Source organism: Eublepharis macularius, chromosome 1 (genome assembly GCF_028583425.1).
Source record: "Eublepharis macularius isolate TG4126 chromosome 1, MPM_Emac_v1.0, whole genome shotgun sequence".
Taxonomy (NCBI): Eukaryota; Metazoa; Chordata; class Lepidosauria; order Squamata; family Eublepharidae; genus Eublepharis; species Eublepharis macularius.
Window position 1 is genome coordinate 192,848,393 of NC_072790.1, and position 288,358 is coordinate 193,136,750.

The following is a 288,358-nucleotide window of genomic DNA, read 5'->3' on the forward strand; positions in this document are numbered from 1 at the left end:
GGGAGAGTGTGGGAAGAGGCTGAAACATTGTGAGAAGTGAACTGCCTGTAATTGCCTGTAATACAAGTGAGTGGTGGCTAGAAGGGCAGGAAGACGGCAGGAACAGAGGAAGAAAAACAAAGCAGAACAAGAGACCAGAAGAGGAAGCGGAAGTTAGCCATTTTGAGTGTGGGAAGGGCAGAAAGCTTCAGAAGGCTTCAGTATAGAGAAAGTGTACCTGACATTTTAAAGAAGAAGCGGAATACGCCATTTTGGACAAGGGAAAAGTTGAGGGCAACCATAGAGAGTACCATTGAGAAAAAACGCCCGACATTTTGAAGGTTTGCAAAAGATTAAATTATTTTTCCTCTTTCCCATTTATATTATTGGACTTAATTAAGTAAAATAAAATAGAAAAGACGGAGCTGAGGAAGAGAGCCTATTCGTGGGGTCCTAAGGCAAGTCCAATGGCGGGGGGAAAGGACAAAGAGTGGCAGGCAGTGATTGAAAGTTTAGACAAAAAAATAACAGAAGGCAATAAGGAAACAAATGAGACTATACAAAAAACACAAGAAATGGTCCAGGAATTACAGAAGCAAGTGAAAGACTCACAATTGAATTTAGTTAAAGAGATCAAAGAGGCAATAAAATCAGAGGTTGCAGAATTGGCAAAGCGTATTGATGAAATCAGAACAGAGCTCCAAACTACAAAACAAAAAGTGCAAGAGGTGGAGGAGAAAACGGAGAGTATAAGAGCAGAGGCAGCAGGAGTGAGTGATAGAGTTGTTGTAATGGAATGCAGAGCTATGGAAAAACAGCTTCGTTTTCGAGGTATTCCAGAGGTAATGGCTGGATCTGCATTGAAACAAGTCACTGAAATAATTGCGGAATTTTTAAGTAAAGAGCAGGAAGAGGTGGCTGCCAACCTAGACATTGCTTACAGAGTTAATTCCATGTATGCAGAGCAAAAAAACTTGCCAAGAGATGTTATTGTCCAGTTAACCACCAAGAGAATGAGGGAGGAGATTATCAGAAATCATTATGAATCCCCATTGGTACTTGAAGGGAAGCGTGTTCGAATTATGAAGGAGTTACCGAGATCAGTGTTGCAAGACCGAAAAAAATACAGAGACCTGACTCAAAAAATAAAAACAATGAATACACGATACAGATGGGAAATTCCAGAAGGGTTGAGCTTCGAGTTTCAATCTGTGAGGCGAGTCATCAAATCAAGACATGCAATGGATGTGTTTTTGACAGAATTTGAAAAGGACTTACCAAAATCAACTAGACTGTAATTATGGAATACAAATTAATATCATGGAATGTAAATGGACTTAATTCACCTTCAAAGAGAAAAGCAATATTTCATTGGTTGGCCAAACAAAAATATTAAAGAAGAATTGCAACCGAAATTGATTTTTAATGATAAGGACGGGAGATATTTGGCTGTGGAATTTGATTGTAATGCCAAAAAAGGCCTGATTGTGGGAATAGATGCACCAAACGGGGCAAAAGAACAATTTTTTGATGAAATTAAGGATCGACTTGGACAGATGACAGATGATCAAGTGATTGTGACGGGGGATTTTAATGGAGTGGTAGATCCACAAGTTGATAAAACAACATATTTGATAAGAAACAAAGGAGGTAAGCTACCAAAATCCTTTTTTGAATTTCAAAGACAGGAAGATGTATTGTCGAAGGCTTTCACGGCCGGAGAACGATGGTTGTTGTGGGTTTTCCGGGCTGTATTGCCGTGGTCTTGGCATTGTAGTTCCTGACGTTTCGCCAGCAGCTGTGGCTGGCATCTTCAGAGGTGTAGCACCAAAAGACAGAGATCTCTCAGTGTCACAGTGTGGAAAAGATGTTGGCAGGTCATTTCTATCTACTCAGGAGGGGTGGGGTTGAGCTGAGTCATCCTGTAAGAGTTTCCCAGGGTGTGGAATGCTAATGGCGGGAGGCTTCACTGTATCCTGAGGAGGTTCTTTTGCATATTGATTGGTGCTTGATGTGCTAATCTTCTCTGCAGGGCTATTGTCGAGTATAGAGTGTTTTGTTAGCCTGGTGTTTTTCAGAACCGGAAACCATGCTCTGTTCATTCTTAAGGTTTCTTCTTTCCTGTTGAAGTTTTGCTTATGCTTGTGAATTTCAATGGCTTCCCTGTGCAGTCTGACAAAGTAGTTGGAAGTGTTGTCCAGTATTTTGGTGTCCTGGAATAAGATACTGTGCCCTGTTTGAGTTAGGCTATGTTCAGCCACTGCTGATTTTTCAGGTTGTCCAAGTCTGCAGTGTCTTTCATGTTCTTTTATTCTTGTCTGGATGCTACGCTTTGTGGTCCCGATGTAAACTTGTCCACAGCTGCAGGGTATACGGTATACTCCTGCAGAGGTGAGGGGGTCTCTACTGTCTTTTGCTGATCGTAGCATCTGTTGTATTTTTCGGGTGGGTCTGAATACTGCTTGAAGGTTATGCTTTTTCATAAGCTTTCCCATCTGATCAGTAATTCCTTTGATATATGGCAAAAACACTTTTCCTGTGGGAGACTGTTTTTCTTTGGTTGTTTGATTCATCCTGGGTTTGATTGCTCTTTGGATTTCATTTCTGGAGTAGCCATTTGCCTGAAGTGCGTGGTTTAGATGATTAATTTCCTCATTGAGAAAGTGCGGCTCACATATCCGTCTTGCACGATCCACTAAGGTTTTCATTATGCCTCTTTTCTGTCGGGGATGGTGATTGGAGTTTTTGTGTAGGTACCGATCAGTGTGAGTTGGTTTCCTGTAGACCTTGTGACCTAACTGAAAGTTTGCTTTGCGGATGACCCAGGTATCCAGGAATGGGAGTTTTCCCTCGATTTCTTTCTCCATGGTGAATTGTATGGTGAATTGTATGAAAAAGCATAACCTTCAAGCAGTATTCAGACCCACCCGAAAAATACAACAGATGCTACGTTTGACAATTTGAACTGGGATTTTATGTTTGCAATGATGGAAAAAGTACAGATGGGTAAGATGTTTACTCAAGCAGTTAAGGCGATATATAAGAATCAATCTGCAGCCATAGTTGTCAACCAAGAAATAACAAAAAAGCTGGACATAAGAAAGGGAACAAGACAAGGATGTCCACTCTCTCCACTGTTATTCATGATGGTGTTGGAAATTTTACTTAGACAAATACCAGAAGACGATGAAATTAAAGGTTTGAAGATTAAAGGATATACATACAAGGTGAGGGCCTTTGCAGACGATGTGATGGTGATAGTGGAGGACCCTCTTCAAAATATGCCAAGGTTAATGGAGAAGATAAAAGAGTTTGGAGACTTGGCAGGATTTTATATAAATAGAAAGAAATCTAAACTGCTTTGTAAGAATATGTCTAAGCAAGAAAAACCTGTTTTTCCGCACGGAGCTTTTTCTGCGGCTTCGATGCAAAAGATATTCGGGTTTTCTTTGCAGTTCCACACGACAACGAGCACATTGCAACCCTGTTTCGGGGTTTATGCCCTATTACACCGAATTTTCCAAATGCTATTTTTACCTGAAGTATATTTTAGAGTGCTTCCAATCCGGGACATGTCCGATGCGGAAAGTACTCTCTGCAGTTTCCCCCCTCCTTCGAAGCATTTCACGCGATGGTGTGTCCTGGCTCAATGATTGGTCCTGTTTTTATTGACAGCCGCCTGACTCCTCCCCTCCATCCCCTCCTCCTCTACTATCTATTTTTGCAGCTGAATGGATATTTCCCTCACAGCAAATGATTAATTTAAGAAACCATCGTGATGTTGTCCCAATGTTGACTCGATGGTACATCGCCACGTTGTTGAATGGCGATGATAAATACCACATTGATGTTAAACTAAGCGAACACACTGCCCCGAAACCTCCAGACTCTACACACATCTTTCTTACGTTGGGGGAAAACAAGGGCCACGCTGAAACTAAATACTCTTGACTCCATTCACTCAAAATATTTTTGAACAATGGTATACATGGCCACATTGGCATTCAGTGGGCTTTTGGCTTTAACAGATCTTTGGTTGAAAACAGAACTCCATATACAGCTCGCTATCCAGGAATTCATTCTCCCACGTGACAGGAGGTAGCCAATCAGGATCCTTTTTTTCCGGGCGCCAAAAATGTGAACAGTGAACTGAGGAGAAAGCATGACCGTTAACTAGGAGTTGAAATGGAGGGGAATGGTAGGGCTGGTGGTGGACGAGGCGTCTCATGGAGAGAGGGAGAGACTCTTGATTTGATAGAATTATGGGGAGAGGAGAAAGTGCAGGAGGCGCTTTCCGTATGCCACCGCAACATAGACATCTTTATAAAAATCGCCAAACAGATGACGCTAAGGGGTCACCACAGGACCGCGACTGAATGCAGAACAAAATCAAAGGCACTGCGACAAGAGTATAAAAGAGTGGTGGCGTACAATAGCAGATCTGGGAACGCGCCGGCATACTGTCCTTTTTTCCGGAAGTTGGATCGGATATTCCGCGGAGACGCAAGTATAAAGCCAAAACGTGTGGCTCGAAGCCTTTCCTACCAGATTGTCTCTGCACCGATGCTGCAAAATCACAATGTCATATAGGGTTCAGAAGAACTTTTCTCATGTGACTTTACCACCATAAACGTGGCGGAGCTAAGCACAACCTCAGCATCGGAGAACGGTGAGTTTTATTGCGGCCATTACTGGAGACAATGTTAGAGCTCTGTTCTGTTGTTATCGTTAAGGTGCAGCGCATAGGCAGACCTTGGACTGGGACAAGACACCGACTGCCACACAAAATGACCAGTGAGGCGACTTGGATGATAACCGTTTTACATAGCTATTAGGGATGTTGGGTCAGCTCCTGAAAATGGATCAAAGCAATGCATCTTTGAGAACAGAGGATGCCCAATGGGACTGTCATTGGGATGTGCGCTGGAAGGTTTTGCATGACAGTACTATCATGGAAACGATCACTCTCTCTTTTTTAGCTTCCAGCCCTGAGGAGCGACCCTTCGATGAAGACCAAACACCTGACCTGGAGGACATCATTGAGGAAAGGAGAGGAAGAATCATGGGAGGTGAGTTATGAATTTCTGCAATTGGTGGAAATTCTCTTTCAAAGGGCAGCGCTTGTCAGCGTCATGTTTTCCACAAATGTAAACTCTAACTATTTATTTTGGTTTCAATTGAATGAGATGTGGGTTAACTAAATTTGGGGGGGGGGTTAATTTATTTTTTGGTGCAGGTTTTCCTGATGAAGCGCAGGAACCAGGTACTTCTGCAGCAGAGACTGATCATTCTTCTGAGGATTCAAATGGTGAGTATATGAGAAATTAGGGATCAATCACCTGAATGAGAGCACAGTCATTTTGGTCTGTCCACCGTGATAGCATAACTCCGATCTTGAGAGCCGCTTTTGATTTTCCATTCCCATCCTTGAATATCGGGTTGATGACCTTTGTCGAGGCACAGCTCTCTGTAGTTCTCTTAGCAAAATCCAACACACAGGCAGTTTGTAGAGTGGATAATAGTGACATGCTTTACATGCTTCAATGAGTGGTCATACCGTGGTCAAGCGGGATGATACATGAATTGTATATAACTCTTTATGTTGCTGTTCATTTTGTGTTTGTTTTTAAGACAATGTTTTCTGTTATCTTACCCACCCCCTATCCCGTTTACAGACCATGCGGTGGAGTCTCAACATTCCTCCAATGCAGAGCTATCTCCTGCCACACGCCTTAACAATATGAGAAATAGAAAGTGTCGTGTGTCAATTCTGACCGATGTGGCACAGTCCATGATTCAGCAGTCGGAATCAGAGGACAGACAATTTAGAGGTGCAGTCATGGAGTCTGTGCGCGAGGAGACCCGCAGGCACGATTTGTTCACAGAGCATTCTGAGCACTGCCATAAAGAGATGCTGGATGAGGTGAGGGAGGATAGGTTGATGTTTAGAGAGGTGCTCACCTAGAATCTCAATGCAATGGAGAATGCTGTTAGGGCTCTCAATTCATTAGGTGACTTGCTGCTTGGAAACACATCACAACGTGGTGATCCCTCTCCTGAGACCATGACTCAGGAGAACAGGTATCGTAGGAAATGCCATTAACAAAAGCAGCGATTCCACGTAAAAGGCGACGCTAAAATGTCTGGAGGACTGAAAAACATCATTAATTGACAGAGTCCAACCACTGGAAGTGTTATGTCATCAATGGCAATAATTTGGATGAACAGTGTTTATCACTGCTTAGTTCTGGCTGGGCTTTAAAAGAAAGGGGAGGTAGGGTTGTTTGGGGGAAAAAATTCCTCCAGAAAAACTTCAAAGGTTGACATGGAATAGGTACTCCCTGACTTCGGGCACTGTTGCATTATCATTCAAGTCACTTAAAAACCCCAACCAAAACCCATGGCATTCCCACTCATTGCAATCAGAAATCAAATCCCTTTACTTTTCTCATTTGGAAAGACACATTGAATTGAGCCAAATCACCACAATAATCAAGATTTTCCTATAATTTTACATGATCAAGAAGAGTCCAGTAGCATCGTGTAAGACTAACCAATTTTATTGTAGCGTAAGCTTTCGAGAGCCACAGTTCTCTTCGTCAGATGCATGGTGGGCCAAAATAAACTGTTCAGATATCGGACCAGTTTCTTTTGGCCTTCCATGCATCTGACGAAGAGAACTGTGGCTATCGAAAGCTTACTCTACAATAAAATTGGTTAGTCTTACACGATGCTACTGGACTCTTTTTGATTTTGATACTTCCGACTAACACGGCTAACTCCTCTGGATCACTAACTTAACAGTCATCATATTACCTGAACACTGTGTTCAATCAACAATTTGATGGGGCCTTCCCTTTCATTACGCTGACAAATGATCACAGCAATTTAAACAACTGCAAAACCTTTTTTATTCCCAAAGATTGAACTGTTAAACAGAACCACAGGAACCTTTTTTTTGAGAACATGAAAAAAAACGACATCGCCTCAGTCCCCAGAGGTCCACCTAGATAAGAGAGACCATTCTTATTAACTGAAAATTAGGGTTTTTTTTCCATATAAATGTTATTTTGAAAAAAATTTTTTACACCAAATAATTGTCATAAGTCCACAAAATTAAAATTTGAGTCTCACACATGCGTTCTGTGTTTTTTTTTGGGGGGGGGGGAGATTGCTCGTTATCCTAAAAAAAAAAAATTGTCCTAACGGAAGTCCACCTTCCAGTTCTCCATAAAACCATGGTGGTGACCTGCATGTGTCTTGTACTCTCATTCTTCTCCATTGTTTTTTTTTTCAAGTCATCCCTCAGCCTCCCGAGCTCCTTCTCCAATGATAAAAGTCTTCTTTTCAGGTTAGCAATATTTCTTTGATGTTGCCGGTTCTTTTTCTCGATGGTGCATTGTCTTTTGTTGAATTTTCTCACTGTTGAAAATGAAATCACCAATTACTGATTGAATTTCATGCAGCAACTGAGAAACCTATTTAAACTGATGCTCTCACTAACACTGATGTTTAGGTAACTTTAAAAAAAACTTTTACATGGCACCAGCAGTACACAGAACGCCACAAATATCATTTGTTTACCAAAATACATAGCTGTAGACTGAGAATGCATATTCTGTTATCTTAACAGGTACGGTGCTGTGTCCTCTGTATATTTAATTACTCTGTGAGGGGGCAATAATCACATTAATGTTTAAATTGCATGAGAAAGTGATGCTCAATAGTTTCTTACTTGTCTCCAAGCAGCTTTTCTTAATTGCCTCAAGATTAGCAAATACGGAGACTTCTCCCAGTGATGCTTCTGCTATGGTCTGTGTTCCACACGATTCTTTCTCTGCCTTGACAGGTGTTCCCTCACCCACTGCACCTACCAATGATGCAAAGGAGTGGAAGGGGTTGACAAACTCTCAGCAGATGCTCACCAACACTGAAAATGTAATTCTGTGTCCGTAGGGGTTTCGGGTTCCCATACACACCTGAGGTTGATCGCTGTTGATTACTATAGGCGATCCCCGAAGGTCCTGCCCTGTTCAACATGTTTCGACAATCCTCCTCCTCTGGGGTCGATGATGAGTCAATATAAATGGGACCCTCCTGTACCTCGTTTCCATGCTCGGATGCTGCGGTCGGGATGGCTGTTTCTGTATTTGCTCCTGCAATACAATTATAGAGACAGAAGGTTAAAATTTTTTAAAGATTTGAACCAATAACACCAAAATTTTTGGAAAGACTGGTGTGGGTGGGTGGCAATTTGTCTAACCAGCAATTCAGAGTTTGTGAACAGAAAGAGTTGTGCAGTAAAACAGGTGGTGACATGGATTTCTGCATGTTAATCCACACTGTCTCTGCATGATGGCTCACAGCCAATGGTTAACGGCTATTTAAAAAAATGAGACAGAATGCCTGTTGGTCCATCGTGTTAATGATGTGCTCACCCTTCCCAAAAAGGTTTTTCCTGATGGCCTCCAGAATCCCTGTCTGGTGTGCATCATCCAACGTTGCTCCATGCATGCTCAGTTCCCTGCATGGTGTCTTATCCCCCTTTCTAGCTTCTCCAGCAAACATGTTATCTGGTGAAGTTCCTCAAGTAAAGAAGGGGGAAATAATTTTTTTAAAAGATCACAAATCCTAGTATGATTCCTGTAACATTTAGAACATCCACTAGTCATGTCTTGGAAAAATATGTAAACTTGCACTTGAGAGCGAGGCAGCTGCCTGATACTCTTCTGAAGGGTCAGCAGTGGTGCTTGGTGCATTTAACTTGTCCTCCTCTCCCGTCTCCAATGAGTCAACATTGATAGGACCATCACACTCATCCTTATCAGACTGTGTTGCTCTTTCCTCAACCGACTGTCTTCTGAATAGTCCTATAATCAAACATTAGTTTGCAATCACAAAGACAAACCCACTCTGGGAACTTGGGGAATTTTTTTTCGGTGACCTAAGAGCACATCCCTTGCTGTGCATTGTTTGAAAGGGAAAAATACATAGAGTATAAAAATCCATTGTTGGCACCTCCACAAGTCAGGAGCGTGACAGGAGCGAAAATGTATGTGAGTGAGGCAAGGAATGTTCTGTGAGTTCGGTGAGACAGGAGCTGCTGGGAGCAAGCGTGCTTGATCATACATGGGTGCCATGAAGAGTCTGCACAGTCGTGGGAAAGTGGTTTTAGGAAACACTAAGAGCTAAGCTACAAGTGACCGTGTTTTGGGCATGTAAGACGTAAACACATTGGAAATTACTTTTTCTGCTGTAAAGGTATGTGTTTGTGGTTTGGGTCATGAAATATTTCTACGAAGACCAAAGAGGCTAAATAATAAAGAAATTTTTTATTGTAGCATTCCACACGCTCCTGATGAAGGATTCCGATATCTGCCACAGATAGCCGGCCCCAGATTGAGCGTGGGTTGGAGCTTTGCTTCATGGCTGGGCTTCACCGTTCACTTGCTGAGGGAAGTCCTGAAAAGAATTGTTATAACCATTCCAAGAAGATTGTTGGGAATTGTGTGTGTCTACTGCAACTTGCCCTGTATAATTATGTAAAAGATTATTGTATTGTTGATGTGTGTGCCTGAAAATTGCATCAAGAGGTTGTTATTTACTTATTTGAATACCATGATGAAATTTTGTAGCCTTTGCACTCTGAATACAGTTCTGTAATTTTGTAAATTAGTATTGTATTCCCTGTGGATTTTTTCCTCTTCTATTTGCTGCAAGCTACAAGTGACGGCTGACACAGGTTGGACAATTGTTATCCTCCCTCAAGTTTTGATTGGAAATGAGGGCATCCTGGTCTTGCAGCTTTAATTGAGAGACAAGCTGTAAAGCCAGGATGCCTACATTTCCCGTTGAAACTTGAGGGACGCCGACAAGTGTCCAACCACTATCAGGCCTCACTTTTAGCTTGGCTCTAAGATACGCACCTTCGAAGCATCTGTCCTCCCATCTTGGTCGGCCTGCAGCCTCCCATAGACGCATCATCGCAGAATGGCGCCAAACACATCCGCTCGCTCTAGGGATTCCCTGCCAGGCCTCCAGAGACCCCAGGAAGTCGCTTTTCAATTTTTTGAACTTGGTGCGGCATTGTTCAGGGGACCTCGGGAAGCCGTGGCGATGAAGGACAGTGGACAGACGACGGTAGATCGTCCTGTTCTTGAAATGAGTGCTCGACATGAGCTTAACAGCATGCCCACCTTCCAGGATGGTGTCTAGAAGAAGAGATATTTCTTCCGATTGCCAAAAAGTTCCTCTGCGCTGGTCTGGAAAATATGGGAAGCTGAGGCAAATTGGCCCCCAGTGAACTGAAGGCACAAAAACACCGAAGTAAGTCTGCTGTGCGGAAAGACAGAACAAGAGTTAATGAGGATAACGGATAACGGATTCTGAAGTGGTTCATAAAATAAGATATCTAGGTATTGAGTTGACTGCAAAAAATATTGATTTATTTAAAAACAATTATGAAAAGCTTTGGCAGCAAATAGACAGAGACATGATGGTGTGGAATAAGTTAAACCTATCATGGTTGGGTCGTAGTGCTGCAATTAAGATGAATGTGTTACCAAGAATAATGTTTTTAATGCAGACAATTCCAATTGTGCTAGATAATAAGCAATTTGAAAAATGGCAAAGAAAAATTTTAACCTTTGTGTGGGCAGGAAAAAAGCCTAGAGTGAAGATGAAGGTGTTATATGATGCAAAGGAAAGAGGAGGACTCCAACTACCAAATTTGAAACTATATCATGAAGCCATATGCTTAGTTTGGGTGAGGGATTGGATGTTGTTAGAAAATCATAAATTATTGACATTGGAAGGGTACAATAAAACCTTTGGATGGCATGTATATTTATGGTATGGAAAGAGTAAGGCTGATGCGATGTTTTTGCATCATTTTGTGAGGCGGAGTCTATTTGCAGTATGGACTAAATACAAGCGATATTTGAATGAAAGAACACCAATGTGGATTGTACCTGCAGAGGTTGTGAATCCAAGAACTGATCATGAAGGAGTGGAGTGGATGACATATCAGAACATTCTTAGAGTGGATCAGAATTTATACAATATTAAAAATAATGATGAATTGCCATTTCGATATGGGTGGTTTCAATATATGCAGATAAAAGATTTGTTTGACACTGATCGGAGGAAAGTAGGGTTTAGAGTGGAAAATTCAGAATTGGAACAATGTCTACTGCAAGGGGGGGGGAAATTGATATCTAAAGTGTATAAAATTTTGTTGAAATGGTTTACAGAAGATGAGACAGTAAAAGTTCAAATGGTAAAGTGGGCAATAAACTGTAATAAGGATATATTGATGGAAGCTTGGGAGAAATTGTGGGAAAATACTATAAAGATATCAACATGTACCACGATAAGAGAAAATGTGCATAAAATGATTTATAGATGGTATCTCACGCCAAAAAAGCTAGCCAATGGAAATAGTCAGATGTCAGATAAATGTTGGAAATGTGGAAAGCATGAGGGTTCCTTTTATCATATGTGGTGGACGTGTGAAAAAGCTAAGCATTTCTGGGGGGAAATAGTAGACGTTATGTCAGATATGTTGAAGAACAAAGTTGTTAGAAACCCAGAATTGTTATTGTTATGTATAAACCTAGAAGACTTTGACAAAATGGACAGGATAATGGTATTTTATATGACTACGGCAGCTAGGATAATTTATGCACAGCTGTGGAAGACAAAAGAGATACCATCGGTGGAAGATTGGATTTTAAAAACATTGAGCTTGGCTGAAATGGATAAACTTATGAGGAAACTTCGAGAGGAAGATATGGAAGAGTATATAATAAGTTGGGAGAAATTTAAGAACTATATAGAAAAAAAGTGGGACATTAAAAGGAAGGTGTGGTCTTTGGATACTTTCTGAGGGGAGGATAGTGTTCTGTTACTTTGAATTAATATAGAGGTAGTAATTATAATATTTTATTAGAGGTAAAAAATCTAGTTTGTGATAATATACCATTTTATTGATATATGTAGGTACAATATGTTATAATTTACTAGGTTATAACGTCATGAATTGAATAACAATATAAAGGATATTAATAATTTTGAACATTATAGATATGATAGATATGTGTAATAGTGCTATCTAAAGATATGCAATGGTATAAAATATATTACTATGACCCATTCTTAGAATGTAGTATATAGCTATTAATATAGGGGGCATATTATATTGTAGGTTATTGGATACTATTGATAGATAGTACTAAAAGATATGGAATGTTAGATAATGGTATTTATCATTAGATAGGTATTATTATTTTATATAGAGTTTAGTTTGGTCAAGATTTTATCTAAGAGGTAATAAAGGGAATGGAAAACTGTCGGAAGTCAACGGAAAAGTGGGGGGAAAGGGTGGGGGTATTATAATATGATGGAAAGTTAACTGTGTATGTTTTTATATTTGTATAATGACCCATCCAATAAAATTAAAAAAGAAAAAAAAAGGATCAGCCTTGCTGTAACCAGGGGTAGTATCTTTAACTACTGGCAACCTAAGGTTGCTAGGCCTGGCCTGGTGACCAGCAGGAGACTATGTGGGGCGGGGACATGCAGCAGTGGTGGCCATCATTGGCACCATGTCATCCTTTCTGAGAAAACCCAGAAGAGATGTAATGCCTCATTAGGAATCACTGGAAACTCTATGGTTTTATTTAAAGAGGCATTGACATCACTTCTGGCCTTCCCCAGAAGGGATGCCATGCTGTCATTGACAGCCATTTTTAAAAGCTTTCTTTCTCCCACTGGCAGTTGGAGTGCCAACAGGCAAGGCCCACCAGGTGGAGATCTCCTGTCCCCAGAGGGCACATGGGCAATCCTAAGGCAGCCTGCTCTTGGAGGAGAGGGGCTTGTGGTCTCTACCTCTTAAAATAATATTTAAGGTCTCAGCTCCTTTCTCAGCCTTTGCTGGAACAACATCAAAGATACACTGTTGGCTCAAGCAGCAATAACTTGACTTGGCTTGCCAACCTCCAGGTAGTGCCTGCAGATCTGGACCCCAGACTACAGAGAACAGTTCACCTGGAGAAAATGGCTGCTCTGGAGAGTTAACTCTATGGCATTATACTCTGTGGAGGTCTCTCTCTGCTCTAAACCCTACCTTTCCCAAGTTGTACCCACAAATCTTCAGGAATTTCTCCGTGAGCTGGACAAAGTGTTATTGGGGGAGGGGAAAGTTAATTCTTTCCCCTGAATTATTTTCCCAACCTAAATCCCCCCTGCTCTATATCTTTTCCGCAGCACATTTGTATGTGTGTGCGGGGGAACAATTTAGAGTGAAAAGGCTGATCAGATTGTTGACTGCGGCAAAGATGGCTATTGTTCTTTGTTATTCCATTTCCCCATCTCTGTTGTTGCACAAACGGAGACATTATTGCTATAATGTAAACAATCATTTTGTATTTATGTAGGGGAAGGAGATACCAAAGGTAATGAATTCATACAGCAGAAATGGGAAAAGTTCGTATGTTGCAGGACAAATGATATTTTTATCATCTGTTTCCTGTGATTTGACTGCAGCAAAATTCTGGTATTTTAGTTGTATAACTGTTGTAAATTTTGCACTTTCAATATCTCTGACCTGGATAGCTCAGGCAAGCCCAGTCTTGGAAGTCAGATCTTGGAAGCTAAGCAGGGTCAGCATTTGTTGTTAGTAATTGGATAGGAAACCTCCAAAGAAGGCCAGGGCAGCAGAACTAGGCAATGGCAAAATACCTCTGTTAATCTCTTGCCTTGAAAACCCCAGCAGGAGTCTCCATAAGTAGGCTATCACTCAGCACTTCCCACCACCATATATCACATAGTTTTCAGTACACATTTATATTTTGTTTAAGTCACCTTGTGCATGTCTGAGATTTTAAATTATGAAACTATGGTAAACAATCATATTCCCTCTTCTTTTCAATGTGTGTTGATAGTATGTTAATAATAGTTTAATTACCAATTGTTTTTATTCTATGAATCTTCAAAATAAATCTTCAAAATAAATACCAATGCTTAGAATATTACTAATTTGAGGAGTATAAAGAAAAGGAAGGCTTTATTTGTTGTGGAGCTAGCTAATATTCTACTTGGGATGGGGGACAGGATGTTAGTGACTATGAATGATGTTTGACAGTTACAGTCTGGGATTGCTGCTATGATGGGCCCAGGATTTTTGTACAATGATTATTTAGGGATGTGTGCCTTCCCTTTAGGCTTTACACATTTACATAGCATCTCCATGATGCAATGCAAAAGCAGTGCTTAGGTGTATTCAAGTCATCAAGAACACCAGAGGATATGTTAAGGGCCACTCAAGTGGAATGCTTTCAACAAAAATGCTTTCAACAGAATGCATCCCCACCCAGACGCCTCAAGGGCAGAGGAAATCTCTTTAAGGGCCTACTGCAGAATCTTTTGTAATAGATTATTGCAAAAAGTGCAAATAGCTCTTCATATAGATCAACCCTCAGTAATGACAGGCTCATTCAACAATTTAGTCATTGGCATTTGACAGGATACCCTATTATTATATTAATTGTTCTAAATTTAGGGCAAGGTTAAACTTTAGGGCCTTCTCCACCATCTGTGCATAGAGGTAATTATTCCTGGGAAATGACCTAATTGCATACATAACATAACCTACCCACATACTGCTTAGAAGAACTAAAATTCTATGGCATTTGGCTTCCTTCTGGGTAAAGGTACACATGTGTATGAAGTAGGTAATACACTCCGTGTTGTTTAGTTTGACAAAGGACCTGCCAACAACAGCATAGGAAAGGTGCAAAAGAACAGGGACTGAGTCAAACTTCTAGTTAAATGACAAATTTCTCTTTCAGAGTTCAAGTAGGGTAATTGATATTCCATTCCTGTGTTTTTGCCATGATGGCAAAATTGCTTGATGAATTTCCAAACAGGCCTTCTTTGTTTCACTCCATCATCCCTCAAAGACAAGTACATAATTTATGCCCTAAGGAAGGACTGGGGCTGAGAGTCATGACTCATTTGTACCATTATGCAATATTAAAGCTTCCAGAAGACTTCAATGGCAAACCTGCCGTACAGGTTAAGAACCTGAGACACTGAACAGCGATACCATCATCCAATCAGTGCTTCATGAAACCAGAGAGGAAATAGTATACAGTGATCAAATAATAGCACCACAATCTGAGCCCAAACAGACAACCATACTGGCACACGTTGCACCACATGCCTGTACTTGATGTGTGGTAAACTTTTATCAATCGGGCAGGCAAATATTTCTTGAAACAACAGGGAATTCATTGCCAGGAGGCACAGAAATAGCTACTAGCCTTGCTGACTTGACAAATGAATTAGATTAATGGAGGCTAGGTCTATTGATAGACAATGCTTCCTCTGAAGATAGTCATCTATAAAGGTCAGATGCTGAGGCTGTTGCCTTCATGCTTTGCTTCTGGGCTCCTTGGAGGCATCTAACTGGCCAGTGTTAGAAAGAGAATGCTGGATGCCTCTTTGGAATAATCTAGTCTGACTCTTCTTATATTGTCTTTAGGACTAACACAATGATAGTCTCACTGCCCTGGGCTTGCAGCATTGTCATAGCCGTTTCTGTTGTAATTGCCTTGTTGAACCTGCAGTATACTTAAGGCAAAGAGCTCCTGATGCAAGTGTGTGCCTGAGGTCCATCTAGGCTAATGTTTCTCAATGGAGGAACCCCTAAAATGATTTTTTTCAAATCCTGAAGCCTTACCTGTGGAATGTTAACCAGCCAGAAAAAGTTGATGGCAGAGATCACAATTCAGTTGTATGTGTGTTATGTGCTATCAAGTCACTTCCAACCTATGATGATGCTATGAATGGAAAGACCTCTGAAAGATCCTATCATTAAGAGACCTGCTTAGATCAGGATGTGGTTTCCTTTATTGAGTCAAGCCATCTTGCTTTGGGTCTTCCTCTTTTCCTACTGCCTTTCACTTTTCCTAGCATTATTTACTTTCTCAGAGAGTCTTGTCTTCTCATGATGTGACCAAAGTATAATAGCCTCAGTTTTGTCATTTTAGCTTATAGGGAGAATTCAAATGTCAGTTGATCTAGAATCCACTTATTTGACTTTTTGGCCATCCATGGTATCCACAAAACTCTCCTCCAGCACCACATTTCAAATGAATCAATTTTCTTCCGTCAGCTTTTTCATTGTCCAACTTTCACAACCATATATAATAATGGGAAATACCATAGTTTGGATTGTCTTGATATTGGTCCCCAGTGAAGCATCCTTATCTTTAAGAATCTTTTCTGGTTCCCTTGTAGCTGCTCTTCCAAGTGTCAATGTTCTTCTGATTTCTTGGTTTCACAGCTTCCTTGCTGTTCTTTATAACATGCACAGCAACAGTGGGAGAAGGGTTGAAACATGCTTTGGTATGCATGAGTTTAGTGCACCCTTCCCCTGAATCTGCTTTCCCATTTCCTCACTGTTTTCCTAGTTAGATCTGTCTGTATGTGTGTGTGTTTTCTGCATTCTTGCCTTTTTTTTCTGTTAAAAAAAGAAACCTTTCCTGTTTATTTGAGAGTTCTCTAAGGAAACAATCCAGGTAGACATAGGTGGGGATTTCCCAATTAGCCCTTCTTGTTGCATCTCCTTTAATGCCAATTCCCCCAGCTCACAAGAAGACCCTTTCATTAGGGTCTTACAGCTAGACATGGGCACAAACAGCATTACGAATGGAAAAAACCCACGAACAGCCCGTTTGTCTGTTCGCAAACAAGCCATTCATGAGGCTCCATTCTAAATGAACAAGTGGTCGTTGCAAGCCTCGTTCGTTGCCTTCATCAGCCGTTTGTCAAGCCAGACAGTCTGGGGTCCTTCAATCAATTCCCTTGACAACAGCAGGGACTGAACTCTGCCTGAACTCCTTCTGGCTTTCCTTCTGGCTTTAACCCTTCAAAGTACTTCCAGCAGAGAGTCCTGTTTTTGCCACTGTGAAGAGAAAATGACAACAAAGGGAAGGACCCATGGATCATGCCTTTCCAGGGGTGCAATCTCTCTGAAACTCGGGGGGATCTTCGGAGGACAGTGAGAACTATGTCCCCTGCAAATTTGGTGGGTATTGGACATTGGCAAGGTCAGCTTGTAACCCCTCAAAGTAGCTGCCTTCCAACAGGCAGTCCCATTTTTGTCACTGTGAAGAGAAAATGACAGCAAAGGGGGGGGGACACATGGATCATGCCTTTTCCTGGGTGCAATCTCTCTGAAACTTGGGAGGTCTTTGGAGGACAGTGAGGACTATGTCCCCTGCAAATTTGGTGGGTATTGGACATTGGGAAGGTCAGTTTGTGGGGTGTTTAAAGGGCCCTGCCCCTTGCACGTGGCAGAGAAGGGCCCTTTAAACTATCAGCTGGCAGGTGGCAGGGGGAATTAACCCCTGCCACCTGCCAGCTGATAGTTTAAAGGGATCTTTAAGGGGCCACGAACAATGAACAATTAACATGTTTGTGAACAGGGTCATGTTCGTTACTGTTTGGCAATGAACAATGAACAGCTTGTTCGGGTTTTTTTTCCGTTCATGCCCATGTCTACTTACAGCTCACCTGGAATAATAGCTACCAGGAGTTCCCCAAAGGGCCCCACCTTCACCTTCTCTCCTGATGCAGGCCTGGGTCCAGTCTTATGGTTGCCACCCTCCAGGTGGGGCCTGGAAATCTCCGGGATTGCCAGATGACAGAGTTCAGTTCTCTTAGAAAAAATGGCTGCTTGAAGCCTGGACTTTATGGCATGAGATCCCTTCCTGCACAGCCCTCCTTCTCTCTAGGTTCCACCCTCTAAATCCCCAGGAATTTCACAACTTAGAATTGTAACCCTGGTCAGTTTTGTAACCCTGCAGCTGCTTATCTCCTTCAGCTTATTGTTCCTTGACTGACTGGCACAGCCTGGAGCAATCAGCATTGGGTCACTTGGGCAAAGCCAAGTTGTCAATGAGCTGGTTTGGGGGGCTTGCCAAAGCCAGCCTATACATGTGTTTGTGTGGTGGTGTCTTCACCAGCCTGCTTGCCTCCTGCCTAGCAGCAACAGAACTAAACAGGCAGTGATGGTAGGTACTACACTGCCTGCTTCTGCCCAGCAGCAGCCTGCTTGATTCTTAGGCTGGGGGTGAGGGCGCGCACAGGAGAGGTGGTTCCCTAGGTCAGCACAATGTTCCGCTGTAGCCAAACCAAGCAAGCAATCCTTTATTGGCATATATAAAATATAAGATATTAAATACAGAAACGAGTCCATACAGAATGAGATTAAGGCCAAATCCACACTTCCCTACCTTCCGCATTAATCGCATTGGATTCTATCCCACAATGTCCCAGTCTGTGTTCACATCCCTTCTCTTACTGCCGCTGCCGCGTGCTATACTTTGTCCACATCCCTGGTAGAATCGTGCAATATGGGGCGGGTTTAGATCTGACGTCGCCAATGACGACATCACAGTCATTTTTTCCCCCATTTTTTCATCAGATTTCCACTATAGCGTTTGTTTGCTAAATTGCTATGGCGAGGCCACACCTCTATGGTGCCTATGATTGGTTAATGTTATTCTATGCCTTCTTCTTTGAAATCCATTGGACCATTATTCTGGCGGGCTAATTTGAACTGATATTTAAGGTGGGGGTGATCCAAACTCTCCAAATGGGCAGACTAATTATTTGATACTTGAATGTAATGTTAGAATGACGGATTTCCGCTATAATGGTAATTTCAACACTTAAAAAAAAATTAATTTTAACAGCCACCGATATTTCCAACTGTTCGGCATCCTAAAAATGACACGGAAATGGAAATGACGCCACCTCTTGATGTCTCTGAGGGGATTTTGTAGCACCCTGATTAAGATTTATGGCCGGGATTGTGCAACAATGCTGGGAAAGTCCCCTTTAAAAAAAAAAAAAAAGGAAAGGGCGGGCAGGCAGGCATGCTGCAGAGAGAGTAGAAAAGCTTGATAATTGCACGGCAAAGAGGGATGGTGTTCCGGAAAGGCTGCAAACATGGAAGTTGGGTGGTTTGAAGGGGGCTGTCTCCTTCTGAAACGCTTCTATTTGTCCACATCCACTGTGAGAACCGTGCAAGAGAAGCGTTTGAACGCATGACAAATTCGTCTGAGGCGCAACGCGAAAGATGTGAGAGAATGGCGGGATTGAGGTAAGGGTATGTGAACAGCCCTCTGAGAAGTGAATAGTGGGCGGGGGGAAAGCAGAAAACTTGAGAAGTGTGGATTTGGGCTAAAATTACAGATAGGAACAGGGCAACAATGCAGCAAAACCAGTATAGAATATTACTTGTCAGGGCGTATAGCCATGGCACTGTAGAGAAACTTTGTTACTATTTCAGTTATTTCCCCGTCTGGGTTGGTAAGCAGAAACTGAACCTTAAAATCATCAGAAAACTCTGAAAGTTGGACTAACATAGGATGTAGAAGATCCCGGCATGGCGCCAGATAAAAAGAGCACGGGAGAAGAACATGGGAAACAGTTTCAACATGGTCTATCAAACAAGGACAACACCTACTATAATAAGGAATCCCATGAAATCTACCAGATAAAATGGCTGAGGGAAGAACATTAAATCTGGCTAGAGAAAAGGCGCTACGTAAATTGGGAGCCAAGAGTTGGTAAAGGTATACTGCTGGGAGACTTACATTAGGGACAATCCCCAAGTTTAGGGGAGAAGAAGTTCTATTAGCAGAACTATAGAGAGTTTGTAACTCTAATCCCAAAAGACTGGATTTTATTTTTGAGAAGGCCTCAGACTCAGATAGCAGGGATAAAAATTCTATAGATAAGTTCAAGGAACTTATTTTAGCTTCAATACAGGCTGACCTACTAGAGTTAAACATATGAGTATATGAGAGTATATGATGGTATGGTTGTAATGTCTGCACTTTTAAAAGGGTACTATTTATAAGCTGCTCTATATATTGTAAAAAAATTGTTTTTATATTTTTACAGTGGTAACTGCTTTGATAAAGGGGTATCCGGAACGGGAACTTCTGGCTGGCGAACCCGTCAGCAGTTACTTTCATTGTGAGAATTCATATGTATTTGCTTATGTTATGAACTATTGAATGGTCAGTGGGCAGTACACCCTAGTGGTTGGAAAATAAACACACAGTTTCAAATAAGCAGTTACTTTCATTGTGAGATATATATGGAATCATAGTCCAGTTGCATATGTACTTGCTTGTTATAAACTATTGAGTGGTAGTGGGAAGTATACCCTAGTGGTTAGAAGATAAACACACAGTTTCAAATGCTTATGAAATATAAGTTGTGGTACAGTACTGGTGACTAAATAAGTGATTAATTCTTTGACTTGTGAAATTATAGTTTACACAGCCAGTAGGCTGCTTAGTTAGTCGGGCACGGTTGATACATTGTTTGGCTTAGGTTATTCCGTGCCTCTCTCTTCCTTTTTGCTGACCTACTAGAGTTGGCAAATTCAGATAATAAATGATACGTATAACTAGGGGGATCAGAATTAAAATGGAGTCTCAACCAATATTTGATAGTGTGAAGCCATGCCTTGGTGGCCAACAGATTCTGACCGCACTCTAAGCATAAGGCAGCATATGGAACACACATAGGAACCCCAATGATTGTAAGCAGAAAGTTAGAGTGAACATGTTCTACTGAATTGTCAATAGCATCAATCCAGAGCAGGGCCCTGTACAATAAGCGAGCTCCAATTTTAACACTGAAGGCTTTAAGAGCAGCAGGCACATATTGGTTACTTTGATCAGAAAAATAAAAGAAAGATATTGCTGCAGCATTAACTTTGGCAGCATTAATAGCCATCCTATGGTGGAAAGTCCAAAGTAGTATTAGATTGGTAATAGACACCCAGGTATTTAAAGTGCTTAACTTGTTCAAGTCTATTACCATTGACAATCCAGTTATACGGTTTCTGGGAATTGGGAAAAACCAATACCTTAGATTTTTCATAGTTCAACTCCAGTCTGTTGGTCACACAGTATTCAAGGCAACGGTTCAATAAACAATTCAATTTAACACGGGAAGAAGCCAGAAGAACCGCATCATCCGCATATAATAACAAAGGGATAGAAACGGAGCCAAGTCTAGGACTGTGACAACCAGTGACAAAAAAGGGGCAAGATCATTAAAAAAATGATTAAACAAAGGGGGGGGGCTAAAATTCACCCCTGCTTAACCCCCTTCTTAATACAGATACTGGGTGAGAGTCTCCCAAAGGAAGAACACCTGACCTGGCAAGACGTTGATGAATAAAGTCTTTTGATAAGAGATAATAACCTCTTATCTAGTGACATCCCCTCAAGCTTTGCCCAGAGAACTTCTCTTGAGTCAAAGGCTCCCTTAAGGTCCATAAAGGCAATGTTCAGTTTAGAGCTTTTCCTACTCATGTATTTATTAATCAAATGAGCGAGGACTAAACAATTATCCAAAGCTGACTTCCCCAGACAAAACCCCACCTGTTCTGGACCTAATATTTTGGTAGATGACATCCAAGTGCTGAGCTTAATTTGCAAGAATTTAGCGTATAGTTTCCCAATAACAGATAACAAGCTGATTGGTCTGAAGTTAGAGGGGTTAAGATGACAACCCTTTTTATAAATGGGAACAATTATTGCATTGGTCCAGGTGGCTGGCATCTGGCCAGTCTTATTTACCATAGTGAAGAGAGAAGCAAGCAGAGGGGCCCACCACTCTGGATCAGCTTTCAGCACCTCTGGGATTATTGCATCTGGACCAGAAGCTTTACCTGATTTTAGTTGATCTATAAGAGTTATTATTTCCTCCGGAGTGACGCGAGGCCACTCTGGGAGACTAAACCAGTTGCATTCCATTAGGGAGATCCTCACAAAATAGGTCCAAAAAATACTAAAACCATGTATTGGGGGAAATGGCTGATATATAAGGGATCTCAGAGCGAATAGCACCATAATAGCAAATCTTCTATTGATAGCTGTGTGGCTCGGTGGACTCCAGTGAGGATGGAGAAATTTCTTCTTTCTCAGAAGTGCTCTGCTAATGGAAGGGGCAGGAAGGGCAATTTCATCCCCTCATTCCTCCATATTGCAACCTTCCACCCACCTGACTCATAGTCCACCTGGACCCTACAACCTCAGGAAAAGACTTTCCCAGGATTGGGAAGTACAGCTTGGGGAAGGGGAAAACAGGGAAGATCCTCAACATTTTCTGCTGCCACTCTACAGTCACACTTCACTTGACACACTAGTGATTTCCCTACAGGGTCATAAGGGATGGATAGTAAGCGGAGGGATCATAGCATAGTGGTAGACCACATACTTTGCATGCAGAGTAGTCCTGATTTGATCTCCAACTAAAAAGGTTGGCACAGCTGGGAAAGCCTAGGGCTTTGATGAGCAACCTCGCTGCTAATGGCACTGGAGCTACTTCCCGTGACTTCTTCCCACGCTGCTCTGGGACCATGAGGGCCAGGACAATATTGATCTCCTTTAAAAAAAAATCTGAGGACTTGCCCCCTTTCCCTTTTTGTAGTGGGACCATTAGATAAGGAGCAGAAAAGTCGCAGGCTGAAAACAACTGCCTAAAGGAAGCATATAGTTCAAATTCTGCAATATATTGTCTCATAATGTCATTCTGGTTAAAGAGCTTAATAGCATGCAAAAAACTATTACCATTTATTGGGCTAACCGTATTTAAGTACATTGGTCTAAGGCCTGTTGCTACTACTGGATGTTACAAAAAGAAAAACAAAATCCTTTGTCAGATGAAAGACTGTAACATAGCTGTCTGCTTCAATATTTCATGGACTTCTACTAATGCAGAGGTTGATATCTCATGTTACTGGGAGTAGGTGGACAGTCTGATTTAACAATGTATTGCATGTATTAATACTGTTCGTTGCTGTACTGAGCAGAAAAATATTTTGGTTTCTACAGCTTAATAAAGGAGAAATTTCAGTTTTGATTTCATTCCAAAGGAATTCCCTCTTGAAATCTAGGTGACTGAGCATGATGAACATCTCAGCTTTTGAAAGCCTGTGTTGAATAGAAGGCAAGGAGCCACTGACTAGGGACAACAGTGTTTATGCCAGTGGTTTATGCCTATATTCATACATCATCTAAATGTGGCACTTATTCAGACTGCCTTTTTCTCACTAAATGGCTTTTGTATGTTTTAATCATAAAATGTGGTCATATAGAAAAATACATTGTTTATGTGCACTTTGAATAAGCTAGGTTCTTTGCTTCTCAAAACAGATAAAAAATAAAACTCAAACTTTGCAATTATATTTAATTTGCCATTGACTTCATGCAAATTTGTGTTACATCACTACATTTATTTTAGATTATAATTTAAGTGATATGTATCTTTATATGTATTTCTCATTTCCTTTCCTGAGAAAATTTGTACTCCAAAAAACGATACAAGGAACTACAAAATATAAACAGCTCAACAAAAAGCCGCAGTGAAAAGAGTATTTTAGCCTCATGCCTAAAGTTTGTCAAGCAGAGATGACTCAGATATGGCAGATATTTGGTGTGTGTGTGTGTGTGTGTGTGTTAAATCTTGTCCTGCCTACCTCTCACTTGCCTCCTCTTAACTTGTTCCTGCTGCAGCTGCTGCCTCACTTCAGCTGCCACTGCCTCGTTCTTGCCTTTTCACCCCGACTCCATTGCCCCAAGAGACACAGTAGCTAATCCTCCTTGCCTCCTCTCGTCTCTGTACATGTGTTATTTGCCATCAAGTTGCTTTCAAATTATGGTGACCCTATGAATGAAAGACATCCATAATGTCCTATAATTAACATACTTGCTCAGATCATATGAACTGGAGGACATGGCTTCCTTTATTGAGTCAAGCCACAGCTGGGCCTCTTTAAAACCAGCATGGCAAAACATACATGTCCTATTGGGCTTCCCAAACTCTTGGGGAAGTTTGGCCACAACTCTGTTTGTCCCGGCAGCTCTGCTGAAGTACTGTGGTTGGATAGGTAATGATGGCTGAAATTGCCAAAGAGGAAATCCTGCGAGAATTTTGGAAGTTGTAGGCCATGGGTGTCCTTGCCATGTTATTTTTAAAGATACCTAGAGGAGAGAGGAGGCAAGATGGGTCAGCTGCTTTGGATCCCAGACAGTGGAGTGGGGGAAGTAAAGGCATTGATAACAGGTTAGCCACCAGTTTAATGCTTGCTGAGAGGGAGCTCCACAGTATGGGTGCCGAGACAGAGAAAGACAATTATTTGATAACTACTCTGAAGGAAAGAGTACACAGGGTAGATCCTTTAAGAATCCTGGTCTCCAAGGCCGAATCCACACGTCTCAAGTTTGCCGCTTCCCCCCCTCCCGCCATTTATGCGCTTCTCAGAAGGTTGTTCACATACTCTTACCTCAATCCCACCATTCTTTCGCATCTGTTGCGTTGTGCCTCATAGATGAGTTCGGCGCGCTTTCTAATGCTTCTCTTGCGCAGTCCTCACCATGGATGTGAACAAATAGAAGCGGTTCACAAAGAGACCGCCCCCTTTTGACCACCACCACTTCCTTGTTTATAGCTTTTCCGGAATACCACCCCTAATTGCTGTGCAATTATTATGGTTTCTAACTCTGTCCGCGGCAGATCTCCGGGGTCATCTAGTCCAACCACATGCATAATGCAGGAAATTTACAACTACCTCCTGCCCCGTACCCCCAGTGATCCCTACTCCATGCTCAAAAGATAACAAAACACCATCAGGATCCCTAGCCAAACTGGCCTGGGGAAAATTGCTTCCTGACCCCAAAGTGGTGATTGGCATTACCCTGGACATGTAAGAAGGGGCCACAAGAACTAAGCACTGATGTAATCCTTCCTGCCCTCCCTCTCATGATCTGCCCAGGTTCACAGAATAAGCATTGCTGTCAGATGGCCATCTAGCCTCTACTTAAAATCTCTAAAGAAGGACAACCCACCACCTCCCAAGGAAGCCTGTTCCCTTGAGGGACCCCTCTGTCAGGAAGTTCTTCCTATTAAAATTATTAAAATTTTAAAAAAAGGAAGTTCTTCCTAATGTTTAGCTGAAAACTCATTTGATTTAATTTCAACCCATTGGTTCTGGTCCAACCTAGGACAATGGAAAACAACTCTGCACCATCCTCTATATCCCTTCAAGTACTTGAAGATGGTTATCATATCACCTCTCAGTTGTCTCCTCTCCAGGTTAAACATACCAAGCTCCTTCAACCTTTCCTTATAGGACTTGATCTCCAGACCCCTCACCATCTTTATTGCCCTCCTCTGGACACATTCCAGCTTGTCTATATCCTTCTTAAATTGTGGTGAGGTCTAATCAGAGCAGAGTACAGAGATACCATCACTTCGTGTTGATATATTTCTGTTGATGCAGCCCAAAATCACATTTGCCTTTTTAGCTACCACATCACACTGTTGATTCAGGTTCAGTGTATGGTCTACTAAAACCCCTGGATTCTTTTCACACATACTACTGCCAAGACAAGTCTCCCCTATCCTATAATTATGCATTTGATTTTTCCTATCTAAATACAGAACTTTACATTTATCTCTATTAAAATTCATTGTGTTAGTTTTAGCCTAGTTTTCCAGCCTGTTAAGTTCATCATCTATCCTGATTCTGTCTTCTACCATATTTGCTACTTGTCCCAATTTAGTATCATCTGAAAATTTAATAAACATTCCCTCTATTCCTTCATCCAAATCGTTTATAAAATGTTAAACAGAACAGGTCACAGGATCGATCCCTGAGGCACTCCACTTGTCACTCTTCTCCAAAAGGACGAAGAACCATTAAATAGCACTCTTTTGGTGCAATTTGTCAACCAATTACAGATCTACCTAACAGTAATAAATGATGTGGGAGTCCTTGTTTCTCCAAATGAAGATCTAAAGCTGTATAGTGAACAGTTACTATGAGTGGCAATGTCTCTTAGCATTGAGGTGTTATGCTCTATATCTCCAGCTTCTGATCTAGTGTTTCAGGTCTAACATAGGCCATCATCACACGGGCTCTTATTTCGTCAGTTTTGCACTAGAAATCGTTTCTTCTGTTATCATTATTAGAATGGATTCTCCCATCTTTTGACGACTGCTTGCGCTTCCAGTCAGTCACATTAAAAGGGAAAAGCACAATTCGACAGTTAGTCGTCTCTGGAAACGGGGCCCTAAAAATCCCGCCCCTTAAAAAAATATTTTTGGCATATTTGCGCTTTATTGCTCTTCTATTATACCAATGTTGTGCTGGGCCAACCCAAAAGCCAACCGTGATAGGTAGCAGAGGTTTCCCGCTCAGAATATTGCTATAGCGCTATAAGGCTGATGTTTTTTTTAAAAAATTACTTTGAGGCTTAATTGCGGGTCGTGCTGGGGCTTGTGGGAGTGTAGAGCAGGAGAATCAGTGTTAAGTGAGACAGATGATTGGGAAGAGTGAGCGGTTTGGTGTTGCAAAGCATTCATAGTCGATCCAGGGCATTCACATGGAAGCAGATAAAGACGACATAAAGAGTCACAATGTGTGAATTGAGGAGAATGGCGAAATTGCAAGAGAGCCGGAATAAGGTGAGCATTCAGCGGGAGATGGTGCTAAATTTATGGCTGTGTGACGACGTCACAGTGGAACCAGCTGCTTTTCTGTTACGCAGGATCTACTGGATACTTCTGTAGAAACATATGGGGAAACTAGCCTCTGTTCCAGCTTTTCTTCATAAGAGAGAAGTCTTGTATATAACTAGACAACAAAAATACCCCACAATCAGGACCAGTATATAAGGAGAGTAGAAAATTATATAAGGAGAAAAACATATTAATCTTCTGCATTAACGTTAAAATTATTTAATTACCAAGCTATAATGGAGAGGTGTTACTTATCTTTATGGGAACACATTATTCTTAGATCTCATTCAAGAGCAGAAAAGAAATCTACCCAACATGTTCCAAGCAGAAGCAATAAAATTGTCAAAGCAACAACAAAACGTATAGTAAATTGTTCAGCTAGAAACATATCAATCCAGAGTGTCTTTAAAAAGACATGCGAGGCTCAGAGCTACAGCTCTTCCACAGCAGACAACAAATAGGGTAGAAGAATCTTCCCTTTGAAGGTGTCAGGCTATGGATGACAGGATATGGCAGACAGATCCCTGTACCATTGCAACAAGAAGTCCAGGCTCTTGGTTAAATTGTTTTATACAGAAATCAAATCATTTCCATACATATGTCCATAGAATTACTCAGAAGCAAGAAAGCATCTAAGCAGTACACATTCCTTGACAGGAATAGGAACTTGAGGAAAGTACATCTCTAAATACCCAATCACTCCTCCCTCCCAACAAAACCACAGGTTTGCGTGGAAAATGTTCTGGGAACTTCTCCAAGGGTTTATACATCAGCCTAGACAGGACAAAAGGCATAAGATTAAACTGCGGTATTTCAGATAGTGCAAGGTCGCTCCTGGGAGCTTCAAAGGGGAAGACGGGAGGAGGAGATAAGCCAGCTGCGTTCTCAGGATGCTTGTGAAATGAAAGTGATGGCATTTGCAAAATGACATTAAGGTACAGCATTAGCAATGGTTCATAGCAACAATACAGAATGAAACAATGGTTCAGTATTAACATTGGCATGGATGGGGCTCAGACATGACAGGTCAGATTCAAGGGTGATTCCACATGGAGGTATTTCCCTATTCCTGCAACTTGAGTTGTGAGGGGTTTTTTCGCTTCCAAAAGACATCTTCCTCCATTTGTGCCCTATTTGTGCACCAGCCCAATACTCTGCCTATTTTTCTTGGCAAGGCATTGTGGGGGCAGCATTCGTCATGGTTCTGGAAGGCAAGGTATACCTTGTTTTTGAATGAAAGGGAATGCCTCCCTCCTGTGCATTTTTACAATGAACCTCCTCCCTCCAATGCAATTGAGGGTCTTATTTCACTTTTCTAGTGCAGATTGACACGTGCAATGACTGTATACAGCACTCCATAGGTATGCATACATGTGTCTGGCACTGATCCTTCATGTCCATTTTACCACAGCTTCTTAATTTTTTCACATATATTACAGAATAGCACAATTACACTGTTCAGAGCCCATTATATAATTGTTGTTTCAATACTGGGATTTTATGTTTCAATTAACCAGTTTATGTGTTCCAGTCCTCACTTCCCTGAGCAATGAGAAGTCTAGGGGCAGGCTGCAGAGCTTAGTTTCCCTTGCATAAAAGAGAACAACGGAGTCCTGTGATGTCTTTTAAATATTTCTTTTATTTACAAATATACAAGGTGACCAAAGAGAGAATTTCCAGTTATCATGGTACATTATGGTTTTGTGTTAAGCCCCTATTTATCCATTAGTTACCAGAGGTGTAGCCATGTTAAGTCTGTTGCAGCAAAATTATATAGGAGTCAACTGACATCTTAAAGATGAACAAAATTTAGTCCAGCCAAGTCTTTATGAGTCAGAGCTCATATCATCGTCAGATGCAAGAAGTGTGCATCCAAAAGACTGGTTCAGTCAAAAGAATAAAACCTATAATACTAATCTGCTATTCGGTAATAGCTTGTCTAAGAGAGGCAAGCTTTTGTGATGAAATATATATGGTTGCCAACTAGTCTAGAGAAAAATGTCCTGTCCCATTAACAGAGATTTAATGTGTGGAATGGAGGTAAATAACATCACCTAGTAAATAACATCCCATTAAGCCTCTTTAAAGGTTCAGGCAGCTAGTAACACTAAGTTTGTGGTGATCCAGCCTTGGCACTTTTAGGATACCGAATGATTTACTGACTTCCTGTATATAACAATAACAAGAGAATCTCGCTTGCAACAAACAAGAGAGATCTGTGACAGTTATTGGAATTTTTTAAAAAATATTTAATATACATAAAATCAATTATTCTGATTTTCAAAGCAACTTATAACATATTATAGCAATTAGTACAACATAAACACTCATTACTAGTTAGATAATCAAATGGAAAAAGTTTAAAATTCAGTGTACCAAGCAACAACTCTAATAAAAAAATTCAACTATATTAACAGCCATATTTAAAATTTATGAATTTTAACAATTAGATATTATAAGTTCAGTCTAAAGGAGGTCTCAGTACAGAAGACAACAAAGTCATTTTCAGTAAAAAAAAAAGCCAATAACAGTGAAAGGCAATATGAAACAAACAAATTTTCACCTGGAGCCTAAACATAGACAGAAAAGGCCCAGGTAGAACTCAAGGGAGAAAGAGTTCCTCAGATGTAGCACTATCATTAAGAAGGATCTATTCCTAGTCACTATCCATTATCCAGTAGGTGTTTGTCCAGAATGTCCTCAACCAGGGCCAGGGCCTTTTCGGTCCTGGCCCCAACCAGAACTCTCTGTCTGAGGACACCCAGGCCTGTAAGACGGAGATGTTCCACCAGGCGTATGGTTGAGGCCAGCATGAGATCCTCACTGAGCCTCCCACTAGCCTCCCACTAAGTGTGGGGTTACACAGTGTCCACCGGCTGGCTGCCCAATGTATAGGTACAGCATGGGACTATGTAGTGCCCATTCGTTTGCTGACCCACGTATGGGTTGCAGTACATTATGTCCGCTTCCCTCCCCCTGTATGTTGATGGGCAGGAATCTGGAACTGACCCCATCTTGGGACAGTTATTATCTGTTTGTTGATTTTATGAACTGTTGTTTTATCAATTGTTTTAATATCTGTATTATATTTTTATAACTGCTGTACCTCGTCCTGAGCCCGCTTGTGGGAAGGGCGAGTTAGAAATGTTAATGATGATGATGATGATGATGATGATGATGAGTGGCCAAGCAGGCACTCCTTTCCTCCTTCGGGAGGAGGATAAGACATGCTGAGGCAAAGAATTTTTCCAGGGCCAATTCTCTGCCCCCAATCACCCCTGGTGCTCACCCTAATCACATGCTCCCATCTCCTCCTACCTGCTAGAAAGAGAAACAGAGCCAAAGTACTAGGAAAGGTGGTAGGATGTGGATCAGGCAGGGCAGCAATGACTGGAAGGAATGGCTTGGCTAGAGTTGTCTGGCTGCAATCTAGAGACTGATGCAACTTTCTGAATTAATGATGAATCTAGGGAATTAGCATCTCTGGCTTCTCCTGCCTATTCTCTTTTAGGACCTTCTGTCTGCTCCCCTCCACCCACCCTCGCTTCACTAAGCAGAACTGAAGTATTACACAGCAGGTGGGCATAAAGATAGGGAGGAAGGTGTACAGGAGACTCCTGACAAGAGACTCTTGATTCATCTACAAGTTTAAAGATATGAAGTCAATCTCTAGTTACAAACTGGCAACCTTAGCCCCAGTAACAACAATGGCAGGACAGAGAAGTTTTGAGCAGGTGTATTGTGGTATACTGGTTAGACTAACGTCTGGGATCAAATCTGAATCTTCACTCTGTCATGGAAGCTCACTGGATGACCTTGAGCCTGTCATTCTCTCTCAGCCTAACCTATCTCACTGGGTTGCTGTGAGGATAAAATGGAGGAGGAGGGAACAGTGTTATAAACTGCTTGAGAGAGAAAAGTGGAGTATAAATATCTAAATAAATAAACTATGACTCATTATCCAGCCTTCAGCAGCTAGTATGTCATGGTGCATTCTGGTATGAAATGGTATCATTTACGGTTTCTGGCAGCCTGTTGCTAAAAAGAATCACTTGGGGCAACGGCACTTGGGGCATTGTCCCATGTGAGAAATTTTTAAAAGTAGATGGGCATGGGAAGTATCTAGCTAAAGCAAAAATTTGCTACAAGTCATTCATGAAAACTCCTAGAGACTGTTGTTAACTTTCTGTAGTAAAATAATATTGACCATGTCAGTGATAGAACCCTAAGTATTTTTCACGAAGCAATTGGATAAGGAAAAGGACTTTGTAAGGACCTTGGGCCAAGAATAAATTAGGGACACAATGATTTTTGTTTCCACACAGTTTTTTGAGCACCCACATAACATTGTTCCATAATTGTCCCCTTTCTGGTTTTCCCCTCCTTTGAAGTGATCTTTTCCAAACATAGCATGATACAATATTTTACAACAGATCACAGTCAAAGTGCACACTGTGTAAATGGGAAAGCATGCAGTTTTGAAGGTTCAGTCTACACTGGCACCATTTTCCTTAGCCTCCTGTTGCCACCATTGTCCCCTGCTCTGAGTGCCCCGTTCACAGCAGTGAACAAGTTAGTGTTATTATCCCCACAATACAGCTGGGGAGCTGGGGCTGAGAGGAGTGGCTTACCCAAGGCCACCTACTGAGCTCATGGCAGTAGTGAGATTCAAACCAGCAGAGTGCTGATTAGCATCCCAACAACTTTGCTGAGGATCAGCTGACTGTGGACTCCCCCAATGACTTCTTTCTTAGAATACCTAGCATGGATGTTCATCACAGGTGACAATGTACATATGTACTCATTATTTTTCTATAGAGAAAGAAGAAACACAACATTGGAAAGGCCTAACCATTGTAATGGCCTTCTTACAGGGTTATTGCAAGGACAAATGAAAACTCTTGGAAACAATACTGCAGTGCACACTTTTTAGAAAGGCATGGTTAAAACTTCTTATAGATTCAAGTGAGGCTAGTCTTTTGCAGCAAAATGAAAAAGAAATATTGTGACATGTTAAACACTAATCGTTTTTGAAGTATAAGCTTTCATGAACTACAACCCACTTCATCAGATGCACAAAGAAACTTCAGTCAGAGGAACAGAACAGAGAGAATGGAAAAACATGTGTGAAGTTCGGGTTAAAGGCCATGAAATGCAAATGGCCTTTTTACCTAAATGCCACACATTGTTTTTTCCTTCCCATCTGCTATGGACATTTCCACTGAGATTTCCCTTTAGGCATCTGATTAAATGAACTCTAGCTTACAACAGCTTTCATAAATATGCTACAAGACTTATATGCTATAAGACTTATGTTTTGACTTTAAGACTGTATATACTGTATATATCCTACAAACCTAATCTGCTTCCTCACAGGCGCAAAAAAGCCCCCACTCTTACTATACAGCAAAAAGAAAGAGAGAGAGGCACGGAATAACCTAAGCCAAACAATGTATCAACCGTGCCTGACTAACTAAGCAGCCTACTGGCTGTGTAAACAATAATAATTTCACAAGTCAAAGAATTAATCACTTGTTTAGTCACCAGTACTGTACCACAACTTATATTTCATAAGTATTTGAAACTGTGTGTTTATCTTCTAACCACTAGGGTATACTGCCCACTAACCACTCAATAGTTTATAACAAGCAAGTACATATGCAAATAGACTATGATTCCATATATATCTCACAATGAAAGTAACTGCTTATTTGAAACTGTGTTTATTTTCCAACCACTAGGGTGTACTGCCCACTGACCACTCAATAGTTCATAACATAAGCAAATACATATGAATTCTCACAATGAAATCAAAAAGAGTCCAGTAGCACCTTTAAGACTAACCAATTTTATTTTATTGTAGCATAAGCTTATGCTACAATAAAATAAAATTGGTTAGTCTTAAAGGTGCTACTGGACTCTTTTTGATTTTGCTACTACAGACTAACACGGCTAACTCCTCTGGATCTCACAATGAAAGTAACTGCTGACGGGTTCGCCAGCCAGAGGTTCCCGTTCCGGATGCCCCTTTATCAAAGCAGTTACCAAACCAACAATTTTCAGGGATGCAATATCTCAATAAGTAAAGCAAATGATCAAAACATCTTTCAGCCTTCAAAATACAAAGTTTTATGCAGAGTTTAGCTTCACCATTTTGAAGGTGAACTTTAGCTTTACCACCCACAGGCACCCCATATTTTCTCTTTGGAGGCAGATTAAAGAAGGGCAGGATATGAGTCCAGTGGCAATGTAGAGACCAACAAGATTTTCAGAGTGCAAGCTTTCAAGAGTCAGAACTCCCTCAGACATCTGAAGAAAGGAGCTTTTGTTGGTGTCTTAAGGTGTCACTGGACTCAAATGCTGCTGTTCTACTGCAGATCAACACGGCTGCCCACCTAGATTAAAGGTTTATTTTTAATCTAGCTCAAAGGGGGGGAAATGGGAGTAAAATTAATTTTACTGAGACTAGGCATGACATTGTCTGGATGCTCCCAAATACTCCAGGGGCTTCTCGCAGCTCACATGGGGTGGGGGGGAAATCCCTATGTGGAAGCAGCCATAAATCAGGTTAAATCTGTTCAACTGTTCTGACTTCACCTAAAGGATCAGAGGAATTGTAGTTCGTTGAATATAATTAGAATTTTCTCTTACAAAGCCACAGAACTTCAGTTACAAGGACTGGCTTGGAAGAGGGAAATGATCAGTAAATCAGTTTTGGTTTGTCGTATAAAGATGCTCAAATGAAGTAAATAGTTTTTAATGTCCAGCACCAATCCTATACTATGTTGTTGTGCCCTAAAATGCATAAGTTAAAACTTATTGTTAAAAAAACTGGAAACCACTTCTATTCATGCAGATCTCCAACGTCTCTGATCTTCACCACCACCACAATTGAAGCTCCCTGTACCACATCAGACAGCACTCTACAAGCTTCCTTGACCATCAGGAGCAACTTGGGGACTGGGGGGGGGGCACAATGGGTTGCAGTGAAAAGGAGGAGGCAGAGAAACCCCTTTGCACAAGAGAAATTTTGCTTGTATTTCTCTGGATATGATCTACTGCATGTTGATTTTATTGTATGTTGCCTTGAATCTGGAGCAGACCAAAAGGCAGGATACAAACAGAATAAGAATTGTATATTATTATTATATTAACGATTATATCCAATATAATATTTATTAATTTAAAAGATCAAGGAATCATTAACAAAAATGTGATATGTTGTGATCCTCCCTCTCCACAGTACCAAACAACCTCACAACCATACATTAAAGAAGCAGAATCAAAACATGCCATAAATCAGTATGACCATGGAAGATATGATTTAATTTGCATAAAAATGACTACTTGTGTTCTTTCTCATCACGCTTTCTTCCTCTCTCTTTTTCAATGAATTAACAAGCTGGAACTTGTATTTCAGCAGCTGTACAATTAACTTGCTGTAAACACACCTGATAGTTTTGTGCTTGTGTCTTGGTAACGGCATAAAATTGATTGTCTCCTGTATGCTTGGTATAGGCTTTGAGCCAAATCTCACTGTCAGCTGGAGGTTTTCCTATTACTATCATAATCAGTAAATATATTTGTATTTTATTCAGGGCTTTTTTTCTGGGAAAAGAGGTGGTGGAACTCAGTGGGTTGCCCTCAGAGAAAATGGTCACATGGCTGGCGGCCCCGCCCCCTGATCTCCAGACAGAGGGGAGTTTAGATTGCCCTCCGCGCTGCTCGGGGGCACGGAGGGCAATCTAAGCTCCCCTCTGTCTGGAGATCAGGGGGTGGGGCCACCAGCCATGTGACCATTTTCAAGAGGTTCCTGAAAAAAAGCCCTGCATATAGTAATGAAATGCGTAGCATTGTCACATTGTGCATTTCCCAACTATTCCCTGGGTGGCCATTGATGAAGGGCGTAGTGAAAAAACACATGATGTGATAACATCATGACATGAATTTCATTACTGTGTATACCATGGAGAGGAGGAGGAACTTAACATATCCTTGGAAAATATCTAGTTCTACCCTGTGACTCCCGTTTAACAGATTGGGAACTGAAGTTGAGAGAGAGAGAGAGAGAGAGAGAGAGAGAGAGAGAGAGAGAGAGAGAGAAAGCATCTTAGCCAAGGCCATGCAGTGAGTTCATGGTTTAACAGGTATTTGGATTCAGTTATTCCATACTGAGACTTTTACTTATTGTACTTTTCTGATATCTACCATTTACAGCAAAATAAAGCTAGGTTTTTGCAATACCACTATGGAAGATGAATGCCTAAGGACAAGGTTGCTAGTGGCAACCTTAGAAATTGATTTAAAAGCAAGGGGAAGGATAGCAAATGTTGCTGAACTGTTAAGAGTATAGATGTTTTGGGAAACTATATATAGTTCTGGCCATTCCATCTCAAGGATGATATCATAGAACTCAAAAGATGCAGCGCTGAAGCATTGTTTGTTTGCTTGCAGAACAAATGGCACGAGGGAAGGGAGGATATGATGACACAGTTTATACAGTTATGTCGGGTGTGCAGAAATTTTTCTCTCTTAATGCTAGAACTCTTGGTCACCAATGAAAGAAATTCTGCATCAAATCATAATTAATTTATGAACTTATTTGCCACATGGCACTGTAACAATTGCTAGATCAGATAGCTTTAAAATGAGATTAGACAATAGCATTGTTCGAGCAGATCAAGTAGGAGCTAGAGGCAGGGTAATTCTCCAGTTCTAATGTTTTTTTCCTCTTATGAAGTTCCTGAAATTAGACTAGGGATAAAATATTGTGAATTACAACTTCTACTACAAAAGAACTACAAAGCTGTTAGTGGCAGTTTAGCTAAACATGAGATGTGAGATTCATAGCTCGCAATCAAAAAGATGAAAGAGGTTTAGTAATTGCCGCATAGTGTTTCTTGGACACTAAAACAATAATGTCACTAATAAAAAGAAGGAAAAGATTCTTGTGGCATTAAACTTCATATGTAAGATCCTGCTTCGTCTGCACTTCAACTGCACTAACTTGTAGCACAATGCAGATCACATGGATTTCTTATGAAGCAGCTTACAGCTGACACTGAAGTAACTCACAGGGATAATCCTGGGTTTATTAGGGATATGGCAGTGATATTACATTCAAGACATCAGCTGATAAATTCTGTAATTCATGTTATTCTCAAAGAATATATTGACACTACCTGTATAATATTTATTTAATTATATTTTATCCTACCCTATCCTACCCTTAAAGGCTCAGGGCAAGTTTGTAGCAAAGTAAACAAAAGCACTCTTTTAAAAGAATGTTAGGACCCAATAACCACTTGGCTATTCCTGAACACTAAAGCAGGGGTCCCTCCCTAATCTTTTAAAATTTGTGGGGACCTTTGGAATTCTGACACAGGGTGGTGGGCACAACCACAAAATGGCCACTGTGGGAGGTGGAACAACACACACAGAAGCAGCCCAATTTCAGGGGAGAGAGGAATAATTTTTAAAAATACACTGGGAAGGAAGAGCAAAAAAAAAAGAATAAAACACTGTGGTGGCAGCAACCACTGAAACATTATTTTAATCTGCACAGCCAATCAGATTTCCAGTGACCAATCAGAAACCCTGCTAGGCAGAAGCCCCACTTGCCCCCACCCACTTTCTAAAAAAACTGGGCAGGCATATGGAAAGTTGTTGACAGGCACCATGGCACCCATGGGCACCACACTGGAGACCCATGCACTAAACGTTTTCCCAAAAAAAGAGATTTTCTAATGCTTCCAAAAGACACTTAGTCTTTGCCAGACCTCTAGCAGAAAAGAGTTCTTCTAAGTGAAAATGGTGCTCCATGCTTCCTCAGCATGAAGACTTAAATTGAATTGAAAGCACCATTGAAAGATCTTGACAGACCACGATTATAAGGATGTAGGATCCAAATGGTTGAGTGGTTTTACATGTTAAAACTGGCACCTTGAATTGTGGGTATTGTGAGAAGCTACTGTAGATGCCAGACTATATAATGTATTCCTTGTGACCATGTCAAAGATATAGGCTGCAATCCTAAAAACACTGCAGAGTATTCTGGGGTATGTTCTGGGTGCCAACTGACTTAATGCAGGGTACTGACCAGGCCTGTGGGGCTCACTTGGGCAAAACACGCCTAACACTCTCTTGTTGAATGTTGCAAGGCAAGATTAGTAGTAGTGGGCCCACCATTACTCATTGTCTCATTGATGAAGGCTTGCCCACAGTTTGAATCCCACTGACATAGATAACAGAACTAACCCAAACGGTCATGGTCAGACTGTGAAATGTGATACCTCTTGAGTAGCTAAACAAATCATGCCCTAATAGGTAAGCATAAAGTTGCAATACTTTATTACAAATTACACCTGAGAAGAGGAGCCTAGGGCTACATGTCTCAAATCTGATTCATTTTAGAGGTTTTATGAGCATCTGTTTTTTCTAGAATACAAATGGTGAACATTGGGTATAATCTAGGTCTGACTGTTACATCACCAGAGATGTTGCTGCAACCCAAACTGTTGGTTCTTTGTATGTTGCTGCATATGCATGTCTGGATTTCTCCCATGTTTGCCTTCACTGGCTCTATTTCCCAAAGCAAAGTTAAAGATGCAAAACAGTATATTAAAATGCTTACTGCATTAAGGCCAAACTAGATGTGACAGGGCCAGCTGTCAGAGCATGTCTATTTTTTTTTTACACAAAATGGAATACAACCTAAAGCACCCACCACAAGAAGTATTTTTCTTCTGGCTTACTTCCAATGTTAGCAGTCATGCCCTTTCTCCTTATTAAAAGGGCAGCTTATGAATATAAAAATATCATAAGCCCTTTCTTCATGCACCTTAAGCACATGGCACTGCCTGGCCAGGCAGGGCAGATAACAACCCCGGCTGGAGTTGGAAAATTACCAGAAGGTGGAGTCAGGCTGACTAGCTGCCCCTCTATGCTCCGGAGAAGCACTTAAATAAAACAAAAGAGGTCTTCTAGGAGTTCCTCCATATCGCATCTACACCCTTTGGTACCTTCCTCACCCCTCTGCTTCCTAATCTGGGCTATTCAGGGACCTGATATCTCCTCCTATCAGGCAGTCACAGGGCATCAAGAACTTTTCTCACATATTGTTCCTCCCAGATATGCTCAATCAAACCTTTCCCATTTTATTGTTTTACCTCCAGACAAGCCATCAAGCTATTGCTTCAGGGGCAGAAGACATAATTCTACCCCAGCGTACATTTCACACTATACTTAGGCTGCCCCAAGCCCTATGCCGTGTGCTGGACCCATCCATGCACCTTCAGATTACATCTGAGCCCTCTCTTCCCCATCTGTAAGACACTCGCCATCCTCGCTACTACTTCTTCGGACTTTTTCTCCCTTTACGACTGGTAAATATCACCCCATCCCAATTATTCTTTCCAATTCCTGCCTGTTTTCTAGTTAGCTCTGTATGTATGCTATGTGTTTGCTCTTTTTGCTCTGTTAATAAACCTTTTCTATTGAACACCCACCTGTTTACTTGAGAGTTCTCTAAGGGAATGATCCTGGTATATATTGGTGGAGATCCTGCAGTTACCCCCTCTCAGTGTATCTCCTTGAATGCTAATTCCCCCAGCTCACAAGGAGACCTCTCATTTAGGACATGGGATGGGGAACAAGCATTTCAAATATCCAAGTACAGCATGACAAGGCAAGGGAAAGTGGTAATTGTTAGCTTAGCTCCCTTTACATGTGTGGCTTCATTTCATGTAAAAAAATAGGCATGCATCCATGAATGGGACAGACCTGTTAATGTCTACTCCCCATCACATCTGGTTTGGATCAAAAGCTAGGACGAAATATCTAAAATGGGTAAAATAAAATGGAATGTATTATATATTTTGGCTTGTGCTGAGGTATGTTTTAAAACTATGGAGCCACATTTAAACTGTATCCACTGAATTGTGTGTTAGATTCCTTCCCTGGCCCTGTTCTGTTTATCTTTCTGATAATGACCTGAAGGAATGCCTCTAGCTTTTGCAGTGCATATTAGTCTGGTATTTAAAGAGGAAATCAGTGCGGTCATAATTGCTTTCTTCTATCCTGTCCATCTCCTTTTTATATTCCTATTTTAAAGAACAGTAAAGAGAAAACCTCATGTGTCTGCAATGAAATGAAAGCTGAACAAAATAAGAATATTTGGCTATGATTGTGTGGCTATTAAACAGCAAGGTGTGCATTTTAAATCTTTTAAAATGGCACTACAATGAATACTCTGAACATTGGTAGGCAAGGCAAAAGAGAATTAAAATTGCCTCCTTTTAGCTACCTTTGCACATAAAAAGCTATTTAATGACAATATTTACCATTGTAAATCTAACAATGACAATAAATTTTTAAAGATAAATCATACAGTATAATAAAAACTACAGCATTATACTCCTAAGATCGTATTTGAAAACATGTATTATGTTTTCCCTAGAACTTGGACTATTTATAATCAGGCAACACAGTAAGGTAAGCACACAGAATTAATTTATTTAACTTGCTTCTCTTTGAAGGTTTAGGACAAGAAAAAGCCAGATGAAAACAAAGCACATTTAAAACGTTAAAACTGAGGTAAAAATAAAATTAACCACAGCCTTCCAGTCAAATATTATAAGGGTTACTTCAAATCAGCGTTTGATATCCAGTCCACCACTTGCTGGACCCAAGACTCCTCCAGGTTCCTTTTCTGTCCACCTCTCCCATCTCTGTGCCTAAACCCTGTGTACGATTTTCACTCACGTCCTTTTTGCCCACTTTGTCAGTCCCACCCTGGCACAGCTCACAGCTGATTGACCGCTTCTTCCTTCTTTCGGTTGCACGCCTCTGGGCTTCTTCCTGTTCAGCTTGACAAACTTCCCCAGCCTCTGTCCCTTTCTGTCACCAGTACATAGAGACCTCCCCCCACCTGCTTCAACTTTCCTCAGATTAATTTATCCATCTTTCTTTTCGCCTCTTTTTCTTGACTAAAGAGTGCCGAAATAAATTTTGTTAGTCTTTAATGTGGCTCCTATGTAATTTCCTACAGAACAATCCTTTGGAAAGACTAGACATCCGCCTGTGTTCCTGAATGCTGCGGAGGCCTTTTAAGCGACGTTGTGTGTGACTGACAGCGTTGTTGGTGATGCAAGGCCCTACACAGAGCCAACCATCCTCCCCCCTTGCCTGTGTATTTCCTCAAAATCGCAGGGGGGGGGGCTAAATCACTTTGCATTTTAATGGATGCCCTATAGCTCACCGCTTACGCTTTCTGAGGGGAAATCCATTTTTCTGACCTATGCGACTAGCTCGCATCGTCCTTTCCGGGGTAGAGGAGAGGGAGGAGGCCTACGGAGGCCCTGCCCGCCGGGGGTTTGGCTGACTGGCGGGCGGAGTGACGGGGGACGAAGCCCGCCTGCTTGCCTAGGCTCGTTAGAGGGAGCTGTTGGCCGGAGGGAGCGGCGCTTGCTGCAGTGAGGGACCCGCTCCTGCTTCTCGTCGCCGCTTCCACCTCCTCGAGAGCCAGAGAGAGAAAGCGAGACTCGCCGAGGCGAGTTACCAGCAGCTGAAGGAGGCGGCGAAAAGCGGTCACGGCGCAGCCTCTGCCCAGCAATAAAGGCAGGCGAGGGAACAGAGGGCCCAGACAGCCTCGGTCGCGCCTCCGCCGCTATGAATCTCGCAGGCTTCTCGGGACCGGCTTCGAAAACAGAGCCGGCCAGGAGGAGGTATGGAGACCACCATCCCTGCCTTTCCTTGAGAGCAGCGGTTATCCCGAGGGCGAGAAAAGGCGCCTTTCTTTGCGGCTCTCCCTCCTGAGGGGAAACGGAGGCCAGGAGAGCACTCCCCGCGCTGCCCTTGAGAAGATCCCCCCCTCTCAGGCCGGTATGGAGTCTAGGCGCCCGTTCTCACTGGCGCTCTCTTCAGGTCTTGCTTTTTATTTTGCACCGCTAGGCTCTCCCTCCTCAGCAAGGCTGAAGGGTCGCCCCGCCGGCTGCCGTTGCCGGGCGGAGGGGAGCGATGGCTCAGCACAGACTGAAGGCGGGCGCTCTGTTGGAGGTCTCCGGGGCGTCATTCCCCGTTAGTTCCCTTGAGAGCTTCTCCTCATATCGAGGGGGGAAGTAAAAGGCTCCTGTGGGGTGTTCAGGTTTTTTCTCTCCCCCTCTCCGTGAACCGAAGGGCAGAGTTGCCCTCTGGCGCCTTTCGGAGGACCCCCCCCCCGTACAGGTGGAAACTAGTTGTCGCCCCTTTGATGCTCTTGGAAAGCCCCCCCCCCTGTTTTGGAGCGGAAGGGGTGACAGTCACTCTACTGGTCCCCTTGAGAGAACCCCCGAATTTGCAGGGGGGCGCTTCAGTCTCTGGGGCCGTTTTCTTAAAATCTTACATCCGAGGGCTGAGGAGATGCTCTTGATCGGAGAATAAGAGGCAATCTAAGTTGGACTCTTTCTCCACTATGAGCGAATCTTTCTATGTGTCCTGAGGGGAAGGGAGCTCAACTTTTGCCCTTGACTATATTCCTTGTAGGAGGTTTTGGGGTGCAGTTGAGATAGGACTAGCAGCAGCCTGAGGAGTAGCCCCATAATCCCACCTACGCCTAGAGCTGGGCATTTAGGTCGTCGTTCCTGAGAGACCTTTGGTCAGCTCAAGATGCTTGGCGGGCATTTCCCTTAAGATAACTAGATAAGGGAAACTCACTTTGGGTCTCTGAGACTTTTGAGGGTGGAGCGACCCGACCTCTCCCGTTACCTTTCGTGGGGAAGAAGGTGCAGAAGAGCAGCAATCTGCTTAGCCCGCCACTGAATGAGTGTCGACTGTCGAGCTTCCCCTTTCTTGGCTGAGCCTTTCGTCACTTCGTCCCCTCTCCGACTGAAAACAGGTCAAAAGGGAAAGCGCCAAGCGGAGTCCGGGAGCCCTCTGCCTTTCCCCGCTTGCAGTATCGGGTAGAGAGCCCGCAGAGCTCGGCCTCGCAGCAAGTGGAGCTCTTGTGGCCCTTTGGCATTGACCCGCCTGGCCGGAGGTCTTGCACTTCCTCCCCGCTCAGTTCCACGAAGGGTGTGGGCGACACACCCGCCTCAGGGTGGCGGCGGCAGGAGAGCCCAGCCCCTTCTCTTGGGGCGGGAGAGAGAAAGGCGCATTAGGCCCTGCAAGCCGCCTCTGGAGGAGGAGGAAGAGGAGAAGGAGGCGGCGGATTCAGCCGCCGAGCGGGACGAATCGTCTCGCTTGCGCTTCCCCTGGCAGGGCAGCAGCCCCGACGTTGATGCCGCTTCCCGCCCAGTCACTCCCATCCCGTCTTTCTCCCCGCAGGCAGCTGCGGAGGGAATAGGGAGCCGCCGAACGCTCCGAGGCCGTTCCGCTGGGGCCAGGCCAGCCACCTCCGTGTCCATGAGCCCGCCGCCTTCCCATCAGAGCTGCCGCTACTGCCGCCACCTCTTTCGCCAGCAGCCGCCGACCCGAGCACACGCCTCCGCTGCTGCCGCTGGGCCCAATTCCTCCGGACCTGCCTCCTCCTTTCCTCTGCGCAGCAGAAGGTGAGTGAACCAGTCCCGTTGCCTGGGCTCAGCCTTGTGATTCACCAGGCTCCCTCTGCTTCCCAATGATTTCCCTCTCTCATCCATAGTCCACCAGCGTTTCTTCTCTACATTCCCTTCCCCTTTCTCTTTAAACTTCCCTCCCCTTTTGACTATCCATATCCCATTAGTAATTCTTCTATACATTCCTTCTCCCCTCATTTCTTTGTGTTTTGCCCTACTTTCACCTTTATCTATATCTCTATCATCTATATATATATAGTCCAACTGTGATTTGTAGCCTAGACAAGCAATTCTAGTTCTTAAGATGTTCTCTCTATTAATGTTTGCATATTTGCATTTCAACCCCCTCCTCTTGCTAAACTTGATTGCAAAAATATTTGTGTTCTCTTTTAGAACTATAGAAGAGTAGAATATCTCTCAGCTGTTGGTGTGTCCTATAACAAATCACTCATTCCTTTGTGGGGAAAGCAAGGGGAATTCTTTTCCTCAAGCTGACTGTCCTTTGGTCACATTCCATTTTGGTCTAAGCAAAGAGTGTTTTTCTGCAATTACCTTACAAGACTAATGATGTACTCATCATATAGTCTGTTCACTTGGTTATATAGTGTCAGTAAGGAAAAAACAATCTCTAGTTCATGGCAAAGGATTTTGTGAGATTACCTTTTAATTCACATAATTTGCAATTGACACTCATAATTCTAATTTGTAGCACATGGTGAATTTTTGGTCCCTTTTAAAGTAAGATTAGTTGCATTCTGTGTAGCAGGTTAGGATGAAAGGCTAAGACATCTATTTCAAATCATGTTGGGAAAAATTATAACTATTAATTGAGGATCAGGTTGTGGCTCAGTAGTAGAGCCACATACTTTGCATGCCAGTCCCCAGCATTTCCAGTCAAGGATCTCGGGCAGCTGAGTAAGGCTGCTCATCCTGGAGAACTGCTGCCAGTCAGGATAGACCATAGTCAGCTAGATGGTCTAATGACCTGGTATAAGGCAGTCTTGTATGAAGATATTCATATATGATGGGCATATATGTGAAAATAGGCTAGTCCTTGGCTAAGGTGATTGAACAATTTCAAAGTTCACAGCCCTTTGTTTAACATAAAACCTTTTAGCTGTTAGTAAGAAGAAAATGATGTTCTTTGTGCTGAATAAATCTCTCTCTTTCTTATCCTGTAGGAAAAGACTACAAACCCCAGTGTGAAGAGAATGGCTGTGACTTTAGAACAGGCCCAAAGGGCGGTCTGTGTGTTTCTGAAGTCATTCTTAAGATTTGGCTTCATGGTTGCTAATAACCTTGTTGCTATTCCGTCCTACGTTCTATATTTAATAGTACTGCAACCTCTCCGATTGTTGGATAGTAAACGGTTCTGGTATATTGAAGGAGTATTATTTAAATGGCTTTTAGCTATGGTGGCATCGTGGGGCTGGTGGGCAGGATATACAGGTAAGAGCAATTTACTTAAATTAAACATGTATACAGAAATAAACCTGTAGGCCAAAGTACTGTTATAACTGATGGATGTCTTTTCAAATGTTTTCATGGGTTCCTCTGTGTATGTGTACAATATATGTAGAGCTAAACCATTTAATCTGCAATCATATACATTTTTCTTTTGTTTAAAATATTTACATCCTGCCTTTCCACTGAAGTGTTAATGCAGCTAATTAAATGAGTTTCAAAGAATAAAAGCACAAAACAGTCAATAACAAATTACCAATTTAAATTATGACCAGCTAAAAATACTGAAATGCAGGCAATGTGATGCGTGACCCTTCTCCTTCGAAGTCATACTTAAAATTGTTTTTGTTTGTAGCTTAAAAGGAAGGGGAAGGTGGGTTTCTCAGGGAAGATAATAAGAACTGAATAGGATTTATCTTACTGAGACCAGGATGTTTTAGAATCTATTAAGCCCTTGAAAAACTGGACTGAACTTAAAACTATTGATGGTTTTATTATTGAGGCTGGTGGCTTTAGAACTTCTCCGTTTGTTTGTTCTCAATCATTTTTGCTGAACAATTGTGATGGCGTGAATATGTTTTTTGTTTTTATTATGGAGGGTGAAGCAATACCCAAGATATGACTGTAATCATACTCTTTATGAAATGTTGTGTGCCTGTGCCCAAGTATTCCTTATTTAATGATAGCAAATGCCTGTTATAGCAGGTGGGCGATGGAGAGGGTCCTCTATAATGTAAGACAGTTAAGTTTAAGATGTATTGGCCTTCTCATAGCGCTTCTCTTAATAAATACCATTTTCGTCCATCTAAGCGGTATGTGGGGTTGGCAGGTTTTGCTCTTACCATGATGGTGCCCTTTTCCTCCCATGTGAAAACTTCCACTTACATGGGGAAAAGGGAGAAGTGTATATTCAGAAATACATTTGGAATGGAGGCTGACTTTATTCTGTAACAGCTGTTTTTCTCAACAGTGCCATTCTGAGCACAGTTCTGCCCTTCTAAGCCTGTTCGCTTCAAGGGTGTAATTCTTCTTAGGGTAGCTCTGCAAGAGTGTTGGCAATTGCAGCCCTTCTACAAGAGGTTTGACAGTAGAGTCTACAAACCTGTCTATATATTTAATTTTCCATTTCTTACTGAGTATAATAGAGATAATATGAACTGGCTATTAAATGGCTGTGTTTATTATGGGCAGGAGTTCTTTGGGAGATGGTGTGTGCCTCCTGAATGATACTAGGAAGATAGGACACATTACAGCCATCTTGAAGGTTTCATTCCTTGTGAACAGCATCACTCCAATATTCGGGAGGTGGAAAGTACCTTTTGCCCTCACCTCAGCATTGCCCCTAGTTGCTGTACTTCCCATTTTTGTCAGAGGAGCAGATGGTAAACATTGTTGCATGAAAGTAAACGTGTAGTGAATTGAAAGGAAAATTTTGAAAATCTTCTGATGTCCCAAATGGGGCATCGTATGATTTAGCATGTTTATTTAGTTAATGCCAGTTTAAAAGTACTCTCATGTTAATTTTATGTCCCAATAGCAACAAATACTTGAACTGGAATATTTGATTAGGAAAAAATATCAAGTGTGGCATAAACGTTGTGTTCAAAGAAATGCAAAGCTTCATGTGGACAGTATTGGAATAATACTTAAGAGAAATTTAAAGGCAATATAGCATGTACTTACTCTTACATTGTTTATATTTCTGTAATAATAGAGTCAGTGTGCTGCAATGGTTAGAGTGTGGGACTAGGATCTGGGAGACCCAAATTCCAATCCCTACTCTGCCATGGAAGCCTGCTGGGTGGCCTTGAGCCAGTCACACACACTCAGCCTAACGTAACTCACAGGGTTGCTGTGAGGATAAAAGGGAGGAGGAAGATAAAAGTGGAGAAATGTAAGCAACCTTGAGTCACCATTGGGAAGAAAGGTGGGGTATAAATGACATAAATTAATAAATATAAATAACTTTAAAGAAAAAAATGAAAGGATTGAAAACTGTTGACACACTAATTTTAGCACATCCAAAGATCTCTCTTTTTTTCTAATGGGAGACCCAAAGCATCTGACAATTCAGGAAAAAATAAGAACAAACAACCAGGAAAGGGGAGGAATCTGAGTGCCAAGCAGGTCTACCCCATCTCTCTGCTAGCCAGTCTTCTTCCCAGTTCTAGCCCAGTGCTTGACTTTGAGCCAAGAGCCTCTGGGAATGCTTACCTGTGAGCAAGAGCAGCAGAGAACAAATTCAGCTTAATGTTATTCAGCTGCTGCTAGTCACCTAGCTAGCAGGATCTTCCCTAGCTCCTCTACTGCCATCTGTGCTGTGTACGTGGTTGCCATTCATCTATTTCAACACTTTAACTCTTGCATGGAGGTCATTGGGATATACTGGTTTGACTGCACAATTTTTTTCTGGCATCCTTCTTACTAATAGCTGACTATGAAATATTTATTGACTTTCAAAATTTATAAAGTTGTCATGGTCACTACTACTACCGTTTGGCTGTTTTTGTGATGGAAGTGGAAAAATGCTATCAGATCTTTATATTCTTACACATCTCTTTTCAACAATGGTGTTGTGTCTACAGAAGATATTCCATTTAAAATTCTTTTTATTTCTTTTAGTCAAGGGTTCATCTGTAGATCTTAGGTACAATAAGGGGGATGGTCCCACTCAACTGTGATTAAAATCTAAAACTCCCTATCTGAAGCATATTTGCAAGGAAGTTCAGTTATGTCTCCTCCTTAGTCATTTTGCTTTGAATTGCTTCTTTTTTTTTTGGTACTGGCACAGAATCAAGTAGAACTTAGTTATCAGCAAAGTGGAGTAAGAGCTGATGGTCTTAAAATAAGGTGGGTAATCCTTATTGCGTGCCATTCTAAGGTGACTTATTTACTGTATGTATTCTCTAATCCATATTTAAATTTTCTTGGTTCTATGGTATTTTCACATAGAGTTTACACTGATCAGTTAAGTGAATGTAAAATAACTAAATGCATTCAGTTTCTCTTCTCCATTTTGTCTAATGTTCATGTGTGTCACAATTCTAGAATGGGTTCAGTGTGTGTTTAGCTATCACTGATGAAAAACACCCCCAGGCTTGAAAAGTTCTCAAGTATTACAATACTGTGAGAAAAGCCCTCCCAGTTAGTTTTAGCTTATTTGGATACTGTTGTTTATGTTCAGATTGTAATAGTGTCAAAGAAGTTTATTAAAACAGTAGAAGACTTTCAGATGAAGCCTTCATATACAGCTGAAATATATTCTAGTGAAAGAGAAGGATTTTGATGCTAGGTATGTGAAGATAACTGCTATAATGGTGAAGTTAATCACCCCATTTTATTACCTTAGGGATCCAATGTACTGATAAAAACTCTAGTTAAAATTCAGTCAAGTTGTTCTATCATAATGAGGTTGCTGGTAGTTCTGAAAATCTGAATTAATTTAGAGACTTTCTTGTTGACTGCAGTGTGTGTTTTTTCAATATATGTTTGAATAGTGTTCTGTGATCTTTATGTATAGTCTATCTTTAAAATAGTGACAGACTGATAAATGTTGCATTGTAGAAATCTGAGCTTTCACTTTATAATATAAGAATTATTTATAGTACATACTTGGATTAGTTTCTCTGACAGTAGAATTAACACCAGTAGTGTCAATAAGATGATGTTATCCCTTGGTTTAATACAGTGTGTGTAAAAAATTGTTGAGTATAGGAAGTTGCATTTGTTTAGCAACCCCTGCCTGTAACATTTCTCTTTTGTATGGGTGTGCAAAGAAGGTGAAGTGCATTTTTCCTTCTCCATTTTCTCTAGTAACTTTTTTCTAGAATACATATATTAGACAACTTGAAAAATGTATTCCTTAGAGGAAGTATTTGTTAGTTGGGAAGCCTAATCCTAAGACCAGACTTCACGTCCGCACTTGTACATCGATGCAACAGGGGCGCTCCTCTGCTGCTCCCAATGGACCTTGGGGGTGAGACTCACAGCGGTGCCTGAGTGCGGCAAGGTGAGGCGCAGCTGCTGCCAGGAGCACCCGCCCACCGTTCCCCTGACAACCCCGTTCAAACCAGCCAATGGCCACACTGCTCCCCTGACAGGCAGGTGAGGAGCAAGCGGTGGTGCAGCCAGTGGGGATGCCACCATCCCGGCTGCCCACCAACAGCCACCCCATCAGGGAGCAGGCATCCCTGCCGGGGAGGGGGGCAAAGGTAACAGTGACAGTCCGAATCAAACACTCACCCTCTTGCCCATCCATCCTCCATTTCCAATGAGGGCCAGGTCGGTGCACCTGCAAATCCTCCCCGCCTCCGCTGCTATCGCAAGAAACAGGCTCCCCCTCCCTGAAAAGTGGGACCAGAAAGCCTGCAGCACTTGGGATCACCCCCCAGGATCCGGAGAGGTGAGTGGGGTTTTTTCAATGAGTGACAGGAATGCCCATTGGAAACCACACAGGAGGCCAGAGTGCAAAGCGCCCACAGACTTGCAGCGGCACCATTTGAACACATCACTGTATTACAAAGATGTGAGAATGTGGGTTGGACCTCGAGAGCCACGTCCCGGTCCAGGGGTGACCCCCCCCCAGTGGACTGACAGCCCACAGGAGCAGAGAAACTGGTCCGGGGGGCTGCCTTCCACTCTCTCTCCATGCCAGATTTCCCAAGTCCATCTCTGCTTCTGCAAACAGTGAAATGGAGGGTGGTCCATCCTCTCAGTGGAGGAGCCCTGGAGATCCCAAGATGTTGCTCCACATCCCCCACCTCCTGGTAGCAACTTCCTCTTTCCCCTCTGCCTGGTTTATCAGACGCCAGCAGCTCAATCTGTCAGAGAATGAAAGTCCTCAGTGGAGCCTCCTCCCCGCCCTGCCAGACATTCATGGGCCATACTTCAATTCCCACCCCACTGCCTGAAGTTACATTGAGGGGTGGGAAGGGGGCAGGGAAGCTGGACAGGGCACTGCTTGACACCTGCTCCTCCTGGCAGCAGAGCCCACCCCATCCATCCAAGCCCCGAGCCAGGAAAAATTTGCAGGGATGTGTGAGAAGACGTCCCAACAGGGAGTTGGGGGCGGCGGCAGCTACTGTCAATATCAGGGGAGCAAGCAAACAGACAGCAGTTTCTTGTTTTTCAACACATTTTATTAAACTGGGAAAGGTGCAGAGGTTCTCTAGACGTATTTCCTACCAATGTGGCCGAGCTGCAGGCTGCCTTGGTAAACTGCTCCCTGAGCTATACCTCAATGGCACTCGTGGAGGCTTATGGGGGGATCAGACAGCCATGCTCCTTGGTCTCCCGGACAAGTGGCAATCTGCCTGCAAGGGAAACAGACACATGTGTTGCAAGTGACCAAGGCTGGTGTGCGGCCAAGGCCAATCTGTAACGTCTGGGAAGGTGTCCATTGGTTGAGAGCTGTGGCACCAGCTCCACAGGTGCAGCTTGCAACCACATGATGCATGACCCTCTGGCAAGACAGTGCTGTGCCTTGGGATGATTTTATCCTGTAAGGGAGGAAGTCAAATGGCTGAATACCTTCCAGCAACAGGGTGTTATGAACACCCAGTCAACCCGACCACTTGCCGCACTTCCTCCTCTACTGGGAAGGGCCTCAGCTGAGGAAGTCTGAACAGAGCACCCACATGGGTAGGCCCCCCCCCCAATTGGCTGTGTAAAGAGTAGTTTTCTAGGCAACTGCCTCTGTGATAGGCAGGAGCTGCCGCCACTGCCCCCTCCCCCGCCGAGCCTTAGCTGAGCGCTGGCGGTCAGGCGAGTTCAGACGGCAGCAGCTGGCACAAATCAGCAAGCTGGATTAGCCACCACTCCATCTCCTTCTTACCTGTCAGTGCTCCCTCACTCCTTACTGAGCTGGAACTCGAGTCAGATAACCTGCAAGGGGACTTGGGTGGTTATTGTTAGTTAGTCAGACATTCTGGACTTTGCCCTTCTTCCCTTGAATGAGTGCAAAATTCTCCCAGTTTTCCCGTTACGTCCCCCCAGCGCACTCATGACCCACCACCGTGAGTACCTATTCTTCTGCCTCGCGCACAAAGTCCCCGTGGAAGGAGGCTGTTGGGCAGAGCCCCCGGCCGCCGCCCACATACCTGAGTTCATGAGTGGTGCAGCTGGAGGTTTTGTAGGGTGCGTGGGCAGGTGATTGGGCACGGGGAGGGGGGCTCGCCCACCCTGGAAGTGCACATCGATTGGTCCACCCAGTAGTTGCCATCCTATGCCCTGTTCGGGCCAGGGAGTGGGCACAGGGAGAGGGGCCCAAAGTTTTCCTGTTCAATGGGCCCCTATGGGCTACGCCTCCTTTTTTGTGGCGTAACTTTCCCCTGCTGCAGGGGGTGTTTCCGTGCCTGGGGAAGCTTAGGAAGCTGACTAACTTGTGGCCCGCCCCCTGCCCCCTCCAGTGCCAGTTCAGGGACTTGCACCTCATTTACATGTTTGTACGGCAGCCTGGCGTGGCCATGGGCGGCACCTGCCCACCAGCAGAAGGGGAGGTTACGCCCATGTAAGTGCAAGTTGCGCCCACGTAAGCCTTAGTCCTCTTCCTATGCACTTTCCATCCCCACACTTAGAATTGCACTGAGAATTTGATAAATATTAAATATTCCAGAAAATCAAACAAATTATGTATCTTGAATTATTTAGGAATGGGTCCTAAAGTGTAATATCAGCTCTCTTCCTTTGCATCTGTATCATACATTTTACAGCGATGGCATCCACTAGCAATGGCACAAGCCTTTGCTTACCTCTGGAGGTGTCAACATTTATTTACAGTCATATGCTAAAATAGTAATTGAGATTGTGATGGGAAGTTCAGATGACTGTTTTCTCACTTCCATTTTCCATTCCTGGTGAGATAAAATTTTTCCACATCTATATATTTAAAACAATTAAACCCCAGCTTTGTGGTTTTACATCTCCTAGACAACTTACATTCTTTTAAAATAAACAGTAAAACCCAATATGGTACAAAAATAAAAACATCTAATCACTTAAAACATGAACCACGAAATCATCCACCAAATAAATCATTTTGGCTTGGTGCCTGGAAGTCAGTAAAGTTTGTGTCATGCTAATGTTTTAGGGGAAGATACTCTAATATGGTACCACAACTGAAAAATGTTCTTTTTCCAGTTGTCAGCAGCCTGATATTTGAAGGCATTGTAGCTTGGAGCTTCCAAAATCACATCTTAATCTGCAGTCAGATACATATGGAGGAAAACAGTCTTTTAGATACCACGGCCCTAAGTGGTTTAAAGCTTTATGGGTCAAAACCAGCACTAATATTAAACAAATGGGAATTCTCTGGCAGTTATAAAATATCATCAAATTATATTCAAAACTCTGAATCATGGTAAACAATTTTGAGTATTGAGTATTGTGAACCAGCTGAAATTTTTAAAGACAGTGTCACATACAGCTGTCTTTTACGAGGAGGGCACAGCTAGCACACCAATCAAACTATGGTCTATTCTACTTGGGGCTGTTTCACTGGTTCTGGCCCCATACAGATGTATCCTTTGAGTTCTGCGTGCACGTGCCAAAATACCCCAATTTGATCTCTGAACAACTTCCTGGACTTCTGCTTTCTGCACTGTAAAAGGCTGCACCTGATACAGAAATGGCCTTTCCCTAGATTTTCTACAGCTTTTCTCCCTGTCCATATACCCCAACTTTTTTCCCCATGCACTTTTTTTTGAAGTGCAGAATGTTTTCTTCAGTGTAAGCCCTGGTTCTGCTTTTTGGCTTTTCTTGCATCCTGATTGGTTGAACAGCAATGTGTACACCCTTTCATTCCCCTTTCTTCCCCCACCACACTCTGCCCTAGTTGTTGTGTATTGTGTGCGCATGTTAACCGGCAGTTAACGTTGGCAGTATCGTCTTCTCACAACACAAAAAGTTATCAGGCAAAAAACTCTATCTGAAAAAGATCTTTGTTTTCCCCAGTATTTTAATTTTTAAAAAGTTGCACTATTGTTGTTTGTGGGGGGGGGGGGAGAGCACTATGATGGCTAACATAAAAACTTGGCAAAGAAGCCTGCCTGAAACGTGCTCAGTATTTCAAAAAAGGTTCCCACAGAACACCTCAGCCAATCATAAAACCCTCTCCTAGCGTTTACAGTATTCCAGTGTTGTTACATGTACTGAAAACACACAAAAAATCCGACAACAGCAAAACCGCTGATGTGTTGTGTTCCCGCAGAAAGCCCACAGCAGAAATGGTGCATTTTTTAGTGCAGAAAAAAAAAACAGACTCCACTTCCGTTCAACTTCCTCAAAATGCAGAATCAAAGTAATAGGGGGCCAGAACTGACAAACTGATCCGATTTTCAGGGACTGAATACCCAGAAAACCTAATGTAAAGTTCAGCATGTGGAAGAGGCCTATGCTACTTTATACCATGGAAGTCACTTGGTCACCCAGAATAAGGTTGGATCTAACAGTACTCCCGAGCTATGACAATCCTCAGCTTTTGGAGACACTGCAACCTCCTCTAAAGTATCTCTGATCAGCTGAACTCTGCAGTGTCAGCACCCTCAAATGTGTAAGAATTAAACTTCAGTTTATTAACCCTCTGATTCATTAACATAAGTACCTGTTTAGCATTTATTGCCATTTTTGTCACATGCAAAGAAGTAGTTTCTTGAGGCAATTTCATGTAGATGATAAATAGCATGACGTAGAGGACAAAATATCACAAATGTTTATACACTCTATATGGGGAGAACACTGATGCACTCTGTCTTGAAGACTGTCCAGAAGCTACAGTTGGTAAAGAATGTTGCAGATTTAATTTAATTTATTAAATTTCTAACCCACACTCCCTGTGAATGGGCTCAGGGCGGGTAACAACATTGTTAAACTACAATAACAATAAACTGTATAAAATTAATAATACAATACAAAGTACAAAACACAATTTAAAATCATATACAACAGCAGTGAAGATAATTAAAACTATACACCTCTTTAGCAATTGTAGGGGGTAGGGCAGGCAGATCATAGATGTTTCAGATAAGCAGTGGATCAGGGCCACAGCAGAGAGGCAGACTTGGCCAGACCTCAACCACTGCCTTCTCCTATTTAAATTCATAATTTTCATAGTTCCTACTTCAGGTACCCTCACCGTCTGAGGCTAGACAGGTGGCAACGTGAGAAAGGGCTTTCTTGGTCATGGCATCTAAAGTTTGGAACTCCCTTCCCATAGAGCTTGGTCTTTATCCCTCTATTGCTGTCTTCCACCTGTGAGTGAATATTTTTTTCTTTTGTTTGGCATACCTCCAGTAACTGTTATTGGCCCTCCACCATGGTTGTCTTGTTATGTGTGTTTGTGTGTTTATCTGTTTCTATTGAATTGTTTAAATATTTTATCTATACTTTATTTTTAATGCTGTTTTAATATTTTAAAGTTGAAATGTTTTGATGTTTGCCTCCTTGGGAAACCTGTTTGGGTGGAAAGGCAACATAGAAATGTTTTCAACATAGAAATGTTTTCAATAGTTAAAAAATGCTATAGTGCAGAAGTGAAGTCCACAGCCTGCATTCTGAAACCCTGCCCAGTAGGCAGAAACATAATCAGAGGAGTGGGACATCCTGTGTTCAGTCTTGGCCTGCAGTCAGTAACATCAAAAGCTGCTGAGAGACCCAGGAGAATCAATGTCTCATCTGCATGCTGGTGCAGGTTGTCAAGGCAGGCAATTTCCATGCTGAGCCTGGACCAGAACCCAAACTGAAATGGATTAACTGTTGGCTGGGTAGAACCAATGGAGCCTAAAGTGGAAGCACCTGTAGAAAGCTGAATTTTGAAATGGCCTAGGAATAATGGTGTATTATGGTTTTCAGTTTGGACTCTTGCTCCTTGTTTCTGAGCCTTGGTCATTTTTTAAAAAAAACTAACCTCTTCTGTCATGTGTGACAGAATTCTTTTCATGAATAGAATTATTAAATTCTCAGAATGCTTAAGAAACAACTTCTATAGCACAGATAGCCCAAATGCCTTGGGGGTATATGCTGACTGCGGTGCTGAAGAGACCTAAAAGAGTTATTATCAGCAAATGTAGGAGATTCTACTCAAAAGCTAAATGAGGAAGATAGTTTGTTTGTATGAGCAGAATTTTCTGCTTTTCTGTCTGTGGTACTTTCACTTAGTCGGCATGGTTTCTGATGTATTTTTGTGGGTGAGAGATGACACAGTTGGAGAAAGTATAAATAATGTGTGGCTTTTCTTTGTCTCCTGGAAAAGTCTACAATAAAAAGCAGGCATGAATATAACCATGTTCCATTCAGAATATGTCACAATATAAACCTGTGCCAATTCTCAGCTTTCTCATTAATGTAAGGCTTGATAAACCCCAGGTACCAGCTTGCCATGGCACCTAGAAATTTTATTATGGTGTCCAGTAATTTTAGCAATGATTTTATTGTTGTGTGTCTCAATGAGATGTACAAAACTTATTTCACATCATAATATGTTTTATTGTATGGCATAAAATACATGTGCGTGAAGTTCGAGTCATTGCTTGTTTATATGTTAACTTTACACCATCCATTGGTGGTGATGGATGAATTTGTTTCCTAGCCAGTTGCTTTTCTATACTGGAGCGAGTATTCCAGTTATTTTGGTTTTTTTCATTGCTGTGATTTTCTTTCTTACTTATAAGCTTCCTTTTCTTTACCGATTCCGTCAACAGACCTTTTAGAAATATAAAATTGAATAATTTCTATTTTAATGCTAGTTTCATATTTTAATTTTAACCAGTAAAAACATGTTAAATGTGCATAAAAGGGTACAATTACCCTTTTCTCTGGAATATAGAGATTAGTTGGTTGCTTGACAGTATTGCTCCCAAATGTTCTCTATCAGTCTGCAGAACCCATTCAGTTCTTTGGTTTATTGAGGAGTTAAGGATAATGAACAAGGAGGCTGACAAATGGACAGATCTTATGATGATGGTGACAGTCCATAGTCATGCTATGTGGCAGTGATAGTAACAAAAGTGTTTATTTCTCAGCCACAATTGTGTTTGTGCAAAGCTTTCCATAAAAGCTCTTCTGTTTTCTGAAGGGGCTGCTTCATGTCTTTTTCTGATAAGACTAATAAAGGAAGGTCTGTAACTTGCTGTGATGTGTTTGCTGGGAATTTTGAAGACAAAACTTTCATCATATTCTGGACTAGTAACAAGGAGGGGCTGGCATTGCCACCTACTTTGCTTCTAGCTGGGTGAATGGCGGGCAGGCATTGGAACCTGCTCCACTCCGGCAGGGTGAAGGGAGGATGGGCATCACCACTTGCTCAGTGCCTGATCATGGCTGGGTGAATGGGGGGGGGCGACATTGCCTCCTGCTCTGTGCCTGATTCTGTCCGGGTAAAGGGGGGGTGGGCATTGCTGCCTGCTCTGTATCTGCTAACAGCTTGGTGAAGGTGGGAGGGCGGGCATTGCCACCAGCTCTGCTCCTGATTCTAGCTGGGTGAAGGCGAGGGGCAGGCATTGTCGTCTGCTCTGTGCCTGATCCCAGCTGGTTGAAGGCGGGGGGGCAGGCATAGCTGTCTGTTCCACGCTTGATCCCGGTCGGATGAAGGGGGGCAGGCATTGTCACCTGTGCTGGGCCTGATGCTGGCTGAGTGAAGGGTATTGCCACTTGCTCCTCTTCTGATCCCAGCTGCGTGACGGTGGGGGGTGGGCTTTGCTGCCTGCTCTGAGCCTGATTCTGGCCTGGGCTTCTTGCTGCAGCATGCTCTCTGGAGGTACAGGCTGCTTCATCTGTGCTGTCTTCCACAGCAACGCCTTGTGGAGCTGCACCAGGGTAGGACGTGAGTTGTCAGGAACATGCTTATTCTTTTATATAGTAGGATAATTAATTTGTAGCCTAGTTGAGTTGCAGTTGCTTGAGTGAATTTCAGTTATTACAGCTCTAGGATGTGGACATTGCTTGGAGACAGATGATCTACTATTTAAATTCTCAACCATTGTTAATCTTGGATTTCACCAGCAGGTCAGGAGGGAGCTGCCAACTGGGTCTAAGCAGTTTCTAATGCTTCTTTACAGGACGAGAAAATTCTCTCTGTTCTGAAAATAGTTTTTTTGTACCCAGATGACTTAATCAACTACTAATTGGTCGCAAATATCCCCTTCTTGAGCAAGATGATCAAGTGAGTGGTAACTGCTCAGCTCTGGGGGTAATTTACAACAAATCTCTGTTCCTGCTGTAGACCCCCAATTTGTCATGCTGTTCCAGAGGGTTCCCTGTCCCCCCAGGAGTAGCATTTTGCAGAAGTCAATGAATTGCAGTGATGGGGGCGGCAAGAATGTTCTGTTCCCCTGACAGAAGTACCTTGTGTGAGTGGAAAAAATAGTCAGAATCCAACCCTAGATTTATTTGGCTGAGAAAGATTTTTAGATCCATTTCAAGTTTGTTTCCGGCCTTGGAAATAGCCTTGGTTGTCCTGACCAATCAACTTTGTTGGGAGAGAGATGGCAACTGCACTCTGTTAATTCTCCTGGACCTCTTGCTGGCCTCCACTGTCATCAGCCATGGTATTCTTCTGGATTGACTGGCTGAGATGGGGGTTGAGGGTGCTGTTTCCTGTTCTACTTCCTTTCTGGCTGGGTCAGATGATGATGGCCCAGGCTAGCATGATTTCGTCAGGTCTCAAAAACTAAGCATGGTTGGCCTTTTTAGTACTTGGTTGGAAGACCACTACAGAAGTCAGGGTCACTATGCAGAAACAGGCAGTGGCAAACAACCTCTGTTCATCCCTTGCCTTGAAAACTCTATGGGGTTTCTATAAGTTTGGTTATTTCATGGCGCACACACAGATGAGGCAGGAGATTAACCATTGCTTAGTAGTAGTAAAGGGCTGAATAGACAAAAACTTGATCCAGATAAGACTGAGGTACTGTTAATCAATGATAAAGTGAATGGAGGATTATGGAGACAGCCTGTTCTGGATGTATGATTTGGACACAGCAATCTGTGATAGGATCACCTCCTGAACCCTGGCTTCCGTTGGTACAAAATACAATTCTGGAATGCAGAAAAGAGGGCCAAACCAATGTAGAATCAAGGAAGAGAAGGAAAAAAGCACAGTGGGAAAATAATTTATTTTACTTGACAATTCCAGGGGACTAAGAAAAATAAAAATTCTTTTCCCGCTGCACCATCATCCCACCCCCCTTCTCTTTCTTGATTCTGCAGAATCTAATAGCCAGATAGTTACCTGTGTTTGGTTACAGAAATCACGTCATGCCCATTTTAAAAGAACTTAATTAGGTACCTGCTTGTTTTGAGGCCCAGTTCAAGGTGGCATGGATAGAACCAGGATTCTTAAAGGGATATCTTCTACCACATGTTCCTGCCTGACAATGAAGATCTTCAGATCGGGACCTGTGTGCACCTCATCTTTTAATGTAAGATGGGTAGGTAAAAAGAGGAGGTGGTACCCTGTCAACTGAACTCTTTCTAGAAACCCGGAGAAAACTTACCTTTTTGCCCAGATCTTTGGATGAGAGGTTTTTTCCTCCTGTTGTTGAGTTGTGGTTCCATTTTTTTAGGTGGTTCCTTATTTGTATTATTAAATTTAATTTTCTGGCCCTTTCAAATTTTGCTTTATCAGATAACTGATTTTTTAAAAAAATATTGGTGGAAGTTGTGTCATATGCCCTATAACTCTTAACATATAAATGTAAAATCTGTCATACAATTTGGTTTTGATTGAGGTACCTCACTATTTTGCATGAATAAGAACACCAGAAATTTTTGAACTGTTTGAATATTCATCAGGTTATTTAAATGATTCATTATTAGTGGTTGGCTATTGTCAAAGTATTTTTTAAACTGTCGTACTTAGTTGGAAATTAATTTTCTATATTAATTTTAAAATAACAAGGGTTGGGCGAGCTACTAAATCCATTCTCTCTAGGTAGTATTTAAAATTAAATTCTGTAACAGTACTTGCTCTTCCCTGAATTACTTTCTACTCTTTCTCTTTTCTTCCATCCAAAACAGAAAGTTGTTCTTTTGCTGACAGGAAGGCTAAACCAGATGTGACTTGGGAGACCTGTGATCGGATCTCACAATGATTTGAATTTTAATTAAAAGCAACCACTGAGAGCTGCAATTTAAATCATAGCAGTACTGGGGGAGGGAATGTTAACCTCTCTCCCTGGACTGCTGATCTCTCCCACCCCCCGCCCCCCATGGGTTCTGTATTTTTTCTTTCCACATGTGTCATGATCTGGCTGTGCCAGGAAGGCCTAGCAAGGCCTCAGAAGCCTGTTAGCAGTGGGAGTAGGCCTGCATACAATTCCCAGAAGTCCCTGGGCCGTTTTGGTGCCCTTTTTGGCCAATCAGAACACAGGGGTCTAGTGCTATATAAGTCTGGGAGGAGACAAGCCTGTGTTCTTTTCTCCCGGGGAGCAGGCCGGAGGAGGTTTCTGCTAGGGGGAGAGGCCCTCATCCAGGTAGGATGAGAAGACAGGCCTGGTAGACAGAGGGACAGTGAGTTCAGTCGCGCTAGGGCCTTTTGTTTATTTTGCTTTCACCCATCTATTGTTGCAAATGCACCTTGCTTCTTGTTTGTTTGATATTAACTGACCTCCTTGTAAATAAACTATTTTGTTTGTTGTTACTCTGCTGGGTCCTCATGCCTCTTTATTGGCCAAGCTACAGAGGTCAGAAGGGTTGGGAGGATACTCTGGGCCTTCCCAAGGGACTCTAAATCCCAGAGTGGTGGCAGCGTAAGGTGGCTCACCCCACCTGAGGCATGACCACGTGATAAAGCAGCAACGGAAGAGAATTTGTTTACAAAACTCCTGATGGAAAAAGGGGTTAGACACCTTGTTTCCCAGTGCCACTGGTGTGATTAAATTCACAAGTCTCTTCCCCCAACATACACACATGTATGGCTGGGCTGGTGTGATTAAATTCACAAGTCTCTTCCCCCAACATACACACATGTATGGCTGGGCTGCCCTGTGTTGCAGCGGGCCGCTGGGCTGGGCAGTAGTGGGCTGCTGGGCTGGGCTGTGAATCAGCTGGGCAGGGAGAAAGCCTTCTCCCTGCCCAGCTGAGTGGCAGGTGGGCAGGCTCCGCTGCCACCCCCCTTGCCTGCGGATCAGCTGTGCAGAAAGCAAGCCTTCTCCCTGTCCAGCTGGGCAGGCGGGCAGGCTCTGCCACCCCCCCTCTTGCCCGTAGATCAACTGGGCAGGGAGAAAGCAGCGGTTTGCCCACCTTCTCCCTGCCTAGCTGGGAAGACCCAGCACCATGGTGCCAGGCCTTCCCACAGCTGCGCTGAGCCTTTCCAGGCCTCTGGAGACTCCAGGAGGCGGTGAGGAGGCAAACAATTTTGCCTGCACTCACTTTTTATCCCTGCGTTCTGCACATGCGCGGGGATAAGAAGTGAGTAGTTGGCAACACGGTTTGCCTTTTATGTCTTGGGATATGTTATATTCAACATCTTATATTCAACATTTGAAATTACTGATTTGATAATTCATTTTACTGATAATTGTTCTTTGTTTTTCTTAACTTTCAGCTATATAATAAAAAAAAGCTTCTGATTTTTCTGAAATTCTAAGATTGGTTTATTATGTATATAAGATTTTAATTTTGCTATTGATGCATATTCTTACAGTTTATTCATCCATTCTGTCAAATCAAGACAGGATTCTGCCTTTCATTTTGTTGCATATACTACTGTCGCTACTGTCACCATATATTTAAATAGTTTGCTATGTATTTTTACAACATTACTTGGTAAGATATTTAATAACATATTTTAGGATTCATTCTAAAGTGAAACTTTAGTGTCTTTTACATCTCCTTGTGTGTATTTATCCAATATTTCCTCACTTTCTTACATGTACACCACATGTGATAGAATGTTGCATTCGTGTATTGACATTTCCAGTACTTTCCACTGTAATCATAATTAGCTTTTGTGATGTTCATAGGAATAATATACCATTTAAAGAACATTTTAGACTAATTCTCTCTTAATATTTGACAGTCTGTAAATTTAATTTTTTTAATTCATAAGTTTTCCCACTGTCTCATAGACATATTTTCTCCCATGTTTTGCATCCATTTTATCATAGAGTTTTTTACTTGTTCTAATTCTGTGGCATATTGCAATAAGATTTTATATACTTTTCCTAATAGATGCTTTGAATCTCCACTGATTAGTTGTTCAAACACTGTTTTCTCTCTTAACTGGCCACCTTCTTGGGATAGTTGTTCTTTGAGTTTAGACACTATATGATAATACGTCAGTTGTGAAATGTTATTTCCTTGAGCTTCAGTTTCTTACTATGTTTTTATTTTTCCTTGTTTATCTGTCATATATTCATAACTTATATAATCTGTTTTATTTCTTGTGATAGTATTATAGTAGGCATCTATTGGTGATGTCAATGGTAAAGTTAGCAGACCTAATCTAAATTTCTGTTGTATTAATTAATGCAACAATTGCATTAATTGCTCTTAAATCCTGAACCAGGCGCCATTTAGTTTGCACCTCATCTTTTGGGATAACGAGGATCAGAGTGTTATAGGGTGACGAAGGGATGCAGTGGCTTCTCTAATGGTATCAGCATCTGCCCCAGATAAAAGGAGGTCATCTACATACTGAAAGAGGGTCACCTGTTCTCCCCCCTTCCAGTCCCAAAGTATCCTTTCCAAGCAGTTTCCAAAAAGGGTCGGTGAGTCTACAAAACCCTGGAGAAGAACCATCCACCTTAAGTGTGATTTTATTCCTGTTGAGGGGTCTACCCACTCAAAACTGAACAAGTCTCTCGAATCCTGGACCAGAGGGATGCTAAAGAACGCATCTTTCAAGTCAAGCAATTCCTACCCTTAGTCCCTAATAATCCAATCCCTCTCCCCTTTTCTCTCCTCAGCAACAAACAACACTCCTATCACATGCATAGTAGTAACAAGAGTATAGTGCTGAAGACGAGAGGGTGGGGGTGCCTCTGCAACACACTAGTAGTCTCTTGCTCCCTTCGAAACGGGCAACCGTGGAGTCTCCAAGAGATGGGCTCACAGCAGTCAGGGTCCCAAAACTGGTGGCAGGCTGTAGCATGTCGCACCCAGAGACGCTCCACACCAGTTGCTTTGGCCTGGCCGCGCTCTTCACAGCCCCTCTTGGCTGGCTCGAGCGGACTCAGCCATAAACACATTCACCGGCGCCAGCACTTCACACACCTAGGTTTTCCATTCTCCTCTTCTGCTATAGTGGGTCCCACCTCCTCCCCTGCATAAAACGGTGCCCTTGCTCTGTTCTGAGTCTAACGGTCAGGACTTACCCACCCCTGGCCGGGGGAGGGCCTTCTCGCTTTACCTTTTATCCTGCGGCTTTAGTCCCACATTTCCCTGGCTTCTGTCACAGGACTCCGTTGGCTTCCGACAGGTCTGTTGTGGCTCCCCAGGATGCTGCCGCGTGGGCAGCACCAAGATCTGTGGGCTGACTGAAATCAATCAGGGTGCACCTTCCCTGGAGACGTCGATGTCCTTTCGCATTGGCAGCAGCCGTCGGGCGCAACTATAGGACAAGCCCCCAAGTTTGTTCCACACAGTGGTTCGAATGTCCCTCAGCCAATTCCAAGAAGAGACAGACACAGAGTCCTGTGAATGAAGCAAGTCTACTACGTTTATTCAACGTGGAGGAGCATCAATACACAGAGAGTAAAAGTTTCCCTTGTATCCAACGCTTGTCAAAGCTACAATAGCTGTGCAAGACATTTGTACTCTTTGGTTCATTATAATGTTGGGGGTCCCATTGGCTCAAACGTAATTGTGGCCTCCATTGGTTTACGCAGGTGACCACCTCCAGTGATCTAGTGGTCCCTTATTGGAAGAATAATTCTGGTCAGCAACACAATTACAATATTCCCCAATTGGCATTGCTTATCACCTTGGTGCATTGTTTTATCTCTTCGAGGAACATCTCTTCCCTTTCTCACACTTTCCCATTCATAAAATTCACATTATTTCCTGCCCTCTTGACAGTGTAACATTTGCCAAGGGTGTCTAAAAGTCGTTTCAGCAACCTTGTACTTTACAGGCAGAGATTTTTCCTTTTGGGTGCAGTAGGAGGGGAGCAATCTCCCTTCCTTCAGAATGTGTTTGAAGCTACTTTAGGCACCTTGTTTCTGTTGCTTGGGGCTCATAGCTTTGGAAAGTTCTGCTAATCTAATTAGATTGAAGCAAGCTTGTTTCTTTCGCTGAGTGGTTTACTACCCACTTCTCTCTCTGTATTCCTTCCGTTATCCAGACCAAAGTTCAGTAAATGCCTTTTTGCTTTCTGGGAGTGACTTTTATGGCCGCAGCTGGTCTCTCTCTTCTGTACCCTTATTCTACAGCTACATCTGGCATAATTAGTTCAGAAAGAGTTTTGGTAATGATTTTAAGTAAATGGGTGCATGTGTCTTTAAATGCTTGGTGTGATATAGGTGAAGAGGGGGTGAAAGAGAGGGATGAGGAAGTGATATGATTGGTTGATGACTGAGAGTGTGGGCAGAGTGAATGAGTTTTAGACTGAGAGTGAAGAAAGAACAGTCAGTCAGAGAAAGAGAGGCTAGCTGTGTGCTGCCTGAGCATGTTTAAGTATTACTGAGAGAAAAATAACCTATATGGAAATCTGAACTGAGTATGTTTGTGAAAGAACATTCAGTCAGAGGAAAGCAGGCAAGCTGTGTGCTGCCTGAGCAGTTTAAGCATTTCTGTGAAAAAATAGTCAAGGAAAGAGAGGCTAGCTGTGTGCTGCCTGAGTAACTTTAAGCATGTCTGAGAGAAATAGTGAGTCAGAGAAAGAGGCTAACTGTGTGTGATGCCTTAGAAGAGATCTGTGTGAATGAGTTTAAATGAAGTAACTTTAAGAACCAAGAACTACTTTTATGAAACCGATACGTTTCTTGAAAAAATAAGTTTATTTTGGTTTTGTTATACCCCAGAGTAGCTGTCATTGCTATATCCCATCCCTATCCTCAGGGCCACATAGAACCACGAAGGAGCCTGACGCTTAGACACGTTACTAAAGGGAAAACTTAAATAAAATATCTTGGAATATGATATTCCTGGTGGCAGCAATCTACCCAGAGGTAGGGAAAGATTAAAGGCAAAATCTACCCTAGAGAAAGTAAGGGTTGTAACAGTTTTCTCTTATCAGCCTATACGTGTGGCATAGTGCCTAACGATTACAGGTGCATCTTACTAGCAGCAAGCTTGCTCGGTATGTACGTACGTATAGTAGCCCAGGGTTATCCTTTTACACAACTACAAGCAGCAGGCACTTCACAATGATTGGCCTCAGCATTCACAGCAACTACCATACATTCATGTGTCTTCTGCTTGACTATTTTGCTCCAGTGTTCATTCTCTACTTGGCACAGTAAAAATACTATAAAAGCACCTGAGAATAGAGTAAAGTTGCATAGAGATAAGGCACATAAAATATTCTAGTCCATTAAGTTCACTTCCATCAGCGCTAATAACATTATCTTAGTCTTTTTGTTCAATTTATATCTAGAATACAATCCAAATCTAAATATTTGTTCCATTACATATTTTGGAGAAATATTTGGTTTTGTCACTGATATAACAATATTATCTATTGTTTTCAAGGTGCATAATAATAACATTAATAATAACATTTGATTTATATACCGCCCTTCAGGACAACTTAATGCCCACTCAGAGCGGTTTACAAAGTGTTATTATTACCCCACAACAATCACCCTATGAGGTGGGTGGGGCTGAGAGAGCTCCAGAGAACTGTGACTCGCCCAAGGTCACCCAGCTGGCTTTGTGGAGGAGTGGGGAATCAAACCCGGCTCTCCAGATTAGAGTCCTGTGCTCTTAACCACTACACCAAACTGGCATACAGATTAACCATTTTGTATCTTCCCTGATATTGAATTAATATTGAAGAGTCTGTAGTTTCCTGGATCTTCCTATCCCTTTTTTTTTAAATTGGAACAACATTTGCTCATCTCCAGTCATGCAGCTACTCATTGGTCATCCAGGAGTTCTGAAAGCATATCGGCACATTTCTTTAGTACTATAAGATGGAAGTTGTTATGGTTTGGGAGGAGGGGCCTTTTCTTTCCTCCCTTTGCTGCTGCAGCTTCTCCAGTAGCATCACCACCACCCCAACTAAAATAAAGTTTTTCTTTCACCAGCCATTGGGGAAAGCTGGTTAGCCTCTGTGTGTTCAGAATTCTGGAAGATGACCAAACTTAACCAAGAAAGGTCTTTATTGAACTACAACAGACTACAGAATATAAAGAGCACACAAGTTAGGGAAAACAGATCTTGCACAAGTTTGCAACTACAAAAGAAAAGTTGCTACTGTCTGTCACCTTAAAGGTTACCACAGAGTACTTTATTCATCTCCTGCTTTGAGACAGGCATCCCATCTGTGCCTAGGAGAGGGAAGCAAGCTTGGCATCCTGGATTCTGTATCCTTCAGTTCCAGAAACTCACCAAAGCAGTGCTGCTTAGCGGCTGCAGGGCCTTTTTGTGCCCTCTTTTTTCCAAAGATGGGGAAAGAATTCCCTCCCCTAAATCCAGCCTCCTTTTTCTAGCCAGCTGTGACTAGCTGGTTCTCCTGGTACGTATCTCTCATGTTCCTAGTTTTATGATTGTACCAAAAGGCTATAGCAGCACATAGTTATTTATCCCATGTTGTCAGTTTCCCCAGACATGCAGTGTCAAGTGGAGCAAATGGCATCTCGATATCCTTGCTTTTCCTGACGTTCCAGGCTAACTTAGAACTTGATTATGAAAAGATGAATCAGGCCAGTCTGATATTAAAAGACTCTAGGCCCAATCACAACAGAGGTCATCTGGCCTTAAAAACGAACTTTGTTCTGGTAGTCTTGAAACGTTAGAGGCTGTTTCAGAACTTTCTTTTTTCCAACAGATTCAATTGTACAGTAATAAATATGAAGACTAATACTTTATTAGCAGTCTTTCCTGTATACATATACTTTATCTTGTACATTTTAAATTGTGTAATTTTATTACCTTTGTTAGTGAAACAGCACATCAGCATGTCCTAACTGAATTTTAGGTAGGAAGCAAACAATTCCAGCAGAGTGTCAGACTGTGGCTAAATAAGGCACTCACTACAGGGTTCCCTTTAGAAGCAAACACAAGTCCATTGTTTGGAAAAGGAAACTTTACTGCAGAAAAGGTCCATTATAGTCCACTGTCCTGAATAGGAGAATCAGGATGGTACATGATCATTGTTACCAATGAAGAGCAAGCATAAGATACAGAGTAACAATACCCATCTGGATCAGCCTCCCCCCACAGTTCTCAAAACAACATCTCTCAGTCCTGGGAAGCTGCTCTCCTCCAAGGCCAATGCTTGGTGGAACGGTGTTAGACAAAACAGTCTCCTCCGGTGGGAATGCTGCCTGGGAACTGGTGCACCTGGGAAGAGAATACTCAAACACTAGAAGCATTAGAAAATGGAGTCAGTACAGTTTAGATATACACTGGACCTGACATTCTGCCCCCCTTAAAACAAATCCCCCCCTGGCTTATATGGATAGCGAGTATGAAAAGCTTTGGTTAATCTAGGAGCATGAACATGTGCAGAGTTCACCCATTCATCGTAACCAGAATCAAAGTCCTTCCACCTAATGAGGTAAAAAAGCTGATTTCGTTTGAGTTTAGAGTCCAAGATTTGTTGTACCTCATAGTGTGTGTGGTCGTCAATCAACGTTGGAATGGGTGGAGCTCTGACGTGCCATTTGTTGTCGGTGGGAGCTCTTTTTAGAAGACTGACATGGAACGTATCATGCACATGGCGCAGGTTCTTGGGCAGAGTTACAGCAACAGTCACTTTATTTATTATCTTGCGCACAGGAAAAGGTCCTAGGAATTTCAGAGCGAGTTTGCGGCTGGTCTGAGCAAGTCTTAGATTTTTTGTGGAAATATACACATGATCTCCAGGTTGTAATTCCCATTCGGCCGCACGATGGCGGTCTGCGTATTTTTTGTAATCCAGTTTGGCTTTGTCAAGGTGCTTCTTAATAAGATCCCATTGCTGCGCCGCCTCCCCCCACCACGAAGATACATCTGGCGATTTAGAGGAATGGAGAGGGGGGGCATCCAACGGGAAGGGATTGAAGTGAGTCCCGTAGACAATTTTGAAGGGGGCCTCCCCCGTTGAAGCGTGTACACTGTTGTTATAAGAGAACTCGGCCAGAGGGAGAAGGTCCACCCAATTATCTTGTTGAAAATTAATGTAGCAACGAAGAAACTGTTCTAAAATTTGGTTTGTTTTTTCGGATTGCCCGTCGGTTTGTGGGTGGTGGCTTGAACTGATGCCTTGTTCAATATTCAACATTTTCAAAAGCTCCCGCCAGAAGTTGGCAACGAACTGTCCGCCGCGATCCGAAATCACCTTGGACGGAAAAGAATGTAATTTTACGATGTGTTTTAGAAACAAATCTGCTAGTTTTCGAGCGGAGGGTATAGCAGTACAGGGGATAAAATGAGCTTGTTTGGAGAACAGATCTACCACCACTAAAATGCAATTATGTCCTTTTGAGATAGGTAGATCAGTGATAAAGTCCATAGATATTATTTCCCAGGGTTTGTTTGGCGTTTCCAATGGTTGCAGGAGACCCGGAGGCTTCCCTTTTCTGGTTTTGGCGCTGAGGCAAATAGGACAGGAACTAACGTATTGGGAAATGTCTTTGCGCATGCCCGGCCACCAGAATTGTCTTTGGATTAGGTGTAAAGTTTTCAGATACCCATAATGTCCAGCAGTGGGAGCGTCATGACAGCGCTGCAAAACTTCCAGTCTGAGGCTGTCTGGGACATAAAATTTGCTCCCGGCTAGCCAATCCCCTTGTGGGGTTCGGGTTAGTTTGCTTCGCGGAGCCTTGTCCCCCTCCTTCTCCACCTCAGTTTTAAGTTTCGATTTCCACTCTTGGTTGGCCGGGAGGGGCTGCTTGGCACGGCTGCGAGTAGTCACCACGCCTCCAAGTTGCGTAGGCGAGAAGACAGTGTCGACAGTCTCCTCCCGTTTGCTCTTATGTTGGGGCATGCGCGATAGGGCGTCTGCCAAAAAGTTAGTTTTGCCTGGGAGATAATTTAGAGTGAAGTTGAATTTGGAAAAGAATTCCGCCCATCGCAATTGCTTGGCATTCAGTCTGCGTGGGCTTCGGAGGGCCTCCAGATTTTTATGATCCGTCCAGACCTCGAAAGGGTATCGCGCCCCCTCCAGCCAATGTCTCCAGTTAGTAAGGGCCGCTTTTACGGCAAAGGCCTCCTTCTCCCACACATTCCAATTCCTTTCCGCCTCCGAAAATTTTCTAGACAAGAAAGCACACGGCCGCAGCCTGCCATCCTCCCCCTTCTGCAGTAAAACCCCCCCTATCGCCGTATCGCTGGCGTCAACCTGTACTATGAAAGGGGATTGTTCGTTTGGGTGGGAGAGGATGGGTTCCGTTACAAATTGCTTTTTCAGACAATCGAAGGCCGTTTGGCAATCGGGGGTCCATTGCAGTTTGGCAGAGGGTTTTTTAGCTTGGTCCCCTTTATCTTTGGTTTTCAGCAAGTCTGTTAAAGGGAGCGTGATTTGGGCGAAATTTGCTATGAAGTCTCTATAGAAGTTGGCAAAACCCAGGAAGGATTGCAGTTCTTTACGGGTGGTGGGTTTCTGCCAGTCCTGGATCGCCTGTATTTTGGCTGGATCCATTTTCAGGCCTTCTTGGGAGATACAATACCCGAGGTAAGTGAGTTCGGTTTTATGGAATTCACATTTGGACAGTTTGATGGGCAGCTTATTCTTCATCAGGGTGGCTAAAACTTTTTGTACCGTTTGAACATGTTCTTCCTCGGTGTCTGAGTAAATTAACACATCATCAAGGTACACTACCACCCCTTTGTACAGAAATTCGTGTAGAACTTCGTTTATCATGGACATGAATACGGACGGGGCTCCCGTCAAACCAAAAGGCATAACTAAGTATTCATATTGTCCGAGGGGCGTATTGAAAGCGGTTTTCCACTCATCCCCTGCCTTGATACGAACGTGGAAGTAAGCATCTTTTAGATCTAATTTCGTAAAGATCTTACCTTGGGCCACGACGTTGAGAAGGTCTCGGATGAGCGGTATAGGATAGGCGTTGTTGGTGGACACTGCATTCAAGCCTCGGAAATCTGTGCACAGTCGAAGTCCCCCATCCTTCTTTTTCACGAAGAGGACTGGCGCGGCGTGGGGGCTAGCGGCTGGGCGGATGAACCCTCGTTGGAGGTTGGTGTCGATGAATTTCCGGAGCTCTTCGCGTTCATGGAGACTCATGGGATAAAGTCGTCCTTTGGGCAGTGAGGCTCCGGGTAAAATTTCTACCGCACAGTCCGTTCGTCGGTGCGGGGGTAGAGTATCTGCTTCCTCTTCAGAGAAAGCATTTAGAAAAGGCCAGTACGGTTCGGGTATTTGGTTGACTTCTTCTTGGGTGAGAAGGGCCTTTTCTTTATGAGTCGGATCTTCGCCCCAGTTTTGATTCCAACGGTGATTTTTGCAGTTGGTATGACTGAAGGTAATACATCCTTGTGCCCAGTCTATGTAGGGATTGTGATCACACAGCCATTTGCTGCCTAAAATTAACGGGTACTTGGCAGTCGAGCTGATGACAAAAGACCTCTTCTCCCAATGTTGTCCCATGCCTGTGATCACTGGGATGGTTTCAGTTGTTACAGGATTCATGTTGGTACCATCCATTTGCTCAAAGATTACTGGGTTTTGTAGATCCCGAGTTGGTAGGACTAGTCCATTGACTAGAGCAGGGGCAATGATGTCTCTTGAGCAGCCCGAGTCAATGAGAGCTTGCACCCGAATATGCATCTTCCTCTCTGGGTTGATTAGAGTCACTGGCATGAATAAGATGGACCCAGGCGGCCGGTTCCGTGCAGGGACGGGCTTAGGACGGATCTGTCGTTTGGGTCCTTTCACGACAGATCCATTTCGTTTCCCGACTGGGGACTTTCTGGATTAGCTTCTGCGGTTGGGGAAGCGGGATCGTATTCCATGACTTCTTCCGCTTCCAGCCCTCTCTCCGAGGCTGGCCTTTGGGAAGCGCCGCGGCCTCTATTTGCTCGGGGTGCTGGAGTCGGGCGTTGGAGCGTAGGAAACGGAGCAAGGGTTGGACGCCGTAATTGGAGCGGAGGTCTTTGCACAGGCCGGTAAGGGCATTGTGCTGCAAAGTGACCAGCTTGTCCGCATTGCAAACACAGCCCTTGTTGCCATCTAGCATCTCTCGCTCCACGGGTGGCGTAGCTAGCTCCCCGTGTTCCCCTTTGTAAGGTCAATGTCCTTCTTTGTCCCGTTTGTTGTTGTTGTTCAACCAAACGGACTTCCAGCATGCGATTTTCTACTTCGCAAACAAGTTGGATCCACCCTAACAACGTGGGGGGATTGTCTTGCATGAGGGCTCTGTCCAAAAGTCTCGGGTTAAGGCCTTGTTTGAACAGAATAATTTTGGTGGACTCCTCACACCTAGGGCACTTGGCTGCTAATTGCCGGAATTTTGTGACATAGTCTCTTGCTGACATGCTGCCTTGTTTGATGGCTTGCAATTCTGTTCGGGCCCGGGTTTCTTCTAAGGGGTCTTCATACTGCGCTCGGATAGCATCCACTAACCCCTGAAGAGTATCGAGTTCTGGGGCCCCAACATTGTATAGTCCTACATACCAGTCTGCTGCTTTGCCCTGTAAACGAGATCCAAGATGTTCGATTTCACTGGCCTCACTGCCGAAGAGGTGCCCCCACCGGTTGAAAAACTGTACCACTTGGACTAGGAAAAATCCCAATTTGGATGGATCCCCATCGAAGGTGGCTTCCAGCTTCACCCAACCCATCGGGAGTTCCTGTCTCGGAGCAGGCGCTGGGTAAAAGTCCATCGGCAGTCTTAGTTGCGCCTGAGGAACAGGAGGAGGTAACTGGAGTCTCGGTCGGGGCAACGGTGCCTGCTGTACGGGTGGCGGTTGAACCTGCGGTGCCGGCTGGGGTTGGGCTGGTTGTGCGGGCGGAGGTTGCCGTGGTTGCTGTGTCTGGGTTGGTCTTGGTTGGGCCGGAGGCTGTAGTGGCAGGCGAGCAGGAGGCGGCAGTCTCGGTCTGGCCGGTAACACGGGAGGCGTTAGTGGCAGCTGTCGAGGTGGAGGAGGTTGGTGTGAGAGAGTGGAAATCGGCCGCTGAGGAGGGGGTTGAAGGTGTCGTAGTGGTGCAGGCCGTCCCGGTTGGTTCGGGGGTGGTAAAACGGGCTGGTCCTGGGGCTGCTGCAATAATATGAGCTGCGGTCGAGGTGAGAGAGGCCGCAGCGGCGAGGGTTGAACCGGTGGAAGGCCGCGCGGGCTTGCCCCTCCGGGTGTTGTTAATCTGGGAAGCGGCTGGCCTCTTGGCGCTGTTAGACCGTCCCCCGTAGGTTGCCCGGCGGGGACAATGTCTCGCGGTTGACGAGGGGCTCCCTCCTCAGAGGGAGCCGCGTGTGCTCCCTCTTGGTCCGGCCGGACCGTTATAGAAGAAGTAAGAGGGGGTCTCACCGGTGTATCACTGGGCTTTTCTTCCCCTTCCGTAGGCCTCTCAGCGGGAGTCCCGTCTGGCGGCACATCTCCTGCCTGGTTAGGAAGTTCGGTGGGGGTCTCTCCGGGTGGCTCAACCGGGTCTCCCTTGCTCGGTGGAATTTCCTGCTGTGCTGGAAGTTCCTTGGGTTGCTCTCCCGTCTCGCCCGGATGGGTGTCCCCTTCGCCGGTAGGTAGCGGCCGCTTCTGGACATTCTCCATCGGATAGGAGATAACACTTTGAAGGGTAGCTATCTGTACCGCCATCTCTTCAGCGGACAGTCTTTCCCCTGCTCCCATTGCCGAAATTAAATGGATGGCATGGGCCAAACTTTCTTCCATATCCATCAGTTTAGCTTCTAGCTGTTGCATTCGACTGGCCCCCGGTTGCTCGCTTATGGAAGCTTCATTCGTTGCACTCACCGGGGACAAGGGGCCCCAAGGAGGAGGGTCCCCTTGGACGACTCTCGATCTCGCAGCTAGGATTCCCTTGGCCATACCCGTCACGGCCGAGATGCTGGTATCCACCGCATAGGTGCGACCTTGTATCTGCTCCCAACTTTGTTCAGGGACCTCCGTTGGCTCTTTCCACGAAACAAGTTCGGAGTAATCCCAACTCAGGGCGCCGCGGCGAGACGTGTCCCCCTCCGCCTGTTCGGACGTCCTGTTCCAATATCGCCATGGTTGGCTGCTGTCTAGCTCCGGGACAGTTCCTAGGCTTCGGCGCCCTTCCATCGAAACTAGTGGATGAAGTCCACCTGCCCGACGCTCTCTGGTTTCTCGGGGTCTGGCTCCCCACTCCGACGGGGTGGGTACCGAAATCAAAGGGAGAGCAGTCGCTTTCGGCCTTGCCCCGAGGTTGGCTTCGGTCTCGGCCCGAGTACTGAGGTCGATGAGAGGCGGGGTGGAAGTGGAGGCTCCGGTTCCGTTCCCGGCTGCTCCCAGCTCCTGGGAGTCTTGGGCTTGCACGGGTTGCTCAGGTTGATTGTCGGGAGACGCATACGGATCAAACAAAGGATCCCTGTCCGGGACAACCTTGGATTCCGCTGGGCCCGACTCAGACATGATTGGTAACAAAATGTCAGACTGTGGCTAAATAAGGCACTCACTACAGGGTTCCCTTTAGAAGCAAACACAAGTCCATTGTTTGGAAAAGGAAACTTTACTGCAGAAAAGGTCCATTATAGTCCACTGTCCTGAATAGGAGAATCAGGATGGTACATGATCATTGTTACCAATGAAGAGCAAGCATAAGATACAGAGTAACAATACCCATCTGGATCAGCCTCCCCCCACAGTTCTCAAAACAACATCTCTCAGTCCTGGGAAGCTGCTCTCCTCCAAGGCCAATGCTTGGTGGAACGGTGTTAGACAAAACAGTCTCCTCCGGTGGGAATGCTGCCTGGGAACTGGTGCACCTGGGAAGAGAATACTCAAACACTAGAAGCATTAGAAAATGGAGTCAGTACAGTTTAGATATACACTGGACCTGACACAGAGTACAAAAGAGTTGTTGTATTTTCACATTAAAGTTTTTATACAATTTTTTAAAAATGTTATGCATTGTGGCATATGAATAACAAAATAATATGAGCTGTATAAAGTGGTGAATTGGACTTTTGGTCTACTTACTGAGCAATGACATGTGAGCCATTTTTGCCTCTGTTCCTCACCCCTAAAAGGGGAATAATTTTATTTTTAGAGTACAATATGTATGTAATTTTGTACATGCTTCATTCAGAAACCTCAGTATAGGATAGGATAATAAACAGAAATATACTGTGAATCCACTGAAATTTATCTTGAATAGTTAAGGGCTAATTTATGTATTCAGAGTTCTGAAACTGAGGGAGCTGTAGATTGCGATCATATCTGTTTAAACTTGCATTTCCAGTGCTGGTGCCAGACAGTTGGCTAGCACTGCTACCTATCTTTTTCACCTGGGTCATAGAGAAATTGAAGATTTGTGTCTAGATTTGGATGCTTAACATGTGAACACGGAAAGGGAGCAGTTTGATTAGTCATTTTTCTATCTCTGCTCACCCTTCCTCTGTTGTAACTGTATACACTCTTGCTGGATTCATGCTTATGCAGGTCAGTAGTGCCTTGGAACCTGGGGAGGAAAGAAATAGATGTCTGGGATAGAAGAGACTCTTTAATCCAGTGTATTTCCCCTCTCTACTACCTTGTGAGAATCAAGAGACAACTGAGGTGGTTAGAGCAGAGGGGAAAACATTGCATGAACTATTTAGCTTCTTCCCTTGCCATATCTATCTCTTTCCTCCAAGATCAGTTGCAGGTTAAGAGCACAAGAAGAACCTTGTTGATTGGACCAAAGAGACCATACAATTAAGCATTCTTTCTGCAATATATGCCTGCAGATAACTTACAAGCCCTTCCCTGCTATTTGTCTCCAATCTGTTCTATATTGAAGTTTCTATCCTTTAATAGACACTAATAGAAAGTCATCTGTGCTGAAGTTTATGGGGCCCTTTTTCCAGTAGAGGAAATTCCTTCCTTCACTCCACCCAACTGTCTGTCTAAAGCTCATATTTCCATAGCTCGCACCTGCTGTTGATATGCCATGTCTGACCTCAGGCTTGGAGGAGAAGGGATTTTTGTGCTTTGGCCAGTCCTCTTGCTTTGAGATGGTCTCTGTCCTTCCACAAGCACACCTTCACTTCTGGCTGTTCTGCATACCCCTCTGGATCATTTCATATTTTTTTCAAAAGTAGATCCATCTAGCGCTAGTCATTGTTGAAAAAGGCATTTGTATGTGTTTAGTGTAGATGAGTCGGCACTTTAGAAACCAATGGAATGTGAATAGGCAGTGTTAATCTCCAGAAGGTTCTTGAATATGCATCCAACACCCTGAGAATCCTGATCTAACAAGTGACATATGCACAGGTGTCTGCTTCAGTGCCCTGATCTCCTTAACTGAATGTTCTGGTTAGGCATTTCTGTACTAGGAGAGGCACCTTTCCCCCCTTCCTAACTGTAACACTGAATTAAAGTGCAAGCCCAGAAAAACTTGGAGATAGTGGAAATATACTGTTGTATGCCCTGTTCAAACTCAAATGCTTCATGCCCTTGCATCCCAGGAAATATATGGGCAGCCAATTATTTTAATGGATTTTATGGGCAGCATTTAAAAACGACAGCTGGCAACCTTGACTGGATGATATTAAGTCTTGCTTGACTGTGTTGGTGTATGCAGACTGATAGGTTTTGTATCTTCATGTAGCTGATACTGTTTTAATTCTGTTGTAGAGGGCAAAAACTCTTGAATCCTCAGACCAAATTAAAATAATAAATGGAATGTTTGTACACACCGGGCATTGCTGCATAGAGTTCCCAGGTGCCCTGGGGATTTGGCCACTTGCCTTCCAATTGCCCAGCAAGCTCCCGGAGGGGGCAAGCTCCCGGAGGTTGCCTGCCACTGGCAGGCACCTCAGGAATGCATGCCATGCATGTGCTCCCAACTGGCGCGGTGACATCACTTTGGGCCCCAAATGGGCTGAATCAGCCTTGTGTGGAGCGTGGGAGTGCTGTTGCAGCCAGCATGGTGACATCACTTCCGGAAGTGATGTCATCATACCAGCTCCGGAGCGCACCTGCGCGAAGATCAATATGCTGCTGGCACAAGGTAAGTGCTGGGTCCCCAACCCTTCCGGTGGGAGGATAGAGGGACCTGGCAACCCTAGTTACTAACCAATCTCAACATTCCCTTCAGTTCTGCAATGTTAGGATATTTCTTTAGAACAAATCATTTTGGCATTGTGACTACTTTACTGTATGATAAAATGATAAAAATATTACAATTATGAGTATTGCCTTGTCAGGCTATTGGAATGAAAACCATTTCTACTTTTTTTTAATAATGGATCTACGAAGTGCTTCCCTTACCAAAGTATTATAGCACTGCAGCTGATGGTGAAGTCTTGGAACAAGAGAACCACCACCAAGCTTAAATGGTATGAAAGGCTACAAGGTAGAGGCAATTCAGAAGAATAGCCCTGGATCAGACCAGTGGTCTATCTAGTCCACCATCCTGTCTCACACAGTGGCCAGCAGTTACTGTGGAGGTCCAACAACAGTGTACAGAGGATAAGGCTTTCCCCTGACATCCAGAAAGTACAAGATCTTGCACACTCTTTATCATGATAATGTAGATTGATAAAATGCAGCCATGCTTAGCCTTGGCTTGACTTGAGTAGAACCTTTTCAAAGATTCTGTCTTTACACTCTGGGCTGTATTTAACATCTGACTCTAGTTTTGTTCTAAAAAGCCCATGGTCTTCCTTGGAATTTGCTAGGATTTTGACTGTAGGCTAAAAAAAATCTAGATTGATGTGAAAGAGCCACTCAGCATAATAGGTTTTTGTTAATTTTCTTCATTTTTTGGTGACTTGTTTGTATGAGATCATGTGTATGTTTTAGTACCAAAGTAACATGTACTGAATGTAGTTGGTTGCAAAATTAAACCCCATTCTGAGACTTCAACCTTTTTTCTTGCATTCAGTTTTCAGACACAACCTCAACTAGGGGTGTACTCCAAGTAAAATTGTGTTATAATTTTGGATCCAGGATTCATGGTGGGGCAATACCAGTTCAGGATTCAAATCCATTGTGGTTTTTCGGGTTCTGGAGTTATGGGCCATTATTTTCAATGGGAAATGTGTCTGAGGGTCTGGGGCAGCTGTTTATAAAGATACCTACATCAAACTTGCACAGAACGTAGAACACCTTCTAATTTAAAGACCCCCTAGATTTCAAGCAAATTGAACAAAGGGATTCAATTTTACAGACTCCCAAAGTAGGTGCTTCTCAGTGTAGGTGCACTTCTCTCTACTGATTCCTGTGGAGAGGAAATGGTGGTCATGCGGTGGCCTAGCAGTAGAACACTGGCTGTCTGCCGGTGTTTTAAAAAAGCCCATATACATTCATTTTTCTACTCTTACAGTTACTAACTTGACAAATTATGGATAGTGCTGAAACTGAATTGATTGGTTGGAAATCCAGGAAGAACAACTATAAAAGGCTCTTATTAAATGATATTCAGTATTGATCAGCGAAAGAAAAAGCTATTTATATATCAAACATAGTGTATTTACTTAAGCTTTAAACAGTTCCTGTCACACAGGAGATCATAAAACTGGTATTTCTCAGGCTTTCCCTATTGGGGCAAAATTGTGATTTACATGGGGAAAATAACATCAGTAGAATTGGGGGAGAGGGAATTAATGCCTCCCACCCTGAAAACTGTCATTCCAATCCAGTTCAGATACCATACAGATTTTATTACAAGAAATTTAAAGAGGCCAGAGCCCTCTTTAAACAACATGTAGTTTAAGGAGCAGCAGACACTGGGGACAATCCAGAGAACCCACTCTGTTGAGAAAACAGCTTGCAGCTTCATAACTAGTTTATTCAGAAAAAGCCAATATGTAAATAATATTTGTACAGCCAGGACTTTCCAGTTGATGATTGTGGAATGGATTTCATTCATGGTTCTTTGCCTTCCAAAGTAGATGTTAGTTAGTTTGCTGGATCATAGCCATAGCATTCAGTTCAGAATCTCAATTACTCATAGTTTTTTACTGCATGTTCTCCTGTACCATTTCCCCCCCAAATTTTATTTGAAATTAAACAACGTACAATTAAGCACATATACAAATACAAAGAGTTGGTACTACATTATATACAATTAACAGAACAAACGATAAACAAGTTAAACAAGATATTTTTTATTTTGATACGTCGACCATTTTTATCATTTAGCATTGTGAGTCCTGAGCAGTTTGAATTTAGAAGTAAATATGTGTCTGGTACAACATCTTCTTCTTGTTATCATTAATATTCTAGTTTTAAGCATTTTTGTTATATTGTTGTGGATGATTGTGAATCTTTAATAAAAAGATGGTTGCCATTTTTTGTAAAATTTATCAATTCAGGGTAGTTTGAAGAGTGTTGTATATTGCTCGGTATCTTTTCCATTGCTATATGCTCCCATACTTTATTAAACCACATATCTAAACTAGGTGATTGGAGCGATTTCCAACATGATGCTGATGTTTTAGCAGCTACTAAAAGCGAGGAGATGAGATCTTGACTCGTTCACAATAGGGAATGTTCTCACCATAAATCCAAAAATAAAAGTTCAGGCTTAAGGGTATTATATGGTTCATTATTAGTACAATATGTTGCAGTACCCTTCTCCAGAATTCCTCTATATGGGTACATTGCCACCAGCAGTGTGCAAATGTTCCTGTTTTACCTTCTGTACCATATTTGAAGAAAAGTCCAAGAAATTCCCTCCTGAGAGAGATTCATCTATCTCTCTGTATCACTGTTTTCCACCAGCAGGTGAAGACTTTCTAGTTTTGTTTGACATACTATCACTGACCTGCCTTCCCATTTATGTGTGTATATGTTTTTATTAATTGTATTTTAAGCTTGTAATGTTTTGATTGTTCGCTGTTTTGGGGACCCTACGTTTTTGGTGAAAAGGCGGTATAAACGTACGTAAAAAAAGTTACCGGTTTCTTTTGCTGAATAGCGAAGGTTCAGTGGGTTACAAATTTTGATTAGAAATTTTGTACCTCTGTGGAAATGAAGCAGGTGGATTAGCACAGGGTAAATGTGACTTTCCAGGCAATAATAATCATGAAAAGAAAAGAGAAAGCAGCCTTGAGATTGTAACAGTTAGACAGAATAGGTTCAGCTGTTTATAGAGCCAGTTGTCATCATATTCATAGCTTGTGGTATGTAAAACCTGTAATGATCTATTCTTAGCTGAGCCTTCCTCTTGTGTTATTTACAGGCAACATAAGCAAGTATTACATAGAAAACTTCCTGTCTCTCTCACTAAACATGTAAAAACTCTTAGTGGTTTCATACTCTTCTGTGAGTGGAGGGGAAAGCTGAGGTGGAAGGAATTGCTGTGTTTCTTGTACCTGTTTAATTCTCACTGAAATGTAGGTAAAATTAATATGTAACATTGTATTATTACTCTCCTGTACCGGCAGAATATCTGTCCTGATTTTTGATAGCCAATAGCTGGCCATTGTGCAGGTTAAAAAAAAATGTAAAACAGAACTAGCCCTGACAACAATTGAGGGTTCTGCAAACCAGGGGAGAGAACACTGGGTTTGCAAAAAAAAAAATCTGATTTCTTTTATAAGAAATAATTGGAGGAAATAGCAAGATCTGTACATTCATACACAACACCCCCCCCCTCCCAAGGAGGAGTTTGGATGGCATATTGATTGTCATAGCAACCCAGAATACCATGTGAAAATGTGGTGAGGATCCCTAAGAGTAGACAAGGCTAGAATTGGTTGTACCTTGCTATCTGCTTGGCCTGCCTGTTTCTTCTCCTGTGCCAGAAAGAGTGGAGAGGTGAGTGGGCAGACAGGAAGAAGGTGGGAAGTGCAGGTAGGTGGGGGGACAAGCAGAAGCTAAGGCAAGTGGTATGGAGGAAGGAAGGGAAGAAAATGGTAAGTGAGGTGGAGGGGAGTAGAGGCCAGTGGAGGAGAATACCTGATTCCTCCTTTTTCCCTTCTTGAAGATGGGGACAACATTTACCCACCTCCAATCTTCCAGCGCCTCACTTGTACTCCAAGAATTATCAAAAATGATCTATAGAGGTTCTGCAGTTACATCAGCAAGTTCTTTTAGTACCCTAGGGTGCAGTTCATCTGGGCCTGAGGACTTGATTTCATTGAAAGAAGCTAGGTGTTTATGTACCATCCCATTGCTATCCTAGACTGCAATAGTGGTATATAATACATGTGTATCAAATCAGATGCATTTTGGCTGTGAGGCTTTTCTCAGTAGGTTTTTTATTTTGTAAACTACACACCATACAATATGGAAAAGAGCAAGAGTCCAGTAGCACCTATAAGACTAAGAAAATTAGTGATAGGGTATGAGCTTTCATGAGCCACAGCAAGTGAGCAGTGGCTCATACCCTACCACTAATTTTGTTAGTCTTATAGGTGCTACTGGACTCTTGCTCTTTTCCACTGCTACAGGCAGACTAACATGGCTACCCATCTTGATCTATCACCATACAATATGTTTTTTAAAATTACAGCATGCCTGATAAGAACATTTAACAACCTAAATTTTTTTTAGATTAATTCTTGAGTGAGATTTTTTATAAAACTAAGATACAACTTTAAATAATGATTTAATATGTTTAAGTTACTCATACCAACAAGATGCAAGGAAGGTATATGCTTGGAGTGAGTAACCCCATTTTTTGGTTGTGGTTTGGCATGTAAAGAGAACTTTAGTCTGAGTCTTCATCACATTATGGTGGACTAGTAACAAAGCCAGTTGTGGGAAAAAATCCTACAGGTTCTAGAAAGGGGAGGGCGGGCAGACGGGCATTGCTTCCTCCTCCGTGACTGATCCCAACCGGATAAAGGCAGGGAGTGGACATTGCCACCTATGCTCCTAATTCCGGCTGCGTGAGGGGAGGGTGGAAGGGCATTGCCACCTGCCCTGTTACTGATCCCAGCAGGGTGAAGGGGGGCAGGCATTGCCACCTGCTCCAGGCCTGATCCCGGCTGAGTGAAGGGGGGCATTGCCACCTGCTCTGGGCCTGATTTTGGCTGGGTGAAGGGGAGGCATTGAAACATGCACTGCACCTGATCCCAGCTGGGTGAAGGGTGGGTGGGTGTTGCCTCCTGCTCTATGCCTGATCCTGTCTGGGTGAAGGCAGGGGGTGAGCATTGCCACCTCATCTGTTCCTGATCCCTGCCTGGTGAGGCGGGGAGACATTGCCTACTGCTCCACGCTTGATCTTAGCCAGGTGAAGGTAAGGGCGAGCATTGCCACCTGCTCCACACCTGATCCTGCCTGGTGAAGGGGGGATGGACATTGCTTCATGCTCTGCTCCCAATCCCGGCTGGTGAAGGGCATTGCCACCTGCTCCCCTATTGATCGCAGTTGGGTAAAGGGGGGGCTGGCATTGCTGCCTGCTCCATGCTTGATCCCGTCTGGGTGAAGGGGGGCAGGCATTGCCACCTGCTATACACCTGATTATAGTGGGTTGAAGGGGGGGCAGGCATTGCCATCTGCTCCGCTCCTGATCCCAGCTGGGTGAAGGCAGGGGGCAGGCATCTCCACCTGTTCTGCACCTGATCCCAGCTGGGTGAAGCCAAAAACAGGCTTTAGGAGGAATGGAAGCATTAGAGACTTCTTGGTTAGAGCAGATACAGCTATTACAAAGGGGAGATGTAAGCCAAATAAATGAACAGGTCACTTTAAATGTGGTCAGGGCTGAGCTGCCTGTAAGTTGGTTGTAGAACTAAAAGAATATACACACCCTCAGAAGGGTATACCATCACATTAAAAGATTTCTCCAGTTGTGAATCTAAAAAAGTTGTATATTTAGCTTTCTGTCCATGTGGCCTCTATTATTTAGGCATGAGTACAAGGAAAATTAAGGATGTTGGAACATGCATCTAGGATCAAGAATCAAATTTTAGAGGCTCCTCTAGTGCAGCATTTTTTAGATAAACAACATGTCGCTGAAGACTTAAGATATTTTGTAATTTATAAACATGACCCTAATCCCTACAATCTAAAGGATATAAAAAAGACGTTATTACAAAAAGAAACACAGTACATATATGAATACAAGACCTTATGATCTCAATAATGAGGTAGATTATACTCCCTTCATTTAATGGTATCTGTTGCTTTAAGCAACAAGTGTAATTGATTAGAATGTGGATTTAACCATGACAATAGAGGCAAAGACATGCAGATTTCTGGAGCTAGGACTGGGCTGCATTGAAGGGAAGGGAGAGGTGGAACCTTCTAAAGTAGGAGCAAGCTCACAAGTCGTATGTTTATTGCATGTAGGGTGAGTTTATTATTGCAAAATAACTGTCATTTGATTGTATATCCGCCCGTACACGCCTTATTTTAATTTGTCAAGTATTGTAAGAGTAAACTTTGCATTGTTAATTGCCAGTTTACAGCACGGTGTTTATTGGTTTTCTCTGTATTCACACCGTGGTCCAGCTATATTCTTTTTTTGGGTGAAGGCGGATGGCTGGCATTGCCACTTGCTCTTCTTCTAATCCCAGCTGGGTGAAAGCGGGAGGAGGGCATTGCCACCTGCTCTGCTCTTGATCCCAGCTGGGTGAAAGGGGGGGGCGCTGGTATTGCTACCTGCTCCGCTTCTGATCCCAACTGGGTGAAGGTGGAGGGCGGGCATTGCTGCCTGCTGTGCACCTGATCCCAGCCTGGGTTTCCTGCTGCAGCATGCTTTCTGGAGGGACGGGCTGCCTCATCTGGGCTTTCTTTCATGGCAGCACCCTCTGATGATGTACCAGGGTAGGAAGTGAGCTGTCAGGATCATGCATACTCTTTTATGTAAAAGGATTTTGTGTGTGTGTGTGGCTGTGGCTGTGGCTTCTGTGCTAGATGAATTCAGTTCACCAATCTGTAGTTTTCTTTCTTTTTCTCTGTTGGGATCATGTTTTAGGTTATTAGCTTGGAAAAGTTAGAATTAGAATAGTTAGAATTAGATAGCATCTTAAAGAAGGACAAAAAAGCGACACAAGGGTAAGAAAGCATCCCAACAAGGAAATAGCAAAATATGCTTTGACTAGTGCCCCCACTCAGAGGGGTGAATAAAGCTAGTGTATTTTTTATCATCAGAATACAGTTGGGGAGCTGGGGCTGAGAGGATTCGCTTACCCAAGGCCACCTACTAAGCTCATGGTAGTAGTAGGATTTGAACCAGCAGCGTGCTGATTTACCATCTGACCACTTAACCACTATGCTACAGCAGCTATATCCATTTTTCTTAATGGATTTATGAATAATTCCAACAGGAATCTTGTGCTACTTAAAAGACTAGCAAGATTTTATTTCAGCTAATCTTTGGAAGGTTAGAGCCCACATTCTCCCTATGCTGCCATTTATGTTGGAGGTCTGAAAAAACAAAAACGGGGGCCAGCGGGCTGTAAAATGCAGGAAGTAAGTGGTGAAATATAATCATGAAAAATACAGAGACCATTCACTAGTTACTATACTACTTAGTACGTACAATGAGTGGGGAGTCCCACGCTTTTCTAAAATTGCTAACTGTTAATAGCAAGATAAAAATCCAGGGAGAGGGAGAAATAGTATGGAACTTGTTTAGCCTCCTCACCCCACCCTGGCAGCATTTCTCATTGGGGTTCAAAGAAATATCATTGCTGTTAGAAAGGTCAGGGCTGAAATATACTGTGGATTTAGTGTTATCTTTGTACTTGTTATCAGTAGGTGGTATTCTGATTCAACTAGTCTTGAGTCTAGTAATCCCCAGTGAACTGTGCATATCCTGTTACCTTGGGCTCTGCTGTATTTTATTTGTTGAAGACATAGTGCAGATGCCTTAAGACAGTTCTGGAAAAAACACCCATAGTTCAGACTGGAAGCTTTTTAATACAATCATAGTGAATTAAGCTATCTTAATATATTTTTTGTTAAAAGTAGCATTTTGAGTGTAGAGAGGACTCAAATTCCTGTTGATTCGTATACATGGGCTGTTTTAAGGTTTGTGTGTTTGTATTGTATCTTCTATTTATTGTGGAATTACTACTCTTCTCTGATATGAATACAAAGTGCTTTGCCATTTTTTCTTTTATCTCTAACTATTGATGATTGTTTATCTTTTACAGTAGAACATTGTGTTTGGGCCTCTTGCTTGTTCTATTCATATTATCTTTGATAATATATAATTTCTTTTAGGCTGCTTCTTAAGCTTTTAGGTCACAATACAGTAAAAGGCAAATATTACTTAACACTGTAAATCTGAAAATAGCCTTTTGTTTATATACATTTAAGTACCAAGCTAAATGTAACATTGGAGAATCATTAATTTAAACCCTGATTTGCCCAAATGAAGTATGGAGTGTGGAGTAATTGTTAGAGCAAAAGGCACATGCAGATAATAGAAGCTCAACCGCCTCACACTCTTGATTTATTCCTCCCAACTCTAATGCCCTTTCCAATTGATCTTGCTTCTGGAATTGGAGCTTAGCTGAGTACAGACTCTTCTGGAAACACAGACAATAAGGATGTAAGTTTTATGAAGGGAAGAATAACATCCCTCAGGTTCTCTTTTGGTTCTGCCAATCATATCCTGATGCCCACTTTATATATGATTTTGTTTAAACCTGAGCATGACACATAAGACTGCTTCTTTGGCCCTAGATTTCTTAGAATTAACAGCAGAAATCTCTGAGGAAACAGCTTTAGTGCTTCATCTATGTGTGGAAGACAAATGGTAGTGTCAATTGTGTCTACCATTTTGTAGATGAGATCTTCAAGATGTACGTCTTTATCAAGTTGGAGGTTTCAGTGAGCTGCTGCAAGTAAGCTAGACTTCTGTAACCCACAAAACTAGGCACAGTATACACATTGTGCAAATGTTGCTTATTTAATCAGTCATATTTACTAGATCAGGCCTTGACGAATTTTCTTTAGAGCTAGGATCCAATCTAAAGTGAGACGATAGACTCATTTGTTAGCTTTCAGGGTTTTGTATTTTAATGGCAATATTTTCTAATTATGCCACCACAAAATCTAATCCTGATTTTTTAATCGTTTCTTGTGGTTTTATTTAAACTATACCAAAAACATTGTAGTATATAAACGTACGGAAAAAACCCTGGTTGTCATCCCAACAAAAACCTAACCTCTAACCCTAATCTAATTTCTCATTTTCATTATTGTTTTAAAAAAGCTCCATTTAACTCAGTATTGGAGCAAGCATAGAAAGCAAGCATAGAAAGCAAATAATTGAATTTGTCTACAACCACTGAATGGTGTAAACTTAATACTCTTTAATTTTATTTTATTATTTTATTTCCTATCTTGCTCTTCAGAAGAACAGCCAAGGCTGTTAAAAAACATCAAATCCTAACACAATACAAACATAAATCATATAATGAAACAAATATCAGGCCTCATAACAATATATCAAATTACTGACTGGTAAAATCTCCCCATGCAAAAGGCAGCATCTCCTTAATGGGATGGCCTACCAATGGAGCTCTGGAGGGTTATTTTACTCATTACACACGTCATCGTTTCCCATGTGCAAGTGGGTCATCATGATCCCAGTTTTTAAGCATTTTTTATGAGACCTGTATTGGTCCATGTTTATTTTTCATGCAGGTTTTCTGCGCAATTATCCTACCATTTCAGTGCATGTGGAGGCTTTTTTGTGCTTCAGAAGATCCCTCCCACAAATCTCCAACCCCTGCTCTCGCCATTACCCTTCTTTTAAACATTACATATGCGTCTGGCTCACATGCGTGATCATATAAATCCCCCCTTTTAACTTTTTTAACGGTCCTTGCACTATTACGATATCTACGTATACGAAGGGAATCATACTGCAGTGCTTGCTACATTGAATCACTCAGCAATTGGACTGTCTAAGAACAACATTGAGAACGGAATGCCATTTCTGATTTTATTTTAAATATGGAATCGCGCGATTGTGCTCCTCTATTGTTTACATATTTATTAAACACTTTTGCATTTAAAACTTTGAGCGGGAAATCAGTGGTAGAGAACAAAGCACTACACGTGGACAGTTTCTATAGAAGCTGAAAGACAGGCCAATGGTATAGTGCAATCCCGCATGCACTAAAAAAAAAAAGAAAGTTGAGCAGGAATGCGCAAATGTAATTTGTGATGAGGTGCAGATAAAGAACATGTTTTCTTTTTTGGGACCTTTTTCCGCAACAAACACCCACAAAACACCCATAAGGACAATGCATGTGAGAGGTGAGTTCTCGAAGCGGATCAGGAAGATGCAGCTTTGGGACAGGGAAAATCTGAAAAAATTGGAACATGTGGAAGCGGCCCAGGTGGAAAAACTCACTCTAAATGGCAAAAGTTCCTCAGGCAAAAGGCAGCAATGCCATAAACATAAACCAGCAACAAGTACTTCTGCAACCCACAAAACCAAACTGGGTAAAGCATTTTATGTTATATAACAAAATGTATGCTGATGTGAAATAATAAATCATCCACTGAGGATTGCCAAGAGACACTAAAATAAAATCATTACCAAAACTTCTACATGCCACAATGAAATTTCTAGGCGCATGGTGACCTGGTGCCTGGGATTCATTGAGCCGTGTTTCAGATATTCTCTGTCTCTCATGAACAGAAACAGAAACTGCTTATTTGAAACACTATCACCCATGCTAAAAGAGCTCTTCTGCCCCAGTTACAAAGTAGAGTGTTAAGAGAAGTAAGGTAAAAGTAAATGCAGTCCCCTGTGCAAGCACCAAGTCATTACTGATCCATGGCGAGGGGACATTGCATAACAATGTTTTCTTGGTAGACTTTTTAAGGGGTGGTTTGCCATTACCTTCCCCAGTCATCTACACTTTACCCCCAGGAAACTGGGTACTCATTTTACCGACCTCAGAAGGATTGGAAGGCTGAGTCAACCTTGAGCCGTCTATTTGAACCCAGCTTCCGCCAGGATTGAACTCAGGTCGTAAGCAGAGCTTGGGCTGCAGTACTGCAGCTTTACCACTCTGTGCCCGGGGTCCTTGTTTGTCAAGAGAGAGGAACAATGTTAAGCCACAATGGGCTTAATATTGATGGGTAGTAGCAAGGGACAGAAAGCTGGTCTTCATGTGGAGAGTAAGGAAGTTGTGAAGAGTTGAAATAGTCTCTCTGTACATTCACTGGATCTCCTTTGCAGTGTCTGCTTAGCTCTAAAATAGTATGCATAACCCACATAGATGTGGGTTTTTTTATGGATATGATAGATACAGTCCTGAAAGTTGCGAACAGTTTAGTCAGAACAGAAAGAGCTAGTCATTAATGTTTAAGAATGCCAGGATGAATGTTGCTAAAACTACAAAATGCCTATAATTTCCATTTATATTTATTCTGTTTCTGTTGAGAACTATGTGAAATGGTCATATGGTTGACATTTCAGTAGTCTGAAGATGATGTAGAATGCTATCTGTAGTCTGACCAATAACCATCTATGTTCTGAAATGGTATTCCACAGTTTCAAAGTTGCCTAGTTTAGTTTATGTATTGTGGTGTGTGATGAACTGCACTTAATAACAGGTTTCTAAAGTACAGCAAAACCAGAGAGCTGGAAGGGAAGGATTAACTATTCCCGAGAATTGAGAGCTTGAGTGACAGGCTGCTCCCGCTGCTCTATCAGTTAGAACCAGTCTGCAGGGAGTCAGTTGGTTTCTGACAGGATTTGGAGTCAGGGAGTCTGACAAGAAAAGTTAGACAGGTTCACCTTTAGAGTGAAGAGAGAAGACTCCTTTGCCTTAACTGTAATATTACTGTCCAGAGGAAGAATTCTATCAAAGAATTCAAAGTGTAAGTATCAGCATAAGCTGAAGTATGCTTTACACAAACACCAGAGAACTGGGAGTGTTTTTGGTGATTTTTTTCAAATAATGGTGATAATTTTTAAAAAATTCTCAGAGTTTTGTACACAGCCTCAGCAGCCCAGTGAATTCTTTTTGTGATTTTTTTCAAAAAACAATTTTTGTATTCCCCCCAAAGCTGAAAGAATGTGACACTCAGTACAGCTACCTTTTAGGAAAATTTTATCAGTCAGTACACATCCCAGCCTCCCTTGCTTTTATAGTATTTTCTTATTATTCCCCCAACTTTTAAATGCCTCCTAGGACAGGGAAAGCAAGGGTCCATACCCAAATGGATCTCAGTTGTACAAATTAAGTGATGTAACTTTGCAGATAAGCCAAAGACAAGAAGCGTTTAAAGCTAATAAGGAAGAGATTCCAAGAAGACAGAGTTTTCGCTTTTACCAGGCAGCAAAATCCAACAGGTCTGCATTGTTATAGAGAATATGTATTTAGACATACTTTTGAGGAAGCAACTGTTTTTAAAAGTTATGAGGATAAATTTTTATACACTAATTTTATTTCTTCTAGTTTCCTAGTTATATAGTCTTTGTTGCTTCTTAATTAAAGAAAAATGAAATTAATCTCAAGAAGGGGGGTGATTATAAGACTTGTTTTCAATCTTCAACAATTTACTATTTTATTCTTTAACTTGCGTTGTATCAATTCCCTGCCCCCCTTTTTGAAATTTTTTGTAAATTTCAGAATGCTCTGGTAGTCATTTTTAGGTATCTTGTATTGAATGAGAAAGTGAAATAAACCTTTAGGGTAAAATTGACAAAATTACATCATCCCTTGTCTTTTTCCTTATATTTGCTGTTGGTCATGTTCTGTACGAACAGGAAACATTTAATGAAATGCAGATTATTTTTCTATGAAGCTGGCATTATGCCCAGTGAAACCCCCAAGTTTTTAAAAATCTATTTCTGGGATCTGTTTAGAAGTTTATTTGAATGAACACTGGATTAGTAAAGTAAATTTTTTTTTGTTCTGCCAAGGATTAAATGTTAAAACAAAGAACAAGCCATGATAGACTAAATAAATTGTAATGTCTCAGTCAAAGCTTATTAATGCAAATTAATAAGCTGCGACCGGAAGCTAGCAAATGATCCCATTTCATATCATATTCTTCATCCAGGCAGTTATTATTACTGAAGCTTGATCAAATACAACAAATCATTCAATATATTTCAAAAACCATCAGCAGCCATCCTCCATTTCAGGTGTGTGAAATGCCTGAGTTATTCTCATTAAGAATTATTACCACTGGATAAAAGAGTCTCCTATAATAGATGCAGAATTATTCTTATTGAACCACTACCAGACTTATTTGCACCGTCTAAAAAATAATTTGAATGTATGTAGTACTGTATATTATGGTTACTTGTTAAACACCTTTTGTTGTTAAAGATGGGCACTGGCACTTTGTTATTATATAGGAATATTATGTTTACTTGGCACTTGGCACTTTAACTATGTTTGTTAAAGTGATTTTGACTTTTGTGTAAGATGCTTTGCCTTCTATATGTAACCAAGTCCATGTATATATACTACTTGATATAAGATTTCCAATACTTAGGTCTTTTGTAATATATTTACAATAATAAGCTTTGACTGAGACATTACAATTTATTTAGTCAGTCTATCATGGCTTATTCTTTGTTTTGGCTTTTTACTGTGATACTCTTGTTTTTTTCTGAAGGATTAAGTGTTGTCTGCTGCCAGTTACATTCAATTCAAAGGTGAGTGTGGTCTTGGGAAGTTCATAAACTCACTTCCATCTTGTTTAAATTCATGATTCTTATGTCAAAAGTAGACACATAATTTTGAGGTACTTAGGTATAAAGGTACAGCAGGGCATTATTGTACCTAATTAAATAGTGGTTGGTTAAACAGTGGCAAAAAGTGTTGAAATCAAAGCTAGAGTAGATTTTGTTCTGCAGCTATGTTTTTTATAACTAGTCAGTTGACTCACTTGTAGCCATTAAACATTTCAGTGCTGCCAGTGTTTATTAAAATGTCCTGCTTAAGAGTTTTTCTATCTGGAAGACCAGGAAGCCCTTTAAGCCATTTTGTAAACATTGTCTGTTGCTTTAGTCTAGGGCAGTCATTTGTTAATTATCCATTAAGGCTGTGGCTCTGGTTCAGTGGTAGAGCACCTGATTTACATACTGAAGGTCCCAGATTCTGTCCCTAGCATCTCCAGTTAAAAAGATCAGGTGGTGGGGTATATGACCTCTGCTTGACATCAGAGAGCTGCTGCTAGTCTGAGTAGGCAATACCAACCTGAACTGCTTCCAGAAGGAGATTTTTGCCTGTTTCAGCCTTACTCATGCAAGTTTTTTTCTATTTCAAGATGACATTGTCCTGTATTTATGCACAAATCATGACTAGCTCATTCGTTCATTTAAAAAAAAATATTTTAAACCTATAGAAAACTGGTGTTTCCCTGGTAGGACACTTATCACTGCTAAGTTTCTTGTGTCTGAAAGGGAAACTACACTTTGTAGGAAACGCCCCCTCACTCCTTCCTTTCTCTACATTTTGTTGGTGAACTGCTCTGTATTTACTGGGAAATTCCCCTTCTGGCACTTCTGGAACTAATTTTTTTTTCATTGGGAGGTTCAGATCAGAGCAAGGACATAGAAGTGCAGTACAGTGCTACTGTTCAGATTCTCTGAAATCTGTATTCCCTCCCCCTGATCTTTCATGATTTGTCCTGTTTGGTGGGGTGGGGTGGATACTATAGAACGATGCACTGACACAATAAAATGGCAGGTTTTTCATCACTGCAGAAGAGGGTACCACTGCATTTTGCTATTACCAAAACCTTCAAATCTTTAAACAAAGGAAAAGTACTCAGGAATAGTTCAATTGAATTGAAGTACTTTGATGTGCTACCTACCTGATTTGCACTTTTTGTTGTGGGTTTCTTCAAGGAACTAGTCCTTTGCAACAGTTTCAGGCATTGGCATAACAGGAGAGAATCGTCCATACCTCAGCCTGTCTTAAACAGGGGTGAGAAGGTTTGTCCTGTGGTGCCTATGCAGATATGTGGATGTTTAAAACAAGGTTATAAACCTATGCAGCACAACCCATGCTCCTCAATATTTTTTAAAAAAAAAATTAAAACAGAGCAGGCAGAGAATCCTGATAGTCATGTTGTTACCACATGTGCTCCCTTTCACATGTTTCCTTGGACACCTGTGGACTCTATCTTGGATTTAGGACAGTCACCCAGAACCACAATCAATTTGGGGCAATTAAGCTCAGTGTCAAGGAGAAACTTCTTCCTGCTTCCACAGCCCAGAGAACTTAGAAATCTGATAACTTGCTAATTAGGAGGAGCAGAACATGTGATTTAGGGATCTTTCACCTGGATAATGGGCAGGCAAGCTCAAAGTGCCTCTAATAGGCTACCAGATCTTTTGCAAAGCAAAGCAAAGTTTAGAATTTATTGAGGGAAATATAGGGGTATGGGAATTGAAAAGGTACTCAAGCATCAGAACAGAGCAATTGTTATGTTCAAATGGACATGCATAGGAAGGGTTACATGAGAGGAGAAAGAGTAAAAGAGGACCAAGCCTCTAGCTCAGAAGAATTCTACGTCTTGGAATGGCCACAAGGAAGAGAGACAGAGAGATTTAAAGGGAAGGGGAAGAGAGTTTCCAGAGGAAAGGCTGAGCTGAGTAGAGTACATTATCTGCTTTGATGGTCCAGAGATTGAGAAAGGAGGACCTCAGGCAGGACTTCTGAAGGTCTCAAGAAAACAGTTGACTGGTTCTAGAATAGTGGAGTGGGCAACCTCTGAGCCACTAGAGGGGACTAGGCTGTCTGCCTTTGACTAGCCAAAAAGCAACAGTTATAGGAGTCTGCAGAAAAGAATATTAAAGAAATAATTGTAATGTCCAGAAATTCAAAGAAAGCCCTGGGTGCAAATCTGTGCATTTCCTGAATTTGAATAAGCTAGGAATGAGCCAGAAATTTAACAAAAATGTAGGCAGAGCAGACAGAAAGGACAGGCAGAGTGCAAAAAGGTTGGTGCAAGCCCCTATGGCAATGGGTAGACATGCAGATGTCCTATCAGTAAATCAGTCTTCTGCACAAAGTTATAGCCATTCATTAACATAGTCTGAGGAGAGCCTTGGCCTTACCTTCTCTAAAGTATGGCATTGCTAGCTCCTTATTTAATTAATTAATTAATTAATTAATTTCTAGCCCACCCTCCCCGCGAACAAACTCAGGGCAGGTTACAATAGAATGCTCAATAGACATTAAAACATATAAATACCATTTAAAAATGGCTGCCAAAATGAATCTAGCCAAGATGAAGTTGGAGCAGACAGCAGATACCTGTGAAAGGGACCCTGGTAACAGCGGTGGATGAGCTTCAGAGCATATGGAGAAATAACCCTCTGCTATCTGGAATCACTGTTAATGGGCGATTTCATACACAATCACATCAGCAACCTGACCACCACAGAAAAAACCCCCACCCACTTTTTGTTAGGGTTGCCACGTGTCCAGTTTTCCACTGGGCAGTCTTTTTTGCCAGGCTCTCCAGGGGAAACAAAGTTGAAATACCAGACACTTGCATGCATGTCTGGGGCATGCCTGGGCAGGTGAGTTGGCTGGCCTGCCACACACCCAGGGAACAGCCAGCCCACTCGCCTTTCCAGGCTGCTGCATGATGCACACCCCTCCCCTCCATTTGTACAACTGCTCTGCTGCCCTGCTGTGCAGTGTACTCCCGGAGAGTCTGCCGGGCCCTTGGCGCTCCAGTGATGACATCATGGAGTGATGTCATCATACTGGGCCAGGAGTGTGTGAGTGCTTTGCGCATGCACTAAGGGAAAAATGGATAAGTGCCACGACCTCCATCTGGTTGGGGGGAAGCCATCTGGCAACTATGCTTGTTGTGGAAACAACCTTAAATGAACAGTCTGATTTAGTATAAGTCTGCTTTGTGTGTAACTGAAGTTACAAAAGATTGCTCTCACAGAAATGATTCAGTGATACAAATAAAGGTTAGCCTGTGGTGTTAGTTGTTTTTCTGTTCATTCTGCCTTGGCAGTTTTTTAGCTAATTTGTAAGAACTACCAGTTTCAGATTCAGCCTGGCTCTCCTAGGCCTTGTTCATCACAAACTCGTATCAGAAGCGGCTTAATGTATCAGAAGGAAATGTACATGTCATTTTAAAGCAAGATTCAGTACTTTAAGAGTCTGTAATGCAGAGCTGCAAGCACTTCTTAAAATCTTTGCTTAGTCTTAAAGCATTTTTCCATGTTCAAAGAAATCATTCTGATAAAAAGACATTGTAGTGAATTGTTTTAGAATTGTAAGGATGGATGGATAATGGGAGTTTGAAACAGAGAGACAGGTATGACTGTGTTTGTGCAAGTGAAGCTTTAGAAAACTTACAAAATACATGAGGCTTAAATTGTACAATGCCTCAGAGCTCTTTTTTCTTGCGTCTATCTTCATATCAGTTTGTCTTGAAGTAACTCTCAGTCTTGAGTCATCTGAGCTCTCTTACTAATTTTGCTTTTGACCTGTAGGCTCTGCACATTTTGGTTTCTGGTTTTAGTACAATTTCTCTCATATAGCGTTATATTCTATGGATCACAGAGAGAGAGCATTTCAAATGACTGACTCAGATAACCATTTACCCCTACATCTCTGTAAATTTCTTAGTTCCCTGTGACATTCTTATTTGTATTCCAGTTATGTTGAGAAGTTGGTTTGAAACTTCTTGCTGGCAAGGATAAGTTATTGTAAAATCAGGAGGCTACTCTATTTCATTGATATGCAGATTGTCATGCTGATTGTAATAGGAGCTGTCCACTTACAGCATGCAGAAGCTACACTGAGGAGTTAAAATTGGGCATGGTTGGTGATGATGAGTGGAGTGGCCTTCCCCATATTGTTTAGTGTTTGAGGGAATAGAAATCAGGGTTAGGGAATTATGAAAAAATGAAATTCGGCCCTCAAGTCAGAGTGGACTTATGGCAACCCCTGGTAGGGTTTTCATGGCAAGAAACTAACAGAGGTGGTTTGCTAAGCCTGCTTAGCTTCTGAGATCTGATGAGATCAGGCTCTCCTGGCCTATCCTAGTCAGGGAATTATCATAGGACAATACATACCGGCTACCTTTGATTTGCTTCTCCTTACCCACTAAGCTGTAGTGAAGTGCGTATCTTGGTTTAATACAGCTTTAAAGCAAGAGGAATTAAGAGGGAGTGGAGGGGGAAAGGAAATGATGCACATGCGTGTGTGTGTGTGTGTGAGTGAGAGAGAGAGAGAGAGAGAGAGAGAGAGAGTGAATTCAAAGAATGAAACACCCCACCCATCCAGATGAGGATGAAACATGCCTCTGAGAAGCATGGAATGCCAAAGACCATTGACAGTCACTTTAAAAGAGGAGGGAGAGGAAACTAGAAAGAAGTGGGGAAATCAGCCTGCCCAAGCCTGTGAGAACTTGTGCTATCCTGGAGGCAGACATTTAGATTGGAAAGGGGAGATTTCCTTTTTAAAAAAAATAAAAATAAAAGATTTTTTTTTAATTTGGTAGGTTGACATACATGTTCCAGAATACAGAATACATAATATACCTATATTTACCCCTTTATATATGTATATGTCCCCACCCCTTCCCCCACCCTTTTTTCTTTTAGACCCCCAACAGCACTATAACCTCTTTATTTCTTATCATTATCTCTATTCTAATATTTGTCCCTATTATCAAAGGTAAAGTTCATACATACTCTATAAATCTTAATAGCTGTCCAAAGACCACAGTTGTCCTTTCACATCCCAGTTATTTTCTAAATAGTACTTTCCCCAGTCATTTAAAAATTCACTTGGATTTTGTTCTTTCAACTTTCTTGTCATTTTATCCATCTCCGCCATGTACAACAGTTTTTGAATCCAATCTTCAATTTCCGGTATCGCTTCTTGCTTCCAATATTGTGCATATAGTAATCTTGCTGCCACCGTCATGTAAAATACCAGTGTCCTGTCCTTTACATTAATTTTTTCCATATTTAATCCTAACAGTAGCAGTTCAGGGCTTTTCAGCAAGTTGCTTTTCATAATTAATAACATTTCTGCATAGATGCTAGACCAAAAAAGCTTGGCTTTTTCACACGTCCACCACATATGATAGAAAGAACCCTCATGTTTTTTACATTTCCAACATTTGTTTGACATGGCATTACTTACATTTGCTAATTTTTTCAGTGTTAGATACCACCATTCAAAAAAATTTTATTGGATGGGTTAACAAACATAAACATGATAATCATTATCATTTTCCACCCCATTACGTTTTCCCCCATCCTTTCCCCCCTCCCTTATCTAGTGACTCCCGTTTTCCATACCCAACTTAACCTAAAGAATATATACTATAAATTCTTAAAATCTATAATAATAATATATATAATATATATCTATAAAACACATACTAATCTAATATGTTATTTGTATTAACTATCTTAATATAATACTTATCTATATTAAGAGTATAAAAAATATAAATACATATACTAACTAAAAGAGAAAAAAGATATATATATATATATATATATATATATATGTAATATACTAATCCTTAAATACCTATTATCTATATTATAAATCTATTACTTCTGTTACATCACTAAAATATCATATATACTCCCTATTACCTATACATTCTTATTATTCAACCTTATTACTTCCCATATAAATACGCTATCTTACTCTTAACTTTATAATAGCATAGTACCATAACTCTATACTAATCCCATGAATTATAATAAAATATACCCCCTTTTAACCTTAAGTTTCTATCTCCCCCTTTACAGCTCTCCAAAGACCACAATTTCCCCTTCATGTCCCACTTTTTCTCCACATATTTCTTGAATTTTTCCCAACTTAATGTATATTCCAATACTTCTTGCTCTTTCAGATTCCTCGTTAATTTGTCCATTTCTGCCATATTCAGAACTTTCAAAATCCAGTCTTCCATAGATGGTATCTCCTGAGTCTTCCACAACTGTGCATAACACATTCTGGCCGCAGTAATCATATAAAATACCATAACTCTGTCCGTTTTATCAAAGTCTTCTAAGTTCATGCATAATAACAACAATTCCGGGGTTTTAATTATATTTCTTTGTAAAATATCTGATATTACCCTTACTATATCCCCCCAGAACTGTTTTGCCTTGTCACAAGACCACCACATATGATAAAATGAACCTTCATGTTGTTTACATTTCCAACATTTATCAGACATCTGACTATTACCATTGGCCAACTTCTTTGGTGTTAAATACCATCTGTACATCATTTTATAAACATTTTCTCGCACCGTGGTACATGCTGAAATTTTAACTGTATTTTTCCATACCTTTTCCCAAGCTTCCATTGAAATTTCCCTATTGCAGTTTATTGCCCATTTAACCATCTGAACTTTAACAACCTCCTCCTCTGTAAACCATTTCAGTAATATCTTGTATATTTTAGAAATCATTTTCTTTCCCCCCTGAAGCAAGCAGTTCTCAATCTCAGAATTTTGTAGCCTAAAACCATTTTTCCTTTTGTCCTTCTCATACAAGTCTTTTATCTGCATATATTGAAACCATCCATATTGGAATGGCAATTCATCATTGTCTTTAAGCAAATAATTGTTCTGTTTTATCTCAAGAATATTTTTATATGTCAACCACTCTTCCCCTGCATATTCTGTTCTTGGATTTACTACTTCTGCAGGAATAATCCACATTGGTATAGTCTCTTCCATATATTTCTTATATTTGGTCCATACAGCAAACAAGCTTCTTCTGACATAATGACGTAAAAACATAGAGTCTGCTTTTACTTTGTCGTACCATAGATATGCATGCCATCCAAATAGTTTATTATATCCTTCCAGTGCTAACAACTTCAAATGCTTCAATGTCAACCATTCCTTTATCCAGCCCAAACATACCGCTTCATGGTATAATTTAAAGTTTGGTAGCTGTAAACCTCCTCTTTCTTTTGCATCATACAGTACCTTCATTTTAACTCTGGGTTTCTTTCCAGCCCAAACAAAGTTCAATATCATTCTCTGCCACTTTTCAAATTGTTTACTATCTTTAACAATAGGTATTGTCTGTAGTAAAAACATCATTCTTGGAAGGATATTCATCTTAATTACTGCAATACGACCTAGCCATGACAAATTCATTTTATTCCATTTAATCATATCTTTATCTATTTGTTGCCATAGCTTGTCATAATTATTCTTATATCGATCAATGTTTTTCGCTGTCACTTCCACTCCTAGATATTTAACTTTGTTCACTACTTCACATTCTACCATCTTCATCAATTCCTTTTGTTGTTGTTTAGTCATATTTTTGCACAGTATTTTGGACTTCACCTTATTTCTAACAAATCCAGCTAAATCTCCAAAGTCCTTCATTTTCTTCATCAATTTTGGCATGCACTCTGTTGGATCCTCCACTATCACCATTATATCATCAGCAAAAGCTCTAACTTCATATACAAATCCTTTTGTCTTCAGTCCTTATTAAATTGTCCTTATTAAATTTGCCTAAGTAAAATCTCCAATACCATTACAAACAGAAGTGGGGAAAGCGGACACCCTTGTCTTGTTCCTTTTCTTATTTCTAGCTGTTTTGTTACATCTGAATTTACAATTATATTTGCAGATTGGTTTTTATATATTGCCTTTATTGCTTGCATAAATTTCTCTCCCAACTGCATCTTCTCCATTGTTGCAAACATAAACTCCCAGTTCAAATTGTCAAAAGCTTTCTCCGCATCCACGAAAAAAACCCAACCTGCTTCCCTGGGTTTTTGTCGTAATACTCAATGGCATTCAGCAATACTCGTAAGTTATTTTTTATTTGCCTTTCCGGTAAAAAATCAGCTTGATCTTCATCTATACATTCCACTAACCACACCTTAAGTCTTTCCGCTATTATCTTAGCAAATATTTTATAGTCATTATTAGTTAGAGATATTGGTCTGTAATTCTTAACATTATTTAAATCTAATGTCTCCTTCGGTATCAATGTAATATTAGCCTCATTCCATGTATCTGGCATCTCTGCCCCCTCCAATATCTCATTCATCACTTTTTGCATCAATTGTTTTAAATCCTCTACCATCACTTTATAAAATTTTGCTGTAATTCCATCCGGTCCCGGAGCTTTACCAACTATAGTAGCTTGTATTGCTTGCACCACTTCCAATGTTGTTATTTCAGCACCAAGCTTCCTTTTCAGCATCTCCGGCACCTTAGGTAATTCCATCATGTCAAAATAGTCTCTTATCTTTTCATAGTCCGCTATCTTTTTCTGGTATAATTTTGCATAATATTTATAGAATGCTCTCTCAATCAGTCCTTGATCATATAAATCCTTCCCCTCTTCTGTAATTTTACTTATTGTTCTTTTTTCTCTCTTTTTCTTCAATTGCCATGCCAAATATCTCCCTGGTTTGTTAGCTCCTTCAAATGATTTTTGCTTCATTTTCTTCAGTTCCCACTCCACTTCCTTATTTTCCATAACCCTGATTTGTTTTTGCAATAACTTTATTTCATACAACAGTTTCTTTTTACCTGGCCTCTTTTTCAATTGCTGTTCTATTTGCATAATTTTTTCCTGAATCTCTTTTAACTTCATTTCTTTTTTCTTTTTGTCTCTACCATTTAAGTCCATCAACACACCTCTAATTACTGCTTTATATGCATCCCAAACCTTGTGTGTTGACACTCCTTTATCCACATTACATTGAATAAAAAAACTTTGTTTCTTTTTTAAGCACCTCCACACACTCTGGGTCTCCCAAAAGGTCCTCATTAATTCTCCATCTCCGTTTCTTGTTTCTCATTCCAAATCTCCACATCACAGGATTATGATCTGAGCTAATTTTTGGTAAAATATCAATCTCTTTAGTAAATACTGCCAGTTCTTTAGACGCCCAGATCATATCTATTCTAGAAAAGGATTGATGACTAGTTGAGAAAAAAGTATATTGCTTCGTTTTAGGGTTGTATTTTCTCCAAATATCTTCTAAATTTTCTTGTTCCTGAATTTCAAAAAATGACTTTGGTAATTTCCCTGCCCTTACTTTACTCGATGATGAGCTTTTATCCAACTGTACATCCACCACTCCATTCATATCTCCAGCTATAATTATATGATCATATGTCCATTGTTCCAATTGCTCTCTTAAGTCTTTAAAAAGTAAATCCTTAGAGCCATCCGGTGCATATACTCCAAGTATCAACATTTTTTTAGCATTACATAAAAATTCCACAGCCAGGTATCTTCCATTTTTATCAGAAACTATTAATTTGGGTTGCAATTCTTCCTTAATATATATAACAATTCCCCTCTTCTTTTGTTTTGTTGCCGAAACAAATTGTTTTCCTAACTTCTTGTTAAATAGATATTTAACACCTTGATCTCTTGTAGATTTGTCTCTTGTAGACAAATCATATTACTTCTTTGTTTGGATAGCCAATGTAACAGCTTTTCGTTTAGAGGGTGAATTCAGTCCATTAACATTCCATGAAATTAATTTGTACTCCATAATTATAATCTACTTGAACTAGGAAAGTCTTTTCCATTCTCCATCAGAAAGACGTCCATTGCATACTTTGACTTAATCACTTGTCTCCCTGATTGGAATTCAAAAGTCACTCCCTCCGGCAACTCCCATCTATATCTAATTTCAGCAGCCTTCACCTTTTGTATCAAATCTCTATATTTTTTCCGATCTTGGAGCACTTTTCGTGGTACTTCTTTCATAATTCGAATCCGTGTCCCAGCTATTTCCAGTGGAGTCTCAAAATGCCTTCTAATAATTTCCTCCTTCATTCTCCTCGTGGTCAATTGGACAATAATATCTCTTGGTAAATTCTTTTGTTCTGCATACTTTGAGTTGACTCTATACACGATATCCAAATGTGTCATCATTTCCTCCTCTGTTTGTCCTAGAAATTTTGCCAATATTTCAGCTCCTTGTTTCAGAGCAGATCCGCCCATTTTCTCCAGCACCGCCCTCATACGAATTTGCCTATCCATTGCTTTACATTCCATCATCACAATTCTTTCACCCATGCCCATAGTCTCTGTCTTTATAGCCTCTTTTTTTCTCCCCATCCTGCACCATCTGTTGTGTTTCTTGCACTTTTTGTTGGGTATTCTGTAAATCTGTTTTTATTGCCTCCATCTCCTTTTTAACCTCCGTTATTTCCGTCTTAATCACTTCTTTAATTTCCATCATTAAATTTTGCTGCAGTTGCTGTACCATCTCCCGAATCTCTTTATTTCCCTCCGTTATTTTTTTATCCAAATTCTCAATAGCAGCTTGCCAGTCCTTTTCTTTTTTTGAAGCCATCGGGCTTGCATTGGGCCCCCACGAATCTGCTCTCTTTCTTAACTCCGTCTTCTTTTTGATTCAAGTCTCTATTCTTATATATCAAAGTTTTAAACATCTGCCCTCAATTAAAATGGCGGTTAGGGCTTCCCTTACCCTTAAGATGTCGGGCGATGTTTTTCTATGGTGTAAAATGTTGGGCGATCTTTCTCTATGGTAATGATGTCAACACAATAATCTTCCCTTACTTTCAATGGAGAGCACTTTACTTCCTCTTCCTCTTCCCTTACTTTCACTGATAGGTGCTCCGCTCCCTCTTCCAACGTTGTTTTCCTTCCAGGTATTCCAGCTCTTCCTGACCTCTCCCTCAATGCTCTATCTCCTCTCCATCTATTGTAGTCTACTGTAGCCACTTCCTGCCTCGCATCCCTTCTTCCGCTTCCCACGATCCTCCCTCCGCGTTGCTATCTCCCCAACCGCAGGTATGCAAAACAGTATTCTTTCTTTGCTCTTTTTAGCTCTTTCTCACTCTCAAACTTCAAATTAAACAACTCAGTTCTTTGGTATGCCTCTTCCGCTTAGTATCTCAATTTTTCATTTTTATAAAATCGGTCTTTGTTCAGTAAAACAGTCCGTTCGGGGAGATAGTAATCTTTACTTAACACAAACTTCTTGGGTTGTACTCACTGCTTCAAACGTCCAATTCTGTCAAGTTCTGTTCCCGAGGCTTGGGGAACAACGAGTCTATGTCAATTTAATGACTCCAGAAGTTGCTGCAGAGATTTTACCCGCCCTTCTCCGAGGAGGATCTCAAGGCTTGGGAGGAAAGCCCTTAATTCAGAGCCTCCCACCCGCCGAGACCCTTCACTCTCTGGGCTTCAAGTGTTCCAGCCTGATTTCTGACTGAAATCAGGGGGCTGTGGGCGATCGATGCACCCCACCAGCACCCCACCAGCCAAAAACAGCACTTCGGATGGTCCGGAGCTCCGGATCACAACGGTCTCGCCATTACCCCAAACCAGAAGAGTGTGTTAGATACCACCTATACAACATCTTATACCCATTCTCTTTTAAATTTACACATGTAGATATTTTCATTGTATTTTTCCACAAATATTCCCATGCCTCCATTGTAATTTCTATATTGAAATTTACTGCCCACTTCACCATTTGCGTTTTGACCGTCTCATCCTCTGTATGCCATTTCAGTAGAAGTTTATACATCTTAGAAATCATTTTTATTCCCCCTCCAAATAAAAGCTCTTCTAATTCTGAATTTTTACTTCTAAAACCCACTTTTCTTTTATCAAATTCAAATATGTCTTTAATTTGTCGATACTGTAACCAACCGTACCTAAACGGTAAGTCTTCTTGGCCCTTCATTTTAAAAGAGTCTCTGTCCATCCACAATAGTTCTTTGTAAGTTATCCAATCTTCTCCCTTGTACTCAGTATATGGATTTACAACTTCTGCCAGAACAATCACATGGGCTTTTTCTCCCCCATAAACTTGTACTTCTGCCAAACCATAAAGACATTTCTTCTCACAAAATGATGTTGAAACATACCGTATATTTTATACTTATCATACCATAGATATGCATGCCAGCCAAAGTTAACAATTTATGACTAGATAATTTTGCCCAATCTCTCAACCATGTTAAACATATTGCCTCATGATACAATCTCAAATACGGTAATTGCAACCCACTCCTTTCTTTTACATCACACAACACCTTCATCTTGACTCTTGGCTTTTTCCCCGCCTACACAAATTCTGATATTTTCCTCTGCCATTTATCAAAATGTTTCTTGTCTTTTACAATTGGGATAGTTTGTAACAAGAACATCACTCTAGGTAACACATTCATTTTTACGACTGAAATACGCCCCAACAATGTGTTTCTCACCTTTGCGATTCTGTGCAGCCCCCAACTTGTAAGTAAAAAAAGCTAAAATGTTTTGCCATGTAGAGGTAGTTATTTTGTATGATTACAATAGGTAAATATTTCTTTTCTCTGTATACTTTCATGTTTGATTGTTGGTATAATCTTTAAATGTAGTATTTGGTGACAAGAAGACACTGTAGTGGGATCACTCACAGTAGATCCGTAGTGACAGCACCAATTTACTTCTTAAATGCTCCTTTGCTTTTTCACAAGTTTATTGGTGTCTTTTTGTTGGGCTGGTGCACACTTGGTGATTGATAGGTAGGAGGAATTTACACCTTTTGGTGTGGAGAGAAGCTCACAAATATCTCTTAAGGGTGTTTGTTTTGCTTGCTATGAGAGTCTGAAAGATCAAAAGGTAAGCTGTGGACATGACTATACTGAAGAGTGGCTTTGACCAAAAGAACTCAATAAGCTTGAGACCCAGCCAAATTAAATATAGTTCATATGTTTTGATAGCACTATATTTTCAGTCCTTTGTTTTTATTATTTACTTAATGCCTTACCCCACCTTTCCAAAAGAATTCAAGACAGCTTATGATCAATATTTTTAAAAAATTTAAAAGAATAACATTTCAAAATCTTTGTAACAGCAGCAGAGCTAAAAAGTCTCTGTTTATCTGTCTGGTACTGCTCATACAGCCATCATCATCACCACCACCACCACCTTTTATTGGCATATAAAAGAAGAAAAAATGAGACAAGTACAAGATTAATACCCAAGGGTAATAAAAAAAGATCAAAACCGGCCAAGAACCACAGTAATATAGGCAATACAATATGAAGAAGATATACAGTAAAATCTAAATTTTAAAAGCTCCTCCCCTAGCCTTGCATACATATGAAAGAAATTCAGCACAGAGGCAGTAATTTCGGGGGTCTTATCAGATAGCAAAAGAAACATTTCAATATCAATCGTGGATTTTGAAGCAATCAGGAAAGGACTGATCAAGTGACGGTGCATAGAAGAATAATGAGGACAACGAAGAAGGATATGCTGGACCGAATCAGGTTCATTGTATGAACAAGAGCAAACTCTTTCGTTATAAGGGATGCCTTTATATCTACCAATTAGGACAGCTGAGGGAGAGAGATTGAGCCTGGCTAACATAAAAGCTCTGCATTGAGAAGGAAGTACCAGATTAGAGAAATACTGGGCCATAGAGTCATATTTAAAGGTCACGCAAAAATAACGGGGAGAACAGACACCAAGGTAGCCAGCATTGATTACTTGGGCTACAATAAGAAAAACTTCTACAGATATGTGAGAAGCAAACGCAAGGTAAAAGAGGCAATTGGACCGCTGTTGGGAGTAGATGGAGAAACAATGATGCAGGACAGAGAAAAAGCAGACAGGCTTAATGACTTTTTTGCCTCTGTTTTCTCCCTGAAGAACTCAGGCACATCTAGAGATAGTAGAAAATGTGGCAGGACACCTGAGTGGCTGACATTGACAGAGAGGTAGTGGAGAGGCATCTGGCTGCACTGGATGAATACAAATCCCCTGGGCCGGATGGGGTGCACCCAAGAGTGCTGAAAGAACTTTCCAGAGAACTTGCAGAACCCCTGTCCATCATCTTCAAGGCCTCCTGGAGGACTGGGGATGTGCCACAAGATTGAAGACCGAATGTTATCCCAATCTTTAAGAAAGGGAAGAAGGATGACCCGGGAATCTACAGGCCGGTCAGTCTGACTTATGTTGCTGGGAAGATATTCGAGCAGATTTTAAAGGGATCAATCTGTAAGCATTTGAAGGACCGCTCAGTGATCCGGGGAAGTCAGCATGGTTTTGTTCCTAACAGATCTTGCCAGACCAACCTGGTTTCCTTCTTTGATCGAGTGACCAGCTTACTAGATCGGGGGAACTCCGTTGACGCGATTTATCTGGATTTCAGTAAAGCTTTTGATAAGGTCCCCCATGACATTCTGATGGGCATACTGGAAGACTGTGGACTGGACTATAGGACAGTTCGGTGGATAGGGAACTGGTTAGAGGACCGCACCCAAAGAGTGGTGGTCAACGGCGTTTCATCAAATTGGAGGGAGGTGTCCAGTGGGGTGCCGCAGGGCTCGGTTTTGGGCCCGGTACTTTTCAATACTTTTATCAATGATCTGGATGAAGGAGTGGAAGGGCTGCTCATTAAATTTGCTGATGATACCAAATTGGGAGTAGCAAACACCCAAGAAGATAGAATTAAAATTCAACAAGACTTGAATACTCTGGAGAAGCAGGCAGTTGTGAATAGGATGCAATTCAACAAAGACAAGTGCATGGTATTACATCTGGGCCACAAAAATAGGAAGCACAAATACTGGATGGGGGATACACTTCTGGGCAGTAGTACATGTGAAAGGGATCTTGGGTTAAGAGTGGACTGTAAACAAAATATGAGCAGTCAGTGTGATGCAGTGGCAAAAAAGGCTAATTCAATCCTGGGTTGTATCAAAGGGGCCATAGCATCGAAATCGCAGGAGGTCATAGCCCCTCCCTATACTGCCTTGGTCAGGCCACACCTGGAGTTTTGAGTGTAGTTCTGGAGGCCTCCCGTCAAAAAAGATGTGAGCAAAATCAAGAGGGTGCAGAGGAGAGCGACGAGGATGATCAGGGGTCTGGAGACTGAGCCCTACGAGGAAAGGCTGAGGACCTTGGGAATGTTTAGTTTGGAGAAGAGGAGATTGAATGGGGACATGATTGCTCTCTTTAAATATTTGAAAGGCTGTCATTTGGAGGAGGGCAAGGAGCTGTTCCAGTTGGCAGCAGAGGGTAGGACCTGAAGCAGTGGGCTTAAATTACATGCACAAAGGTACCGGCTGGATCTTAGGAAAAACTTTTTCATGGTCAGAGTAGTTCAAAAGTGGAATCAGCACCTAGGGAGGTGGTGAGCTCCCCCTCACTGGCAGTTTTCAAGAAGAGGCTGCATGAATACTTGACAGAGATGCTTTAGGCTGATCCTACACTGGGCAGGGGGTTGGACTAGATGGTCTGTATGGCCCCTTCCAACTCTATGGTTCTATGATCTCTCTATTTCTGTTTGCAAAAATAGAAGTGAAAAAAAGCTTCGCAAGCAGCTGCTGAAATATGGCAAGGTATTGGGAACCTTCTGTTTAATCCTTTTGCTATTAGAGTGCAGAAATGTTTTCATTTTTTGGTTTTATGGCCCAGATTAAACATTCTCATTCATTTTTCTGGACCTCAGACTTCTTATACTCCAATATTTTTTTATATTCTTTGTTCAACTTCAGAATACTTTTCAATATGTCTGTTCTGCTCAAATTTTAAAACTGTCTATAAAGGCTCCTAATTGATCTTTGCCTTGCAGTCAGAATCATACCAGTTGTTTCTATTGGGTATGCTGTGTCCCATAGACTTTGTTGTTATCAGGAAAGGCTTTAAAAAGTCAGTTATTTTAATAAGTAACTCCATATTTCCCCTATTCTTAGTTTCTTGGGAGCCTGTGTATCTAATTGTTATCAAATCCATTTGCACTTTAACTTTCTCTTCCATGGCTTCACACCATTAAGGTATTATATGTCTGAACTAAAGCTATGTTTGTTACCTGAGGGTAGAGGCAACAGATGTCTAGGCATAATCACAATTGCACTGGGTAGCAATCACTTCCCAAGTAATCCATTGCTTCCAAATTTCAACTCTTTTGAGTAGGTCAGCTGAAGCAACTAAATAATCTACTACACTTTATTATTATTATTTGTTATTTATACAAGTATCGTCTCCTTTTCCATCAAACTGACTTCATCCATTTAAAATCACCAAATCATTATTTGATAATAAGGATGCAAAATGTCTGCCAACTCTGTTAATTTTCCTATCTTTGGATCTTCTATAATTCGTAGTTGCATTGTCTCTTATCTGGGTTTTAAAGCATTTTAAGAAAAGATCCTGTGCAGGGTATCTTGCAGCATAAAATTCAGAGCAATAAAAAAAGGCCAGACATTGTTGGTGACCCAAGGTTTTCTTAGATAAATTACTTTTACCTGACTGACAAAAGCTAGAAGGTAGGTACAAAAGCAAAACCATTGACACAAAGTTCATTTCACAAATGCCAGGTCCCACTTCGAAGGCTCTGTTGATTTTGCCTTAATGAGGGCATATGCTGCGGGTCACTTTATAAAATTTTCAATAGATAGGTAGCTTTATATGCAGACAAGTGTTGTCAAAGTTATGCAGATCCGAAGCTGTGAAGGGCCTTGAAAATTAAAATCAACACGAATTGGGCTCAGAAACTATATATGCAGTTGCTGCATTATTCTCTGAATATGTTTATTTCTCCACACCTACCACAGTGTTCTGTAAAGTGGAGCCTTCTGTATCTTTTCCAAATGCCTTTGTATCACTACTGAATAACTGCAGTCTCCTGCCTCCTCCTACTCCTTAAGGTCCAGGATAAGGTTACTTCTGTGCAGACTTAGGAAGGATTTTCAACTATAAGGGGTAAGCCTGTAAAAGATTGTTTTATCCATGCCTCATTAAAGCTTCCAGACCCCAGTTCTGAGGTTTATATTCAATTCTGAACAGCTCTGAAGGCTTTAGATAATGAGACCTAAAAACAGGGATCCTGTTACTTAGTACAAGTAACTTGTATGGGTTCTTCTTGTTTTAACTCTTCCATCAAGGCATAAAGAGACTTCTATTAGAGTTTAACCTTTTTTCTTTATTGAAATAAACTCTAATCTTATTAATTAAGCAAGATAAACTATAAAGGATTATTAAAATGAGACCTATAGTTAATGAATGAGCACATGCAACAAGGATTAACTCTCCTAACATCTTTCAAATATATCTTAAGATTGATTTAAAATCAGATCTACTATGAAATGCATTGAATTTTCAGTAAGCACACAGATAAATGCTTCTCACTTAGATCTTCATAAGATACCCTTCATCAAAACCCTAATCTCTTATCTGGGTGGCATATTTTATACGAATTGGCATGTGCTGTCTACTAAATCTAAGCTATTTCACACAGGACAACAATATAAAAATATGATTGGTTTTAGATTTAACTGATTCTTCAGATTTTTCAATCATATAACATTCTACCAAGCCAAAAGTGATGCCATGGTGCAAGTGCAAGATAAGCTTCATAAATCTTTAAAAATTGACAAAGTTAAATTAGCAGGTTATGATTGTTCCAGTCTAGTAATTAAAGAATCATTTATCTACCACTGTCCACTACTTTTAATTGATTGTCAAAGATAAAAAGAACATTGTGTTGTTATACAATCTGTTAACAAACTACATTGAAGTTCATACATAGTTCACTAGAATACATGTGTATAATTAGAGTATACTGTGATTTAATCCATATTCCCATTACAAGACCACAAGACTCTCTTCTAGTTTTTCTCTGTTCCCCTTCCAGCCACTTAAAAAACAAAAGTGTTTTTTAAAAAACTGCCAACATGGAGGACTAAGACAGTTTCATTTTTAAAATACTGATTTTGATGTTTTATGAATAAATTAGAATATGCATAGAAGTTTAATAGAATCCTTCCTTTCCCAAACTCCTCTTCTCTATTTCCCATCCTTGAACACTTCTGCTGATGCCCTGCCTCGCTTCCTCACTTGAAGTGGACTGGTGATGAAAACAGACAATAGTAAATGCATCTAACTTCCCTTTATCGATTAATCTTTTTGGAGGAAAGTTCAGAGTGGGGAGCAGGAACCATCAGGAAATGTCAGCTTCTTTACATGCCTCAGTAACAGATGTGGTATATAGTTACTGTGGGTGAGTGTCACCATACTCTGAAGGCTCCAAATTAGAGGAAAATATATGCTATGTAGAAAAGATGGTGGCTCTCAGCTTTAGCTTTAAAAAAAAGTGAGGGGAGATTTGTTAGGAATAATGGAATCTTCCAGCAGCCAGTCAGCCACTACTAATGAGAGGTGGGAAGAAAACTAGAGTAACAATGAGAACAACAGCCAGGCTTGCTGTTTATGTGCCCCTGCCCTCAAGCTTGTGTCAAATATGCAAAGAACTGGCCCTGCCAAAACCTATCCTTTTTGTAAAGCCATTAGGTTATCCCCTTAGTTTTTACTTTGACTGAAGTGAAGTCTAAAGCTGTTATGTTTTGTCATCATAACTGGGAATGCTGACAGAAATTCAGATAGAATAATATAAATCAGAATTTTTGTAAGTAAATTTGAGTAATTTGAGAATATTTTTCTGCAACTTCAGTTCGTTGTAAACTTTGCTGCTTTGGTACTTGTTGGTACTTGTTCTTAAATCTGACACCCTAATATGACTTACTTGTGTAATTTTTTGAATTTATTTGGATATAGTTACTTAGTAATAGACTAGTTCTCTTGTGCACGATGATCAAGTGATTTTTGTCTAATTCAAAAATGTGTTTCTATGTCAATGACTTTTAGGTGGCTATTTTTCAAGACTTTGTTGCTTTAGATAAGCCATTTGAATAACGATTTCTTTCTCTGCCTCTTTTTTAAAACAGTTGTAGAATGGGGAGATAATATTAAATCCATATCAGAAGATGAAGCTGTGATGCTAGTGAACCATCAAGCAACTGGAGATGTTTGCGTTCTAATGATGTGCCTTCAGGACAAAGGCACGGTACGCTATTTTCGTATATGTATCATTATATAGTTTTAAACTGTCTCAGGAATGTGTAAGGAGGTACATAAAGGTCCTGTACAGAATCTTGAGGTGGGGTCCTTTACACACAAACCCATATCCACTCAGTGTTTTAACTACCTTCCTCCTTTACAGGTAATCCACATTTCCCAGAGGGCTAAGCCTAGAACTCAATCACAATTACTATAAACCGAAAGAGCCACGTATAAGATATAACTTTTAAATATATAACTGTAACCTTAGCTGCATCCACATGGTTCTCTGGGCCCTTTACTCCCATCAGTAGCATGGTGAGCCTGCAGCAAACCTATCCTCCAGTCCTTCTGGCAGCAGCTGTTTCAAGGTAGGAACCACCTGTCAACCATGAACCCCACTGGGGGGGCGTGGCTTTGATTCCCAAGGGAATGGAAGCATTTTAGGAGAGCTCTGTCCTCCTTAACCCTCAATCCCCTGAAAAATAAATACTCCTGTACTCAAAAAATTCTTAGTATGATAAAACACGCCTTTAAGAAAAAGAAGTCACAGTCTAAAATTGTTAAAGACTTAGAGCGCTGTTTTTCTGTCACGAGTGACTCCAAGCAGGTGAGGAACAACAGTGAAGAACTGCTTAAAATGGCTGCTGAGAGAACAGAGATCGATGAGGCGCAGGTAACTCCCTCAGAAATTACTCTCAAACCCAGTTGTAGTATTTGGAACAAAGATTACTCAATCAAATGGCCAAACTGTTACAGCCTCTAGCAAATCAATTATCAGAAATAAGATTAGAACTGAATAAAACAAACCAGAAATCAGAAACGGCTCTAAATTTGTGTCAGGAATCTCAAAGCGATATAAAAGATCTTCAGCACCTGACTGAGTCTCACTGGGAAAGAATTCTCAGTCTTGAGATAAAAGTTCGGCAGAGTAATTTAAAGATAAGGGGGGTGGAAGACTCATTTGCCCCCAGTGAAAATCTGAAGACAATGTGGCTAGTCAAACACTTCAAAATGGGAGAGGAGCCCCCCCCCCTTCATCAGCAAGGCCTACAGGGTTGGCTCAGAGAGGCTCTTCAGAAACAAGCCAGGCCCGAGGGACATTATAATCAAGATTACAGAGGAATCAGTGCGACTGAAAATACTGCAAGAAGCCAGAAGTAAGGGCTTTATCCCTCTTAAAGGAGCCTCGATACTCATTTTTGAAGACCTGCCTAAAGAAACCTTGACAAAACGAAAAGAACTGAAACCTATAACTGAAGCTCTTAGAAAATCTAACATACGCTACAAGTGGCTGAATTACTGCAAAGTGTTAGTGATTATTCAAGGCAAGCAATACACAGCATCGGATTTAGAAATGGGAGTGGAGCTTCTGACTGCATTGGGAATAGAAACACCCATGGAGGTCAGCAGAAACAGCAACAAGAGGAAGCAGCCGTTAACTCCGTCACCCCCACAAGGGAGCAAGATCCCAATAAGAGGCTTTTAAAGCAACATTTATATATAAAGAATGAGAGACTGATAGTTGTGATTTAATAGGAGTTGGGGTAGTCAGATATTGAAACGGGTATGATCACAGGGGTTTGGGGGAGGGAGGGTAGAGTTCTGCTAAGACAGCGCCGGTTTTTTTTTAACAGCTCAAGACTTGGGGACTTTTCCTCCTCCAAAGCTAGAGTCTAACTCTAGTTTAAGAGCTATTGCTGGGGAAACTGGGTAGTTTTTTGTTCTTAAAGTTATTAAAAGTTTTATTAAAAAATTTATAACTAAAGACCTCAAATTAATATAAAGGGGAGGGAGGGGGGGGGAATTAACATTTGCATCTTACAAGGCTTTGAATAAGTTTTCCAGGCTATACAGGTTTACAACTAAATAATTTTAATACTGTTCAATTGTTACTGATTGTTATTTGAGTAATTGCAGGATTTAATAATTTGATTAATAATTACATAACTATTGTCTTAAATACATTGATTAAGAAATTGATTAATATTTATATACCTATTAAATTAATTACAGTGAATAATTACTTGATTAATTGCTATATAACTGTTTGAGTAAATACAGAGTTATTTATATTACCAACGTTCATTTCTTCCATATTATAATATTATATTATATATAGATATATATTTTTAATATTTAAATAGTAACCAATCAATTTAACATACTATTTAATTGTAATATTGTTATCAATTGTTGTAATAGGAAACATTTTAAGGGTTGTTAACTACAAGTTAGGAGCTAATATTAAGTACTGAGGATATTCATACAGTTTATATACATAGTAAAACAGTCATACAGAGTATATACATAGTAAGACAGAAAAGATTCAGTGAAATACAAGAAGTACTGGGTTAAAGAGATTGTAAATATTTGTGTCAATAGTTTTATAACGGTGTTTGCAATATTGGCTTTAGGTATTCTATTTTTTGCTTAAACTCTAGCAGATATTTATTGGATTTGTGTTTATAACAAACAAGGTTAGCTTTGCTAATTTTTGACTTTATTATTAGAGGGGATCGTTTTTAAACAAGTTGGATTAGAGTAGTTAATTTGGACAAAGTAAGACAAAGCCATTGCCTCAGTTTACAATCATTAGGCTTGTAAAATAAGAAACAATTGTTATCACAGTTAGGTAGTTTCTCATTAGACAAATTTGAATAATTAAATAAATACATTAAGTACAATAATAAATAAATACAAAATAAGATCCCGTTGGTGGGTTAGAATAATTCTAGATCCTATCACTTTATAAGGGTATTTTAAAGCATAGTATACTCTGTTACAAGTACACTGGGAGTACTAAATAGAAAATTGTATAACTCTTTAAAAGAGGACAAGAGTGCATGATGTGCACCAATCTTAAAATAACATTTCTTAATGTTAGAGGATTGGGAAACCCCATTAAACGTAAGCGCATAATTTCCACTCACAAGAGTTTGCAAAAACAAACTCACAAGTCATTCTACTACAAGAAACTCATTTCAGACCAGGAAGTTCCAACGTATTAAAAGCCCATTGGATAGGTTCACAATTTCATGCAGAAGGATCATCCAAATCTAGAGGAGTTGCCATTCTAATAACTAAAAATCTACTTTTCCAAAAGAAAAAGCTCAAGGATCCCAAAGGGAGATATATTTTTGTTAAAGGTATAATAGAAGGGCAAGCATACACTTTTGCCTCAATATATGCACCAAACAACCAACAACTTGTCTTCATAGAGGAAACTCTTAATATCTTATCCTCCTTTCAGGAAGGTCAGCTGATAATAGGAGGAGACCTGAATTATATCATTAACCACTCTCTAGACAAAACAGTGCTCAATACCAAAACAGTTAAAAGCAAAAAGAAAAAACAAAAAAGGAAATCTATCACAAGGCTTGCCACATTGCTTCAGAATAACAATCTCCTAGACGCATGGAGGCACACTCATGTAGGAGAAAAAGACTTTTCATATTACTCCCCTAGACACAAAATTTATATGAGGATAGATTATATCCTTGTTTCTTCTTCTTTAGGTGATAAACTTTTAAATTCTGAAATTGGTAATATATTAATATCAGATCACGCATGGGTCAGCATAACGATTGAAAATAAGGGGAGCCAGAATAGGCAGCGGTGCTTTCCTAAAAAATTATTGTATAATCAACAAGGTTCAGCAGAAATAGAAAAAAATTTAGAGTCAATCATAGCAGAGAATAGTTCGCAAGAGGTAGACCCACACATTTTCTGGGATACTGTTAAAACAGTAGCTAGGGGACATACCATTTCACTAACTTCCAGAATTAATAAGGAAACAATAAAGCAAAAACAGGAACTCTTGGCCGAAATTAAACAGTTGGAAACAAACCATAAAAAACAGGTAATGAAAAAAACTATAGAAAACTGCTTAACAAACGTAAGGTTTTGGAAACATTAGAAACAAGGGATATTCACAAAAAATTGTTATATCTTAAACAGAAATACTGGTTCAACTTGCCTAAGGCCCTTTGTATGCTTTCTAACAGAATAAAAAAGAAAAGAGGGTCTACCATGATTAATAGTCTTAAGGCTAAAAAAGGAAATGTGCAAACTACTACTAAGGAAATCTTAAACATCTTCACTGATTTCTATTCTACTTTATACTCCTCAAAGGCCCCGGATGAGGTTAAAATTACCAACTTTCTAGGAAAGATTAGAAATTTTACTAAATTGACTATGGCAGATAGAGAATTTCTAGAAAGACCAATTGCCCAACAAGAAATTTTAGAAGCGATAAAAAATGCCAAAAATAATAAAATGACAGGTCCAGATGGGTTCCCTGTGGAATTTTATAAAAAATATGCAAAGTTACTAACCATTCATCTAACAAAGACATGCAACGCAATAGTAACATCAGGGAAAACACCACCTACTTGGGAAATGGCTACGATAATAATCATTCTAAAGCACGGTAAAGATCCATTAAATCCAGCTTCTTACAGGCCTATCTCAATACTTAATCATGACTACAAACTCCTTACTGCAATAATGACAAAATGTCTTAATACCTTTGTAGACAAATATATCCACTCAGATCAAGCAGGCTTCATCCCAAAATGTGACATAACTAATAACATTCATAGAACTTTAAATCTCCTGGCTCATTGTAAACTCAATAAAATAGAAGCAGCCTTTCTGTCCTTAGATGTGGAAAAGGCCTTTGATTCGGTTGAAATCAAATACCTAATTAAAACTATGCAAATGATGAACTTTGGCGATAACTTTCTATCTATAATCCAATCTATCTATAATCAACCAAAAGCAAATATCAAGGTAAATGGGCAGTTATCAAATTCAATCAACATTGGACGTGGAACTAGGCAGGGATGCCCGCTGTCACCTATACTGTTTGCCATTGCCCTTGAGCCGCTAGCGATAGCGATTAGAGAAAATGACTTCATAAATGGTATAGATATAGGGACATCCAAATATAAAATCAGCTTATTTGCTGACGATATGTTGCTCTATCTGAAAAACCCCAATCAGTCTTTAAAGCATTTACATCACCTTTTAGAAATCTTTGGTAGAATTTCAGGACTGATAGTAAATCAAGAAAAATCCCAAATTTTGTCAGTGAATTTGCCTAGTCACAAGATAAATCAGATAAAAAACTCATATAACTTCCAATGGACTAATAAACAGTTTTATCTAGGTATTAAAATATCAGTGGATGTTAATGAACTTATTAAACTTAATCATGATAAAATAATTTCAGACATAAAATCAGATATGCAAAATAAGAAAAAACTGAACCTTTCTTGGTGGGATAGATTCCACATAATTAAATCCTTCTATGTACCAAAACTTCTATTCCTATCTATTCCGGTGAAAATATCAACAACCCAATTGAAAAAATGGCAATAAATTCTGAATAGATTTTTGTGGCAAAACAAACCTCCACGGGTCTCTTTTAATATCCTTTCGTTGAAACATTCAAAAGGAGGTTTAAACTTTCCTGACTTGGCAATTTACCAAAAAGCAGTTAGTCTGTTTAACATTCTACAACTCTTATCAGCACCTGAACTCTCTAGTTGGAATATACCATTGTGTTCACTCCCAAAATCATTCTCACTTGGTGACTTGATTTGGAATCAAAGAAAGGATCGCCCTCCATTAAATAATAACATATTACTGTCAGCAGTACTATCAGAATGGGATTTAATAAGAAATAAAATAGTTCCTAAGATTTCAAGATTCTCTTCTTTTCACAATCAAACATGGTTTCCACCAGGAAAAACAGTAATTATAACTTGGTCCTCAAAGATATGCAACTCAATAGGCTTATAGACATAACTTCTGGGAAAGATATTATGTCAAAACAAGAACTGGAAAATAAAATGCAAAAGAAAATTCATTGGTATGTTTACATGCAGATTAAAAACATGACAGAGTATAAATCTTAAAAAAATTATGAGTACCCCTTTGACTTATTTTGAACAAATTTTAAACTATACACAGAGGGAGAAAAAGGGGGTGGTATCTAAAATATATGCTATTCTGCTCTCTTGTTTAAAAAGTACTGATTTACCTTGCCAATCCAAATGGCATCAGGATTGCAATATCGAAAAAACACAGGAAAAATGGGAGGAAATCTGGTCATCTTCAATATTTACATCAAAAGTAATTTCTGTAAGACTCCAATCGTTTAAAATTATTCTCAGGTGGCACTTGATGCCTAAAAGATTGTCTACAATGTCATCCTCTTGCTCTCCCCTGTGTTGGAAGGGTTGCAATGAGGTAGGATCCTTCTCTCATTGTTGGTGGAGTTGTTCACGGATAGCCACATTTTGGAAAGAAATATTGGAAGTAATAAAACAGATTACGAATTACGATATTCCATTATCACCTTCAATTATATTTCTAGACCAATGGAATGTTCCACAGATCCCAAAAGCTATCAGGAATCTTATAGCAATATTTTTAGTTGCAGCGAAATCAGCGATAGCTTCAGTCTGGAATCTGAAGAAAGTGCCAACTAAAGAGATGTGGCTCTCTAAGATATGGGACCATTTCATCCTGGATAAAATTAATGATAATATCCTCAATGCTGAACGCTTTCCCGCCAGTTCCAATTTCTATGAGAAATGGTTCCCTTTTCTTGAATTTATAGACATGCACGATTTACATCCCAAAATAAGAATTGCTCAGACGTTGACTCAGTTTTCTGATATTTGGTAATGTTATGTATGCTTTGTTTAAAAGTTATTGTAATGTTCATATTCTTCAAAACTTGTAAACTATTATTGATTAGTTGTTGTGTTACAGTTGATGTTCATTGTTGATTTCTATTTGTTGTATGTTATAAAGCTTAATTAAAAAGTAAATTAATAAAAAAAAATGAACCCCACTAGGCAACGGCCTTGCCTTCTTTCTTGGAACAGAGAGAGGGTGCCACATTGGGGAATGGTGCTCAGAAGAGCCACAGGTGACTCCTGAGCCAATGAGTAAATATCACTGCCTTAGAAGTAAAGAACAGAGCAAACAAGTCACATAAATATTATAGGTGTTTGCAGCCAGAAATTGTTTAAAATATTCTCTGTGACCAGGAAGTGGGCATTTGGAGACATCAAGCACTCTTTTGGGGCGGGGGTGGTGGTTTGTTTATGCACAAGATACAATGAAGTACATTAGATTAGCAACTCAAACGCTGGAAAAGGGATGCATTCAGACTATTTTAATTTAGGCTAACACACATACGGCAACATCTACACAGTTTTATATCTATCTGTGTTAACTAAGGCACAGGTACCTCTTAGATTACAGAACAAAATACCCTTTAGGGATCAAGCCATAGTTAAGTTTTTTAAATTACAGCCTGTAATTTTTAAACAAGAGTTTGTAATATTGTTTACAGCAAAAAAAGAGAAATACACTGTATGTTTAGAAGTACAATTCAATTTATCATTCATTGTAAAATTAGAAATTGGTGAACTCTTATCAGTTTAGAATTTGGCGTGGGAAAACTGACCTATTTGTTAGCAAATGAACTCACAGCTGTGTTTCTTTTGAGCACAATTTGGAGCTGAAAAAGTCTCTCCTCCTCCTCAATTGCATCTGTTTGCAGCCACTGGCCAAGCAGGTGGTGGCTGTCAGGTCCGCGTCCAGGCATAGCTGCACCTGACATACTAGCGCCTGTTGTGGGTCTTTGGGCGGCGCCTTTGTCCCACTTAGGCTGAGGCCTCTTGGCTCCTGCTGTCCCACCAGTTGTCAAAGGCTTATGGGCAGCGGCCTGCAGGCCCTATTTTGGCATTGGGTTTATGGCTGGAGCAGGTTGTACATCACCATCGCTCCCTCTTGTCCATTCCTCCGCCATGCCTGCCGCTGGCCAGCCCTCCAACTCCCTTCCTGGTCTGTCATACTCCCTCTCCTCCTCCTCTCTTTCACACTTGTACCAACTACTTCTCCATCTCTCTCTCACACCTAACTCCCCACCCTGTGGGAGAACCTTCCTTATATCCTTTCCTCCATTCCCGGCTCCACCTGCCAACCACACCCCCAACCCTCTAGCCAGGGCCCTGGCTGCTCTGGGCAGCCACACCTGTGCCTTCCTTGCTGGCTGCAGTGTTTTCTTTGCTGGTTGCCTTAGGCAGCCCCACCTGGGGTTGCTTTGCTCCCAGCCTTTCCTGATCCTTGCTAATCTCTTCTAGCCTGCCTGCCAGTTGGGGTGTGGCCCAGTGCTGCCTTGGTTGCCTTTCCTCCACTGCTGGTAAGTTTGTTGGCTGGTGTCTGGCTGTCCCTGCCTCTTGTGCTTTCTCCCTCTGGGCTAGTCCCCTCCTAGTTACCCTCACTCTCTCTGCCTGGGCTCCTAGCCTCCCACTGGAGGGTGAGGGTGGCTGGCCTCCACCTGCCCTGTTTGACTCTCTGAGGCTTGGGTGTCTCTTTACCTCCCTCTGTTGCTGGCAAGTTTGGGACCTGGTCTGTCGGGGCAGCTGAGTAGCTGCCTCCTGGCTGCCTCCCGCCTGTTCCTCTTGGCAAGTCCAGGGGCTGAGCCTCAGACCCCGGACAGTGGCTGCAAGACAAGTGATCAACTAGCTCACAAATGAATAGGTGGAAAGACAGTATCTCTCTGCTCTTACCTTCCCTGGCACCTCATACCCTGTTTTGTCTGCATTCTAATCACAATATCATAATTGATCTTGGTAAATGTAGCCCAGCCTTATAGTTCCTAACTATAGATATGCACAAACCAGGAAAATTCCAAACCGTGCGGTTTGTGGTTCATCGCGTTTCACGAACCATGAACTTTCACGAACTTGTCCTGGTTCGCGAACCAGTTTGTTAAGTTCGTGAAAACATCGCTTTTGGGTCAGCGGAAAGTCTGCAGAGAGCCCATCCCTCCCCTGTTGCCTAGGAAACTGATTGATCGGCACCAGGCTGTCTGCAGTGACAAACTGAAATACAAACCAAACAAACCGGACTAAAATTCGTCACAGTTCATGAGAAGTCAGCTCCCACGAACCGCTGGTTCACGAACCACGAACTTCAGTTTGTATTTTGGTTTGTTTCTGCCTCGATTCCTAATATCTTAATGTCAGCCATTCTGGGATGATGTCTCCTGTGTAAAACCCAAGCCATTAAGAAAGGCAGAGGACTGAAGATAGATTCTTTCTACCTATATAACACTCAGCTGACTGGTCACAGTTGATACTAGCTTATTCTAGCAATTGCTACAGCATAGGAAGCGCAGCATATGGGCAGTCTGAGTCCAAGAAGAATTCAGGGCTATAACTCTCATATTTGTATTTGAGGGTGAATATAGAGGCTGAAACTCATATTTTCAGGCAGAAGGAGTCTGAATTTAATGGTGTTTCTTGGTAAAAGATTAAATGTGAGCTCTGCCTTCCTATAATATCAGTTAAACAGAGGAGGTCTAAGGCGAAAACTTTTGGTGGCAGCTAAAACCATTTGAGAAAATCGGAGGCAGCAATATATAGGTCATACAAACACGTGTTCAAACCCCAAAAGGAAGGTGTTCTCTGGGTAAAGTACAGAATTGCTAAGCCCTGTGTGTGTGTGTGGAAATAAAAGGAATCTTGGTTGTGACCAGGGCACTTCTGAGGTAAAAGTTTAAGGTAACATAAGGAGTACCTGAATTAAAGGTCTACTGGCACCTTTAAAAGTTAAAAACAAAATAAAATTATTACACCGTAGAATCTCCTCTAGTTTCTGTTGACAGTTTCAGAAGATGATTGCTAATATACTGTTAATTGGTAGCTAGATTAAGGAAAAACTTGAATATCTTGTTTCATCTCCTTTCCCATATTCTACCCTCTCACACAAAAGAAATAGGCCTCAAGATAGTAATGGGTTTAACCAAATCAAATAAATATTCAGTTGAATATTGAAGAGAAAATAAAGGACTACTTGCTGTTATTGCTGTTAAAGTCCTTTAAAAAGCATGTTAGCATTGCCGATTAATTGAAAGTGAGTTTCTAATAAGTAAGAATTATCCAAGGAATTTACAACAATTGAAATCAAATCCATTGTTTTTGCTGTAAAATGAAATGAAGAGCTTGTTGAGAAATAGCATTGTTAGAGTTGGGTTGATTGTACATTAGTCCTTATTGAAAGTTTATAAGCTTTTAATGGTAACATTTCTACAGAGATGTTGCCACACATTTATATTTTTCCCCTGTTTAATAAGAAAAATGGATATATAATTACTTTCGCGTTCTGAGAAGGATTACTATACTTGATTTCATATACTAACATGTATGACTAAAACTGTCACTATGTTAATTTCAGTCTGCTCTCTTTTTTTCTTTTGCATGCAGAATGAACTAATTCTTGTATGACCTCTTCTAGGTTGTTCGTCAGATGATGTGGCTCATGGATCATATTTTTAAATATACGAACTTTGGAATTGTATCTCTACTTCATGGAGATTTCTTTATAAGACAGGTAATGCTTAAAAGTGTTTAAAAATAATATACTTTCTTAAGTATTTACTCACTGAGTCATAAGCTGTACTCAGTAGTCATGGTCTGGAAAGGTGAGAAGCTAGGGTGGCAGATTCAGCAAGATTTACAGTAGATGGCCAAGGGTAGAGCCCTGGTTAGTCCATGAACAGGAGACTACCAAGGAAGTCTAGTGTTGCCATGTGGAGGTAGGCAAACCACCTCTGAATGTCTCTTGCCTTGAAAACCCAATAAGGTGGCCATAAGTTGGCTGTGACTTGATGCCAAAAAAATGTTATGTATTCTCCGGTGTTCATTCAGTAATATAGTGAGGTGGCCTATAATAGCAGTATATGACTGTTTTGTTCAAATACTGATTGACCAATTAATTCTTCACAATGTCAAGTTTAGAAATATTTAAATATGATGGGACATTTCAGATTAAACTAATTGCTTCATTAACTGAGCCTCATTTCTGTGGGTACTATAGTGATAATTTCTGTACTTGTATTGAAGAAATTATCATTAAGTTAGAAATGTTACACAGAATCTGAACAGATGTCTAGCCTCTTATTCTCTGAACAAATCAGCAGTAGTTCTACTGTGTGTCAGATAGAGAGGTTAAAATGGCAAGATCACTTGCAGTGGCTGGGCAGTCTCTGGTAGCGTGTCTGTGTATATAATCTTTCCTTATATATATATATAAGGAAAGATTATATATATATAATATATATATATATATATATATATATATATATATATATATATTATATAAGCCACACACACCCTATATAAGCCACACACCCTAAATAAGCCATATAAATATATGGCCATATATATATAGGGTGTGTGTGGCTTATATCCCAGCCCACATATTTGGTAGGGGAGAAGCAAGAGCCCACATCTTCTTTAAATGAAATGGCACTAGAGGCTGTGTAAAGTTTAAAAGGAAACAGCAGGTTTATTAAACAGGCAGGGTTGGTAAATAGGTAGGCAGGGAAAGAAAATCTGAGGTAACTTTTGATTGTAGAACAGAATACTTCACAAGCATTAGGCACAATAATCTTCTTAAAGCTTAGTGTTAGTAGTTACAGATTTTAAACACTGGAGGCTGGTAGTTTCAAACCTAGGTTACTTTAACAAGGTTCATTCAAAGATTTCATTTTACAGCTTAGGTGTTCTGACTTCAGTACAGCACTCTTTTTATTTATTTTTATTTTTTATTTATTAAATTTATAGTCTGCTCTCCCTGCAAGCAGGTTCAGAGACGATCCCATCAGTTTAAAAGAAATCAAATAAAACAGATAAAACTGGTAGCATAAAAAGCAGATACATTTTACAGATTCACCCTCAGCAGCACCCTTTATATCAGACCTAGGGTCCTCCTCAGAGCCAAAATCCTCTTTGTAGACACTGGGCAGGAATTATTCTTCTCCAAAAGACATAACCCTAATCATTTTGCTGAAAGGGAGTCTCCTTTTACTACCTGCTTCCTCTTCCAACAACACCCCCCTCAAGTTTTATCTTCTTTGTGTAAATCAGTGCTGGCTTTCACACTTATGTACTTTAACTAAAGTTTTCTTTAAACCTAAAACTGTTCCAGTTGGGGCAAACATTTCCTTTTTCCTCAAGCAGCGGGTTACTAATCTGACCCTCTTTGTCAGACTCCAAACTTCAACTCCTCCAACAGTTCTATCAGCACGAATTGTTACCTTCTCACTGGCCAGTCTCAGAGACGGGGGAGCAGCCTGTCAATCATTCTTCCTTCAAGCAGTATTTTAACCCTTTCTTTTCCACTATCTGGGTGCTGCACTTAGTAAATCTTTCATTTAAAAGCCCCATCACAGAGGTCTTCCACAGCTCTGCTTCCCAAATCCTTTTAACTGAAGATGCCAAGGACTGAATCTGAGCCCTTCTGCATGTGCTCTGCTACTGACTTACGACCTCTTGCTGTTTCTCCAAACAATTTATCTTACTGTGTTTTGTTTTGCTCATTTCTTAATTTAATGTAGTGGTTAAGCATTGAGTGTATTATAAGGCAAAAGAAATAATTGTTAATTCCTTTTGACTTGGCTATAGAGCAATAGTAGTTCAGGAATAACTGGTTTAATTCACTGTTTCAGTATAACTTCTCTAAATTTGGGGTCCAAATTTAGAGAAGTTTTTTGAAAGGCTAAAAGTAGCTAAGGGGCATCCTATTCAAATCTAGACTATAGCACGGGTGTATGTATGAGAAATGTTTTCTCCATGTTGTTTTCCCAGTGCAAACTATCAACTCATTCACTGCACTCAGATATGCTATTCACCTCATTCAAGAAAATATGAATAGCAGCTCTATGAGGCAAAGGGGTGTTAATCTTCCACTCCTATATGAATCAGGAGGACCCTGTGCAGCTGTTTTTAGACTTTTAAAAAATCACAATGCTCTTGCATATTTCCTGGGTCACAGCTACTTTGGCCTCAACAAAAAGGTCCACAGGCATGCAACTCTTACTTGGATTGAGGATTCTGATCATACCCAACATAATTTCCAACCTCCGAGAACTAGATCTGCATACTGTGAACGTAATAGTTATGAAAGCCTCTGTAGAAAGTATGGTTTGAAAAGAGAAACATGTAAAGTGAAGGTGTTAGCCTGTTTCACTTCTAGAACTTACTTCCATTTTCTCATGTAAAGAGCTCTCAGGATTGCTTCTCAAGTTACAATATTGAGAGAGGAGGCTGCTTCCATTTCCTTAGTTAAAAAGTTAATGCATGGAAAGACTGTACATGTTGTATAATTCTCATTTAATGTCAGCTTAGCATTATACTATATAAGGGTGCTATTGTATCATGACCTTGTTGCTGACATGCCATGGTTGATACCAACAACAACTGACTTCAGGTCAGTAAGTACCAGCTGTTTGATAGGTATCTTAGCAACAGGTAATTTGGATAAAGTCACTGGGTCCTGGACTGTTGCAAATTTGCTTAAGGTAATGAGGTTTTAGTATGCATTTTATTACCTTTGAAACTAAACACTGCGTGTTTATGATATTGTGAGACCTATGTCTGTACAAAATAGCTGATGTTTACCTCTTCATTCCACAAAATAAAATTTGCTTAACAAACTAAACAACTTTATCTGTACTTTATGAAGCCTCCCAGAGGCAGCACGATGCCCTGCTTGATGATGTCACTTCCTGGAAGTGATGTCATCACACAAACTGGGAGCATACGTGCAAGCACTACTAGACAGGTAAGTGCCAGGTCTCTCTCCTCCCGCTGGGAGAGTAAGGGGACCTGGCAACCCTAGTGTGTACCCTTCCTTCTGTATGGAAGGAACCCTGTGTCTCTAAGTAAGGCATCTTGAATATCCTAGACATTAAGTAGATACTTTTCAATGGCTTTCCAGCAGTATATGGCTGATAATGCATAGATAATGCAAAGCGATCAGGCATATAACATTTGCTGAGGTTTGATCTTAAGCTAAAAGTTTTATATGGGAAGGAATCCTTAGCTGTCATGTGAGAATCCTCTAATGCAGAGAATCTACATAAAAATTGTAAAGATAATGTGGGCAGGGGTAATTTCATTCCCCTAAATTCAATGAGACAATATACTTCTCTCATGATGTCTCCTGCAGGACCTTGCGCTCAGTGGATAAGCAATTACTGGTGGTCCCCAGCCCGAGGGATCTTTGCCTGGCCTCGACCAGGGCCACAGCTTTTTTGGCTCTGGCTTTGGCATGGTGGAACACTTTCCCATTGGAGATCTGGACCCTGTAGGATCTGTTGCAGTTCTGCAGGGCCTGTAAAATTGAGATGTTCTGCCGGGCCTTTGGTTGAGGGGTTGGCGATGTGTCCTCGTTTGACTGCTGTGCCCCATTCTCCAGTCGCCCTGAGTGCTGTATCATGGCTGACACTGTAGCTTTTTTATAGTAGTCTTTGTATTGTTGATATATCAGACTGTTAGTTTTGACTCTGTAATTTTATGATGTTTTTAAACTTGTATTTTATTGTTGTTAGCCACCCGGAGCCCATTCACAGGAAGGACATGATATAAATATAATATAATAAAATAAATAAATAATTTGAGAATCTTCTACAAAAAACAAAGCATATAAAATATAAATATATATAAACCACATGTTATGATGTTATTATTGATGTTTTGAAAATTGAAAATTTTCTACAAGAGTACTTTTTTTTAAAGGGAAAAGCTTATCGTGACCAGCAGCTTGAACTTCTCCAGGACCATCTAGAAAAATATTATAGGAGCCGTGACCGAAAGTGGATTGTATTGTTTCCAGAAGGTGGCTTTCTTAGAAAAAGAAGAGAAACCAGTCAGGCATTTGCCAAGAAAAACAATTTACCATTTCTTACACATGTAACACTGCCAAGACTGGGGGCCACACAGGTCATACTGAAAAATCTGGTAGCACAACAAGAAAATGGAACTCTAGCAGGTGGAGATGCTACAGAAACAGGTAAGGAACACTTTAAAGGTTTATAAAATGAACTCCCAGCTGGTTATGATTGTTGAATCATATTTTATGTAATATTCCATATGCCTTGTTTAATAAGCCAAGTTTTGCAGATTTAAAAAATTGTGCCACTTGTATAAGCATGTTCAAAATCACTATGCTCTAACAAATTAATTTCAAGTGTTTATCAAATTTCCTTTTTGAAAAACCTTAAAATATGTTTTTTCTTTGAAAATTGAAACAGAAGCAGCTAAAAGTTCTGATACTATAGTGTACATGACACAGCTATATGTGTAGGAGGGAATATAGCGGGGGCAGGGGGAGAGTGAGAGAGAGTGAGAAAGCTTTCAATAGACAGTGATGTCTAAATTATTACTTCTATATCTTTGACATATTCCCTGTTGTTTGTCTATTACAAAACATATTGCTGGAAAGAGAATATATAGCTCTCTCATAGCTCACCTACAGTGTTTCAAAATTACAAGTTCTTTGTCATCAGCTCTCTTTAAAGCAGTTTTACTGCAGGCATTTCCTTTCCTTTAGTTTAGAGCAATAGTATCTACTGTAGAGGATTGTGGGCTGAAAAGTAAAATAGAAAATAAAAGTTTAAAAAGTTTTATGGACTAAAACAGCTTAATGACATGGACATGAGTTCTTGAAAATATTTGAATTCATTACTCTTGTAAAAGAGAGAAAAGTGAGATCTTTGTTTTTTCTTTGACTTTGTACAGTCTCTCTATTTTACTTAAGAACACTATTCATATAATCTGCCATTTGTGGGTTCTGAGTACAGGCTGTATGACAAACGCAGGCTGTTTAGAGCAGACGCAGGCCCCTCAAATACTGCTGACCATAATAATGGAAGGTACAGTTACAGGGAACAAAACATCAGAAATGTTATGAGTATACTAAAGGGCATATAGCATGTGCTCAGTTCTCTGAAGCTGGACTGTTGCTGGTTTTGATTTGAGTGTCACATTGATTCTCAGCATTGCTACCCATCAGTCATCTGTTTGCCTGCTGTTGCTTCCCCCTCCATTTTAATTGAACTATCCTTCTCATTTTCCTTGACTGAGAGGTAGTTGAATATCTCTTGCAAGGGAGGAAGCATCCAGAGGACAGCTACAACAGGGGGATATAGTGTTGGAGTGTACTCAGACTTTCTTGATTCTGACAATTTAACTTTACTATTTGTTGCTAGAGTTGCTGATGATAGGCACACCTGGGTTGTGCCAATAGTTCATTGGTGCAACCCAGGGTGAGAAACAAACCATTCTAGTAGTGTCTCAGATTTCATATGTGAGAAGAAGCTCCCCAAGGTATGCCAGACCTAGCTGCCGACTGGTAACTAATACAGCTAATCCAAAATAGATGTAGTATTCCCAGCAAGGCCAGCATCTATCTGCAGATAAGCAAGGTGTTTTTTTTTTAATCAGGTGAAGCTTCCATATTGTCATCAAGGAAATCCTCACACAGAATGAGGATTTTCAAACTGTAACCAATTTGTAAACCTGAAGAGTTTGTGTTGTATTGGGGTCAGTTTGTTTTTTTGAAAAGCCAAATATATATTTAATTGTTTTAAAAATTTCCGTTAATGGTACTGTGAAAACATTTCCTGGTAAGGGCTAAAGAAGTTGTAGGTTATCTAACCCTAAAATGGAAAAAAACTGGAACATGATCATAAAAGAACAAAGGATAGAAGAATATGGGACGAAATTAAGCAGCTGAAGAACAAATTGGATCTACTGGAGACAGAAGAAATTCAAAAAAAGTTGAAGTATTTAAAGCACAGACATTTTGAAGCTGCAAACAAGCCTGGAAGGTACTTAGCGTATTGTCTGAAGAAGGAGTCAGAGAAGAGAAGAATACCAGGAATTAGGGAAGGCAACCAGCTAATTTACAGAGATCAGAAAATGAAAGAACAAATTAGAGCTTTTTTCTCAAATCTCTACAAAGAAGAATCAATAAATGAAGAAGAAATGGAGAAATATTTATTGGAGACACCAATTAAAGAATTTTCTAATGCGCATAGAATTATTTTAATCAAGCAATAATAATACAAGAGATAAATTCTGCAATTAAAACTTTGAAGATTTCAAAAGCTCCAGGTCCGGATGGATTCATGGCTGCTTATTACAAATCTTTGGAGGATATATTGGTTATACTGTTGCAGAAGGTGATGAATGAGATACAAACTAAGAAGGTCTTACCTCCAACGTGACAAGAATCACGGTTCGTTAACGAAGATTGAAATAACAAAAGGAACACGGCAAGGTTGTCCAATTTCACCACTATTTATACTTGCTCTTGAAGTTTTGGCGGTGAGAATCAGAGAAGATAGTAGAATTGTTGGAATAAAGGAGGGGAACGAGATGTATAAGATAAAAAGTTATGCAGATGATGTGGTTATATGAGTGACAAATTCACATAGCTCCCTTCTTTATGTAATGGAGCAAATATCAAGACTCGGGCAGCATTCTGGATAGAAACTGAATAAGAAGAAAACAAAGATAATGTTACTCTCAACAATGAAAGAGGAATCTGAAAAGATCGAAAGCATAACCGACTGTACCATTACTACAAAGCCAATAAGATATTTAGGGATAAATGTATCTTCACAAAATGAGAACCTCTATAAAGATAATTGTCAAAAAGTTTGGATGGGAATTACTGAAGACTTGCAGAGATGGCAAAAATTAAATATTTCATGGTTAGGAAGAATTGCGGCTATCAAAATGAATATTTTACCTAAATTAAATTTCCTTTTTCAAATGATTCCAATTTACATTGAACAAAAGATTCGCAACAGATGGCAGAAAGCTATAAATGACTTTATATGGAAAGGGAAGAAGCCAAGGATAAGATTTAAAGTATTACAAGATAATAAAAATAGGGGAGGACTCGCCGTACCGAATATCCAATTGTATCATCAAGCAGCAGCGCTGGTTTGAGCCAAAAGAATTGGAATCAGAGATAGATGTAGTCTATAGGGTAAACTCAGCATATGCGAAGAAAAATAAAAGGCCCAGGGAAATCCATGTAAAATTTGTGAGACGCAGAATTAGAGATGAAGTTCTTAAAATAACACGAGAAAAGCCATTGAAATACCAAGAAGAAGAGGTGATTGTACTAAGAGACACTCCATGGGAGGTGAAAAGACGAGAATACAGACCCCTGACAGATCTACTACGCAAAAATGATATACAATATAGATGGCTGATACCAGAGGGAGTGTTCTTCAACTTCAATGGCCGAAGATACAACATTAACTCGATACATAAGGCCCAAGCATTTCTCCAAAAAAAACTACTGCCGGGACAGGACTCGGAGGAAAACAATGGGGAAGAAAGAGACACAGACTGATTGGCGGAATCAGAAAAAGAAGATGGTGCAACAGGAGGAGTGAAGACCAGAAAGCAAACGAAAGAAGAAAATAAACTAGTAAGAAAGACAAAAAATAATGGCCAGCAAACCTTTGGAAATACTTTCAGTGAATGTTAATGGATTGAACTCCCCCCAGAAAAGAAGAAAAACATTTGCATATTTGAAGAAATTCAAGGCAAAGATAATATGTCTCCAAGAAACACATATTAGAGATAAAGAAAGAAGATTGTTTAACTGTAAGAAATTGGGATCCATGTTTATTGCAGCAGATAAAGTAAAGAGGACTAGTAACATATATACAGGAAAGATTGAACCCAAAACTAGTATGTGCTTGTGATCAAGGAAGAATATTAATGACAGAATTCCAAAAAGCCCAAAAGAAAATTTTAGTTGTGAATATATATGCCCCAAATGAACAACAAGAGAAATTCTGCCAAAGCCTTTCAGAGCGCATCTCCAACTTGGACTATAGTGATATTTGCATTATAGGAGATTTTAATGCAGTAGTAGACAACAAGGTGAATAGAAAACACTCAAAAAATGGGGGGAAAGGGGGGGAAACCCTTCCCAAAAATTTTGTTGAATTGGCAGAGGAAATGGCTCTGGTAGATGTTTGGAGAACAAGAAATCTGAACTCTACCAACTATACTTTCTATTCTGACAGACATAAATCGTGGTCACGAATTGACGTGCTGGGCATCAGCATCATTGCTGGCAGAGATGGACGAAATAGAAATTTTACCTCAACTGAGTGGAGACCACAACCCCCTGATATTCCAGATAAAAGAGGAAAGAAGACAATTTAGATGGAGACTGAACACAGGCTTACTAAAAGACAATAATTTCAAAGAATTAGTCTCCAAAGAAATGGAATGGTTCTTTAAACAAAACCTAAATAATGAAACTAGTCTGGGGATAGTGTGGGATGCAAGTAAGGCTTTCTTCAGAGGATTAACAATTAGATATGTGGCAATGAAGAAGTAAGAGAGAAATAAAGATTATAAGAAATTGGAAAAGAATCTAAAAGAAGCAGAAGATAATTTAAAAGATGTTCCTGAAAACAGTAAAGCAAAATTGAAGATAAAAATACTCCAGCATAAACTGAATTTGATGCTGACGGAGGAGATGGAGAAAAAAATCAAGTATGCAAAATTGAATTACTTTGAAAATGCAAATAAACCTACAAGATGGTTGGCCTATAAATTAAGAAGGGAGAACCTTAAAAGACATATAGCATCCCTGAGAGACGAAAAAGGAGATGAGAAGACACTCCAGGAAGAACTGAAGAAAGTAGTAGAAACTTTCTATAAGAGACTATATGCGAAGAAGAATGTACAACCAGAGCAACAAGAACGCTATTTGAAGAAAATGAAATTTAAGATATTGGATGAAGACCAGAGGAAAATATTAAATGATCTGATTATTATGAATGAAATATCACAGGCATTTAAAAAGCAAAATAAGGGGAAATCACCAGGACCAGATGGCATTCCAGCTGAATATTACCAATGCTTTGAACAGATTTTAGCGGGACCATACAGGTGTTTGATGGAAAAAAATATGGGATACAGAGCCCTTACCAGAAACCTGGAAAGAAGCTACGATTTCACTAATACCAAAGGATGGAGCAGATTTGAAGGAAATTAAAAATTACAGACCAATCTCATTGTTGATTGTCAATTATAAAATCTTTGCTTCCATACTCTCAGGGAGAATGAGAAAGATTATGGATCAGATGATCCATCAAAATTAATTATCAAAAATCAAAGGTTCTAGTTTTTGGAAGCAAGTGGCGAACTTACCAGTGGAAGATAGACTCGGTGGATATTGAGCAAGTCCGTTGTTTTAAATATTTAGGAACTGCCTTTCAGGCTTCTGGCTCTAGAAAAGCTCATGTGGACCATGTTACAACAAGCGCAGCTAAAAGTGCGCGAGCAATTGAGAAATTTTATTGGTCTTCTGGGGGCCGGAATGTTGCAGCAGCAGTCAAGATTTTCAAGGCTAAGTCTCTTGCCCAATTACTTTATGCGGCGCCCTTGAGCATAACAACACATCAGTCTTATTGGCAGTCACTGGAAAAAGTGCAATCCAAGTTTTTAAGGCACATTTTGCAGGTTCCCTTTTGTGTCTCTAATGCACATATTCGTTTGGAATCCGGTATGGTCACTGTAAAAGCACGCCTGTGGATTGCTACCATTGTCTATTGGTTTAAGCTAATAACTAATCCCTCCGGTTTAACTGGTTTAATAGCATGGGATTCTAAAGCACCACTTTGGATCAAAGAAACAGAGCGCAAATTGGGTTATTATGGTCTTTCCAAACAGTTTCTGATGAATATGGAACATGACATGGTCAAACCCTTTGTGAAACAAAGAATCCTGGATATTGAAAGGCAGAACGACTTGAGTCAAGTCAAAGGGTACTTCCCGGGAATAGATAGCCTAAACCAAGTGATAATGATGCCTTACTTACAAAACTTGGATAAAGCAGATTATAGAAGAGCAGTTACCCTCCTCAGAATGGACACGTTACCATCAGCGGTCATGGAGGGCAGATATGCAAAACAACCACTCGAGAAAAGAGTATGTATATGTGGGGCTGGAAAGATAGAAACTAGGGGACATGTACTCTTCGAGTGTGAGCTTTATCAAAATATTAGGGCAATCTTCATAACTCCAATTTGTAATCGGTTCCCAGGTAGAAATGACAGATTCTATCTAGATAAGCTTTTAGCCGATAAGGACCATGAAATTACATTAAAGGTGGCAAATTTTGCTGTGCAAGCCATACGGATTAGGAAGTATTTTACAGGGGGAAATATTTAAATATTTTATAATGTTAAGGATTTTAATATTTAATAATTTGGTCTTAGGCACTCAGGTTTTAAGGTTTTAAATATTTAAGACTCTGTACCCTGAAATTTTAGTGAATAGATTTGTAAATAATATGACTTACCATGACTGGGTTGTATGCTATTATTGTGTGGTCTATGACCGTAATAAAGATTGACTGACTGGCTTTTTAATGGGGAGACAGACCAGCCACAACATAAGAAATTTTTTAAATATTCTGGAATATTACAAGGCACATCCAGAAAAACAACTAGCCCTAATGTTCTTAGATGCAGAGAAAGCCTTCGACAATCTTAACTGGCAGTTTATGTCTAGGCAACTTGGAGAGATCCAATGTGGGGGGAATTTCCTTAAAATAATTCAAAAAGTTTATGACAAGCAGAAAACCAGAATATTAGTAAATGGACAATTAAAGGAACCAGACAAGGCTGCCCATTATCCCCTCTTTTGTTTATATTAACATTGGAAATACTTTTGGAAAAGGCTCGAAATACAGATGAAATCAGAGGACTCAAAATTAGGAAACAGGAGTATAAAGTCCAAGCATTTGCAGATGACCTAGTATTCATTCTAGAAGATCCTTTAATATCAATACAGAGACTCTTACAAGAAATTGAGGACTATGGCGCTGTGGCTGGCCTAAAAATAAATATGCAAAAGACTAAGCTGATTACAAAAAACATCCAAAAGCAGCAGATGGAAGAATTAGCTCAAAACCACAAATCATAATTGATAAGAAGATAAAATACTTAGGAATTTGGATGACTAACAGATCCAGCTCTCTCTGTGATGACAATTATATAGCCCTATTGAAAGCAATAAAAAAAGACCTGGAAAGATGGAAGAATTTACAGATATCTTTATTGGGAAGAATCGCAGCGGTAAAGATGAATATCCTTCCAAGAGTTCTATTTCTGTTCCAATCTATACCAATAGGGGTCCCCCAAATATTCTTCAAAGAACTGAATAAAATAGTACAATCCTTCATTTGGCAGAATAAAAAACCACAAATTAAGCTGAAAGCTTTACAAGATACAAAAGAAAAAGCTGGCCTCTCCTTACCAGACTGGTTACTATACTATAAAGCCTGTGCATTGACTTGGTTGAAAGAGTGGATCACCCTGGAAAATGAAAGACTCTTAAATTTGCAAGGGCATGGCTTAATGCTGGGTTGGCATGGTTTTTTGTGGTATAAAAAATGGGAACAACATAAATACTTCAAAAATCACAGGGTAAGGAAAGCATTAATCTCTGTCTGGGAAAGAATAAGATATATTTTTAATGAGAAAATTCCATTATGGGTATCCCCAATTGAAGCATTTACTCAACCTACTTTGAAAAAAGAGGGGAAGGTTCCCACTTACAAGGTCTTGCTCAAACCAGGTGCTATATTAAAAAATACTAAAGAATTAGCAGAGCTAGATATAGAACTGGGTTGGTGGGGCTGGGCACAATTGGAATCCAGATATAAAAAAGATAAGACGATAGGTTTCTATGAGACAGAAGGGAAAATTGATATGATAATGTGTGGTACCAATGTTAAAATGATAAAGAAAATATAAGGTGAGCTTCTAAATGTAAAAATACAGGAGGAAGAAGTTAAAGATAAGATGATACAATGGGCAGAAAATGAGGGACATACAATTGATCTGGAGCAATGGTCCCAAATGTGGAAAGAAAATTTAAAGATGACAAAACCTGCTTCTTTAAAAGAAAACATTTATAAAATGTTTTATAGATGGCATTTGATGCCTATTAGAATAGCCAAAATGTCTCCAAATGGGTCAAATAAATGTTGGAAGTGTGAAACTAAGGTGGGTACTTATTATCATATGTGTTGGACTTGTAAAAAAGTGAGGGAATTTTGGAAAATGATTCATAGAATGATCTAGCAGATTCTCAAAATCTCTATACCACTGAATCCTGAACTTTTTTTGTTGAACCGTATTATGATCCAGGTGAATAAAAACCAAAAACATTTGATTTTGGATATAATTACTACAGCTAGAATTTTATATGCGAAATTCTGGAAAATGACAGATGTCCCAACACAAGAAAATTTGATTGAAAGAATACTCGACACAGCGGAAATGGATAAGCTATCTAGTTTACTGAAAGATAGAGATAATATGACATATGATGACATTTGGGACCCCTTCTACAATTGGATTTTAAAGTGCTTTCAAGAAACTTAATTCCTGGATAAGCTGAAGACTTTTATGGACAGTGCAAAAATAAATGGAAAGCTGTAACAATGAGCCGACCGATGGACTATAAAAAGGACAATGAGAAAACAGTTTTGATTGAACAGTGCAATGTATTTGAATGAACCAATATGTATTTCTTTCTCCTAACCCTACCCCTCTTACTCTATATTTTCCCAGCTATTAATAATAATAATAAAAATCACTTACAGGGAAAAAAAAGCAGCAGTGCTGGTTTGGATAACAGATTGGATTATGAATCCTAGCAACAGACTGATTAAATTGGAAACCAGATGCTAAGGAAGGTATCCATAATTATTTATGGATTAAGAAATCATGGAAATCTATTCGCAAACAAGATGGGACTCACATTGTAAGAGATGGTCTGCTTAAAATATAGTTTCGATGCAGAAATAGACTGAGCCCACCAATTTCCTCATTGGTGTCACCCATTAACACCCATTATGATGTAGCAGACAGGAACAAAATTCATCAACCAAGCTATGAATCACTGATAAAGAAGGAAAATAAAAACTTGGCAAGAAATACAGGCCCATGGCAAAAATATTCCGTGGCTGACTTATCACCAAATACTATCAAGATTAAAGGATCAAATTATCAAAGAAGGCAGCAGGCTGAGAGAAAAAAACAAAATATGAACTAGTAATATCTGGAGACTTGTCGCATCTCTTGGGGAAGATTTACAAAATATTACTGCAACACCACACAGAGACAGAACAAGTCAAAACTTGTATGATAAAATGGATACAAAATTTCGGGGAATCTATTCCAATGGATTTATGGGAACATTTATGGACTAAAGATATAAAATTTACAGGCTGCCGGGTACTGAGAGAAAACTGGTATAAAATATTTTTTAAATGGTACATTACTCCCAAAGATACTGCAAGGAGTAGTAACAGTTACAGTGGACATTGCTGGAAGTGTCAGAATATGGATGCAACATTTTACCATATAGGAAGCACGAAAATATTGGATAAAAATACATGAAGAGATGCAAAAGATCCTCAAACTCAGATATGAATTAAATCCGAAAAGTATGCTCTTAAATATTTTACCAACAAATCTGAGAAAAGAACAAGGAGATCTCTTCTGTTATATGGTGACAGCAACAAGAGTATTATTAGCAAGAAAATGGAAAACTGATGCTTGTCCTAGTCTCCCAGAGTGGAGAGATAAGGTTCACGAATATGCTTCAATGGCCAAACAGACTACCTACTTACAAAATAAGTTGATAACTGACTTCTGGAAAAAATGGAAGGATTTCTTTGATTATTTAGGTTAAACTAATTGATATAGTAGCTTAGAGGGAGAGAGGGAAGAAGAGATAAGGAGAAATGTCATGTAGCTAGGTTCAAGGAAGCTAAATACTTAATAATTACCTTTTTAGTTTAAAGAAACTTAAATGTTCTGCTTGTTTTATTCCTAAGATTTTTATATCTGCACTGTTTAGATTCTTATTGGTGGTATAAGATTGTATAATTTTCAATTTACTGTCTAAATTTTGCATAACTTTTATATTAATCACTTACTTTACTCTGTTTTTGTCTTTCATTTCTTTAAATAATGTTTAAAAAAATTTTTAAAAAAGTTGTAGGTGAACATAATGATATATTATGCAAGCTTCATTGTACAACTGGATCTTTTCATGAAAACAGAAATTTTATACTGCATGTTCTCTTGATGTGCCTCTGCTATTAGTGAATATTATTTGATTTAAGTATAGAAGATATTAAAATCAGCTCCTGTGTTTTTTTCCCTGCGGAAAGCTTTGTCCTTCCATTTGTATATGTAAAGCTGTACCATGTTCATTTTAAAGAGGGCAGGTTTGAGTTTTCTCTATACTTGTCTATAAATTATTTTTATTTGCTTATTTATTAATTCTGGAAGACTTTTTTGAATACTTTTGCTACACTTTTATTATCTCAGAGTTTAGATGTAATGCTGTTTTTTATGCATAATTCTTAAAAGTTTAAAACTTATTCCAAATTAAAATGAAAATATTAATATGAAAAAATGTAAATGCGGCAGGGTACAGCTAGATGCAGACAAAGAGCAATTTCCCACAGGATGGTGGGCAGGCCAGTCCACGCACTGCACATACATGCCCGCAGGGGGAAGCTCCCCAGCCCCATGGGGTTCTTCTCTTCACCAGTAAAAGTGGGGGGTCTGGACAGGTGACTATCTCCCATTCCCCCATTTAATCTGGGGTCGTTAAGCCAGAGTCTACCAAAGAAAAGGAAGAGGTGGAGGGAGGGCCGTGCCCCCCCCCCCGACTGGTGCTTTCATGTGGAATACTGGTCCGGGGAGATTGGAGCACATATGTGGTAGTACAAGCACACGTCAGCTCTTTTGTAGTACTCACCGAGTAAGGGAGTGGGTATTCCTTCAAGTATGCTGGTCCTAAACCAGATGTTAGGTTCCCAGGTCTCCTTACTCTCCCAGTTGGAGGGGGTACCTGGCACACCTTTTTTTACCTCCCAGCACAGCAATGTCACTCCTCTGAGTGACATCATTGGCAGGCCCCCTAGAATGCTCCTGTGTTTCACACCTGGCCAATTTGGAGCCCTGATTGGCCCAGTGCAAAGTGCAGAAGTGCACCTGGGGCCTACACGATGATGTTAGTTCCAGGAGTGATGTTGCCAGGAGTGCACCTGAGAAGCCTGCTCCCTCACCTTTTCCCCCTGCCAGCCAGGTGAGTGGTGCAAAAAATAGAGTATCACGACTGAATGCTAATAGAAAATCTCAATTGCAAAAACTAAGCAACCAAAATAAATAAGATGTAGAAGCTATTATTGAATAAAGTTTTTAAATATACGTGATGTAGAATTCATTCTTATTTGTATATGCATATATTACTACATTACAAATATCAGAGATCACACATTTCCACAAAGTTAATCATTTTAGCAAATCAGCCTCCAGTAGTGCTATCAAATAACTACCATGGAAAGAGTAATGTGTAACAATAAAATCCTAATGCCACCTAATTGCATACATATATTTCAGTAAATAAATATAGCACTAGCCCACACACTGTAACAAACAAAGGGTCTATAGCAGCATAACAATACAGTTTTTAAAGTGATATTGCTCATACAGTTCATTCATAAATATATTAAAAGTCCATCCAAAAATTCCAGTATTGCTTCAGAATCTCATGGTGATCTGTGCTTTTTCTTTGAAGAGGAAAAGTCAGATGTGACTAGTTTATGAGTAGTCCAGTGCATTTCCCCCCATTTCATAGTCTTTCTCAAAGTATTTTATTTTATTCAATTTATATTCCGCCCTCCCTGCAATAGCAGGCTCAGGGTGGATTACATACAATATAATACATTAAAATATATATACATTAAAATACAGACAAAACCACATAAATATTTTAAACAGTATAGCAGCACTTCAAGAAAATCCACTACCCAGTCATCTCCACAGATGTTTAACAGAAAGGCTGGGTGGTAGATACATCTGGCAGGGAGGGCACATTTTCCTCTATTCGGCCGTCGGTGAGGCCTTAGCCAGCGTCAGCCATATGCCTGTCTTGCAGGCCTGGCAGAAAGATAACAAATCCGGCCAGGCCCTGATCTTTTTAGACAGAGCATTCCACCAGGTTGGGGTCAGGACTGAAAAGGCCCTGGCTCTGGTCGACGCTAGGTGGGCCTCCCTGGGGCCAGGGATCGTTAACAGCTGTTTGTTGCTGGATTGAAGCGTCCTCCGGGGCTCATATAGGGAAAGGTAGTCCCATAGATACGTTGGTCTCAGTCTGCATAGGGCTTTATAGGTTAGTACCAAAACCTTGAATGTGATTCGGTACTCCACTGGCAACCAGTGCAGCTGGCGCAATACTGGTGTTATGTGTGCATTAGGAGGCACTCCAGTGATGACACACGCCGCTGCATTTTGGACCAGCTGTAACCGCTGGATCAGGTTAATTTAATTTAATTTATTATATTTATATTCCGCCCTCCCCGCTTTCGCAGGCTCAGGGCGGATAACAAATACAAACATCACCCAACCAGGTTCAACGGAAACCCTGCGTAAAGCATGTTACAGTAGTCTAGCCTAGAGGTGACCATTGCCTGGACCACTGTAGTTAAATCGCGGGCTGAAAGATAGGGAGCGAGCTGTCTGGTCTGTCGGAGATGGAAAATAGAGGACCTGGCAACCACTGCGACTTGGGCCTCCATTTTTAAGGAGGCATCCAGGATCACCCCCAGGCTCCTAACTCTCGGAGCTGGTGTAAGCACTGCCCCTTCAAAGGGCTCTCACCCTTTGCCCCCCCTGCCACTACTTACCTGGTCAGCGGAGGGGAAAGGTGGGGGAACAGGCCTCCCAGCCCCAGGGCAGCTTAACAGTGTCACTACCCAGAGTGACATTGAGCTGTCCCTGGAGCACTCCTGCACTTTGCAGCGGGCTGTTGAGGGCCAAATTGGCTTGCTGCAAAGCATGGGAGTGCTCCCAGGCCTGCACGATGATATCACTTCTTCCTATTGTTATCATCGTGCCCCTCTGGGAGCATGCATGTTCAAACAGATCGAGAAAAGTGAGTACTGGCTCCTCCCCTCCCACTAGGAGGGTAAGGGAACCTGGCAACCCTATGTAAGAGATGAACAGAAGTGATACAGTATAGAGTATTATGAAGATGAAATATGCTGTATAGAGAATGAAAGACCAGGGTTGCTATATCTAGGTTGCTTTTATATGGCTGTTTTGCTCTGTCCCAGCTCCAAAATTGGAATATTGGTTTTGGAGCATCCATGCTCATCCACTCTAGGCTTCCCCTTGCTTTGCTCTGGTTTGGTATTGTCATTCTGTAACTATCACAGACCAAGTGTGCTTGCACACAGTGTGTATGGAAATTTAACATTTAAAAGTCCCACCCATGTTGATGCCATTACTAACATCTCTAGTAAAAAACATCTGCATTACTCACTTTGGACTCTAGGCAGTAACCAGGAGCTACAACAGTGTCTTCTGGATTAAAGTAAGTAGTCATCTGTAGGTTTATTTATACTGAGATTTCTTTTCAAGATCTACAAATATGGCTTTAATGTTGACTGTTCTGGTTTTTAATGATAGATAAATATTGGAAAAGCTAGAGACTTGGTTTGCATTTATCTGATGATTATTCATTGCCTGCAAATGTTCTGATAAAATACTTCCATTGCATCTTCAATCTCAAGGTTTGTCTCTTGGTATGTATGGGAAGATAAATGGACTCATTTTAGAGTGTGGTGGTTGGTGCTTAATCAGTGAATTCCTTCTTTAACTGTATGGGTGAAAAGCTTACTCTCAATTATTTTGAGAATGTGAAGATATAATTTGTTTTTAGGGCAGTATTGTCTGTTAGGTTGCACCTACTTCTTTAAAGAGCTGTTCAAAAGGCTTTTAAGTGTTCTCGGTTACTGCTACTAACTAGTCCCACAAAACAGAAACAAAGAGCAAAGTGAGTCCATGCTTATTATTTTGGCCAACTGTTATTACAAATTTCTGACTCCCATCATGATGGAAATCCGTTAGGAAAGAAGTATTTAAGAACAGCATCTTGTTTCTAACAGTTACCAGCCAGATTTTTTTTCATTTACTTTTTTTATACCCAAAGCAGCTATGACGTTCCCTCGTTCTTAAACAGCAGAAATGGCACCAGAGGTGTTTTTAAAATTCAAAATTATCTAAATAGTTTATTTATTTGAGATGGGAAAGTTCAGGTGAAATCAGGTAATTCAACTGGGTCTCCCAGATCATAGTCCAACACTTTAATCACTACATCTGCCTTCAGGAAGCCTAGAAACAGGGCATGATGGCACTAGCTCTGTTGTTTTGTCAATGTGGCATCCACTGTCTGCATGCTTGTATAGGAATTCAAGGCAAACAATTAATTACGGTTTGGTTATTAGGTGACAGCCAAATTGTAATGGCTATTGTGAATGGGCTTTGGACTTCTCCCCCCCCCCCCCCCAGTTTACAAGGTGTTTCTAATTCTGGTTTCAAATCAAACTACATTTTTAGCAAACCGTAGTTTACTTGAGTCACATCACAATAAACTATGGTTTGCCCAGCCAGAAAGTGAGAGAGGGAATTGGAGTGTATGGAGAAGGTGGGAGTACATGAGCCCAAAGCCCATTCAAAATACTATTATGTATAAACTGAGCCAATGTATAGGCTACCCTGTAAGGCATTAACTTAGCCTCAAGGGACAAAATATTTATGTTGTTTTTAAACTAACGCTCTGTTTGCTTTTTCCACTCTGTATGTGCTCCTTGAGTCCCTAGTGATACAGGTATGCAATAGGGCCTAACTACATTACATTTGGCCACAAGTCAGATCAGGATTTCTCTGGCCTGACTTGCTTTCCTGTAGTCTTATGACAGCTGCAGGGAACTTACCTAACAGCCAAGAAGCCAAAATTGTATTGGGACCATGGCTCTGGAGAAGGGTCTCCAGTGCATTCTAGTCCAGTATCAGGCCCAGTATTCAGTATCACTCAATGGGGTAATGATGCCTGCTGGAATCATTTCAGCTTGGACAAGTGGTGTAGGGGGAAGAGTGGAGCCCCTACTCCCTCAGTCAACTTGTGGCCAAATGTATTGTGTGGTTTGGCCCTAATTTCTAGTTGTTTAACCTCCAAAGGGGAATGTACTTTTTTCCTCTTTACAACTTGATTCCTGGATAGATGTTGTGTAGCTTGAAACCTTACACTTGAATGGCTTAAAAAAGCCTTTCTTTTTTTTCTTTGATTGCTCTCAGAGATGTGAGAATTTATATTGGCACTGGATGAAAGCAGTCCTACTAAAAAGTACATTCATAGCTGTTAGGCTAAGCTTTTGCACTTGGCAGCCTTTGACTACAAGAGCCCCAGAGGGGGGGAAGTCAGCAAAGAGTAATAAATATATGTATCTTGCAGTCTGGAGGGTTTCCATAAAGGCCTCCATGGGCTAAGGAAAAGCAAAAACTAAGAGTATTCTCAAGAGGAGCAGCACTGAAGATAGTAAAATATTTTTAGATGCGCACTCTGAAGTATTTATAAACTAGGTTTTTTTTTTCATGTATCTCAACCAGGATTCTTTCACAGCTGTTAAACAAAGATATTCAGTATTTACTGTGGAATATATGCCTGCAAAATTGATGTAATATTGGGAGTCACTGTGGTATTACTGGATAGTGTGTTAGACTTGGCCTTGGGAGAGAAATTCAAATCCCCACTCAGCCATGAAAGCTCTCTGACCAAGCTCAGTATGACGAATCTTCAAGGTGGTTTGAGCATAAAAGAGCATCCTCAGCTCCTTGGAAGAGCTAGATACACAATCAGTTACACAGGTGAGGAACTTTCTGTAGAATAAGAGAGGTAAGAGATTTCCTATCTACCCACCCCTATCAAATTATTAGACTGGGAGGGGAGGACTTGGAAGGGGAAGGTTGACACCACATCTGAGAGATTTCAAGGTGTAGGGTCATTCCCAAACCCCTAGACTCCCAAGACTATGCATAGCCATAAGACAGAGGAGAAAATAGTCCTTGCATCCCAAAGTCTTAAAATGTCAGAAACCGCATTTCAGACGCAGAGCCTGCCAGTATTATATACAGAAAGTCAAACATTCCTTCAGACCTCCAAATGTCCTGTGAGAAATATTTGTGATTCCAAGGACTGTCACCCCACCTCAATTCTTCTGATCGGTTGCTATTGGAGGGCGAACTTCAGGAGCAGGAATCAGCCTTTGATGTGGAAACCCTGGCTGTCTGGACAGCAGAACATGGGTTTGAAGTAGTTCTGTTTAGGGATCCAACCCCAGTGAGGGAAACTTCAACTCGGGCTCGATATTTGACATTGAGAGTTTGCTCCCCGACTCCGAGCCTACGTAGCAAGCACAGATCTGAGATACATCACTCGTTGGAACCAAGATGCTCTTCTCAGCACCACATGGCATGCAGTATTCCACCACCATATCACTGCTATTGGCCGGGTGTCCCACTAGTCTTTGATGCCCTGGAACCGAAACCGTCAACTTTGTTGGAGAAGGCTTGGCTCCCCCTATCATCACCCATGCAACTTCAATAGCAGTATGATTCCGAGGAAGAGGACAAGGATCCGCCTGTGGCACCTGGTAACCTCAGATTCAAGACATCAGAACCATCTGATGAAAACATCAGCCCATCCTTGGGTTCCCTTTATGAGGATCTCCGACTATACGTGGAGCAGATGTCCAGGATGGCCCAGGCTCTGGACCTTGATATATCTTCCTCTGCCCTGAAAGCCTCCATAAAATTGCTGGGCAGGCTGTACAGTGATGCTCCAGCGTTAGTGGGTTTCCCAGTTGTGGAAGGTCTGGACAAAGTCATCTTAAAAGCATGGGAGAAACCAGCGGAGTTGCCTCCTACATCCAAAAGAGTGGAGGCAATGTATAAAATCAAGCAGAACACCTGGCCATCCCTCTTCAAACACCCTGTACCATCATCTTTGGTCACAGAGGAGTTTCAAAAACAATGTCCTGGGTCACGCTCTGCACCATCAGACAAGGAGGGCAGGAATTTGAATGGCTATGGCAGGCGCCAGTACTCTGTCTTGGTGCTTAACTTAAGAATCGGTAATTACCAGGTCATCATGGGAGGTTACCAGTTATATTTATGGGAGAAGCTCTTGGACTATGTCACTGCCCAAAGACAAGAAGATGATGTTTATGTTGCTACAGAATGAGGTCACTTGGGTAGCTAAACAGCAGATGAATGCAGGCCGACATGCTGTGGAGACCTCAGCCAAGGGAATTGCCAGTTTGATCCTGATAAGGCATCATTCCTGGTTAAGATCAACGGCCTTGCCACTGGAGACGAGAGCAACAGTGGAGGAGATGACCTTTGAAGGATCAACTCTGTTTGCTGCTGCTATAGATGACACTGGGACATAATTGGAGAATCACTCAGAGCGGTCCAAACAGACTTACATCACACTGCTGTTAGCCCCAGACATATCACATGGGAGAATCTGTTTCAACACAATCCCAACAGGTTACACCTCACTGCATGGTGCATTCACCCCAAGTAATGAGCGGCTCTCAAGAGGTACAGCGAGTAGATTCGTTTTCGTTTTCCCGGCCATGTCGGACGCTCCTCTCCGCAGGTCCAGGAGGAAGCAGCCGAGCAGCCTGACCGGGTGGTTGACCTGAGAGGGTTAACCCCCAGGACTCCCAGGTAGGGGGTCAGGGTCCGGAGTGCTGCGGGAAGAGCCCCCTGAAGTCGATCCAGGGGGTAAATAGCCCGTCTGCTTCTATGGAGGCCGGCAGACTTGCGCAGCACATCGCGTGCTGCTGGGCCATGGAGAACGGCAACATGCAGATTTAAGGTGAAAACCTGTAAGTAAGCGGATCCCTTCTGTTACTCTAAGTGTATGCGAAGGATTGGTGGGAGTTGAAGCTTAAGAAGGCTCGGATATCTTCCCCTTCATTGAGTTTTGGAACTTAGTTGGCGGACTCCCCCCCCCCCCAGATGGCGATGAAAAAGCAGAGCCCTGCTGTGGGCAAATCGGTTTCGGCTGTGTTGCAGGGGAAGGGAGAGACTCTTGAAGAGGTGGTTAAACGGTCGGTCGTTGAAGCTATGAAGCCCTTTGTTGATAAGCCAAATGAAATCGGACAAAGGGTTGGCTCAGTTGAAAATGAAGTGAAAACCATTAAAGATGTAGCGCTCGAGGCAGAGGAATCTGCTCGTGAAAATGCAACACTCATGAGAGCTACAAAGAAGTAAAGCTTTTGGAGAATCAATTGATAGGACTACAAGTGGATCGTGCTCAGATGGTATTGCGTTTACAGAATGTGAAGGAGGAGGAAAGTGAAAATTTAAAGGATTTGGTGTCGGAACTTTTGGCGTCATTCGCAAAGGCAACTAAAGAAGAGTTAAAAAGCGATATTCTGGAAGTCCGTCGGACATCTTCAAAATATGCAATGAAGCGTCAGCTGCCTCGCAAGATTATTATTGATTTTTCATCTAAGAAGACTCGGGACACCATTTTATACAATTCGACAACATGGACTTGGACTTTCTTGGCAACAAGGTTAAGATATTGAAGGACGTTCCATTTTTAGCTCGGAAAAGAAGGTTCAAATACAAAAGGTTCGCAGCTCTTCTGAGAAAGCGTGATATAAAATACAAATGGTTATTTCCGGAAGGCATCTGGTTTAGATATAAAGACCAAGCCTACAAGATAATATCAGAAGTACAGCTGAAGGATTTTGTGCTTAATCATCAAGAGTTCGAGCAAGAAGAAGATCCAGAATCTGAAGGGGGGAGTGGGGAGGGGGGAGTGAGCGCAGCTATTGTAGCTGTTCAAAGAGAACTGAGACCGAGACGCGGGGGGGGGGGGGGAAGAAGACCTGATCCTGACTGTAGTTTGTATCTTATAAGATCTACCAATCTAATAGCATATTAGAAAGTTTAACTTTAAATAATTGTATTATGAAGGGAATTCAATACTTGTAGTTGTAGTTTGTGTTCTTATGTTGTTTTTTCCCTCTCCCCTTGTTTCCTTTTTCCTTTTTCTGTTTGTAGTTTTGATGTTAGTAATTAGAAAATAAATTAAAAAAAAAAAAGAGGTACAGCGAGTACTTTTGAATGCCAGAAGGCCAACTATGACATGTTCTTATGCATCCAAATGGAAGAGATTCTCTTGCTGGGCCCAGGAAAAAGGGCTATCACCTAGCAGCTGCCCTTTATATGATATTTTAGACTACCTGTGTTATCTGAAGGCGCAAGGTTTGGCCACTTCATCTGTAAAAGTGGACTTAGCTGCTATTGCAGCCTCTCATGAGTTCTTGGAAGGAAAGACGGTGTTTTCTTACCAAATCTCCCAAAACTTCCTTAAAGGAATGTTGAACCTATAACCCCCCCTGTTGTACAGCTCATCCCCCAGTGGTCCCTATCGCTTGTGTTATCACAGCTTATGTTACCCCCATTTGAGCCCTTGGCAACATGTTCTTTGCAGTTGCTCTCATGGAAAGCGTACTTGTGAAAACATGGTTTGGTTCTGTATACTTTATGGAGGAAAAAACAGTTTCAGTTATCATTTAATTCAGCATTTCTTTAGGGGTAATAAAGAAATATTAAGTTTAAATGTATCGCAAGTTAATACATTTTTTCCTAAAGTATTGTAATAGTCACAGGGATCTTTGTCTCTTTGATATTACTTGAGAGATCATAAAGCACCATATTTACACAAAAGGGAGACAACCCTGAATATAAGACCACCCTGTTAAAAAGTTATACACAAGGTTTTTGTTACTGTATGTAATAACTAGTATGCAAATTTAAGATGCCCCCATCTTTTTCTTGATAGCATATGTAGGAGGAAAACTGTCTTCCTTTCAGGTAAATAGGGTACTTGAAGGGTTCAGCAGTATATCATATTATAGAAATATTATGTTGGCCTCTCTGCCCAGGGAGAAAATACTGTTATACAGAACATAGCACTTGGTTAAACATTAAAGGATTGAGTTAAGTATTTGCCTTGACTAGCATCTAGCTTACTTAGGGTGCAAGATAGTTAATGGTGTCTCTTCAACCTTTTTTTTTTCAAAATTATAACACACAGTTATATACTCAATTATTAAAGCCTTCTAAAGTTGTATAACAGAACAATTCTGCTAATACACATGGCCAAGGAAATGTATCAGATATAAACAATGCCCCCCCCCCACATATAACTTAAGCATTTGGATCAAACGTTTATCTAAAGCTATGTGGAGGCACTATTTATATTTGACATGTCAGTCTTGCCAGATGCCCCACCTTAGCTTGAAATCCCCTGCCCCCAGCCTCTGCCCTCCCACCACTCACCTGGGCAGCAGGGGGACAAGGTCCCTGGAAAGGCCATAAGCAGACCTGAGGTGCTGTGCCAAATGCATCCCCAGTAGTCGCATTGGGAAATGGCGTCATTTCTGGCATGATGTGGAAGTGATGGGTCACACTGGAAATGAGGTCATTTTCCCAGCAACATGAGAGTGTGCAGGGTAAGAACTCACTGCCCCCAATTTCCCTGGTTTGGCCACCAGGGGATCTGACAACCCTGACAACTCTTTTTACATAAGCAGCACCTAATTTTCCTTTGATTATGCTTGCTAAAGTTATATGAGGGGTACTCATTTTTTAAAATATTGATTTTAAGGGTGAGCAGGGCAACATTCTGTTAACTAGAATTGCATTGAATTTTTCCCCATGTGTGAAACTCTGATCAAGATTAATTATTTATGTAGATGGAAATTTGAAGTTTAAGGAGCATATTCTGTTCATATTCCAGTTTGAGAAAGAATTGTGAATGTCAAGTTGTATGCTTTGATATTTTGCATTATTGTGATATTTCTGCATCTCAATGATGTACATATTAAATTGTATTGGCAGAAAGAGAGTTCATAAATACAATATAAATCCATGAGTTAGAATTAAGGAACTGTAGCATTGAAGCAGAAACATGCTATATGTGATTTGAAAATCTTAATTTCTCTGTTTCTTCCCCCACTTCTGTAATCCCCTTTATTAGAAATCAAATTGAAAGGTCTTCAGTGGGTGATAGATACAACCATTGCATATCCCAAAGCTGAACCTCTAGACATTCAGACCTGGATCCTGGGCTACAGGCGACCAACAATTACCCATGTACATTACAGGTAGGAAATATGCATTGTTCATGGTTAATGTTAAATTTAGACTAAAATTCATTTCAGAATATAAGATACTTGACATAAAATCCTTAGAATACTTTACGCCCTGTTGAATAGGCAAATAATTTTTGGCGTGGAAATCCAAGAGGTTATAAAATGAGTTTGTTGCTGGAGAGATTTATGTCTTCCCTTTGCTATTAGGGCTATAGTGGTCTGGAGTTTTGTTCAGTGAGCTTTGTTGTGCACTAGTCACAATCATTTAATAGATGCTGCCTATGGTATCTGTGATAAGCTGTAACATCACTTCTCCAGAGCCTACACCATTTTCATTTCATTTATTAGATTTTGTGACTGTAACCCTGTTAAGCTTGCCAAGGATGTTTTGGCTCTGAAGCAAACCCCAGTTAATGGTAAAATCTGAAAAAGGGTTTTGTCAGTTTCACTTCTAGCAACACTGCCTTGAGTCTTTGCTTTGGGCCTTCAACTGGGTTTGCTACCACAGAGCAAGTAACAATGAACTTCTTTTGACTTTCAGACTGTGTGCTACTTCTTTCATGCACTGGTGCACACACTACCCAACATCTTATGATGAGGAGGGGATGCAACAAAGCTTTACTTCTTATTATAAAGCTTATCTCTACCCCCCCCATGACCCACTTAGGGCTGCACTGTTGAAGCTGCATGCTCTCCAGACACTTTTAATCCAGCTCCATAAGCGATATCTACATACATTATAGCATCAACAGACTTCATAAGTTATGATTAGTTGATACTAATACGACAGTAGTTCTATTCCTTTGGCCATAAAATATCATCTTGCAGTAACTGTAGTAGGCAGCTTGGATTATGCAATGTCTTCTGTTCATAACGCAGATCTTTAAAGTGTCTGAGATACAATTCCGCAAAAGTTGAACAGCTAAACATCCATTGGGTGACTGAAGCTTTATATTGTGTACTGCTTTTCCATTGATCTCAGTAGGACTTACGTCCAGTCATTGAAAAAAACAATTTTGCATCACCAGGCTCCACATTACAGTTGCAATGCATATAAAACTTGCATCTAAAACATTTTATTCTGGCTTTGTTATGTTGTTTCCCAGACTGGGTGACATAGACTGTTGTTCATTGCATGTTTTGGCTTTTTGGTGTTCTGGCTAAGCCTAGCTTCATATTGTGCATCTAGCGTATGTTTCCAGGCATGTTTCTCCTTTGTAGGAGCATTCATTGAAAGTCATGTGAAAATGCATTTGACACCCAAAATGTGAAGTTGTTCTTGGAGGATATATATGTTTTGTTGAAAGAGATTTGCCAGGAATATCATGTTGTAAAAAAGTTCTGTTGGCTTCAGAATTCATCAATGTTCAGACCTCTTCAAATGCAGGTGGAGAACAGTAGGCCAAGCCTCCCTCTCCAAAGTGATGTACTGCCAAGACTGGCCACTAATCTCTCTCATGTCTTCTGAGCGGCCTGAAAAAATTCAAGGTGTGATCAGAAAGATACATGCAAAACGTGTCCTGCATCACATTTTTCTTCTTTGGAACCTATAAACTAATTTGAGATTATGCAGAGGGAGATGAGATAAAGTTAGCAGAGGGTGTTTGGCCTATGGGCCACCAGTTGCATGCCTTTTATGAAGATGGACGTATGGTATCTGAAACAAGTGTTTCAAATATCATACAAGGCTTCTAAATACCATGGTTTGTTTGGAAATAAACAGTTTTGCTGCAGATGATGATTTATTTATTTACATAATTTATACTTTGCCTTTCTGCCTTCATCAGGGTCACCAAGCTAGCTAACAGATTAAAAACATGCATGATAAATATGAGAAACCATTAAAACAAAAACACATCATTCAAACAATTAAAACCATGTTAAAATATACATGCAATACAATAAAATACACACATATAAGAACAACAGTTAAAAACAGGACAGGAAGGAGGGATCACTGAGGGAATGCCAGACAAAATAAAACATCTTCACCCAGTGGTAAGAAAAAGAGACAGGCAAGTCTCTCTGGGGAGAGAGTTCTACATAGGGTGCCACTACCAAGAAGGCCCTCTTATAGGTTGCTACCAGCCTAATCTCAGAAGGTGGGGGCACCCAAAGTAGGCTTCAGGAGACGACTGTAGCAGTTTGGTAGGTTCATAAGGGAGTAGACAATGTTCTGGTATGCTGGACTCAAGCCATATAGGGCGTTAAAGGTTAACACTAGCACCTTGAACTGTGCCCAGAAACAGATTGGGAGCCGGTGCCGATGGGCCACTGGAGTGATATTGCCCCTACGACCCAATTCCAGTCAACATCCTGGCTGCAGCATTCTGCAAAATTGAAGGTTCTGAACACTTTTCATGGGCGGTCCCATGTAGAGCACATTGTAGTAATCTAGTCTAAATGTAACCAGGGCATTCACCACAGTGGCCATATCTGTTCTATCCAGGAACGGCCACAGCTAGCTAACCTGATTGAAGCTGGTTACAGCTGCCACCTGCTTTTTCTAGCAGTAGACCTGGGTCCAAGAGCACCCCAAGACTATGAACTTGTTCCTTCAAGGGCGGTGCGACCCCATCCAAACCTTCCTGGTTTCGACCACTCACTCACTAGTAGCATTTTCATCTTACCATGATTAAGCTTCATTTTATTAGCCTGCGTACACTCCATTATTTTTAAATTGCATTAAATGCTTTAATTGTTGTTTTTATGTCTTTGAATATTTAAAACTTCTGGTTATAACTGTTTTAATGATGTGTTTCTGTCAATTTTAATGGTTATATAATGTGACCTTAGTATGTATATTTTAATTTGTTAGCTGCCCTGATGTCCCTTATGAGGGCAGAAAGTCAGATACAAATTTTGTTAACTAAAAAATAAGAAATTATGCAAGAAAATCTGAGGAGGGCTGAGAGTCAAGACTTACTTAAGGGCTTAGAGCTGTGGGGTTGCTTTAGAGGCATCCTCACTGCATTCATTCCAAACATTCCTTTCCATAGTCAACCTTTAATAAGAAAAAAAGTGTGGCAGTGTTGCTGTAGGAGGACGTTGACAATCTGGAGTTCAGCCTTCCACAGGCCATCCATGAGCCTTCCAGCCCTACTTCTCCCTTCCAGCTTCCCTTGCCTAGCCTTGCTCTCTCCCTCCTTTGTACCTGCTGGGGTGCTACTATGGTAGTATCCCAAGTATCTGGAAAATGAGGTGTTCCAAGAGGCATGTGCTATCTGTCGCCATCAAAGACTGTAGAAATTATATGCCCCAGCAAGTGACAGGGAAGCAGGGATGCCTCCTTTTGCAGCATTCATAGCCACCAGGTGTGTAGGTGGGAGGAGCATTCCATCTCTGACCACAATCCAAGCCAGATTAGAGTTGAGCATAAAAACTGCTTTCATGTTTTGAAACCAAGAAAGCATGAGCTTTGGTTTCATTGCTATTTCATAACCCTGTTCAAACGCCTCCCAGGTCTCCCTTGAGAGTTTGTGTTGTATAAAACATTGCAAACTCAGCTGCAGTTTGTTCTGTTACCTGAAACCTTTCCAGACTAATGAATTATAGTTTAAATAGCACTGCAAAGTCCACTAAAGGTAATGAAACCATAACAACATGAGAAGGACAAATGAAAGGTGCAGCAGCAGACAAAATCCTATTGTGAAAGAATTTTTCGCTTCATACTGTCTTTTAGAGGCTAATCTCAGCTACTCATTTCATGCCTTTAACTGGAAGATCAATGCACAGCAACATTATATAAGAGAAAGCCAAGAGGCACTTAAATTAGAGAGTTCACTAATGAGAGTGAAGAGCAGTTACTTTCTTAAACTTTCAATATTTTGGGGGCTTACTGAGGCTAAAATGTAAAAAAGGGCTAAAAAATAAAGACAGCGGTGATGGATATAGTAGTTTGTGGAAAGCGTTGTTTTATCAACAAATAAGTTCAATTCACAGCTTGATGTTTTTCATGGATATGAAGTTCATATTGGGCATCTAGTTTAACTGGGAACATTCATTGGGAACATAGATTAAATAAATTAGCTTTTGTAATTTGGCAACAAAGCTGCACATGTAATAGGATAGCTAGTTATATAACAAATGCAGAGACATACTTCCTTTTGTTCTCTACAGAAGTTTTCCGGCAATAAGTAAAGAGAGTGATCCTATTATTTGCTGCATTGAATCCATCTACTATAGAACTCTATAATACAGCAGTAGAATAAAAGGATGGTCATAAGTGCTGCTGTTCAGGCATGAAGCAAAAATCCTACTTACTGCAAGAGTACTATGCAATTGTGTTGGGGTCATTCGGAAATGAGTAGTAAGGTGGTAGAACTATGGTGTGTTAGGGCTATGATCAAAATTCCAGTACATTTTCAGATACTAAATAGTAATTGGAGGGAACCTTAATTCAGAGTAAGCCCAGGAAATAAGTGGTTTTACACTTTTTCCTAACATTCTTTCCTTGACCTCAAATGGTTTCCAGAACTACGGCTTGCCTAGTTGGAGAATGTATTGCATCTTGCATGTTTTCCACAGTGAGACATCGAGCCCCTCAGGGCAGCCATTTCTGGTCAGGAAAAGACATAAGAGAAAGTATTCATCACCACCCCTATCCTGTTTAAGACAGTAAAAAAAATAAGGAAAATTGAAACCATCAACATTACAGTGAACAAGGGGAAATTCTTAGTTTATGGACTTGGAAACCATTTCCTATCCATATACCTAGCATTATCTAGAAAGAATACAAAAACTAGAACACCTGCTTATCCAAGGCAGTAGAAGGATTAAGTACAAGCCATAGGAAACAATCTCTCTTTCAGACTGTTTGTATGGCTCAAACTGCATGTTACATTTTCTACTGTGATCATTTAAAAAACTGTTGATCTCTTTCCAAATGCAAGCACTGGAGCAGTTCTTTCAATAGTGAGAACAACAGGGAGGGAGAAAGTCTCTGACCATTTTTTTTCCTACTGTTTTTATGCTGAGTTATATAGACTTTCCCAGTAAAGCTACAAGCAGTAGCTTGTGTGGGGAGGGGGAGGGGGGAGTATTTTTGATCACTGAAGAAAAAATAGCATGTAGTGGGAGGTAGGGATGTGCTCTAAAAACCTCCCCGCATGGTCCAGATTTTTGGAATGAAAAAAAAAAAATCGGTATCCTTGAAATCCAGGTGAGATTTTCTGATCGGAGTTAGGTACTCCCAGATTTAACTGGCCATTATTCCCTATGGGGCTGGGGACATTTTTAAAGCAAACTTCACCACATTTGCAAGGAACTTACTCCTGACTGTCTATTAACCCCCTCCCCCCTCCAAATTTCAGGGGAATTGAACCCTGGAGTCCAGTTCTGTGGATCCGTGAACAAGCTGCCTCCAGCCACTCTCTATAGTTTCCTATTGAGGAAACATTTACAGGCTTTTTAAACACTGCAGCTTGTCCTCTCCCCCCTTGCTTGGGATTCTCTGGTTTGACTTTAACATCCTTGCAGGCTTAACCAACAAAGCTCAACAGAACCAAACTCCAACAAAGGAACCAATGTAAAATCAGAAAATCCTAATGTCAAACCTGAGGATCCCTTTGCTTAAGCGGGGTGGAGGAGGTGGAGGCTGGGCTTGTGAAACCACAGAGTTTAAAAGGCAACTAGCATCAGTGGCTTAAAGGGCTTTTTTGGAGCTTGGGGAGATGCAGAATGGGATGGGATTCCACTCTGCCTGCTGCCTCTTCCCCTGCCTCGCTAGCCTTGTGCTGCTCTCCTGCAGTGGTATGGAATTTGGCTTCATCCACTTGCTCTGATCTGCTGTGGCTGCATCCAGCAGCTGTCTACAGTACGATAATCTAGCCCATCAAAGTCCAGCTATCCAGAACAGATCCAGGGTTCCTTCTGAGAAATCAATATAGCCGGATTATGCTGGATCAGCATAAATCCAGCTTTTTGCCAGTTTCCAGATCCAGATCGCACACCCCTAGTCAGAGATATTCTCTCTGGAAAAACTAGTTTGCCTTGGAAAAACTAGTTTGCCTCCAAACCTAAAAGATCAAATGGACTACCTGTAAATCTTGATACTGAGTTAATTTTTTAAACAATGAACTTTTAGTAATGTACCATAATTACAGATAACAACTGTATACAGAATTAGCCACATACTGTTTTAAAAAGCATGTTTCTATTTCTCAACATCGCTCTACTGTACAAACCAAAAATCCACAAAATTAAACCACCCAAGGGGTAGGTTAAGTGTTTTTAGAAACCTGAGAATCCCAAGGTTTTCAGGAAAATCTAAAAACTGATCGAGGGTAGGTTTACTTTTACCAAAAAGTAAAAATTGATGTCTATACAAGCACAGACATTATGAGGAGAGAAAAAGGATACTCAGGTACTGTAGCAAGATGCAACCCAAATTGCTTCCAGATTTGTGCAGTAAGTGAGGGTGGAAGCTGTTAGGGGGATGGGAGAGGTCATGAGGAACAATGCAAAGGGAATGGGGGATGGGAGGTAAAGCGGCTGGGGGGACCATGCAAAAAGTGTTTTTTAAGCTAGGGATTGGCAAAGATGAGGGAGAAGGAAAGTGCATGACTGGTAGGGCTGGTGGACAAAGGAGGAGGTGAAGAAGCAGGGACTAGTGGGATGGAGAGGGATTTCATCTCCCCCATGAATGTTTTGTTTCCCCAACCTATGAATAACATATCCTTCAAACTATTTCAAGTTTTTTTTTCTAATTAGAATAAATTTCTGAAAGATAAATACCTTCTGCTTCTGAATTTTCAGAGAACTGAAAATACACTCAGATTTGAAACCAAACTGCTTATTTTCTTTCATGTTAGCTTGTTTCGTGACTTGGTGTGGGTGTTTCCAAACATAGACCAGTATCCTTTATGTACTCCATGGGATGAAGGTATCTGAAGCAGGCAAGAGGATTCAAGAGTTATCTGTAGTGTTTAGGAATTGCAGTTAACAAACCCATAGATTAATATAGTTTTTAGAAAGTATTTTGAAGACATTTTTGAAGGCAAAATGTTTAAAAACTTGCATTGAAAAGCACTTTATTCATTCAAGAAGAGAGAATCTTTTATGAGAGCAGTTTCTTTTTTATTTTATCCTCCCCATTTTTTTTTCACATTGAAAATTTTTTGAGAAGAAAATGTGTTTTCTTCTCCCAGTTTTCCTAGGTTTTTTCGGGGGGGGGGTGGCATTGCACAGGACTTCATAGCCCTACTGTGGAGATGTGATCATAGATCTAGCATCTTATCTAGTTTGCTTGTTTTATTTATTTATTTATTTATTTATTTCATTTATACCCGCCTTTCTCCCCAGTGGGGATCCAATGCAGCTTACATTGTTTTCCTCTGCTCTGTTTTATCTTAACAACTCTGTTGAGTAGATTAGGCTGAGAATGTATGACTGGCCCAAAGTCACCAAGCAAGTTTCCATGATAGAGTGGAGATTCAAAACTGAGGCCTGATTACACGTGCCCTAAACACATGTTTAATGGGGGGAAACCTCAACAGAACTTGCATTTTATGTGTGATTGCATTCACCTTCAAAATGGTTTGGGGCATGGGTAAGAATGGGCTGCAAGTGTATGGAGGAAGGATCATCGGTACCTGTTTTCTACCCAGACCACTTATGCAGATAAAAAAGAGCCGGGGTGTGTGTGTGTGTGTGTGCGTGTGCGTGTGCGTGCGTGCGCGCTGTTCGTCTTACTGCCAGAGATACATGTCTCCTGGGGAGACACATGAAAAAGGCATTAAGATGAACACACACACCCTCATTCTTCTGTATCTGCAAAAGTGCACTAAGTAGAAAGCAGGGACCAAGGATGCCTCCCTTTCCTCTGCAAGTATACTTGTGAGCCCATCACCCTCCCCCCAACCTTTTTATGGGTGAGTGTGATCATATGTAAAATGTGAGTTCAGTTGGGGTTTTGCCCCTATTAAACACGTTTTTAGCATATGTGTTATCAGGCATTTGAATCTCTCAAATCCTAGTTTGACATTCAGTCCTTTACAGTTTGGCCTTCTTTAAACACAGTGTTTGCTGGATAACATGTCTGAGTCTTGAGAACCAGCCTAAGAATTAAGAATACAAGACCCGGACGCAATACTGTCATGCTTAGAGGTATGATGCCCTAAAGTTTAAGCATAAGCCTCTGTAAAATTAAGTAGTAATCAGCAAAATGCAGCCAGAAAGTCAAACTAGTTCAGATTGTTCTAGGTCAAAAAAAAATTAAAGATTTGTTCTAGTTTTGAGCTGAGGTGTAGTTCAACACCAAACCTGAATTGAAAATCAGATGGAACTTTTTAATTTTTCCTCAGTGGGAGCAGACCATGAGGCATTATTTGAAGGTAAAAACCTGAACTGTTCTCTCTCCCTGCATGCAGCATGGCATAATGGAAATATTTAGGCACTTCCCTTTATTTACTCTTATAAATAAGACTTCTACCAAAGTAATGCGAGAACAGAAAAATTTTGCCAACCAATTTAGGATTTTTAATTTTGCCTGAGGGTAAACGCTCACAGGACTTTGGAAAATATTTATTTACTTAAAGTATTTTTTAGCTGCCTTTCTTCCATAGAATGACAGCTGGAGATTATGCTGGCTCCTACTCCAAGACTTCAAAGTGGAAGGATTCTTTCCAAACTTGAATTCAAAAGGGGATGCTATTTCATATGCCCAATTAATTGTTTGACCTTTATTTAAAACAGGATTTTTCCAATTAAAGATGTACCCTTAGAGCCTGAAGCCCTTACTGTTTGGTTATATCAAAGGTTCATTGAAAAGGAGGATCTCTTGTCACACTTTTACAAAACAGGTGAAATTTTCTATTTTAATGTTCAGTACTTTGAAAGCATGTTTCCATTTAATGTTACAGTTATTTCTAACTCCTTGTGCAAGGTTAAGCCATCTGCAATAGGCAGATTTGTGTGTCATAACTCCAAATGGATCGCTATGTTAATCTGTTGCAGTAAAAAAAAAGCAGGAATCTTGTGGCACCTTAAATACTAGCTAAACTTTATTTCAGCATAAACTTTCATGAGTCAGACCCTACTTCATCAGATGCGTATGGAGTATATAATCATTTTGCAGGCACACTGTGTGGGACTAACAGATTTAACCCTTATTCTGTTAAAAGGTAAAGTATTCGCTTTTCTCAACAGCAAAGAACTTTGATGTCATCTACTCCTTGGCAATTCTTGTATGAAAATTTAGTTTTACCTAATTACAACATATACCATTTAGAAGATATTTTATGTAAGTGTGACAAACACTTGTGCAATCATATGCCTATGAAGTAAATGAGTGTAATTTCACTTGACATTTGCCTATGAAAGGGTTTATGCATCTCTCTTAATTAAGCTAACTCTGACAGCTGAATGTAAGGTGAGACATATTTTATCGTGCATTTAGTTTCATAGATGTCTCTTTTCCAGTAGAGACAAAAAGGCTTTCTAGATCCTTTGGGATTGCTCTGTCTTTGGAGGAGGAGGAGGCAGCTTGCATGCATAGTCTGGCAAAGGGCTCCATCTCCCAGACCAGCCCTGCCTCTTGTCAGAGAAGCAGGGTTTGGGTTGCACTCCTTTAAGTTCTACCAGTAACTCGCTTGAAGTTTAGGAAGGTTTTTTTATTTAAACTTTTCTTCTTCTTTAGTTGCGATCCTCTTTTTTTTTTTATCCCTCCCCCAATCAACAGATTATAGTCAAATCACCACCTGAGTTGGGCAGGCAGGTGCAGGTCAAATGAGGCTGATGGGTGTTTCAGAATCACAAGAGGTGGGTATGCACCCCCTGCTGTGCCTCCTTGCCTGGATTTTTTTCCTGCCAGACTGGTGAGGGAAGAGAGGAGACACATGACCCAAAAGGTACCTTGGAGTGCCAACATCACACTGAGGGCACCCTGGCTAGCTTTACTGAGTACTCTATTTTGGGCTATGTTCCTCTTTCTCACTCTCCAGAGGAAGAAGAGGTGGCCAGACAGTACCCATAACAGCAATCTTGTCCATATTTGATAGAGAAGATACTTGAAGTGCTCATACAACCATACCCATTATCAGTAGAGAGCTCTGCCCATCTGTCCAGCCACTGCTCCTAGAGTCTTCTCTGCAGATTTCCTGTGTCCTCACCTGGATGACATACTAGTCAGATCCTGGATGAGGGATCCAAGCAGTAGAGGTGTACAGATTACTCTGAAGTCTGTGGTAAACCAGGAAAGCTCTATGTGGTTCAGTGAAGCGGTTAGATCATCTTGGAGTTTGTTCGGACACCAGTCTATATCACATGCCCCTGGGAAGTAGAAAAGTCATCAAACTAACTAGGGAAATCAGATTGTCAAGTCATGCAGATCTGATGACATTTGCACAGCTGTTAGGGATAATGTTGTCATGACTGGATTTGATGTCATGACTTTTATTTCAATCAGTTTTGGTGCAAACCATGGTTAAGGCATGAGAGTAGAATTCATTTTAGGGAGAGGAGGCATTGTAGAATTAATCCCATGATCAGCTTCAGATCTTCTAACAACCATTCAAAAGGAGTTAATGTCTGTGCCACCATGAATCCTTGTTACAACCACTATAAGTGTTTATTCTGAAAATTAAGCTTGACTGTGTAACTGACAAGTTTTTACTTTTCTTTCAGGAGCATTCCCTCCACTGTTGGGGCAGAAAGAAGCTGTTTCCCAGGAAATGAACATTAGCAATTTGTGGCTAGTTCTCATACAGTCCTTTGCATTTTTGTCAGGTGGTATGTGGTACTGCATTCTTCAGTATTTTTATCAATGTCTATTTTAAAATGGACCTGAGGACACAATGAGGAACCAGGTACTTTTACGGAGTACATCATGTTATGTGTGCAAATGTGAATGTACAAGGAAGGAACATCTGGATGGACTTTTTCCGTTTGTTTGGGAGATTTTAAACTTCACTAGAAGTGAGAATCAGTAACATAGTGACCTAATGATGTATTTTAAGAACTGTCCATCTTTTTAAATTGTGTGTGTCTGCCTCACACACATCCATCAACAAATTCGGCATTTGAATAGGAGATGCAGTTGTGCAACCACCATGGATGAACATCTGCAGCAAGAATGCTTTCACCACAGGTAGTGTCCAGCATTGTAGTTAACACTTGGGAGTTTTCAGCAACTTTCTCTTCAGTAGTCTGTACTGCAAGTCTTGTGATAGAGATTCCTCATCTGCACAAACTCAAATTGTATTGTGATTAATCATTCTGGATCAGTTTAACCTACTCTGCAAACTTGGTATGGTACTGTGACTGCCCCATGTTACCTATTTAGTAACAGCGTTTTTAAAAAACAATGTCTGGTATCCTGTATTGGAAACAAAAAAAGGAGAACTATTCTGCACAAAGACTTTGCAGTGTCATGAAGTATTGAAAAAATTGTGCATACCTCATAGAACCATTTATTTCTGCCCTTTTTTTCTGACTTGAAATCGCTTGCAAATATCCTTGTTGTAAAGGTGATTCAAAAATGGCACATCACAATCTATTTCCCATTTAGGTTTTAGAATGCATTTCATAAATTGATCATCATTTTTACAAAATGCACTTTTGAAAATGCAATACAGTGAAGGAAGTGCACATAGCTTGAAGGAAATTTAGTTGTTCCTAACAAATTGGATTTGTGAGGGCTGTTAGAAGTCATGAAAGGTCTGTGGGCTTTCAATGCTAAAGTGTACGAGTTGCCACACTCTAGCCAAAGTGGTGAGGTTTTTTTTAAACCTTCAAGAGGCCTTTATTTCCATTTGACTCAATAGCACTTGGAACATCTCTTAGAGGGTTTACATTCATAAATGCCAAGGACCTCAATACTTTGCAAATAGGAAAAAGAAAAGGAATTTAGCGTAGTTCCAAAACAGTATATCTAGTCACTGGGGTAAAATAATAGGAAGATATTTTGATATCCAGAGTTATGGTAAAAATTATCTGAACCATGAAGGGCATTATTAAGTCTGCCACTTTGTTGAAAAATGTCACAGAAAGGGAATTTTGCTTAAGAGGCAGATGTAGCATTAAAACAGGGTTTCAGTTGATAATGTAACAGTCCTTAATGGTCTTGGAGAAAAGCCTTCTCTTTGTGTTATCTATCAGTCTTGGAATATTTGGCATTATATCTGTGTGGCTACATAAAGTTATATATAAAAGAAACCATTCCTAGCAAACAGTTACAAATTTACACATACAGACTTGTAGAGTGAACTTTAATGACAGAATTTTGTTTTTTATGAACTGTATTATTTTCTAAGAGCAAAGCCAAGCCAACAGTAGTTGTCTGTGCTAAGTTTGCAATATATATTCTCCTGTTTTTTCCCCACATCACATAAGAACCAGTTTTGATGAGTAGTATATAAAATAAAGATATAAAACCGCAAGATCATATTTTTCTGTTGTTTGAAGGTGGGAGGGAGGGGAAATGAAAAGAGGTAAACTTCCCTTAGTTATACATGTAAAATTTCACTTAGATAAATATGCCAAATATTGATTTTTACTCATAACATTCATTACAGCATGAATTATACAGTGGTGCATTCTAGAAGATGCAGTGATATATACTGCAGTGATTGGTATGATACCATCATGGCTGACACCCAGAAAGCAGCATTAATGCCTATCATTTAAACCTGAAGATAAAATAGATGTTTTTAAAAGTTTGAGGGGGCACATGGACAACTAAATATCAGCAGAAGAATAAAATCCATTTTAAATAAGATATTTCTTGCAAAAAATATTTTTTTAACTTTTTTTTGCCTTGTTGAACTATAGCTGAAGTGCTTCAATTTGCCATATTGCAGGAAATTGTTAAGAAGTTCATTCCCACTCTCTTGATCTATGTGGCTATAAATCAGAATTCCACTCTGGGAGACAAATATCACAGACTAGGATGCAGAGCATCAGCTGTTGAAAGTATATCCTATTTTGGAAAGGACAAGCTTGTCCTAAAAAGGAAGGTATGTTTCTAAAAGTGGATAATACATGTCCAGTTATGCATTGTACTGGTTTCTGAAGGAACACCAGTGACGTGCAAGAATACAGGTTCTCCCCACCCTCCAGCTTATTTTTAACAGGTATTGTTCATAGTGGCTTGGGACAATACTTGGAAATATTGAGTTGCTGGCTAATGAAACCAAAGTGGATGGCCATATATGCTCAACATAACCAGATCTTCTACTTGAATTTGCATGTGGCAGAATGTCACTGTGTAGGGCACTGATAGAATTTGAATTTCCCTGATCCTAGTTGCATTTTGTGAAGACGTGTCCTGCTCTTTTTGTGAAACTCTCTACAAAGTAGCATGTTTGGATATAAGCTGCAGTGGATTGATTTATTTTTTTCCTGTATATACTAGAAAATGTGAAGAACATTAAGTCATAGTGTTGACTTTTGGGGTGAATCAGGATATTGCTATTAAGAATTCTTAAATAAAAAACACCATTAAATCCCACACTTGGACTACTATCTTCAGACTACCTACTTATTCCACAATAGCCCATAGAATTCAGCAGGACCAATCCAAAGTGTGTATATTTTAGGACTGCAGAATTATAAAAAGGTTGGTTAAGAAGAGGTACTTATATGTGTATACTATATACATATTTACACAAACATATGTCCTGATACATTAGTCTGGTTTCAAGCATTAAGTCAGTTTCAAGCATAGCTGTTCATTTGTTAACCCTCAGAGCTTCTATAGATTAATACTGGGCTAGGTTTATTGGCAACTAAGTGGCAACTATCAGTTCAGTCATCTAATATAGCTTCTCATGGTAAGAGGTGAGCTTTGTGCTAGATCTTGTTTCCTGTCAGTCATTTATGGTGATGTAAAGCAAGTACAGCTTGACACCTCTCCATTCTTTGCATTACCTAATACCACATATACAATATCAAAGTCGTGTACTTAATCCAGATGAGTGCCTCCCTGTTCCTTATTTACAAATGTTAACCAAGGGGTAGAATTCATGCTTTCTTATTAGCATGCACTGAATGGAAATACTACCTTGATTAGAAGTACTCAGAAAGCACTAAAAGGTTACTAATTTGTGTCCATTTACTTTGAGTACGCTCCCTTACATTCCTTCTGAATACACATGGTGTGGTGCCAGCTCCTGTCATGCTCCAGCCCACCAAAGCTATACATTCCAAAATGGAGATAGTAGCTGTGGGACATACTCATTTGATTTGCTCGGGATTGTCATACAAAACTTCTTCTGATATAATTCAAACATTATGGCCCACCCACACAGAGAAGCATGTTTCAGCAGCCTTACCATGGAAAGTTGCAGTGATAGAACTGGTCTTTGGATATCCATGTACCAGGGGTTTCATTGGCAAAGTCCTGAACAGGAAACAGGATAACCCATTTTGCTGTAGTTTGACTATGTTTTTTTTATGAGAACAGTTTATTTGGGAGAATAGTGTGCCCAGTAAAATATAAGTCTTATCAAATTTATGAGTCACATTTTAGTTTTCAATAGTATGAAAGAATATGTACAAAACAAAGACTAGTAATTCCTGTAGTAGAAATTAGCTGTAAAGTCTATAGAATTGCTTCTTTCCTGGCTCTGATGTCTGTTGGAAATTCACCCGCATTTGTCCTTTATAGTGTTGCAGTTTTATGTCAGTGTCTTAACTAGATAATGTAAAACATCAACTAAAGGATATCAACTTTAAAAATATTTTATGAATCATTTAACAAGAAACCATCAAGGTCTTAACAGTTTAGATTTACTGCCATTCAAGCAAAATGTGCCATTCACACATAGATTTTATTGTCCTCCCTGAGCTGACAATCTCTTTTCTACAGGTTTTCATGTAACTTTACACTCTGTAGTTTATTATAGGAAGTATTTCATCTTATGATTTTAGATCTTACTTAAAAGTTTTATGGAATTCAGGGGGCAAGATTGTTCTCTTTTTTGGAATCCATCAAAATAACTGCTGATTGGTTAATACCTGGTTGAGTCAGACTTGACTTTTCTTTACTTGCTTTAGTCAACAATCGATGACTTGTAGATGGATGTGTGAACTGTCTCCATGGAAAATTTCTGTGTTTTTGAGATGATTTTTTACTTGAATTGCTTTAGAATCAAATGCATATCGTGGTAAACATACATGTGTGAACTAGGCCAGTTTAAACACAATTATGCAAAAAAAAAAAAAGACTTAAATTCTGTTGCTGTATAGACACCAGTAATTTTAATGGGAACTTCCCAAATTATCCCACTGGGATGAGCGGCATTGTCTTTGTGCCCAAAAGTTGTTTTTCTTATTGCTGTGCAGTGAATTGTTTCACTATCTGTTTGCGATAGCAGTTAGACTTCATGGGTTGGATCCATCCCCTCAAAAAGAGCATGCAGAGGGCCATGGGACTTAACATGGACCAAAACCATGTGGGATGGGGATTGTGGTAAGGAGAGAAATTAACTGTGATTAAAATGGAAAAGCTGACTGGATCCAACCCTGTGAATTGTCTCTGGATAATCTGTTACACAATTGGGACCAAAACTGACAAAAACTTATAGCAGCATAAACTTCTGTGAGTCAGACATCACTACTTCAGATGAAGTGAGGTCTGACTCACAAAAGGTTATGCTGGAATAAATAATATTGAGAGAGATGTTTGGCTGGCTGGCTTTCCCCCCTTTTTCCTCCTCATCCTCCTCCCCTACCCCCAAACCGGACATAGTAAAGGAGGTTTATACCTAAAGTGCTATATGGAATTTAAAGAGCCATATGAAAGAAATTGTGTATGAAATGGCATGATTTGCCAAGTTATGCGTTTGAATATATAGGGTAAGTTGAAAAGGGGAAATAAAACTCAGTTTACAGAGTCATCAAATTATCATCAAATTATTGAACTGTTTTATTTCTATTACATAAAAGTTGTGGACTACTTGTTCTCAAAAATTCCTAAAGTGTGTATGACTATTTAAAGAGGGGTGGCTATGCATTTTATTGTTAAACTTTCCAAATTTTCACTACAATCTTGCAATGAATGGCTACTATTTTAAGTTACTTCCATGAAATTGGGTATACTGTTGGGCTTTTTGATGCTATATTGTTGAATATGATCCCCCCTCCACACTCTGTTGTATATCTGTATTATCTCTTTTCCCCTTTGTGCCACATATGATCAGAATGAATGCACACCATTATAGTGTGATTTTGTTAAAGGGCTGGTCACATTTGGATTTGTATTTGAATTGATTTAATTCCTTAGTTTTTTCTCATTAAATTCATTGAAAGATCAATATGCTTTTTATAGCTAGATACAGATACCAAAAGATTTTTTTTCTCAGCACAAAAATATGTCATTCTTGATTTTTTTTGTCCTATATGAAAAAAAAAACTTTTTTCAGTGTTTTGTATATTATAATTGTTTAAATGGATGCTTGATAAGGAAGGACAAACTTTTACCTACTTCATTTTACTTACCATACAACTTCAAATCACTGCTCATACTGCAAGTTTGTATATGGTTTATTAACAAAACAATTGAATAAATAGATCTTTTCTAGCTCTCAGGAATCCCACAGAGATTCATCTTTCAGTGCAAAATGGGACTGGATTTGAACTAAGAAATGCTGATGTGTAAGGCAGTGACAATTCTTCCGCCATTTTAACTCACATTTGCTGTTATGGCAGTGATAGTGCATTAATTTTTTGCAATGATCCAAAATACAATATAAAACTATAAACGTTTCATATTTGCTTGATAGACAATCCAGATTTCTGAGATAACTTTCCATATAGAAAAGTGGGACTTCGGGTCTTTTCCTATGGAGAATGATGCCCTTATATATTTTTTGTAATATGCAGCCGCCTAAATGTAAGGAATGTTTTGCTTTTTTAAAAAGCAATATTGGGAGTGCCATTCACTTTAGCTCTCTCAACTAAGGCCCAGTTCAGATTAACAGCATTCTCTCTCCAGAGGAGAACATTGGACTTGCTAGGCTTATGAGCCAGCAGAATGTGTGTGGAGGCACTGTTTATGAGAACCATGACTACAGTTCTGTGAGTTATCACAATTGTGTAATTTGCACTTGTCGTGGAAGCAGTTCCTGTTTGGGTTCGTCAGATCTCAAAAACAGTGCCTGAATGCTACCAAGCACAAATCTGGTAGTCATCCAGCACATTCTCAGGGCACTTGCATGGGAGCCACCGTTAGTCTGAACCTTTAGTCAACTGTTCTTTGTCTTGTTGTAATAAGTGACTGTAATTGGTTCATGGAAACAAATGGAACTTGTAGGAGCAGACCGAAGTACCTTGCGCAGTCCAGAGAAAGCTGTGCAATGGTTAATGCCTACCTCTTTGTTTCACTTTCAGATTTTGTTTGGCTATGGATCTATGTGTTTGTACTAATAATGAAAAGTGTTATTTGAAAAAAGTTTTTTAAAAATAAAAAGGACAGGAAGAACCTGAAAGCTGAAGCTTAAAGCACCAAAAGATCCAGTGCTGACCAGCCCTGTTATGCACATATTTGACAAAAGCCATTGGTTTTTAATTCTTAATATAAACAATGTTTGTTTGTAAAGTTCCTTCCTGCTGGAAAAAATATGTATTTTTAAAAGAAAAAAATCCCTCTTGGCTATAAAGAATGTCAGCTGTATGAAGGTGTGACCATATCATAACATGCTGATCCGATATAAATCAATAAAATTTATACCTCTCAGGTCTCTGATAATCTTTGCATTTGGTCTTTTGGATAATCTTTTGGCTTGAATGTGAATTTTGAAAAATACAAACTATCTCAGCTGATGCAGCAACAAATTGAAATTACTTGAATGACGTATACAATGAAGATACAGAGCAGTAACTTTGATAGGAAATTTATTTACTGAACCTAGACCCAGAAACAAACACCAAGAACTCTTCCAAATTGTACTGTTTTAGGAAACACCAAAGACCATGCTGGAATCCAGCTTGAGAGGTATTGTTAACTTTGCCCATCTTAATTGCAATGTGCATAAATTGCATAGCATTTCCCTGAAAGTGGTGGTGGTTAGTTCTTAGCTCTTATAGCTAAGAAAATCTGGAACAGAGTGGTTAGCAGCAGCACCGCCATATGGAAGTGTGTACTGAAGCTTTGCTAAGGTTATCTGATTGGCTGATTGAGTGCCAGTGAATACTATTCATTTTATTTATATCTTGTCTTTCTTCCACATCAAGGAACTTAAGGTAATTTACATAAGGTTCCCAGGTTTCCCTTCTAGGTATTGACCAGAACAAGTTGCTTAGTTTTGAACAAGGTTGCTGGATCAAGTGCCCAACCATACTCTAGGCCAGTGATGGTGAACCTTTTTGAGCCCGAGTGCCCAAACTGCAACACAAAATCAACTTATTTCAAAGTGCCAGCACTGCAATTAAACCTGAATACTGCTGAGGTTTTAGTTAAGAAAAAACAACTCATACAGTTGTCCCAACTAATTAACCTCTCTCTCTCTCTCTCTCTCTCTCTCTCTCTCTCTCTCTCTCTCTCTCTCTCTCTCTCACTCACTCACTCACCACGACTGAAAGTAAAGCAAGTTAAATCAAAGCAGTTTGCCCTTCTTTAGACCAGCAGCTTGCAAGCACTCTCTCTCTCTCCCTCTCTCTCTCACTCACACAAGAGCCACAACTAAAAGTAAAGCAAGTTAAATCAAAGCAGCTTACTCTTCTTTAGAAAGCCAGCCCGAGCAGCCCGGCTTCCTGCCACTAAAGAGACGGGCAGCAGGGAGGCAGCATTGAGGAAAAGGAATCACGTGGGCAGGGCCAAAACCCATGTGATCTCTGCTCAGAATGCCGTTCCGGGCATTTCCCCTCCAAACGAGCCCTGGAACTAGCGATCCGGCGACTTGGCTCGCGTGCTCACAGAGAGGGCTCTGCGTGCCAGCTGTGGCAGGCGTGCCATAGGTTCGCCATCACTGCTCTAGGCCTAGACTTAACTGTTTTTCTACTTTCTGCTTTACTGCCTCTTTTTAAAAAGCCAAGAGGTATGCATGAGCCATGGTAATGGTAGTTCAGTAAAACATGGTTTCTGGTCCCTTAATGGTGACTTACACATTGCTTCCTACATGTACCCAAAGCACAAATGGATTTTCATCAGCTGTGATGTGGCATGACTTTTTCTGTAAACTGAAGCTGAATGGCTGGCTTCACTCAAGCTTGAGGACTGCTTTCTTACTGTCTAGACCTGCCCACAGGGCTTGCAGTTGTGCTGCAACAGTAGCTAGTGAAGCGGACTGCTGCTCCTAGTCCATCTTCACTGTGCTGCTCAAAAGCCAGGCTAGTGGTCTTAATGACAGCATGGAGCACAGTTAATAAACCCAGTGAGGCTTCACTTGGGTGAGCAGCAACAGCTGCCATCCTAGCAGAGAACAGGAGTTACCAAGAAAGATGGAGTGAAGGTAAGCAACGGGTGCTTGACGTTGCTGAGGAATGGGTGTAGAGGATACCCCATCAAGTCCTGTCAAACGAGTAAAACGAGAATGGGAGAGGGTGTGTTTTAAAAATATTACCTAGTCTACCAAAATACCTTAAACCCACAAACATTAGTGGCATTAAACCAATAGTCTTGTCCAAAACACCAGGCTATATCTATGAGTGAGAGCAGATGTAAAGGATAGGCAGGAACATGTGTGGGAGGGAAGCATGCAACCACAGCAGATTCCTTATGGCTGCCCAGTTCTGCACATTTGGCCTACAGAACTCGAGACCATATGGATGCACATTTATCCCCATGTTATTGATGCTTGTCCACAGCCTCTGGAAGGGAGCTGGTGGGACACGTGAATAAAATGCTATTCCATAGACTACACAGGTTGATCATTCTTGCTGTGAACAAAATGTGGATGGGCTCAGCAGAATCTTACTTTGAAAGGTTAAAAGTCCTATTTCTGGTATCTGAATAATTATATTCATTGCCTTTGAGGAAGAACCTTCTTGCCCTTAGAGCTGACAGCTTTTTGGATCCTGTGCCTGCTGCTTTTTAATCTTCATTCTCTTGTTATGCCAGCTGGCTAACATGATTAATCTTGTTGCATCAGGTAGTTCTACTGTGTAATCTAAAGAATGTCAACAGGCTTTTAATTCTTTCTAGTGCCTTGTGGCAGCCAAAGGTCTCTCTACTAGTATCTGAAGTTTGTGTCAGATGTGTTTAAATTTGAATTTCTGAAATGTTTCCTAGAAAGGCCCGTCAGCCTGGATATCCCCAGAACAATAAATATTTTTGCCTATCGGAGGTATTACTGCTGCTGGCATGAGACTACTTTATGTATTGATAGGTGGGTAACGTGAGCAAATGGCATATGTAGGCGGTATCCTGTGGATACTCTTCTATCTTCCAATTTCTTGCTAAAAGTTACACCCTGCTGCGTACATTTTAGGTGTCTGTAAACAGCTATGATTTTCATTTTTGAAGCAAAGTCAACCCTATGGAGATCTGCATTATTGCTAGGAGGTCTTTGAGCTCTGCCCTTGGCCCTTTACAGTTCAGGCTGTATGTGTGTGTGCATCTGCACGTGCATGTTCTGCCAAGAAGCAGTTTTGTCCTGCTTTTTTTCAATCTGGATCAAAGTCATAGCATGTATTCTGCAGTTGCATAAAAGCACAGAATCTGGCAATGGCACAGAACTGCACTTCCAGAACAACACAGCTTTTATAGAGTTTCTAGCTGTGATGACTACAGTGATCCGCTTGAAAGGTAAATCTCAAAATTAAAGAGAATGGTTGATTCTAAGATTTGCAGAAGCTGGGGATGGGGTTTAATTGCACTGCATAGACTTCTGATCCTTTTCATATCAATTCCAAGCTGCACTCACATGTGTGATAGGGAATTCTGCTCAAAAATGTGTACATAGGTGATCTGTACTTTAAATCAGAGCAAATAACTGTCTGTAAGCTGCATGTTTGGGACAGGAGGGGACACTTGTATTCAGATCATTTCCCATCCACATTGTTTAGGATCTAACAATCAATAAACTAAAGAAGAGCTTGTACTTATACTTTTGTAGCTGGTTGATTCATTGAATCATTCTGTCAAAATCTAGGCAATGAGTGTATGCAATATAGCAGCTAGAACAGGGCAGAGTATTTGGAAATTATTTCATTAAACAGAGTCATTAACACTGCTTCAGTCATTAAGCAGTAGTAAGAATTCTGAAGGTCACTCCTGTAATTTCCCCCACAGCTTGGAGGTCAGCTATTTGCATCAGAAAAATGGCATAGGGGAAAGAATTGAGGCAGTCCGAATCACCCTCCATGGCACTCACTGGCACCTCTTCTGGTGCCCTCCAAGGGTTTTTGGAAAGTGGACAGAGCTAGGTGGGGCTGTTGTCCAGCAGGGCTTCTACTTGGTTATTGGAGATCTGATTGGCTATGAAGATTTTTAAAAACATTTATTTGGCAGCAGCTGCCACCACAACAGAAAGGTCTTCACTGCACAACTGAAGGTAAGCTGTGTGAATGCAAGAAAATATATTTAAACAGTATCTTCATTTAAAAAGGCACCTTGTTAAACAGTTTCTTCCTGAAATGTTGAAGAGTTACTATTAGTTATGAATAACCTTACTCCTTGACATTTTGCACTTGGATCCACATTCTGTAGCAGCTATTTTTTTTGTTGGCTCTGCCTGCTGTGGCAGCGATGTGGTTGTGCCTACGACCCTGTGTCAGAAATCCAAAAGTGCTCACAGGCTGAAAAAGATGGGGACCCCTGTTCTAGAGTATTAATACAACCAGGGAGATGTCTGCAAGGGAAGGTGGCAATAAGAGCCTAGATGGGGTCTGTGCTGATGTAAGGGATCCCAGATCCCCCAATGGGAGCGGGGATCCCCTATTTGTACTCCCCATCACCATTCACCTGGCCATCAGGGAGGGGGGAAAGCATGGGAATGGGCCTCCTGGGCAGTGTGACGTCACTCCCAGGAGTGATGTCATCATGCTTCCCCAAATCAGCCTGCTGTGAAGTGCAGGAGCACTTCTGGGGTGGCACGATGATGTCACTTCCTGAAAGTGATGTCATTGTGTGCCTGCCCTGGAGCACGTATGAAGACATCATCAAAGGTGAGTGCTGGGTCCCCTCTCCCACCAGGAGGGTAAGGGAACCTGGCAACCCTAGCTGATGCCAGCCTGGCTGAGGTTAAAAATGGGCAGAGCTAGGCTGTGGTGGGCGGGACAGCCTCCTTTCTCCCAGGATGGAACCTGATACAGGGACTAGTCCAGTTGGAAGAGGGAAGGAAGGACTGTAAGGAAATGAAGCTGCTAAGGGAAGACTTACATGCAGGCGGCTTGCTTGAGGAAGGAACAGAGATGGCTCCCAACAAGGGAGATGCTCTGGGTCTGGAGGCAAAGAGTAGCAGGCAACAGAGAGCAGCACCATGAACACCTGCTCCCTAGATGAGGTGGAACCAGTGCCAAACCTAGGGAACAGACTGAGGACTTGAATTAAAGAGATGATACTACTTCGCAGTGTGTAAAAGAGTAAATAAAGGGCTCACAGCAGCTTTTGATGAGGTGGTGAAAAGGGGGATATCGCGTGATAGGCCTCCTGAGGTGCCGTTGAGCACAAGTGTGATGATGCCCATCTTTCTTTTCCAGCCTTCCTATACCAGGCATGAGTGTAGTCTGTAGCCATGAGCATCTGCACCCCCAATCAGTTTTGGCTGATCTGTGAGAACAGTCATCCCAGGGCAACTAACATCAAAAGCTGACATGCCCTGTACTCTGGCAAGAACATGCAGCACTTAAAAATATGGATTCCAGATGGCTCAGGATATTGAAGATGACCTTTTATTTTCTGAAGATTAAAATGTTAATTTTAGGAAGCAGAAAATGTATTAGACATACATCCAGTGCTCTTTTTGACATTTTAGAAAGTTAAAGGGGTTGTTTTTAATTTTTTCTTAACAAAGAACCGTTTCCTTTTGTAATTAGGAGTAAGATAATAAAGTATGTGGAATTAGGAAACAGGTACATTTGGTGTATTATTCTTATGCCATCTATGCACTTGGCACTTTACAGAGTAACCAAGTTTAAAATTCCAGAGAGTTAGCCATAAAATACCCCTATGAGGAACCAGAGACATTCCTACAGTGTGGGAGGTTATAGGAAGACAACGGCAAAGTATATGGGGTGGATCTGAGAAAATACAGCTGCCCATGCTAGGGTTACTGACCCCCTGCTGGGGGCAGGGATCCCCTGTCCCTGCTCACCTGGCTGGGGGGATGGGCAAGGAGCCGACAGAACATGTGGTGAAATGTGTGCTATAGAAACCCTGATTACACACTTCTGGTTGAAAACTGGAAGTTGCAGGGTCTTAGCAGGGCCAAACAGCAAAAACGGAAAGCGTTTTCAACGGGAAGTGACAACATTGGAGCGGCCTGGAGTGTATGCGGATGAGACAGTAGGATTAGCCCCTCCCCCAGCTGCCTGGTGACCCACCCCCTGCTTTAGAGGTAAGGGGCTAGCAACCTTAGTTCATGCCTAGATATTGTGTCAGTTGACACAGGAAAGGAGAGTTTTAAAGGAGATGGAGCACCTCATAGAAGTTCTGGCAGCAGCAAGGAATAGTTACCTAATAAACATTTAATTTTTTAAAAGTGATCAATGTATCACTGTCACCTAGGGCTCCAGTAGTCTTGATCGCTACACTGGAGTAGTAGTTAGTGTGTTAGACTAGGCATGGGGAGATCTGGGCTCAAATCTCCACTCAAACCAGGATGGCCTTGGGTTAGTCTTCCTCACAGGGTTGTTGTGAGGATAAATGATAGAGGAAATATCCTCAGACACTGTTCTGTGATCCTAGAGCAAGGAGAGTAAAAATGAGATAGATAGGCCCGTGTCTGCTTACCTTTTGCAGTGCTGCAGCATCACACTGTTAAGACTCTTGAAAATGTAGGATTTCTGTTTTGGGCTTTGTTGTTCAACCCAGAAGCTTGTCTCTACTGTTAATCTGAACAAGAAAAAGAAACCAAATGAGCAAAGTACAAATTTACTATTGGCCTTCTAAATGTGATGTTTTTAAATATCACCATGTATAAGCGTGGCTGCGTGGAAGATGTTCTTTCTATCAACTTGTGCCTGAAGAAGGGAGCTCTGACTCCTGAAAGTCTAAACTCTGAAAATCTTGTTGGTTTCTAAGATGCCACTGGACTCAAATCCTGTTGTCTACCAATGTAGATAACTGCATGGAATGAAAAACTGTTACGGATTTATGTTGCATTCTGCAACCATAGAGCCTGTGGCATAATAGGTCCCTGCATTTAAAAAAAGAAAGCTGCCTTATGTAATGCATGAACTTACAAGGAGAAGAAACGATAGTATCAGAGGGAATTCTATACCAAAGTAGATGACGAGGGGAAAAATAAATGTGGTCAGGCCACATTTAAATCCCACCAATTTCCATCAGAGAGTGTTAAGCCTTCACTTAGTTTGTCCACTTCTGGGTTTGTTCTTTTAGAGTTAGTTTGCATTCTATAGAATATATTCTAACCTTGAATGCTCTGACCTCTCTATTACAAAGAAAAAAATAATTAAAGGGGCCATGCTGCATCTCTAGATAGCTACTAATTAAAGGAAATCTTCATTAATATGAAGCTTCACAGCTAATTTCATTACCTAATAGGGAGAAGTGGGGGGGGGGGAGCCTGTGATAGAGACACATCCTCTATCTTTTTTATGACACTTCAGCTCATACACAACTTCATTACCAGGAACTTTCTAATTTGTGTGGTAGAAGATGGTCCATGTATGCAAGGCTACTTCCACACTGCAGCAACTCTCCATTTAGCTTTTATTGTTACTGGAACCTCCGAGGCATCTGTTGTGGCAATGGAGCATCTTTGGAGCAGTTTTCCCTTCACATTCCTTGCCTCAGCCCCCTTGTGGTGTCCCCATCCACACTACCAGGGGGCTGGGGAGGGGTTCTTATTTTTAAACAATCAGCAATTGATATATTGCTATAGTATTATAAGGTTACAATGATCTATCTACTAAGTCCTTTGAATTCACAGCTTTTATTTTTCAAAAAAGGCAAGTTTCTAGTCCCTTTTGTTGCAGAAAATAAGCGGAAAGGCTTACTAGAGGCGTGCTTCTTTTTTAAAAAAATGAAAACTGAATTTGGAGGAACAAGAAGATAGAGCCTTATAACATTATGCTGATATGTCAATTGCTGACTTCTTAAAAAGTTTTAGTAAAACCTTCCAGTGGTGGAAGAAATGGCCATGGGGGCAGAAGAAGAACAATTATACTGAAGTGGGGAGACCTGCAAAAATGTGTACTTCCCATCCACGTGACATATGCTTTGATGGCAAGCTTTCAAAAATATTGTATCAGTCCAGGTTTGGGAACGATCATAGCAAAGCAGAGGGAAATACAGTGTCATGTGGATGCTCCAAAAATATCCTGCTGCAGTTTGGAAGCCAAACCTGTGCCAAACCTCTTGTGTAGAAGCAGCCCAATATTATATATACAAAAGCCATTCCCAGTGTTCCATCGGATTCCAACATGACCAAGAAACAGACCGAGGATGGCACTGTGCAGATAGGCTGGAGTCAGCCAAGGCTGTAAGGTGGAATTTCCATATTCATTCATATGGAGGAAGTTCTGTTCACGGAAGTTTGCTGTAAGGACAAATCTCTGTGGGTTCCCCACCGGGAGAAATTGGGGGCAGGGATGGTTCTATCGATGCTACCCCAATGTGTGATACCACTTCTAGCACAAACAGGAAGTGATGTCATCATCCCTAGATGAACACCCCAAAACAATAACATCACTTCCAGTTCTGTGCTGGAAATGACATTACACATCAGCATGATGCTGGTGAGCCTCCCAGATTTCCCCCCCACCAGCCCATCAGTGGACAAAAGGGAGGTGATGCTGGGAGGTCTTCCCACAAGTCCTCTGACACTAGATGGCCCAGCTTTCATTATTAGGGATCCTGTTTTGAGGTCAAAGTATGCCATCATAAAGAGTACACACAAACTCACTTCACTCTCCCCCACTCACCCAGGACTCTATGCAAAATGCAACCCCACTGTTCATACACACCACACATGTCATAATGAGAGGTATTTCGGTACTTTATTAGTTATACTTAGAGACACCAGAGACAGTCAACGCTAGCCTTGACTCTCATAAAAGTTCAGTAGGATGCTAGGAGAATTATCTTTGCAGTGATACAGAAAAAAATTAACAACACAGAACTGATAATACTTGTCTGTTCTGGTTATCTCAGTTCAGATTTCCAAAGGTCAAAACTTAATATACTGAGCCAACGCATGACTTGTACCTCTTGTTTATGGAGATAAATTTGGGTGGTAGCCAGAAGCCAATCACCTTTGTACTACTACTCATGCCACAGAGACCACACTCTCTGGTTCTCTCCCTGGAAGGATAGTAGGGTTTTTTTCCCTGAAAAGGCAAGATAACCAATCTTACATATGCTTATTGGAAAGTAAGTTCCATTGAACTCAGTGGGGCTTACTTTTGAGTAAATGTGCAAAGGATTGTGCAGCTGTTGACTGAAACTTCCTTTAACAGTCCAGCTCCATGTACCCCTACTCACAAAGAGGGCAGCCACTAAAAAACGTGTGCTCATCTGTTGTCATGCCTCACTAGTAGAATGCCATTCTGCTGGAAATCACGTTCATTAACCTTCAAGTGCCAAGAAAAAAAATGTTTTAATTTCCCCAGGTAAACAATTTCTTTCAGGGAGGAGGATTTCTCCTTTGAGATCAGCTTCAGTATTTTATAGCATTGGCTTCCTGCCAGTTGCAGCCGTAATATGAAGGTGTTTTAGTTCCCTTGTCACAGATGAAGTTTTGCTGCTAGTTTTAGTTTTTAGTTGTGTAAATTTCTAGCCTCTGTTTTATCCTATTTGTTTTATTATTTTGATGTGAAAATTTTCATTTAGTTTTAATGCTGGTTGTTATACTTTCATAAGCTTCTTTTATTTATTTAATTTTAATTGTTTCAAAATTGCCTTGACCTCGTTCTGGAGAAAGAACACAGAGCTGGCATTGATTCACTGCATCAGCATACCTTTTCGGTCCAAGAGGCAGGGAGGTTTAGGAACGTTCCTGTCACCAGCCAGGGAGCATAAGTTAGGAATAGGATCATAACACCAGACAAAATCAGGTAAGCCTTTTACGTGAACAAAAAACAAAGTTAAACTCAGAGTTCTAACAGAATCAGAAACAGCCCCGATTACTGGGGTTTTGTGCATTCATCTTTTCAATTAGGTCACTTGATTCAAAAGCTGTTCAGAAATGTAAAACTCAACTGCAAATTTCTTGTTCATCCCTAAGGAAGTATCCATATTGCACAATCTGGCAAAGAAGTTGCCTAGCTCTCTGGGATCCCCCTGGCACTGAATTCATAATGCTCATGAGGGTGGAAAGTCCCAAGCTGATAGGCTCTGCTAGCATTTGCTAATTAAATTTCCTCAGTGCTCTCCAAATCCTGCATACAATCTGCTAATCCTGATATCCTGAGAGGTCATGCAACTAATGTGCTTTTTTGCTAAAGGTGATGCTTAAATTAATTAGTCATACTCCATAGATTGTGGCACTGGCTGAAAAATGCATTAACCCAAAGTTGTAACACTGGCTTTTGGATAAGTTTTCATATGGCACAAAAGAAGCCAAATGGCCAAAACCAAAATGTGCCTGTAGCAGGTGAGCATATTCCAGGAATACGTAGCTGGCCTTGTTCTAGAAGCATGCAAGAAATAAATCCACATGCTCACCTTCTGGCCTCATCTGACTCCATGAATGTTGTCATTTGTAACTTAAGTCTTGTTAGAAAAGCAAGTGTAAAGTTCCTAAGACTAAGGGATTTTCCATACACTTAACTTATATCTGATTTTCTTAGCAGTTGATCACCAAGCACTAGAATCAGTTTGGGTACCATTCTTCCATCTGTCTGCCCTCCCTGTGCATTTTTACAGTTGTGGAGTCAGTTTATTTTATTCTGCACATACCTTAAATAATCAGGATTTTCAAGTGAGGATGCTGTCATTATCAGTGTCACCATTGGTGACATCATAAAACATATACCCTTTTCGTGCATCCTTATAATGTTGTATCTTTATAAAGCCTGACTGAAAATGAACATATGGGGAAGTCTTTGCATGGAGAAGCATAAAAGGTGAGTAGCTCCTCCACTCACACCTAATTCTCCTATCCCCCATGGTCCAAACTGCAGCGCACTGCCTGGACTGACCCACAGCTAGGGGATGGAGGCAGCACCAGTGGGACAAAACAAGCTTTGTTGGGATAGAGCTCAGAGCAGTAGTGGCTATGTGCTTCTCAAACTGCACTGCTTTTTCTGGTGCCAGAAATGGCCACCCCCTTCTCTGTAGCCCCAGGGCTTTTGCAATTTTTTAAATTGTCATTTTCATAGTGTTATATCGGATTACTATTATAACAATACATGTAACAGATTCTCTGAATTCTCAACTTTCATTTAAGTCTCTAGCTCCTTCCCTTGCAGAGATATAAGGGGAAAGACATTATCTCAGCAATGGAACAGCTAGAGACTTTTAAAAAATGAAAGCTGGGAATTCAGAGAATCTGTTGCATGTATTGTTAAAATGGTAGGTCATATAATACTATGAAAATGACAATTATAAAAAAAGAAACAATCAGGATGGGAGGAAAGGAAGGGGGGGCAGAGTAGTTTGATTATGATGAACATCCAATCATTGAAAAGACGGCTGGAGGTGAATAGGAGTGGGCAGGACAAACAAAACTGAAAGAAACACTACACATAAGGAAAATATCGACTCAAAATCAGCTTCCAGAAAAAGATCAAGGTAAAAGTAGTCTCCAAAGAACTAGAAAAAACTGGGAGAAAACGAATACACACACAAAACCCAAGGAGAAAACCAGAAGCAAAAAATGATGCGTAAATCTGGGTTAATCAAAGCAGTATGGGGACAAAACCAAGGAAAAAATCTCTAGAAAATCTCTGTGTTCAGTACAAAAATGGACATATGGACGTATTTTACTATTTTCGATTGAAGATTGCTGTTTTTCCTTCCTTTTTCCAGAGGTGCATCTTGAGACCAGCTTTACCTAGCACCACCTAAGCCGTTCAAGCCTGCCTAGCATTCTACATGGATAAGGGATGCAGATAAGAGATCTTAAAATGAAGGCCTGAAACATGTTTTTTCTCCCCCCCAATAGTTATCAGTCAGAATAGCCCCCATAACATTAGAAGGCTTATGGTTATGGATATGCCACGAACTCCTCTAAGTATGCTTCCAGTATTAAAACTACTGCCCAAGCCACCAGAAAACATGAAAGCTGCTGCCCAAGCAGGAAGCCAGATCCCGCCCGGGAGAAACAGGCAAGGCCAGCTTGTCCTTCTCCCTTGCCCCTGAGGTGCACTAAAGATCAATATATAATAGGGCCCTCCTGGAGTTCCTTAATTAATCAATGCATTCCACCCTAGCAATCTCATCTTAACCACTTTCTTATTCTTAAGCAATTTAGAGGACTGATAGCCTCACCCATGCACCTCATGAGTTGTCAAGCATAATCTGATAACTTTAGTTCCACCCAGGAATACTTTATCAAACCTTCCTAGTTCTTTGTTATACCCTGGAGATGGTTTACTGGCTTACTGTCCCACTTTGTCAGCTCTTTGTCTTGCCCCCAGAGACAATTTCACAATCCTTTGTCTCACCCCAGGACCAACCATTCAAGCCTTTGTTTTTGGGGTAGAAGATGCACTCTTGCCCCCAAGGTAGGATCCATGGTAACAGATTGCCCCTCAACCCCAAACTGTGTGCAAGCTTGGATCCAGCATTCCACCCTCGAACTCTGTTCGAGCCCTCCCACCTTGAAGTGCCAGCCACTCATTGCTCCTTCTCTCTCTCTCATACATCTGGATGGTAACTATCCCCCTGGCTTTTACTCTCTTTCCTAGTAGTCTTGAATGCATGTTGTGTGAATGTGTTGTGTGCTGCTGATTTTTTCAATAAAGATTTTCTTTTTGTTTGAAATACCTATCTGTTTATTGAAAGGAGTTCTCTAGCTGGGACAATCCCCATATACACAGACTAAAAGATCCCTAAGTTACCCATCCCCTTGCTAATTCTCTTTGCTGCTAATTCCCCCAACTCACAAGGAGACCCCTTTAGGTAATGCCATCGTTTTTAAAAATAATCCCGCCTATTGGAAATTATTGGAGAATTTAAAAACTTGTACCCTGTTTTATATTAGTCTAGTCAGTCCTAATAAAAATATGCTATGTTTTTTAGTTTTAGATTTTTAGGGCTTTTTTGTGGATCTGCTTACTGCTGGACACCTGCCTATTTTCATTACTTGTTTATAGACCAGCACAGTTACTTTGTTCTCTTTTTAACTGAGAGAACTATTCTGACACAGATTCAATTATATAAATGTCTATCTTCAAATCAGAAGTGTTAATGATGCTTTATGAGCAACTGATCTGACATCTCTTTACTCATAAAGGACAGCTAAAAATCCACTATGTTTATTTTTGTCAGAGATCTACATTTGACCATAATAACCAGATTCACTACCAGTCCTGTCCATGTTTGCTCAGCAGTAAAGGCCACTGTTCAATTGGCTTTATTCCCATGTAAGTGATACAACATTGCAACTGGTAACCAGGTAGCAATATGATAGGCAGAAAAGACGTTGACCAGATTATTAATATAAATCTTTCTCATGTTTGTTCATAACAGATTTTCTTCAGAATCAGCAAAGGAGACTTAAAGGAAATTTGTTGTCTCTATGTGCATGTCCTACTTTTCTTCACTTTGTAGCAGCACCACCACCCATTTTAACTCAGGAAGGTGCCGGGGAGGGAACAACTTAACTACGATCCTCTTAATGATTTCTCGTCACTACAGGCAACAGTGACGCGCCCCCCCCCCCCTTTATCAGCTGCCCTGGAAAAGTGGGTGGAGGTTCAGCCTTGTTTGATCCTCCATAGGACAAATAATTCAAGCCCTTTCCATCCCATTCTACCCCTCCCTTGACACTACCCAAAAAGGAAAGCATGATCTACCTGCTGCGCTCTCAGAATCCCCAGCTTTCCATTTTTAAAAAGTAAGCCTAGCCTCTTTTGTTATAGAGATAGAAGATAAAAGCTTTATCTTGGCAATGAAAAGAGCTAGAGGTATGTTTTTAACTGAAAGCTAGGAATTCAGGAGATCTAACGGAAAGATAATTATTATAATGCTATAGCACTCGTTATTATGATTTTTTTTAACTCCCAGTGACAAAGGGAAGAAATGGCAAATGTGGAAGAACATGGTAGGGAAAACAGTGCTGAAGTGGGTGGCATCTTTTGAAGTACAGCATACCTTTCACATGAAAGCCAAACACTCTTTGTTTGTGTATTGGCAGGAATGGTCAAGTCAAATGTGTATGAGAAAGCACAGGGAAAGCTGTGTAGTGCCTCTTTAAGAGGCTAATCCAGCTGGCCTTAGTGCAAGCAGGACAGTAGGAGGGATACAGTTTCACTTCCTTGCTATAACCTGTGGGAGACCTGGGCATACAAAAACTGTTCAGAATCAGGCCAGAACAGTCCTAGGCCTAGTGGACAAGAAACGTCTTTAAATATTTATATCTCCTGTCATGGATATGGTCACTATAGGGGAACAATTGCTGGATATGACGAAGAAAGTTGTTCAAGACACCTATGCACACAGAAACAGGGCTATCCCGACCCAATAACTAGATAGGCCACAAAGGGCCTAGAGGCCTAGAATAAAACAACCTTGGAGAAGGGCCTAAAACAATAGTGTTACACAGTTGTATTGCAATGTATAGATTATAATAATAATATTATAATAACATTTCATTTATATACTGCCCTTCAGGACAACTTAACACCCACTCAGAGAGGTTTACAAAGTATGTTATTATCTCCACAACAAACACCCTGTGAGGTGGGTGGGGCTGAGAGAGCTCCTAGAAGCTGTGACTGACCCAAGGTCACCCAGCTGGCTTCAAGTGGAGGAGTGGGGAATCAAACCCAGTTCTCCAGATTAGAGTCCCACCGCTCTTAACCACTACACCAAACTGGCCATCTAACTCATGCTAATGCATACAATGTTTAAGGTCCAGATGCAGGGAGTATCTGAGAATGGCAAGAATGTATAACTTCATAGAAGATGGCAACATTATTCAAGGACAGTTACACTGGTGGAGGGTCAAAAGATATTCAGATGTATGAGAAACTTATAATCACTCATTCTACCTAGACTTTGTTAACACAAAAAGTAGCAAGAATGAACTAGCTGGTTGTTGTGGGTTTTCCGGGCTGTATTGCCGTGGTCTTGGCATTGTAGTTCCTGACGTTTCGCCAGCAGCTGTGGCTGGCATCTTCAGAGGTGTAGCACCAAAAGACAAAGATCTCTCAGTGTCACAGTGTGGAAAAGATGTTGGCAGGTAATTTATATCTACTCAGGAGAGTGGGTTTGGGCTGAGTCATCCTGTAGGAGTTTCCTGGGGTGTGGAATGCTAATGGAGGGAGGCTTCACTGTATCCTGAGGAGGTTCTTTTGCATATGGATTGGTGCTTGTGCAAAAGAACCTCCTCAGGATACAGTGAAGCCTCCCACCATTAGCATTCCACACCCTGGGAAACTCTTACAGGATGACTCAGCTCAACCCCACCCCTCCTGAGTAGATATAAATGACCTGCCAACATCTTTTCCACACTGTGACAGAGAGATCTCTGTCTTTTGGTGCTACACCTCTGAAGAGGCCAGCCACAGCTGCTGGCGAAACGTCAGGAACTACAATGCCAAGACCACGGCAATACAGCCCAGAAAACCCACAACAACCATCGTTCTCCGGCTGTGAAAGCCTTCGACAATACAATGAACTAGCTATTGTTGTATGTTTCAAAAAGATGTTTCAAATGTTTAGATAATGTTAGCCAAGAATTTGAGTCTCTGAAGCAGCTATTAGGAAAAAGTTCTGAAACCCTATAAATATGACAAGCTAAACTAATTGTGGGCTTCTTTGGAGGGCTCCTTGCCTGTGATCTTCTTATCTTTGGGTAAGATGCTTTTTTGGACTCATGTAATTGTTCTCCTTTAATGCTGTGTAGTGATAACAGATGGTGTGATTTTCTATTAATTGAGTTGATATCAAGAATACTGAATAATTATTTTGTAATAATAAAAACTTAAAATGGAAACAGAGACTCCATAAGTGTATTACTTGTGTAGAATACCCAGTAATGAACTTAAAACATTATCTGTGGTATAACTCTTACCAGGAGTTAAATGATTTGATATAGGAAAGCTAACTAGATGCTCTGGGCTTCTTTTGAGCACATGTATCTGAATCAGGCCTGACCAAAGTCATCCAGAACACTCCTTTTAAAGGCAAGTTATCTGCCCTGAAATTTTGGTGTTAATAAATAAACCATTAAGTTAAAGGAAACTGGGTGTTTGTTGTTGCTACATATGCAATAGATAAGAGATGGGCAATATTGTGATGTGAAAAGTTTGCAAATAACCTGATTTCAAATTAGAGCAAAAAATCAGTAAGGAAGTCACAGTTGTCTGCCAGTTTATTTCTCAATTCAAGGCCCCTGAATGGCCTGGAGCTTTGCAACCTTCTTGCTGCTTTATTTTACTTAAAAATTTCTGTGCTGCCTTTCCACTCAAATAGAGTCCCTGAAGCAGCAAAGGCACAACATTAAACCATAATTTAAAATAATACATAAAATAATGTAATAAAAATATGTACACCAAACAAAACACGATAGCCAGCGGGAGGGCCAATGACAGTTATTAGAGATTTGCCAAACAAAACGAGTGTTTGTTGTTTAATGTTCCCTCACTAAAGCTGGTTCACCTGGCATCAACGAGAGCCTGAGCCTTTTCTATATTTTATTTATTTACTTCATTTATACCTTGCCTTTATACCTTGGGACCAAAGCAGCTTTCCTCCTTCTCGTTGTCTCCATTTTATTCTCACAACAACCCTGTAAGGAAGATTAGGCTGAGAGTTGTGCTTTGCCCAAGGTCACCTACCAAGATTCCATGGCAGAGTGGGGGAATAGGTGGGTCGTTTATGAGTGGGGGAGGGCATTGTCTTCCATTGCTATGGAACTGGATGCCATCGATATGCAGATAATACTCAGCTCTAGATCTTGCTATCCAAATCCCCTGGCGATGCAATAGAATTACTAAGTCATTGCTTGACAGCTGTTATCAATTGAATAAAAGCAAATAAATTGAAACTGAACCCAGACAAGATGGAAGTGATGCTGGTTAGAAAAGCAGAGATCCTGAAGGACATTGTGCTTCTGATCTTCGATAAGGTTCAGTTGACCCTGGATGACTTGGTCAAGAGCCTAGAGGTTATACTAGACTCAGATCTGCTGCTAAAGCAGCAAATAAATGCAGCCACCAAACAGACCTTTTTCCAACTCATACTAGCCTGGAAGATGGCCCCCAACCGTAACACAACCAATCTGGCCACCTGGATTCATGCCACAGTGACATTAAAAAATAGACTACTGTAATACACTCTACATAGGTCTCCCCTCAAAGCTGACTTGGAGATTCTAGCTGGTACAGAACGCTGCAGCTCATTTACTCTCAGGGACTATATGAAAACCTGCATATCATGACCATTTTACAGTCACTCCATTGGCTTCCCATCAGTTACTGGGCTCAATTAAAGGTAATGACTATCACATTCAAAGCCCTTCAGGGCCTTGACCCCTCAAATCTGTGCGAACACCACCACCCCTACGTTCTGCTATGGCAGCTTCACTCATCCTAACAGGGTCTTCTGCAGATGCCACCCTGCAGTTGGGCAAAATCAACAGCTACCACACACATGCTTTCTCTGTGGTAGCCCCCACCCTAGGGAAAAGCCTGTCTGAGGAAGTCAGGAAAGCCCCCACTCTCCCAGTTTCCTGCAAACTATGCAAAACTGAATTATTCAGGAGGACTTTCTACCCAGATTATAGGACTGTGCCTTAAGAAATAGCTAGGAGGGATGCTTTGACAGGGACAGGGACTATACACTATGCTATTGGAAACTGTATGCTGATGTAGATATGTGCCACTATGGAGTTTCCACATTGCTTAACACGCCATGTAAATTAGTTATGAGCAATTTCAGAGAGATTTCATCTCTATACTTTATGCTTATTCTCAGATTCTCTGCCACTATACACTATTGGACTGTACCTTACTGTATGTTCCATCTGTTGAATGTATTGTATTTCACTCGCACTGTATAATCTGCTATTGCTACCCTATGGAGTTTGATAAAGCAAGAAGTCCAGTGGCACTTTAAAGACTAACAACATTTATTTCTGGGTGAATATTTGTGAATCATAGCTCACTTCTTCAGATATGCGAAGGAGAGATCATACTGAAAATTTTTACAGGAAAGATCACAGTGAGGAGGAGCTGAAGCAGAGAGGTTTGATATGAATAAAACAAAATGTCAGGATGGAGAAAAGCTCACAAGAAGTATCTGCAGTATCAATGCTTGTATAGATTAATCAAATTGGATGACAGCAGAATGGCTTCCAACCCTTGCAAACATGTGAGTAGGTATAGCGCACATAGTATATAACTGCTGCAACAAACTTTTGGCAGCCTGGCTGTGAAGTTGCAACAATCAAGTTTCTAAGGCACTAGACCTATTTTCCTATCATAATTTCCTACCATAACTTCCACTGATGCCAATTAATTGATTTGTGTAGATTATAATCTGCCCGATCCTGGGGAAGAAGGAACATGACCATCTGAGCTCTTTAAGGGCAGGATGAACAGACAGCAGCCTTACCAACAAGGAGGATTTATTCATTCCCCAAAGGGGAATTGTAATGTAATGTGCTATAATTGTAATGAATATAGTATTACTACACAAGAAAGGAAGGAAGGAAGACTGGTATGGAGAAAAATGTAATCGCTTATAATGACAAAATTTCAAAAGCAGTAAGATATTGAGTTGCCACCTTGTACTGGCAGAGTTCCCATGTCACTTCAACAGGCACATGGCAGACAGAAAAGCCAGAGTTCTTCCCTGTTATTTCATTTCTGGAAGAAGCTGCAGTTGTTGAATTTGCCTGACATTCAGCTATGGCAGAGGGCAGGAGCCTTGCAAAACCCCATAATAATGTGGGTTTGTGTCCAGGCTGTGCTTATACTGAACTACACCTCTTTCTGTGATGGGGAGGACTTTAAGAAGCACCTTTGCCATCACAGAAATGTATGGACAAGTGGGAAGTTGTATGAAGAACAGTAGTTACAACTGGATCTTATGATGCCAGTCCTGGGAAACTAAAACTTCCCAGGTTGAGTCTCTAGTATCTCAACTGAAAGGACTGCATTAGTGGGGAACAGGGTTACAAACTCTAGGCTGAGAAATGCCTAGAGAGCCTGGGGAGAGGAGAGACCTCAGCAGGATATAATGCCATCCAAATGCCACCCTCCAAAGCAGCCACTTTCTCCAGGGGAACTGATCTCTGTAGTCTGGAGATCAGTTGTAATTCCAAAAGATTTTCAGCCCCACCTGTAAATTGGCAACTCTAGCTCGGAAAGAACTTTTTTCCTGCCCGAAAGGCCCTGTACAGCAACTGCCAGTCAGAGTCAAGAGCACTGAGCTAAATGGGTTAGTGGTCTGACTCTCTATAAGATAGCTTTCTATGCTCATCAATTCACAGATTGTACATGTTACTCTGGCTCCTGACTTCCCCATGTTCAACTGGATGTCAGTGTCAGATACACCCCAGTATATCTGCCATGACTGTGCCTATGCATAATGCTCTGTTCCTCTGAGAATGAATAAAGAGATCTTAATTGCTACTTGGCTGTTAACTGCTTATCTTGCAGGTGTTTTGCTTTCGTCTTCCCAGCCGGCTTGAGAACGTGGCCTTGGAGTGCCAGCTGGAGCCAGTCCTCCCTGAGAGCTGTTATGAACTCATTCCTCCCTGTTCCCTTCTTCCCTAGGCCTGGACACTTCATGCCAAAACCTTAACTGTCTCCCATTCCCAGGGGCAGGAATGTTCTGCTATAATTAACACTGTGCTTACCCACCTTTTGTCACTTCTGCCAATGATCCTGTCTGAGGACCTGAGTGTGAGAAGTGAAGCACTTGAGGACTTATCTGGCAAGACCTGACAGTCAGAATAAGAGCTGTATGCATGCAGGGCCTCTGAGCCACTAGGAACACTCCCTGCATGAGTAGAGTAGCATTTATGTAGCTTCTCTTCCGCTTCTGCCCTTCAAATGAGCAGAGTGAGGCTGAGGGAAAGGCCTCTGCATCTAAGGAAATAGATGTTATTGAAATAATCCTGTTGTTAGTTCTAAACAAGTCTTTGGTTGCAAAATCTTTTTTTTTTAAACTTACTCCACTGGCTTACATGAGATTGTTTTACTGTCTTATGTTACTTGGGAACCTTTGAACAGGGTCAGATTACTGTACTTGGAATCAATAAAGAGGATGAGAAGGAGTAAAAATGGCCAATAAACAAGCATACCAATACCATTCTGACACTCCAATTGTTAGAGAAATGCTTGCTTTTTTTGCCATTCTGGGCTTGATCTTTATCTTTTCATCAAGTTATTTCTAAATGCTGCTTTTGAGCATTTTATGTATTTCTGTTGCTCTTATTTCCTCCTTTATTAATTATAGTTTTTGACAAGCTTCAAAGAGCTGAAAATGAGACCCCTCAGATTATAAACTTCTTAATATTTATCCTAACCTATGAGACAAACCCCGCCCCCAGCACGCAATGCACCCATTGGCTTTATACATAAAGAAATTCCTACATCATATGGTACTTCTGGCCAGAAATGGTAGGTAGTTGCATTTGATTGTATTTGCATGTATTGCTCTGTATGTACTTTACTTCAATAGGCATGCCACTAAACACTAGGGCTGTGGGGGTCCTCAGGGGAATAGCCAATCCTGCTGTTATACCTTTAACTACTGCATGAGAAATGTCAGCCAATGACACTTTTCAAAGCATGGTGCTAAGCTAATGTCTGTGTATTCACCTGCTTTCCAAGGCATTGCTAGAGTGGCCATTCGAAAAGCTGGCAATTCTGCCAAGCACAAGTTCATCCTAAGAAAACAAGTTTAAAACTTATCCCAAAGTTAATCATTACTAGCTTTTGATGCTGACACTGCAGTGCAGAGGTTTAATTAGAAATGGAGATACACAGTTCAGAGGACTTAGTGACATCTGTCCCCTTTTTACAAGTTTAAAGTAACAATCCTAACCAAGCACACTTACTGGGCAGTAAATCAGTTAGGAGAACTCTGTTTTGCTTAATCGCTTTTAGGATTGTGCTGCATGGGGGAAGTTTGAAACCAAGATATTTGAAGTACAATAACAGTTTAAGGCAACTTGATACATTTTTTGTAATTTTATTGTCCTTGTTATTACCTATTTATGCTACTAATAATGTAAAACGATCCTTACTGTAAGATCATTATAACCAGAATTGCTGATGATTCGTTCAGTACTCTCTCTCTCATCCAGCTGCACCAAAAGTAACCAAAAAAAGGCCATTCTCTGCTTAATCATTCAGTTGCTCTTAACAGCTGCAGAGACAATATGAATGTCGTGCTGCTCTTTGTGATTTTATTTTTAGAGAGGCCAGAACAGATTGTGGTGGTGGTCATTCTACGTGCTGCTGTGCAATTACTGTTTCAACATGTCAGTCCTAAAGAGATTTTTTTTGGAAATAATTCTTTTTTTTCAAGAGAGAGTGCTTAGGATTTCTGCTCAGGTATGTGTAGGGTTGCCCTTCAGCTGTCCTTTTAATATCAAATTGATCTGCAATTGATTATCAGGTAACATTATTTACCTCCAAGCCATGAGAAGCTTTCACTGTCCATGCCTTCTCATTAAAAAAAAAAGTGGGTCAGGAACACAAGATTTTTTTCTCTAACCAGTTGGCAACCTTATATATGCATCCTCTAGTTTGACTGAAAGCTTATGAGCAATAGAATTAGAATACTAGGTCTAACATATTGATGTCGGTAGTTTTTAAAAAATATTAAGTTGACCCAAAATGGGATACAGAACTTCAGCATAATTGATCCACAAATGCCTCAATCTAGCATTTGAAAACTTGGCTTCCATGCAAGTATGTTTAGGATCACAATTCTGGGTAAAGAATATAGACAAATTGACAGCAGTCCTATGCATATTTGTTCAGAATATCCCAGTGTATTCAACAGAGTTCTGCCACATAGGTTGGTAGCTTTTTATGTGTAGTGGTTAAGAGCGGCAGGACTCTAAACCGGAGAACTAGGTTTGATGAACTATTCCTCTGCTTGAAGTCAGCTGGGTGACCTTTGGTCAGTTACAGCTTCTCGGAGCTCTCTCAGCCCCACCCACCTCACAGAGTGATTGTGTGAGAATAACACACTTTGTAAACTGCTCTGAGTGTGGCATTAAGTTGTCCTGAAGGGTGGTATATAAATTGAATGTTATTATTTTTGTTATAGCAAGTCTTCCCAGATCAAGAAAAAATGTTGCAATTCCCTATATTTAACATAAACCAAGCTGCAGTCTACTTACTATGCAGTTAGGCTTATTGAAGTCAACGGGGGCTTCAGATTCAGGGTTGAATGGGAAAGGAAGTTGTACATGAGAGGGGAGAAGAGAGTGCATGAGCCAAGGCTCTTCCAGACTAGGGTGTGTAGGATTTTATGAATGATGAGTTCGAGGTTACATTTTGCTAATATTTTCAGTTTCTGAGAAACCAGTCAATAAGAGACATGCAAACTTCACCCAGAATGGCAAAAAGATACACAGTCGGGACTGCCATCTACAACTTGGAAAATTCCTGGAAGCTTGGAGTCAGTGCCAGAGAAGGGTGGAGTTTGCGGAGGGAGCTCAGCAGGGATGTAATGCCAGAGAGTCCACCTTCCAAAGCTGCCATTTCATTCAGGAGATCTGATTCTCTGTAGTCTAGAAATCAACTAAAATCCTGGGAAAAAATCAAGATCCCTACCTTGAGGTTGGTAATTCTGCACACAGCAGCATTTCTTGACTAATTTCTCTTTCACCACACTCAAAACTTGTTAACTTGAAAATAGAATTAACAGAAGACATGAGAGAATATTTATTATGTGAAAAATGCATTTAAAAACCTGCTAACCATTATTAGTATGTATGTTTTGAACACTTATTTGCTCACAGGATATAAAAATATAATAAAAATGCATACAATTATAGTATGACAGGAGAATAACAGACAGTAGCTGTGCATTTCTTTCTTTCTAGATATTCTTTACTAACGGGGTTCCCAACTTTTAAACCAGTTCTTCTAGCTAGCCTTTTAATATTAGTTTGATCTACAAGCAGTTTCCAGGTGATGTTGTTTACCTTCATACCATGGAAGGTTCAACCACTTCCACTCATTAAATCTCTATTAAAGGGACAGGACATTTCCCTCTCTGTCCAGCTGGCAATTGCCTGTCCTGTTCATTATTTATTAACCACTGGTGTAGTGTTAAATTAACATTGGGAGGCTATAAAGATAGTGTTATATCACCCATGATTGCTGTTGCTAATGGGTTCTGTTATTTTGAATTTATTTATTTTTTAAAAAGTCTGTGTGTCCTCACACACAAGGGAAATCAATGAATGAATTTGAGTTTTATATCCAATATCATAGAACAACCATGCCTCTTACATTTGATGCTCTTTTGTTTATTCAATGTCCTTTTGTTTGTTTACAGTTATTTTCTCTCTACGCTTGTAAACATATATGCGCCATCTTCATACATCTGATCTAATGGACTCCAATTTACAAAAGTTTATACAATATAGGTTTCAATATTCAAAGTGCTACAAGACTTTGCTCTTTTTTTTGCCTAATGGAATCCAAGACATAGAGACAAACTGCCATCCAATGGACATTTTATAACACTGCAACCAACATTGTTTTTGTAACAAGTAAAATATGATATTTATAATCCAATCCACAAATCATTTAATCCCATGAAACTCAGATTTAATCACTTTGGTTTGATTGAAGTCAGTGGGGTAAAACTCTTTTACTACCCATCTAAACATGGAAGCGTCTTGTGAGTGGCTAATGGAATCTATTGATTCCTTCAGAATGATCATAGGAATTCATTGAGAGATCTTTAGGGACTGTCTCCAAATGGCAAAACAAAATGTCTTGGAAGACCATAATGTCCCGTCCCCCCTGCCCCATTCTAAATGTTCTTAAAATTTCCAGAGGGATTACCAACATAGACAACATTCAACACTATCATAGTTACAGAAATGAAAAATTACAATAAACAAATAGGATAACTGCAATCCAATTTGTATTCTCTTATCTGTACAACTGGTCCTATCACCTAACAGTGAGCGACAGCTCCTCATCAAATTACATTCACGTTTTGTCATTTAAACAAAAACTTCTAATGTGTTGGATTTACTAACTTTGTAATCCCCCAATCCATTCCATTTTAGAAATTTCTAAATAAAATCACTATGAGACTATTGCAAAAATTTAGCCTCTAGTTCACATGTTCTTAATATCTCAGTGGGGTATGATGCCATATAATTCACACCCCAAATAGTAAAAGATTTACTATTCTTTTAATGCTTTGAAATGGCCATATGGAAGCTTAATAAATTCCTTTAATCATTTGGAAGTAACCAGTAGATCACCACTCTTTGTCACTGGTTTGAGTCAAATTACAGTAAATAAGATCACTGCAAAAATGCATTATCTAATTCTTATTTTCTTCTTCCAACGTTAATAAAACTTCCACAGGGATCTGAAAAATGTTTTGTAATTTAAACAAAGTTATTTAAAAATAAATAAAACAATTCGTGCTCTGAGGACTTATGTAGAGGGCTAACAAATGTAAAAGAACTCAGAGCTAGTGGGATGGTGGGGGTGAAAATGGGGCTGGAGTAGCTCTAATGGATTTCAACAGCAATAATCATACAGTGAATAGGAAGACCCTAAGCTATTAGGGCTGAACGAAGTCAAGCAATTATGTACAGAGCAACAAAGCATTCTGGCATCTTCCTTTCAAGGTTGAGCAGGATTGATGCTGATGTGCTTTGGAGAGAATGGGAATGGCACATAAAATTATGCCTGTGTACTTCGACACAATTGGGCCTGGTAGGCAGAAAGCCTCTGTCTTGCTTGAAAGGTTCCCAGCTCAGAGATTTAAATCACCTCTCTCTTCCTGTTCTATGTGAGAAGATGAGGTCTATGGTTGTTTTCACACTGGGCTTTTAGTCCTGAATAGCAATCAGTTATCCATAGGGTTGCTACCTGCCTGCAGGAAAAAAGTGTCCTGTCCTTTTAATGACTTCAATAGGATGTTATTTACTTCCATGCCATTTCCACACATTAAACCTCTACTGTCTCTATATTTTTTCTCCTGGCAGTTGGCAACCCTACTTATCCACTCACTTTCAGCAATGAAAGTGAGAATCCCAATGTCATTGACAGCCTCCCTCTCAGAAAGAATAGCCTCCTTGTTCACTTCCCTCCCTGTCAGAAAGAACTTTCTGATCAACTGACAGTTAATCAGAGCTGGTAGGCCTGAGAGGAAGGACACTATGGGCCATGCCACTGACCAGAGGGTTTTTTAAATAAGGATTTTAAAAAGATTTTACTTGATCAGTTTGTAAGCCACATTGGGGGCCATCTAAATGAAAGGTGGTGTATAAATCCTTCAAATAATTAAAGGAGGGCACAATTGTAAGGCAGATGCTTCTTGGAGACATCTTCATGGAATACTCAAAAGCTCAGCCAAGAATGATCACACTAGGATCTGGGAGTCTCAGGTTCAAATCCCCAAATCCCCATTTTGTTGGGATAGCTTACTTAGTTTGGTCATTCTCTCTCAGCCTAATCTACCTTACAGGGCTATTCTGAGGAGCAGTACAGAACAATAGTGTAAGCTGCTTTGGGTCCCCATTTTATTTATTTATTTAATTTATAGTACACTCTCCCTGCAAGTGGGCCCAGAGTGGATTTGAGAGAAAAGGAGGATATCAATATCTAAACTGCAGCAGGAGGGGTAGGATCTCCCTGACTATCTGGTATGGACTATAGGTAAAAATATTGCTGGACAACCTGGTAAGTACTAGGCAAGGCTATTAAGTTGCCGATTAGCCTTGATTAGGTAAGTGGGAGAGGGGAGGTAGATGAAGGTGTTGATAAGATTAGGCAGGGAATTGTCTCAGGAAGCCTCCTTAGCTGTGCTGCTCTCTGGCATGGAGGGCTGTCAGTCAGACACCCCCCTCTCTGACTCATGGCTTGGTAACTTTCCAGTCTCCATGCAAGCTGGCACCCATTCACCTGGGGCCAGGCAATGTCTAGGACTTATGGCAAAGGGGTTTATGATATTCCATATCCACAAACTGCCCTTTTAGTATGGGAAGGGGTTCTGATTGCTAACACTGCAGGCAGCAGACTAGTGGAGTGGTTAATTCCTGCTGTTAAGGATTCCTCTTGCTAAAATCTGGCCTATTGCAAGTCACACTCTGAGATCCCCATCTGCTAAAAGCGGATAATAATACTGGCCTACTTTAGAAGGTTCCTGTAAGGATCTAAATAAGATCGTGTACAATAAGCTCTTCAAAGAATAAAAACACTGTATAAATGCACATGTTCCTGTCCACACAGCATACAAACTTGCTTTGATTGTGTGGTCTTTCCAAAAAGATTGTACCAAACAAAATTTGAGAAAGACTGGAGCAAAAGAAGGGAAAACAAGGAAAGTGGACAATTAGGGGACAATGCTCCCCCCCCCCAAACACTCCCAGTTGCATGCAAAACCTGTGGGGGGAAGCTGTCTTTTCTCTCATCCTTCACTGTCAGGCTGAAAGAGAGTGGTCATGCAGAAAGCTTCATGGCCAAGTCCTGTTGCACCACTGGCACTTGCTTCCCTTCCCTAGGGACTGGAGCCAGCCTTCCCTACTAGCCCAGGGCTGCTGTATTTCCAGAGGAGCCAAACCAAGCTGCTCGGTAAGGCGGCAGCCCTGCTAAAGTGAAAGACGCTAAGCGAGCGGTCGGTCAGTCCTCCACCATGCCATTCATCTCTTTTGTTGTTCGGTCCGAGCAAAAAAGCAACATTGTTGTGTCTGGATTTTTTTCAGGGACCAACAGCCCCTACAAATGTTGCTTACTTTCTTATAGTAACTCAGAGGGCAACCCAGGTAAAACCATTTACAGCGTGCACTCCAAGGCATGGAGATATCATCCAGATTTCCATGTCTGAGATGAGGGCGAAATAAAAAACATAGTGAGAGATTCTGATTCTCGATGAGCATTCTTCATCAAGGCTGAGACCTCCGTGCCAGCAGAGGGAGTCAGCTACAGCCCGCAACGAACAAGTCTTTTTCATTCCTTACAGCCTCGTCGGTGTGGTGGAAAGACACTGGGTTCTGTTTCCAAGTAATGGAAATAAATAAAAACCGATTTTGTTGCATAGTTGCTTCCTTCATTGTAACGCTCTCCGGCGTCCCAAACACTTGCCTCTAATTGGCCCTCGGTGCTGACTGGCTCTTTCCCACGCACCAGCATCCAATAATTTTGCTTAAAACAGCCCCAGAGTTACTCTAATGAAATAGCAAATTGCTACTGCAGCCTAACACGGCTAACTCCTCTGGAACTCTAATGAAAGCGCGGTTTGCAGAAACAAAATCTCAAAGTACAAAAAAACCCCACACCCCTGCCTAGGCGTGCCTGTTTTAAACGAAAGCTTGTCGTCTGCCTGTCTGCCAGTACGCGTGCGCACTCCTCGCTTTCACCTAGCGGAGCAGAACAGAGAGCCTTTAGTAATCCAACCTTACTTCTCCCTATGACGTACTATGAGTGGCAGCCCACGGTCCGCGCCCTGAGGGGCGTGGCGTTCGCGACTCCGCTGACTCGCGCCGCCTCAGGCGCCACGGTCGACAGTTGCCTGGCGGCCTGCTGAAGCAGCCGTTGCACGTCGTGTTGGACTTGTAACTGGGGGGCCAATCAGAAAGCGCACAGGTGTTTGTGGGCGAGGCCTAGACCTTTGGCCAATTAGCGGCAGGCGCGGCGCATTTAAACTTCAGCGCGGCGGGGAGGGAGGCACTTATTGCTTACTGAGGGGCTTTTTGCGCATCATTGGGGATGCCGAGCCGTCCCGAGGATTACGAGGTGCTCGTCACTATTGGTGCCGGTTCCTACGGCAGATGCCAGAAAGTGCGTCGGAAGGTGGATAGCAAGGTAAACGTGGCGGAAGGCTGCTAGGGCGCCCCCTGGGGCTTCTGGGCTGCTGTTGGAGCTGCGTGGGAAGCAGTGTCCCGAGGTCACACGTGCGAAGTCCCGAAACCTACCCCTGTATGGCTGGGCTGCATCGCACCCCCTTCTCCGCGCGTGCCCATAAAGGGTGTCTTAAGTGTTCTAGTGGATTAACCATATTCATCCGTGAAAACTACACGGGTCGCCTCTAGCACGGTAAAGGCAAACAGATTTTTATTCTAGCGTAAGCTGTTGTGAGTCAAAACCATGAGCACAGAGTGTTCACCCAAAACAGTCCTGTTTACACGTACCAATTAAGCGACATGTATAAGCTCAGGTGCATAAAACGGCCATCCAAAGTATGTGGCGAACTGAACTTTGACTCGTGAAAACTTATGGTAGGGTAAGTGGTATGTATGAGTCCAGCCCTAACCTGTAGACAACTACATGCAATTCGGTTCTGCTCCAGAGCCTGCCCTCCTTGCCACAGCCTGGCCTTGCAAGGAAAGTTGTGTGCTTCTCTGCTGGCCTGGTGTTCCGCCCCCCCCCCCCACCCGCGGCAAGCCCATCTGCTGCTTGTTTGAATGGGAAAGTGTATGAGTCTTGGGGCTTCTGTTTCAGTATATTTTGTTCTAACAGTCTGTTAAAGGATATATTACCCTTGTGGAGTAAAAACAGCTCATCAAATGAAAGGCTGTAAAAAGGCTATTCCTGCTCCTCGACCCCCCCCCCCCACTTGCTTACCAACTGCTGTTGTTGGTCCTGTTTCTACCTTACTCTCCACCTGCAGAGCTCATAAGATGAGACAGGTCTTGGTCCCTCAGATAGTGGGGGAGGTAGCCAAGTAGGTTTTAGTTTACTTGTTGTGTTGGTTCCTGTGCCAGCCGCTATGGGGTTTGCAACACTTTGTATTCTAGGTGGTGCATGAAACCCAGATTAATGTACTCTTAGAAGTTCTGTAGCTATACAGCGCAGCATCACCAGTTGAGAAACTCTTCTGTTTTAAAGGACTTCTGGGAATGGGCATTAAGCCCTCTGGTTCTGATACGTGATTGGGGGGATCTCCTGTCTCAGCAGGACTTTCTTCAACTTCTACAAGTATGTACCTGGTTGGTTGGATTTGGCATGGCAATCTCTGCCATGTTTGTCCCACTCAAAACCATTTTGGAATGGTAATATTGACTTGTCAGGTGGTAACAGATTGATGACTAAACCTTTTCTGAGAACATAAGAGCCCTTCTGTACTCGGCCAACAATCCATCTACTCCAGTGTCCTGTTTCCTGCTGTGATCAGTTGGATGTCCCTGGGAAACCCACCAGTGGGACATGAAGGCTCCAGCCGTTGTCTCCCTCAGCTATGAGTACTTAGTGGTACAGTGGCTCTGAACTTGAAGGTTCCATATAGCTACTGTGGTTAATAAATGCTGGTGGGCCTTTCCTGCAGGAATTTGACTAATTTCTTTTTTAAACCATCTAGGATCGCCAAGTCTTAGTTTATAGAATTAATTGCAAGATGTGACTGGCTGCACACTTAAGCCAATGAATTTCAAAGTTCCAGTGCAATTAAACAAAAGTTATACTTGAGATGGCTTTCTCAATTTTTTTCAGGTGTTAGTCTGGAAAGAACTTGACTATGGATCTATGACAGAATCAGAGAAACAAATGCTTGTTTCTGAAGTGAACTTGCTCCGTGAGCTTAAACACCCAAACATTGTCCGTTATTATGATCGTATAATTGACCGAACAAATACAACTCTTTATATAGTGATGGAATACTGCGAAGGAGGAGACTTGGCTACTCTGATAGCTAAATGTACCAAAGAAAGGCATGTAAAACAAACCTCTTTGAATTATTTTGCCATTGTTTGCAAAATTGCTTAAACTAAATGACGTCTTTTTCACTGAGATTCAAGGCAGGTTACAAGAGTTATAAAGACCATGTCATGCATATCATGAACAATACAGCAAAACTGGATTACACAATTTAAAGAACAACGAAACAGAAACAGTATAATACATCCTATAAACTGAATTTCACAATTACAGGATGTTGAACTTCAGACAGTATAATACATCCAGTAAACAATTCAGTACTAAGAGGGAGGAGGAAAAGGCTGCTTAAAATGCTTGTGCTGAAGGTGTTTTCTACTACTTTTAGAAGTCAGTTTCTATTGGTATCACCCAAGAATGTTATTTGGTACATACAGATTTTTGCCAAGTGATTATATATACACACTGGCAAGTTACACTGTGGCACTTCAAATGGTTGCTTATTGTGGTAGTTCCCACCAAGTAGTAATTGCTGTTGTGGCATTAGCAGCATGCAGGATTACAATGGAAGAGCCTCATGGATAGATATCGAAATCTACCTCCTGGATTTTCTTCTGCATGTAGATATTCTGTTGCACGAAGGACATAAATCTGTTTCTTCTTCTGTTTACTGACATTGTTGGAGGTATGCCTCCTCCCCTCCCCTCATTTGTGCCAATTTGTGCTGCTACATCATGACATCAGAAATATTGCCAAACAACAGGAAGAGAAATGCAGGTTTTTGCAATAGTGTGATAGCACCAATATAACTTTTTGGAGAAAATAGTGACTGCAGTGAGACTGTCCTTCTGTGATGCTGCCCAAAGGCACATTGTTCTGAGAACATGGTGATACAGTAGCACAATAGAGAGACTGTGCATAAAAAGCAAGAAAAAAAAAGTCCTGGAGAAAACTGAGCCAAGGTGGGGGGTGGGGAAATAAGACAGAGTATGGATGTCAAGTTTGTCTGGAGCCTCAGATTGCCCTAATTTTTCATACAGTAACTCACTGTGGTACATTTGCTTAGTGTAGAACTGCCCTTCATAAATGTATCTCCATATCTACATCCCTCAGGCTGAGGATATAGATTCACTCATTGCTAGGCTGTTCTAGCAAAACAATGTGATGGAGTGTAGCCCAGTAACAATAAAAGACCAAATCAACAGGCTTTTTTGCCTTGGATATTAAAAGTGCAGAAAACAATCTAGTCACTGCCATAGACAAGGAATGTCTCTCCTTAACTCTAGTAGTATTTAGCGAAACTCCACCTTAGTAATACTGCTTCTTGCTCAACTTTGATATTCTAGTCTTAAGCTTTTAAATTTAGAATTGTAAAATAGTCAAAGTGCTCTAGTTTTCAGCACTTGGCTTAATTATATCTAATTAAGCAATAATTCCTATGTTTTAGTATTACAGATCTCATTTATGAATTATGTCTAAGCAAGAATCTATTTGTTTAGGTATTGCACATCCCATTTATTCAATATATTTAAGTCTTGCAAGCAACTAGAAAACTTGACCCTTGATTGATCCTGCTAAGCTCAAACACCAAGCTTTCAGGAAAACTTATAATTAGGGCTCTAGAGACACTAGAGTGCAGTTAAACTTCAGTTACTGTTTTTAACTAGCAAAATGTTTGTAGATATGGCTTGATGGAGTGCTTGTGAATAGTAATGGCACCTATAGGGAACTTTATAACTTTGTGTGCTCTGCAGATAGACCTGCAAGCTGGCTATTCCAGCAGGATTCTTGTTGGTCTTGCCAGGTCTAATAAGGTGAGGGCAAGTTTTGCCTTACTGAAAAAATGTACCAGATTCAGTGCTTTGCTTTTCTCTATAGGAATGAATATCAACAGTTCTTTTTATGGAGAGATATTAAAAGAATGTACTTGGGAGGCGAGTGTCCAGCCACCCGTGGGGCCAAATCTGTCTCACAAACCATGCTTTCTGTGCCCCTGCCTTTAGAAGTGAGGCTACTGGCAACCCAAGACAGGGCTTTTCCAGTTGTGGCACCTCACTTATGAAATGCCCTCCCCACCCCCCCACCCCTAGAGACTCACCTGGCTCCTACTTTGCTTTCTTTTTGGTGTCAGGCCCAAACATTTCTATTCACACAGCTTTTTAATTAAGAGGGAGGTATTAACACTTTAATTAACGGGGTGGTATTAATACTTTAATCTGTCAGTGAGCTGTTTTTATGGTCGATGTTTTTAAGCTGGGGTGGGCTTTTAATGCTGGATTTTAATTGAGCTTTCAGTGTTTTGTTTGTATTATTTTTAGGCAGCTTAACATTTTTCTATATAAATAAAATCTCCCCGGTCCTGGTAAACCAATAATAGATGGCTTCTATATGCCTAGTCCCACACTTGATTCTGTTTTGTGTGTCACTTAAATAAAGGAAATTAGGGAAGTGGTTGGAATTCTACAAAACCGACTTTGACTTAAAAGTACTGAAAATAACCAGTCCTGTTCTCTTTTCTAAGACATTATTTAGATGAAACCTTTGTTCTTCGAGTTCTCACACAGTTGGCCTTGGCCTTGAAGGAGTGTCATAGGCGGAGTGATGGTGGTCATATTGTACTACATCGGGATCTAAAACCAGCAAATATCTTCCTTGATCATAAGAAAAATGTGAAACTTGGAGACTTTGGACTGGCCAGAATACTGCACCATGACACCAGTTTTGCAAAAACATTTGTTGGTACGCCCTATTATATGTCTCCAGTAAGTATCTGTCTTTATCAATTACACTTTATTTTACCTTTCTTCCAAGACAGTAGTGGTGTCATACATGGTGTTCTCTGTTATCCTTTCAAGAATCCCATGAGGTAGCTTAGGAGAAGACTTGTCCATGGGCACTCTGTAACCACATGTGCTCCTTTTCGCATGTATTCTTAGATGCTCGAATTTGGGATTGGGATAGTTATAGAAGCCAGAACAAAAGAATGTCAGTCAAATAATTGTAAAGTATAGGAGTTTGTATTGAGTCCAGGATGAGAATCTATGTATTTTCTGGAACTGACTGAGTTAATTGGGGGGGGGGGCTTCCCAGAAAGGTAATAAAAGATGATTGCAACTAGGCAGGGAAATATTCTTGGCTGGGTAAAAGGGCTAGCAGTGTGGAGGCTTTACTCATGTCTGAGGCAGGCAGGTAGGAGACATTCAGGCAACATTGGTAAAAAGTAATCAAGCTCACCTGGCTGCTTGATAGCAATTAGATTGTCCACTCAGGAAGACTTGCATTTGCTGATGAAATTAAATTGCATTGCTAGACCGAGGTAGGTGTCTGGCTTTACATGCCCCTGTAGGCATGCTGATATCCTATCAGTGAATTGGTCTCCCACCCAAGATTTTGGCTACTCATTAGCATAGCCTGCCTAAAGAGAGCCTAGATGGAGCTGAGGAACTTTGAGGAAGAAGGTTTTTGGTAACAACTTAATGAGCTTCATGGCTGGGGATAGGGGATTATTTTAACCTGGTTCTTCCCAGTCCTACTCTAATAACTATACCACACTGGCTCTAATTGGGCCAGGTTTTTTTTAAGCATCTGCTGGGTTGTTTTAGAAATCTGACCAATGGTCGATGTCTTTTGTCTGCTCAGGGAAGCAAATTTTAACTCCTATTTTAGCAATCTGTACTGAGAGGCCACTGCAATGCTTACAGCTACAGTAGTAAGTTTTCTCTCCTTTAGTACTAGCAATGGCCAACCAAGGGCTCAAGAAGCAGCAATCCTTCTCTAATGTGGTGAGAAGCAAGCAAAGTTACCAAGGAATCCAACTGCACTTAAAAATGTTACTGTATGGCTTTTGATTGTTGAACTCACAAGCTCTTGTGAATAATTGAATAGTTCATCTGATTTCATACCACTAACCAATTCCTGTGGTGGGTTGTCTTGTCTAACTTGTATATTAATTAATGTGCATTTATTAGTAAGATTCTAAATCTAAGGTTTGTGTCTTACTTTTAGGAACAAATAAATCGCATGTCCTACAATGAGAAATCTGACATCTGGTCTCTAGGATGTTTGCTATATGAGTTGTGCGCACTTTCGTAAGTACAGTTCTCTAGGCAGGTACTTGAAGTTGTCAATAACAATATGTTTCTTTTCAGTATAGCCATGCTCTTGAAATCAGAGTTGGGAGCCATGATGTTCCAGAACTGAGCAGTATTTCTCTCAAGGGGTTGCTTGATGTGAAATTGAAAAGTACTTTTCACTTTGTCTAGGCCTCCATTTACAGCCTTCAACCAAAAAGAGTTGGCAGAAAAGATAAGGGAGGGAAAGTTCAGACGAATTCCGTACCGTTATTCAGATCAGCTGAATGAACTCATCACAAAGATGCTGAACTTAAAGGTAAAGGTGGCTTCTTAGAAACATAAAGCGTGCATTTAGGAAGATGCACATGGATTATCTATTCATACATGGGGCTCCCAAGCACCCCTCTTCACTTTCAGTTTATATGCAGGTTTTTTTGCTTGTAGGTCTCTCATAACCCCTTGTACATTAATTAAGAATGTCCAAGAACCTTCCAGAGCAATGTCTGATGACACACAAGTGGCTGCAGTTGGAGCAGAAAATCCACATAGTTCTGGAGTACACTGCATGAGCCCTGGTGTGTGTGTATAAAATAATAATTTGGGATTTCTTGTATCCCAAAATGTATGTCCTCAACCAGAATGATTTCCCCCTTTGTGTAAAAAGTTGAGCATTGCATATTCTGAGCTTTTCCTGCTTCAAGGACTGCAATCGGCCTTCAGTGGAAGAAATTCTGCAAAACCCAGTGATAGCAGACTTGATGTTAGAGGAGCAAGGGAAAAACTTGGAGAGAAGAGGGCGAAGATCGGGTGAGCAAGAAAAGGCAGAGAGACTACATCATTCAGGAACTCCATTGAATGAGCTGAAACTGAAAGAGCAGCAGCTGCAAGAGAAGGAGAGAGCAATCAAAGAGAGAGAACACAGACTGGAACGTAAGAGAACAAACACTGCCCCAGGATGTATGGGAGGATCCTGGGTCCAGAGATGGGATGTCCCTTGTGGATCCCTTCAGTTTTGTGAGCTTAAACTGTCCCAGGAAAAGCAGCACATCTCTTGATAACTTAGCTTGTATTGTCAAATAGGAAAACAAAGAATGAATTTATTTTATTTTACTTATGTCATTTATAGTCCGCCTTTCTCACTGAGACTCAGGGCAGATTAGGCAGTGTGAGAGTACCGTTTCAAGGTCATTTCCATAATCAGTGCCATAAGGTAAATAAGTGCAATTTTACAAAGACATAGCATTAGTAAGAATCCAATACAGAGTTGAAGAAATACTGGAACAGAACATAAGCAATTCTAAGCCAGGCCAAGGCCATGAAGACCTTTGTATGAGATAACCAATACCTTGAACTGGGCATGGTAACTGATAGGTAGCCAATGGAGTGATTGCAGAATGGGAGCGATATTTGTGGTACTGCTCACTCCTGATGTCACCCTGCAGCGTTTTGCACCAATTGGAGTCTCCTAGTTAATTTGGATCCATTTTAGCTTGGAGTTTCACAATAGTGATACCTAAATATTTTATGTTAAATCATCTCCCACTTACTCATTATAGCTAAACACAGATACAATACAAACATTACATGCCTCTGTGTTTTCTGCTAAGGACCTGTTTATCTAGTCTATTGTGTAATAGGCCTGTGTCAGTTTTGATGAGTGAGCACTGTCTGTAGCATCATAGGACTTCACTAGACACGTGCAATGTCTGCTGCATTTTTCCATGGGAAATGGAAGCATCGTAGTCAGCTATCTGCTCTGACCTGTACCTTTTAGTCCCTTTTGCTCAAGGAAAATGCTTCCTAGGATGCTAACATCAATCTGAATCTTCTTGTCTCCAACTTCCAGAGAGAGAGCGGGAGCTGTGTGTTCGGGAGAGACTTGCAGAAGATAAACTTTCTAGGTATATTCCTAAATGTCAAGTGCCTTGGTTGCAATGGAAACTTTTCTGTCACTGACTGACTCTATTCTAAACAGGGCTGAGAGTTTGATGAAGAATTACAACTTGTTGAAGGATCATCGACTTTGGCTGCCAACAAATAGCCCAGGTAGGAGAAGAAATTGGAGGCCACTGCTGGACTACTGAACCAGGAATGCAGAATCTTCCAGCTTTCATATAAATTCTGATCTTAGTGGTAACTGCCTCTGTGCTGGATATATCTCTACAGCCCTCCTGAATTTATGATCCCTTCATCCCCAAATCATTCCAGGATGTTAAAGACCAGAAGCATCCTTCCATGGGATTAATATATAGTGATATTATATTATATAGCTATGAAGGTGAAATACCTGCTGATGTCAGCATAAGATTGATAGTATGTCTGGGTCATAGTCCAGTGGTGAACACTGCCCTTCTCAGGGTCTTAAAAAGCCTCCCTGTTTGAGTACCAGACTGAACTGTGGGACAGAGGAGGCCTCTTGAAGGGCTGTATTCTGTGAATATAATCTTATGCAATTCCTCTGGCCTTGATCAAGAGTACACCTTGCTGACACTCTGGCAAACAAAGACTTGAACAACCTACACAGTCCAGCTTGGCTAATTATCTATATACTTGGCTTGTAAGTCCAGTTCTGATAACATTCTATCCAAGCTGTAGAAGGGGAACCTTGTATCATGCATGAACAGAGCCTGCTAATTAACTGGCCTTTTCTAGCTCTCAACCAGTGTATGCTAGTGTTAGTTTTTTCACTTTGGAGTAGACTACATTTTGACCTTTAAAGATGGTCCTTAATAAAATATATTTTATTTACCATTTAGTTCACAAATGCCTGCATAAACCTGACTTCTATGGACTAGAAGTCTCTTGAGAATGTTGGACTACAGTCTTTTGAAGGCCCTTTAGAATAAGAATTCTAGATGCAGTCAAACAATTAAATCGTTGCACTTTGACTGTTCATCTGCTGCATAAGCTGGGTTCCAAAGGACAAGGTCCATTGTTTACTTGATTTGAGGGGAGATACTTTCATCATCGGTTACAAAGTTGTCATTTAAGAGCTACTTTCCATCCAGCATGAGGGGATTGGAGCTCAAGGAACATGAGCCCAAAGTCTCCTCAAATATACCAAATTAATGGTTTGATTTTTCAGGTACGTGCCATGCCCAAACCTTTGTCAAGTTTTACTATGCTACTGTTGCATAATTAAAGGGCTCACTGAATCTATTCAGCTGGCTTGTGCAGCTCTCTAGCTTGCAGTTAAATAGAGTAGGCCCTATATTCACTGGTTGAAATTGCACAGTATACTACCCAAGACACTTTTCAGAAGAGAACTTCATACAAATCTGTGACTACCTTCTAATCAGTCTGGCTAAAATAAATCTTTGTAGAGAGGGTGCTTATAAGCCTAAATGGAACTAATCTGATGACCGATACCCAGTGTTTCAAGGACTCTGCTGCTTCATCAGGCAAATCCACATCAGCAGTGATGGTAACAGAGTGGCTGTATTGGCTCTTCTGTTCTAAAAGGACCCTGCATTGCCTGTTGTAGAAAAGTTTCATTTCTAAAGTATTGATTGTATTTGGATCTTTATACTGTGCTTTACTACTCCCTACCCTCACCCCCACGGAGACTCAAAGCTGCTTACAACATCATACTTCTCCATTCTATCTTTGCAATAAACTGCAGGCTAGTCTAGGCTGAGAGAGTATGATTAGCCCAAGGTCATCTGCTTAGATGGCAGAGAAGGGATTTAAAGCTGGGTCTCCAAGAGCCTAGCTCAACATTCTAACCTCTATACAACATTGCAGATGTACCTTATTAACAGCATGGGACACACTATGTGGCATTGGGATGTAATTGAGAACAATAGAGCAAGGGTTGGTTCCAGTAACACCTTAAAAACCAACAAGGTTTTCAGGGCATAAATTTTTGAGAGTCAATTTTTCCTTTGTAAGAAAAACATGTAACTGAGGTAGGCTTCCTAGTTTTCCTAAAATGGATAGGACCGGTAATGAGACATTCTCATGGGGCAGCTGTATTAGTCGGCAGTGTCTAAAAAGCCTTGAGGCATCTTAGACCAGTTGGTTCTATTATAGCTCAGAAGAGCTGATGCTGCAATAAACCTGTACTGAGAGTGGCCAGGTATTGGAAAAGGCAATCACATTTTCTGGCTGAAACTTCCAAGGTAGAACCAAAGTAGAAGCTAAAGACTCCCTAAAATTATTTTGTTGGACACGGATTTTTAGGTTTGTAACAGTGCATGCTAGGCTATTGACATGTTCTCCTACTGGCTTCTAAGGATTACTACTTCTGTAAGACTGAGTCCCTCTTTTTTTTCTTTCTTTTTTTGCATAATTTGACCTATGTACAGAGGAGAAGGGTGTTTTTCACAGATGTTAAATAAAACAAATGTGCAGTGGCACTTTAAAACTAACACCATTTACTAAAAATGAGATTTTGGGAGCCATAGCTAAGTCTGTCAACTTCCAGGTGGGGCCTGGAGGTTTCCCAGAATTACAGCTGATCTGTAGATCACAGTTCAGTTCCTCTGGAGCAAGTAGCTGCTTCAGAGTGTGGACCGTATGCCGTTATACTCCACAGAGAGACCTCCCCAAATCTGCGGGGATTTCCCAACCTGGAGGTGGCAAGCCTAGTTCACAGCTCATTTCAGATATGTGGAAATCCTTATATATTTCCTTAAGAGAATGAGCATGTAAATGACCTTCTGATAGTGTTAGTGGACAGTAGGTCCTAACAACATGTACATCCCTTTGGCATCTTAGGCAGGCTGTAGTCATCAAAAGCTTACACTAGGATAAAACTTGGCTGATTTTTAAAGTGTTCTTACAAGCGAGTGCAGTTCCAGAAAAACTGTACTATAGAATGTTGCACTCTAAATTGAATGATGCAAAATCTCCCTGCTTGTTTGTGCAGCTGCAACAACCTGGAGCTTTTTGACTAGGGATTGGGGGGTGAAATGCTGCCAAAGATCAGCAGAACATTAGTGTTCTATCTTAGCTAGCACCACTGCTTAGGTCTCATCACAATTTTTAAAAAATGAAGTGAAACTTTTGCTGCAGGATAGGCAAAGTAAAATCTCACAGGTTCTCTGCTAAAAGTGTAACAAAATACCTTGCGTTTCTGTTCTTCAGAAACAAGTTCTGTAACCACCACTGATGAGGAGTAATAGTGATCTCTAGGTGAATCTATGTGCAAAATCTAGATACAACCCCGTTATAGTAAACTACTGAGAGTTTGCATATTGTAGAGAAAGATACTATAAAAGTTTTCATATGTACCCCCCCTAGAATACAATTAAAGTACGACAACATTCGGGGGTAGAACCTTTTCACACTGCAAAATGCCATGGGTAACCACTGACTTCACAATGCTTTTGTCCCAAAATCTAATTTTCCCTTGCCCTGAATTGATAGCCATGATTTCATTCTTTTCAGCAGCACACTTTAGTGGGTAAGGCCTCATATTCCATAAGCATTTTGATAAAAGCTGTGCTAACATTTGTGTTGGTCAGTTTCTGGATTATCAGCGTCACCCAGCCCTTGCTCACAAGGGAACAGTACTATAAGCATAATAAATACATAATAAAGCTTTACAAACTCTAAAAAGAACATTGACTGACATTGTCACAGCAGTTAAAGCTATGAAATAGTTGTGTGGGTTTCCTGTTTATCAAGGCTTCCTCTACATTTTATACATTGAATGCAAGAAATAAAGCACAGCCTCTTCAGTAAACTCCTACAAGAATATCTGCTTGCCTTTGCTTATGCAAATGCAATGTGGAACAGAAGCTGTATGAAATAAGGAAATTAGGGTGTTTTTGTCAAGCCTATGTATGACCTTGCAAATTGCCTGATGTGGCTGTGTAAACTTCCGTTGCCAGCCAGCTATTCCCATGTAGCTGATTTTGAAAGGTTTCCCCTTCGAGGTGGTGCACAGAGGAAACCAAAGTTTAGGAAATTGGTTTTTCAGTCCTGACAAGTGTTTATCTCTTTTTAAGATGATATTGGTGCGTTGCCAAACTTCCCCACGAGAAAAAAGAAGGTTCAGTTTGGTGAGGAAAGTAAAGAAAATGCTCAGTTGAATGACAGCCTGGAGTATTTCCCCTCCGTACAAGACAAGTTCCCTAATCTGAAGAAGCGCCTCTACACTGCTAACCTGCGGGCCCAAGCACTGGGTGAACTGGAGAAACATTATCAGCTGAAGAGCCGGCAGCTCCTTGGGATGCGCTGAAACAGTGTCTTGTTCTGTTGTACAGAAATAAGATGTTTTATGGTATTTTAAATTAGTTTTTGCTGACAAACTGTGCAAGTTGTTTTTTAAAAAACGGGGAAAATAGTATTCTAACTGTAAAAAAAAAATCAGTAGATTTTATGAAGGTCTCCTGTTTTCATGTCAGTTTGCATTCTTATGTCCCCTGCTTACTGGTATTGCCTGAACAGAGCCATCTAGTCCTAACATTAAATTTTGGAGTAGACTAAATGTTGTGATTGGGATGTGATTTTAGCAATGAGCATGAAACAGGAATGGTTGAGGAAGCCATTCTGCTCAGCTGGAATGAAGCACTGAATGCAAAACATTTGCTCTTCAGCTCTGTCAAATATGTGTGTTCTGCTTGTTTAAGCCCACTGGGTATCTTCTCTAAGTGCTTTATCAGCAGAAAGCTGCAGTGAGCACAATGTCTGTTTCTTCCCTGTTACAGAGTTTTGGATTACTGCCATGATAGAGTTCTAGCGACACATTGCATAATGGAAAAACACCACAATTGCATGTTCCAAAAGAAGCTTGAGTTTTGTGTATCTAATTGTTGCTGTATAAGTACTGTTCACTCAGCCTCCCCTCCCAGGTTTACCAGCCATTTATTGTTAAAAGGCAGCTATCTCAAAAGTCCTTCTGCATAAATTAAATAGCTTTAAAAACAAAATAGGAAAAGAACTGTTTGTTGTATATATCCACTCACTTTGAAAATCTCCCTTCTGAAAAGCTGGCCAGATTCCAAGGACTGAAAGACACAAGATCTTTGGAGGTGGTAAAACATAATGGAAAGCAGAAATGTGGGCTGCCCTCTCTTATGCATGCTGCACAATATATGGAGCCACACTTTGAGTTTTATTTAGTAAATCTAGAGCTGTTCTTAACAGCTTTGGTTTGTAAAGCTGCTGTTTTCTTATGGCCTGCAGATGGTGCACCTGTTCTGTCAACCAGCACAAGGTGTTTGCATTTAGAACTGACTTCTTTCTCAGTTCCAAATGGTCAAGTATTTATCCTTCACCTATTTTTCTCTCCTGTATTCATAAAGAAAATGAATTCTGACACAGGGCGGTGAATATGACCACAAAAATGTCTGCTAGAGGATGGGGAGCCAACTACACAATGGAGTAAGGTTATGCATAACTTTAACTCTTCAGATTTCAGGCAGCAGCTCTCTTTAGCAGGACACCTTAAATTCTTTTACTGAGCACACACATAGCTTACCTTCAGTTATGCATTAAACATCTTTGTGTTGAAGTGGCAGCTGCTGCTGAAGCATGGCCAATCAGATTGCCAATGCCCCTTCTGGCCCCATCCATCCATACTCGGTGGGCACCTGGCAAGGTGTTGGTGGGTGTCCTGGTGCCCTCAGCCTCCACATTAGGGACCCCTGATGTATCCTTTGTATACAAAGAATAGCTGCTCTATGTAAATTAAAAAGTTATGAGAGAAGTAGCACTAGGCTGTACTGTTCTGAACCTGGCTTTCTGGTGTTTACCTTTATTAATTTTTTTAAAGGGACGTATGAGTTTTCCTGCACGCGAAAGTTTCAGAGGGAAGTACTCGGCCTTAATGATGGGACTGCGATTTACAGTGATTCAGAGGCAGTCTGTGACGAATTATTTTATTTGCACTCAGTCTGGAGATCTACACTGAATCCAGCTCTTGGAGAGTTAAAACTTCATTGGGCTGGATGCAACACCATGTATTCCAATTAGGTCTGCTAAGGCAAACTCTGAGAGCAAGATTCCCCTCTTGCAGCATGAAAGATCTGTTAGATCTTTTGCATACCTCTTTTCTGAGGAAAGAACTTAACAAACAAACAGGTGCACATTAACCCTATGAATACAGAAGAAATACATACTACCCCCATCCCAGACCTATAGACCCTTACATGGCACTTTTTATAGAGAAGGCAACAAGAACAAGAAAATCTAACGTGATTGTCCTCTAAAAATAATTACAATCTAAATTAATAGTACCAGGTGAACTTGGATACATCTTGATAGCTCATTAAAACTCTCAAAGCAAAGTTAAATGGCTGGTAATAGAACTGTTCATTATTATAAACAAATCTATTGCGTCCCCTACACTAACAAACTGTCTTTTTAAGTCAGTCCTGAACTTTTGGTACTATGCCTGACCAGCAGTTGAACCTTACAGGGGTTATGAAACTACATGAGAACGCATAAATTAACATGCATCCAAATGATTAAAATCTTGAATATGAGACATCTAAAAAGTCCCTGTCACAGCAGACTTTCCACATAATTTCCAGCATTTGACAAGAGGGATACTTTTGTGTACTTTGTAACTCATGTATTCTCACATCATTATTTCTCTGAACTTAGTATCATTCCATGATACCTGTAAGTTACGTGTTCTATCAGCTGATGTATTCATTTGCTCTGCAAGATACAGTAAAACTACAGCAGATTTTTTAAAATATAAAAGTTAACAGAATGTTTCAAATTTAACTTGTTATGGATGTGCCGCAACTCTCAATATAATAAACAACTTTTACTGAGGAAAGAAACTCAGTGCAGGACTGAATTTTGCAGACTAAATCAGCAGACAGAACAAGTTACAAGTGTCATGGAATAGTTGTAAGCAAGCAGCATGCTGGTTTGTTGCATCTGAGTGCATACATGCATGTGTCCTAAATAAGATTTGGGCTGCTTACTAAGTCATATCAAACCTGTGAGAGTTACATCTGAGCAAGCACGTTTAGGAGGTTTTCTTTTTTTCTTTTTTAATTATATACCACCTCTCCAGAGACCAGCCCAGGACAATTGACAAGGTCAAAAACAACACAATAATGTCATAAAACCAATACCATACAAACAAGCCAGGGCATAAAAATAGCACAAAACAATACTTAGTAGCATGAAATGATACTTATAAAACAGTCCGCAAGCTAGTAGTAGACCATAAATACTGCTTTTAAAAAACGGAACCCCTTAATTGAAGCTGCCTCCACACTTGATACCTGGGGAAAGGGTTCAGAACATCCTATCATGTAAACCTCCAATCATATTCTGAAATGGTACAGCCCAGCAGTCACAGGCTTACCATTTTAGCAAGACCTAGGCCTTAGAAGCACTTGATTTTTGCTGGATTATAACATGCCTTCACATTTGCACCTATATTGCTTGGCACACCTGTTTGCAAGCCCAAAGAGTAAAGAGCAAAGTGAATTGTAAAAACAGGAGTTGTGACAAACATATTCCAATGATGTTGTAATCACCTGTTTTCCACCTTGCAGTGTTTACAGATAAATGTCTGAAGCATGATCTAGCAACAATTAGTCATAACTAAAACCACAATCCTAAACACGCCTGCTTTTGCTTTGTAATGCTTACTTTTGAGTAAATGTGCATGAAGTTGAAATGCCTGTTCAAATTCCTTTCCATTTAACTTGCAGCCTGATCCTGTGCATGTTTATTCAGAAATTAGACCTATTGTGCTTCCAAGCAAGTATGCATTGGATTCTAGATTTATCATGATTAAACTTTGTTGGATGCCTCTCTGTGCTGCTCCCTTTTGTAGCCATCAGAATTACTGCACCCATCAGCATTAGGACTGCAGGACTTAGCCCCAGCTGGAATTTCTGGAAACGTTAGATCAAACACGTTTCCATGGGTAAAAAGATTCCCACCTACACAGCACAACTTTCTGACCTCTTTTCTCCCACTGCAGCTCAAAATGCACCCCACCCCCAATAGTAGGGAGAGGTAAATCCTCCCACCCACAAAACGCTGTGCTGAACCCAAGCCTTGACCTTGACAATATGTAGTAGTTAAGCTTGACTACTACATTGCTCATTGAAAGCAAAATAGAGAAATAGAAATACTGTTTCATTGAATCTCGTTAAGGTTGGTTCAGGTCATGTTAAAATCCTACCATATATTAATTATTAATTTTTACAGCAAGGAAATACCTGATAGGGTAACGTTAATGCTATTAATTGTTTCCACTGACTTTTCATGTGTTCTTCATTTCAACTAGGCAAGCAATGCTGAATATTTACTATGATAACTAGCAAAGATTTTCCTTTATCTAGCACGACAGAGTGCCAAAGGCTAAAGGGCACTGCTGAGAATTTCTGTGACCTAAACCTCAATATACTACCTGGAAAATCTGGTTCACATCATTAAACTATGGAACCAGATTTAAATAATCATGAAGCTGATCAAAGTACTTGGTGTGGCTTTTTGTGGTGGCTGTTTTTATACAGCTGACAAATGTACATCAAGCATCTTTTGTCTTTTGAAAATGATAGTGAATGAAAAGTGATTCACGTGGGGCTCAAATTGTTTTCCCAAGTTGCTTGCTGTTTATAAGCATGAAGTGATTAGCATGCAAGATTAATTTGCAGCCCTCAAGCCTTTTGCAAGTAGAAACCTGAGATTTCCCACTCCAGCATTGTTCGAGGAAATTAATTTTGATTGTTGCTGGGTTATATGACCCCAAGTAATTGATCCATTTGTCTGCTCATTCAATCTCACTTAAGAGGTAACCTGATTTTATGTCTATCTGTCTCATTTATTCTCTCAGTAATCTTTAAATGTTGGTTGGGAGCATAGTGACAGAATTAATAGTTTGCAGATATCCTAGGTTACCAACCTCCAGGTGAGGCCTGGCATTCTCCCAGAATTGCAACAGATCTCCAGACTACAGAGATCAGTTTCCTTGGAGAAAATCACAGCTTCAGAAGGTGGACTCCAGGGCATCATATCTCTGCTGAACTCCCTCCTGTCTTCAAACTTCTCCCTCCTCAGGCTCTGCCCTCCCAAATCTCCAGGAATTTCCCTACCCAGAGTTGGCAACCGTAAGACACCCCAGAATATAAGTGTTAAGGATCAGTTAATTTGTAGTGTTTTAAGGAAATGACACTTCACATGACCTTAGTTGGTTCTAGAACAAGTCTTCGATACTGCTGTATGTTTATATTGCTCTCTTTATATTCATATTCTTTTAAACCACTCCACCTCCAATAGCTTTATTCATGGACCCAGAATTACAACAAGAGGTCTGTTTCTGACTGCAGAAACTGTATTTTCTGCTACTTCACCTTCTCCTGACTATTTACGGTCAGATTTAGGCAGGAAGAAAGAGGTCTGGTCAATGTGTGCACAGCTTTCATGGATTTAGGGTATATACCTGCAATTTATTTCTGTGGACACAATCTGCTAATAGTTAAGCACACTTCAGCCCTACTGATTTCAGCTTGTTGAAACACAAGATATGTGCAGTCCCCCTTTTCAGAGCTCCATGATGGCAGGAGCAGTTTTCCAAGAGCTTTCACAGTTCTGTTACAGGAGACTTTTTGAGGAAGTTATGACAGAAATGACTCATTTCAAATTTCATCCTCTTTATCAAATGTTTCCACAACAATAAGTGATCAAGTGTATCACAAGTGGTAGACTGATTAGATTACTGTAACTTGCTCAATGCAGGGCTTCCCTTGGGTCTGGTCTGGAAATACCAGCAGTCATTCCCTTTGTCCAACTGCATATAAAGATTGTCCACCAGAACTACCTGGGCTGTGAGCCCCCCTATCAGGCCTGAAACTAGACTTAAAATAGTTCAGAAAAGCCTGGAGCTCCTTTTCCGCAATCTGCTCAACAGCGTTGCATAGAAATGGGAGATTAGAAATTGGCCTAAATTGGCTAAAATTTATTTTCCAAAAGAGACCTTTTAAAATAATGATCTTATCACAGCTGCCTTTAAAAGCTTGGGGAGAGGGGTGCCCTCAGCTAGTCTAATTTCATTTCAAGAAGAGGTCTCTAATCCAGGAAAGCTCATGCTGGAAGAAAATACTGCTAAGGTACCCCAGTGCTCCAGATCTTCATCAACATGACCCTCACCAATTCCTTGCATGATTTTAATAGCCAGAAGGGACGAACTACAGACCTTCACAGTCCCACGGGGGATCCTGTCTACATTGTTCAGGAAAGCTAAGATGAACGAGTCCATGACTGAGCTATTGATAAATTGAAATACATACACAGACTTTATCCACTTTTTAGATGTTTTAAAGGAATCCTTGTGCATTTTGCTTACTCCCTGTTTCTACTCCCCTCCCCAAAGAGGAACGATAACATTCAGGAGACTTACCAGATTTAATCATATGGTTAAGGGATTACCAAGAAAAGATCTCTTTCCTTTTTGTTTGCTTTTTTATTTACAGGATTTCAAGTTAACAAAAAATCAGAAAAGAGAGAAAACTCAGTATAATGAATTACTCCTATCTGTCATATATGCCTGTCTACATATCTGCCATGAATGTATTCTGTATTATGTGCTAGTCATCTGAGGGCATGAGAAGTTTCTTATTGATGTTAAAGCAGTAGGTTATCTCACAAGTATTTACTTTCTCTTTCCCCACTGCCTCCAGCAAGTGTCCTTGAAAGCTGGCTGTAGCCAGCTTGAAATGTATCATTCTTGGGAACTGAGATGATTTCATTCTTTGTTCTGTCTAGCCTCAACCTAGCTTCTCTCTTTCACGCCCCCTGGCTTCTTTGCATCCAAAGCTTTAACGGTCTCTATCCTGATGGCGGGAACCTTCCCTATAACTAACACTACCAACCCCATCTCCGTCACTTCTGCCAATCCAGTTGTCTGAGCACCTTGTACTTGATGGCTCTCTAATAAAGTTACTTCAACCAATACACCTGCGTGTTTGCGGTGGAGAACTTGGGGATTCTACCTGCCAAGGACTGACTTGAGAAGCAAGACTGGATGTCCTGTGTAGTCTCTTGAGAGCTGTTTATTAGAATTTGGGGGGGACAGAGAAGCTGAACTCCAACCATGCAGATTCTCTGAAGACAAGACAAATTAGATAACCTAGCAGGAGTGCCACTTCTTTGCTGTGGCAGAGTTCTCAGTTGTTCCACAGGTAGAATTTCAACAGGAGCAGATTCTCCTAGTGAGGATGACTTGGGATAACTTTAGCTGCTGACGTCCTGCCTGTCATGTAGCTATCAACTCATTATTATTTATATCATGCCATCAAGAGTTTATATTCTCAGCCATTATTTCTTTGTGCCAGAATGCTTTGGTGCAAACTGTAGCTTTTATGCAAGGCACAAGCAGCAGCTGGAATCTCTGTGTTAGATACTACCATGGCCTCTGATACCTTTTTTGATCTCCACTCTTATCTTTTTATCATGTATCTTGAGGAAGATTTTATGAAACTCAAAAGTTATGTTATTGCTTTTATGATTTTTCATAAAGTTCTAACAGGCCTGTTTATTTTTGGATCAGTGTTTGTGGCCCTAGCAAGAACAGATCCCTAACCCAAGGCGCTTACTTGTATAAATTAAAGGCATGGAAAAGCCTTCCAAGAAAGAGGTGGTAAACTCTATTATTCAGAAACTTTACAGATGTGACTGAATCAAAACCAAAACTAGCTCTTGCAATAGTTGGCTTCCTTCTATGCCCACCTGGAGATACATTACCTGATGGGTAATGAACAAGAACAAGTCCCTTTCCCAAGTGTAAAATACAGAAATATTGTACCAGTTAATACTCAACAAGTTTATAGTTCTTTCCTGTTTAGTATTCAAAAATAGATAGCATTACAGAGCAGCAGGTTGTGTTTCAAGGCAGTTTCTCAAGTGGCAAACTAGAATTTGCCTTGGCACCCAAAGGACCCTCCTCTCCCTGCTCCTCCTGTTCCCTCCCAGGCTTTCAATCCACCAGCTATAGAAATATGATCCAACGCTCAATTTTAGAAGCACAGCATGAAATTAGAATTGCTCTGATTCTTTACCGGGGAGGGGGGTCCGTACATCAATTTTGTTGTTGCTATGATAGTGTCCGTGAGAAATAATTAACTGTGTTAGTCCTGTGACATGACAGCCTTCGTTTTAGGAATATACTGGAAGCTGAGTTTTAAATGGTTCATCTTGTCTTTCCTTTTCAACCACACCTATATCTTGAGTCAAAAACAAACAGGAATCTTATGACACCTTGAAGACTAATAAAACTTTATTTCACAGGTTTACATAGGCTAGAGCCCATTTCTTCAGATACTATGATTCTCATTTGGCATTCATTGCTGGGGGCGGGGGGGGGGGATGATGAAATTAAATTTTAGGCAGCTTTTCCACATTTATACATGATACATATTGTTCTATTGCATCCTTCTCTAATTTTGTAATCTAACTTTATTGTATTGCTTATTGTATATATTGTGCAGTTTTACTGCACTGTTCTTCAGTCGTCTAATCATGTATATATATTATACTGTTTTAGTGAATTATTCACATATTTTGTAATCCAGGTTTATTGCGTTGTTGTATTATTATATTCTGTTATTAAAGCTTAGCTTTTAATTGTGTAATCTGCTCAGAGTCTCAACAAGAAAGGCAGGCTATAAATGAAATTAAGAAGGCAAGCAGGTCAGTCCCTATAAAAATAAATATAGACTCATTTGACAAACACACACAATTTTCAGAACATTTCTGTTTATGGGATGCTTTGTTTCTGACCTGAAAAAATCATATATCTTCAACAAAAAAACTTTAAAGGGAGAAGAGATCAACTGGGCTTTTTAAAAAACCTTTCATAGTAAAAGTTAGGATTTTCGTCTCATAATACGACCCTAATTTAACAAAACCTGTGACTCTCTACTTGCAGGTAGTGATTTTTTTCCTAGTTATATCTGAGTTTTACATAATTACATTTCACTGTGTACTTTGTGCACTTCATAACCTCTTGACCCTGTTGTTCACTTATGTTTTAAACATCCTATACACAATTAAACCAAGGATCCAAGATCAGCTTTAAAGTGCCTCAAAGACTCTGGTTTGTTTTTGCTGCAATAGACTAGCACTGCTACTCCTGAGGAATTATTATTTTCATGCTATTTTACTAGGAATTACTCTCCCTCTCTTCCTACTTTTTTCTCAACCCTGCCTCAAAGTATAGAGCCCTTTCCTCAACAATATACCAGCAATTCCCTTTTCGTCTACTCCAACTAAACATTCTTTTCCCACAGTCTAAATTATGCTGTTATGGGTAGAACTCTGGAACTTTGTTTCTGATGTGCATCGCCAGAATTTCAGATGGGCATCCATGTTGGTCTGCAGCAAAACTGCATGGTTTGAGTCCAGTGACACCTTAGAGACCAAAAAGTTTTTCAGGGTATGAGCTTTTGAAAGTCAAAGCTTCCATCTTCAGATACTCAAACCCTTCATATCCAGAACTGATTGCAACCTTTGTCTGGTAAATGTAGCTTCTCAGGATAGCTAAAATTTTTCATTCCCTGAGGATCAGTTTAACGCTGGATCTTCTCCTGCAGTATGTTAATTTACACACATAACATTCCACAAAACCATAAAAAAATAATCTCACAGAGCTTCCAGATGGTATGTAGTTTGCTTAAAAGAATGTTGGGGTACCAAATCTATAAGAAAGTAAGATAGTTTGAATAGTGTCAAGGAAAATCTTCCCATGTTCCATTAATAAGACGTGAACTAATCAGCAGTCTCTTGGTGGTAGCCAAAACAGTAATAGCTTCCAAATGGAAACAACAAGTTATTCCAACTATACACCATTGGTTAATTAAAGTTTGGGATCAATTTATCTTAGAGAAAATAACGTCTCATTTGCAAAAAGACAATACAGGCATGCTGACATCATTCTTCTATGAAAAATGATGGCCTTTCTTTGACTTTATAGCTGACAAAGACCTCTCTTCTCCAAATATTTCATATCAAACATTATTTGATAAATGACCTTTTTGGCATCTTGTATTGGTAATCAAAATGTTATTTGATATTTAGTATTTGTAATCAATGCTTCACGTGTTTATAGCCGTATTTCAGTCTTGGGTTTTTTGTGTGAATGTGTTACTGTTTATCCTTGTTGTTATCCAGTTGTTGTTATTAGTGTTGAATATCTTCTTAATGAAGCATAAATATTTTTTAAAAAATAGTGTCAAGGAAGTCAGAGTCACAATCGTATAATCTCCCAGATCAGGCTGGTGGTCCATCTAGTTGAGCATCCTGTCTTACACAGCAGCCAGCAAGTTAGTCTGGAGGGCCCGCAACAGGGCATTCATGGTGTATGCAGCTTAACTGCATTCAAGAGAAGACAACTGTAAAATTCTTAGAGCAGTGGAGTCACTCTGGAAACACTGAATCCAAACATAATTGTTCCTCTTCAAACTGTGAAAAATGGTTCTACTAGCTTGAAGAAATAGCCTGCAGTGCATAGCGTAGATTGGCTATCCCCATGTAATGTCACAAAGAAACCTCCCTTTGCAACCGCTAGAAAAGTTTTGTACTATCTTCCCCAATGTTTTCTGAACCAATGTGACATTTTTAACAATAAAAGCAGGGGGCCTACATGAAACATGAGGTGATGCATTGTGCATTCTCCTGATGCATTGTGTAAGTGGTGTCCTAAATATGTTAATAGTATGCCCAAGCATTTGGAGAATTTGGACACATTACAGCTAATTGCTGTTGAAAGAGATTCCGATTTGAATATAAACAAATCCATAAGAAGGACAGTAAATCATTATCCAAGAATGGTAGATAATTACAGACAATGACTTATGGGTGGTGAAATACAGATACATGAAAGGGAGATACTTGGATAATGAGTTTGGCAAGTATGTTGTGTCGAAACAAAAAATAGTAATGAGAGAGAAAAATATAGAGGTGACAATAGACAGTAATGATGGTATCCAGGAAGACCATACTGAAGCTCTTTAATGAAAGGTTCAGCCCAGCTTCTCGGTGACTGTTGCTATACGCACAGACACACTCAGAAAGTGAAAAGGTTATGGCCTTGTATGATGTAGGACAATAGTCATCAATGCTTGAAACAGGGTCCTCAGGTAGGTTGTGGAGTCCCTAGTAGGGCCCCTTCTTCCGGGGCCACTATGCCAACAGCAGCAGCAGGATTAAGTAGTAATGGAGAGGATTCCTTTTAAGCTCAAGAGTCTACAACAATACTGCAAAAGACTTCAGTGCATACCATATCCCTTTTCCTCCCCACCTGGACCTTAGTACCAAAGGAAGCTATTAGGGCTTCTGTTGTTTGGGAAGTGTGGGTCAGGTTCTCACTTTCCCTCTGAGAGAAAATTGGGCCATATATGAATATATGAAAAGCTTTATATATTTTCTCTTTCCATTGTTAACAGGAATCACTACAGGGGAATTTCAGGAAGAGTTCAATAAAGAAAAGTTATGATGCAGTATGTAAGTCCCTGCTCAAGAATATGACATTTATGAATATGAAGCTATGCCACTTTTCTTTTCCACTAATGGTCAGATGATCTAAAAGAAGGAAATCAGATCTCCCTAAAGGGTATGTTAATTAGAATATCATACGGCTTTTCATTAAAACATTAAAAGATGCATCTGTTTCCATACCATCTAGGTCATCTTCACCTATGACTCACCCCGACTGTACTTCATCCTCATTTTTTAATACTTGCGTATATGTTTAATGTGAACACCAAGGTTAGTCAGAGGTCAACACAGACCAAACCCAAGATTCAAACATTCAAGTTGACTGAGAAGAGCTGGATCATAAGCCAGATTGGAACTGGCATGTTTGTCAACAAATGGATAAATTCCTCTCAAACCAGCAATTTACGGAACAAGAGAAGGATTTCATGTTGGTGCAACTGTGTTACACCCTGACAGAAATGAAGAGTTACTCTGTTTTATCATGTAAGATCGGTTTAGCACTTCCCTTTTAGCAAAACAGAGAAGTTTATGCTGGATCTAACAGAAGCAAAATACAAAATTGCAGTTAGTAATGACTGATACATTATTTGGTGCTGCCAATTAGTCACTGAACAACATGTTTCTTCACATTTTAAAGCTTGTCTTTTCTTGCATGAGGATGATTTATTTTTTCAAATGAGCACTGGGGCACAGGCTTGAGTGTAGAATTGGCAATAGTATCTTAAATAAATAAAAATGCTGCCTGCCATCTTTAATTCTGTTCCTTCTAGTTTGTTGGTGTAAATTACTGAAGATGCTTACTGTGGCACAGAAGAAGACAATTTCCTTCTCTTGGCAGCCCCCGTATCTTCACCTTTCCCTGCTTTCTTTTCTCTTTCCCACTCACACACCAAACTTTTATCTGCCCTCCAACTTTAGCTATATTTATTTACTTCATTTATACCTTACCTTTCTCCTCAGTGGGGACCCAAAGCAGCTTACATTATTCTTTTCTCCTCACAACAACCCTGTGAGGTAGCTTAGGCTGAGTTACTGGCCCATTGTCATCCCATGTGCATCATGGCAGTGATAATTCAAAGCTGAGTCTCCCAGATCTTAGTCTGAAACTCTAACCACTACACTGCACCAGCTTTCATCGGATAGTTGCTTTTGTATAGTAGTAACCAGTTTGGCTTTAAGCCAAGTGGTACCAAGTAGCCAGGTGGCTGCTAGTGGGCCTGAGTCCTCCCTCAAAGGACAAAACAGCTCTGGAAAGGTCACTGCTCCCTCTCCTTGCCTTTTATTGACAGAACTTGAGGCCTGAAGGATGGCAATACTTTTGTGGATCCTAGCAGTGGCCACAGCTGTCACTGAGAGAGTGCTTATTTCTTAAAGCTATAGGGACTGCTTAAACCTGGAACTTTTCTCAGGTTTGTAGAAAGATCTGTCTTGTCTGTTCATAGAGCCATTTTCCACATTTAAGTATCCAGAAATGGGGCAATGTTGAGAATTAGATTTTTGAAAAACAAAGCTCAGATATAAATATAATAAAGCAAATGAAAAATAATGTGGGAGTTGGGAGATCTCAGAATTGGAATTCTATGAACCATTATTTAAAACTATTAAGCCCTATGAGTATAAGCCTCGAGCTACTGAATGATGCTGAAAATAGGATGATTAGTTTTAGAGATATTTAATGAAAAGCCAATTACACAGTTTTTGCCACTTACAGCATGCGAGAACAAATGTGGTCCAGCAGTTTGTGGCAATGGTCCAATAGGATCAGACATGTGTAACTCCAATGAAATCAATTGACTTAACTTTGTGTTGGACTGTGGTCTGAGCGTTTAACTTTACTGGGATGCAAGCTTTCAAGGTACTGTGTAGCATGCCACTTTCTTTCCCACTCAGTTCTGAAAAACAGGATGAAAAATTAGACTCAAAATTGTATTGAGCTGTTCATGATCTTCTTGTAAACAATAAGATTATTAGAATTAAGGGGTGTAACTACTTATAGCATCATTAATCTAGAATTTACTTAGCCAGGCTTCAAGACACGGCCATTCATCACCCAGTCTCTAATCTGCCTTTTCTGGGCAAAGTGATTGAGAGAGCAGTAGCTGATCAACTCCAGATCTTGGATAACTCTAGTGCTCTGGACTCTTTCCAGTCTAGCTTCAGACCAGGGCATTGAACAGAGACAGCACTAGTGGCATTAGTGGATGATCTCCGTCTGAATATAGTCAAAGGCCATACCTCCTTATTGCTCCTCTTGGATCTATCTGCAGCCTTTGACAAAGTAGACCATGCCATCCTGTTGAGGCATCTAGAGACAGAAGTGGGCATCAAAGGATGTGCCTTGGACTGGTTTAAATCATTTCTCGTGGAACGGAATCAAAGGATTGCCATCAGAGATCAGTTATCTACAGAATGGGAACTATCTTGCAGGGTTCCTCAGGGCGTAATTTATCTCCCATGTTATTCAACCTTTATGTAAAGCCTTTAGGAGAACTCATTCACAGCTATGGAGTTCAATGTCATCAACATGCAGATGACACCTAACTTTATATCTTCCTATCCAGGCCCCCACAGGATGCAGTAGAAACCCTGTGGAATGGCCTGCCACAGGAGGTCAGGAGAGCCCCCACTCTCCTGGTTTTCTGCAAACAATGCAAAACCGGATTATTCAAAAAGACTTTTTACTCAGATAGGGGAGGAAGGTCTCAGATGCTTCGTTAATGACGTCACCATAGACTTCACCACGATGTTGCCTTATGTATTATCTTGTTGCTTTAAATATGTGCTCCTACGTGCTACCTGTGCTTCATGTTGTCTAATGTCAGTCCTAGAATTGCTTATGTTCTGTTTCAGCATTTCTTCAACTCTGTACTGGATTCTCGCTAATGCTATGTCTTTGTAAACTTTATTTACCCTACAGCATTGTTTATGGAAATATCCTTGATATTGACTGTACTAATCTCACACAGTGTAATCCGTCTTGAGTCTCAGTGAGAAAGGTGGACTATAGATAGATAGATAGATAGATAGATAGATAGATAGATAGATAGATAGATAGATAGATAGATAGATAGATAGATAGATAGATAGATAGATAGATAGATAGATAAAGCATGTGCTTGTTCAGCTCAGTGCTCAATTAAGAACTGATATGGCTGCAATACAAGATACCACTGGGCAAGACACAGGTTGGAGTTCTTCATCTGCTGTACCTATGCCAAGTGCATGTAGTCAGTCTCCAAAATAAAAGGGGCTTCTCATAATTAATACCATAGTGTCTTCATGGCCCACTTGATGGCCAAGAGGTCTTGTTCAGCTACAGCATAAGCTCACTCCCGTTGGAGGAGCTTCAAGGCTGACGCAGAATACTGGGTATTCAGTCTTCCCCATCCCACAGTTGGGTAGCCACTGTGCCAAGCCTGGACCTCGTAGTCTGTTTCAGAAAAGAAATTAAAGAAGTGCCTTGTTGGATCTGACCAGTGATCTATGTTTGACATAGTGGCCAACCAGCTGCCCTGGAGGGTCAACAAACAGGGCATAGAGGCCGTTGCCTTCCCTGATGCTGCCCCCCAGCACTGGTATTCAGATATTTATTGGATGTGATAGACAAATATTATGCAATATGAAGCTGTCAGACCTTTGGTCTTTCAAGCCCAGGATTATGTATTCAAACTGGTAATGGCACTCCAAAGTCTCAAAGAGAGGCCTTTCATAGCCATTATACTCACATTCTTTAGATGTGGAGATTGTGTGGATTTATGGTTGCCAACTCCAGGTTGGGAAATTCTTTTAGTGGTGGGGGTATGGCCTATGAAGGGTGGAGTTGGGGTGTGTGTGAGGAAGGTCAGTAGGGATGTATGCCATAAAGTCCACCCTCCAAAGCAGCCAATTTCTCCAGAGGAATTGATCGCTGTAGTCTGGAGATATATTAGAATTCTGGAAGAACTACAGACCCCACCTGGAGGTTGGGAACTCTATGTGGATTACATCTGGGACTGTCTTTAGGAAAGTATGTGGTTTACCTTTCCCTTCTCTGCCCTTCAACATTAATATACAGTGTTTCTCTCCTTCTGACACAAAAAGCTGTGCTGTACTGTGCTGCCTACATCAAATTCCCTTCTCCTCTTGCTGTTGCGCTAGGGGAGGAAGCCCTGAGTAGCAAGCCATTTTGGTTATTATGATTATGAAGCTCCTCTGACCCTTAATAGAGGCTTTTTGATTTGTGCAGGGGCCTGCTTAGGGGTGGGGGGAGTGAAATGTGAGGAAGCTCAGCTTTCACAAGCTTCTTCCACTTGTAGATGGTGGAATCTAAACCAACATATTAAGATTTTTAACTTACTTTTCACCAAAGGCATAAGTCACATTTCCACTCTTAGTATTTAGAAGGCTCCTGGTTCTTGATTTCTCCATTTAAAAGGATCTCTGATCACAGTGTTAGGAAACATTTGTGTTTAAGATCCTGGAGTGTTACTGACTTAGCGCAGCTTTTTAATTAAGTTTCTTCAAGTCACTCTTGGACTCCCTCATGCAGTTTTCAAGGCAAGAAATGAGCAGAGGTGGTTTTGCTTATTGCTTTCCTCTGCATAGCATAGCAACCCACACAAGTGTCCTTTGGTAGTTTCCCATACAACTACTAACCGTGGCCAACCCTGTTAGTCTCCAGGCTCTGACAAGCTCAGACTAGTCAAGGCTAGTTTGGCTGCTATATCTTATCAGTTACTGGGCTCAATTTAAGGTGTTGACTATCACATACAAAGCCCTTCATGGCCGTGGTCCCTCATATCTAGAGGACCACCTTGCTCCCTATACTCCACCACAGCAGCTTCACTCATCTGAGCAGGACCACCTGCAGGTGTCACCCTGCAAATGGGCAAAATCAACAGCCTATATATGCACATTCTTAGTACTAGTCCCCATCTTATGGAACGGCCTGCCTGAAGAGGTCAGGAAAGCTCCCACTCTCCTAGCTTTCTGGAAAATATGCAAAACCAAATTATTCAGGAGGCTCTTTTACTCAGGCAATAGGGCTGAGAGATATGCTTCAATAAAAGGATAGGAACTATACTACCTAAGGATCCCATTCCCCTAGGGAGGGCAGAAGATCCCACACTCCCAGCCTCCACCTCCTGCCACTGCTTACCTGGCTGGGGGGCAGGGGAGGGTGTGGGTAATGAGCTGATTTTGAAGTCCCGTTTTGATCAAATCAGCCCCACATGGGGATCTTTACTTTGTTGTTGTGCCAGGAATGATGTCATTCCCCGCCCAACAATGAAGTCCTCCGGAGCCCAGTGCTTTGAATGTGCGAGGTAAGTTCCCCCCACGTGTGCCTCCCCATGCCCCCCCTAGTTTGGGCCCCAGGGGATTTGGCAACTACTCCTACCCTATTACTACCTATGTGCTATCTGTTACTGTTGTTAATTTTGTCATATCAAATTGTTTATATTTTGTTCAATATTGTTTCAGATTTATATGAGACTTCTGCTTGTTTTCAAATTTCTGCAATCTAAATCCTGTTGGATTGTTTAATGAATTCCCCAGCTGTTGGTTGTATTCAATTACACTGTGTAATCTGCCTTGAGTCTCAGTGAGAAAAGTGGACTATAAACTACATAGACAGACAGCCAAGGGTTGCCAGGCCCCCTCAATCTCCTGGTGGGGGACAGGGGCCTGGCACTTACCTTTGTGGAGAGGGGGGTGCGTGCAGCGGACCACGTGCGCGTGCACTCCCACAGGCACAATGATGTCACTTCGGAGGTGACGTCATCGTGCGGCCAGGTGCTGCAGAACGTGCCTGAAACGGGCCATTCTGCCGCAGATCGGTCCCGGTTTTGAGGCACTGCAGAGTGCAGGAGTGTTCCTGTGCTCCACAGCGCCTCAAAAATGGGCCCAATCTGCGCTGAAACGGGCCCATTTTGAGGTGCTGTGGAGCGCAGGAGCGCTCCTGCGCTCCGCAGCAGCCCCAATCCAGTCCAAAACGGGCCCAATCCTGGTGGCTGTGGCGCACAGGAGCATGCTGCGGGAGGAGCACGCAAGGAAGGTGCGCGCCCCCTGCTGCTCAGGTAAGTGGGGGCAGGGGTGTGGGGAGTGGTGGCGGGAGATTCCCCGCCCCCACCGGGGGTCTGGGATCCCTAAGACAGACAGACAAGCTCTGTAAAATATAAAATGTACCTACATAGAGATCTGTAGAGGTACTCTACAAATGGGCAAAATCAACAACTGCCCATACATGCACATTCTCAGTATGCAGCATCATCTGGCTCCTAAACCAACAAATTATTCTACAGGATGGAAAACATGCTCCTTGCCCATTCTAGAAATGGGATTTAAATGATCTCACAACTTTATAGATATAAACAAAACATCTAACTGAACTCCACATGTCTCACTGTTTCTGGCTTAGACAAAAGCAAGGCACTCAACAGCAAAAACAAATCTAAAAAAACCTCCAGCCCTGCCTGGGTTGTAGGAATTCTGTCAAAATAATAGAAACAAAAGAGACATGCAAGAAAAATGAAGCCATCTTTCATCCATATTGGCTGGTATGCTAAAAGTGGAAAGGTATGGCGGCTGCACCTTCCATGCTTAGGGCCCTGGCCTGGTCTCCTGGCAGCCTTGCTCAGCAACGTGACTCAGCAGAAATCAAGGATGATTTGCTCACCTTCAAAGAAACACATTTAAACGTCATTATTATTATTATTATTATTATTATTATTATTATTATTATTATTCAGATTGGGAAATGTAGGTATAATGATTTTCTTGTTTGCTTTCTTTTAAATCTTTGCCTTTGGAACTTTAATTCAGCTCCCCCTTATGTTTACCTTAAACATATACTCCTGGAGGGCTTTGGTCACAATGAACAATCCTTTGTATTTCCATACTGACTGTGCTTCAGGTGTTCTCTGCTTTACCCAGGATTTAACCTCAAGAACACCTTCCATTTTTTGTTTGTATGACCTTTATATTGTTCACTCTTTGACTCCGCCCCCCCGGCAACAAATGGTTTTCACTGCCACCAAAGGCTTTCACTTTACACGTCCTCAGTCGAACTGGTAATATAGGAAGACTTGTTATATATGGCAGTGTGGCAGAACAGTTAATGCATGGGGGTGGTTGTGAGGTTAAAAAAAGGAGATCTTTTTTGCTTAAACAAAAGTAGAATTTATTTATAAGTACATAAGTGTGATGGCTGCACAGTACTGCTAAGTGTATTGATTTCAGAATACTTCTTAAGCTTGGTAGTTTCAAAAATAATTATATCTTCTTATATTGGTCATGCAGACTAATTTTTCACACAGATCTTCACTAAACATCTCATCCACACAGACATCCTCATCCTCATCATCCTCATCCTCATCATCCTCATCATCATAACTGCACTTATATACCGCTTGTCTAGATAGATTAGTGCCTCACCCAGAGCAGTGAACGTTAGTGTTATTATTATCTCCAAAATACAGCTGGGGAGATGGGACTGAGAACAGTGGCTTACCCAAAGCCACCTACTGAGCTTATGGCAGTAGTGGGATTTGAACCAGTAGAGTGCTGATTTGCAGCTGAATCACTGTGTTACAGCAGCTCAAAGATAGACATAGACTTAGATTCACTAAGGCTTTTCACACAGCTTTCCTGACCTTAGGGCTACCAGTCCCCTGCTGGGGGCAGGGGATTCCCTGCTCCCACCCTTCACCTCTCCTTCTTGGCTGGCGGGGGGAAAGGCGGGGGAATGTGCCTCCCAGGGCATGCTCCAGGGCAGTGCGATGCACTCCGGCATTCTGCAGTAGGCCAATTTGGGGCCTCAAAAAGGCCCAATTTGGCCCCACATGGGCCGAAATTGGCCCGCTGCAGAGTGCAGGAGCACTCCAGGGCCTGTTGCACCACCCCAGCAGCACTCCGGCACTCCACAGGGAGCTGATTTTGGCTCCCAACAGGCCTGATTCAGCCCAATATGGGCCAAAATTGGCCCACTGCAGAGTGCAGGAGTGCTCCCAGGGTGGCACAAGGGTTGTGTGATGATGTCACTCTCCACACACACATGAAGACATCTAAACAGGTGAGTGCCAAGTCTTCCGCCTCCCACCCGGAGGGTAAGGGGACCTAGCAACCCTACCTGACCTAGATAGAATAATCCCTCTCAGATATACACAGACTGACCCAGGTGCACATGCAGTTCACCTGACTTAATTAGAATAAAACCTCTCTTGGGCTTCCGTGCAGTTTTCCTGTTTTGACCAGAATGAACACTTTTCTCTCAGGTCTCTATAGGGTTGCCAGCTCCAGGTCAGGAAATTCCTGGAGATCTGGAGGGTGAAACTGGGAGAAACCTGGAGAAAGTGGGGTTTGGGGAGGGAAAGGACCTTGACATGGCATAATTCCATAGATCTCACCCCCCAAAATAGCCATTTGCTCCAGGTGAACTGATCTCTGTGGCCTGGAGACCAGTTGTAATTCCAGGAGATCTCCAGCCACTACCTGGAGGCTGGCAACCCTGGGTCTCCAACTAGAAATGGCAGTTCACTCTGCTCGTTAGGGCACAGCTACCATCCAATCACAACAGACTCCATTCACGAATCCAGCCCCCACCCCGTCTTTCCTCAAAGGCCTTCATTAAAACCCACAGTAAAAACTATTACCCCTCCCTCTAGCAAGCAGATATAAAATCCAATTTAAATACACTATATGCAAAACATTACACTAGGATATATTTCTAACGAGCTATCCTGTATTTTCTTAAACTTTAATCCCTAGTCATGCTTTTACTTTGTTATGCAATTTTTTAAAAAGCAGTTCCAGACCAATTGCAGCTGCTAAATCACTGGTAAGCCCTTTTACAGCAAAAATAAACAAACAGCTTACCAGAAGATCTGTTCAGTTCCCTTTATCTAAAGCCCCTCTGCATAATATCCTCTCAGCTAACTCCTGTCAACTACTATGACTGGCTCTCTCTTTAGGATTTATCACTTTTCCTCTGCACCCTGCCTCTATATTCCTGGCCAGGTTCCTGGCTCTGTATACAATCCCTTCTACCTAATGCACATAGATGCCATGAAAAGACCTGGAGTTGCTCTCCAGAAAGCAGTATACCTGTCCTTTTCTTGATTGGGTTGTCTTCTTGCCAGGTTGCTGCTGTACTGGATGAGCAGCAGCATCACAGCTAGGCATTATACCAAACATCTCTGGCTTGGTTTTCTTAAACAGCTTTCCTCCATGTTGCATATGAAACTGCTTTTGAAAACGGGAATTGCAAGAGAAAGTTGCAATATGGTGCTCGGTCAGTCGATTAAAAACAGGAAAAAAATCCATAGGGTTATTAGAATCTCCTTGCATATCCCCAAGCAGTTCTTTAGACCTTGCCAACAGTGTTTTATTCTTATTAATCTTATTATTAATAGGTTGATTCAACATTGGCTGTCTTCTTTCTTTTTCAGCTTTTTTCTTTTATTTTTTTATTTTTAGCTTTCTTATTTTATCATATATGTTTTTCTTTTTCTATTCCTTTATGTTACTTTGCATGTGGTGTCTGTAGTCTATATGGTGTTTATGTTGTTGATATTTTAAAATTAAAATTAAAGAAATCTGACAGTTCAGTGCAATGAGAACTTCTGGGAATGTTACATTGTTTAAATAAAGGTTTCTAAAATGTAAAAAAGAAAAAAGAAACAAAGGAAATGGGAATTGCAAGAGCAAGTTGCAATATGGTGCTGGGTCAATCAATTAAAAAGAGGGGGAAATCCATAGGGTTAGTAGAATGTCCTTGTGTAACCCCTATGAGGTCATTGGTTTAGCCCAGTAGGGTGGAGTCAGTAGCTAGAGCCAGGCGGCTGAGGAAGAAGCTGGCTGCTGGGGAGCTTGATAACAATTAATGTGCTCTTATCACCTTGAATAAAGTAATCAGAAATGTTGTATGTGAACAATGACTAAAAGTGGCATTTGTGTATTGTGTTTGGTTGGTGTTACTGGGATTGTATTATTTTTGCAGGACTGTAATTTCCCAAGAAGAGGACAGAAGCCTGGGTTCCAGTTGCTTCAAATTGGAAAGATTGTGAAAAAGGACTCTACCACTTGGTGGGATCCGACAAATTGAACTGTTTACCTTTTCAAAGACATTGTTGGCTGAAAGTTTCTGTTTGGTTGCACTTATGAGTTTAGTTGAACTCATAAGTTGTATTGTATTTATTGTTAAAAGGTTTTTAATTTTTTCCTTAACTTATAATTGTGTGAAACTTTGCTTCCTAAGCCCCATAGAACCCATATAAAGAGAAGTTACACTTGCATATCCCCAAGCAGTTCTTTAGACTTTGCCTACAGTGTTTTATTCTTATTAATCTTATTATTAACACAGGAAATTATTAAAACAAATCAATATCCTAGTAAACCATCTTGTCTGCCTGCCTGCCTGTCTCTGGAGTGTTGCAGAGCTTTAAAGCCAAAGGCCCCAAGCCAGCTAATGTTAGTTGTGACTTCTGGGTCTCATTGGAAGAAGTTAGCACAACTCACTTCAGTACCATTTAGACACAATTAACGTTAGATGGATCCAAGCTATGAAGGGAGCTTCAACTCTTGAAAGCTCACTCCCTGGAAATCTAGTTGGTCTCTAAGGTGCTACTGGACCTGAATCTTGCTCACCCTACAGTCAGGCATATTTAGGCCCTTTGATTTCAGTGGTCTTAAAGTCATCTTTGTGATACAGTGTGGCTAAAGATTGCAGTGCTATGAACTGCTACCCCAAATAATTAGCATCTTTCCCCCCCCTACTCTAAGCCAGGGGCAACGTCTCTTTCATTGGTAAGATGATTCTTAACAGGAATGTCACTGTTTACTAATGTTTTTAACAATCTCACTGCATTATTTATATACTAACTAGGAATTATGTAGCAATCTCCTCCCCTCCCCTCTTTTAAGCATTCAACATATGGTTTGTTGTACTTCCTTTATTCCAGACCGTTGTTCGAGGTATGCCATCTGCTAACTTGTATATGTCTGTGGTACATATGCAAATTCTTGGCCTTGAAATGTTTCTTGATAGCCAGTTTCAAAGGAACATTAAAATGATGTGTGTGCGCTTCTGTGCGTGTGTGTGTGTGAGAGAACTATCTTTTCCCTGAAGCATATAGTGATTAAGAAAAAAAATATATCCAGTCCTTCTGGATTCTAAGGCAGTCCTCTGGATATACTTCTTAGAACCTCATGCATCCCTTACTAGAAGAATCTCAAATTCCATTGTTGTGATTTTTTAAAAAATTCTAAATCCAGATTTCTAGATTTTAATTCCTTGAGCCACTGATATCTGGCTGGATAGCAAAGTTGACCATGACATCACAGGGAACAAAAAGAGTGTAAAAATTGTAGATCTCTCTCTGTGTTGAATGTTTCATACTCAGGTTTTCCAATTAATTTTATGCTGGAAAAATGGGGTTGAATTACCATGGAGACCGATTTTTTTCTCCCTGACAAAACAGGTGATATGGAACAAAGCAACATAAGCTTTCCCGTGCTGATCTTACTGGTGATACTTTTTTAGATATTTGGAAACGGCCTTAGAGATCTGTCTTGCTCATCATACATTATGTCTCACAGTCTCTGCTTAAATTAGTTTTACAGTCTTAATGTTTCAAGTTATGCTGTGGAAAAGCTTAAAACTAGATATGTACATTCTGGCACAACCAGTGTAGGATTGTGCTAATATCCACCTTCCCTTCCAACTGAGATTACTGAGCACATTTACTGTGTGCAGCCTGTTGGCTTTCAGGGCTGTGTCAACCCAGGGCAACAGCCAGGAAACCTGGCCGAAGTTACCAAGGGGAACCTCAGGGATGTACAAGGCTGCTCACTTACCTGTGGCAGCAGCACTGAGATCCAGAGGAGGCAATCAAAAGAGAGAGGTTGAGCCAGGAAGAGTGTATGCGTGTGTGTTATGTGCCCTCAAGTTGCTTCCAATTTATGGCAGCTCTATAAATTAACAACCTCCTAAATGTCCTATTGTTAATAGCCTTGCTCAGGTCTTTCAAACTGGAGGCTGTGGTTTCCTTTATTGAATCAAGCCATCTCTTTGGGTCTTCTCAAAGGAACAGGAAAAGAGTTAAAACTCACCTTGGCCTCGATGTAAAGAGAGGAGCCAGCATAGGAAATTCACTGGTGGCATCTCATTGCAAAGGGCAGAGGAGAAGGGATGTAAGGTGGATCTGGCTAGCTCTGATGCCTGGGAAGGCACTCCAGAGCCAGGGGCATCCAGTGCAGCATTGTGGACCAATGGCATGGGAATGGGAAGGGATTAAGTTCCAGAACCTCTCTTTACAGAAAAAGATGTAATTCCCAGCACAAGGCCAAAGGGGACAATATCCAGGCAGTGTTAAGCCCCACCACCTCTCACTACAGAAAAACAAGGTCTTAAGGACGATCTAAATATATCTAAGTGAATCTGAGTCAAGAATAATACTTTCTTTGAGTACCATGACTGCACACTCTGTGCATTTTCAAAGTGCCTTTCCCTCACTACATGGTAGCTAGCCACACATGTGGTATTAAGGGGTGAGTTTCTAGGTTGGATGGAGTGATTTCCAAATGAATGCAACTCAAATATCCAATTTTATTAATCAAAGCTCTGGATAACAGCCACAATCACCCCCACCCCTACAGTCTTATACCCTAGCATCTCTTGAGAAAAGAATATACATAAATTGAATCAAGACTCATTGTATGATCATATACAAATCTCATTTCCCTGGATAGCGGATGGTGTGCCATATTGCAGATAGACTTCTTCTAAGACTGTATGTCTTAATTGTGATAATGGCACGTGGAAATTTGTGATTTATTATTTATTTCTTTATTTCATTTATACCCTGCCTTTCTCCCCAATGGTGGCTTATATCATTCTCCTCTCCTCTATTTTATTCTTCCTATGAGGTAGGTTAGGCTACTAGCAAGCTACTGTGGCAGAATCGGGATTCAAAGCCAGGCCTTCCAGATCCTTTCTAACCACTACACCACATTGGCTCTCTCCAAAGATGGGTGATGACACAAATAGCTCAATGACATCTTTAACAGGTTGTTAAATTTCATTTTATTTTAAAGTCTGATAAACAGTCCATCTATTCAGAGCCATAGGATTGCGACTACACACAGATACTAGGTGGTTCATTCCTAGTGTCCTGTAGATCATGTACTAGTATAAATACGCCTGTTCAATGTGACATCACCATGTCCCACCCCATGGCATCATTAGTGCCTTCCCAATGAATTTCAGTATTTGGGATCATCTGGCAACCTTAGCCCCCCTCCCCCCTTCTCACAGTAATCATGGCCCCTCATCATAAAAATTCTGGCTGTGGGTGTTATGGAAAGGAGGGATATAATCTGTACATAAATAAAATAAAATTGTAGTTGTGAAGAACTGTCTCATTCACTTCAAGCAAGGCCCTATGAGCTCTGATTTTTATTGTACCTGACATTTTCCATTTTATGCTGTATAATTAGTTCTCTACCTGCTGTGGGTTGATTCATGGGTTTGCAAATGAATAACTGGAGAGAACAACCATACACTGCTAAGTGAGAAGGGATAAAAGACATGGGCTAAATCAATGGTGTACAACTTGTGAATCACCAAGTAAAGGCAGCTCACCAGCATTGTATTGTAGCTTGACTCCCCTCTTTTTCTTGCATTTTCAGCAAGTACCACAACAGGAGTTTGTTTGGCTTTAGTGAACCACTATATCTTATAGGTAGGCTGTATCCGGGTCAGTGGATCACAAGCTGTGCATTTGTTCCTTAATATACTGCTTATGAGCAGTATATTATGGTTAAAAAGTGATACAAAGAAAGATTCCTGCCAGTCTTTTAATGCACAATTAAGATAGATAATCCAGTTAGAGATTTTTTGGGTGTAGGATCAACTGCTAGCAGTTACGATTAATTAATTTGTCCAGAATAAAAGGATGCATTGTTCTAATTGCACCTCAAATGAGAGATGTGGGGATTCTATCAGAAACTGATAAAATCACTACAGCATTAACTAACGAACTTCATTTATACCCCATCTTTCTCCCCAATGGGGACCCAATGTGGCTTACATTGCTCTCCTCTCCTCCATTTTTTCCATGATGGTGAATATGTCAATCATCAGTTTTAAACAAAACCCAACCCCTTGTGGTATGGCATGGAAAACAGCCATTGCAGGAGATCTGGGGCAGAGAAAATGCAGGCCAGTCCACCATGTGAAAGCCCCATTGCCACTGCACTGAATTGGCACTTCAAGCAGCAACAACAAAACCCTGAGGACTTACGGCCCTGTCTAAGTCATCTGTGAAGTTATGCTTCCACTGTAGCCCTTGAGCAGCATACAGTATACAGATAATATTTAAAAGGATAGCTCTTGCCTCTTTTTTACTCCGTTGAGTTTTTCTGCCTTACAGTCAAAAAGTGGCTTCATGCATTCATTCTCCTCAGGAACATGTGGCTCTAAGGTGGGAAGATGCGTTTATGTTATATGGTATATTGACTTATACCTTTCACGAGCGCCTGAGGACTGTAACTTTGCTTACAGAAGTTTTCAGCACACTTGGAATGTCTATACAGACTGAAACTATGTGTGCTTAAGGTTGCCAACTCCCTGTTGGGAAATTCCTAGAGATCTGGGGACAAAGCTTGAGGAGGGGCACAGTGTGGGAGTGGATGTGGGTCCCCCCATCCAAAGATGCCATTTTCTCCAGGGTGACTTATCTCTGTAGTCTGCAGATGAGTTGTCATTCTGGGAGAACTCTACGCTTCACCTGGAGGTTGGTAACCCTATGTGCACCCCATATCTTGCCAAAGATATCTGCAACCTCTGATATTACAGCTTGTTAGGTGTGCTCAGAAGTGATAAGTCTTCATTCTGTATTGTTTGAAGCTAAGGATTTCCCAATGAATGCTTCCATAAAGGAAGATCCTTTTTAAGGGACCAGGCAACTGGAATAATTGCCCTGGGTTTCACACATGGGCATAGCCACATCAACACTGACTTTTTCTTTCCAAGGCAATAATACAAGAACAGGTATATTTGGGGTATGTTGGGTTTCCTTATGTTCCATTGATCTCAGGGGAGGGATCTGCCCTTAATCTCCTGACAGATGTAAATTTAATCAACATGTAGCCAAATGCATCCCTTCCTTTTCTCCCCCACAGCCCCAGGCAGACCAATAGCTTGGCTAACATCTTGCCTAGAGGGTGACCTAAAGAACCACTAACCCCAGCTGATAACTAGAAAGAATACTTACTAACTCAGCTCAGATTCTTGATAGACAATAGCTAACTCCCCCATCCCCATCCCACAAGCTTTAAGTAACAAAATCACCAAACTGTTTGCAAAATGAGTGGTTTACTTTGATAAGGAATGCAATTGCAAGGTCATTTTCTTGTCTTCCACTTTTTAAGATATAAAATCTTAATATACTCCTGCATTAAATTCTTTTTTTTTTTGGTTAATAAATTTTTATTGGATGGGTCAATATATAATCAATTTCAAATATAAATACATTCCATTTCAATTCCCCTGTGTATATTTCTCCACCTCCTCCCCTCTCCACTTTTCAATAATGACTTCCAACAGAACTCCAACCCCCCGTTATCAATAATACCTTATTTCTATACTAAAGTTGTTCTTTTCTTATTATTAGTAAAGATCTTAATTATATCTTATCTTACTTAATTTCTTTAAAACCTCTCGAAAGACCATAATTGCCCCTTAACATCCCATTTCTTTTCCATGTATTTTTTCAACTTTTTCCAATCTTCCAAAAATACTTCTGGATCTTGCTCCTTCAAATTTCTTGTTAGTTTGTCCATTTCAGCCATGTACAACAATTTCCTTGTCCATTCTTCAATTTCAGGTATTTCTTCTCTCTTCCAATACTCAGCATATATTATTCTGGCTGCTGATATCATATAATATAACAATATCTTATCATTTCTATTAACATCTTCCACATGCAATGATAATAACAACATTTCTGGATTTTTTGCAACATTATAACGAAGTATCAAAGACATCTCAGTACATATTTTGGTCCAAAAGTCTCTAGCCTTACGACAAATCCACCACATATGAAACAGAGAACCTTCATGCTCCTTACATTTCCAACACGTATTAGATAGCTGTTTGTTGGCTATGGCTAATTTTTTCAGTGTTAAGTACCATCTATATAACATTTTATAGCCATTCTCTCTAATACTGGTACATGTTGATATTTTTAAAGTATTTTTCCATAATTGTTCCCATGCTTCCATCATTATTTCATTATTACAATTTATAGCCCACTTTACCATTTGCACCTTGACTGTTTCATCTTCTGTAAACCACTTCAATAACAATTTGTACATTTTAGAAATTATTTTATTATTATCTCCCAACAGTAGTTCTTCTAACTCTGAGTTCTTGGTTCTAAGGCCTGTTTTTCTCTGGTCTGAATCAAATAAGTCTTTGATTTGTCTATATTGCAACCAACCATATTTGAAAGGCAACTCCTCATTTGGTTTAAGGTTCAACTCATTATCTGTTACTTCTGTTAAGTCTTTGAGAGTAAGCCATTCTTTTCCTTTATGTTCTAAGTTTGGGTTGATCACCTCAGCTGGTATAATCCAAAGTGGTTTCTTCTGGTCTATAAATTTTTTGTACTTTAGCCAAGTCAACAATAAGTTTCTTCTCAAATAGTGGTGCTGAAACATTGCGTCCATTTTATACTTATTGTACCACATATATGCCTGCCATCCAAATAGTTTATTATAACCTTCCAAAGTTAGTAGTTTGTGATTGGTTAAAGACACCCATTCTTTTAGCCAAACGAAACATATCGCTTCATGGTAAAGTCGAAAATCAGGTAACTGCATTCCACCCCTTTCCTTAGCATCACAAAGAACTTTCATCTTTACTCTTGGTTTCTTTCCTGCCCACTCAAACTCCGATATCTTCTTCTGCCATTTTTCAAATTGTTTTTTGTCTTTTACAATTAGTATTGTTTGCATTAGGAACACCATTCTAGGCAACACGTTCATTTTGACTGTGGCAATCCGACCTAACCACGACAAGTTTAGTTTATTCCATCATATCTCTTTCAATTTGTGTCCAGAGCTTTTCATAGTTATTCTTGAATAAATCAGTATTTTTAGCTGTCAGCTCTATTCCCAAATATTTAGTCTTGTGTACCACTTCACAGTTTGTTATTTCACTTAATTCCTGTTGTTTCTTCTTGGTCATGTTCTTGACTTCTTTTTATTTATATAGAAGCCTGCCAAATCTCCAAATTCCTTAATTTTTTCCAGTAGTCTTGGCAGAGTTTGTAGTGGATCATCTACTATAAACATCACATCATCTGCAAACGCTCTTAACTTATAGGAAGATCCCTTTATTTTTATTCCTCTTATGTCATCATCTTCTCTGATCTGCCTTAATAATATTTCTAAGACCATCACAAATAACAACGGTGATAGTGGACATCCTTGTCTTGTACCTTTTCTTATTTTAAACTTCTCTGTCAGGTCGTCATTGACACAGATTGTCGCTCTTTGTTCCTTATATATTGTTTTTACTGCTTCTATGAATTCTTTGCCTAGGTCCATCTTTTCCATTGATGCGAACATAAAGTCCCAGTTCAAGTTGTCAAAGGTCTTCTCTGCATCTGCAAAGAAAAAGCCAACTTCTTTGTCTGGTCGCTTATCAAAGTATTCAGTGGCATTTATAACCACTTTCAAGTTGTCCTTTAGTTGTCTGTTTGGTAGGAATCCAGCCTGGTCCTCTCCTATAAAGTCCATTAGCCATATTTTAAGCTTGTCTGCTAATATTCTTGCCATTATTTTATAGTCATTGTTTATAAACGAAATTGGTCTGTAATTTTTCACATCTGTCAAGTCTTGTAATTCTTTCGGGATCAAAGCAATACTCGTTTCATTCCATGTATCTGGAAGTCCTTTTCCTTGAAGTGTATCATTCATTATATTTTTTAATATCAGTACAAGGTCGTCCTTCATTACTTTGTAGAATTTAGCAGTGATCCCATCCGGTCCTGGTGCTTTTCCAATCTTTGCTGCTTCTATTGCTTGTACGATTTCTTCCTCTATTACTGGAGCATTCAGTCTCTGCTTCATTTCTTCTGTTATCTTTGGTAGATTTGTTTTGTGCAAATATCGGTCTATTTCTTCCAAATTTACTGCCTTCCTCTGGAATAATTTTGCGTAATATTTGTAGAAGGCACAAATATTAATTGTTTGATGATCCTTCAATTCCGTTCCTTCCTCCATTATCCTACTAATGATTTTCTTCTCTTTTTTCTTCTTCAGTTGCCAGGCTAGGTACTTTCCTGGTTTATTTGCTCCTTCAAATGACTTCTGTTTTAATACCTTTAAATTCCATTCTAATTCCTTGTTGCTAATGGCTCTTATTTGCTCCTGTAGTATTTTAATTTCTTGTCTTATAAATTTTTTCCCAGGTTTTTTCTTTAGTTCCTGTTCTTTTGTATGCAATTTCTCCTGAATTTCATGCCATTTCTCTTGTTTTCTTTTCTTGTCCTTGTTCTTTAATGAAATTAAATTTCCTCTTATAACTGCCTTGTATGTGTCCCATACCATTTGGATTGAAACTTCATTATTATTGTTTATTTGAAAAAAGTGTTTTGTCTCCTCTCTCAAATAGTTCAAGTTGTCCTGATTTTGTAATAAATCTTCATTTATTCTCCATTTTACTTTTCTCCGACCCATTACTGCCTTCCATAATATTGGATTATGATCTGAACTCACCCTTGGCAAAATTTCCACTTTTTTTGTACTTAAAGCTAATTCTTTTGATGTCCAAATCATGTCTATTCTTGAAAATGATGAATGCCTCGTGGAGTAGTATGTGAAGTCTTTGCCTTTAGGATTTTCTTTTCTCCATACATCCTCAAGTTGTTCTTGCTGGACTAATTCAAAAAATATTTTTGGTAACTTTCCAGATTTTTTGTTACTTCCCTTTATTTTCCTGTCTATTTGTAAATCCACAACACCATTGAAGTCTCCGGCCATTATCATCTGGTCATATGAGTCTTGATCCAATTTGTCTGTTATTTCTCTATAAAACTGGTCTTTTGCACCGTTGGGTGCATAGAGACCTATTATCAATGGTTTTTTGGTATTTACTCCTGCATTAAATTCTGAAATAAGACACAGATGGCTTTCAAAAAGATTATATGCATATCTGTTTTTTAAAAGGAGTAAAAACTGACATTGATATAGGGTGCAGGCATCTCAAAAGGGCCTATGTAAAGATCAGAGTAAATAATAATACAAGTCAGAAATCCATACTGCATCTAAAATAGGCTCTATTGAGTTAACAAAACCACTAAACTTAAGGGAATAACACAGCAAAGTTGATCAAAAATGATCAAGACAGAGATTAAAAGGAGGTCATTCTATGGAGAAATCAACATTGTTGAGAATAGGGCAAGATACTTGATAGTGAAGAGAATCAAAGAAGGGATGAAGAAATATATTACATAAGAAACATGTTACATGCCTGCACACATTTTTTGAGTGCAGAAATGTCCTCTGGCTAAATTGAAGAGCACAGTATTCCAAAAGTGTTTGTGAACATTAAGAATAATGAGGTGGGGAGGGGGAGGAGACAATATACTGGATGCAAATGAATCAACAGATTGATGCGTAATATCTGAACGGAAGAACAGATGCCAGCTGTGGAATGAGGCTGTAATCTGTTCTATTTATAAAAAAGGAGACACTTTTTGCAGACAGCATTTACAGAGACATCTTGTTGCTGGTAGCAATGTATAAACTCTTGTTGTTACAGATCACAATAAAAATATCATTACAGTAAAAGAAATCTGAAAATAACATCTTGGTATCTAACAAAATAATTAACAAATGGCATCTTTAAAAAATTAATATGTATCCTCCTATTTTGCATTCTTACTAAGTCCATTTAACTACTTCCACTACTTTCTAGAGTTTGCATAAAAATTCTAGTCTGGTTGACATTTGATAATATGTCAATCTGGAAGCAATCTCCTTTCCATTCCATTGTTCATGTACTCGCTGCTAATTGCAGATTACTAATGAAGATGAAGAACATATAATAATCAGCAAAGATCACAGAGTTTTGGAAGGTGCAGCTTTTGGTGATAGGGTGAGAAAATCTCTACTTGGTGAAATTCCTTGTTCTGTACAACTATTAACTGCTAAGGAGCCCTGTTCGCTGTTACCTTTGGTCAGCCTTGCAAAAGCTTAGGAAGGGGTACAGAGATACTGGCAGCTGGAACCTGGAAGTTGGGGATCTGAATTAACAATTTTGTTAACTTGTTTCACAGAAAGCTGCTGGGAGCTAACTCTGGCAATAATCACTACATATTGCTAGGAGGTAGTAATGGAATCCAGTACTGCATCATCTCAGGTTGCAGGTGAAGGGATCATAATTCTGAACACCCTGTTTCATAAAAAGCTCTTTGCATTTAGCAAACCAGCTTATCACTAAGCTTTGCTCCCTGATGTGCTGCTTTACTCAATACAGGGACAGTTTTTTTTAAATGTGCGAGAGCATCAGAAAACCCAATATCCTTCTGAATAGAATAGTACCATCCTGAATTCTCATCAAGTACAATGTGCAGGTGTGCTATTAGGCACATTTCGTATATATGATATGCATTGTATTATTGAGGTTGAATTGTCACTCCCCCCCACTTTCCCCTACTACAAGAGAAATGTCATAATTGCAGAATATGTGCAATATGTGGATTGCTATGTATATACTTACATATCTGAACTAATTTTTGTCTTTGTGAATCACTATCCAGGCAGACGGTTTGGATCATATAAAAAGGTGCTACTGGCCTCATGTAAGTAACCACTTGCAAATGACACAGTTTTGGAGAAAACATTTGGATTTCTACATACAATAATCTCTTCCTTTCACCTAAATGTCTACTGCTTCCAAGCAAGAGGGAGAAAAACAGAAGTCTACCCAAGCAAGAGTTGACTAAAATGCATTAGATTCACAAAGGAAGGGCTTATCCAAGGGAAAAGACCAATGTTAAGATGTATTCGGATTTTTTTCTCCGGGTTTTCATATTTATCTGAGCAGAAATACCTATAATGCTGAGTTTTGCTATTCGTTTGTCTGGTGTCATGTAGGTTGGGCAAGCTGCATATGAACTCTGGAGATAGTGATACGCCCCAAAGTCTTGCACATAAAGATATCCACTACAATGGAAAATTAGTAGTTGCTTCCTTCTTTAACCAACTGTGTCTAGAAGAGCTAAAGCAAACACTTGGTAGTATGGGTTTTGTTTTCTGACTTTGAGAACGGCAGCATTTCTTCTTCTTCTTGCTAGAAATAGCCCCCTTTCCAGACAGTATCCAAGATTTCATATGCAATCAAAACTCTTGCATCTTAGCTTGTACTCAAATAGGGCATGTGAATGACAGTGAATACTAATAAAGTACTTTTATAGTGCAATCCTATGGAGAGTTACTCCAGTCTAAGCCCATTGACTTCAATTGACTTAGACTGGAGTAACTCTGCATAGGATTGCACTGTTAGTGTGCCATGTCAGAAATGATGTGGTAGTATTATTATCATGGGTGTGTAAGTTTCATGAAATCAAAGGGTCAAAAGAGATGGCATGTACTCCTTATTAAACAGAAATCCTGGCCTAACTATAACCCATAATAATAGGTAAGCACCACATCACCATGTTGCATAAGCACAGGACAGTCAAGGAGCTTTACTGTACAGTCCTAAGCAGAGTTATAGCATTCTAAATCCACGCAAGTCAATGGACTTCAATGAATGTAAATCAGGATGTAACAATGTAATAATGGGTATTCTTCTGATTGCATCTATGCACTCCATTTTAAGTTTTCCTCTTGATCTGATGACCTCAGTTTTCCCTTGGTCAAACCCATCCTTTGTACCGTCTTATAAACATTAGAGGAGCCCCATGGTGCAGAGTGGTAAGCTGCAGGACTTCAGCCCAAACTCCGCTCATAACCTGAGTCTAATCCTGGCGGAAGCTGGGTTCAGGTAGCCAGCTCAAGGTTGACTCAGCCTTCCATCAGTAAAATGAGTACCCAGTTTCCTGGGGGTAAAGTGTAGATGACTGGGGAAGGCAATGGCAAACCACCCCGTAAAAAAAAGTCTGCCAAGAAAACGTCATGATGTGACATCCCCCTATGGGTCAGTAATGACTTGGTGCTTGCACAGGGGACTACCTTTACCTATAAATATGATTGTCATTCTGCTTTTCAGCCAGTCCAGGCAACATTGTAAATCGTTTTCAATGGATGTCACCCAATATGTACCCCTGAGGTTTTCAATTTTTACTTTCCTTCTCAGTAACATAACATTAGAAAGCCAGTTTGGTGTAGTAGTTAAGAGCAGCAGGATGGTAATCTGGAGAACTGAGTTTGATATCCCATTCCTCCACTTGAAGCCACTGGGTGACCTTGGGTCTTCTCAGAGCTCTCTCAGCCCCACCCACCTCATGAGTTGATGGTTATGAGGATAATAATAACATAGTTTGTAAACTGCTCTGAGTAGGTGTTAAGTTGTCCTGAAGAGCAGCATATAAATCACGTTATTATTATTATTCATATTGCTTTTGTTTATAATTTAATCACATCTTTCTTTTTGATGACTTCATATTCTGATCTATACTATCATTCTGCACATCTGATCCTTCCCGCCCAAATGTTATCAGCAGCCTGTTTTCACTGAACCACTATTTCAGTCAACTGCCTTAATTTAAACCAGGCCTTCTATAGGTTGTGGTCAAGTGACAGAGGGTGAACAAACTGAAGCTGAATCCTGACAAGACTGAGGTGATGCTGGTTGGGAAGCTGAGGTTTGGGGGTTATATCTGACCCTGCTGTGTTATTAGAAAAACAGGTAAATTCATCCCTGTAAAGTGCCACCTTCATCTAGTGAGGAAGCTGGCTCTCGACTGATTCCTTGGACCTGGCCATACTGATTCATGCCCCAATAACTTCGAGACTAGGCTATGGTAACACTTTCTATATGAAACCACCCTTGAAGACAATTCAGAACCGTCAGTTGGTTCAAAATGCTGCTGGACACTTATGGAAATTGCCATCTACTAACTCATTTGAAGTCCAACTATAGAAAAACCAACAAGAATAAAAGCAAGAAAATAATTTTAACATGGTATAGAGTACTGAGGTAAGTCTCTCTCACACACAGAGAGAAAGAAAGCACTGCAGAGAACATTTTAAAATGCAGTTTCATGCCTTGTATCTGGCTGTAGCTCTGGTGCTCAGAGTGTTTACTTTCCCGAGGTTGCCAAAATGATGCATTTTTAAAAAAAATTTAAGACAAAGCAGTAGTCAAGAGCTGACTTTTTAACTCTTGTTTTAAAATGTTTTAGAGAACTGGAATAACAAATTACTGTGGAATTACAATACCTGTTATCTAATCAGATGTCTAGGTGGTTGCAATTCTGTTCTTATGTTTAGAAGTGTTGCAGTGTTGGGAGTGTCACTGGAAGATCGTTGTGCTCCCAATGTGGAAATCCAGGAGGTCCTGTTTGAGTTAGGAAGAGGTTCCCCTCAGTAAGAGGCTGGAAAGTAGAATATGTAGAGGAGTAGGACAGCTAATTTTATTTATTTATTTTAGTCAGATCTTGGAAGCTAAGCAGGATCAGTACTTGGTGGGCAATTACCAAGGAAGACTCTGCCAAGGAAGGCACTGGCAAACCACCTCTGCTTCTCACTTGCCTTGAAAGGCCCTTGCTGGGGTCGCCATAAGCTGATCACGACTTGACTGCACATACACACACGCACATGCTGCCTTTCCATCCAAAATAGGGTCTCCAAAGCAGGGAACAACAGATAATTAAAACATTAAAATAACATTTAAAATGCATATATAAATACAATAAAAACATATCTATCTATCTATCTATCTATCTATCTATCTATCTATCTATCTATCTATCTATCTATCTATCTGTCTATCTGTCTATCTGTCTATCTGTCTATCTGTCTATCTATCTATCTATCTATCTATCTATCTATCTATCTATCTAAAGACAAGTGTCCTGACTCACTCTTCAATGCCCAGCCCAAACCCCTGGACCTATAAACATGAAATTTGGGGAGAACATTCCTTTCGTGATGTAAATACTTACTAAGAAGGGATTTTAAGAAATTTGCCCCCTAAGGGGGTCAAAAGGGGTCAAATGTGTTTTCCCAAAGGGGTACAGCTTCCCTGTGTGGCTGGCAGGCTGCTGCCTGCTTGCACCCCTGCCCACTGCCAGCTTGGCCACTCTTCCCTGATTGGACCAGCCTTTCAAGGTCATTTGCATACGTGGACTGATTGAGGCTCACAACATTACACACTTTATTCCCCCCCCCCGAGGCAGTTGGAACACAGGTCATTTACATACGTGGGCTGATTGGTCCTCACCCCCCACATTCTAAACAGTCTGCAGTTGCTGTTGGGAGTCATTGAACGTATCCTGAGGTAAAATGCACCTCCCAGTCTTCCCCTCAAAGTTCCCTGAGGTTGCCAATCTCCCTGTGGGGCCTGACTTTCCTGTGGGGCTAGCAGGCTTCTGCCTGCTTGCACCCCACCCCCCTCTGATTGGTCAGCTTTGGAACTCTGTGTTCTGAGGTAAAAATCAGGTCAAGGAAACTACAGACATTAACATGCTTCGCTTTATTCAAACACCTTTGTGAAGCTCAGGTACTATGCTATTATACTGCAAAACCAACTTAAAAAACAAACAAACAAACCAACAAATGTTACATACCCATAAGTATTTTAACTGGATTCAAAGTATTTAAATACTGTAGCAATGTATGGGTATCAAGCTAGTAGATATATATATACAAACACAACCAGAGAGAAGGGCAAATAAATGTTTACTAATGGTGCGGCAAATGAAACAAAAAAAGTCTTCATCAGCTGGTATAAAACAATGACAGAGGGAGACAGGCAAATTTCCCTGGGGAGGGAGTTCCAAAATGTGGTGCAGGGATTAGAACATTGAACTAAAACTGGGGAGGCTCACAGGTTCAAATCCCTACTCTGCCATGATCCTGGAGGACCTTGGACCAGTCATTCTTTCCCAGCGTAACCTACCTCACAGGACCTTTGTGAGGATAAATGGAGGAGGGGAGAACAATGGTCCTCTTAGCTTCTTGGAGGAAGTGCAGGATATAAAATGCACTGAATAAGTAAAGTAATAGAAAGAAAAGACATTATGATAATAGAATCATAGGGTTGGAAGGGACCTCTAGGTCATCTAGTTCAACCCCCTGCACAATGCAGGAAATTCACAAATACTCCCCCCCCTTACTCCATGCCCAGAAGATAGCAAAACACCATCAGAATCCCTAGCCAATTGGCCTGGGGAAAATTGCTACCTGACCCCAAGGTGGTGATTGGCCTTATCCTGGGCATGTAAGAAGGGGCCATGAGAACTAAGCACTGATGTAACCCTTCCTCTCAAATGGCTATCTACCCTCTTCTTAAAAACCTCCAAAGAAGGGTAGCTCACCATCTCCCGAGGAAGCCTGTTCCACTAAGGGACTGCTCTGTGAGGAAGTTCTTCCTAACGTTTAGCTGAATGATGCTTCATTAATTTTCTGCTAAATATTCAGGCAGGGATGTTGAATTATGTGGTTTAAAGGCCCACGTTCAGATGCCCTGGGGTATCATCCATCTTTTAAAACGGAAAAATCCATTGTTACGATGTGGGAAGCAGCCAGTAATAGAAATCCTTAATGTCTAAAAGAAAATACTCTGGCTGAAGTGAGAAATTTTACCATCTCCCACCATTGTTGAACATCATACCCTAAAGGTGTGACATTCAATCCTTGTGCTCCTTGCCCCCAAAGGGATAGAGGCTAGACAGTAATTCTGAGCCCAGAAGATCAAGACTGATCTCAGAGGGGGGTGGACTCCCAAAGGGAGATTATAAATTCTCTGGGCAAACCAGAGAAGGCCTCTGCTGCTGGACTCTTACTGGGAGTGTCCTCAAGCCATGAAGGTCTAGACCTTTACTTAGAGACTCCATCTTGTTCACATGTTGAGGCACAATGGGAGAAGTCCTATCTCTGAGAACTAAGGTAATGATGAACTTTTAGATGTTGCAACTTCTGTTGAGGCAGGCAGCAACTTGGTTCATATGAAAGGTGTTGGGCAGTACAGCACAACATGCAGACTTCTTTTAATTTGACAGTAATTTAGTTCTGAATAGCCAGAACTCTGGATTTGTCAGAGGAAACTACAAATTTTGTTTGGGCTCAATAACCTGCCACTGTTTCTAGTGACCAGCGAAGCTTCATTTTCTTGCTTCTTGCCCTGTGGAGGGAAAGTGTGTCCCTTTTGTACCTGCTCTGTATTGAGTTGATTTTACAAGGGAGAAGAAGCAGTTGGGATACTTGTGTTCAAAGTAACTATTCCAGTCCAAGTGCTACAACCTAGTTCAAGATGCATCCCAATTCCACTCTGAAAAAGGTGCTTTCTTACTCTGTTTCAGGTAGGTAGCTGTGTTGGGATGAAGGGAACTTTGATTCTCAAAAGCTCATACCTTGGAAATCTAGTTGGTCTTTACAGTACTGTTGGGCCTGGATCTCGCTCTTCCCTTTCTCTGTGTTTTTGAAAAGTTGTTACTTTTCTGGCAGATAATATTCTATCCTTTTGCTCCTGGTCATCAGAATTAGGTATCTATTTGCTTTGTGAACTTGTGACTGTAATGTGTGATCCCCTACTGTCTGTAACCTACTCCTCAAAATACTTCCTATACAAGAAAAATAATTGTATAGTACAGTTTCTTATTTTGTCACTCACAGGCCAATTATTCTAATGACAAGTGATGAAAAGACCTTTTTTCTTCCAAGAAATTCGTGGGTTTTTTAGAATGTTTCCTTCCGCTAAATCATTATCACTTGCTTTCCAAAGACAGATTATTATGTGGAAAGACAAAAATAAATCTGGTTTTGATGATACCCAAAGCCATTTTTCTCCTACTGTGAATAATCAACTAGATGCATTTTAGTTTAGATTTTTGAAATTTCTGCTACACCATATTTGTTCTATCAGAACATTTTTAAAGTTCAGAATAGATTATAAATTTGTCTTATGTACACTTTCACCCAATTCTCTCCCCCCCCCCACTGCCACCCAATTGCAGCCTGTTATGCCTTATGGCATTTTGTTCACAACCTTGTGTGACCATCCCATCAGCTTTTCTGAGATACCGAGAGATTACTATTAGAAGAGACTACTACGAGAAGGAGGAGGTGGGAAAGAATCATCTTCCACTAACAGTTCGTCACATCCAGCCTAATAAAATTAAACATAACTAGTGATAAAGGAGCATAAATGGAAAGAACAAAAATAGCAGTGGTGCCTAACAGAGGCAGGGCCGTAAATGACCATGAGATATTTCAAATACTGATTGCTCTGAACTAAGACTGCCCTTGCCTGGTGTGCGAAGGTGAGCAAATAATAGGGCAGGGCAAATCTCTTCCATAGCACTGCTATTGAAAATGCTGAATCTACCCACTGTATCTTACATTGGAGGAACATGCAGCAAAACCTGCAAGATACATGAAGCTGGCTTATATGGAGTCAGGCTATTGATCTATCAAGATCACTATTGTCTACTTTGACTGGCAGCAGCACTCCTGGGTCTTTAACATCACCTTCTACCTGATCCTTTTAACTGGAGATGCTGTGGATTGGACATGGGGCCTTCTGCTTGCAAAGCAGGTACTCTACCAATGAGCCATGGCTGCTTCCCTTCAAGTAACCTTGATGTACCTTGAATCTAGATTGTTTAGGGTTAACATTTTCAACTAGGCATAGAAAATTCAATAATGATAAAATAGTAATGAAGTTAAGTTCAGATGAAACTACAGATCCAATTAGAAAATAATAAATAAATCTGATTGGTTCATAAGAATGGCAGATGGTCTATAGGTGTTGTGTTCTGGCACATGCAACTTGATGAAGTGAAGGGTATGGACAAAAAAAACAGTATAAAACTATTATGAAGACAGGACAAGGGAAAATGTTATCTTTAGAATAAAACAAAATTGGAAAAAGTACATTTTTGGAATTAGAATGTCAAGTGAAGAAGGTAAGCATGGCTCCATTGCACATTGCATTGACTGAGAAATATTTTCTTACCTTATTGTTAATTTGTTTAAGTGAAAATGTTGCTTCTATTTCCAGTTCTAAGATTTATGATACATATTAAAATACAAATAACTAAACAGTGTTTTGTTGACATTGTTTCCTACTATATTATGTACCTTCCTTATAAATGCTCCGAGCTGTACTCTCATTCACCACAGATCTAATAGGGCCAAATTTGTCTGTACAATTCTTAAAATTATCTTACTGAAATAGATGAGAATCCTACCTAATAGAGCAATATCAGTCTTCAAAGTTTATACATAAACATATAAAGCTGTCTTATACTACCTCCCTGAGATCTTTTTTAATGGAGATGGTGGAGAATGAACCTGGGACTTTTTTATATACAAGGTAGATGCTCTACCTCTGAGCCACAGCGCTTTCCCAGTAGAGTGCATAAATGAAGTAATGCCTACCAAACAGCATTGTCTCAGAAGTAACGTCAGGGCTTGTGCCCATGAAGAAAATAACCGGTTAGGTGTATAATTTCAGCTACTTTGTCAAGGTTTGGATGGATCACACCCAGGCAAAGGAATGAAGAAGTTTTGAAACAGTTAGCATAGACAGAACATCTGCCTGCCTCTGAGGTCAGTGGTGACAAAGAATGTACAGAGTGTCTTCTAGCCTAAACTGCCATACTTCCTACAGCCTAATCCCCTGATTCAACAAGGGTGCTAACACCTTATTTAGCTGCTGCCATCACAGTTGTTCACTAGGTCAGTGGGGATGTTCTATTTACTTGCTTGTTAAAAAAGCCAAATAATTATCTGTGGAGGTAACCTCATAAGATTTCCAAAGCAGAACATGGATAGGTGGGATATCAAAGTTCCCTAAGGCACAGTAGTATATACTTTTTTTTGCTTTACATCCCTCCTTTTTACATAAAAGTACTCTGGGCTACTTGTAAAAAGAATTTTAAAAATCAACTGCATAATAGCTATTAGTGTTGCTACAATAAATATAGGCTTTTAAAATCATAAGCATATAAATAAATATTCTCACGCTGTTTCTGTACATGCATTTCAACTTTCCACTAGTCATTACACTGTCTCAGGCTTTGGGAAAGTTTTCTGATTTTATATAAAGACTAGTACTTTTGTTTGAGATATTCAGTTCTCTGGGGCTGTGCCTGCCTGCTAGATGGTGAGGCCTCATTTGGAGTACTGTGTACAGTTCTGGTCGCCACACCTTAAAAAAGATATCATAGCACTGGAAAAAGTACAGAGAAGGGCAACTAAAATGATTAAAGGGTTGGAACACTTTCCCTATGAGGAAAGATTGAGGCGCTTGGGGCTCTTTAGCCTGGAGAAAAGACGACTGAGGGGAGACATGATAGAGGTTTACAAGATAATGCACGGGTTAGAGAAGGTCGAGAAAGATGTGTTTTTCTCCCTTTCTCACAATACAAGAACTCGTGGGCACTCTATGAAATTATTGAGCAGTCGGGTTAGAACAGATAGAAGAAAATACTACTTTACACAAAGGGTGATAAACACATGGAATTCGTTGCCACAGGAGGTGGTGGCAGCTACAAGCATTGCCAGCTTCAAGAGGGGACTGGACAAATATATGGAGCAGAGGTCCATCAGTGGCTATTAGCCACAGGAGATAGATGGTATTCTCTTTGTGGGGAGGTGGTGCTCTGTGTCTTGGTGCTGGAAGGAAGGCAGTGGGAGGGCTTCTGGTGTCCTGGCCTCACTGACAGTCCTTTAGATGGCACTGGATTTCTAGCCACTGTGTGTGACAGAATGTTGGACTGGATGGGCCACTGGCCTGATCCAACATGGCTTTGCTTATGTTCTTATGTTCTTATGAAAGGCAAGAGTGAAACTTTGCTTGTTCCCGCAGGTAGACAAGCAGGACTGCATGAATGAGAAGGACATAAAGGCAAAGTCATGCCCTCATGGCTAAATCCCTTTCCTCCCCACTATAGACAGACTTCTAGTATATTGGCATGAAAGAGAAGTAAATTATTGTGCAGGCAGGGCTGGCACACTGCATATGAAGAGGAGTTCTGGCAAGTGCTTTCCCTCCTCAATGAAAGGCAAGGCCAATTGAGAGGGGACATGACAGATCTATGGTAAAGAAAAACTTCTGAGTTCTATCTCTGTGCAAAAGGTTATGAGGACCAAACTTCTGAGCTCTCAGTCTCCATATCTTTAATTTAATGTACAGGAACTAAAGCATACAATTGCATCATTCTCCTGTGCAGATTTCCTCCTTCAAGCTGCAGTTAGCACTTGTAGAAGAAAAAGACAGGCAAGTTCTTATGAAAAAATGGATGGGGAGACTATTTTTAATAGGAAAAAAATAGGGTTCACAGAGCAGCTACATCCTGTATCATCCTGTGCCTGATAAGAGTGCTCGCAACTATTTCCTCTCAGCCCAGCTGACTTCCAGTATCAGAGCTGGGCTGGCACAAAAATTCTGAAGCACAGCAAGGTAAGGCAAAAGGGCTCAGGATTTAGTTCCTGTCTCTTGCATGATCTACTTTAAAAAATAAAAATAGACTCATCTGTTGAGCATCCTGAGAATGTAGGGAACACTTAACATTGTCATACCTTCCTGTTCTTGCTCAGCAAGGGAGAATTTTAATTGCCTCCAAATGGGGACATTTTCAGTTATATTACTACAGTTCAGTAAGAAAGATAACTTTGGTGAAATAAATACCACTTGAAATCTACATCCCAGTTGCATTGGGTGGCAGGGTGATGGAGGTTACACATAGAAATATGCTTTCCATTGAAATTAATGGAAATTACCCGTGGATTTATTTAACTAATAGGATTCACTTTAATTCTGATATTAAAAAAATGTAAGCAAGTTTAAAAATAAAAGACAAAAGAACAAACTCTGAATTTGTTTCTTTTTGGCATACATGTAATTGAAATTAATAAAATAAGGCTTTCTTCATGCCCAAGTACTACATCTTAAGCCCAGACACAAAGGTTAGTTTAATTACGATCAAAATGGAGTCATTCCATAAGAGCAAAGAGACCAGCAAAAATCAAGAGCTTCTTAATCTTAGCTCAAGTATACAACTTCTGGATAAAGGGCTACTCAAAGCAACACCTTTGAATCCCACAGGCTACTGCCCAGCATGAAGTAAAAGGTGATTTCTATCAATAAACATTAAAGTCTAGCCAGTCAAACAAGGATCTGAAACCTGATATGAAGGCGACTTTGAATCAAGCATCTGTGAAAAGCTGAGTCATAAGCTACTTGAGGCATCTTCTGTGATGCTTTGTCAGGCAGAAATTCCTCTGAAATATTTCCAGCACTCATTCTGATTTGGAGGCTTCTGTTGTATATGACAAACCACAGTAATTCCACATTCATATATCAGAAAAATGGAAGTGGGTGAGTTTGGCGTTCTCCTTGCTTGCTGTGCAAATTTTAAAATTTAGCTCATAGAATATTTCATATGATGAAAGCCCTGACAGAGGGAGGGGAAGATAACAGACTATCAGGTTGTGTTTGGAGAATCTACAACCTTTCATTTGGCAGAAGGCCTCCTAAACGAGTTTTGTGAAGAAGACCACAACAAAGTCGTATGTAGGTATGTGTGTAGGTTTAAATGTCTTTGGGAAATCAACCAGAAAGGCATTCCTTAACAACTATTTACAATTGTATAGGAATGTGGACAATGCCATAGGCTTGAACTATCATTGAGTGCGATAGGAAGGGAAGAACGGAAGGAAACAGAACTGAGGTAACAAGGCGTATAGTGTAGTAGACAGAAGCAAATATGTATGGGCATTGAAGAAACAGGTGACCTATGAAATGAAAGTTTAAAAAATAAAGGAGGAAGGTCAATTTAGAGCCCAGGAAAGAGGTGTTAGAAGTCTGAATACATAAAGCAGCACAGACAAATGGGCTAAAGAAATGAAAAACCAGGTGGCTTAGGGAAAGGGGGGGGAGCAGAGATTATGGAGATTTGAGGCAAATGGGGAATTCAGTAGCAAACAGGCTAAGCCACTACTGAGGAAACCTGTGATACGGAAGAGACCAAGAGAAGTGAGGCAAAGTATGCTGGTAACAGGGAAAGGAGGCTGGGGCTTGCCCTCATATTCTAAATTTCTTATAACTTTCTTTTGGGCCATGTTTTCATACCATGTGTTGGACATCTCAGTAGTGAAAATTTCTGCATGTAACAAGTTAGTTATCTGATGGGCCACTTTCCTGGACTGAAGTGGCCTTGGGAAGTTGGTATTGGTTCTGTTGGATAAAGTTGCATGTAGCCCATCAGTACATGTAAGTTTCCCCAGTGGGGCAAACAGTAGCTCCCTGTAGCTATTTCAGGTCAGGAGGAAAAGAGTATGCGGCAAAGGCTTAAGCCTTCTCTCAACTCACACTACTGCTCTGATAAGAATTGGGCCTCTGTGTGGCAATTAGGTTTGCCAATCTCTAGATGGGGCCGGGAGTTCTCCCAGGATTTCTGTTGATGTCCAGATCAGCTCCCCTGGAGGAAATGGCAGCTTCAGAGGAGAGAGTTATGGCATCCCATTTCCATTGAGCTCCCTCCTTAAAGTCTGCCCTCCCCAAGTGCCACACCCAAATCTCCAGGAATTTCCCAAGCTGGGGCTGGCAACTCTAGACTGTGCCTGGGAAATCAGTTTCAAGCATGGAAGTCCCATGGCATGTCTGGTCAACAGGACCTGGGGCAGACTTGGGTAAACAGACACACAAGGGAAGGTGTATTCCCTTCCCAATTGCTTTCAGAAGCCTCTTCTTCACTGCATCGTGCACTAATGAAACAGCTCTCCTTGAAGATAGATCAAGGTGGGTAGCCATGTTAGTCTGTCTGTAGCAGTAGAAAAGAGCAAGAGTCCAGTAGCACTTATAAAACTAACAAAATTTGTGCTAGGGTATGAGCTTTCATGAGCCACACTTTAGGAGACCATTTGTAGAAATAATCTGAGAGAGCATGTGAGATGCTTTGTGTGTGTGTGCGCGTGTGCGTACACATACACGTGCCCATGTATAACGTGCTGTCAAGTCGCAGCCATCTTCTGGCAACCCCATAGAGGTTTCAAGGTAATGTGAGATATTGGTGGTAGAAAGTACTGTCAAGTCATAGCTGATTTATGGCAAATCATACTGGGGTTTTCAAGGCAAGAGACTAACAGAATTGGTTTGCCATTACCTGCTTCTACATAACATCCCTTGTCTTCCTTCAAGGTATCCCATCCAAGTACTAAGAAGGATGATCCTGCTTAGTTTCTGAGCTCTGATGAATAACAACAACAACAACATTCAATTTATATACCGCCCTTCAGGACAACTTAATGCCTGCGGTTTACCAAGTATGTAATTATTATCCCCACAACAGGGATATCATCCCCACAACAGAGATAATGAGAGTGGACTTTCCTGGGCTATCCAGGTCAGGGCAATGTGAGATATTATCTATGCCATATATGTGAGATAACCATATTATTAAGTAATATGGGAAAATCTGTACCAAAACAAAGTAGAAAACAATTTCAAATGGAGGATTTGTTGGCCAAAAATATGAAAGTCCTATGATGCCATAAGTTAATGTAGGAAATTATGCAATGTCATGATGACCAAGTATAAATTTAGTACTATTGTTAAGCTATGTACAGGTAGAAAAAAAGAGTAACAATTTTATTTAGGGAGCAACTAAGGAAATGTGCTGTGTTTGAGTAAAAAAAATCCCAGGGAAATGGATGCACTTAGCTACTGTCAATGTTATAAGTTAGTTTAGCATGAGCCTTAATGTATTCATATACTTCTCTGGTCAGTTTAGTTTCAAATATCTGTTTGTACTTGATTTTTTTATTTTTCACAAAAGCATAAATTAGTTTATGTGAAAATAACTATTTCTATATTATTCATTTATATTAAATTACAATGCTTTTTATTTATATTTATTTATGAATTTGGTATATGTAAAAGGTGGTAAGCTGCAGTACTGCAGCCCCAGCTCTGCTCACGATCTGAGTTCAATCCTGGTGAAAGCCGGGTTCAGGTAGCCAGTTCAAGGTTGACTCAGCCTTCCATCCTTCCAAGATCAGTAAAATGAGTACCCAGTTTCCTGGGGGTAAAGTGTAGATGACTGGGGAAGGCAATGGCAAACCACCCCATAACAGAAGTCTGCCAAGAAAATGTGATGCAATATCCCCCCATGTACAGGGGATTACCTTTACCTTTATAAGGTGTATTGTAAATTTGTAATAAAATAATAAAAAGAAAAAGAAAGCAGTTACACTAAGTCTAGAATACTTTGTTATAGAACTAGTATCAGGAGTGAGAGAGGGGTGGGGCTGTGAACTGGGAAATCCCTTGTTCAAGTATCACCATAGCTTACCTATAGCATATAACGTCTTGAGGATTTTAAGCCGATAAGTATTTTCTCAGCTTCTACAAAGTTTAACAATACTAGACAAGCCACAGAACTGTTGTAAGGATTACTTAGCTAATGTATGTAAAGCACGTCGAATATTTATTATAAATGTGTTCACATGCATGGGCACCTCTGAGAAACTGGAGAAGAGAGAACTGGTTCGTACCTTCCCACCCCACAACATCTCCCACCCTCATATTCTCTCTCAGAGGTTTGAGCAGGCTGATTCCCCCTGCTCCCTATTTTCTTTTTTACTAACACTCTTCTGCTCTAAATATTTCATCTCTTTTGGACATAATTAATTCTCATTAGGGATTTTGAGATTCCTTTCCTTTTTCTTTTGGTGAATTAACTAAACCACGTTTTCTGCATACTTGGGGCTTATAGAGACCCCTACATTTTCTGTGGGTGGCTCCATTGTGTGGCTTTCCTTATTAGCATAGGAATCAACCAGTTTATTATTAGATATATGGATAGTATAATCATACTTGGTATTATAAATGTTCAAAACATCATATACATTCCATGTACAATATGTGGGAGTATGAGACAGAGGCATTATAAGGAATATCTAAATATATAATGTAGATATTTTCACAAGTACATATTTTGCTATTATAATTGTTTTAAAATTCAGAAAAAATGAAGGTTTCTTTCCTAAAAAAAAATAAAGAACAGAATATTTGATATATTTCTATGGAAAATAAGGACAGATAAATACAAAGAACAAAATAAAAAAGCCAAATACAAACAAGGGATATTGTTTGCTTCCCAGCTAACCCTCATTTGTAACTAAGGCCTGATTACTGAGAAGAAAACCCCTGTATTTAATCCCTAGTGAAATCCTACAGTAACTGAGTAAGTACTGTTTATGACTTCATGTCCCACTTCTTCTTTCTCTTTCCTTTACTGTCCCCCTATAGTAATTTTTGTTGCTTAATTCTCAGTTCCTCTTTTCAAAAACTGGTCCCTACCTCCAGCAGAATAGGAATTTGTAATGGCTGTGAAACATTTTGGCTAATTTGTCTTCAGGTGCAGAGGGTGGGAACTGGCATGAGCATGCTGGTCCTATCCTCCAGCATCTGTGATACTGCTGGCTCATAAACATAACACCCATGGGTGGAGGAAGTATCCACGTGTATGCTGCCTCCCCATGATTGGGAATGTTGGTTTCTGGATGTTCTTAGTCATTGGGAGGAAACATAGCTATATGGGCACTTCCCCTGCATTTAGGTGCCACGGATGCAAGTTGGCAATCTTCGGGGGGTGGGGCCAGCACACTCATGCTCACCCCCGCTCTCCAGGTCTTCAGCCAGTGCACTGAGGTGTCATGCATACGGGACTAGTAATAAGATGTTTTAAGAACTGTAGTCATTGCAATGTCATTTTCCTCTTAACTGCTGCCTTTTAAAACCAAGTGGCTGGATGACTTTTTCTGTTACCCTCCCCATATGGATGGAATAAGATCCCTTGGGTAGTCGCTGTTCCTGTGTGCCTTCTACAAAGGATAGTCTAAACAGAAAATTAAGTGTTAGCTTCACTCTTGTTACCAGGCAACTCAGGACCTCTGGTGGCAGAATTTGGTATTTCTGGTACAAAGCTTTATTTGGTATATACCAGAAAGCTTTGGTATTTCTGGTATAAAGCTATATTTGGTATAAAGCTTTTGTCTTTGGCCTTTGCTTAAAACAGTACACCTGAACATAGAACCATTAGTTCAGATGGTGAGCCCAGATATCTCAAGCTTTCTTATGAGGACTGAATTTTTAAAGCTACCTAAACTACTACATTTCTGCCTGTGCAGGGTGAAAAGGTACATATATAGCCAGAAATTCCAGTGACTTGGCTCTGACAATGTGGTGGTTATTGGTTGAAGGATTCACAGTGTCATGAAACATAAGTTCCTGCTTTGTATTGTTGGCAAGAGGTTGATGTTATGTGGTTATACAGAGCTCCTGATGGATAGATGTGTGTGTTATGTGCTGTCAAGTCACCTCCAACCTATGGTGATGCTATGAATGAAAGACATCCAAAATGTCCTATCATTAACAGACTTGCTCAAATCCTGCAAACTGGAGGATGTGGCTTTTTTATTGAGTCAAGCCATCTTGTTTTAGGTCTTCCTCTTTTCCTACTGCCTTCTACTTTTCCTAGCATTATTGACTTTTCCAGGGAATCTTGTCTTCTTATAATGTGACCAAAGTACAATAGCCTCAGTTTTGTCATGTTAGCTTCTAGGGAGAATTCATGTTTGATTTGATCTAGTACCCACTTATTTGTCTGTTTGGCTGTCCATGGTATCTGCAAAACTCTCCTCCAGCACCACGTTCCAAATAAATCATTTTCTTCCTGTCAGCTTTTTTCACTGTCCAACTTTCACAACCATACATCGTAATGGGGAATACCATTGTTTGAATTATCTTGGTTTCTTGATCTTGCAACATCTTTATCTTTAAGGATCTTATCTAGCTATAGGTGACTGCAAACTTTAATCTGTGCGGTAAGGTCTTGACATTGTCCTTTGCTTGTGTCAGGATGGCTGAGATTCAACAATTGAAGTTCCCAAGCAAGGAAAAGCTGTCTTTGTTATACAGTAGGTGGGAACGGGAGATCTCCTGGAATTATGACAGATCTTCAGACTATGGAGATCAGTTACCCTAAAGAAAACAGCTGTTTCGGAAGTTTGTGCCACAACCCCCCTCCCAAGTCCCTCTGACTTCTCTAACTCTACCCTTCCCACTGCCAAATCTCCAAGAATTAATCTCCTCCCAGTGTTGGCAAAGGTATTAAAACCACTGCAGCCTGCTGAAAAATAAAGATAGTGACCTTATTTTTCAGTTGCTTGAATTTTTGCAGTCTGGGTAACTCATTATAGAAAATAAGTTCCTTTTTGAGAGAGGACAAAATCACAAATATCTATTTGTTATTGGGTAGGTCCCTTGTCACCCCAGCATAGTTATCATTATGGGATGATATTATTCATGGATTGTGTGTGTTGTTTTTGCCTTGTTGATGGGACTGCTATATTGTTCTTACATTTTGCAACATGTTTTTACTTTGTTAATTGATTTGAGTCGAAGGTGGGTTATCAATAGCTATTTTAAACTTTCAGTCCCAGAGTTTCTGAGCTGGTTAAGGCAAAGGCTCCTTAAACGATAACCAACTTGTGAAAATATTGTTTCTTTTTTTGCGGCAACTGAGTAGCACAGAACGCACGTAGACAAACACTGATTTATTTCCTACACAGATGAAAGCACCACGCACCACGGGAATCAATGGATAAGCAGCAGCTGCGAGTCGAGTGACAGGTTTGCACATGCTCGTCGCCCTTCCCCATTCTCGGGGCACGGCGGGGGAGCATGCCAGTGTCTCTGATGCGAAAGAGGAAGCGCGGGTCGGGTGTAAAACCATCGCTGCGATAGGAAGATGCCGCTTCCCCTGACGGGCCGTGTGGAAAAGCCGGGGCAAAGGGGGAGGAGGAAGCCCTGCTCAGCTCCCTCAGCGCCAGGCAACCAACCACCTTTTGCACCAGTCTCGCAAAAAATGACTCTGTCGGAGGCGGGGTTTCAGCAAGTGGGGGGAACCGTCACCTTGTGACGCGCTTTCCTCCAACCGCAATCCCCGCCACGCCTCTCAGACCACGCCTCCATGAGCCGGAGGGAACCCGGCCGCTAAGGAAAGCGGTCTGTGGGCGTGGCCTGCGCCTGGCGGCAAGCATCCCCGGGGACCAATCATGCGGGGAGGTGTGCTCCATAGCCGCCCAGTTGCCGGGGGCACAGCCAATGAGGGGCTCCTAGGTGGGCGGGCCGTGCGCGAGTGGGCGGATGGGCGGTGCAGGGGTTCCGTGTGGAAAGGAGTGCGAGGGGGTTCGGGTGCAAAGTTTAGTTTCAAACCGTCTGCAAAGAGCGGCTGTGCTGCCGCTGCCTGGCACTCGGCTCTGGCGCGGAAGGCGGCAGGGAGACATCCGAAGCCGGGCACGGAGGAGCCGGATCCCTCGCACCGCCGCGGCGGATCGGCTGGCCCCGCTCTCGCTTCCTTCGCCGCCAGTGCCGAACGCCCCTCGCCGGGATGGGCGTGGAGGCGCCGGGAGAGCCGCCGGCCGCGGGCCGCCGCCGCCGCGAGTGCCGGCGGGTGCGGCTGCTGTGCATGTTGGCGCTGACCTTCCTGTTCTTCGTGCTGGAGGTGGTGGTGAGCCGCCTGACGGCCTCTCTGGCCATGCTCTCCGACTCCTTCCACATGCTGTCGGACGTGATGGCGCTGGTGGTGGCGCTGGTGGCCGTGCGCTTCGCTCAGCGCACCCGCGCCACCAAGAAGAACACCTTCGGCTGGGTGCGGGCCGAGGTGATGGGCGCGCTGGTCAACGCCGTCTTCCTTACCGCCCTCTGCTTCACCATCCTGCTGGAGGCCATCGAGCGCTTCACCGAGCCCCACGAGATCCAGCAGCCCATGGTGGTCATCGTCGTCGGGGTGGCCGGGCTGCTGGTCAACCTCCTGGGGCTCTGCCTCTTCCACCAGCACGGCGGCGGCCACGGGCACTCGCACGGGGGAGGAAGCAGCCGCCGGGGCAAGGGGGAGCGGCCGGCCGGAGACCTGCTCAAGGAGGAGGAGACCAACACGCTGGTGGAGAACTGCAGCAGCTCCAATGGGCTCAGCCTGGAGAAGCTAGGTGAGCTCGGGGGGGCGGGGTGGGGGACCGGGATCCAGCCTTTCAGCCCAGGCTGGCCTTTCCAAGGAAGAGATGCGGGCGCTGAAGGCCAGCTGGGAGCGCTCCTTTCTGAGGTTCGGTGGGAGTTGGGAGGTTGGAAGGGGTTCATTGTGGGTATTGCCCGTTGAGGGAAATATGCTGGTGTCCCGCACTTCATGATCTCGGCCCCATGCTAGAGAGTCAAAAAGAGTCCAGTAGCACCTTTAAGACTAACCAATTTTATTGTAGCATAAGCTTTCGAGAATCAAGTTCTCTTCGTCAGATGCATGTTACAGAAAGAGAACTTGGTTCTCGAAAGCTTATGCTACAATAAAATTGGTTAGTCTTAAACGTGCTACTGGACTCTTTTTGATTTTGCTACCACAGACTAACACGGCTAACTCCTCTGCATGCTAGAGAGTGGATTTATTTACCTAGCACGGGTTTGTCCCACCCTGTCTTTAAGGAGCAAAGAGCCCAGTATGTTGTTCCTCCTTGCTGCCTCACCTTCAAGACAGCCTTGTGAAGTAGGCTTGGCTGAGAGTTCAGGGTCGCCCAGAGAACTTTGGGGTGGAATGGGGATTTGAACCCGGGTCTCAGCCTGACACTCTAACCTACCAATATACCCCATAAATAGAAGCAGTGAGGGAATTCTAGAAGTCACATTCTCCTCTTGCTGTGCTGTTGGTTCTTGAGAATTACTTGGTACTGGACAGATTCTGTTGATCAAATTTTATGGAATCATTGACCTGGAATTTTTCTAGGCTGCCAATTACTTTATTTTTTCACAATCCATCTTGAGAATGTGGCTGCCTTGTTTTTGTGTTCTAGTACATTCTTCAAAATCTCTCTGGGGAATTGCCACTCCATCCGTTAGTATGATGTGTTTTTCATTACACTGTCTTGTTTGTATATTTCCCTATGAACCAAGCATTATTACAAGAGTTCCTTCTCCAGGTTTTGAAGAAAAGAAGGCTGTCATAGTGTGCTGGTTGTCCTGTGTTCCAGACAGCACTGGCGTTCTTCAGAAGTGTATTGGGGTTCTCTGATGACAAGAACAGTCATCTTTCCCTGGAAAAACAACTTGCCCGCTGCTACTCATTCTTCTCCCCCTCCTCTTCATAACACACCACTGTAGGGTTATTAGATGTGCTGTAGGTCACATTTCCAGTTCAAGTGAGGCAACCAACATGCCCAGCAGGCCTGGCCAGTACTCAGTGAGCTGGCTGTATGTTCTGAATCATGCAGGAGAATCTGTGGGGAGGCTTGTGGCAGATGCTGTGAAGAGGGTGGCCTTAGTCTGAAGGCTGTTGCTGCTGCACTTTTCTGTACATTATCAGTGGCAGCAAGTTCTGCTGAAGGTTTCTGATGATGAGGCATTGATCTCTGTAAGGGAAATCTTCATCAGTGCACTTTCCTTAGTAGAGCTTTCTCTAGGAAGTTATAGGTTCTTAGCCAGATAGGTAATTTCAGTCTTTATGGACACAATAGGAACACTTCTGTGTAACTCAATAAAGCTACTAATAGCACCTGCAGCTTTTCTGTTTGGAAACGCCTTTCAGCCGCCTTTGCTTTCTGAACATAATGAATCATTTGACGTTCCTGCTTTACTTTCAAAGTCTTCATATAACATTGGTTCTTTTTGCTTGAAGCACTTTCTTTGTTAGCGTGACTTCAAGTGGAACCAAGTTATAATGGAAGCTGTAGATGAGAAAACTGTCTCAGAATTGCATCTTGGATAGAGCGCACTGTGGAACGGCCAGTTTGGCTTCCCTTTTATCTTTTGAACACGTGCACTACTGTCATTTCCATTGAATTGATTAGATTACCTACTTCTGTAGACTTTAAAATATTGGGGAGCCATTTGTACACCACTATACTTGGGTAACTTTATATCAACATAAGTTGGATGATATAAATGTTGAGATTTTGCTGCTGAGATTGCTTCATTCTGTTTCTGTGTCCTTGCTTGACTACATTGTCATTAGAGCTCTTATCAGTAGGTGTTGGTGATGTTTTCATAAAGGGCAAAGTTACTTATGCAACCACCTAGATTTCAGGCCACTGCTACATAACATAATTGGCACTTTGAGAACTTGGATGAAGAACTTGCTGTCCACTATAGAAATCGGTGGACATCCATAGCAATATTCTATATTTTAACTTTAAATAGGGAATAAGAGTTATAGGATAAAGTTTGGGTTGAGATGAAGTCCTGTTATGGCAGCAACTGGAATTCTAGTCACCAGTCTGCTCTATGGCAGAGTCACATGTAGAAAGGATGCCAGATGGTGAACTAATTCTTCTTCCTCAATCTGACAGCACACACCAGTGCCAGAGAGCCTCTAGTTCCTTCTTGCACTGTTTGATTTCTGTGTTGGCAACTGGCTAACAAAGTGTTGCTTCTTCAGAGTCATGTTTAGCCTTGGGGCTTCCACTTGCTAATCTATGCAGTAAAATAATAGCTGCTGCCACCAGCCTAGGGGGGCTATATTTCCCTTTTTGCTAAAAGTATTTAGGCCTTGGCTGCAGGTTTTCAACACGTTTTCTCAAAGAACTCTCAAATAGCTTGAACGTGCAGGCCTGGCCAGACACAACCAAAACGAAGAACAGATTCTAGATTACTCTAAACACATGTTTCTGATAAAAATTCATGCTTCCCAAGCTTAAGTAAGAATCCATCCCTAATGTTTCGATACATAATGTTATCAAAAAGCATCCCCAAATGCATTACACTATCATTTGAAATGTTTTTTAAAATATTCACATTTTATTACTTAACCTTGATTACTTTAATTTCCATTCTGCAGAGTATAAAGGAAGCACAGGTTGCTGGCCTGGCAGTAGTTGGTACTGATAATTATTAGGCCTGGTTGCTGCCAGCAGCGTAGTTACCCAGGCCCTCGTAGACTACCCAGCAATTTCTTAGTGTAAAACAGAGGCTCCTAGGGAATCTGCAGTGGCTCTCAAGACCTGAAAGCTTTGCTTTCAAATGTGTTTGTATTAAGTGCCCAAATACATCTTAAGTATGTGGCTGTCAAAATCCTTCTGCTACTTTTTAAAAATAAAAAACAAAAGTTCTTTAAAAATAAAAATATAAGCTTAGCTTTTATCGTCTTTACTGAAGGGTTATAGACTTTGAGGATGCTACCACTAAGACTTGTTAAATTCATTATATAGGTGGAGTTTAACTTGGTGAAACAAGTGTGGGAGTCATGATTGTTTCAAGTTCTACCGGTTATATTGGTAAAACTACTGGGCAAGTAGAATTTTCCTCACTGTGAATACAATAAAATGTCCCCAATTCTCTTTGTAGTTTACAGAAGTCTGTCTTGATGCCGGAAAGAAAATTCCTTTTTGTACAGTATTTTGATGCAAGAATGATTTCTCATTTCAAAAATTTAGCTGGCTGTTTCCAAAAACCCTCAATATGTAGAGGGGTCATACTTCTTCTGGATCAAAATCGGTAGCACACTTGTAAAGGTGTGTGTGACACATGCATATTTAATAAAATGCAGTGATGGAATACCATCTGACTCAAGTTAATACTAGTATAGTAGAGATTGTGGTAATTGCACTTAACTTCATATAATGCTAAGGCTCCTGTCACACTTTTCAAAAACGTCCATGCTGCTTCTTTGCTGTGTCGTCAAGGAGTGTGCACGTTTGCTTTTGCTATGATCTATACAGGAACATATTTTGATAGTTACTTGTGCAAGTAAAACTGTCCTTTAAACCTATTCAAAATGTCCCAGGTGTTTCTCTACCTTAAAAGACACACAAGCTGGATATACCCCTTTTCCTCATCTGTAGTTATAACTATCATTGCATTATTTATCTCATTAAAATACTGAAAAGAATTCCCGCCATTGAGAGCTAGTATAGCGTAATAATTAAGACTAGCTGTGGACCAGGAAGTTCCAAGCTCAAATTTTCCTCTGTTACAAACAAACTGGATGACTTTTGGTAAATCACTCTTTCAGCCTCACCATCCACAATACAGAGATCATAATGATCTACTGTACTGCACAGGCTTATTGGAAATAATGCCGAGAATGTTCAAACATTGTGATACATTGTTCATTACAAGTATCACAGGAACCACAAAGTGGGTTGTGAGCTGAACCTAAGGTAAGACATGCGAGTAGCAGCTCAACAGCTGCTGTGTGTTGCCTTTTTAGATTTATTTTTCCAGAAGTAAGATTGGGGAGGAGTGGACAATTGCATCCAATATTATAGATTAGTATTAGATGGGCAATAGGGAGTTAAAGGTTACAGATTACTGGCATAAAATACAAAGTGTTGCTACTATAGATGTTAAGTATTGCTACTTTCCCTACCTTAGCTTTTGGGAGTTAGATGTAAGAAATAATTATTCTGTGATGTATGTGTAGTTTATATGCTAGTGATTCCTTAGTTCTGTGAAGGGCATTGCTTCCCCTAACTTGACCTGCCTCAAATGTTGATTTTGTCCAAATATTCCTATCAGTGTGCTGGTCTACTTGAAAGGCTGACAGGAAATTAGGAGAACTATAATAATATTACTCGTCTCATTACAGGTGATATGGCGAAAGAGAGTCAAGTGGAACTTCACCCAAACGGGAACGTTAGTCATCGCTCTCTTGATATGGATGTTGAAATGGACCATAGTGCCCAGCTCAACATGCGTGGAGTATTTTTGCATGTTCTTGGAGATGCCTTGGGATCTGTTATTGTTGTGGTGAACGCCTTAGTATTTTATGCTTACTGGAGTCCCTGCCCCGAGGATGGGCTTTGTGTTAACCCATGTATCCATGACCATTGCACAGAAAACTTTACTCAGTTTTCTGGCGAGATGAATGTGAATGCAACTGATTTAGAGAGAATTCATGAAGCTGGGCCCTGCTGGGTTCTATATTTGGATCCCTCCCTGTGTCTGATAATGGTTTGCATCCTGCTTTACACAACATATCCACTGCTTAAAGAATCAGCCCTTATCCTTTTGCAAACTGTTCCCAAGCAAATTGATATTCGTTCTTTAAATGAGAAACTCCGTAAACTTGATGGAGTTGAAGCTGTGCATGAACTTCACGTTTGGCAACTGGCTGGAAGCAGAATTATCGGCACTGCTCATATAAAATGTCAGGATCCAGAATCGTACATGAAAGTGGCGAAGCAAATTAAGGAGATCTTTCACGATGAAGGGATACATGCAACAACTGTTCAGCCTGAATTTCCCATTGTCGGCTCTGAAGTGGGTGTAGGCAAATGTGAACTTCCCTGCAGAACCCAATGTGCTTTGAAGCAGTGTTGTGGGGCTATAGAAAAATCTGCTCAAAAGAAGACAGAAAAATCTCCTACTATAAGTATTTCTTGCTCTGAAATAGTAATTGACTCGCCGCACCACAAAACCCGGAGGACTAAATCTGAGTGTATACCTTCTGTAAAGTTAGAGGCTGAGCCTGACCCTAACAAACAATTTGAATCATCTTTATAGCTTACAAAATTGTCGTGAGTGAAATCTGGATTCAACCACAGGTTGATTGTGAGAAGTGAGACTGTCATTGAAAAGACAAGTTGCAAAGTAATGTAATTGCTGAAGTCCCTGTTCTTGTCACAATGCTTAAATCTAGGCTGGCTGTTTGGAAGAATGTCATGGTGCCATCCTGACATAATGTGTTCATGTTCACTTTTAGACTGGCACAAAAATTCACCAATGCTGCAATGACTCTGGAGAACCATTCTCAACACTTCAGCCAAGATGCATTTTGTTGAGTTAACATTAAAATGCGTGTGCACACCCCAGTCCTAAAAAGTGGAATTTGTATTGGGCTTCTTGTTGAGGTTGGACCTGTGGACCTACGCATTCACCCCAATGGAAGGTGCCCTGGGTGAAAGTTTGGATGTTAGTGGAACAGGTCCAATCCATAATTTTTGTGTGTATATTTTACAGACCTTAAGGAGAGAAACCAAAGGCAAAAACTATATAACTTTTTTAAAAAGTAGAACATGTGGGGAAATCTTAGACCTTCGTTCATTAAATGAAAAAGTGAACATTATCCCAAGCAGGCCTACTGCACTGCGTTAGTTGTAGTGTCTTAAAAGCATATCCAGTGCTTGTTGACAAAATCTCTTTTCTATACCGAGCCAGTAGAAGTAACAAAGCTGGCACAACTGAAAATTATATATATATTTTTTTTTTCTGTTGTGTTTATTTTGAGTACCCCTGAAACGTAAGGTTAACTATTCAGACTGCATTTGAATATATCCTTTTAGAGGCTTGGCCATTGCTTCCCCTTCCCCCTTCTCATTGCTGTGTTTTATTTAAAAAAAAACTTCATTAGATTGTGTAGGTTTTAGAATTTAATAGAACTTTCTAAACTCAAAGGGAGATCCAGAGCTGGTCTCTGTTTTAGTAGTGTCACCCGAGGTTTGCTGAAGTGGAAGGGGTTTGTCTGTTATGGGCTGGTTTTACATCTGGTTTTCTGGGTTTTGAAGAATAATTCTTATTAAAAAGCCTCAGAAAGAAATTTAGAAGATAAAACTAAGGAGTGCATATTAAACACTAATATATTTTTCAAATTATCCTATTTTGTCCATTAAACTAAAGTTAATATGCCACTGAAATACTTCATTATAACAAAATACAGGGTAGATACCTCTGAAGAAACAGTTGTATGTGCTATTGATTTTTACCCACAGCAGTTTATATGTAGTGAAGGCCTGCGGCGAAGAACTATATCCCAGTTCAGTCTTAACACCCTTCTGACCTAATGCTCTTCGGCAAATCAGAGAAATGGCTTTTGCCAGTCATTTTTTATTTGAGCAAGCGGGTTGAGTACAATCCACAGACCTCTTAAAGTAAAACCATTTCTGTCCTGTTGAATATATACAGCGCTGAGTGTAAGGATATCATCTAAAATATTCCTGGATCACACAGCCATCCATTCTCCCTCACCTTACTTTTCCATTCTATTAAAAACAAGGATAATTCCTCCCTCACAGAAATGGTGGTAATGTTAGTTTTTAAAGCATTTTGAGTTCTTAGTGAAAGGCATTGTAGAATTGGCAAATTTTTTCTCTATTCACTTATTTGAATGGTGGTTCTGTGAACAATCACTATAGTACCAGTGCTGCAAAGTGAATACATTTTGGCCCTTACTCTTATTTGCTACAGTACTTTTAAAAATTCTGCAGTGTATAGGTACAGGCTTTATTGCATATATGATACATGATTTGGTGGTAAAAATGTTGTTTTGTTTGCTTAGTTATAAAGAACCTCATTAATTTGCACTGTTGATTAGCATTTTTTAAGTGGTAGTCTCCATCCCCTGCTGCTCAGTAGAGTTGAAATCAAGCTTTACTGGGTCGGGGGCCGGGGGGGGGGGAGCTATGCCACAACACTGGAAAGTGTTAAAGACTGTACTTGTAAAAACAATCAAGTACACTTAGCAATGCCTTCTGTGTTCCTTTGGTTGTACGTGCCACCTGTCAGTTAATCTCTCTTTGTGTCTCACTCATTACTTCAAGTATGCAATAACCATTTTGCCTGTTTCTCATGGAACTGGGTGCATGCCACACAGTGGTACTGAAAGTCATCTAGTGCTGACCATGGCTACAGTGGCATAGTTGTTTCACTGTAAATATTGTTTGATTGGCAGACAAAGCCACAATAATGTAAACTTTAGGTCTCACAGCTAAAGCTCCTAATCTTTTCTGTGTTACAAGAATTGGCTAGCTTGTTTCCCACAGTCTCGGAATCAAGTATAAGTTCCAGATCAAGATACTTATGTTTTAACTCTGACTTTGGTGTCGTGACGTGAGCCTAACTCTTGATCTTTGCTAGATGATGTATTTTTTGGTAATAACAAGTAGCTTTTTTTCTTTAAAAAAGCCCTGCTGCATCTCTCCAAAGCACAAACTTTGACTCTTGTATATTAAGGGAGGAAAGCAACTAAAGCTATACTAGGTGCAATTCTGATTTTTTTTACAAAAAGAATTATGCAACAGCTTGTTTAGTTCTTTTTTGCTTTTGCAAGTAAGATTTTTGGAAACATCACTAACGTAATTTTGTACAGTCTTTGAAACAAAATTGAACTCTTTAAACAATTCCAACTATGGGAGGCATCCGTTGTACTTGATTATATGTGAGGCAATTGGAACACCTTCTTGCAAACTACTCTGTAAGTTCATACTTTCTCCGGAATTCTGGGGTAATGAACATTCTGTGCTCAATAATGCATTTGTAGTGAACCATTGGAATGTACAAGGTAACTATGCACATTTATTTCACTGCATGTTCACAGTAAAATGCCAGTGTGTCTATCTGAGATGTGTTGCAGTGAATGCATAGCCAAATGTATGTATTCTCCTTAGACACTACATGTTTCAGTGTGAAAGCAGACTATAGAGCACATGTTTATATTCGCTAGTTACTTATGAAGTAGTTTCAAAGGACTGGCTACTTCTTGCATTACTAAGTGTTTGCAGATGAGACCTTTGCAAAATGGAATGTTTAAAAGTGGTATCTATATTTTGCTGAATGTATTAATCATTTACAATTCTGAAAGTAAGCAGTGCTCAAGATTTCCCCTTGTTTATGCTATAAGGTCTATTTTTTCTTGCTATATGCAAATGAAATTCTGGTTCAGTTGTTCTTAAGATCAAGCCATTGGTGACAGAGTAGGCATGGACTCCACTGGGTTAATGGGAATCTGTTTCTGAATAGAATGCACTTTGACTTCTCATTTGCGGGGAGGGAACTACCTTCACACTGCAGCTCTCCTCCCCCATTCCCCTGTGGTGTTTAAGTTTCTTGTGAACAAAGTATTAATATTTAAGGTATTAACTACAATATTTAACTATACTGCTTTAATTTCATAACAGCATCAGTGTAGCCTTCTGGGACTCTGGCTTTTATGTTTACAGAACAATAATTAAATATTACAATAAATGTTTTATTTTTTGTTCTTACTCGCACCGTCACTTCATCTCTTGGTGGACTGGAAGGTACTAATGCTTTGTGTGCCTGAGATAAGAACATTCTTGAAATTTTTTTTGTAAGCCAAATACAGCCTTACTTTATAACAAGAGCTTTGATTCCTCTGTGTGATTTTTGGTTTGTGTCATTAAACTGCCTGTGTGATGAACACTTCCATGTCTTATAAATTTGTGAGCCTTGGTTTTTTACCTCTTGCTGTATGTGTATTTAAGTGTTCTTGAACTGTAGTTTCTAAACCCATATGCCTTGTGGTAGCTAGAGAGGCATGTCCTCTTGCATTATATGGGTTCTGTTTGAAACAACTTTTGGGAAGACATAATCGGCATGTCTGTGTCTGGCTACATCTTATCAGTGATGACGGGATTCTGTTAAACTAGTGATGCTGCTGTGTTTCTTTGCATAAACTCAAGACTGAGAATGAAATAAATATGGCTATATAAAATATGAAACTTGGGATACCTTTTTTCCCTCCTTTAATGACCCCCTCACTTGGCAAAAAAGTTCTTGAGCACTTAGACATTCAGGTAGTTGGAAGCTCAGGAAAGTGTAATTAGTTCACAAGGAGAATAATGTAGGATAAGTTTTGAGCAATTGAGAATTTTCTGCGCTGCCTCCCCAGTCCAGGTAGAAAGCTACACATCTGGAAGCAACTGCATGCACAGTTCATGACCTGCTTGCCTAGTGTTGTGGGTACAAGAAAGTAGCAGAAGTTTGATTGTGTTCTCTCCTGGCCTGAACAACTGGTCAGCCTCACCAGTGATAGACTGTGCTATCCATCTTGCTCTGTGCGCATAAAGAGGGGTTGAAGCTCAGTGGAAGAGCAGCTGCTTTGCTAACATCTCCAGTTAGAAGATGGGGCTAGATAAAGCAATGGCCTAACTAGGTGAAATATATAACTTGATCAGGACAAATGTTTGTAAGTCCTTAAAAGGTTAAGAGATTGATAACTACAGAAGTGAAGTAACTTGCGCAAATATTTATGAGATCAAGCCTTGTACTGATGTTGCAAGTAAAGTTTTCTTACAATTTACTCAGCTTAAGGGAAAAGCAAAATCTTGCATTTTGCTGCAAAACTTCTTATGGCTCATGAAAAAGATCAAGTTGCTCAAAGGGCATGTGAAAGGGAAGTTGTTTCAGCTCAATTTTGCTGTATTAAAAAAAAATGAATATTCTAGTAAATCAGAAGCAAAAATGCAACAGCTCTTTTGACACACTGTTGCCTCCACAAAAGAGTAAAGAATGACCTACATAATAGGCTGGAAGAGAGAATAATCAAAATATGCAATCTGGGCCAAGGTGACTTGTCATTCCCCTAACTCTGTGTTATTACTGTAATGGTGATTCAAGATGGCTGACATCGTGCTTAGGCTTACATTAAGTCAGTATTGTGTAGTGGTCACATTACTAAGAATGTAACTATTTTGCCGAAAATGGTAGGATAATTCTTCCTTGTTACTCAAGTGCTTCTTTAACTTCAAGGCTACATACTAGAAGTAGAAAATGAGATCTTACAAATATGCTCTACCCTGACCTTGTGCAGCATGTTCATCTGCATATAGTTGGTTGACAAAGGACTTGACTTGATCCTGCCTTGAAGTGCAGTGACATGTTTCAATTAATTCTTTATGCTGCCTGCTTTTGTATAGAATTAAGCACTTGCAGATAAGCAGCTGCTCAGGCAGCCTATATTGCACACTCCTGTCTAAATGTAGATGCATACATTGATGTTAACTGGGGCAGTTTTGAATATATGCTGAAGTAGAATGATAGAGGTTTTTATAGCACAGAACAAAAAAGTCTTGTGACACCTTAAAGACTGAATGGATTTATTGTGCCATAAGCTTTTATGGACTTCTTGTAGTCTGCTTCATCAAATGCATGAAGTATGTATATGTTTGGCAGATATATGTGTCTGGATATAGAAAAAAGTATGAACAGTGAGGTCACCAAGCAATGAAATACAAGGAGTACAGCCTGATTTCTTGTATTTTGCCTATGACCTGACAGTTCATGACTCTTTCTCCTCATGTGTATGAATGTGTTTTGGTCCTTTCTGAGGATGCGCTATATGTCGCAGGGATCCCTAACCTTTGTAAGCTTGCAGGCACCTTTGGAATTCTGACACAGGATAGTGGGTGAAATCATCAAATGGCTGCCACAGGAGGTGGGGCCAACCCCACATTTCAAGGAGTGAGGTTATGCATAACTAATAGTAACTTAAACACTAGGCAGAAGTTCTGTTTAACAGGATGCCTTTTAAAATTAACCTATTATTTTAAAATATTTTCTTGCATATACGCAGCTTACCTTCAGTCATGCAGTGAAGATCCTTGCGCTGTGGGGGCAACTGCTCCTGAAGCAACATTTTTAACTATCTGCATAGCCGACCAGAAACCCTGCTGGGCAAAAGTTCCACAGGGCCAAGCCCATTTTCCTAAACACAAACGATGGGTGTAGGGAAAGGAGTTGACAGGTGCCATGGTGTCCTTGGACACCACATTGAGGACCCCTGATGTATCTGATGAAATGGGCTCTAGCCTATGCAGTTCATGCCTTAATTGACAGTTTTTAAGAGTCTGAAAGCCTCTTTTTTCCCCTCCTGTAATTGGCTAACGGGGCTACCACTGTGGATTTTGCCGTACTTTTTCCTGTTTAAAGTATTGTAGGTTCTACTGTAAGCAATACCGTTTTGGGAAAAAGAGGATACTGTGATAATTTGTGTGCAGAACAATTAAACAATCTCATACATTAGTACTCCAGTGGGGCTAGTACTGAAACTTTGTTCCTTGATAACAGGATAAAAGAGGATAAAAGAGTTGAAAGTGAGGGCAGTTGCCAAAGGATGTATTTTTCTATATCGAAGATGGATATAGAAAAATATACAATGTAACACAAATATTGTCAAATGCACAGAAAAGACTCCTCAACTCATCCCATTAGTCATCAAAAACTCAAACATATATGCTTAGAAATTAATGAAACCTTCTGAAAGTCAGAACAAAGAGTATAATATCCTCATGAGAATAGTAGAAAGTAAAAGGGAACCATTGCCTGCCAAAGATCTTCTCAGAATGTTTTTCCCATCCCAAAAGTGTACAAGAAAAGTTTGCTCATAATATAAAATAGCATGTAAGCTTTTGAGTTCTCTAGAACTCTTCAGCAGGCTGGGTTTTAGAGGGGGAAAGGTGTAAGGCTTCAAGATCAGGGTCTGAAAAACCTCCCCACCCCCATTTTATATCCAGCTTGATGAAAGACTTGGAACCGAAGACTTGTACAATAGTTTGGGTTGGTTCTAATAAAAGGTATTACATAGATTTTGTTTTTGAATTATTCTTTGGACTGGCTCCCAATAGTTACATTAACATTGGGTTTCAAATTCTCTGTATCCAAACATCTGTAACAAGGATTCTCTTGTTTCCCAAACCCGGCAACTAAATCCTTGCTGAAACTAGGAGCCAGATTGTGAGATAACTCTGTTCCTTCTTTACTGACCTTAGATAACCAGGAAGGATCACCTTTGGTTAATAATTAACTGAGTACCTGATAATTCTGCATGTAGCTTGATGCACATGCCATTGAAAATGAAAGAAAGTTCAACTATCAGGCTTTGACCTCCAGTATAATGTATTTTATAATATTCTCAGACCTGCATCACTTGGCGATCTAAGCCTATGGATGTGTAATTCTACAGGGATTCAGATAACCGTATCTTGTCCTCATGTTTTTTGGTCCAATCCCTATCCCAATAACACTACCTGTATTGTAAACAGAAAGCCACATAGTTAGCAAACAGTTGTTTACAAACTTAACTTTCTGTAAAGGATGAAGATATGCAAAATCTGTAGGATAAACTGCACCACAGTTTAAGGATATCAATTTGGAACATATCCAAAGGAGGGCTACAGAGATGGTGAAGGGTCTAGAAACCAAATCCTATGAGGTTGAAGAAGTTGGGTATGTTTAGCCTGGAGAGGAGATGACTGACAGGTGATAGGATAGCTATCTTCAAATGTTTGAAGATCTGTCACAGAGTATGGAGCAGAGTTGTTTTCTCCAGAGGGCTGGACCAGAACCAGTGGGTAAAAATTAAGAGTTTTCAGCTGAACATTAGGAAGAACTTCCGGATGTTTAGAACAGTTATTCAATGGAACAGGTTTCCTTAGGATGTGGTGGGCTCTCTCTTAGAAGTTTTAAAGCAGAGGTTAGATGGCCTTCTGTCAGCAGTGCTGATTCCGTGACTCAGTATGCACTTAGGCAGATCGTGAGAGGGAGGGAAGGAGAGATGAGCCAGTGCTCAGCCCTCGTGTCTCTTCTGAGCCCAGGGTAATGCTGATCACCATTGTGGGGCCAAGAAGGAATTTTCCTCCAGGTCACATTGGTTTTTTGCCTTCCTGTGGGCACTGAGCAGGGGTTGCTGAGGGAGAGGGGGGGTGGAGGCTGTGAATTTCCTGTATTGTGCAGGTGGGTGGACTAGATGATCTTTGGGTACACTTCCAGATCTAGTAGGATTTTAGTCCAGTGGCATCTTAGAGACCAAGATTTTTAGAGAGTAAGCTTTCAAGAGTCAGAGCTCCTTTCTTCAAACAAGGGAGCTCTGACTCTCAAAAGCTTACACTCTGAAAAACTTCTTAGAGCCAAGCTACAAGTGACGCCTGACACAGGTTGGACGCTTGTCAGCTTCCCTCAAGTTTTGATGGGAAATATAGGCATCCTGGTTTTACAGCTTGGCTCTCCATTACAGCTGCAAGACCAGGATGCCTACATTTCCCATCAAAACTTGAGGGAAGCTGACAAGCGTCCAACCTGTGTCAGGCGTCACTTGTAGCTTGGCTCTCAGTCTATAAGATGCTACTGGACTGCATGCTCTTCAGAACTGTTCCATCAGGCTGAACGTTACATTCTTGTTAACAGAAGGGAACAACTGTTCTAATGAATATAATCAAGTTGTGCCTGGAAAGGTAAGGTGTTTTTTTTTTTAAATCACTAAAACACCACCTAACCAGATTCAAATTTTTGATATGTTGGCCCTGGAGCTGCAATAATTCCACTAAAATTCAACCTTGATTTCTTCATATAATAAACCCACTAAAATGCTTATGTCCCATTCTCTTGAACTAATTCCTGCTCTAGTTAATTGCAGTAATACATAATTTGGACAGAAGGGAAGAAAACAGTGACAGTGGCTTATTTTTTTATATAAAAAAGCTAAGAGCAGTAGACCATCTAGGTGCCAGCCCTTTGCAGCCAAAACCTCAGATAAGAGCATGAGCCAGGTTCCTGTGGTCACACTATTAACAGGATTGTACTAATACTCCAAGTGGTTTTGATGCTAGTGCCAGTGAACTGAAGACTGCTGTCTATATGTGATATGTAGTGAGGACTTAAGCAATCAATGGAGTACCTCTTGGCATTCTAGATGCTGTAATACCAGGCCAAATGCTCTGAAGCAGGTAAAGAGAGCAGTCTTGTTCACTCCCTCTGGGGAATGTGGGGAGAGACCCAGCTGAAGCAATTTCAAATGAATTCAAGTGAATATAGACCGCTTATATAGCCAAGTACAGACTGGTAGTGGCCATGGGCAGACTGGCCATGTTGGCTGTAAGGGCTTCTGGTGAGCCAATGGGCTGCTTCCCTGGTCCAGCCCAGCAGGGAGAAAGGAAGTGACCATCTCAAAAAAAGGTATGCAGCTTGAGAATGATGCTCTGCCAAACTCAACACAGCGTAGGGAAGGTGCTGTCAGGTTGGCTGAGCAAAACAACCAAAAGGAAGCGTCACGGTATATAACTATTGCCAAAACTAAGAGCCCCAAGCCCTCTGTGACAAAGAAGTTATACAATGGATAAATAACCACTAATAAATATTATAAATGAGCAGACAGACTGGTTCTTTCTCCCTCCTTTGTGGGGGGAGCAGGGCCCTTTTCTTCTCAGGGTGCTGCTGACAGTAGCTTTCCTGGGATCTCAAGTAGGGGTCTTTCCCAGCACCACCTGCTGAGATCTCTTAAACTGTAGATACCTAGGATTAAACCTGGGGTCTCTCATGCACAGAATATGTCTGTGTTACTAAAAACTAAATGTTTTACATGTAAAATGTAAGGGATAGCAAGGTATAGGCTTAAGTCACACAAGTTCATTTGTACTGGAAGAGTACTGTATATAGGTTCATGCAGACTCCATTGCACTCAAATGAAGTCACCAACCGATAGTGGAGAAAGGGAGGGGTATTATTACAGGTAGCATCTGATAGGTGTTCTAACACCCAAGTTACTTCATCTTTAAATAGGATGTGCTATTTGGAGGGGATTCCCGAAGACATGATGGAGATTCACAATCAGCATGTCCAGTTTCTTTTTTTTAAAGTTCAAAATATTCAGTGGGGGAAACAAGACTGGGGGAAGAGCTCACCAGAAAAATACAACAGATGCTACTGTCAGGGCTTGCCGCGGCTGCCGCTGGGCGTGGCACTGGGCGGTCTGCTCCTGACGTCACAGGGGGGCCAGGGACTCTGCAGGACCCTGCTCTGTGGAAGGAGGGGCGGTATACCTCACCCAGACTCCCTCTCAGTCCACTCGCTGGCCTGCTCAACCTGGCCTGCTTACCCTCTGTGTCCTCCATCTCCTCCTTCCAGAACTCTCCTCCAAGCCTCCACCCTTGCATCCTACTGCTCTCACTCCACATCATCACTCCTCACTCACACCCACCACCCCAGAGCTCTTCCCAGCCACCCTTTATAGGGTTTCCTTTCTCCACCCCGCCCTCCTTCCAGGCTTGTTCCCTCTCCTGACTGGGCCCAGCTGTGCATTCCTCCAGGTGTTTCCCTCCAACCACTAATCCCTCCTGGGCCCTTTTGCCATGCTGGCAGGGTGGGGTTGAGTGCGAGCCATCCCCAGCTGAGGGCTCCTTGGCCTTGCTCACGAGGAGCTGCCCCAGCCAGCCCTTGTGCTATTGAGCTTGCCTGGCCTTGCTCACGAGGAGCTGCCCCAGCCAGCCTCTGAGCTACTGAGCTTGCCTGGCCCTGCTCACGAGGAGCTGCCCCAGCCAGCCCTTGTGCTATTGAGCTTGCCTGGCCTTGCTCACGAGGAGCTGCCCCAGCCAGCCTCTGTGCTATTGGGCTTGCCTGGCCCTGCTCACGAGGAGCTGCCTTAGCCAGCTTCTGCGCTGCCTGCTCAGCAATGCTGGGCGGGGTTACCCATCTCCTCCCCCAGAATGCCTGTGGCAGCCCCCCCTGGAGAGGCTTGGCTTCTAGCAACTCCTGAGCCAGGCTGCTGTCTTCTAGCCATGGTGTGGCTCTGGGCTGCAGCGGCGGCGTCCTCTCCCTGCCAGGTAAGGGCTCTGCTTGGGTTGCTGCTGCTGGACCCACCTTCTCCCTGCTGTGTCCCTTTCCCTCCGGCCTGCTTAGTCCCCTCTCTTCCCCCTGGAGGGTGGGGCTGGCTGGTTTCTCCTTGCCCCCTCCACCCCTCTGAGGTACTGGCCTTTTGCCCCTTCCCCATGGAGTAGGTAGGTTCTGGCCCTGGTTGCCGGCTTGGGGGGTGGAGTTGCTGCCACCCTTTTGTCCCCTGCTGTTCCCTCTTGTCAAGTCTGGGGGCTGGGGCTCAGACCCCGGACAGCTACGTTCAGCAAAAGACAGTAGAGACCCCCTCACCTCTGCAGGAGTATACCGTATACCCTGCAGCTGTGGACAAGTTTACATCAGGACCACAAAGCGTAGCATCCAGACAAGAATAAAAGAACATGAAAGACACTGCAGACTTGGCCATCCTGAAAAATCAGCAGTGGCTGAACATGGCCTAACTCAAACAGGACACAGTATCCTATTCCAGGACACTAAAATACTTGACAACACTTCCAACTACTTTGTCATATTGCACAGGAAAGCCATTGAAATTCATAAGCATAAACACAATTTCAATAGGAAAGAAGAGACTTTAAGAATGAATAGAGCATGGCTTCCCGCCTTGCAAAACACCAGGCTAATGAAATACTCCACATCCCACAATAGTCCTGCAGAGAAGATTAGCATATCAAACACCAATCCATATGCAAAAGAACCTCCTCAGGATACAGTGAAGCCTCCCTCCATTAGCATTCCACACCCCGGGAAACTCCTACAGGATGACTCAGCCCAAACCCACTTTCCTGAGTAGATATAAATGACCTGCCAACATCTTCTCCACACTGTGACACTGAGAGATCTCTGTCTTTTGGTGCTACACCTCTGAAGATGCCAGCCACAGCTGCTGGCGAAACATCAGGAACTACAATGCCAAGATCACGGCTATACAGCCCGGAAAGTCCACAACAACCATCGTTCTCCGGCCGTGAAAGCCTTTGACAATATAACCTACTGTACCTTTTGGAATGCATGCAGTTCACCATTCTTTGCTTACACTTTCCCTATAGTGTTTTTATTAATCTTTGCCTTACTAACCATTCCTTTGATGCTGTATATTATTTTGACTAAGCCTCATGTTAAATCTTAAGAGGTCTCTGTTTGTTGTAGTATAGTTTTTGGTTATTGCTTTTATTATTATCCTTAAAGACCAACTAGATTTCCAAGGTATGAGCTTTTGAGAGTCAAAGCCCCCTTCAACTCTTGAAAGCTCATACCTCTAGTTGGTCTTTAAGGTGCTATTGGACCTGGATCTTGCTTTTTGACTGCAGACCACAGCTACCCTCCTGAAACTATTATTATTCCTGTATATGTTTATCTCAAGTTAGTAAACATTTTATACCAAAAGTGTATATGAGCTGTCTAAATGGTTCTTTTGAAGTTGGTCAGATGACGTGAATTCCCCAATAGAAAGTTGTCTCTCCTAGATAAGTATTGTGTTACTCCTGGCAACTAGGGATAACCTTTTTACTGGGTCCCGATATACACAGGAAACATCCCAGTATAATCCAGTGGTGTTGTGCTGGTTTGCACTTTGGACTCACTCAGAGGGAGGCCTCTAGAGGCCAGGGGACAAATGTCGGTAGCCACATTTGTGTAACAGAAGGCTCCTTGGAGGATGGCTGACTGGATGGATCCACCTCAGCATCTGAATAATCTGTACAACAGCCCTGTAAGATACATCATCATTATTATTATCCCTACACCACAGATTGTAGGAGGGTGCTGAGGCTAAAAGAGAGGTGCTTGCCTACTGAAATCCATGTGAAGGTCGTAACAACCAAGTACATCTTGGTCCACAGTTCTTCAACACCATAATGCACTAATCTCAGAGGTTAATAAAGTTCATTTTTGTCTTTATTTTTTAAAAATTATATTCTGCCTTTCCCTGTGTTACAAGGCAACTTACAATACATAATTTTATAGCATGAACTTTTGTAGGCAAATCTCAGTTTCATAAGATTCATGTTGGAAGTATGCATCAGACACATCTGATGAAATTGCCTCTTGTCTATGTGAGCGTACGGCAAAGCCCCGTAGTTTTAATAATAATAAAAATATTCAACCTTTAAAAAACTTCTATCTGTAAAAGCTTAGTTTGCTCAAGTATGAAATACTGCCATTTGCATGCTCAGAAAATGTGACATCTCCACAATAAGAGTAGCTTCGAGGCAAGATGTTTTGGGCTTGCCCACAAGGAATGGGTGACTCCAATAGCATAGCTGATGTGCTAAAAATAGATTATTTGGAAAGCCCCTGAATCTGTCAGTATGCTAGTGGTGTTGAGTGAGCGGGTGAAGAAGCAATAAACTTAGAGCAGCAGAAACATTTCAATGGAACTCAAAGAATGATGCATGATTTCAAACTACTTTGCAGTTTCTTTGTCTATCCCCAGGTCCTGATAGATGCTGAATGTGCAGGTACAAGGTCTAAAGGCTAGGCTACATGCCAGGTTCAGCATTTCACCTCCAAAGTCTGTGTCAGCCTTTGTCAATATTGCACAGAATGACTCAAGCAGCGAAGCAAAGCAGGACCAGAAGCAGTGCTTTTCACATAGCCCATACACGTAATGTTCAGATGTGCTAGCAGAGCAAGTGGAGTGTGACAAACAAAAAGAACATTTGTATTACTTTGAAATGACTTCAGCAGCAGCGTTATTCCTTGCCAAAGGTAGAAGGTGGTGGGACATTTAAATAAGCAAGCTGAAAGCAACCCTTTGTGGTGACAAAAGTGACAAACATTGGGTGAGGAAATATTCTCCAGTCATTTCACGTGCAGTATTTATGCATCCAGGTTACCTACAACAATTACAAGTCATGACAACTCCATCCCCCCCCCCAGCACAATGTGATCTGTAGGGTTTGGGCAAAGTAGGCAGATAAGCTTCCAGCATGCCTTTACTGCTAGCAGCAGAATGGCACTGGCTGTGTGATGTAGTGATTAGCAAGTTGGGTTAAGACTGTGGAGACCCAAATTCGAATCCCCACTCAGCCATGAAGCTCCTTAGATGACCTTCAGCCAGTTACTTTTTGCCCCAGCCTAACCCAACTCACAGGGTTGTTTTGAGATTAAAATTGGGAGGGGGCGAGCCATGCGTGTTTCTTGGCTTTAATGGATTTGGAAGGGTGTATCCCTACTTAGGATGGTACTCTTAGTCTTTTAACTGGATCTTGTCTTCTTCTGTGCTCTGTAATGTAACTCAACTATGCAGTGCTATCTACACAACAATAGTCACGCAAACTGATTAAAAGTCAAGAAAGTTTATTTAGGAACGAACATACTTGACAGAGAAGAGGAGACATAGAGGTAGACTTCTAGCTATTCAGCTGTCTGAGAGAGAGTGGTTCCGAGAAAGAGGATATTGCCCCTGAGAGCACAAATCCGGAGACAAGGAAATGACACTCATTAGAAAAAAGGTGCTGACCTCACATTCCTATCTAACTAGTCCTTGCTGCCCCTGTAGAGTCTTCTTCTCTTCCTCTTTGTACGCCAGACATTGCTTCCTCCAACAATGCTGAGCCTTTTGGCTATCCCTGTTTGCATCTTTGTGCTTGTGCACATAGGAATATATATATCAGAGTTTGACAAATCCCAGGCCACCCTAGTCCCTAAAAATGTCATTGTGGCATGAAGTATTCAGCAATGATTTATTTCCTGGTGAACTTCCATACAAGTACAAAGCTTATTTATCATTTCATATCAAAATGTTCTGTTGTATGACAGAAATGCATGTACATGAAGTTCTTGCAATTGTTTGTTTGTATGTTAACTTTACACCATTCAGTGGTGGTAGCAAAAATAATTTCTTAACCTCTTGCTTTCTAGGCTGTCTCCAATATTCAATTAAATGGAGGTCTTTAAAGAAATAATGAAATTATGAGAAATTGGAGGGGTTAGGATTTAGGGCTGCCAGGCTGTCTACTATGTTACCGAAATGGGTCTCCTTGTGAGTTGGGGGAACTAGCAAACAAGCAGAAAGCTGTGAGAGGCGATGAGATCCTCCACCAATTTTTACCAGGTCTCCTTGCAAGTTTCCCCCAAGGAAACTAACGAGATGGGTGTTTTCCAAAACAAAGTATTTTTATTTAAAGGGGAAATTCAACCACACAGCAAGAGGCAAATATAAAAATCACAGTCGTACAAGAGTCCTAGGAAAGGCAGTGAGAAAATGGAAAATAGTTGTAGGATTCAGGTAATAGTTACCTATCAGAGGAGTAGAGAGGTTTGCAAAGGAAGAGAGGCTCAGGTGGCCAGCATGCCTTACCAGAGACTCAGAGGGATTCTGAGGGTACAGCACTTGGATCCAGGTGAGTACACACACTTTGGCTGGGGCAAAGCCAGAGTAATTATAGGGCAAAATGGGCCCTGAGGCAGGAGAGTGACTTCAGCCCTTGAAAAAAAGTCCTAAGTGGTTGTCTCCTGGGATGGACAAAAGACTTGAATAAATTTGATTGGCCGGCCAGGGTGGGACAAAGGAGTTAGTTTGCCTACTCCCGGTACCTGACAAAGAAATTGTTAATTTAATTAAGTGTCTCTAGAGCTGGCTGATGAATTTAGAGTTTTTGATTAAATGTTCCCAGGAAGAACTTAAACTTTTCAGAGCTAGTTGATGGCCCTAGATTGAGGGATAGGACTTTAGCTGGGGTTACAATCAATTGGAGAAAGGAGATTGGAATGTCTAAGGGGAGTTGTTAGGATAAATCCTCAAGTGCCTTTCTTGTCAAAGAGCTGGGCATTCCAGGGCTTGGGTGGGTCAGAGTCAATGGCACCTAATCACTTGGCATTCTATGCACATGGCATGTACATTCCAGACTCCCAATTGGGAGTAGGCAACATTTTCCCCTGCTGAGCAGCTTGCTTACTGTGGCATGAAGCACATTAGTTAAGGCCTTATGAGGACTTTTTCAATTTTTCCAACAGAAAAATTAGGAAGTTTCGAGGAACACTGGGAAAAAATGATCCACCCCCCTTGGGGGAATCAATGAAATGCTTTGTAAAACAAGGGTTTTTTTACTCACTGAAAAAGTATAGCATGAAAAATTTTGTGTGAGTCAGCATTAGATAATGACAAGAGGTGAACCCACGAGACTCCCATTCCCCCCATTTCTCCTTCCTGCTCATGCTGGCCACTTTGCTGGCAGTGCCACTGCCCCTCCCCCACTTAACTGTGTCTATGTGGAGGTGGGAATGGCTCCTGCTCCTTGTTCTCTGCCTGCAGAGGAAAGGCAGCGGTGGAGGGGTTGGCAACAGCAGATATGTTGATAGAGAGGTGAGAATTTCCAACATCACCCACTGCATGCTGCCATTTTGTCAGCTGGTGGGAGAAAAATAAATTTTAAAATGTCCTTTGAAAACCCAGAACTGATATTACGGCACTATAGGAATAGCTGGAAACTATGGTTTTCACCAAAGTGATGTAATGCCCTCATGCTTATGGCACCCACATATCCTTCCCACTGGCCGGCAACACTAGGTGAACAGTGGTGGGTCTGTGTCCTTCTCTCCTGTCCACCTCCCCACCACCTGCCAATTTGGGTGTGGCAAGGGGCAGGGCAGTTCCAGCTACTTCTCCATTTGCAGAGGAGAAATGGCAGTTACAGGGTTGGTGTTGGCAGCCTTGGAGGCGGAGGAGCCTGTTCGCCCACCTGCCTGCCTGCCAAGGAAAGGTTGCAGTGCTGGCGGCAGTCTCTCCAGTGGCTCCATTCAGCTGTATCCTTGCTTTCCTACTCACGGTTGGTTTATTTTGCCTGTGCACATGTTCCTCTCTTTTGGGAAGTTACATTTTTCTGTAAATTTGAGATCCCCCAGGTATGCAGAAGAATGCCCTCTGAAGCTAGCGCTGTTGCTTTGCATGGGAGACCGTTCCATTGGGGTTGGAATCAGCTGCACAATCTTGCCCCTTGACTGTTCCAGCCTGAGAAGGAGCTGCTCCCTGGGCTGCTGCATGCCAGGAGAGGCTGTTCCATCAGGGGCTAAGCTCCTCCAGCTGCTTAGCCCCACCTTTCAGACAGACAAATTACCCCATTGGAAAGATGGATACTAAACAAGACATGTATACTTTTAAATTCCATAAATATTCAAATAGGATATTTCTATATTTTAAGATGTAAAATATGCCCTTAAAACAGTAAAATATATTTAGGTTTATTGGGAAGTAAGTGCTGCATATATATTCAATTATCCCCCAACATTTCCATTCCATTTTTTCCTGTGGAAAAAACCTTGGGGGAAACACCTTTCCTCCCATGGTTTCTGGAATTCTACATTTCTAGGACTAATTAGGAAATATGTCATTAAATACTTAACCCTAAAGGCTGAAATGGATCCTAAATTTTTGAGATGGCTTCTAGGGCCAAAGAAAATTTGGCAAGTTTTGATGTATAGAATCCACCAACTGCATATAATACTTCATATATCTGACAAAGTGGGTTCTTGAATAATCCTACATATTTCTGGGTGTAAAGGATTAAGATCCTGAATACCCTTTTGTGTTTTGTGGACAAGAGGTGTCAAATGCAGCTTTGTAAGCATGAGAGAACGAATGTATGTGTTTGTGTGTATAGCAGTATTCTTTCAATCTGATGACTTAATCGTAATTATACTTGTGAAATGGTTAACTATAGCTCTTTCAAAAGTATATTATCTATCTTTACATGATCATGTGAGTTTACTTGGTACTTCAAAGGCCTTGGAAACATTAAATGCACAGTAATATACACAGATTCCCTCTGAAATAGGAATTGCTTGTAACCCTCCAGCCTAGAGCCCAATCATACCTTCAGAATCCCACACCTTCAAATGTTAGCCCCTTTCCTCAAAAGTAATGAGGGGCTGCATGCTTAGTGTGTTAAACAAACCTGGCTATTCATTAATGAAACAGACTGGCTTCCTCTTTTCCTGGAATAAGTTGTGTTTCTTTATGGGAATGTACTGTTCTTCTCTTTTCATACCAGTAGCTACTGCTGCCTATAATTACAGTTGGAGGAAACACCTGAAAACTATGAAGCCTTGGCTGACCTCTAGGGCCAAGCAATACAACCAGGAGTTCCATGACTGATTTCTTAATTTATTAGTTTTTTTAAACTAAATACAGTTGCAAAGGGGAGCATTGCTAATTTGGTTGCTTAATTGGCAAGGGTGACAGCGTATTTAGCTCTTCACCTGCTACTATTTTCAAGGTCTAAATTTTCTTCTTCAATGGGGAACAAAATTTAGATTCTGTACAATTCCTGTATGCCCTAAGAAAAACATAGCTTGAGTGGGGGCAACTGAGCTATAAGAAAGGTGGGTTATAAATATTTGAATAAATAATAAATAAGAAGAGGGAAAGGCATGAGGAAAATGGTTAAATATCCCCACCTACCATGTTGCTTTTCTCAGCAAATTAGCAGCTGCTTCATGTAGAAAAAAAATCACAGCTTTCCCAGCATTACTTATTCATTCACTATTGTTTATATCTCAGCCTTTTACTAGGGATGCCAGGTTCCCCTACCCTCCCAGCGAGAGGGCGGGGGACCTTGTGCTTACCTTTTTGGTGTTCCCAGGTGTTTCTCATGCTCATGCAATGATGTCACATCCAGGAAGTGACATAATCATGCAGGGAACATGTGGGTTTCTCAGTGGAGATGATGTTGTCGCGCCACTCCAGGAGCATGCCTGGGGTGGTGTTCTCTCACCTTTCCTCCTCCACCAGACAGGTGAGTAGAGGGGTGGTGAGTGGAGGGTGGGAGTAGGGGATCCCCCCGTCCCCAGCAGGGGAATGGCATCCCTAGCCTTTTACTGAGGTACCAGGACAGTGTACAAATTTAAAGGCAATAAATTTAGGTCTACACTTTTAAACCATAGCAGCAACCACAGAAACAACAAAACTCCAGTTGAAAATACACAAAAGCAATAAAATAACAACAACAAATAAGATCAAAATATTAAAACCAAAGGACAACAGCCAAAAGGTTTGAACAATAGTTGCCAAAAGCAACAATAGTGTGGTTTGGCCTCTCACCCTAACAAATTTTTCAACTGTAAGGTTTTTATAAATTGACAATTACAGTTATAGGGAGTATTTTCTCCCATATGGTTGTCAGGGCTGGCGGCAGCAGCTGCTGGGCAGGGTGCCAGGCAGTCTGCTCCTGACATCAAAGGGGCACCAGGGATGCTGCAGGACCCTGCTCTGTGGAAGGAGGGGCAGTTTACATCACCCAGACTCCCTCTCAATCCACTCACTGGTCTGCTCAACCTGCACCACTCACCCCCTTTGATCTCCGCCTTCTCCTCCTCCATCCACTCTCCTCCTTGCCTCCTCTCCATTACTCCTACTCAAACCCACCACCTCAGTGCTCTTCCGAGCCATCCTTTATAGGGCTTTCTCTCTCTGCCCCACCCTGCTTGCAGGCTCCACCTGCCAGGTCACACCCCTCCTTGGCCTCCCAGCATTGTTCTGGGCTGCCTCAAGCCGTTGCATCTCGGGTAGCTGGTTTGGCTGCATAGGTCAGCAACAGCTGTGTCTCATTGGTTGGCTGCCAGGCCTCTCTGGCTGAGCTGGCTGCTGAAGGCAGGCCCAGCTGTGCCTCCTTGGCTGGCTGCCCAGCTTTTCCAGCAGAGTGCCTCCAGCAGCTCCACCTGGAGGGGCTTTGCTCTTGGCATCTCCTGAGTCAGGTTACTGTCTTCTAGTGGAAGTGTAGGCTGGGGCATAGCTCTGAGCTGTTGTGGCTGCTTCTCCTCCTTGGCTGGTAAGGGCTTTGTTTGGGCAGCTGCTGGGTCCCTATTCTCCCTGCCTTTGCCCTCTCCCTCTGCTCTGCTTAGCCCCCTACCCTCCCCCTGGAGGGTGGGGCGAGCTGGCCTCTCCCTGTCCCTCCTAGCCCTCTGAGGCTTTGGACCTTTGCCCCTTTCCCCTGGTGTAGGCAGGTTCTGTCCCTGGTTGCCAGCTGGGACAGCAGGACAGCTGTCTCCTGGCTGCCTCCCATTGCTTCCTCCCGGTGAGGCCAGGGGCTGTGCCTCAGACCCCAGACAATGGTAAACTTATCTTCCATGCAGACATACGTAATTTTAGTATCATTGTGGAAGCACAATCCCACCCCAAGTCTCTCTGGTGCTGAAGGAGCTGTGCTCAGTGCTGATGGTGACTCTTCCAACTATTTATGTTTAAATAAATCAATTTGTGTTTAAGTAAATTGAGCACCAAATAAATGTTTGATCAATTAAGCATGTAACATGTGAAGTGCAGGATGGACATTTACATGAATTGACAAATACAATTAAATAATTCCAAATGATCAGATAATTCTAAGGTTGTAAGCATTCAGGTGAGGGCTGGAGGTCTCCTGGAATTACAACTGATCTCCAGTCGACAGAGATCAGTTCTCATGCAGAAAATGGCTGCTTTGCGGGGTGGACTCTATGGCATTATACCCCACTGAAGTCTCTCCTTTCCCCAAGTCCCGCCTGCCACAGGCTCCACCACCAAAGCTCCAGGTATTTCCCACGAGTGAGTTGGCAACCCTAGCTGTAATCCTAAGTGTGACCAGCTTTTTGGATACGGAGTAATGGAATACAGATAATTCGCATATATGCATTTGATTTACAGCTTGCACTTCATTTTAAAGAGCATGCATTGCTTGTCATGCGAATACTCTTCTGTTGCAATTCTCCAGTAATAACCATGTAAAGCAGCCTTTGCAAAAACAGATCCTGATCATCTGTACGCAGATCTTGTGTCTGAGCCGTAGCATCTTTTTGCTGTTGCAGTTACCTTTGCAACAACCACAATGATTGTAAACATGATTTACAAGGGAACAAATTAGAATTTAGCTAGAAGACCTGGGCTACACAGAGCAGCAAGGCATAACTAAATGGAACTGAAGGGAGAAGAGGGTGATTTAAACTGTGAACGGACCACCCCACGATGGAAAACTAAAAGAAATGGGCATCTTTTTCTAAGAACACTGCCTGTGTAATTGGACGTTTGCTCAATACCATTTTGCAATAACAGTCATTTTTCTATGAACAGGCATGCTGTGCATATTCCCATGCCTGTAGCATTTGCTTCTCAATTAAAAAGAGTGACCATTGACCTTTCAAGGAACAAGCTGACTGGGAAGCATAATTAGGCTCTTGCTCCCCAAATGCCATTGTAAAGTGAGGCTACGGCTACAGCACCTGCTACTGTCCCCTATGGGCATCTTCAGTACATGTAAAATGTTCCTTACCCAGGGGTCATTTTGTAGAAAAAGAGCTGGAGGAACTCACTAGCATAACTCATTAGCATATGCCATGCCCCTTGACATCGCCAGAAGTGTGTCATTAGCATAACTGATTAGCATATGCCACACCCCCTGGCATCACCTATCCTGGCTCTTTTGGACCCAATCCTGGCCATTCAGGGCCGAAATTGGGCCCAAAATGGCAAAAAGGGGCTGAAAATGGCCGAAAAGGGGCCCAAAAAGGTCAGGATTGGGCTGCTGCTGAGCGAGAGAGTGATCTACCTCCCGTCAGAGGCCGAGTCCGGGCCATTTTGGCCCCAATCCAGGCTGAAATGGGCCCAAATGGCTGAGAGTCAGGTGGGCGGGGCCACCTGACATGTGACCTCTTTGGGGAACTGCTGGAACTGCGTTCCTGCACATTCCGCCTCAAAATGAGCCCTGCCCTTACCTATCACTCCTCCTCTACTTTTTTAAAGAAAAATGGTCAAATGAGGTATTAAAACTGGATTTAAAGTAGTTAAATACCGTAGCGAAGCATGGGAATCAAGCTAGTCTCTATATATAAAGACAAGTGTCCTGACTGACGCATCAACGTCCAGCCCAAACCCCTGGACCTAGAAACGTGAAATTTGGGCAGGACGTTCCTTTTGTGATATAGGGGCTCACTAAGAAGGGATTTTAAGAAATTTGTCCACTAAGGGGGTAAAAAGGGGTAAAATGTGTTTCCCTATAGGGATACAGCTTCCCTGTGTGGCTGGTAGGTTGCTCATCCCCCCCCCCCCCGTCCCACCAACTGCCAATTCAGCCACTCTGCCCTGAGGTCATTTGCATATGCGGCCTGATTGGTGGAACTCTGTGTTCTGAGGTAAAAATCAGGTAAAGGAAACTGCAGACAGTTGAGGAAAGATAGTACAAGACTCCTGAATAGGGATTTTACATAAAAGTCAGTATGGCAACTGAGTTTTTAAATGTTCATGGGGAGATGGTACACGACCTTTCTAGGGGGCATTTCAATGCGAACCTCTCACATGAACCTGCTGAAGTGCCCACTACACCACCCCTCCCTCAGTCCAACTCCACCTCACACCTCTTGCAGCCATCACCTCTTACTGCCACCAAGAAGCCTTCTGGCAGATGTTGTGCAAAATACACCAATGCTAAAAAGAGTAAGCAACTTAGAGATGCTGCAAGGAAATATGCACGTACTGCTCCTGTGGTGCACCAAGCAGCAGTGGCCAAGTACCAGCAAGATCAGCCCGAGGTGCACAGAGTGGCAGAGTTCTCTCTATGAGCAAAGCAATCCTGGAAGACAAGTAGAGAGGCGCTCACTTCCATGGAAGGTCAAGGCTTACTCAGGCATGGCATATGATCCTTCACTACCTTCAAGCTGCCTCTTAACCTCATCCATGCAGAAACATCCCTGTTCAGCATCTCAGAACAAAGCAACATGGCCCAAGTGCTGTGAAACTGTAAGCTCTTTGTTTGGGATGAGAACACCATGGCACTTAAGGGGTGTTTTGAGGCAATGAGCATAACCCTCAAAGATGTCAGGGGCAATGAGAGAGCGATGGGAGGAGTCACAGTGCTGCTGGCTGGAGACTTCTGATGAACAATGAGGGCAATTATGGGTTGAAACTGACCTACAAGTATTTATTGGGGTTATTGAGCATTTGCCAACATGATGGATTTGTACTATTTGTGTAAATGATATGCCAGTTATGAATTTGCACTTAGTATATTTGCACTAGCACTTTAATTAGAATTGTCAATAATAATTGTATAAGTGTGTATCATAGTATTGTGTTCATTACAGGAATTAGTTTTTTTGTAGGTCAGGCTGAAGACTTCTGGCAGATTCTGCCAGTAGTCCCAAGGGGAACTCGAGCTGACGAGGTTACCGTGTGTGTCAAGGTGTCGTATCTGTGGCCCCTCATCAGGAAACTCTCACTAAGAAAGAACATGAGGGTCTACTTGTGAGGCGAGGTATCTGCTGAGGAATTTTCTGAACTCCTACTAAAAATAGGGGATGGAGCATGTCCCGAGTCCAAAGGAAAGGTGACCATTCCTGCAGGCCTGGGCACAGTATTGATGACCCTAGCTGACCTAACAGCCACAATATACCCTGATATTGTCACTATCACATAGAAGTCCATGGACTTGCTGTGCAAGCATGCCATTCTGACCCCCAAGATCAACAAGGCTGCCATCATTAATGAAACACAACTTAACTCACTCAAAATGGAGTACAGATCTGTGGACTCAGTGGTGCAAATGGATAATGTGGTCCACTGTCCTGTGGAGTTCCTCAATATGCTCACCCTCCTGGCTTCCCAGCCCACAAGCTTCTGCTCAAAGTAGGGGCTCCAGTGATGCTGCTCCAGAATCTCAGCTCACCCACACTCTGCAATGGCACCAGACTACGAGTGAAAGCCTCCACAGGAACATCATCTAGGCCACATTGTTCACCGGCAGTGCTTGCGGGGGGAGGGAGTCAGTGTTCATACCACGTATACCACTCATACCATCAGAGAACCCCTTCAAATTCAAGAGACTGCAGTCCCCCCTCAAGGCCTGCTTTGCTATGACCAGGGCTCATTTTGAGGGAGAACGTGCATGAACGCAGTTCCGGCAGTGCCCCAAAGAGGTCACATGACAGGTGGCCCCGCCCACCTGAGTCAGCCATTTTGGGCCCGTTTTGGCCTGGATTGGGCCTCTGAAGGGTGGTGGATCACTCTCCTGTTCTGCAGCAGCCCGATCCTGACCATTTTGGGCCCCTTTTCAGCCCTGAATGGCCAGGATTGGGTTCAAAATAGCCAGGATAGGGTCCAAAACAGTCAGGATAGGTGATGTTAGGGGGTGTGGCATATGCAAATCAGTTATGATGACACACTTCCGGTGATGGCAAGGGGGCATGGCTTATGTTAATGAGTGATGCTAATGAGTTCCTCCAGCTCATTTTCTACAAAATAACCCCTGGCTATGACGATGAACAAGTCCCAGGGGCAGATACTGAAGGTGACAAGAATTGACTTGAGGGAGGACTGCTTCTCACATGGGCAGTTCTACGTGGCCTGCTCCAGAGTGAGCTCACTCAGCAGCCTGGTGATCCTAGCACCTGAGGGGAAAACCACCATTGAGGTCTACAAAGAGGTCCTTCAGTAGGAAAAAAAAGGTTGTACATATTTTTCACTTTATTTATTGCACTACAATTTTTTCTTTTTAAAATCTCTTCAATAAATGTTACATTTCGAAATTCACTTCATCAATTTTCGGCATCAACACACTCTGCTTTATTCAAACACCTTTGTGAAGCTCAGGTACTATGCTATTATATTACAAAACCAACTAAAAAAACCCCTCTCAAACCAAAAAATGTTACATACCCATAAGTATTATAACTGGATTTAAAGTAGTTAAATACCGTAGCAAAGCACAGGCATCAAGCTAGTTAGTAATAAAACCATTCAACCTGACAGCAAAAAAGAATAATGTAATGGGGCTGAGTATTGAAGAATCGTTGTCTAATCAGCGCAGGAAAAGTGTATTCCTTAGAAAAGTCACCTCCTGAGCTAACCTGTTATGCTATAGTTCCGTTCCTTTTATAGGAATGTCCTGCTGAATGCATTCTGTGAAATGATAGAAGTGTGGGGCTCTTCCTAACAGTTTCAGTTAGGCTGTTGGCTGGCTACCCCCTGAACTTGGTGGCAGAGTGGGGATTTCCCCAGGCCTTGTCCAACTGTCTACTATATCACACTTGTTTTTAAAAATACACCCCAAAATGAAAGTCAGAAGTCAAAGAATAGTACTTATTCTGGTGACAGACACAGTGACATCTTAAAGGCTTGACCATGTATTGTGCTATATCAAGTGCCACATTATGCTTCAATAATTTTGCTTGTATTAAACAAAACATGTTTAATTTTAGAACCACATGTACGGTAGAGGGGACTGGCTGGTAGCTACTGTCACTTGACTCCCTGAGATGGATGTGGTTGGAAGTAGGGCTGCCAGACCCCCAGTGGGGGTGGGGAATCCCCCGCCCCCACCCTCCCACCCCCACCCCTACTTACCTGGCCAGCGGGGGGGCGCACATTCCATGCGCTCCCCCTGCGGTAATGCGTGCCCCCACGCACAGCAGCTGCCAGGATCAGGCCTGTTTTGGCCTGGATCAGGGCCCCTGTGGAGTGCAGGAGCATTCCTGCGCTCCGCAGGGGCCCATAATGGACTCGATCCGCGTCAAAACGGGCTCAATCCACGCCAAAAAGGGCGTGGATCGGGCCCGTTTTTGGCGCAGACTGGGCCCGTTGAGGGCCCCTGCGGAGCGCAGGAATGCTCCTGCGCTCCACAGGGGCCCAAAACGGGCCCGATCCGTGTCAAAACGGGCTCAATCCGTGCCAAAACAGGCGCGGATTGGGCCCATTTTGGTGCGGATCGGGCCCGTTGTGGGCCCCTGCAGAGCGCAGGAATGCTCCTGCACTCTGAAGGAGCCCAAAACGGGTCCGACCTGCGCCAAAATGGGCCCAATCCACGCCCGTTTTGGCATGGATCGGGCCCGTTTTGGGCTGCTGCGAAGTGCAGGAGCGTTCCTGCACTCCGCAGCAGCCCCCAATGGCGCAATCCAGGGGCTGCGTGATGACGTCACTTCACAGAAGTGACGTCATCACGCTTGCAGGAGCGCGCATGCACCCTGCCCCCCCAGGTAAGAGCCAGGCCCGAATCTCCCGCTGGGAGATTGAGGGAGCCTGGCAACCCTACTTGGAAGTGTTTCGTGTTCTTATGACAACAGGAGCTGGAATGTGGATTATGGTAGTTGGTCTGATATAGTTATTCCAGCACTGATGATAAACCCAAATTTCTCACAAATATTAATTGGCTTGAGGGATAAATATGTGGCAAAACATCAAAACTATTCATTTATGGGCAATGCCTAGAGGCAGGTTGGTGTAAATATCCTATACAAGTCATACAACCAAGTAATCAAGCCGAGTCCTTGATTTTCATCAAGGAGACAAGCCAGAGCTCAGCAGTGGAATACAGACTCTTCATGTATAAGGAATCAGTCTCTAAAGGAATTTGTCTCTAAAAAGGCATCTAGTTTGGCCCTGAGACATCATCTCCAGGAAAAGGATGTCTCAGGGCCAAACCAGATGCCCTTTTAGAGACACATTCAGCTATTTAAAAATGCTATGAGGGCCTCATCCTGATCAGGCCTGTGGCACATTTTTAAACAGCTGAATTTGTCTCTAAAATGGCATCGGCAGCCATGGGTAGGTTCCATTGCTTCTGTAATGTCTAGTCTGGCCCTTAGGTAGCAGAGCTCTGTGTGAGGCTCTGAAGAGCTCCTGCTGATTAATGCAGACAGTATTGGATGACACGGACCAATGGTCTGAGTGTTGGCAGCTCCCTCTGTTCAACTTGCAGCGAACGCTGGTGTTGTCAACTTAAGTGGTCAAGCCCATCACTTCACCTGCCTGAGCGGTCTGGATTATGCTTTCAGTTCAAACATTTCACTGGGTGTGTTAATCCTAGGCTATTTCCTTCATAACACTTTAATTGCTACATGTGTTGCTTTAGAAACAGTCTTTGGTATTTCCTGTTCTTCAGATGGAATTTCTGTTTATGCATTTCCTGCCTTTTTTACATTAAGGAAAGTCAGTATTTTATCCTACTAAAGGGATCACTGTTTGGATCAAAATTCTATCCTTGTGGTACATTTCCTCTGTCTTTTCTCCTTGCTAGATTTTTACATACACACAATACTTTCTCCCTACCTTTAATTTAAAGACATGCTTCTCAGCAGACTACAACTGAGAATGTCTGCCTTGAATGCTGGACTGGACAAGTGCACAATCTAACATGACAATGGACTGATAAAATCAAAATCTTTCAATTTCCATTCATATGCTATAACTAAATCACTAATGAAAAAAGGGAAGTTTGTGGTAGCAATTATTTCAAAATTCCCATAACTTGTACTCACATGATTTTTTTAAAACTGCAATTCCTCTTTTGGTTCAATTAACTGGCAGCTGTGTTTGTTTTACGAAATACAGGTTGTTTTGTGCAGGTAGTTGGCTGATGCTTGAAAGTTGCAAGAAGTGCGCTTCAGTGTTTCACAAACTTCTGATTTTCCCCCTGAGTTTAATTTGGAAGCACAGTTCACTTACTCCTGCAAAGATTTACTTGCCCTCAGAGGTGTCCACTCCCAGTGTTTCTCTGTCTGATCCGATTGAAAGGCAGCAAGCCCAGACTTTGAAGAGCTGTGCAGAGAGACAACAGGCAGCTTCCATGAGCTTCTGCCCAGGTTTTTGAGCAACAGTGGAAATTTGCAATAGGAAAAGGAGGCGACACTGGCTACTACTGACAGGTACTTTGCCGCACTTCTGCTTTGGGTGGTGTTCGAAGAATCCAGTAACACCCAATCTAGTAATATGGCAGAATTACCCCCCAGCAGAGACAGATTAGAATGAAGTAAAGCAAAAACAGTAATTCATACTGAAATGCAGTGGGCAGCCTCATCTATGGGAAGGTAGCTTTTGCTAATTTAAATAATCATTTTACTAATTTCATCTATCTCACAGCACACAGTTTTTTTGTGAATGAAGAGTATAAATCCAGAAAAAGACAGTTAAAAATTCATAGAGCACTGCTTCTGCCCCAATATTTCATTAATAGAAAGCACCATCAGACATTAGGCTGGAAGATTGATCTTTTATTATGCTCAGGGGGATATAGTGGAGCAGCAACAGGAGAGCCACTCAGAGACTTTTTTCATAGCTAGAGCAATGAGGTCATCTGCCACAGCTCTTGATAGGGAGAAATTATTGCTTAAAAGCAACGTGTGCTTTCACAGACAGGATGGAGTAACTCCATCTTGTGACTTTCAGTAGATGGGTAATCAGTGGACAGTCTTAATCAGGAATTGAAAATAACACTGGCCTAGGATTTGCTTTCCCTTCTGCACCCTCTTTGCATGAGAAAGGGTGAAACAGACAGGATAATTGCTGTCAGACTTTAAAAAGCCTCTCCAAATTCTTGAAAGAACCCACAGATCTTCCTTGATCAACAAAAACGCAAAGATGCTCATTTGCTTCTTTCCTTTCATCACCTTCCGTCTTGAAACCACCTCCTCTGTCTTCCAGGTAGGAAAAGTTCTTCATCTACATTATCTTGCAGGTGTCCTGATTTTTTTAGTTATAGAAACCTGCAAGCAGGAGATGGAGGTGGTTAATAAAGAGAGAGAATAAGTCAGCGACTCACTTAAGGGCTCGGGGACTAAGGATGAGTTTAAGACTCATCTTAAGGAGGTCGAGAAATCAGTCAATGAATTTGAACAGAAACTCTGGGAGACTAAGATTAAGAAGTTTAAGAGAGACACGCAACTATTCTACAGGGAGAGTTTACACGTGGTGGGACCTACCCAACACGAGCTCCTGCAAAACAGTGTCTTGGGCTCGACTTTTAGAACAGGTGTCGGACCTTGATACCATAGAACCACCCAACGTAAATACGTCTGAGGATGAGGCCACTAGCTCTAAGCACCTTAGAAATAGAACAGTAAATACAGGATATAGGATGCCTTTTTTAGGCAGAGGCACAAATCATCCGTTCTGCTGCGGCAAATGGAAGACATAGTTTTTAATCTTTTGTCTCACCCTTTAAGTGCCATAGAGACTACTGTATTAAATAAAGGATTAAGTTTTGTACTGACTCCGCCCTATAGATCTTTTCAATCCCAAGCAGATCTGTTCAAACTAATAAGATGAATAAAACTTTAAAAATTATTTTGTGACCATTCTATACAGCCCTGGGAGGAGGGTAGAATTAAGATCAAGTCTACTTTTACCCCAAACTTGTCTGCCCCCAGAACAGACACATTCAAACATATTGTCTATAAGGATTTAACAAAGTTGAAACAAAATAAGATACATACCTGGCATAATCAATCAAGAAAGGAACGGGAAACCCTACAATCATTAGATCAGGATCCAGCCATTATTATCAAACCCACCGACAAGGGCAGTGGGATTGTAGTTATGGATGCCAAAACATACTTGGCAGAAGTAAACAAATAATTATCAGATAGATCTAGTTACATGCTATTTATGCAGGATCCCCCATCACATATTGCTTTGTTAATTAGTTCTGGACCAAGCAGTAATGGCCAGTGAAATTTCTGAAAACATCCACCGTGCCCTCATTAATTCCACACCTAGGGTCCCTATGTTTTACACTCTGCCCAAGGTACCTAAGAACATCCTACCTTCTCTGGGCAGACTGATCAACTCAAGATCAAGCTCAGTGTTGGAGCTGCAGGTGGTCTTTCTCGATACATTCTTACAACCAGCGGTTACAAAGTGTCCCTCCTATATTAAGGACACATGAGCTTTCATTGAATGGGTGGAGGGCACATCTAGTGGCTCTGAGCACGTTTTCATTTCACTTGATGTGTCTTCCCTTTATACATCTATCCCACACAAGGGAGCAAGATCAACTGTGGAAACCATTCTTTATGCCTGTGAATCGATACACAAACACCACCTACACCTTTCTTATTGCAATTGCTGGACTTAGTGTTAGAAAAAAACTATTTTAGGCTTAAGTCCCAATTTTACTACCAAATTAAAGGTATCAAGTGTTGCCAATTTATATATGGTGCAATTAGAGAGCAAATCTATATATGGTCTGATGAACAACCCATTTTTTGATAAGATCCACTTCTATTGCAGGTATATAGATGATTTGTTTGTTATACTCTGGGGTACAGACTTGGTAGATTCCTTTGGTGAGTGGCTTAACTCTTTAGACATCAATATTAAATACACATGGCACACTGATGCCAATTTTGTCAATTTTTGGACATCATAGTATACTGTACCCATACCAATAAAATAGGGGTTAGACACTTTAATAAAATCACTGACAGGAACTCATATCTTGAATATAGATCTTTCCACCCAAAACACCTGAAGAATAATATATCTTATGGTCAATTTCTCAGGCTTAAGCACAATTTGTCTGAGAATGGAGATTACACCAGAGCTAGGGATACCTTATGTTCAGCTTTTTTGAACAGAGATTATCCTTCTAACATTTTAGACAGGCCCATACATAGGGCAGACTTAGTTTCTAGATCAGATTTCCTGTTTCTTTCTTGACAGATTAGTTTCTAGATCAGATCAGGCAACTTGCCTGTTGCCTCCGATGACCTACTGTGTACCTGCAAAAGAAAGGACATTACTATGAAGTATATTGAAAAAGTGGCTTGTTTTTTTGCCATCCAGCAAACTGATTCAAAGCAATGACTGTTCAATCAACTTCCTGATGCAGATACATTTGAGTAGTGTTTGGGTTTCATACCAGCACTTTGCTTCTGAAGGGAGAGATGTTGAGCTTCCCAGAGGAGATCTCTCTGGGACATACCCTAATTCCAAGGAACTGTCTTTAATGGAAGAAATCTATTTCTATAGCAGTAGAAAAGAGCAACAGTCCAGTAGCACCTGTAAGACTAACAAAATTTGCTTCTGATACAACTAGATTGCTGGATTTTGTTAGTGAGTGTATTTTGCCCTTGAATGCCTTACCAGTCACAAAGAAGACCAGAATGTTGCCTGAGAAATTCAAATTGGCTGTTGATACAGGATTCACAAAGAACCAGGGATGATTTACTGATTCTCAGCTTCACCAAACCACTTCACCAGCTGGCAAATTATACTTCAAAGAGACATGCTAACATTGCTGTTGTTCTCATTTTACGTGGAGTGGAGGCGGGGGGCGGGGACAGGCACACCTAAAGGCAAAGGTCTGGTTTTTTTACAAATTAAAAGCCAGATTTCCTCTTGGATTGTGCCACTTCAAATGGCAGGTGGATGCTCACATGATGGAATGTTACCTTTGTACTTAAAAACTAGACCCTAGGAAGAAGGATTCTAGCAGGAGGGTTCTAATGTGCCAGGTCGACCTTTTATCGCATTGCCCCACTCTTTAATCTGCAATATTTGGTCTTTTCAGAGAATAATGGTCTGCACACACGTTCTGATTGCTAACGCTGTTTGGAATATGGTAGTGCAAGTGTGTTGGGCACTTATTGGACAGTCTCTGTGACACCACAAGTTATGAGCATAACATATCATCCCCATATCTATGACATGGTGTAAACATCTAAAATGTTGTATTTATTATTTTACTTATTTATTTATCTAGGATCTTAGATTTTTTCACAGAAACACTCAAATATAGAAATATTCATGAAACCATAAAAAAATGACAATGCCCAGCAATGTTACCCTCTCCCTTTGTAGCTATATCCCACCATCCATATTCAAGTTGCTTTAAAAATGTTTGTATACCTCTCCCATATTAAGATACATCTCTCCTCCTACCTAATTAGGATGCTCCTTGACTGTGTGTCAAGTGTCAAGTGATGAACTGGGAGCCTGAGATACTCATAGGCACTATAGGTAACTTTGGTTTTCATTGCAAGATAGTCACATGCATAAGCACCTTGGTTTTGCTTGTCTAACTTCTCAGAAGCAAAAAAAGGTTTCTCACTACAAGGAGAATATGAAACCACAAAGATTAATGAGGCACATTCTGTGTGTACAACGATAGCTGTGTGTAAAAGCAAGGCTGACTGAGGACAGAAGGACTGACACCAGTACAAATGTCTGAATGCACAAGCTGAGCAACCAGAATATTAACTACTTTGTTGTGTCCAGGAGAAGATTAAAATTCAGCCCTCACCTTGAAGGAGAAGAGTGCTGCTTTCAGATAGGAAATTCCTAAATGGGATCAGAATCTAAAATTGAATGAATCTTTGGAGTTTTATTTTCCACTACACTGGCTGAAGCTCCGTTTTATCATCCTCTTCTTGAATCAATAGCAGTTTGCTTTTGCAATGTTATTGCTTTATGGCACTAAGGCAGTGTAAATTAAGAGGGGCCACTGTTTTATACCACAGACCTAAATCTTGCAGCAGTTTTTTAATTGTCCCTGTGTTCTTCCTCTGCCCTCTCAAGAAAGCAAAGGGTGGCAGAGGGCCTCTTCCTCTCTCTTCACTTTGTTTTCATGAACAAGCAGCAGTGGTTCATAGCGTGTCTCTAGAGAAACAGGAAGTTTTGCTGGATAAGTCAAGTCTGCAGTCTTCTAGGCCTCTCTTTCAGAGTACTCCTTCCTGTGTCATGGTTCCCATCAAGACATGAAGGAAAGGCTATTGTATAAACTATAGTGCACATAAAAGAGGCAATACTTCATACTGTGGGCTTGATTTGTGACACAGTTGCCAAAAGGGATTGGAAGATTCTCTTGGTTATAAGAAGCATTGAGATTAATAATCTCTGGGGGAAATTAAATATTACAGAAATCTTTTTGGGCATCAGTTATTCTAAATGAGTGGCTGTCAATCCAGTCCAGTGGTACAGTAGGGCTTTGCCCTTGTGGAAAAGCTGTTTCATGCAAAAAAAGAAAAAGGCTCTACAGAAACAAAGAAGATAAATGCAAAGATTTATTCTCTGTTCCTAGAGACTGGTACTGGATACTGATGTGCACAGATAAAGTGCACCATAGGAGCCACTGAG

The 288,358-nt window shown here is 41.1% G+C and overlaps 4 protein-coding genes across 7 annotated transcripts; 3 read left to right on the forward strand and 1 right to left on the reverse strand.

The window, feature by feature from the left end:
* Positions 1 to 6,900: 6,900 nt before the first annotated feature.
* On the reverse strand, positions 6,901 to 41,691 carry LOC129331472 (uncharacterized). Of its 2 annotated transcripts, XM_054982045.1 has the most exons (6): positions 41,344 to 41,691; positions 9,906 to 10,314; positions 8,418 to 8,564; positions 7,959 to 8,135; positions 7,715 to 7,849; positions 6,901 to 7,401 (listed from the first exon to the last, which is right to left on the reverse strand). In XM_054982045.1, the coding sequence occupies exons 2-6, from the start codon at positions 10,153 to 10,155 to the stop codon at positions 7,163 to 7,165; spliced, it is 948 nt and encodes a 315-aa protein (XP_054838020.1). In that variant the 5' UTR covers positions 10,156 to 10,314; positions 41,344 to 41,691; the 3' UTR covers positions 6,901 to 7,162. The 2 variants fall into 2 exon arrangements, with proteins under 2 accessions (XP_054838020.1, XP_054838022.1); XM_054982047.1 differs by lacking the exon at positions 8,418 to 8,564.
* On the forward strand, positions 40,051 to 160,186 carry LPGAT1 (lysophosphatidylglycerol acyltransferase 1). 2 transcript variants are annotated; one of them, XM_054982026.1, is made up of 9 exons: positions 40,051 to 40,325; positions 41,902 to 42,125; positions 43,310 to 43,577; positions 106,413 to 106,531; positions 116,851 to 116,946; positions 121,137 to 121,410; positions 142,386 to 142,512; positions 151,195 to 151,301; positions 153,124 to 160,186. In XM_054982026.1, exons 3-9 carry the CDS (start codon positions 43,340 to 43,342, stop codon positions 153,273 to 153,275), a joined length of 1,113 nt encoding a protein of 370 aa, XP_054838001.1. In that variant the 5' UTR covers positions 40,051 to 40,325; positions 41,902 to 42,125; positions 43,310 to 43,339; the 3' UTR covers positions 153,276 to 160,186. The 2 variants fall into 2 exon arrangements, with proteins under 2 accessions (XP_054838001.1, XP_054838007.1); XM_054982032.1 differs by lacking the exon at positions 40,051 to 40,325 and adding an exon at positions 40,411 to 40,482.
* A 22,221-nt stretch (positions 160,187 to 182,407) lies between these two features.
* Positions 182,408 to 200,462, forward strand: NEK2 (NIMA related kinase 2). Of its 2 annotated transcripts, none has more exons than XM_054997127.1 (9): positions 182,408 to 182,481; positions 189,328 to 189,545; positions 192,011 to 192,251; positions 193,495 to 193,577; positions 193,752 to 193,878; positions 194,264 to 194,492; positions 195,409 to 195,463; positions 195,538 to 195,608; positions 199,517 to 200,462. In XM_054997127.1, the coding sequence occupies exons 2-9, from the start codon at positions 189,361 to 189,363 to the stop codon at positions 199,747 to 199,749; spliced, it is 1,224 nt and encodes a 407-aa protein (XP_054853102.1). In that variant the 5' UTR covers positions 182,408 to 182,481; positions 189,328 to 189,360; the 3' UTR covers positions 199,750 to 200,462. The 2 variants fall into 2 exon arrangements, with proteins under 2 accessions (XP_054853102.1, XP_054853101.1); XM_054997126.1 differs by lacking the exon at positions 182,408 to 182,481 and adding an exon at positions 187,562 to 187,704.
* A 48,961-nt stretch (positions 200,463 to 249,423) lies between these two features.
* On the forward strand, positions 249,424 to 259,643 carry SLC30A1 (solute carrier family 30 member 1). Its single transcript, XM_054985418.1, has 2 exons — positions 249,424 to 250,196; positions 254,774 to 259,643. Exons 1-2 carry the CDS (start codon positions 249,599 to 249,601, stop codon positions 255,688 to 255,690), a joined length of 1,515 nt encoding a protein of 504 aa, XP_054841393.1. The 5' UTR covers positions 249,424 to 249,598; the 3' UTR covers positions 255,691 to 259,643.
* The last annotated feature ends 28,715 nt before the right edge of the window (positions 259,644 to 288,358 follow it).

Bases quoted from the DNA above. Each gene is read 5' to 3' on its own strand.
- LOC129331472 (XM_054982045.1), bottom strand. From the start codon at position 10,155: ATGTCGAGCACTCATTTCAAGAACAGGACGATCTACCGTCGTCTGTCC. The intron at 8,136-8,417 runs GTGAGCACATCA...ATTGTATTGCAG, and splicing joins GAAAAACCTTTTTGGGAAGG to GAGCAAATACAGAAACAGCC. The intron at 7,402-7,714 runs GTAAGAAACTAT...CATTTTCAACAG, and splicing joins GAAAAGCTGCTTGGAGACAA to TGAGAAAATTCAACAAAAGA.
- LPGAT1 (XM_054982026.1), top strand. From the start codon at position 43,340: ATGGCTGTGACTTTAGAACAGGCCCAAAGGGCGGTCTGTGTGTTTCTG. The intron at 121,411-142,385 runs GTAAGGAACACT...CCCCTTTATTAG, and splicing joins TGGAGATGCTACAGAAACAG to AAATCAAATTGAAAGGTCTT. The intron at 142,513-151,194 runs GTAGGAAATATG...TATTTAAAACAG, and splicing joins ATTACCCATGTACATTACAG to GATTTTTCCAATTAAAGATG.
- NEK2 (XM_054997126.1), top strand. From the start codon at position 187,609: ATGCCGAGCCGTCCCGAGGATTACGAGGTGCTCGTCACTATTGGTGCC. The intron at 193,879-194,263 runs GTAAAGGTGGCT...TCCTGCTTCAAG, and splicing joins CAAAGATGCTGAACTTAAAG to GACTGCAATCGGCCTTCAGT. The intron at 194,493-195,408 runs GTAAGAGAACAA...TCCAACTTCCAG, and splicing joins GAGAGAACACAGACTGGAAC to AGAGAGAGCGGGAGCTGTGT.
- SLC30A1 (XM_054985418.1), top strand. From the start codon at position 249,599: ATGGGCGTGGAGGCGCCGGGAGAGCCGCCGGCCGCGGGCCGCCGCCGC. The intron at 250,197-254,773 runs GTGAGCTCGGGG...GTCTCATTACAG, and splicing joins GCTCAGCCTGGAGAAGCTAG to GTGATATGGCGAAAGAGAGT.